Here is a 288,358-nt window from a genome sequence, read left to right as displayed (position 1 = left end):
GGCCTCTGTAGGCACCAGGCATACACATGGTAAATATATATACCTGCAGGCAAAATACTCTTACACAAAACAGAAAAGAAAAATATTTAAGATATACAAATAAAATTGGACATGCCTAATTTTCCTTGTGGTGATGTTGTATCCACTCCTCTATTTATATTTCTAAAAACCTGAAGTCAAAGGTAAAACTTAAGGAATTCAGTTTAGGTGTTTTTCATGGAAGTAACTAATTCACAGATTAGGCCATGTATATTGTATATTTTATCACACTGAGAAACATTAATGTGGGGTTGACGTCCATCTCAGTGAATGGGTCACTAGGTTAATGGATGACTTGGCTGTGATGATGACTGTCAGTTTGTTCTATTGAAAAGTTAGGCCTTTCTCCACTTGTAGATAGGAAAGTAATTCATAAGGATGTTACTTTGACACTAAGTAAATATCAACTCCGCATCTCCCTATGTGCTAAAAGTGTTCACTCACTTTGATAATTCTTGACCAAATCAATGATCTTAATGGAGTTCCAATTGCCTACTCAACATATTTTGAATGGTAGTATTGGTTTTGATAAATGCTTTGCTTTATTTAGAGGTTAATGGACTTGTTGCATTTGATTAGTTTTTCTGTTTAACTAAATCATTCAACCGTGGCTTCTTATTACTCTTAAATTTCACTAACCCAATATCTGTTGATATAAGTGTAGCCATTGGTGACTGTATATAGGATGGCAGTCACTATTTACTAGCCTTCAAAAGGAAACATCTTTGAGATGAGAGCCCTTATAAGAAGTAAAAAGCTAGCTGAATGGAGGACTTGCCAATGCTATAGGATTACTGAAATAAAGAATCTTGGAGAGGAATAAGGGAAACATTTGTATAAATATTTAAGCCAAGGTGAGATTTTATCCTGAGTCTCAGAATGTACCTAGATCATGGGCCACAATCAAAAATGCCTGTATAGACCTCATGTAAAGGCAATATGCAAGATAGATGTTAAAACCCCAAATTAGTAGGAGGGCTCAAGAAAGAAGCAGATTTCTCAAGTTTAAATTGATCTCTAACACTAATAACAATATTAAAATGGATTTATTGTTGAAGATATTTGCAATTATAAGAAAAAGAAAATAAATAAAACATTGAAATTTAAAATGGAAAAGAATCAAGGAATAAATGAAATCTCTATGTTGTTTATGATATTATTCACCAACCCCATTTGTCTTGTTGGGCATGATTTTGAAAAGTTTATCCTGAAAAAAAATTCAGAATGTGTATATCTTAAGCACCAAAACTAAGAAAGGGTCTCATTGTGTATCCTGGCTAGCACAGAACTCATTATATAGAACAGGGTGGCCTTGAATTCATAGATATCCTCCTATTTCTTCATCTCCTGAGATTTAAGGGCCTATGATATGCTTGGCATATACATGTACATCTTTTCCTTCAAGAGAAGGAACAATGTTGGTGATGGCAATGATGAGATGACAGTGGAGGTGGCAATCTGTTCCCAGTAAAGATGAAACAAAGTGTGGCTGGAGAAATTGCTCGGTAGCTCAGAGCAGTTTTTGCTCTTACAGATGACCCAGGTTCAATTCCCAGCACCAACAAAGTGGTTTACAGCTACTTGTCATTTCAATTCAAGGGCCTTTGATGCCTCCAGGGGTACCAGACACACACGGTATGCACAAAAATAAATAAATCCATTTAAAATATCAAGGAAAGTTATTTTGTGTTTATCTGATCATAGATAAGTATGTTGAATTTTTCATGCAGAATGAAACACTGCAGAGTTTATCTGTGACCCTATTTTGCCATTTAATGTCCCTTTTCACAAAGCACTCATGGAATTTGTAGCCACTGCTCTTCCACATGATTACATTCTATCTCTCACATTTAATAAGCCCCTCCTTGCTTTTATACAGTAATGTTTGAAAAAGCAGGGAATGAATAATTGGAGACATATGGAGTCACAAGGAAGACACACACATATTTGAAACTTAGCTTTGAAGAGTGGTGCTGAAATGATAATACACTAACTCTATCATAACACCAGGAGAATTTATATTGTCTTCTGGATCCAGCTCCATTTTCTGGAAAAATAAGTTCTTGAATGTGTCACATTTATTGCCTAGCTGCTAGAGTCACACATCTAGACAAAATGATGAGACCTTTTCTTCTTTATAATTTTCCCAAGAATTCTCTGATATCTCTTTCTAACCAAATACCAATTTAAGGACAGAAGGGCATAACTGGTAGAGTCTAAATATAGATAAGGCAAATTATGTATTTTACAACTTTGTCTGGAAATGACTCTTTAAGTGAGTAGCTCATTAACCCATGGGAGTGAATTTTTAATGGTGGTACTTCAGTAGAAAGATTTTTCATTAATAATTCCATTTACTAAACGTCTTTTATGTGCCAAGCACTTAATAGATGGTTTTAGTAGAAGTTTCAGATTATTATCTCTACATTTCACTACAACCTAACAAAGAAAGTGGTATTAACTTCATTTATAGATAAAGAAATAGGTTCATCAAGTTTAAGTAACTTGTCTGTTGCCACCCATATAAAACTGGAAAGTCTGTTATAACCAAGGTCTGATCCAAAGTCTATAAATTTTGCCTTGTGCCATATTGCCTCTGCCATTTTTAGATAATAGTTTTGAGGAAAATAGGGAATAGACATGCATATGGTATAGCAATATTTGATAGACCAACATTAATTAACCTCTGTTAAAAAATGTGTGGACTTTGTCTTAAAAATAGAATGATCATGATGTAACAATAAGGCTTTCATACCCCAGGATATTGTCTTTTCCTAGGTTGAAATCACAGATGGTGGACTGGATACTTCCCTGTGTCTACTTTCAGAACCATAATTATGGCAGAATTCTTCTTTCTTCTTCTTCTTCTTCTTCTTCTTCTTCTTCTTCTTCTTCTTCTTCTTCTTCTTCTTCTTCTTCTTCTTCCTCCTCCTCCTCCTCCTCCTCCTCCTCCTCCTCCTCCTCCTCGTCCTTCTCCTTCTGATGTTTATTTCACTATTGTTCACTGTGAGTAGTCCGTTGGCTAGAAATCATACTTATTTACTGAGTTGCTGGCAGTATCAAGGACATATAAAAAACAATGCTGTTGTGTCTAGAAAATGATGTTACCTTGGAGTCATCCATTATGGGAATGGTGTGCAGATGAACTTGCAGTTCACAAAATCTGTATAAGCTCAAGCCATACAAAAGTCTAAGGATGGAGAATCTTAAGTGGGCATAAAGTCCCACCCCTGACAAAGAAGCTATTTGACAAATGTTGAAATAGGGAAAATCAGTTAATTCCCATAGAGTGACATCTGATATATCAACAACCACACTCCTGAGCAGGCCTCATGTTCAGGAAGAAAATAAATACGTAAATAAATATATAGAATGAACTCCATTTTTCCTGGTGTAGTTTTGTTTTCTTTGTTGAGAAAGAGAGAGATAGACAGACAGAAAGAGAGATAGAGAGGCAGAGAGACAGAGACAAAGAGAGATGGAGAGAACATGAAGTTAGGTAGGTAGGAATGGAGAGGATAGGGGAGGATCTGGGGAAATGAAAATACTAAGAACAAAATATATAGTACAAATTAAAAAAAATAGAACATACCTTGGAAAAGATGAATTTGGCTGAGCATGGTTGCACATCCTTTAGTCTGAGTATTTGAGAGTCAGAGGTATGTAGATATCTGTTATCTTTGAGGTCAGTCATTGTCCCACAGTCAGGTATTACAGAGAGAGAGAGAGAGAGAGAGAGAGAGAGAGAGAGAGAGAGAGAGAGAGAGAGAGAGAGAGAGAGAGAAGACTTGGGAACATTCAGCCCTAAATGGGATGTATACAACAAATCCCTCCATTCAGACCTCGTGGGAAAAGAGGTAGAAAGTGTAGGAACAAGAAGGGATGTGGGACACTGAGGAAACAAGCCCTCTATATCAACAAGATAAATACACATATGAACTCACAGAGACTGAAGCAGCATGCACAGGACCTACATGGGACTGTACCAGTTGGATTCCTAGAGCTAAAAGGAGAAGTGGACACATGCTCTTATACCTAAGCCAGAAGCTATATACAACTGATAATCACTTGCAAATGAATATTTAGTTTTCTCCAAGGGAGTCTCACTGTAGGAACAAACTATTCTTAATAGTAGGCTGCATGTCCAGCAGCATCTTTTGAGATTTCTTGTCTCATAATGTCATGGCAGAGCCTTTTGTAATTTTTATTTTGTTTCATTTTTAATTTTATATGATATATAACATGATATATGATGTAATATACAATGTATAATATAAAATATTTAATATGTAATAAAATTATGTATCATAATATATATATATATATTGCTACAGGTCATTTGAGTATGTTTATAAATTCCTAAGTGTGTGAACGAGTGGGTATTGGAATGTATATTTATTTTTTATGCATTTTCAAGTATTCTTCTATTAGTTTGTTTGTCCTATTCTGGTGCTGTATCTTTGTTTTATCTTTTTTTATTTATTTAATACTTAATAATAATTCTTTGGTTTCCGGGCAAACATCCCCCTCCCCCTCCCCTTCCTTATGGGTGTTCCCCTCCCAACCCTCCCCCCATTGCCGCCCTCCCCCCAACGGTCAAGTTCACTGGGGGTTCAGTCTTAGCAGGACCCAGGGCTTCCCCTTCCACTGGTGCTTTTACTAGGATATTAATTGCTACCTATGAGGTCAGAGTCCAGGGTCAGTCCATGTATAGTCTTTGGGTAGTGGCTTAGTCCCTGGAAGCTCTGGTTGCTTGGCATTGTTGTTCATATGGGGTCTCAAGCCCCTTCAAGCTCTTCCAGTTCTTTCTCTGATTCCTTCAACGGGGGTCCTATTCTCAGTTCAGTGGTTTGCTGCTCGCATTCGCCTCTGTATTTGCTGTATTCTGGCTGTGTCTCTCAGGAGCGATCTACATCCGGCTCCTGTCAGTCTGCACTTCTTTGCTTCATCCATCTTGTCTAATTGGGTGGCTGTATATGTATGGGCCACATGTGGGGCAGGCTCTGAATGGGTGTTCCTTCAGTCTCTATTTTAATCTTTGCCTCTCTCTTCCCTGCCAAGGGTATTCTTGTTCCCCTTTTAGAGAAGGAGTGAAGCATTCACATTTTGATCATCCGTCTTGAGTTTCATTTGTTCTAGGTATCTAGGGCAATTCAAGCATTTGGGCTAATAGCCACTTATCAGTGAGTGCATACCATGTATGTCTTTCTGTGATTGGGTTAGCTCACTCAGGATGATATTTTCCAGTTCCAACCTTTGCCTACGAATTTCATAGAGCCGTTGTTCTTGATAGCTGAGTAATATTCCATTGTGTAGATGTACCACATTTTCTGTATCCATTCCTCTGTTGAAGGGCATCTGGGTTCTTTCCAGGTTCTGGCTATTAAAAATAAGGCTGCGATGAACATAGTGGAGCACATGACTTTTTTATATGTTGAGGCATCTTATGGGTATATGCCCAAGAGAGGTATAGCTGGATCCTCAGGCAGTTCAATGTCCAATTTTCTGAGGATCCTCCAGACTGATTTCCAGAATGGTTGTACCAGTTTGCAATCCCACCAAAAATGGAGGAGTGTTCCTCTTTCTCTGCATCCTCGCCAGCATCTGCTGTCACCTGAGTTTTTGATCTTAGCCATTCTCACTGGTGTGAGGTGAAATCTCAGGGTTGTTTTGATTGGCATTTCCATTATGACTAAAGATGTTGAACATTTCTTTAGGAGTTTCTCAGCCATTCCGCATTCCTCAGCTCTGAATTCTTTCTTTAGCTCTGAACCCCATTTTTTAATAGGGATATTTGTCTCCCTGTGGTCTAACTTCTTGAGTTCTTTGTATATTTTGGATATAAGGCCTCTATCTGTTGTAGGATTGGTAAAGATCTTTTCCCAATCTGTTGGTTGCCGTTTTGTCCTAACCACAGTGTCCTTTGCCTTACAGAAGCTTTGCAGTTTTGAGATCCCATTTGTCGATTCTTGATCTTAGAGCATAAGCCATTGGTGTTTTGTTCAGGAAATTTTTTCCAGTGCCCATGTGTTCCAGATGCTTCCCTAGTTTTTCTTCTATTAGTTTGAGTGTATCAGGTTTGATGTGGAGGTCCTTGATCCACTTGGACTTAAGCTTTGTACAGGGTGATAAGCATGGATCAATCTGCATTCTTCTACATGTTGACCTCCAGTTGAACCAGCACCATTTGCTGAAAATGCTATCTTTCTTCCATTGGATGGTTTTGGCTCCTTTGTCAAAAATCAAGTGACCATAGGTATGTGGATTAATTTCTGGGTCTTCAATACTATTCCATTGTTCTATCTGTCTGTCTCTGTACCAATACCATGCAGTTTTTATCACTATTGCTCTGTAATACTGCTTGAGTTCAGGGATAGTGATTCCCCCTGAAGTCCTTTTATTGTTGAGGATAGCTTTAGCTATCCTGGGTTTTTTGTTATTCCAGATGAATTTGCAAATTGTTCTGTCTAACTCTTTGAAGAATTGGATTGGTATTTTGATGGGGATTGCATTCAATCTGTAGATCGCTTTTGGTAAAAAGGCCATTTTTACTATATTAATCCTGCCAATCCATGAGCATGGGAGATCTTTCCATCTTCTGAGGTCTTCTTCAATTTCTTTCTTCAGTGTCTTGAAGTTCTTATTGTATAAATCTTTTACTTGCTTGGTTAAAGTCACACCGAGGTACTTTATATTATTTGGGTCTATTATGAAGGGTGTCGTATCCCTAATTTCTTTCTCGGCTTGTTTCTCTTTTGTGTAGAGGAAGGCTACTGATTTATTTGAGTTAATTTTATACCCAGCCACTTTGCTGAAGTTGTTTATCAGCTTTAGTAGTTCTCTGGTGGAACTTTTGGGATCACTTAAATATACTATCATATCATCTGCTAATAGTGATATTTTGACTTCTTCTTTTCTGATCTGTATCCCCTTGACCTCCTTTTGTTGTCTGATTGCTCTGGCTAGAACTTCAAGAACTATATTGAATAAGTAGGGAGAGAGTGGGCAGCCTTGTCTAGTCCCTGATTTTAGTGGGATTGCTTCAAGTTTCTCTCCATTTAGTTTAATGTTAGCAACTGGTTTGCTGTATATGGCTTTTACTATGTTTAGGTATGGGCCTTGAATTCCTATTCTTTCCAGGACTTTTATCATGAAGGGGTGTTGAATTTTCTCAAATGCTTTCTCAGCATCTAATGAAATGATCATGTGGTTTTGTTCTTTCAGTTTGTTTATATAATGGATCACGTTGATGGTTTTCCATATATTAAACGATCCCTGCATGCCTGGGATGAAGCCTACTTGATCATGGTGGATGATTGTTTTGACGTGCTCTTGGACTCGGTTTGCTAGAATTTTATTGAGTATTATTGCGTCAATATTCATAAGGGAAATTGGTCTGAAGTTCTCTTTCTTTGTTGTGTCTTTGTGTGGTTTAGGTATAAGAGTAATTGTGGCTTCATAGAAGGAATTTGGGAGTGATCCATCTGTTTCAATTTTGTGGAATAGTTTGGATAATATTGGTATGAGGTCTTCTATGAAGGTTTGATAGAATTCTGTACTAAACCCGTCTGGACCTGGGCTCTTTTTGGTTGGGAGACCTTTAATGACTGCTTCTATTTCCTTAGGAGTTATGGGGTTGTTTAACTGGTTTATCTGTTCCTGATTTAACTTCGGTACCTGGTATTTGTCTAGGAAATTGTCCATTTCCTGTAGATTTTCAAGTTTTGTTGAATATAGGCTTTTATAGTAAGATCTGATGATTTTTTGAATTTCCTCTGAATCTGTAGTTATGTCTCCCTTTACATTTCTGATTTTCTTAATTTGGACACACTCTCTGTGTCCTTTCGTTAGTCTGGCTAAGGGTTTATCTATCTTGTTGATTTTCTCAAAGAACCAACTTTTGGTTCTGTTGATTCTTTCTATGGACCTTTTTGTTTCTACTTGGTTGATTTCAGCTCTGAGTTTGATTGTTTCCTGCCTTCTACTCCTCCTAGGTGTATTTGCTTCTTTTTGTTCTAGAGCTTTTAGGTGTGCTGTCAAGCTGATGAAATATGCTCTTTCCTGTTTCTTTCTGCAGGCACACAGCACTATGAGTTTTCCTCTTAGCACAGCTTTCATTGTGTCCTATAAGTTTGGGTATGTTGTACCTTCATTTTCATTAAATTCTAAAAAGTTTTTAATTTATTTCTTTATTTCTTCCCTGACTAGGTTATCATTGAGTAGAGCATTGTTCAATTTCCACGTACTTGTGGGTGTTCTTCCCTTACTGTTATTGAAGACCAGTTTTAGGCCGTGGTGGTCTGATAGCACGCATGGGATTATTTCTATCTTTCTGTACCTGTTGAGGTCCGTTTTTTGACCAACAATATGGTCAATTTTGGAGAAAGTACCATGAGGAGCTGAGAAGAAGGTATATCCTTTTGCTTTAGGATAGAATGTTCTATAAATATCTGTTAAGTCCATTTGGCTCATGACTTCTCTTAGTCTGTCTATGTCTCTGTTTAATTTCTGTTTCCAAGATCTGTCCATTGATGAGAGTGGGGTGTTGAAATCTCCCACTATTATTGTGTGAGGTGCAATGTGTGTTTTGAGCTTTAGTAAGGTTTCTTTTACGTATGTAGGTGCCCTTGTATTTGGGGCATAGATATTTAGGATTGAGAATTCATCTTGGTGGATTTTTCCTTTGATAAATATGAAATGTCCTTCCTTATCTTTTTTGATGACTTTTAATTGAAAATTGATTTTATTTGATATTAGAATGGCTACTCCAGCTTGCTTCTTCTGACCATTTGCTTGGAAAATTGTTTTCCAACCTTTCACTCTGAGGAAATGTCTGTCTTTGTCTCTGAGGTGTGTTTCCCGTAGGCAGCAGAATGCAGGGTCCTCGTTGCATATCCAGTTTGTTAATCTATGTCTTTTTATTGGGGAGTTGAGGCCATTGATGTTGAGAGATATTAAGGAATAGTGATTATTGCTTCCTGTTCTATTCATATTTGGATGTGAGGTTATATTTGTGTGCTTTACTTCTCTTTGTTTTGTTGCCAAGACGATTAGTTTCTTGCTTCTTCTAGGGTATAGCTTGCCTCCTTATGTTGGGCTTTACCCTTTATTATCCTTTGTAGTGCTGGATTTGTAGAAAGATATTGTGTAAATTTGGTTTTGTCATGGAATATCTTGGTTTCTCCATCTATGTTAATTGAGAGTTTTGCTGGATACAGTAACCTGGGCTGGCATTTGTGTTCTCTTAGGGTCTGTATGACATCTGTCCAGGATCTTCTGGCCTTCATAGTTTCTGGCGAAAAGTCTGGTGTGATTCTGATAGGTCTCCCTTTATATGTTACTTGACCTTTTCCCCTTACTGCTTTTAATATTCTTTCCTTATTTTGTGCATTTGGTGTTTTGACTATTATGTGACGGGAGGTGTTTCTTTTCTGGTCCAATCTATTTGGAGTTCTGTAGGCTTCTTGTATGCCTATGGGTATCTCTTTTTTTAGGTTAGGGAAGTTTTCTTCGATGATTTTGTTGAAGGTATTTAATGGTCCTTTGAGCTGGGAGTCTTCACTCTCTTCTATACCTATTATCCTTAGGTTTGATCTTCTCATTGAGTCCTGGATTTCCTGTATGTTTTGGACCAGTAGCTTTTTCCGCTTTACATTATCTTTGACAGTTGAGTCAATGATTTCTATGGAATCTTCTGCTCCTGAGATTCTCTCTTCCATCTCTTGTATTCTGTTGGTGAAGCTTGTATCTACAGCTCCTTGTCTCTTCTTTTGGTTTTCTATATCCAGGGTTGTTTCCATGTGTTCTTTCTTGATTGCTTCTATTTCCATTTTTAATTCCTTCAACTGTTTGATTGTGTTTTCCTGGAATTCTTTCAGGCATTTTTGTGTCTCCTCTCTAAGGTTTTCTACTTGTTTATTTATGTTTTCCTGGAATTCTTTCAGGCATTTTTGCGATTCCTCTCTGTAGGCTTCTACTTGTTCTCTAAGGGAATTCTTCACGTCTTTCTTGAAGTCCTCCAGCATCATGATCAAATATGATTTTGAAACTAGATCTTGCTTTTCTGGTGTGTTTGGATATTCCATGTTTATTTTGGTGGGAGAATTGGGCTCCGATGATGCCATGTAGTCTTGGTTTCTGTTGCTTGGGTTCCTGCGCTTGCCTCTTGCCATCAGATTATCTCTAGTGTTACTTTGTTCTGCTATTTCTGACAGTGGCTAGACTGTCCTATAAGCCTGTGTGTCAGGAGTGCTGTAGACCTGTTTTCCTGTTTTCTTTCAGCCAGTTATGGGTACAGAGTGTTCTGCTTTTGGGCGTGTAGTTTTTCCTCTCTACAGGTCTTCAGCTGTTCCTGTGGGCCTGTGTCTTGAGTTCAACAGGCATGTCACTTGCAGTATACAAGGTGGTTTTACCTGTGGTCCCGAGGCTCAAGTTTGCTCACGGGGTGCTGTCCACGAGCTCTCTGCGGCGGCAGCAACCAGGAAGATATGTGCTGCTCTTTCTAGGAGCCTCCGTGCACCAGGATTCCAGATGGCGTTTGGTGTTTTCCTCTGGCATCCGAGATGTGTGTGCAGAGTGCAGTCTCTTCTGGTTTCCCAGGCGTGTCCGCCTCTCTGTAAGTTTAGCTTTCCCTCCCACCAGATTTGGGTGCAGAGAACTGTTTATCCTGTCTCCTTCAGGTTCCGGCAGTGTCTCAGGCACAGGGGTCCTGCCGCTCCTGGGCCCTCCCCTACGGGAACCCAGAGGCCTTATACAGTTTCCCCTTGTGCCAGGTATGTGGGCAGGGGTGGGCAGTGTTGGTGGTCTCCTCCGCTCTGCAGCCTCAGGAGTGCCCACCTGACCAGGCGGTGAGGTCTCTCTCCCAAGGGGTTTGGGAGCAGAGAGCTGCTGCGGGCCGGGATCCGTGGGTGTGGGACTTCCGGTAAACACAGGAAGTGCCCGGTCCTAGAGGAATTTTGCCTCTGTGTGTCCTGAGTTCACCAGGCAGGTTTCTTGCAGCGGAAAAGTTGGTCCTACCTGTGGTTCCGAGGCTCAAGTTTGCTCGTGGGGTACTGCCTAAGTCCTCTTCGCGGCGGCAGCAACCGGGAAGATCTGCGCCGCTCTTTCTGGGAACTTCCGTGCACCAGGGTTCCAGATGGCGTTTGGTGTTTTCCTCTGGCGTCTGGATGTGCGCAGAGTGCAGTCTCTTCTGGTTTCCCAGGCGTGTCTGCCTCTCTGAAGCTTTAGCTCTCCCTACCACGGGATTTGGGTGCAGAGAACTGTTTATCCGGTCTGTTTCCTTCAGGTTCCGGCAGTGTCTCAGGCGCAGGGGTCCTGCAGCTCCTGGGCCCTCCCCAACTTTGTTTTATCTTATTATAGTATATTATTATCCCTCAGAAGTCTCTTTATTTTCTAGTGAGAAACAGGGTGAGTGGATTGAGAACAGGGTTGAGCAAGTGTTTTTAGATATATGCTGAAGAGTGTTTTTGAGGTAAATAGATTCCCATCTTCCCAAGGAATCACCAAACTGATTTCCAGAGTGGTTGTACAATTTTGAACTCCCAGCATCAATGAAGGAGTGTTCTCCTTACTCCACATCTTTCCCAGCATGAGCTGTCATTAGTTTAATTGGTCTTAGCCATTATAACAGGTGTAAAATGAAATCTCAAAGTAGTTTTGATTTGTATTTCCCTGATGTTGAATGTTATTTCCCCGATGTTGAATGTTTTTTCAAGTATTTCTTAGCTATTTGCATTTCCACTTTGGAGAATTCTTTGTTTAGACTTGTAACCCATTTCTTTCTTTTTCTTCTTTCTTTCTTTTTTTTTTTTTTCGGAGCTGAGGACCGAACCCAGGGCCTTGAGCTTGCTAGGCAAGCGCTCTACCACTGAACTAAATCCTCAACCCCCAACCCATTTCAATTAAACTTTTTCTATATCTAGTTTTTTGAGTTCTTTATGTATTTTGTATATTAACTCTTTATCCCTTCATGTAGTTGGCATAATCTTTTCCCATTCTACAGCCTCCACTCTGTCCATATAATGGTGACCTAGGTCTTATAGCTTTTTTTAGTTTCCTGAGATTCTATTTACTTATTGTTGACCTTAGGGACTGTGCTAACTGTGATTCTCTGAATTTCCTAGGTATCTACCCATCATTAGGTCTCCCTTTTTGTTTCTGATTTTGTTAATTTGGATATTCTCTCTCCATCTTTTATTTGTTTGGATAAGCGTTTGTCTATTTTGTTGATTCTCTCAAAGAAGCAAATCTTGCTTTCTTCGATTCTTTGTATTGTTTTCTTTGTTCCTATTTTATTTATTTCAGCCCTCAATTTGATTATTTCTTGCCATCTACTCCTCTTGAGTGTGGTGACTTCTTTTGTTTTGGAGCTTTCAGCTGAACTGTTAATTTGATAGTATGACATTTCTCCAATTTTCTTATGTAGGCACTGAGTGCTATGAAATTTCCTCTTAGTGCGGTTTAATTGTGTCCCATAAATTTGAGTATATTGTGTATTCATTTTAATTTAATTCTAGAAAGTCTTTGACTTCTTTTTAAATTTTTACCTTAACCCATTTTTATCACCCAGTAGAGAGTTGTTTAATTTCCATGGGTTTGTAAGCTTTCCGTTGTTTCTGTTGTTGATGTTCAGCTTTAAGCTATGGTAGTCAAATATGATGCAGGTGTTATTTCAATTTCCCTGCATCTGTTGAGAGTTGCTTTGTATCTCAGTATGTGGTAAATTTAGGAGAAATGTCATTGAGGTGCTGAGAAAGTAGGAGGTGTGTTTACATAAAATTGTCTGTAAATATCTACTAGGTCCATTCACTTTATAATGTCAACTCTAGCATTTCTCCATTTAATTTTTTACCGTATGACATATCTATTTGTAATAGTGAAGTAGTGAAGTTTTTCACTATGTATGAGGGTCAATGAGTGATTTAGGCTGTAATGGTTTATTTATTTATTTATTTATTTATTTATTTATTTATTTATTTTTATAAACGTGTGTTTCCTTTAGTTTGGGCACAGATGTTACGAATCACAATGTCCACCAAATAGATTTTCCCCCTTTGAGTTTGTAGTGTCCTTCCCTATCTCTTTTGATTAGATGTGAGGTCTATTTTGTCAGATGTTAAAACCTCACTTCTTAAGTATATTCGCTTGGAATATATTTTTCCATCCTTTTACCCGGAGGTAAATTCTATCCTTGATGTGAAGATGTATTTCATGGATGCAGCCGAAAGATGGATTTGTCTTGCATCCATTTTTTTGTCCATGTCTTTTTTATTGGGGAATTGAGACCATTGGTCTTTAGAAATACCAATGTGTGGTATTTGTGTATTCCTATTATCTGATTGTGAGTGTGTGTGTGTGTGTGTGTGTGTATGTGTCTGTGTGTCTGTGTGTGTGTGTGTGTAAGATGAGTGAGCACTTATCCATGTGTGCACATGTGTCTCTTTTGAATTGGTGCTCTGGGATTAATTATTTCTTGTGTTTTCATGGGGTGGCTAAGCTCTTGTGGTTGAAGCTTTCCTTAAAGTACCTTCAATATGGCTGTATTTGTAGGTAGATGTTACTTTCATTTGTTTTATAATGTTCTATATTGTTTTCTTCATCGATAGTGAATTATAGTCCTGTGGGATATAATAGCCTGGGCTGCTATCTGTTGTCTCTTATAGTTTCTATAACAGCCATCTGGGCCTTTCTGGAATTCATAGTATCCATTGAGAGGTCACATGTTATTCTAAATGATCTGACATTTTTTTTTATTTTTTATTTTTTTATTAACTTGAGTATTTCTTATATACATTTCAAGTGTTATTCCCTTTCCCGGTTTCCGGGCAAACATCCCCCTCCCCCCTCCCCTTCCTTATGGGTGTCCCCCTCCCAACCCTCCCCCCATTGCTGCCCTCCCCCCATAGTCTAGTTCACTGGGGGTTCAGTCTTAGCAGGACCCAGGGCTTCCCCTTCCACTGGTGCTCTTACTAGGATATTCATTGCTACCTATGGGGTCAGAGTCCAGGGTCAGTCCATGTATAGTATTTAGGTAGTGGCTTAGTCCCTGGAAGCTCTGGTTGCTTGACATTGTTGTACTTTTGGGGTCTCGAGCCCCTTCAAGCTCTTCCAGTTCTTTCTCTGATTCCTTCAACGGGGGACCTATTCTCAGTTCAGTGGTTTGCTGCTGGCATTCGCCTATGTATTTGCTGTATTCTGGCTGTGTCTCTCAGGAGCGATCTACATCCGGCTCCTGTCGGTCTGCACTTCTTTGCTTCATCCATCTTGTCCAATTGGGTGGCTGTATATGTATGGGCCACCTGTGGGGCAGGCTCTGAATGGGTGTTCCTTCAGTCTCTGTTTTAATCTTTGCCTCTCCCTTCCCTGCCAAGGGTATTCTTTTTCCTCATTTAAAGAAGAAGTGAAGCATTCACATTTTGATCATCCATCTTGAGTTTCATTTGTTCTAGGGATCTAGGGTAATTCAAGCATTTGGGCTAATAGCCACTTATCAATGAGTGCATACCATGTATGTCTTTCTGTGATTGGGTTAGCTCACTCAGGATGATACTTTCCAGTTCCAACCATTTGCCTACGAATTTCATAAACTCGTTGTTTTTGATAGCTGAGTAATATTCCATTGTGTAGATGTACCACATTTTCTGTATCCATTCCTCTGTTGAAGGGCATCTGGGTTCTTTCCAGTTTCTGGCTATTATAAATAAGGCTGCGATGAACATAGTGGAGCACGTGTCTCTCTTATATATTGAGGCATCTTTTGGGTATATGCCCAAGAGAGGTATAGCTGGATCCTCAGGCAGTTCAATGTCCAATTTTCTGAGGAACCTCCAGACTGATTTCCAGAATGGTTTTACCAGTCTGCAATCCCACCAACAATGGAGGAGTGTTCCTCTTTCTCCACATCCTCGCCAGCATCTGCTGTCACCTGAGTTTTTGATCTTAGCCATTCTCACTGGTGTGAGGTGAAATCTCAGGGTTGTTTTGATTTGCATTTCCCTTATGACTAAAGATGTTGAACATTTCTTTAGGTGTTTCTCAGCCATTCGGCATTCCTCAGCTGTGAATTCTTTGTTTAGCTCTGAACCCCATTTTTTAATAGGGTTATTTGTTTCCCTGTGGTCTAACTTCTTGAGTTCTTTGTATATTTTGGATATAAGGCCTCTATCTGTTGTAGGATTGGTAAAGATCTTTTCCCAATCTGTTGGTTGCCATTTTGTCCTAACCACAGTGTCCTTTGCCTTACAGAAGCTTTGCAGTTTTATGAGATCCCATTTGTCGAATCTTGATCTTAGAGCATAAGCCATTGGTATTTTGTTCAGGAAATTTTTTCCAGTGCCCATGTGTTCCAGATGCTTCCCTAGTTTTTCTTCTATTAGTTTGAGTGTGTCTGGTTTGATGTGGAGGTCCTTGATCCACTTGGACTTAAGCTTTGTACAGGGTGATAAGCATGGATCAATCTGCATTCTTCTACATGTTGCCCTCCAGTTGAACCAGCACGATTTGCTGAAAATGCTATCTTTTTTCCATTGGATGGTTTTGGCTCCTTTGTCAAAAATCAAGTGACCATAGGTGTGTGGGTTCATTTCTGGGTCTTCAATTCTATTCCATTGGTCTATCTGTCTGTCTCTGTACCAATACCATGCAGTTTTTATCACTATTGCTCTGTAATACTGCTTGAGTTCAGGGATAGTGATTCCCCCTGAAGTCCTTTTATTGTTGAGGATAGCTTTAGCTATCCTGGGTTTTTTGTTATTCCAAATGAATTTGCAAATTGTTCTGTCTAACTCTTTGAAGAATTGGATTGGTATTTTGATGGGGATTGCAGTGAATCTGTAGATTGCTTATTGTAAAATGGCCATTTTTACTAAATTAATCCTGCCAATCCATGAGCATGGGAGATCTTTCCATCTTCTGAGGTCTTTTTCAATTTCTTTCCTCAGTGTCTTGAAGTTCTTATTGTACAGATCTTTACTTGCTTGGTTATGGTCACACCGAGGTACTTTATATTATTTGGGTCTATTATGAAGGGTGTCGTTTCCCTAATTTCTTTCTCGGCTTGTTTCTCTTTTGTATAGAGGAAGGCTACTGATTTATTTGAGTTAATTTTATACCCAGCCACTTTGCTGAAGTTGTTTATCAGCTTTAGTAGTTCTCTGGTGGAACTTTTGGGATCACTTAAATATACTATCATGTCATCTGCAAATAGTGATATTTTGACCTCTTCTTTTCCGATCTGTATCCCCTTGATCTCCTTTTGTTTTCTGATTGCTCTGGCTAGAACTTCAAGAACTATATTGAATAAGTAGGGAGAGAGTGGGCAGCCTTGTCTAGTCCCTGATTTTAGTGGGATTGCTTCAAGTTTCTCTCCATTTAGTTTAATGTTAGCAACTGGTTTGCTGTATATGGCTTTTACTATGTTTAGGTATGGGCCTTGAATTCCTATTCTTTCCAGGACTTTTATCATGAAGGGGTGTTGAATTTTCTCAAATGCTTTCTCAGCATCTAATGAAATGATCATGTGGTTCTGTTCTTTCAGTTTGTTTATATAATGGATCACGTTGATGGTTTTCCGTATATTAAACCATCCCTGCATGCCTGGGATGAAGCCTACTTGATCATGGTGGATGATTGTTTTGATGTGCTCTTGAATTCGGTTTGCCAGAATTTTATTGAGTATTTTTGCGTCGATATTCATAAGGGAAATTGGTCTGAAGTTCTCTTTCTTTGTTGTGTCTTTGTGTGGTTTAGGTATAAGAGTAATTGTGGCTTCGTAGAAGGAATTCGGTAGTGCTCCATCTGTTTCAATTTTGTGGAATAGTTTGGATAATATTGGTATGAGGTCTTCTATGAAGGTTTTATAGAATTCTGCACTAAACCCGTCTGGACCTGGGCTCTTTTTGGTTGGGAGACCTTTAATGACTGCTTCTATTTCCTTAGGAGTTATGGGGTTGTTTAACTGGTTTATCTGTTCCTGATTTAACTTCGATACCTGGTATCTGTCTAGGAAATTGTCCATTTCCTGAAGATTTTCAAGTTTTGTTGAATATAGGTTTTTATAGTAAGATCTGATGATTTTTTGAATTTCCTCTGAATCTGTAGTTATGTCTCCCTTTTCATTTCTGATTTTGTTAATTTGGACGCACTCTCTGTGTCCTCTCGTTAGTCTGGCTAAGGGTTTATCTATCTTGTTGATTTTCTCAAAGAACCAACTTTTGGTTCTGTTGATTCTTTCTATGGTCCTTTTTGTTTCTACTTGGTTGATTTCAGCTCTCAGTTTGATTATTTCCTGCCTTCTACTCCTCCTAGGTGTATTTGCTTCTTTTTGTTCTAGAGCTTTTAGGTGTGCTGTCAAGCTGCTGACATATGCTCTTTCCTGTTTCTTTCTGCAGGCACTCAGCGCTATGAGTTTTCCTCTTAGCACAGCTTTCATTGTGTCCCATAAGTTTGGGTATGCTGTATCTTCATTTTCATTAAATTCTAAAAAGTTTTTTATTTCTTTCTTTATTTCTTCCTTGACCAGGTTATCATTGAGTAGAGCATTGTTCAATTTCCACGTATATGTGGGCATTCTTCCCTTATTGTTATTGAAGACCAGTTTTAGGCTGTGGTGGTCTGATAGCACGCATGGGATTATTTCTATCTTTCTGTACCTGTTGAGGCCCGTTTTTTGACCAATTATATGGTCAATTTTGGAGAAAGTACCATGAGGAGCTGAGAAGAAGGTATATCATTTTGCTTTAGGATAGAATGTTCTATAAATATCCGTTAAGTCCATTTGGCTCATGACTTCTCTTAGTCTGTCGACATCACTGTTTAATTTCTGTTTCCATGATCTGTCCATTGGTGAGAGTGGTGTGTTGAAATCTCCCACTATTATTGTGTGAGGTGCATTGTGTGCTTTGAGCTTTAGTAAGGTTTCTTTTACATATGTAGGTGCCCTTGTATTTGGGGCATAGATATTTAGGATTGAGAGTTCATCTTGGTGGATTTTTCCTTTGATGAATATGAAGTGTCCTTCCTTATCTTTTTTCATGACTTTTAGTTGGAAATTGATTTTATTTGATATTAGAATGGCTACTCCAGCTTGCTTCTTCTGACCATTTGCTTGGAAAGTTGTTTTCCAGCCTTTCACTCTGAGGTAGTGTCTGTCTTTGTCTCTGAGGTGTGTTTCCCGTAGGCAGCAGAATGCAGGGTCCTCGTTGCATATCCAGATTGTTAATCTATGTCTTTTTATTGGGGAGTTGAGGCCATTGATATTGAGAGATATTAAGGAATAGTGATTATTGCTTCCCGTTATATTCATATTTGGATGTGAGGTTATGTTTGTGTGCTTTCATTCTCTTTGTTTTGTTGCCAAGACGATTAGTTTCTTGCTTCTTCTAGGGTATAGCTTGCCTCCTTATGTTGGGCTTTACCATTTATTATCCTTTGTAGTGCTGGATTTGTGGAAAGATATTGTGTAAATTTGGTTTTGTCATGGAATATCTTGGTTTCTCCATCAATGTTAATTGAGAGTTTTGCTGGATACAGTAACCTGGGCTGGCATTTGTGTTCTCTTAGCGTCTGTATAACATCAGTCCAGGATCTTCTGGCCTTCATAGTTTCTGGCGAGAAGTCTGGTGTGATTCTGATAGGTCTCCCTTTATATGTTACTTGACCTTTTTCCCTTACTGCTTTTAATATTCTTTCTTGATTTTGTGCGTTTGGTGTTTTGACAATTATGTGACGGGAGGTGTTTCTTTTCTGGTCCAATCTATTTGGAGTTCTGTAGGCTTCTTGTATGTCTATGGGTATCTCTTTTTTTAGGTTAGGGAAGTTTTCTTCGATGATTTTGTTGAAGATATTTACTGGTCCTTTGAGCTGGGAGTCTTCACTCTCTTCTATACCTATTATCCTTAGGTTTGATCTTCTCATTGAGTCCTGGATTTCCTGTATGTTTTGGACCAGTAGCTTTTTCCGCTTTACATTATCTTTGACAGTTGAGTCAATGATTTCTATGGAATCTTCTGCTCCTGAGATTCTCTCTTCCATCTCTTGTATTCTGTTGGTGAAGCTTGTATCTACAGCTCCTTGTCTCTTCTTTTGGTTTTCTATATCCAGGGTTGTTTCCATGTGTTCTTTCTTGATTGCTTCTATTTCCATTTTTAATTCCTTCAACTGTTTGATTGTGTTTTCCTGGAATTCTTTCAGGGATTTTTGTGTCTCCTCTCTATGGGCTTCTACTTGTTTATTTAAGTTTTCCTGGAATTCTTTCAGGTATTTTTGTGTCTCCTGTCTATGGGCTTCTACTTGTTTATTTATGTTTTCCTGGAATTCTTTCAGGGATTTTTGCGATTCTTTCAGGCATTTTTGCGATTCCTCTCTGTAGGCTTCTACTTGTTCTCTAAGGGAGTTCGTCACGTCTTTCTTGAAGTCCTCCAGCATCATGATCAAAAATGATTTTGTAACTAGATCTTGCTTTTCTGGTGTGTTTGGATATTCCATGTTTGTTTTGATGGGAGAATTGGGCTCCAATGGTGCCATGTATGATCTGACATTTTATGTTACTTGGTCTTTTTCCCTTGCAAATTTTAATATTCTTTCTTTGTTTTCTACATTTAGTGCCTTGATTATTATGAGCAGAGGATACTTTCTATTTTATTCTTGTAGATTTGGTACTCTGTATGCTTCTTGTATTTTTATAGTTATAGCCTTTTTAGGGCCATTTTCTTCTATGATTTTGTTGAAAATATTTTCTATATCATTGATTGGAGTTTGACTCTGTATCTTCTATCTTGTCTGCAATGCCTGAGATTCTTTCTTCCGTCCCTTGCCACCACCACTCTTACTTGTTTTTGGTTCCTGCCTGTTGGAATTCCTAAATTTTTCATTTCCACATTTTCCTCATTTTGGACTTTATTGATCCTATCTCCACTTCAAGATCTTGAATTGTTTCATTCATTTCCTTCCACTGTGTGTATTTTCATAGATTTCTTGAAGGGGTTTAATAACTCCTAATTTTAAAACCTCCATCATACCCATAAAGGTTATTTTAGCATCTTTGTCGTATGCTTCAGCTATGTTGGAATTCAAGGACTGCTGTGGCAGGGTTGCTGGACTGTAGTGAAAACATTCTCTCCTCACTGTTATTGTGCTTTTACACGGCATCTAGGCATCTAGGCTTGAGAAAATTTTAGTTCTATGTGCTTATGTCTGTTCTTGTCTTTATTTGGTGTGTGCTTTGTTTTTCGGTTTCTCTTTTCCTCTCTGACTGTGTGTTGCTGGGTAGGCAATGCTTCTTGGACTCTGCTAGGTGTGGCCACTGCACATTCTAGTTAAAATGTGTTTCTAGATATTGAGAGTTGACTCATGTGTGGGAACAGATTAGGAGAGGGGACTGAGGGAGTCCACAAAGTGGGAGGAAAGCAAAGTATTCCATCAGGATCTATGTATTCCTGGAGGAATGGGGTCAGATAATGAGAAGAGGTCTCAACTCTTGGTCTTCTAAAGAGCTGGCAATGAGACTGGCGGTTGGATTTGGAAGAGAGGAGGTAATGGTGGAGATCTACATTTAGCCTATGTGCTTCTCTTTCTGAATTTAGAGGTCCTCTTGAATATAGGGGAATTTCATTTTATTACCTACTGAAATAATAGTTTAAATTATTTTTATATCTGTTATTACGATCAAATCATTTTAAAGTTTGTTTCTTCATATGGTCAGTTAGTGAACTGGCCTTTATGTTCTTAGGATCAGCCTTAATTTGTTGTGAAAGCTTCTTTTACATTTCGTTGGATTCTATTTGTAAGTGTTTGTTATTCTATGGTTTTGAAGATTGTTTTTGAAAGACTTTCTTTTTTGAAATATTTTAATGTGTATTTTCTGACAAGAAAGTGTTATCTCCCCTCATATCATAATTTGAACACTGATGCTTCTTCTGTCCAAAAATATGTGAATAATGTTGATATTACTTATTTTATAAGTATGTCATAGAATTCGCCAGTAAATCACATGGAATTTAAATTGTATGTGTTTAAAAGTTTTCAATTGTAAATTTAAAAATGCTCATGATAGTATCGATATATTTTATTTATTTTTGTGTCTGTTTTAATAAGTGACATTTGAAGCATGGGTCAACTTCATGTAACTATCAAATTTAGTGGCAAGAAGTGTTTTGTTGTTGTTGTTGCTGTTTCTATTTTAATTATTTTTTTTACGTATTCACTTTACATCCTGTTCACTGTCTCCCTCCCAGTCAATCCCTCCCACAATCACTCCCCCAACCCCTCCCCTTCTCCCCTTCTCTTCTGAGTAGGTAGGGGGCCTGTGGGTATTTGCCAAGAAGTGTTTCTTAATTGTCTTCTGTAATTATGCTTATACTGTATGTCAGCATCCATTCTGTCTTTTTTTTTTTTACATTTTTGGAGAAGTTTTAGGTACATACCAGAAATAAAAATGAGGCACAGGAATTTTCAATAATACCCCTTGTCTCCAAACAGGCACGTTTTCTTCCATTATCAGCATTTCATGCCAGAGCTTTCATTTATCAAAATCTATTAACACACATTTAGACACAATGACTACTCAAATGTGTTTTATATTCTATAAAACTGTATGATGACATTATCCATCAGGATATTAACAGAGTGTTTTTTGCTAACATTGAAATGAAACTCCTGCATTCAAATTAGTCCTAGTGTTTTACCTTCTCCAGAATGCAAATCATAAGACTCACCCAATAAGACTTCTTTTTTTTATTGTATATTTTATGTATTTACATTTCAAATTTATCTCCTTTTCAGGTTTCCTCTCTCCTATCCTCCATCCCCCTGCTTCTATGAGGGTGTTCCCCCTCTCACTCACCCACTCCCACCTCACCACCCTGGCATTCCCCTACACTGGGAAATCGAGCCTTCACAGGACCAAGGGCCTCTACTGTTGATCCCGGACAATGCCATCTTCTGTTACATGTGTGGCTGGAGCCATGGGACCCTCCATGTGTACTCTTTGGTTGATAATTTAGTCCCTGGCAGCTCTGGGAACAAAATACCCACAGGAGATAAAGGGTGGGAGGGACTTGGGAGAAGGAGAGGAGGATGAAAGGGCAGGATCAGGTATGGGAGGAAACAGAGATGATATATAGAGGATCAGGAATTTGAACAGAGGTGTATAGCAATGAGGTATGGGGAGCTTTGGGTAGCCACCATCAAGTCCCAGATGCTAGGAGAGCAAAAGGCTCCCAGGACCCAACAGGAATGAGATTAGCTGAAATGCCCAACAAAGGGGAGGGAGAACCTGTGGAGACCATACCGAGAGGTTAGGCACATCTCTTGGTTGGGGCATGTGACCATCCATTCTTCTCCAAATTTTTAACCCAGAATAGCCACTGTCTAAATGGGGCAGAGATTGAAGGAAAGGCCATCCAGAGAAAGTCCCACCTAGGGATCCATCACATATATAGACATTAAACCCAGACATTATTGTGGATGCCAAGAAGTCTTGCTGACAGGAGCCAGATATATTTGTCTCCTGAGAGGCTCTGCCAAAGCCTGACCAATACATATGCAGATGCTCACAGCCAACCCTTGGACTGAACCTTGTGATCCCAATGGAGGAGGTAGAGAAAGGACTGAAGGAGCTGAAGGGGTTTGCAACCCCATAGGAAGAACAACAATATCAACCAACACCGCCCCCATAAGAGTTTTCAAACTGATGTTTTTTCACTTAGTAAAAGGAGCTTAAATTTTTCTCCATATTCCTTCATGAATTTATAGTTCTTTTTATCACTGATTAACATTCTTTTCTCTGCATATGACACAATTTATCCAATCTGCTATTTAACAATGTCATTATTGCTTTCACATTTGGGAAGTTATGAATTAAGTTGCTATAAACATCTGCACACAAGTTGTTATTTATACACATATACCTTCAACTCATTTTTATGTTAGAAAAGCATGTATAATGATTCCATGATACCTTTAAGATTGCTTACTCTTGCATGAAGACTTCTAATCTCTCTTCTAGTGTTTTACTTTTCTATTTTCATTAATAATGAATAAAAGTTCCTGACAGGCCACATCCTTATCAGCCTGGATGTTTTTAGTGTTTTGTGTTACAATGTAATCAGTGTTTAATGGTAGTTTACATAGATCTTCTAATTTGCCTTTTAATAACTCTCCTTGTCATTCTAGAGGTTAGAGAAATGACTCAGTAATTAAAAACCCTGTTATTCTTTCAGAGAGCCTGGGTTCCATTTCTAGCACCCATAAAATGGCTCACAACCTTGTGTAATTTCAGTCGAAAGGGATTTGACACATTCTTCTTGCCTCTGTTGCCTCTGTTGATACCATGTATGCAAGCAGTGCATATATATATATATATATACATATATACATATATATATATATATATATCCATGCATTTAAAAATCCCCACATGGGGTCCAGCCCATATACATATAGCCACCAAAACTAGACAATATTGATGAAGCCAAGAAGTGCATGCTTACAGGAACCTGATATAGCTGTCTCCTGAGAGGCTTAGCCAGAGCATGACAAATACAGAGGCTAATGCTAGCAGAAAACCATTGAACTGGAAACAGGACCCCCCCACACACACAGTTGGAAGAATTGAGAAAGAAGGCGCTAAAGGGACTTGCAACCCCATAAGAACAACAATACCAACCAACCAGAGCTCCCAGTGACTAAACCACTACCCAAAGATTACACATGGACAGACCCATGGCTCCAACTGCATATGTAGCAGAGGATGGCCTTGTTGGGCACCAATGGTAGGAGAAGCCCTTGGTCCTGCCAAGGCTGAATCCTCCAGTGTAAGGGAATGTCAGGGTGGGAAAGCTGGAAGGGCGCATAGTTGGGGAGGGGGAAAACCCTTATAGCAGAAGGGGATGAGATAGTCATTTTATAGATGGGAAACTGGGAAAGGGAATAACATTTGAAATGTAAATAAAAATATTCAATAAAAATAAGCGAATAAACTTTAAATCTATTTATTTATTCTGAAATCAGTACTGCTTCTATTCCTTTCTTTATATTGCTGTTAAAAAGAGATTTATTTTTCCATCCATGTATTTTGCTACATGCTAATTACCGAAAATTCTGTATTTACCTACTTATTACTCACATTTACCCCCTTCATGTTCACCTGTAATTATTTTCTCTTTTCTTGCATTATCTTTCCGATTCCACAGGAGAGGAAGCATGCAGTTGTATCTTTGTGAGTCTGATCTTCATTTGTATCTATTTACCTGGAAATGACAGTCTTTTTCTCATCTTTAACATCCAATTTTCCTTAGTCCATCCACCATTTGGCATCGAGGCAGATTCCATGCCCTAGCTCTTGAGAACAGAGCATCAGTGAACATGGCTATACAGGGTTTACTGGGGTATGGTAATACAGATTTGTTCATCTATGCATTGTTTTCTACAATGAATGTATGCCAAAGACAAATATACACACCCACACACAGGATGAGCATAGCTTGATTGTATGGAAGTTTTATTTCAGTTTTCAGGAATCTAAGTAACAATGTCCATAATGGTTGTCCCTACTTATATTCGTATGAAAAATATCTAAGAGCTCCTCTTCTTTTGTGTTCTTGCTGAAACTTTCCACTATTCTATTTATGTTTTAGGACATGTTTCTTATATTAAAAATGAGTTCATTTCATTGTGGCACTCAGGCATGTTTATCGTATGTTTTCTCTTAGGCACTTCCTACTGCCCTCACCTCTTCTACTCATCTTCCTGTGTGTCCCCTTTCTTTTCATAAATAACTTCCTTGCCCATTTCTTCAAATTTTGCTTTGCTTGAAAATATATTCTGGAGCTGGAAAAATTGTTTCACAGTTCAAAGCACTGGCTGTTTTTCCAGACAAACCAGGTTAAATGTCTAGTACCTACATGGGAGATAGACATTTTCCAGGGTAACCAACACCTTCTTCTGGTCTCCATTAACACATGTACTCATTATTCATGTGGTAGACAGACATTCATGCAGGCAAAATGGCCATACACATAAAATTTATTCTTAAAAGTCTTTATTCCATATATAAGGAAATAATTGCAATGTTTGCCATCCTGTGCCTGGATTATTTTGTCTCACATGACCAACTTGAATTATTTTATTTATTTTTAAATTTTGTTGCTTTGCTTCAATGTTGGAAATTGGACATAGGGCATTACATATACCAAACAAGTGTACTACTAAGCTATATTCTCACTCCTCTTGTTGATGGCTGAATACTCTATTTTATACATACCAGACCTTAACTATCCATCTATTGTTGGGCACAATAATGATAATACAAGGTGTATACTGAGACTAAGTTCTCAACAAACATGAGGATGCACAACTATCTCTGTTATATGCTGACTTCCCTTCTCTATTTCTTTTGGTGTATGCCCAGAAGTAGTATAGATGGCCCATATGGAATGTCCAGTTTTAATATTTTGAGGAACGTTTACAATGATCTCTGTTCATACCAGTATTATTCAAATGTTTCTTTTTCCTGACAGGCTCAGTAACGTTTGTTTTCTTCTTTAACAAAAGTCTATTTGTATTTTATGTATTTAAGTGTTTTGCCCATATGTGTGTATGTGCACCACACACATACAGTGCCCCTGGTGGACAGAATTTTCTTTGCTTTTGTGTTTTTGATTTTTTTTTAATGTATGGATCTTAAAGCACATCTTTAGCCTTGTCCAGTCTACAAATAGTCTCCTTACTTAAAGATATTCTTCCTTACAGGAGTGTGTGTGTGTGTGTGTGTGTGTGTGTGTGTGTGTGTGTGTGTCTATGTCTACTATCTGTCCTATAATGAAATCTGTCCCTATAATGAAAATGTTTCCTAGTCTCTCATAGCCAAGCCCTTTGTCATGAGAAGAATCAATATTCTTCCCAAAGTAAAGTTTAGATGTATTTTTGTCTTTTATTTATCTATTTGACTAGTGAAAGAGAAGCTTTTAAATTTGTAATATCCCTAGAAAGTAGTTTGGGAAAGGTACTTTTTCCTTGATTTACACCACCAACAAAATTTTCTTTAGAATCATTAAATGTAAGAATCTATGGTGTTGCTTTTTAAATCAACTATGAGGCGGTAGGAAGTTGATTTTTAAAGTCTTTTGCCTTTGATTGGAAGAACTGGGATTTGAATCTAACAATGAGAACTAAATTCTTATTCAGCTAGATTTTGTTGTGTGTATGTTTATTTTGAGGCAAGATTTTACTAACCAGTCTGGTTTTAATATCCCAGGCTGACTTCAGACTTGTACCAATCCTCCTACCTCAGCCTCCTCAGAGGTGGGAGTAAAAATACTAGCCACCATATCCAGCCTTATTTAGTTTTGAATGAAACTTAGAATTGTGCATAAATAATGTATGCTAATGAAAATGTATGCTAATGAAAAAACAAGTGAGTTATACTGGACTGTCCAATCTAGGGACACATAGAAGGTCTAGTTCAACAGAAAATTGAAACTGGGAACAATTAGGCTGGGATATAAATAGGATTGAAATGGATGAACATTTAGAATAAATATATGAAGGAAATAGGCTATGATTCAATTGACTGTGGGTACCTACAAGATATAGTCAACACAAGTTGTGGTGGGATATTTTATATTTTCCAAACCAATAAAGCAGGGGACTCTTGATGATTAAGGTTAGCAAGTAGGGTAAGACTACTAGAAGGTAGCCTCTAATAGGAACTGATCGTTTATTCCAAAGAAAAGTCAAGGCAACCAGAGTAGTTTTCTTAGGGTTTTACTGCTGTGAACAGACAACATGACCAAAGCAACCCCTATAAGGACAACATTTAATTGGGTCTGGTTTACAAGTTCAGAGGTTCAGTCCATTATCACCAAAGTGGGAACGTGGCAGCATCCAGACAGACATGGTGCTGGAGGAGCTGAGAGTTCTACATCTTCATCTGAAGGCTGCTAGCAAAACACTGGTTTCCAGGCAGTTAGGATGAGGGTCTTAAAGCCCGCACCCACAGTGGCACACCTATTCCGAAAAGGCCATACCTACTCCAACAAGGCCATGCCTTCTAATGGTGCCACTCTGTGGACCGAGCATATACAAACTGTAACAATAGTGTTTCTAAATTGTCCTCAAACAACTCAACACAAGCATGAATCTTTTTTGAAAATGTCAGAAGCTCGTCCTCATTTACCATCCCCTGTGTTTTATATAAAGGCATTACTATACTTTTTACTGGACTTTAACTGCTTTTTCTGTGACTTAGTTGGGAGTCCTCACAAACAAGAGTTACAGCTTCAGTTTTAACAAATTCATGCCCATAGCCTTTGAATGCAGCAGGGAAGAACAATAATTAAATCCTTCGACTATGATTTTCTTATACATCAAATGAATATGCTATTTCTGTCTTTAATTAATTATGGTTTGACTGAAGTCTTATGGAGAACATTAATAAATAAAAATGAAAAAAATTTATTGCAAAAATATCTGAATGCTATGTCTTTATATTTAATGCCAGGCCCTAAACCCATTTAAAGGAGCAGCAAGCCCTGATGTAAGAAAATAAAAGTACAAACAGAATAACAAATAACACTGTTTTAATTTCCCATTGCTGCTGTAGCAATTTACTATATATGTAGTAGCTGAAAACAATGTAAGTATCTCTCCTTCCAGTTCTGACTATTACCAAATGACAGATGTCTCAGTTGGTAAAGTCCAGGAGGTAATGATAGTGCTACTCACTCCTTTGGAGAACAGAGTGGAGAATGTGGGACTTGCATTTCGCACCCTCCAGTAGTACGCACATTCCTTGACATAGCCTATTGCAGCAATTATGTTACACCAAGCATTACTTGTATTGTCACGTGCCCCTTTCTCCCTTCCCTACCTCCCTCCTTTCTGTTATAAGCATCCTGTGGTTTCCTAGATATTCTCCTCCCCCAAAAAGGAGAGTAGGACAGTAGGACCCTCCATTAGTAATAAAGTGGAGTTCTGTGAGGCAGAGGTGTGTGTGTGTGTGTGTGTGTGTGTGTGTGTGTGTGTGTGTGTGTGTGATAATGCATGGTCACAGGCTTAACATTCATGGCTGTGTGGTTTGAATCACTTTTTCAGTAAAATAGGAGAAGGAGCTGGATAAAAGTTTCATTGGTTAAGAACACTGGCTGATTTTCTAGAGGCTTGTGTCCCAGCACTCAACAACAGTCTATAACTCCAATTGCAGGAGAACAGATATCCTCTCCTGAACTCCACAGACAACAGGTACATATGAGATGCACAGACATTCATGTTGAATATTTGAGTATTCTAGTGTAGATGTATGATCATTGTTTGGTGGGAAACTCATTCTGAGTGTCACTTTCCATATTGGGGCTGAGACGTAGGGTTATTTATAGAGTTTATGCCTTTAAGGCAAAATTCTAGCTCTGTTTGTGTATATACTTAACCCCATGCTTTAGAAAAAAACAATATAATTTCATCATTTACTATTCATCAAATTTGGGTCACTTATTTCAGAAAGAGTGCTAAATAAAGCCACATGGATTTTATCTTCCCTGTATCCTAGCTCCATACAAGCCATATGACAATCACACCTTCCATGACAGAACAAAGCAAATCAAAGCAACAAGAAAACCTCCTTTGTTTAATAAGCAGTTTCTGAACCAGCTCACAGAAAATTAGGGATTTTTAAACTCCTTTATATTATGTGAAATAGCCTCAAAATGAGTTCAGACTCATAGAGTTAATATTTATTGAATATTTGCATTGACACTATGCTTGATTCTTATAGCCTTTAGTCTCTGATGATCTAATCTGTGTATTCACAGATTACCAAATACCAGGTAGAAGTGACTATTCTAACATTTATTAGTGTTGTGATATTTGCCAAATCACAATCTTTGTGCTTTCGTCCTTCATGGCTAAAATGCAGGCATAGCCTGTGGGGTAGCTTGTGATTTGCAAAATACCATGCAAATGGATGCTGTTGGTAATCTTTTGAACCCTCTTAACATTAATACCATGTTTAGTGGATGCAAATAGTTCTGCCATGCTGTGGCTGATATGGTATATTTGATCACCTTATGACTGACTGCAATTCTATTCATTTTACACTCACCAGTTTTCTTTGTGTGAACAGCTTCAGCTGTAGTGGAAATACACACACAGACAAACTCCATGCTTAGAGAGGGTCTGTGCACAAAGGAGAAAACACAAGTGCATGTAAAAATGATAGAATAGAGTAATCCTTTAGTGATGTTAGGTGGATTGCTTAAAATTCCACATGGATACAACCTGTCCAAACTAAGCAGAACTGACTAAATTTGAAACATGAGGAAGGCTGGAGAAAGGCATAACAAAACTGGAAGGAGAAAAGGCTTGTTTAATTCTTTTTCATAGATGCTTCATAAATAAATAAAAGGCAAGAGAGAGGAAAATATCCCTATGAAGTATGAGAGTATTTGTCCCTTCAGGTCCTTTCTTTACTAAAAAAATTCTTTTAGCTTTTATTTATTTTCATTTTATGTGTATCAGTGTTTTGCCCTCATGTATGTATGTGCACCCCGTGTGTGTATGGTGTCCTGAGTGGCTAGAAGACAACAGTAGATCCCACAGAATTTCACTTATGAATGGCTATGAACCATCTTTTGGGGGTAGGGATCTGAGCCTGAGTCCTTTCCAAGAGCAGCCAATGTTGGGCCATCTCCCCAATCCCTCTTCAGATCTTTTCTGTAGAAGGTAACTGAAAGAGATTTGATATGAGTAATAATAGCTGCCCTGCTTTGACTCCTTTCAGGAATGGTGTAAGGATGTAAATACAGAAATGTAAAATGAGCACATGCACCTAAAACAGTAGCTGAGGAAGAGAAGGGTGGCATGGAACCTGAGATTCTAAAAAGAAGCTGAGACAAGCGGTAGGCAGGGGAAAACGGGCCAGCATTTTAAGACTTCAGAGTTATATTAAGAATAAATAGCTTACTAGCTTTCCTTTCTTTTTCAGTTTGGGTTTAAAGTGGCTATTTTATAATGTCTTAGTAGAAATAACTTATCCAATATATGTGCTGTAATCCAATATATGTGCTATAATTATTAACAAAATCTTTTTTCTCTAAAGGCTTAAGGAATAGTAAACAGAGTGCCTGCCACTGCTTCCAAAGCAGGTGTCCAGAACAGTTTTACTTTGTTTTGATTGCATCAGCCCAGGAAGGCTCCACACTTGCAGAATTCCCTTGTCCTGTAAGAGAAACAGACTACTCTCTAACTTGTCTGGAACTCGAAGTCATTTGAATCATTAAACTATTCTGATGATTTATTTCCATGAGCTATTTCACTAGGATGAAATATTAGCAGTTGAAAAAATTCAATCTGTTCCTGTTTCATTACCAGAAATGTTCTTTCACACTAATGGGGTGAGAGCATGCTTCAAGAACTATGTCTGAATCTTAACCCTAAAAAGGTTTTCCTTGTGATAATTAGAATATTTGAGATATAGAACATTGTAGACCTGCAATGGATACTGTTGCCATAATGGACCCCATTTTGAAGGCCTGTAGCAGTGGATGAATAGGCTAGCTCCTCCATTGCATTAAAGCATTTAGGCTACAGGGTCAATTAGTAAATGACTGCTGTGATGCACTTACTCACCTCAGAGGAGCCTTAGGGAATTACTGCACCTCCAAGAGCCCCAGAGAGTAATTTATATACTGAAAGGATTTGACAGAATAAGTACAGTCTGATGTGTTTTAATGGGCTTTGATGAGCACCAAAGACTAGCTATTACAAGAACCATGTGTGCTTTGTAGAGGTGGGATTGAGGGCTACACAGTTTAGAATTTATATCCCTTCTTTTCAAATAGAACAAAAATCATGTTACTTTGACCTTTTCAAGAACTAATTTGTTTCGCAGGCTAATGCTATTTTCCTCTGCTAAATGGCCCCCATAACAACCAAGGAAGAGGCAAAATGGGTAATCAGTCAAGACACAAAGTGTTGAAAATGGCAAATGCTCAGGCTGATTAAATTAAGAGACCCTCCCCACTCTAAAATCTGCTAAACAGAGTTTTATCAACATGCAGTATTGCCTAAGTCAGATCGTAACTCTATTGTAATATTATTTTCCTTATATACAGCCTTAATGAAAAAGAAAGAGAGAGAATGCCAATGGTAATCTGGCTGTGCTTTACATTAGAAAATAGCATTTAGGTCTATCTGTACTCAAATTTCATCCAGAGTTTATTTCACTTAATAGGCTTAGAAGCATCATGTATTTATAAAGTGATATTTTACCCTTCATTAAACTTTGTATCCTAAGAAAAACTGTCTTTGTGACATTTAACAAGGGAGATGTTATGATGATATTTAAAGTCTAGAGACAGACAAAATTCACAGTAAAAATAATCTGGGTGCCTTGTATAATGAAGAGAATTAAATCAGCAATAAAGGAAGAGAAGTGTCTACAAAAATATTTAGGGTTCTCAAAGTGGCGCAATATTTTTTTGTCCCTAAATTAATGAGGACTCCAGTCCTAGTCATATGAAGGTTAATTAACTCCCTCTAGAACAGTGCTTCTCAAACTGATCCAAGGATGCCTTCATTAGCATTACCTGAATGCTTATTTAACAAGCAGTGAAAGTAGAGAGGAATACTGAGGGTGGGGACATTTAGGCAGAGATTAGTGAGTGGGACAGGGGGGAGATGAGGGGAGGAGAGGTTTGTTGAAAACAACAGGTATATGAAAAGTCTCATGAAAACTTATTTTCTAAGTCAAAATAAGTTAAAAAAAAAACCACGTGTCAAAAGCATATTTTGTCGATTATGTTGATGGATTTCTGTATATCAGAACATCCCTGCATCCCTGGAATGAAGCCTACTTGATCTTAGTGAATGATCATTTCGATGTATTCTAGAATTCAGTTTGTGAGAATTTTATTCAGTAGTTTTACATGAATAGTCATAAGATAAATCGATCTGAAGTTCTCTTTCTTTCTTGGGCCTTAAAAACAAAAAGCAGAGTTCCCTGCACCCAAATCCCATGGGGAAGAGAGCAGACCACCCAGGAGTGCAGACAACCTGAGGCCCCAGGACAGACTGCCACCTCTGCACACATCGGCCCACATCCCTTGTCCAAGGGGAAACTTCACAGTGCCTCTGGACAGAGGAATATAGAAACAGACAGCCCCAGGTACACATGGTTCTGGTCTGTGCCCAGGACTGAACTGATCCCGCCAAACAATTCCCTGCATCAAAATCCTGTGGGGGAGAGAGATGGACCCTCAGAAGTGTGGATACTCCTGAGAAGTCAGAGAATACCCTCTGCCCAAAGTCCAGACCCAAGAGGGAATTGCATAGTGCCAACTGTGCCCGCTGGGTGCAAAGACCTACAGGAGCAATCAGGGGCAAGACCCTTAGATTCCTGCCCACGCCTAGAGCTGGAAGACAGTCTCCAGGAGCAATGCCACAGCTGAAAGGAGAGCACCTGTTCTCAGGAAAGGCTGTGAAAGAAAAAAGGAAAACAGTTCTACAGGAATACTGATACAGAGGCCTACAGCAGGGCCAAGTCACTCCCAGAAACAGCAAGATAAGCAAACACCAGAGACAACCCAATGGCTAGAGGCAAGCGCAGGAACCTAATCAACAGAAACCAAGAGTACTTGGTATCATCAGACCCCAGTTCTCCCACCAAAGAAAAAACTGGATATCCAAACACACCAGAAAAGCAAGATTTAGATTTAAAATCACATTTTTTGATAATGATGGAGGACTTTAAGAAAGACATAAAGAACTCCCTTAGAGAAATGCAGGAAAGCACAAGTAAACAAGTAGAATCCCTTAGAGAGGAAACACAAAATTCACTGAAAGAATTAGAGGAAAACAACCAAGCAGGTGAAGGAATTGAAAATGGAAATAGAAACAATAAAGAAAGCACAAAGGGAGACATCCCTGGATATAGAAAGCCAAAGGAAGAGACAAGGAGCTGTAGACAAAAGCATCACCAACAGAATACAAGAGATAGAAGAGAGAATCCCAGGGGCAGAAGATACCATAGAAAACATCGACACAACTGTCAAAGATACTGTAAAATGCAAAAAGCTCCTAGCCCAAAACATACAGGAAATCCAGGACACAATGAGAAGATCAAGCCTAAGGTATAGAAGAAAGTGAATACTTCCAACTTAAGGGGCCAGTAAATATATTCAAGAAAATTATAGAAGAAAACTTCCCTAACCTAAAGAAAGAGATGCCCGTAAACATACAAGAAGCTTACAGAACTCCAAATAGATTGGACCAGGAGATTAATTCCTCCCATCACATAATAGTCAAAACAGCAAATGCACAAACGAAAGAATATTAAAAGCAGTAAGGGAACAAGATCAAGTGACAAATAAAGGCAGACCTGTAAGAATTACACCAGACTTCTCACCAGAGACTATGAAAGCCAGAAGATCCTGGACAGATGTCATACAGACCCTAAGAGAACATAAATGCTAGCCCATGTTACTGTATCCAGCAAAACTTTCAATGAACATAGATAGAGAAACCAAGATATTCCATGAGACAACCAAATTTACACCATATCTTTCTACAAATCCAGCCCTACAAAGGATATTAGATGGAAAACTCTAACACAAGGAGAGAAACTACACTGTACAGAAAGCAAGAATATAATTTCCTTCCAATAAAACCAAAAGAGAGACAAACAAACATAATTCCACCTCTAACAATGAAAAAAACAGGAAGTGACAATCACTATTCCTTAATATCTCTCAACGTCAACAGACTCAATTCCTCAATAAAAAGACATAGACTTACAGACTGGATAGGTAAAGAGAACCTAGCATTTTGCTGCATGCAGGAAACACACCTCAGAGACAAAGAGAGACACTACCTCAGAGTAAATGGCTGGAAAACAATTTTCCAAGCAAATGACTGGAAGAAACAAGCTGGAGTTGCCATTCTAATATCAAATAAAATTGACTTTCAACCAAGGGTCATTAAAAAAGATAAGGAAGAACACTTCATATTCATCAAAGGAAAAATCCACCAAGATGAACTCTCAATCCTAAATATCTATGCTCCAAATGCAAGGTCACCTACATTCATAAAAGAAACCTTACTAAAGCTCAAAGCACACATTGCACCTCACGCGATAATAGTAGGAGATTTCAACACCCCACTCTCATCACTGGAGAGATCATGGAAAGAGAAATTAAACAGAGACGTAGAAAAACTAACAGAAGTTATGAACCAATTGGATTTAACAGATATTTATAGAACATTCTATCCTAAAACAAAAGGATATACCTTCTTCTCAGTACCTCATGGAACCTTCTCCAAAATTGACCATATAATTGGTCACAAAACAGGCTTCAACATATACAGGAAGATAGAAATAATCTCATGCATCCTATCAGATCACTATGCACTAAGACTGGCCTTCAATAACAACAATAATAACAGAAAGCCCAAATATACATGGAAGTTGAACAATACTCTACTCAGTGACAACTTGGTCAATTAAGAAATAAAGAAAGAAATTAAAGACTTCATAGAATTTAATGAAAATGAAGGTACAACATTCCCAAAAGTATGGGACACAATGAGAGCGGTACTAAGAGGAAAACTCATAGCTCTGAGTGCCTGCAAAAAGAAACAGGAGAGAGCATATATCAGCAGCTTGACAGCACACCTTAAAGCTCTAGAACAAAAAGAAATAAATAAAGTCAAGAGGAATAGAAGGCAGGAAATAATCAAACTCAGAGTTGAAATCAATCAAGTAGAAACAAAAAGTACTATACAAAGAATCAACAAAAGCAGGAGTTTGTTCTTTGAGAAAATCATCAAGATAGATAAACCCTTAGCCAGACTAACCAGAGGTCACAGAGAGTGTATCCAAATTAAGAAAATCAGAAATGAAAAGGGAGACATAACAACAGAATCTGAAGAAATTAAAAAAAAAACCATCAGATCCTACTACAAAAGCCTATGTTCAACAAAACTGGAAAATCTGGATGAAATGGACAATTTCCTAGACAGATAGCAGGTACCAAAGTTAAATCAGGAACAAATAAATCATCTAAACAACCCCACAACTCCTAAAGAAATAGAAGCAGTTATTAAAAGTCTCCCAACCAAAAAGTACCCAGGTCCAGATGGGTTCAGTGCAGAATTCTATTAGACCTTCATAGAAGACCTCATACCAATACTGTCCAAACTATTCCACAAAATCGAAACAGATGGGGCCCTACCAAATTCCTTCTATGAGGCCACAATTACTCTTATACGTAAACCACACAAAGACCCAACAAAGAAAGAGAACTTCAGACCAATTTCCCTTATGTATATTGACGCAAAAATACTCAATAAAATTCTTGCAAACTGAATCCAAGAACACATCAAAATGATCATCCATCATGATCAAGTAGGCTTCACCCCAGGGAGGCAGGGATGGTTTAATATACAGAAATCCATCAATGTAATCCACTATATAAACAAACTCAAAGATAAGAACCACAGGATCATTTCATTAGATGCTGAGAAAGCATTTGGCATAATTCAGCACCCCTTCATGATAAAAGTCCTGCAAAGACCAGGAATTCAAGTCCCATATCTAAACATGATAAAAGCAATATACAGCAAACCAGTAGCTAACATCAAACTAAATGGAGAGAAACTTGAAGCAACCCTACTAAAATCAGGAAATAGAGAAGGCTGCCCACTCTCTCCCTACTTATTCAATATAGTACTCGAAGTCCTAGCCAGAATAATCAGACAGTGAAAGGAGGTCAACGTGATACAAATTGGAAGGGAAGAAATCAAATTATCACTATTTGCAGATGATATGATAGCAACCCCAAAAGTTCCACCAGAGAACTATTTAACCTGATAAACAACTTCAGCAAAGTGTTGGGGTATAAAATTAACTCAAAGAAATCAGCAGCCTTCCACTACTCAAAGGATAAACATTCTGAGGAAGTAATTACCGAAATGACACCTTTCACAACACCAATGCCTTATGCTCTAAGATCAAGAATCAACAAATGGGACCTCATAAAAATGCAAAGCTTTTGTAAAGCAAAAGACACTGTCATTAGGACAAAATGGCAACCAACAGATTGGGAAAAGATCTTTACCAATCCTACATCTGATATAGGACTAATATCCAAAATATACAAAGAATCAAGAAGTTAGACCTCAAAGAGCCAAATCACCCTATTGAAAAATGGGGTACAGAGCTAAACAAAACATTCTCAGCTGAGGATTATCGAATGTCCAAAAAGCACCTAAAGAAATGTTCAACATCTCAGTCATCAGGAAATGCAAATCAAAACAACCCCGAGATTACACCTCACACCAGTGAGAATAGCTAAGATCAAAAACTCCCGCAAGGCAACAGCAGATGCTGTCAAGGATGTGGAGAAAGAGGAACACTCCTCCATTGTTGGTGGGATTGCAAACTGGTACAACCACTCTGGAAATCAGTCTGGAGGTTCCTCAGAAAATTGGACATTCCATTACTTGAGGACCCAGCTATATCTCAATTAGGCATATACCCAAAAGATGTTCCAACATACAACAAAGACACATGCTCCACTATGTTCATAGCAGCCTTATTTATAATAGCCAGAAGCTGGAAAGAACCCAGATGCCCTTCAGCAGAGGAATGGATTCAAAAAAGGTGATACATCTACACAATGGAGTACTACTCAGCTATCAAAAACAATGACTTCATGAAATTCATACGCAAATGGAATGAACTGGAAAATATCATCCTGGGTGAGGTAACCCAATCACAGAAAAACACACATGGTATGCACTCATTGATAAGTGGATATTAGCCCAAATGCTCAAATTACCCAAGATGCAATCTACAGACCACAGGAAGCTGAAGAAGAAGGATGACTAAAATGCAGATGCTCCCACTCCTTCTTAAAAGGGGGAAAATATTCATAGGACGGATTATGGAAGCAAAGTTTAGAGCAGTGACTGAAGGAATGGCCATCCAGTGCCTGCCCCACATGTGGCCCATATATACAGCCACCAAAACTGGATAAGATTGATGAAGCTAAAAAATGTATGCTGAAAGGGACTGGATATAGATCTCTCCTGAGAGACACATCCAGAGCATGTCCAATACAAAGGTCAATGCTAGCAGCAAACCACGGGACTGAGAATATGACCCCCTTGGGGGAATTAGAGGAAGTATTGAAAGAGTTGAAGGAACTTGCAACCCCATAAAAACAACAATGGCAACAAACCAGAGCTTCCAGGGACTGAACCACTACCAAAAGGCTATACATTAACTGACCCAGGGCTCCAACTGCATATGTAGCATAGAATAGCCTTGTTGGGGCACCAGTGGAAGGGGAAGCCCTTGGTCAAGCCAAGGTTGGACCCCCAGTGCAGGAGAATAGGGGGGAGGGCAATAAGGGGGAAATATAGGGGGAATACCTGTATGGGGGAGGGGAAAGGGAGGGAATGGGGGCTTATGGACAGGAAACCTGGAAGGGGAATAACCTTTGAAATGTACATAAAGCAATATATAATAAAAATTAAAAAAACAAAAAAATATTTTGCTTGGCTGAATAATGCTACTCCTGTAAATCATGAGTTATAAAACAAAAATCTCAGTGCCAGACATGAGATTCATCCTTATACATTATTAGGGAGGGAGATTGCAGAACTGCCTCCAAGCATTATAGACTCTTGCTGTCTGAGGTGGTTTGAATAAAATTTGTACGCAATTGACTTGGGTATTTGAATAATTGGTACCCAGCTAGCGACAATACTTGGTGGTATTTAGGATGTATGGCCACTTAGAGTAAGTACATCTCATGGAGTAGGCTCAGAGAGTTTGTAGCTTTGCCCCCACTTCCAGTTCTGTGCAGTAGTTGGGCTTCAATTACTATTATAAACACTATGAACAAAACAACATGGAGAGGAAAGTGTTTATTTGGCTTATAGATTGTAGTATAAGGAGAATCCAAAGTAGGAACTGAAGCAGAATCCATAGAAGAACTCTGTTTACTACTTTGCTTACTGATGGTCTATGCAACCTGTTTTACTTTACAATTTGCAAACCACCTGCCCAGAATTGGCACCACGCACAGTAAATTGGACCCTTCTACTTCAGTACTAATCAAGAAAATGCCCAGCAGATTTGCTTACAAGGCCAAAATCATAGAGTTATTTCTTCTATTGAAGTTTTCTCTTCCCAAATAACCATAGTTTGTGTCAAGCTAACAAAAACTAACTAGGACAGCTCACTTCAGTATTGTGGTGAAAGACGTGACCTCTCAGCTTCCTGTTCCTAATACTTCCTGCCATGCTTCTCAGCCACAATGGACTCATATTCCCCATGGAACTATACATCCAAATAAACCTTATCTTCAATAAGTTGCCTGGATTTTTGGTATTTTATCACAGCAACAGAAAAGTACCGAACCCAACCTCGCTGTTTTTTGCCCATCGGAGCTAGCTGATAAGATCCTAATGCTGAAGACATCATGTAATTTGGTTGTGAGCTACAGAGAACTCAAACTGGAACTAAGATGAAAGTTTCTCCTTGCTCCGTAGCTTTCATAATGTCAAATGGTGCTATACAGGCTTTGGGGAAAGAAAAGGCATCAGCAGATACACCTAGCTATGAACTCTACAAACTCCAATAGCAATCTACAAAGAAAGATGTGTCCAATGATTCAGTAGTGACAACTATCAACCACTCTTTGCAATGTGCATTCAAAAATACTAATGAAGAGCTTTGGAAGCATTTAAGCAAGAACATAAAGAAAGGTAGAATATAGGGAAAGACAAATGTATTTCAAGAATTGTGCCTTAAAAACAAGTAGGTAAAAATTTAAATAACAATTATCATGTATTAGGGGGCAGTCCAATCCTAGAAATGCTACAAATTAGAAACAGGGTTCTACCAGAGTTTCCAGGGACTAAGCCACTACCCAAAGACTATACATGGACTGACCCTGGACTCTGACCTCATAGGTAGCAATGAATATCCTAGTAAGAGCACCAGTGGAAGGGGAAGCCCTGGGTCCTGCTAAGACTGAACCCCCAGTGAACTAGACTATGGGGGGAGGGTGGCAATGGGGGGAGGATGGGGAGGGGAACACCCATATAGAAGGGGAGGGGGAGGGATTAGGGGGATGTTGGCCTGAAAACCGGGAAAGGGAATAACATTTGAAATGTAAATAAGAAATAGTCAATTTAATAAAGGTGGAAAAAAAAGAAACAGGGTTCTACAGGACATGATAGTGCATACCTTTAACTCTATTATTTAGGAGGCAGAGGCAGGTGGATTTCTGAGTTCTAAGGCCAGCCTCATTAACACAGTGAATCCCAGAACAATCAAAGATACACAAGAGTAGCCCTGTCTTGAAAAAAAACAAAGTAAACTAAACAAAACAAAATAAGAAAAGAAAAAAGAAACATGGTGTTTATGGACTTTGTAAACATTCATTTTAATATATGACACTATATCCAATGTTTCATTATTGGTGTTTCTATATTTTCTCATTTATGATTAATATTTAGAATTTTCTTTTTTAAATACCCCCAGGAAAAATGAATTCTTGAAATGATACTTCAAAGTAGATTATCTGGAAATGTTTTATCAGATTCTTTTTTATTTATCCTGCTAATTGCTTGCTTTAGTGCATTGATATGTGCATACTATTTAGAATAATAGACTCTAGAGCTGGATTACACTATCAAACCTGAAACCCTTAGCAACATATAACCTCTCTGTTAGAGAAGGTAGTGATACTAACAGTTTTATTCATTCAGATTAAATGAAGTCATATGTGTAAAGCTCTTAGAAGTTATTTCAAACACATACTAGATGTCATACCAACATTAGTGAAACATCTAACTTCACTTGCTCTTTGCACTAGAAAAGTCTCCATTTACTGTCTAAAGTAATCCCTTGGAACTGCATTGCAGTCTATTCTGGGGTCAACCCAATGCCAAGATTACTTTAGGAATTCTTCCAGATCTTCCGATGTATGATTAGAAAAGTGATGGATTTTTCCATCAGTCAAGAAGATTTATGTTTTCTTCCTAAGGAAAAGAAATTGGAAGGAACAAATTATAATTATTAATGCTCCTTCTTACTGAGTTATTAGGCAAACCCCTACGTCCCATATCTGATTTCACAAAGATACCAGGCTTTACCAAATTCACTACATTGATCATGTATGGTTCTATGTGTGCTCACGTTAAGAATTTACATTATTCTGATTATAATGGCTATAAATGGTGCTTACCGATAAATGATTCCTAAATCCTACATCTAAGGTTACGCATGTGTTACCTGTGATGGAATAATATGCTCATCTTTTTAAGGCAGGGTCAAAATTCTTTCTCCTCTTATTTTCTTAGATGAATCTCTTTTTTCTGAAACCAGCAAAGCAAATCATAAAATAAAATTCTTTGAAGGAAGTTTAACCAAGGAATGGAGGTATCCATACTGTGAAAATGGTAAAGCATGGATAAAACCAGAAGACACACAAATAAGTATAAAGAGAAGGTACAATCACGGATCTGGGTGTCAAAAAGTCTACAATCCTCAAAGAATGTACATACTCCCTTTAAAAATCTTAACATCTTTTGCACAGAAATAAAAAAGAAATTCCGGAATTAAAATAGAATCACAGAAGATCCTGGTTAGTTAAAGCATACAAAGTATTTTTATTACCTTTAATATGTTTATATGACTGCAGAAAACTGACCTTGGGTCCTCTGGAAGATCAGCCAGTATTTTTTAACTGCTATGTCATCTCTTCAGCCCTAGACAAAACAATTTTTGACAAAAAAGAACAAAGCATAGGCATCATATATCCTAATGATAAAATATAATAATATTATTTATTTAGAATTGTAGTATATTTATATTTATACTTATAATATAAAATGTATTAATTGTAGCAGTCAAAAGCAGTATAGTACTCTGAAAAATCTACACATAGGTAAATGAAGGAGAAAGAATAGCCCAGATATTTTTTATTATATATACATATATATATATAAACTAAACACTGAGACCAGATAGTTTCTTCAATAAATAGTGCTGTAAAAATGGAATATCTGCACGTAAAAGAAAATTCCATTGGACTTTTGTTCTATATCACACAGAAAATAAACTAAAGTCTGGATTAAGAGTCTAAAGGTAAGACCTCAATCTATAAACATTCTTATAAGGTGACACAGGGAAAAATCTTGGCATTGTTTATGGCGATGAGTTTAGGATATGATCCCAAAGCATCAGCCACCAAAGCAAAAAAAAAAAATAAGTGGGAAACATTAAACTAAAAGGCTTCCACCTAAAGACACAATTCAAAAGGCCAAGCTATACATTGCATGAAAATCTTTATAGAATATATATCTTTTAAATCGTTGATAAACAAAATGAATAAACAATTTATATAGCTCAATACCAAAAACAGGCCAAAATACCCTCTCTACATATATATGTGCATATATGTATGTACATGCATTCACACACATATATCTAGACATTGAAAATGACATTAAAATAGATATATGTATAGGCACTCCATACAATTAATGATCAGTGAAACGTAAGAACTTCAAGAAAATGTCAGTGACTTGTGTCATGACAGCTACTATAAAAAAAGCAGAAAAAAGCAGTAGATAAGAAGTGTCACCAAGGATGTGAAGCAAAAAGACATCCGTGTACATGACAGTTTGGGGGTATAACTGGGATATAACAGTTATGGAAATGACTATGGAAGGTCCTCAAAAAATTAATCAAAAGTATGATAGATGAATCAGTAGTTAATCCTGTACTGTTCTAGCATGAAAACTGAGTTTGACTCCTAGCCTCTATGCCACATGGATCAGAGACTTGAATCCGTTCAGGGTACCTTCACTAGTATGTGCAAAAGCCCATATATATATATATATATATATATATATATATATATATATATATATATATATATATATTGCATGATCCAGCAGTCCCTGCTCTGAGTAGAGCCAAAAGAATTGAAATCAGAACTTCAAACAGATTATCTATGCGCTATTTTATATTGAAACACTACCCACAACAGCCAAGCTATGAAAATCCCCCTGTTTAACTATTTCTCCATAGCAGGTCACAGAGTAGCTTTAGGCAAGATAGCTGTCTGATGAACCTGGTGTCCTAAAGAGTATGAAAGCTGCTTATTTAGTGTCTAGACACTTCCCAATCCAAAATCTCTTGGAGCATTTACCTGAGAACTGAGTCTTTAGCTCATATGTGTTAAAAAAAAGAAAAACAGGAAAAGTAAAAAATACTAGAAAGTTCCGCTAGGAAAACATATCTGAAGGCCTGACTGAACATCGGTATATATGCAAATGCAAGATGATGAAAGAAATAAAGATGCAATAGAAGGCCGGTCCTGGTAGTGTACTCCATTAATCCCAGCACGCAGGATGTGGAGGCAGTAATTATGGACAGACTCTGTTTCATAAATTTGTGCCCCTGAGAATGAGGTACATACATATTTCACACAGAAATCATCTGATATTTTGGTAAAATATGTTAAGTGTGGGGCTAGAGAGGTAGTTCAGTGGTTAAGAGTCTTCTAGAACCAGTTTTGATTTCCATCACACACATAGCAGCTTACCACAATCCATAACTCCTGTTTCAATGGTGCCAACACCCTCTTTCCACCTCCATGGGTACCAGGCACTCACATGGTGCACAGATTTGCATGCAGTCACTTTTCCTACTAATGGAAATGGAAAAGGCTAGTCTATGGTGTGAATAATCACTTTGAAAGACCCTCTCTGTGGAAGGTACTTCAAAAACATCCAAGTGGAGTTGGGGGGAGGGGGCAGTCGTATGTCTTTTATTCCAGCACCAGGCGATAAAAGCAAGTGAATCTGTGAGTTCTAGGCCACCTTAGCCTACATAGAGTATTCTAGGACAGCCAGGGCTGACACATAACAAAGAGAGCCACTATAAAAACAAGACATTATCTTACTGTAGAAAGAAAACAGAGAACACCCTGTGGAATTATTTGAGTCAGGTTGAAAAAGAGTGCACAAAGAAATGAATGCACTTCCATGATGCCCAAGCAGATTTAAGTGAGTGATAAATAGATGTTTTAAAGAAAATGTACAAAGACAGAGATGAATGATGATATAAAATGAATCATTAATAAAGCCTGGGTAGAAGTAAGAGAAGCCACATGAAGAAGACATCAAATTTTGAGACTTTCAAGTCGTTTTGGGAACTGGGATGTAGGTATACTGATTTTCCAATAAGGGAACGTTGTTGGTAAGCTGCACACAGAAAATATGACATATAACTGCACATATAACTGTTTTAACAGCCACCCTCTAAGTAAAAGCTAGGAATTCTTCATTTCCTCCTGGAGAATTTATTTAAATAAAATATGCTTATAAAATTTCCTTTAAGGATGGTCTCATTATTACCCTGATCTTCTTATTTAAGACAGGGCTTTAGGTCATTCTTATTAAAATATGAAAAATCATCTTTTTCTAACAAAAAGGCTATATTATGTGTTTTTGTTCAGCTAGGAGGTAAAAAAAAAAGTATTCATTTGCTTGTATGTTCCAAAAGATCTCAGTAATATAAAATAATAATAGGAAATATTGCATAAGAAGATATAGCGATGCAGTCATGTAGGATAAATAAAGTTTTATGTTTTAAATAAGGACTTTAGTTAATGGTACCAGAAAATATCCAAGAGAATAAGATTTAGGGCATGAGATTGCTAAAGCTGGCATTAGGAGTGGTTGTGAGCTGCCTTGTGTGTGCTGGGAACCAAATCTGGATCCTCTGAAAGTGCAGTGAGAACTGTCTCTCTAGGCCCCCATTTTGAATCCTTATTCTATAAGTGTATTTTCTTTTTTTACCTTTAATTTTGTTTTTCCTTTCTAGCCAGAGTGTCTCTGTGTAACCCTTCCTATCATGGAACGCACTCTGTAGACCAGGTTGGTCTTAGACTCAGAGATCTAATTGCCTCTGCCTCCTAAGTGCTGGAATTGAAGGCATGTGCTACCATGCCCAGCTAGATTTAAATGTCTTGATGACATTAATATGTAATATACATTGTAACTGGCATCTACAAAAAGTCATGAACATTAATACCACTATCATCTATCCCCACATCCTGTCCCAATGTAAACCTCTCAGACTCAATGAAACATGGAGCTATCATCTACTATGATTTTAATACTATCTTCTGGAACACTTCCTGACCATGTCTGAGACTACTTTACAGTTACTTTAATTAAGCACAAGGAATTTCTTCTAAACATGCTAATCTAAACCAAGCATGTCTCAAGTGGAAGATATTAGTAAAGGTTATCTGTCTTATGGATGGCAGATATCTGTGTGTCTTCATTAGATCATTTAGTTTTTATGATAAGATAAACCACAATATAAGTCAGTAATAGTTTGTCATTATCACGTATTGTACATACACATCAGGCTGTAATTCGTGTGACAGACAGCACAGTAGACCAATTTATAGCAGCTTCAAGACAAACCAGTTAATATCATAAGACATTGCATTACGACATTAAGATGAATATGATATCAAAATAGGAATGATATCACTAGGTGAAAATATACTTGTCATCTTTCTTTTTTTTTCTTTTTTCTTTTTTTCGGAGCTGGGGACCGAACCCAGGGCCTTGCGCTTCCTAGGCAAGCGCTCTACCACTGAGCTAAATCCCCAGCCCCTCTTGTCATCTTTCTATTCACGTAAATTTAGTAACCTACCTCCCTACTGGACTCTTTGTCCAGGCAGAACTTCCATGTTGTGATCTTGGGATCATAAGACTAACAGTGTTATTGTTATGTCTGTAGGCTAGTTATCCTTGAATTTCACCAAATCCAGTTCATGCCTTGTGTCATTCATCCTGGAGTGTCCCTGACTGCAATTCATGTGTTCAGGTTCATGTGATCATCAAAATCTAAATATGCTGATGTATAAACCTTTATCTCTGCAAACCACCACAAAAGAACCATAACCTTTACCTAATAGCTTCTATCTGTGGCCCGAAGAGGTTGGCTTTAGATTAGCATGTTTAAGGAGATGAACCAATTGTCATACCAGACTTAAAATTCCTGCTATTTGCCAAATGAGCTGTGTCTAAAAATGGTCCAATTTGTGTTTCTACAGTGGTTTACTGTACTTTCCAATGATCCCTCCTTGTTTGGCAAGAAGAAATTAGTAGCAGTCATGTTCCTTCTTTTAATCTTTTAAGATACACATTCTTTAACAAGTAAAACTTCTGGGGTTGGGGATTTATCTCAGTAGTAGAGCAGTTGCCTAGTAACTATAAGGCCCTTGGTTCAGTCCTCAGCTTTAAAGATAAAATAAAACAAAATGATGTTTTAAAGGAAATAAATAAGATGGCACAAAGAGATGGATAAAGTGTCTCCTTCACAAGCACAGGAACCTCAGCTTGCATCCCAGGAACCCACAAAAATTGGGCATCATGATGCATGTCTGTAACTCAGCATTGGGGGTTGGGCAGCTGATGGAATAAACAGAGGCCCAGGTTCAGTAAGAAACCTGTATCAATAAATAAAGCTTTCAACTTTTAATCCCAACAGTTGGAATACAGAGGCAGAAATACATCTCAGTTCAAGACCAGTTTGGTTTATATAGAAAGACTTTATCTCAATAAAGGCACCAAGTGAGTATATGAATGAATGCATGAATGAATGAATGAATGTGGAGAATGATAAAGACACCCAATGTTGACCTCAGTCCTCCCCACAGGAATGCATGGGAAAGGGTATTCATACACATACACACATACGTACATACACACCTACACACACACACACACACACACACACATACATACATACACACCTACACACACACACACACATACATACACATATATATATGGTGACACATGCACATACAATAATAGTAATCATAATAATACAACATTTAAAAGAATTACTACCTTGCAAAATACTGAAACTCAGAGTAAAACTAAAAATATGGGTTTCAGCCTCAGAATAATAATGTATATGACTTTTGGACTATAAATATGCAGAGATCTATTCCAGGACTAGTCCTAATCCAGTCTAGGTTCCATAAACCTAGAGTAATGTTTCATTAGTTTTCAACTCCCAGCTGGGTTTCTATGAGAATCCTCTAAGTTGCCTATTCAACATAAATATGTGCCCCTCACCCCAAATACACTCTTCAGCTGGCACTGGACACAATGCTAGTGAGACTGCTTGTGGCTGAGCAATAATAGGGTTCCCAGGGTGAATGATCTGGTGCTGAGGTCTGTGTAGCATTGCTTAAACTAAAGATATGCCAGAATTGATGTGAGAGGTAGGGTTCACTCTCCTTTTTCCTGGATGTGCCTTTTTGGCACTCTGTCTTAGAGAATGGAGTCTGGCATATTGCCTCCCTCTGCTCTTTTTGTTTATTCTTCAAATGCCAAGAGAGCTATGAGGGAGACAGAACTCAAAGTTCCCTCCAAGAATAGGTCCTTGGGTCGAAAGATGGAAAATAGAAAGCTCTGGTCTTCAAAGGCATCTGTTTTCCTGCTCCTTTGCTGAGCTCTGATAAAAATCTCCTAAATTCCCACATTCAGGGGGTAATTTTTGAATGACTCTCATCAGTGCTTTGCCAAAACTTTTCAGAGGAAACAGAAGCCCACCCATGAACCTGGTTACTCACATCCATCTGTTTATTAGTAAGTGAACGAACATATTGTTATATTAGTTCACACCCACTGTCTGTCCCATTCATCTTGATCTATTTTGTTATATTTGTTTTAGATTTAAAATTTAGCTAAAAACAGTATAGTGTAGCCACTCAGCAATGAGACTCAAGAGGCAGAATTAAATTTGACATCCTGCTTTCATCTATCAATGCTTCATGATCTTACAGTCATCTTATGTTAAGTTGCTTATTTATCCAGATGTTAAAATGAAGACTTTTGTTTACACAATTAGTGTGTTGAAGCTAATCTGTGATTTTTAAGTTTTTAGAAATGGGGTTTGGAGAGATGGCTCAACATTTAAGAACACTTGTTCTTGCAAAGAACCAAGGCATGTTCCTGGAAGATACAGGCAGTTCATAATTTTCTGAAACTCTGATTCCAGGGGATCTGACACCCTCTTCTAGACTCATTGTATGCATGTGGTTAATACAAATACATAAGTATATTCAGACAAAATAGTCATACACATTAAATAAATTAAATGAACTAAAAAAATAAACCTAGTAGTATTTTCTTTACAAAATTAGATGAGGCTATTTTAGGTATAGAAATATTTAGAATTGTAATGATGGAAGCCATTTAACTGGGCTAGGATGGGATCTCCATATATTTTTTTTATTTGCTTTTCCATGATTCCTAAAGATACTGACTTTTTTTTTTCATGGATTTATCGAGCATTTTCATTTCCTCACTTGAAAATTGCTGTGCCAACCATGTGTTCATTCATTGAGCTAATTATTAGTTTTGGCACATTTAATATATTATATTATTTCATAATGCATAAATTTTGCTGACAAGCATTTTCTGCCTTTCCTTGGACTATCTCTTCAGTCTGGTGTTTCCTTTGCTGTGCAGAAACATTTAGGTTGTGGTTTAAATGAGAATGTCCCTTATAGGTTCATGTATTTGAACATTCCATCCTGAGCCAGTGACACTGTCTGTGGAAGTTTAATAGTTGTAGGCTTGCTGAAAGTTGTATGATACTGGAGATTGCCTTTGAAAGCCAAAAGCCTTGCCCTGCTTACAGTTTGCTCTTTGCTTCCTGTTTGAGGATAAAGATGTTATGTCTCTGCTTCCTGTACCTGCTGCCATGCCTGTCACCTGCTGTCATGATGTCCCCATCACTATGGACTCTTACATTCTGGAAGAGTGAGTTAAACTAAACTAATTTGTTCTATGAATTTCTTAGGCCATGGTATTTTGTCACAGGAATAGAAGATTAATACAGATTCTAAATTCTAGAGATTATTTGTTCAGCTACTGGGTGCCTTTTTACAAAGATCTTACCTATCCCTGTACCTTGAAATGTTTCCTTTAGCAGTTTCCATTCTATAAATTTTATCTTAAAATCTTTGATCCATTTTTCTTTCATTTTTAAAAGGTATATTTTATTGGATATTTTATAAATTTACATTTCAAATGTTAACCCCTTCCCCTCCCATACCTCTCCCTGTGCTTCTATGAAGATGTTCCCACTCCCACCCACCCACTCACAACTCACCACCCTGGCATTCCCATACACTGGGGAAATGACCCTTCACAGGACCAAAGGTCTCTCCTCCTATTGATGCCAGACAATGCCATCCTCTGCTACATACGCAGCTGGAGCCAAGGGTCCCACCATAGGTACGCTTTGGTTGGTACTTTAGTTGCCAGGAGTGTTGGAGGGTCTGATTGGTTGCTATTGTTCTTTCTATGGGGATGCAAACCCACTCAGCTCCTTCAATCTTTTTGCTAACACCTCCATTGGGAATCCTACACTGAGTCTCATGGTTAACTGCAAGCAACCTCATATGTATCAGTACGGATCTGGCCATATCAGCCTCTTGACAGCAAGTACTTCTTGGCAACAGCAATAGTGACTGGGTTTGGTGTCTGCATATGGGATGGATCCCAAGGGGGAAGAGTCTCTGGATGGCCTTTTCTTCCATCTCTGCTCCATTCCTTGTTGTTGGGAGCGGGTGTGGCGGCAATCCCAAGATGGCGCCTGGGACTGCTACCAAGTCTTATGACTAGCACCTGAGTTCTTCATACTCCCAAAAGTAAGTCACGCCCATTGTGAGAGCTGGGCACGCGCACCATGACACAAGATCAGACCATTTGGCGTGGACCTATGAACTGAGACTACTTAGACTGGACTGATGGGGTGTGGTTACAGGTTTCTTTTTTAGGGAGTGTGCTTGGGGGTAGGAGATTGCTGCTTGAATGTAGAAAGAAAGGTTCCTGAATAAACTGCTTTGAGAAGAACGGGGTGTCGCTCCTTTCTGTGGGACAGAGACAGAGAGGAGACCTTGTCCCCGTATTTCCTCCCATGAGAATCTTGTTCTCCCTTCTATAAGGGACTGAAGCATGGACGTTTTGGTCTTCTTTCTTCTTGTGGTTCCTATTGTCCATGAATTGTATCTTGAGTAATCTGAGGGTTTGGGCCAATATCCAATTATCAGCGAGTGCATACCATGTGTGTTCTTTTGCAACTGGGTTACCTCACTCGGGATATTGTCTAGTTCCATTCAAGTGCTTAAAAATTTCATGAAGTCATTGTTTTTCTGTTTTTTTTTTATTAACTTGACTATTTCTTATTTAAATTTCGAATGTTATTCCCTTTCCCTGTTTCTGCACCAACATCCCTCTAGGCTTCTATATGGATGGTCCCCTACCCATCCTCCCCCCATTACCACCCTCCCCACAAGAATCACGTTCACTGGGGATTCAGTCTTAGCAGGACCAAGGGCTTCCCCTTCCACTGGTGCTCTCACTAGGCTATTCATTGCTACCTATGAGGTTAGAGTCCAGGGTCAGTCCATGTATAGTCTTTGGATAGTGGCTTAGTCCCTGGAAGCTCTGGTTGGTTGGCATTGTTGTTCATAAGGGGTCTCGAGCCCCTTCAAGCTCTTCCAATCCTTTCTCTTATTCCTTCAACGGGGGTCCCGTTCTCAGTTCAGTGGTTTGCTGCTGGCATTCGCCTATGTATTTTCTGTGTTCTGGCTGTGTCTCTCAGGAGAGATCTACATCCGGTTCCTGTCTGCCTGCACTTCTTTGCTTCATCCATCTTGTCTAATTGGGTGGCTGTATATGTATGGGCCACATGAGGGGCAGGCTCTGAATGGGTGTTCCTTCTGTGTCTGTTTTAATCTTTGCCTCCCTATTCCCTACCAAGGATATTCTTCTTCCCCTTTTAAAGAAGGAATGAAGCATTCCCATTTTGATCATCTGTCTTGAGTTTCATGTGTTCTGTGCATCTAGGGTAATTCAAGCTTTTGGGCTAATAGACACTTATCAATGAGTGCATACCATGTGTGTTTTTCTGTGATTGGGTTACCTTACTCAAGATGATATTTTCCAGTTCCCTCCATTTGCCTATGAATTTCATGAAGGCATTGTTTTTTATAGCTGAGTAATATTCCATTGTGTAGATGTACCACATTTTCTGTATTCATTCCTCTGTTGAAAGGCATCTGGGTTCTTCCCAGCTTCTGGCTATTATAAATAAGGCTGCTAGGAACATAGTGGAGCACATGACTTTTTTATATGTTGGGGCATCTTTTGGGTATATGCCCAAGAGAGGTATAGCTGGGTCCTCAGGTAGTGCAATGTCCAATTTTCTGAGGAACCTCCAGACTGATTTCCAGAATGCTTGTACCAGTCTGCAATCCCACCAACAATGGAGGGGTGTTCCTCTTTCTCCACATCCTCGCCAGCATTTGCTGTCACCTGAGTTTTTGATCTTACCATTCTCACTGGTGTGAGGTGAAATCTCAGGGTTGTTTTGATTGGCATTTCCATTATGACTAAAGATGTTGAACATTTCTTTAGGTGTTTCTTAGCCATTTTGCATTCCTCAGCTGTGAATTCTTTGTTTAGCTCTGAACCCCATTTTTTAATAGGGTTATTTGTCTCCCTGCAGTCTAACTTCTTGAGTTCTTTGTATATTTTGGATATAAGCCCTCTATCTGTTGTAGGATTGGTAAAGATCTTTTCCCAATCTGTTGGTTACCATTTTGTCCTAACCAGTGTCCTTCGCCTTACAGATGCTTTGCAGTTTTATGAGATCCCATCTGTCGATTCTTCATCTTAGAGCATAATGCATTGGTGTTTTGTTCAGGAAATTTTCTCCAGTGCCCATGTGTTCCAGATGCTATCCCACTTTTTCTTCTATTAGTTTGAGTGTATCTGGTTTGACGTGGAGGTCCTTGATCCACTTGGACTTAAGCTTTATACAGGGTGATAAGCATGGATCAATCTGCATTCTTCTACATGTTGACCTCCAGTTGAACCAGCACCATTTGCTGAAAATGCTATCTTTTTTCCATTTGATGGTTTTGGCTCCTTTGTCAAAAATCAAGTGCCCATAAGTGTGTGGGTTCATTTCTGGGTCTTCAATTCTATTCCACTGGTCTATCTGTCTCTCTCTGTACCAATACCATGCAGTTTTTATCACTATTGCTCTGTAATACTGCTTGAGTTCAGGGATAGTGATTCCCCCTGAAGTCCTTTTATTGTTGAGGATAGCTTTAGCTATCCTGGGTTTTTTGTTATTCCAGATGAATTTGCAAATTGTTCTGTCTAACTCTTTGAAGAATTGGATTGGTATTTTGATGGGGATTGCATTGAATCTGTAGATTGCTTTTGGTAAAATGGCCATTTTTACTATATTAATCCTGCCAATCCATGAGCATGGGAGATCTTTCCATCTTCTGAGGTCTTCTTCAATTTCTTTCTTCAGTGTCTTGAAGTTCTTATTGTACAGATCTTTTACTTGCTTGGTTAAAGTCACACCGAGGTACTTTATATTATTTGGGTCTATTATGAAGGGTGTCGTTTCCCTAATTTCTTTCTCGGCTTGTTTCTCTTTTGTGTAGAGGAAGGCTACTGATTTATTTGAGTTAATTTTATACTTAGCCACTTTGCTGAAGTTGTTTATCAACTTTAGTAGTTCTCTGGTGGAACTTTTGGGATCACTTAAATATACTATCATATCATCTGCAAATAGTGATATTTTAGAAGTCATTGTTTTTTAATAGCTGATTAATATGCCATTGTATAAATGTATGCTTTTCTCTGTTGAAAGACATCTGGGTTCTTTCCGGATTCTGGGTATTATAAATAAGGTTGCTATGAACGCAGTGGATGATGTGTCCTTTTTATATGTTCAAGCATCTTTTGGGTATATGCCCAGGAGTGGTGTAACTGGGTCCTCAGGTAGAACTATGTTCAATTTTCTGAGAAACATCCAGACTGATTTCCAGAAAGGTTGTACCATTCTGCAATCCCACCAACAATGGAGGAGTGTTCCCTTTCTCCACATCCTCACCAGCATCTGCTGTTGCCTGAGTTCTTGATCTTAGCCATTCTCACTGGTGTGAGGTGGAATCTCAGGGCTGTTTTGATTTGCATTTCCTTGATGACTAAGGATGTTGAACATTTCTTCAGGTGCTTCTAAGCCATTCAATATTCCTCAATTCAGAATTCGTTCTTTAGCTCTACTGTCCATTGTTTTTAGAAGGATTATTTGGTTCTCTGGTGTCTATATTCTTGAGTTCATTGTATATAATAGATATTAGCACTCTATCAGATGTAGGATTGGTAAGGATATTTTCCCAATCTATTGGTTGTGGTTTTTGCCCTATTGACATTGTTCATTGCCTTACATAAGTTTTGAAATCTTGTGAGGTCCCATTTGTTGATTCATGACCTTAGAGCATAAACTACTGTTGTTCTGTTCAGGAAATTTTCCCCTGTGCCCATGTGTTCAAGGCTCTTCCCCACTTTCTCTTATATTAGTTTCACTGTATCTGGCTTTATGCAGAGGTTTTTGATCCTCTTGGTCTTGCACTTTGTACAAGGAGATGAGAATGTGTTGATATGCATTCATTTACGTGCTGATCTCCAGTTGAATCAGCACCATTTGTTGAAAATGCTATGTTTTTTGCACTGGATGGTTTTAGCTCCTTTGTCAAAGATCAACTGACTGTATGTTTGTGGGTTCATTTCTGGGTCTTCAATTCTATTCCATTGATCTAACTGCCTGTCTCTGTACAAATATAGCACAGTTTTTATCAAGATTGTTCTGTAGTACAGTTTGAGGTTAAGAATGGTGATTCCCCCTGAAGTTCTTTTATTGTTGAGAATAGTTTTTGCTATCCTGGTTTTTTGTTATTCCAAATCAATTTGTAAATTGCTCTTTCTAACTGTGAAGAATTGAGTTGGAATTTTGATGGGGATTGCATTAAATCTGCAGATTGCTTTCAGCAAGATGACCACTTTTATTATATTAATCCTGCCAATCCATGAGCATGGGAAGTCATTCTATCGTTTGAGATTTTCTTGATTTCTTTCTTCAGAGACTTGAAGTCCTTGTCATACAGATCTTTCTCTTGTGTGGTTAGAGTTCCCCATTTTTGATGACTTTTAGTTGAAAGTCAATTTTATTGAATATTACAATCTCCATCTTCTTTCTTGAGACCATTTCCGTGGAAATTTTTTCCAGCCTTTTACTCTGAGGTAGTGTCTGTCTTTGGAACTGAGGTGCCTTTCCTGTATGTAGCAAAATACTGGGTCTGTTTAAGTATGTTAGCCTATGTCTTTTCATGGGTGAATTGAGTCCATTGATATTGAGAGATATTAAAGACCAATGTTTGTTGCTTCTTCTTAGTTTTGTTGTTAGAGTTGAAATTATGTTTGTGGAGCTATCTTCTTTTGTGTTTGTTGAAAGATTACTTTCTTTCTTTTCCTAGGGTGTAGTTTCCCTCCTTCTGTTGGAGATTTCCATCTATTATCCTTTGTAGGGATGGATTTGTGGAAAGATATTGTATAAAATTTGGTTTTTTTTCATGGAATATCTTGGTTTCTCCATCTATGTTAATTGAGAGTTTTGCTGGATATAGTAGCCTGGGTGGGCATTTGTGTTCTCTTAGGGTCTGTATGACATCTGTCCAGGATCTTCTAGCTTTCGTCATCTCTGTTGAGAAATCTGGTATAATTCTGATAGGTCTGCCTTTATATGTTACTTGACCATTTTCCCTTACTGTTTTTAATATTCTTTCTTTGATTTGTGCATTTGGTGTTTTGACAGGAGGAATTTCTGCTTTGGTCCAAACTACTTAGAGTTCTGTAGGCTTCTTTTATATTCATGGACATCTCTTTTTTTCAGTTATGGAAGTTTTCTTTTATAATTTTGTTGACAATATTTACTGGGCCTTTAAGTTGGGAATCTTCACTCTCTTCTATACCTATTATACTTACATTCGTCCTTCTCATTTTGTTGTGGATTTCCTGGATGTTTTGGGTTAGGAGCTTTTTGCATTTTACATTTTATTTGTCTGTTGTGTCAGTGTTTTCTACGGTATCTCCTGCCCCTGAGATTCTCTCCTCTATCTCTTGTATTCTGTTTGTGATTCTTGCATCTAGGACTCCTGATCTCTTTCCTAGGTTTTCTATCTCCATGGTTGTTCCTCTTTGTGATTACTTTATTGTTTCTATTTAAATTTTTAGATCCTGCATGGCTTTGTTCAATTTCTTCATCTTTTTTGGTTTGTTTTCATATAACTCTGTAAGGAACTTTGTCTTTAAGTGCTTCTACTTGTTTACCTGTGTTCTCCTCTTTTACTTTTTAGGGAATTACTTATGTACTTCTTAAAATCCTTTAGCATCATCTTGAGATGTGATTTTAAATCCAAATCTGGCTTTCCTGGTGTGTTGGGATATCCAGTATTTGCTTTGGTGGGAGACTGGGCTCTGGTGATGCCAAGTAGTCTTTGTTTTTATTGCTTAGGTTCCTATGCTTTCTTCTTGTCATCTGGTTATCTCTGGTGTTAGCAAGTCTTGCTGTCTCTGACAGTGGCATGATCCTCCTCTTCAGGTGTCAGCACCCCTGAAGACAGGCTTTCTCCCAGCAGGATCTGGGTACAGAGAGCTGTGGGACCCGGTCAGATCTGGATACAGGTAGAAACAGGAAGCGTTCTCTTCCTGACTGCTTCTAGGTTCCTGTATCCAGAGGACTCCAGGTGGGTTCGTCTTGGGCCAGGAATGTGAGCAGAAGTGGTTTTCTCCCCTGAGCTCTCAGGATATTCCACACTTCTGAGAGTCCATCTCTCTTCCCCCCAGGAATTGGGTACTGAGAGATGTGGGACAGGGTCAGCTCCAGGTGTAGGCATAAACCAGAAGGAACTATTTTCTTCTTAAAACATTTGACTATTGAGTTTGCTTAACAAGAGTTGGTGTAGTAGGTATTTCATTTTTATGCTTTTTCTATGCATTTTTCTAGATCACATTTATCTTAATAGTTAAGGTCATGTCTTCATTAATATTTGGGTTCTCAGTACTTGTGTATTGTTTAACAGATGGTAAGTGTGCATTCTGTTGCATTTTTAAATAATCTAGAGAGAGACATTTTATTAGGGATTTCTCAAGGAACTTAGCAGCAAGAGGAAAGTTTGTTAACTTGACAAGGAAACATGATTCAAGATGGAAAGAAATCTGTTATGTTATATTCTTCAAAAATGCTAAGCTATATAATGTAATTTATTGTAATCAGGAAAGGAGTACCCTGTGAACAAAGAATAGGTGAATATATAGAAAAAAAGTAATAATTAATAGAGTCTATTTGTAAACCAGGTAAAGTCCACAATATCTGACATTATTGCGCAGTAGGCAACATTAAAATAATTTAACTTGCTTTATTCTTAGGTATATAGAACACTCCTTAATTATAATATTATGCATTCATGGCTATCACTGCAAATAAAAGTAATTCAGTGCTTCTCAGTGGCCTTATATGTGGGAGAGTATGCAGAATTTCAATCACTCAGTAAAACCTCACCCATTCAAAATCCTTGTTCATTGCCTGGATGAGTTCTCTTCCAATTTGGTTTTGTTTGCTTGTCTTCTAATAAAGAATGAAAACAGTACACTTCCTGATTTCTAATTTTAGTTTGGCATCCCAATGTTTTCTGATGGATGAGGATTTGGAGATCTGCCTGTTCCCATATAGCCTAGTTTTCTTTATGGGTTTCATTACCAAATGGTGGCACATAGCATCATTCTGTTGCTACAGTAGCATTTGGTGAAGTGAAATTTGTTTCTTGAACTGAATTCAAGAGTGCGATACCTCCTGTTTTTCAATTAGAAGGAAAGAATTGCTACCATAGAGCCTTTCTCTTAAAACAAAACAAAACAAAACAAAAACAAAACAAAAAAACAAAACCAAAAAAGCATTTCCGAAGAAATGTATGCATGCATTCATGTGTGTTAAGCTGTAAATATAATTTTTGTTTAATATGCATTTATCCTTACATGTAGAATCACTGGTTGCTTATATATTAGTTATGTTTTGCAATCTGTTGTTTTTGCTCTGAGCAAAAAGTTACAAAGCCGATGAGACTATTTTGACAACTTTGTGTATATATCCAAGAACTGCAATTTAGTATAAATTTTCTTCCTTAAATGACCTAATTTTAAGATAGAAAATAGAATATTTAAAATTTATAAGAAACTGCTCTAGTTAGTCCAATATAAGGAATGTAAAATTAAGATTTTATGTATTCAAAAATAAAATCTCAGTATAGAAATATCATGATTGTAAACTCCATATCTCATTTACAAATTCGTCAAATGGTATTTACTAAAATTAAGTTCTGATAAATATTATAAGGAACGCTACCTCTATGTTAAAATGTAGTTCAATTTAATTAATTAATTAACATCCCAAATGCTGCCCCCTTCTAGTACATCCCTCACAAAGTCCCTCCTCCTACCTCTCTTCTCTTCTGAGGGGATGCACTCTCCGTGTGATACCCCAACCCTGGTACATCAAGTCTCTTCAAGATTAGGTGTATCCTCTCCCACTCAAGCCAAACAAGAGAGCCCTGTTTGGGAACAAATACCATAGTCAGGCTACAGCTTTAGGGAGATTCTCTTCTCCAGTTATTGGGGAAGCCACATGGATACTGAGCTGAACATATGCTACATATGACAGCCTTCTCTAGACAGTGAGATTCTAGGACAGCAAAGGTTACATAGAGACACCCTGTCTCAAAAAAAGAAAGGAAAGAAAAAAAGAAAGAAAGAAAGAAAGAAAGAAAGAAAGAGAAAAACCCTACCAAACAAAACAAAATAAAAAACAAAAAAACCCCACAAAAACAAAAATCTCTTCAGTTTAATTTTTAACATATTATATTTAATTTGAATTTTAAATAAGGAATATTACTATTATTTGTGTGTATACCCATTTGAATGTGACTGCATGTGAATGTTTTAAGGAATGTTTCAGTTGGCATTTAAACTTTTTATTTTAGCTTTCAAAAAGGCATATTTTTCAAAATTCCTCAATTTTTGATGCTGTCAATATACATGTGCCTAAATAATTAATTTTCAGTGTTTAACATGTTTTTTATTTTGTTGACAATAATCTGTTCACAGCTTTTATGTAATTCATTGATATTCTTGTTGCCTAATTTCTGTTGTCTAAGTATCTTCAAATATTTTATTTTTAAAATTCTGATCCTGGGACTAGAGTCACATCTCAGCAGTTAACTACTCTTTCAAAAGACCTGATTTACTTCCCATTAGCATGTCAGATAACCCACAACTACCTATAACTCTAGCTACAAGGGATCTGATGCACTCTTCTGGCCTCTGTAGGCAGACAGATACTTACTTGTACATGTGAAATTCATTCGCAGAGACACATAGACACGCATAAAATAATTTTAAAAGATATTTCAAAAATTCTGTCTTTCCGAAGCCATGTGTCTCTACTCTCTCAAACTTCCATCCCACAAACATGGATCAGGTAACGCAGTTTGTCGAGCTAAGTCAGCAGTTTTTAAAGGACTCAATTCAGCTGGTTAAAAGATGGACCAACCCCGATGGAAAAGAATTCCAGAAGATTGCCATGGACAGTGAAATAGGATTTGCTATCATGGGATTCATTGGATGTTTTATGAAACTGATCCACATCCTTATTAATAACATTATTGTTGGTGGCTGAATTTTTCTCATCATGGGACTAGTGAATCAATGAGGGGGTGACAAGCTCATGAAGTAAAATGGTGCATGGAAAAATATTCTGATCATATAAAGAAATATACACGGGCCAGGCATGGTGGTGAGTTTTTTTTTACTTCCAGATGTTGAGGATCAGAGACAAGCAAACTTCTCTGGGTTCCCAGCCAGCTTGGTCTACATAGTGACTCCTGTGCCAGCTAAGGTAATGTGGTGAGACTGTGTCAATAACAATAATAATAATAATAATAATAATAATAATAATAATAGTTTAAATTTAAAAATAAAAAGAAAGGTACATGGAATTTTATAGCTAACCAAGGGGGAGTGTGTGTGTGTGTTTGTGTTTGTGTGTGTGTGTGTTTATTTGTTGAAAAGCTAATTTATAACTTGTAAAGGTGTTTTGTAAACTTTAGTACATTAAAAATTCAGAACTTATTTAGCATAAAATGCTGAACTGTTATTTATTAAAAATGCCTTTATTATGGGAACAATAAAGTGGAGTTTTGTGTTCTTTCAAAGGAATAAGAAAGCAATCTGCATTCCCCTGACATGTTGTGTTTTAGGATTGAGGCTGGTTTGATAGGATTGATTATATTGACCATTTTTTGGGTCAATTCCTGAGCAGTTGAGTAGTTGATTTGATTTGGTTTTCTGAATGGCCAAAAAGACCAGATGGCTTGATTGGAACGATGACTGAAAGTAGCAATTCAACCATGGAAACAGTTGGATCAATGGCAATGTGTTAACGCCATCCAACTTCTCAAACAGTTAAATGTAGAACCTTCAAACTGTTTCTTTTTTTCCGACTCAACTGGCATTCTGAGACATGATAGCTAGTTCAGAATTAGTATTATAGTAGACAACTTTAATTAGGGATATGTTCAAACTTTCTATAATGCAAAACAACATTTTAAAGGGTAGCCTATTAAAGAAGACAGAAAAGAAAATAACAAATGTTAGTGCTATTGGGAAACTTTGGAGGCATGCCAAGCTGCAGTGATGATGGAACATCATATGAGAATCTATATGAATTTATAGCACAAACATTGTGACTCATAAGCTGTCACGCATGAGCAGTTTTAAAAAGGAGTCCTGGGAGAGTGAGACCGAGTTTACTTGCTCTCTTATGTATTGAAGCGAGATTCTTACCAACTTAAAATTTTAGTTTATGAAACCAATATTAATAGCCATGAGAAGAAGAAAAATCAGTGTTATAAACCAAATTTTATATATATATATATAATTTATATATATATGTATATATAATGTATATGCCTACTTCTACAACATTCAGCTGATGTTATGATTTTGGTGTGGTTCTGCACAAACAAGATGAAAGCAAATAGTGGTGGAACCAGTTATTGTATCTTTTGAGTAAGATACTAGGAATAATAAGACCCAGAGAATCCTTATACTTCAAGGAAACTGTTTTCTGAAGCCCTGATGTCTCTGGATTCCCTTTCTTTTCTCATGGAGGAATACATAATAGTTCCAGGTCTTTCATTCTGCATTTTTCTCACTTGTCCATATCATATATGTTCCCACCTTAAGTTTGTCATATGAAAGATGTTTTCCTAGGTTTCAGGAAAGATTGAATCTGAGAAACTATCAGTATTAATGTCCATGAGCTGGGTTCTTCATTATACATGATAAATATGGACAGAATTCAACTGTGTTTCTAGAATTTTTCTCCAAAAATATTATAAAAAGTAGACTATTATGTAAAGTGTTGCTCAAAGTTCTATAAAGGAACAGAAGTAATAGAATGAAAACATGCACACACACAGACACACACAAACACACACACACACACACAAACACACACACTATCATACATTCACACACTAGAGGAGGATTTATTAGATTGGTTTACAGGTTGTGGTATGAGTGGTCCAACAATGGCTGCCATCCTGTCTGGATTAGCTTGTTGTTTCCCATTGACTTTAATCATAAGATATGGCAACACAGAGATATCCCTAAATGATGTCCTGCGCTCCAGACATAAACTTCCTCACCTCTATTGTGGAGAAACAATCTATCTTTCCCCGGGGTAATCTGATGAATCAACCCTCCTAACACTGTATTTCCTTTCTAAGCTTTTTGGTTTAGGGGCATCAGAAGGGGGGTGTCTGAGCTTCCAGTTCAATGGAATTTTTCTTATATCTCCAGAAAAAAGTACTCTCCTATCTTGAACCAAAACTTCTAGGCCAGGAAAACTCAAGGTCATAAAAGGAAAGAAATTTTTCCCTACTTGATCACTAGGGGAGATGGTGAGTAGAAACACTTCCTTTTCCATCCTTTGTTTCCTAGATCCATGAATCCTGAATAAGGGAGAAACCATATTACATATTGGGTGTTCAAAGTATATATAACTTTCTGCAGAACCATTCCCCAGCTCTCTGAACTGCTGCTAGCTAATTGGTATGATAACTGTATCTTCAAAATGCTATTTCATCATTCTATCAGGCCAGCTCCTGGGTTTTTAGATAATTCCAGATACAGTCAAATTGATAACCAAAATTAGCTATCATAGGCAAATGCTAATGAGTTATGAGGCAGAAACAAATGGAATATGAGTTTAAAGAGGATTTTGTAAGAGGTCATGCTGAACATGCATTTATTTGTTCAGCCAGTAATAAATATGTAAGTGCTCCCCATCAATTGTTAATCAGTGGTTAATGCAATGCTAAACAATATTCTAGGAATAGTATATGCAATGATTAGAACTATAGACATGGTCACTGAGAGCTATTGATTGAATAATCTTCAAAATATATTTGTAAAAAAGCATTTATATGAGAAAATGCAGAATAGATCATAATGCTATGAATGAATAATGGAGAATGGCTACACTGCACCTTTGGATTGACAGCTATAAAATATCTCTAGGCAAGTAATACTTAAGTCGAGACCTGAAGAAGGAGTTTGTGTTTCCCAAATAATAAATTGTAAGGGGAGAGATGGCCCATGAAGAGTGTAGCAGGAAATTCAAGCTGTGCATAGTGGTGCATACCTTTTATTCCAGCACTCAGGAGCAGCGGCAGGTTAATCTCTGTGAATCCACAGGCTAGTTGAAGCTATTCTGATTTATCTAGCAAGTTTCAGTACAGCAAGGACTACATAGTGAGATCCTGTCTCAATGAATAACAACAAATGAACAAGTAAATAAGAAAGAGAAACTGAAAAAGAGACTCAAAGTTGGAAGGCAGAAAAGAAAAATGGGAGTAACTGAGGGCAAGCCAAAAGAGGTACAATGTGACCAAGTCAGTCAGGGTAAATTATTTTTCTAGGGATCTGAATTATGAATTGGAAGACATAAGCAATAGAAATATATTGTATCATGGTTCTGGAGACAAGGAATTAAAAATAAAGATGTCACACATTTTTAAGGGCTATATGCTACTTTGCTTTTTATTGCTATGATAAACACTGTGATTGGGGGAGAAAAACAACTCCCAAAGGAGTTAAGGAGGAATGGCTTAAAAGTCCTGATCACAGTGGACCACAGGGCAAAATCTCAAAATTGGAACATGGAGGCAAGAACTAAAGAGAGACTGTGGAAGCATGATGCTTCCTGGATTGTTCTCCATGGTTTTCTCTATCTGCTTTCTTATACCACTCAAGGCCACCTGCTTGGGGTACCAATGTCCAGTGAGCTGCACTCCCCCATCAATCATTAACCAAAAATGTCCCATAAATTTGCCTATAGGATAATCTTATAGAAGCATTTTCTCAGCTGAGGTTCCTCTTCCCAGATAAATCTAGCTGTGTCAGTTTGATAACTGACCAGAAAATGCTATGAAAATAAACTGTTTGGAGCCTCTCTTGTTGGTTTATGAGAATGCAGTCATCTACTCTCTGGCTGTTGACATTTTCTGCTCACTATACATGTGCTACTGTCTTCATATTTCTTTCTTTTAAATAAGAACATAAATCATATTATACCAGAGACCATACCTATTGTCTTATTCAATTATTTCTGCAAAGTCCTCATCTCCAAATAAGGTCACATTCGCAGTCACCAAAGATTTAGAATTGTATATTTTTAATTTTGAGAAGAATACCAACTAGTCCATAGCACATATTCCTAGCAGGTATGTAAGGTATTTTTGTCTTTCCTAAGTGCCTGGAGAATTATAATTTTAGAAGATATTGTTCTGTGTAAAGTCTATTGCAGATATTTATATTACTTTCCTACTATAACAAAGTTTAAATATAATTTGATGGCATACATTACAAATTCATTATCTTATACTTCTAGAAGTCTGGAATTCAAAATTGGTTTTACTGGGATAAAATCAAGTGGGAAATCCATTTATTTGTCTTTTCTGTTTCTAGACAATATTTTCATCCCATTACTGATGGTTCCTTCCTCCAATTTGAGAGTCACGAGTATAGCATTATAGGCTCCTGTCAGCCCCCTAATCTCAGCAACAATCATAACATCCTACATCTTCTCCCTAAAAAGGACCCTCTGGATTCTTTGGGAAAAAAAATAGATAGGCCAAAAATAATATCCTTTTCTCAAGACCTTTAATTTGATTTCTCTTACAAAAGTCTTTGCAAAGTAGCAAACAGTACCAGTAGAGATACATGCTTTTCAGAATTAGATGTAGTCATCCTGTGTGCGGCAGAGTGTGTGGTGGGTGTTTGGATGCACAGAAAGGGACAGGGTTATTACATAGCCTACCACAGAAATTAAGAAGGGTGGCAAAAGTTTAGTTAGAAAGCTCTGGCAGCAATTGTAACAGGAGATGGATGACTTGTACTGAGCATCAGTAAAGATGAAAAAAATTGTCTGATTGGACAATTATTGATAAGAAAAATAATAGGCCATGCTAATTAATGCCTAGTAAGGGGGAGTAGAATTGATAGAATCACTTGTCTTTCAGTTCAAATCTAACATGCCTTTTGGCTATTCTGAATCTTATCTTTATATATGGACACCAAAACATTAATATTTTAAAATGTATACCATTCTATTTCTAAAAATAGCTATGCCTGCATTCAAAAAGTTTTATTTCCATGTTTATTTTGGTACAGGTAGGAATATTGTTTTCAACTTTTTTGGATCATTGTATAAAACTAGTTGCTTAGATTTTGAATCCTTATGAATAAATCATTTATGATGGCCTACTGAATTTGCTATTTATCTCATTAAATTTGAAAATGAAAGCAAAAAAGGAAGTTAAGGGCTTGGAAAATAAAGTCAATTAGAAAATGGAAATTGGTTGATTATTCAATGTGAATCATGTGTGTGTGATATTTAAAATAAAAAGAACTTTCTTGAGAATAGGACTGAAGCTAGAACCCATTTTGAATAGCATTACAGAAAGGCAGGCTATGTTGTAGTTGGAAATAGAAAGAAAAGTTGAGAAAACTAGCAGAGATGGACTTCTGAAGAACTTACCTTGATGGACTGTTATAGCGTGGAGCTCATGGGCATATTTCACAATGAGTAACAAGGGAAGGTAAATATATATGGACATCCCAGTACTGTGCATCCCTCACATTATAGATTCATTCTCAGGCAAACATTGGCAAATAAAAACCAACCATATTTTAGGTTTCACAACTCTCTAGGAACACATCCCAAAGATCACATTAAATTAAAATCCCCTTCAGATAAATTAAGCATAAGCAAGATGATGGAATATAAGCTTCTACCTTTCACAGACACATGCATTTGAAGTACAGAGAGTGATTTGGTCAAGTCTTTGAGAACCAAGCACTCAAGCCCCTATCAATAGACTAATGAAAGGTCAGGAATCCATGTGCAAAAACTACTTAGGAAGAAAAGAAAGGTAAGGAAAGATGTGTTGAAGAAGGTCAGAAGGAGCGTTTTATATTAGTTTTGTCACTCAGCCATTAAGCCCATTGGCTGCACAAAGGAGAGACACAACTTCTACAGAGAAGAGGTAATAGTGTGGCAGAGTCCTTTCCTAGTGCACCATTCTGGAACTCATAAACTTCTTTAAAGCTCCCATTTCAGACTGCTTTCTTTAGCATGAAGATGTAAGCTTACCTCAACACTGGATTAGACTAATAGCCACAGGCCATAGGCTGGCAATTAAAAACCCAAAGTCCTAGACCTGTTTTGGTTTGTTATTTACAACATGACACACATTAGCTACATATGGGAAAAAGAGAATGTCAGTTGAGGATTGCTTCCATAAAATTGGCCTGTGGGCATGTCTGTGAGGCACTTTCTTGATTCATGATTGAGGTGACTCATCACCTCAGTCATGGGTTGTTTAAGAAAGCATGCTGAGCAAATTCATGGGAAGTAAGCCAAAAAGCAGAATTCCTCCATGATTCCTGTCCCTGCTCTAGATTGACTTCCTGCCCTTACTTCCTTCAATAATTGGAACATGTAAGCTGAGTAAACCTTTTCCTCCCCCAAATTAGTTTTAGTTAGTGAAGTAGTACAGCAATAGAAAGTGAACTAGGACACCTTAATTGCAGTACTAAGACTTTCCAAAGTATTGGGGCAGACACTTAAGTCTGCATTTCAATCATATTCCTCTGCACCAAGGATCAAAGTCCAGCTAAGTAGTCTCTAACACTAGAATGATCGTTTGTGGAGTCTCAAAGTCAGTATCTTCTTGTGAATCTAAGCTATGGGACTACTCCAGCAAGTTTAGGTCTGTGCTAACATACCATACTCAAACAGCAGTTACTGAAGACAACTGAAGACCGTATCAATAAATGACTCCATCAGGTGAAAAAATGAATAAATTTGAACCCAGGCTATTTAAAAGTACATGAACTGAAAAACAAGGTCATTATATTAACAAACAATGTTATTATAATTCATGTTGTATAAGAATATACTATTAATTCAAACAATATAATTTGTATAATATGTATATGTTATTATGAAAGTAATCTATCATGATTATGTGATACCATCAATGGAACCAACATATGCATAATAACAAACTCAATAGAAAAAATAGAGCAAAATAAACAAACTTTATTTATTAGCCAGGTGCAGTGACATATTCCTTTAATCTCAGCATTTTTTTTTCCTTTATTAACTTGAGTATTTCTTATTTACATTTCGATTGTTATTCCCCTTCCCGGTTTCTGGGCCAACATCCCCCTAATCCCTCCCCCTCCCCTTCTATATGGGTGTTCCCCTCCCCATCCTCCCCCCATTACCGCCCTCCCCCCAACAATCACGTTCACTGGGGGTTCAGTCTTAGCAGGACCAAGGGCTTCCACTTCTGCTTCCACTGGTGCTCTTACTAGGCTATTCACTGCTACCTATGAGGTTGGAGTCCAGGGTCAGTCCATGTATAGTCTTTGGGTAGTGGCTTAGTCCCTGGAAGCTCTGGTTGGTTGGCATTGTTGTTCATATGGGGTCTGGAGCCCCTTCAAGCTCTTCCAGTCCTTTCTCTGATTCCTTCAACGGGGGTCCTATTCTCAGTTCAGTGGTTTGCTGCTGGCATTCGCCTATGTATTTGCTGTATTCTGGGTGTGTCACTCAGGAGAGATCTACATCTACTCTCAGCTTTTGAGGTGTATGTGTTAGAGAGGGAGGGAGACAGAGTGTTAAGGGGCAGAGGTCGGTAGATCTTTGTGAGTTTATGACCAGTCTGATCTACACAGTGAATTCCAGACCCACCAGGTCTACATATTTAGAGAGAGACAGAGAGACAGAGAGACAGAGACAGACAGAGAGACAGAGACAAAGAAGAAAAGTAACAACAACCCCCCTAAAAAAACAAGAAAATTATTTATTACATTTATGACAAAATCTTCCCAAATCTGGGAGAGACAGATGATAGTTCAGAATGATAAACCACAAAAAGCTTAAAATAGATTAAATATAGCATTATCTTAATGGAGATATATTATATGAAAATTCTCAAAAATGAGTGCCAAAGGAAATTTCAGAAGCAGCAAAAAAAGAAGGAATTTATCACATAATAGGTAATCTCAATAACATTTGGGTTTCTCAGCAGATTCCTTGTAGGTATGGAGAGTGGGATAGAACACCCAAAGGGTCGAAAGTAAGACATAGAGAAAGAAAAAAAAAAGTCTACCTAGTAGGATACTTTACCTGCTAAAGCTGTCCTTAATGGACCCAGAGAGTCTCAGCAGTTAAGTGTACTGATTACTCTTCCAAAGGACTAAGGTGAAATTTCCAGCACCCACTCTGTAGCTCTAGTTCCAGGGAGATCTAATTGTCTGTTCTAGCTTCCACGGCAGCCAGCCATGCATATGGTACACACACACACACACACACACACACACACACACACACACACACACAGACAAAATATTCATACACATAAAAAAGAAAGAAAGCTGTCCTTTGGAAAGTAAGAGATATTAACTTTCTTAGATAAGCTGGACAATGGAAGTACATACATTTATTCCCAACACATTTATTCCTTGGCAGGCTGAGGCAGGCTGAGGCAGGCTGAGGCAGGCTGAGGCAGGCTGAGGCAGGCTGAGGCAGGCTGAGGCAGGCTGAGGCAGGCTGAGGCAGGTGGATCTTTATGAGTTTCCGGCCAGCCTAGTCTACACAGTGAGTTCCAGAACAGCCAGGACTAATAAGAAAGGAAAAGAACTATCTTAGACAAGTAAAAGGTGAACAAATTTATTTTCTAGTAGACCTCTCTTGTGAAGAATTCTAAAGGAAGTTTGTAAGTTAAAATGAAAAGATGGTAAGGTACAACAAAAATATGAGAGAATGTGAAATATGTTGTAATGGTAACATTACATAACTTGTTAATCAAACATAATGTAAAAGTAAGTAAATTGTAATATCAATAGAATAAAATATAGAGAGCTGGAAAAATAAATATAGAAATGTATAATTTTATACATAAATATAAATGTAGAATTTTTATGAGTTGAGTCATATGGATTTGAAACAGAATCCTAAAAGAGGTTTTATGAAAGCTTTATGAAGAAATGGCATTGAAGAAATACAAATAAAATTATAATCCAAGGGGCATCACGCGAGGGACGCCACCACCTCCTCCCATGCAGCAGCCCTGTCCTCCTGCTCAGCGGCGCAGGTTGAATTCAACAAAGCGATGGGTATGGAGAAGCCTTGTCCGCTGCTGGTCAGGCAGGAGTTTGTGGAACAGTACTACACCCTGCTGAACCAGGCCCAGGACATGCTGCACAGATTTTATGCAAAGAACTCTTCCTATGCCCACGAGGGCTTGTATTCCAATGGGAAGCCAGCAGATGCAGTCTACCAGCAGAAGGAAATCCACAGGAAAGTGATGTCACAAAACTTCACCAACTGCCACACCAAGATCTGAATGATGGCGGTGGTGGTCCAAGTGATGGGGCTACTGTCCAACAACAACCAGGCTCTGCGGAGGTTCATGCAGACCTTTGTTCTTGCTCCTGAGGGCTCCGTTGCCAACAAATTCTATGTTTAAGACATCTTCAGATACCAAGATGAGGTCTTTGGTGGCTTTGTCATAGAGCCTCAAGAGGAATCTGAGGAAGAAGTAGAGGAACCTGAAGAAAGACATCAGTCACCAGAGGTGGTTCCTGATGATTCTGGAACTTTCTATGATCAGACTGTCAGCAATGACTTGGAGGAACATTTAGAGGAGCCTGTTGTGGAACCGGAACCAGAGCCAGAACCGGAGCCAGAGCCGGAACCTGTGTCTGACATTCAAGAGGACAAGCCTGAGCTGCATTGGAAGAAGCTGCTCTTGAGGATGTGCAGAAGAGCGCTTCCCCGGCCCGGCAGACGTGGCCCCAGCACAGGATGACTTAAGGACATTTTCTTGGGTATCTGTGACTAGTAATAACCTTCCTCCCAGTGGAGCTGTTCCAGTGACAGGGACACCACCTCATGTGGTCAAAGTCCCCACATCCCCATCACAGCATCACAGCCCCATCCAGAATCTAAGCCTGACTCTCAGATCCCACCACAAAGGCCTCAGAGAGATCAGAGAGTTCGAGAGAAATGGATCAATATCCCTCCTCAGAGAAGACCCTGGCCAATTCGTGAGGCTGGTGAACCAGGAGATGTGGAACCTCGAAGGATGGTGAGGCACCCTGACAGTCACCAGCTCTTCACTGGAACCTGCCACATGAGGTTGACAAGTCGGAACTGAAGGATTTTTTTCCCCAAATTATGGGAATGTGGTGGAGTTCCGCACCAACAGTGGTGGGAAGTTACCCAATTTCTGTTTTGTTGTGTTTGATGATTCTGAACCAGTTCAGAAGGTCCTTAATAATAGGCCCATCATGTTCCGAGGTGCGGTCCGCCTGAATGTGGAAGAGAAGAAGACTGGAGCTGCCAGGGAAGGCGACTGCAGGGATAACTGCCTTCAGGGACCTGGAGGCCCCCATGGTGGGTCGAGTGGTGGGATGAGAGGACCTCCCTGTGGAGGCATGGTGCAGAAACCAGGCTTTGGAGTGGGCAGGGGGATCACAACTCCAAGGCAGTGAATTGCTTGGCTCAGATCTCCACACAGCACACACCCCCGGCTCCTGCAGAATGGTGAATTCCTTCAACTAGCCTTTGGTGTCTTGGAGTAGTCTATCATGAACTGCTTGAATTTGTACAATTTTAATTTCGCTTGTGTTCATGATGTGTGCTCCCCAACCCCCTTTCCTCCCTTGACCTTTTAGTCCTTCATTCCCAGTTTTCCCGAATGATACTTTAGGAGGAATAGATTTGTAAAGAGGAAGAGGAAAGACTGACCTTCCTGCTCACATTGCATACACAGACTGGAGTTTCATGGCCATTCCCCAGAAGAGCGTCTCCGTTTCACTGACAACCCATGTTTCATTTGTTGGGAGACACAGGATTTGATAAACATTTTGGAAGTGGGAAAAATCAAGTCACAACTCCTTTCTGGTGTGGAAAAATTGCCTTTTGGCAACTGCCATTGGGTCCCTGCAGGTGTGGCTAACTGAATAAAAGGTGTTCTTTTGACATGTGATTACCAAAAAAAATCTAATCCAAGGATACTTATAAGAGGAAGAAAACCAAAACATAACTTCAATTCCTATACTCAATACAATTGAGAATGCTTCTGGTCACGGTAACATGTGAAACTTTCTCTACCAGGTACCTAGTGATTGTGTGCTATGTATCTCCATTCTGTGTACACAACCCTTCGCGTTAAAGGCTCAGATTTACTGGCTACCTTCAATTTCAGATGCCCCTCAAAAGGTGTAGGTCGTGAGCTATGGTCATACTAGCTAACTATAAATTTGTTTCCTCATAATGCCCTAACAAGATTTAAAAAACAATGGTAATACCAAGCTTCATTGTAGTTATATTTTCACACATTTATAGAGAATCATATGACAATGTATACAGATGAATGACTAAATGTAAAAGGCCCTTTGGGCAAGGTATATAAAACAGGTTTTATAGATCCCTTACATTCTCTGTGTTTAGCAATGTGGAGTCTTTCTTAAACCACTTTTAAAGGTATTGATGGTAGCTTTCAAAGGTCAAGTATAGGACTAAAAGTTCCAGGACATTGTTTATTCCTCTAACCATACTCTCTTGGCGCTCCCACTTATTAGTTCTCATTACTGAATAAACAGGAATCTTCACATGAAGCTTGTAAAGGCTATAGAATCTATAGTACCACTACACAGATTATCAAACACATCTAGGATGTAAGACAATAAAGAAAAGAAGAGCCCAGTAACTATAAAATATTTAAAAAGTGCAATAGTGAGTTTTTATGGTTTTCATTAATAAATTCTTAAAATAAGTACTTTATATATTAGCTGTCTTAGTTACAGTTCTATTGCTGTGATTAAACACCGTAACCAAGGCAATGCATAATAGAAGCATTTAGTGGTAAGTAGACAAGCAGGCAGGAAGACAGGCATGGCAGGTGAACAGTAGCTGAGAACTTACATCCTGATCTACAAGTAGGAGTCAGAGAGAGAAAGTGAGAGAAAGAGAGAGACCTAGCCTAGATAGGGGTATTTGAAACCTCAAGGCCCAGTGACACACTTTCTCTAACAAGGCTACACCTTCTAATCCTTCCTAAAAAACTTAGAACCAAACATTCAAAAATGCAAACCTTTGGGAAACAGTAACATTCAAATTATCTCATTATTACATTAAGTTCTCCAACCAAAAGACATGGAATGGTTTTTAAAAACAGAAACAGAACTTGTGCCATGGTGGTACGTGCCTTCACACCCATGAGGCAAAGGGATGTGGATATCTTTGAGTTTGAGGCCAAGCTGGTCTACATAGCAAGTTCCAGGCCAGCCAGGGCTACAAACAAAAACCAAAGTAAACTCAACCCAAAGCAAACAAACAAAAAACTAGATCCAATGACATGCTACCTATAAGAGACTCATTTGCATTTTAAGAAATCATAGATGGTAGATAGATCAAGATATTTCATGAAAGTTACAATTAAAGCCACGATGGACTGGACAAAAAGGTAGCCTATGCGAACATACACTAAGCAGAAAGAGTGACTGTGGTGATTTGAATACAAATGGTCCCATTAGAGCCACAGGGAGTGGAAATATTAGGAGGTGTGGCCTTTTGGAGTAAGTGTGGCTTAGTTGGAGTAGGCAGGCTTTGAGGTCTCAGAAACTCAAGCCTTATCTCTTCTTGCTGCCTGCCAATCTGATGTAGAACTCTCAGCTTCGTTACTATGTCTGCCTGCATGCTGCCATGCTTCCTGCCATGATGATAATGTACTAAACCTCTAAACTGTAAGCAAGCCCCAATTAAAGGTTTTTCTTTATCAAAGTTGCCATGGTCATGGTAATCAAATCCTAACTAAGACAGTAGCTATGCTTTATCTGACAAAATATACTCTAACACAAAAATATATAGGACACTGATAAGGTGTCAGCATATGATAAGAAAATGGGCAAAGTTTCAAGAGGATATGGCTGCTGCAAATATGTATGCATCATTAATTACAACAACTAGATATATATGAAAATGTTCATTGAAATGAAGGAAAAATAGCATTAGAACAGACTGTATACTACTTTCCATCAATGGATGCATCATTGAAATAAAAGACAGGAAAAGAATAGAGCTGAAGAATATTACAGAAAAAATACCTTGAACAGATATGTATCAGACATTCCATGGAATTGTAGTGGTACATTCTTTTCTAGTTATATATGGAACAGGCATCATGGTGTATCATATTTTGGATCAGATGAAAATATTATCATATTCTAATAAGACTTAATTAACATCAAATATGGAATACAGGATAATTGTCGAAAAAACTGAAAATTTACAAGATTGTGAACATGAAACAAAACATTCCTAAACAGCAAATGAATTAAAGAAGCAATAAAAAATATAAAAGAAGCTTGAGATAAAGGGTAAATGGAGGCTGAGCATGGTGGTTGCATGCACGTGATGGGCAGAAGCAGGTGGACCTCTGTGAGATCAAGGCCAGCCTGTTCTACATAGTGAGTTCCAAGCCAGGCAGAACTACACAGTGACATAATGCCTCCTTGTCTCAAAGTGGTGGCTTGGGAAGCAGGAAAGAGAAAAAGAATGGGAAAGAGAGAGGGGAATTGAGAGGGAGAGAGAGACAGAGATAGAGAGGAAGGGAGGGAGGTAGACAGAGACAGAGAGAGACATTCACAGAGAGAGACAGAGAGAGCAAATAAATACATTTGTATATTGCCTAAGAATTCTATCGAGAAGATTATCAGATGCAGCCTTGCAACCTGAGATCTTATCTGTGAACCAGAATAACCCTGTGTGAAAGTTTGAATAGGAATGGCTCTCATAGACTCATGTGTTTGACTGGTTGGCCTATATGGAGTGGCATTATTAGGAGGTGTGGCCTTGTTGGAGTAGGTGTGCTTTTATTAGAGAAGTATGTTACTGTGGGTACAGGCTTTGAGGTTTTATATACTCATGTTATGTCTAGTATGATACATAGTCTTCTTCTGCTGGCAGATTAAGATAGAGAACTCTCTGATAGGATTCATGAGATTATGTCAATCTTCCTGTATCTGCTGAGGCCTGTTTTGTGACCGATTATATGGTCAATTTAGAAGAATGTACCACGAGGTGCTGAGAAGAAGGTCTATTCTTTTGTTTTAGGATGAAATGTTCTATAAATTTCTGTTAAACCAATTTGGTTCATAACTTCTGTTAGTTTCTCTATGTCTCTGTTTAATTTCTGCTTCCATGATCTGTCCATTGATGAGAGTGGGGTGTTGAAATCTCCTATTATTATTGTGTGAGGTGCAATGTGTGCTTTGAGCTTTAGTAAGATTTCTTTTATGAATGTAGGTGCCCTTACATTTGGAGCATAGATATTTAGGACTGAGAGTTCATCTTGGTGGATTTTTCTTTGATTAATATGAAGTATCCTTCTTTATCTTTTTTGATAACTTTTGGTTGAAAGTTGATTTCATTCGATATTAGAATGGCTACTCCAGCTTGTTTCTTGGGACCATTTGCTTGGAAAATTGTTTTCCAGCCTTTTACTCTGAGGAAATATCTGTCTTTGTCACTGAGGTGTAGTTCCTGTATGCACCAAAATGCTGGGTCCTCTTTCTATACCCAGTCTGTTAGTCTATGTCTTCTTATTGGGGAATTGAGTCTGTTGATGTTAAGAGATATTAAGGAATAGTGATTGTTTTTTCCTGTTATTTTTTGTTGTTAGAGGTGGAATTATGTTTGTGTGTCTCTCTTCTTTTGGTGTTGTAGCAAGTAGATTACTTTCTTGTTTTTTCTAGGGTGTAGTTTCCCTCCTTGTATTGGAGATTTCCATCTATTATCCTTTGTAGGTCTGGATTTGTAGAAAGATATTGTGTAAATTTGGTTGTCTTATGGAATATCTTGGTTTCTCCAACTATGTTAATTGAGAGTTTTGCTGGATATAGTAGCCTGGGCTATCATTTGTGTTCTCTTAGGGTCTCGATGCTATCTGCCAAGCATCATTGAGGTGAATTCTTCTGGGAAGTGTTTCTGAGAGCACAAAGAGGCTGTGTTCCAGAGATAGCCAAGGTTGTATCTTGTGCTGTGGCTGAACATGGTAATGTGTAAGAGTCACCCAGGTAGTACTGGTTTTGAACACATGAAGGGGTCATGAAGAGCAGCCGAGGCTGGGCACTGTGATAGGCCATGGAAGTCCATTGGCGAAGGCACAGCCTTAGTTGCAGTTGATGGCCCAGGACTAAAGGGGTCATGCAAAGGAGTTGAGACTTGGCACCAGGAAGACAGAATCTGTGAGAGGCTATTGGTGAAGCCTAGTTGCAGTGGAAGACAGCAGAATTTTGGAGATGCCAGTACCATGAGATGACCACCAAGAACAGCAGTAGCAATGGAGTACAGGCATCTGGATCCTAGAAGACAAGCTGTGTGCTACAAAGGGCAGAGCTGGAGAAGTAACCCAAGCCCTTGGAGGAGCCAAGAAGATCATGAGTGGATACCAGACATTGGACAGTTAGTTAGATTTTGCTTTTGATTTTGACTGTGCCCTGATATTTTTCCCTCTTGAAGTAAGAAAGTATTTTAGTGGAGTCCACAGTTAAGAGACTTTGAATTTTAAAAAATCTTTGAATTTTAAAAGATATTGCATATTTTAAATGGATTGAAATTTTAATATGTAAAGTCTGTGTGACTCTTATAGTTATTTAGATCTTGGGGATGAATAAGAAAGTTAGGGTTGAAGCTTAATAGTGTGATGTGTTTGTGTGTCAAGTTGACAATGGGTCAATTGTACTGAATAGTTTTGTGTGTTAACTTGACACAAGCTGGAGTTGTCACAGAAAAAGGAGCCTCAGTTGTGGAAATGCCTTCATGACACCCAGCTGTAAGGCATTTTCTCAATTAGTGATCAAGGGGAAAGGACTCAGCTCATTGTGGGTGATTCTATCCCTGGGCTGGTAGTCTTGAGTTCTATAAGATAGCAAGTTGAGCAAGTCAGGGGAAGCAAGCCAGTAAGCAACATCCCCCCATGGCCTCTGCATCAGCTCCTGCTTCCTGACTTGCTTGAGTTCCAGTCCTGACTTCCTTTGGTGATGAACAGCAATGCGGAAGTAAGCGTAACAAACCCTTTTCTCTTCAACTTGCTTCTTGGTCATGATGTTTGTGCAGGAAGAGAAAACCTGACTAAGACAACCCTTATAGAAGAAGGGGAGGGAGATAGGATAGGGGACTTATGGCCAGGAATCCAGAAAGGGAATACCATTTGAAATGTAAATAAAAAATTATCCAATTAAAAATAAATAAATAAAAATAAATAAATAAAATTCAGACAGCATTTAAAGAAGAAAAAAAGATACAGAACTCTCAGCTCCTTCTCCAGTACTATGTCTGCCTGAATGCTGACATGCTCCCTGTCATGATGATAATGGGTAAACCCCTGAAACTGTAAGCTAGCCACAATTAAATGTTTTCCTCTATAAGAGTTGGCATGGTCACGATGTCTCTTCACAGTATTAAAACTCAAACTAAGACACCCTGTTTATTCAATAACTTACCAATTCAGTGATCGTATGTTATTAGCAACAGAAAACATTTGAAAAGGCCAAGTTTAACTTCCTGACATTTAAATTCAGTCAAATGTTTGAAAACATTTAACAGGACTTCATGATAATCTTAACAACTTAAGTGCAGAAAGCACCTGTTTGAATATAATAAAGGTCATATGTGTATATGAAAAAGTCAGAGTTCTCTTCATATTCAATAGAATAAAGCTGCAAGCTTCCCCATATAATCTCTGGAAGAAAACATGACACATTCTTATCACTACTGTTTGGTATAGGGCTGGAAGTCCTAGCCAGAATGGAAAGGCAAGACAGAACAAAATACATCCATTAAAAAAAAAAAAAAAGGAGTAAACTTGCATCGGTTTGCATATAGCACAGCACTTAAATAGAAGAAACTCCAAATTTTCCATGAAAAACATTGTTAGTACTTAAAATCAAAATTTCAGGATATAAATATCAGCAAAAGGATAGGTCTGGTGGCACACCTTTAGTCTCAGAGGCAGAGACAGGAAGTTCTCTGTGATTTTGAAGTTAGCCTGATCTACATAGTGAGTTTCAGGAGAGCTAGGGCTACATGGTGAGTCCGAGTCTCAAGACAAAAACAAAACAAACCAACAAAAACACCATGAAAAGTAAGTGGTATTTCTAAATAACAGCGAGAGATCTGAAAGAATAAAGAAAGAGCCATTTACAGTAGCAAAACTAACTGAACCACTTAGAGCTTAGCTCTGTAAACTCTAATACATTAAAACAAACCAAAGAAGTGGAAAGACCTGCTTACAAATAGAAGAAATTAATATTGTTTAAAATGTTATTTCTACTTAAAGAAATCCACAGACTCAAAGGAAACTTTATCAGAACCCCACTGATATATTTCACGGAAATAGAAAAAAAAATCATTAATACTGTATGGAATTACAAATGAGTTCAAATTGCCAAAATTATACCCGAGTAAAAAGAACAAGGCTGGATGCATCATGTTATATAACTTCTAAATATATCTCCAAGATGTAGTAGTCAAACTGAGGCCTGGGATGTTTATTACTTATAATTAAATACGAATAACAATTCACCCTCCTATCAGGGTACAGATTAAGCAATGATCTCTTTATATTCTAGCAAAGCTTGTAGTCACTAATATACTAAGATTGTATCAGGAAGTAGCAGAGGGCAGCCTACACATTTTCTTTGATTTTATCTTCTGTGATTGCAAGACTCCTCTCCCATGTCACTGCTGACACCAGTCTCTTGGCTTTCAGCTCTCAACCTTCTGAAATATGGCCCATCCATAGTTAGTTTAAGTAACACAATATATTCTTCCTTCCTTCTCCTAAACTTCCTGTGACTTAGGCAAATGAGATGGAAGGGAAGTGGAATGTGTAATATCTGAAATGAATAGTGAGAAAAGTAATTATAATTAGTATAACGGCAGCTAACGGTGACAGAGCATTTACTATGTCCCAGGCTTTGTGCTCAGTATTTGACCTGAATAATTACTTAGTCATCATAACAGTGTGATTAGACAGGTACTGTTATTATTATCACCAAACTAAATCAAATACATTAAGAATCATAGAGGTTAAAAAGCTTGCCAGAGGTTACAGTTCTAGCAGATGGAGAAGTGAGTGTTTCGGCCCAGGTCTGTTTGACTGTAGCCTAAGTCTCAAGCAGGAAACTACTTTATATGATATACAATTACTTTGTTCAAATGAGACTATAAATGTGGCATTGCTTTAAAAACCTAGAAGAGCTATCAAAATGGAAGGGTTTATTATAACCCAAATGATTAGATGAGCCTATCACTATTTATCCAGATGCTTGGCAGCATGTAGACAAAGCCTAAGGCCATAATGGACCTTTGCCAAGTGGCAGAGGATTAACTGTAATATAAACTAATTGGCGATGTGTCTTTATTTCCAAAGCAGCAGGCAAAGCTTCTCAGTGCAGCTTCCTGTGGGCATGCCCTTCACTTTTAAATAACTGCACCTGTCCTGCACCCCAGGGAGATTACATAACTTGAGGACATTTGTGATTATTCTCTAGAATTCCGTTTGACAAACATTCATTGAACTTGTATTATGTGGTATGCATATGTATGGGCCATTTGTGCATTCCGATTGTTCGGAAAATCTTTGGGCTTTCAAAAATTGGCAAATACAGTGTTGTAAAATACACTCTATGGGCCTAAAGAAAACATGTCCTTAGGCGCTCATCCAGTTTTCTCTCTCCCACAATAGTTCAACAGTTTTGAAATATTCATCATACCTTCATAATACCCTGTATCCATCTCTCCATGTTCCGAGCGACCAAATAATCCCTGTGTGCTGGTTAGTTTTTGCCAACTTGATACAGACTAGAGTTATCTGTGAAAAAGGAATGTTGATTAAAAATTGTCCCAATCAGACTGGTCTGCAGTCATATCTGTGTGCCAGTTTCTTGGTTGTGGTTGATGTGGGTAGTAGGCCCATGTCTGGGTGCTGAACCCCAGGGCAAGGAGGAGGAGGAGCAAGCCACTAAGCAGTGTTCCTCCATGGACTTGGCTTCAGTTTTGGCCTCCATGGACTTGGCTTCAGTTTTGACCTCCAAGTTCATACCTTGAGTTCCTTCCTTGACTTTCCTTCATGATAGAGTCAAAGCTTTAAGGTGAAGTGCATCCCTTTCTCCCCAAATTGCTTTTTTGTTGTGACATTTTATCACAGCAATAGGACAGAGAGCAAACTAGGACAACTAGAATTAGTGGTTTACATAAAAGAGCTCCAGCCTAAATCTGTCATTATTTTCAAAAATAAAATTATCAATGAAAGAACCCAGCTTAATGGTGCATGCCTTTAATCCATTCATTACAGAGGCACAGGCAGGTGGATTGCTGTGAGTTTTGAAACCAACCTATACAATATAGTGAGTTCTGGGACTCATTATAAGCTGAACTGAAAGGTTCTAGGAATTTAATTAGTATTACAAGTTTAAATCCTATCACCCCTAAACTAAATCTCTAGAGAGGATTGTCCCTGGCTATCAGTAATAAACTAAACCAGCGGGTGGTAGCACATGCCTTTGATCCCAGCACTAAGGAGGCAGAACACAATAGACCTCTGTGAGTTCAAGGCCAGCCTATTCTACAGAGCTAGTTTGAGGACAGCCAGGGCTGCACAGAGAAACCATGTTTCAAAAAATAATAACCCCAAAACCCTCCTCCTCCTCCTCTTCCTCCTCCTCCTCCTCCTCCTCCTCTTCCTCCTCCTCCTCCTCCTCCTCCTCCTCCTCTTCCTCCTCCTCCTCCTCCTCCTCCTCTTCTTCCTCCTCCTTCTCCTCCTCATTATCATCAACAACTTCTGTCTTAGGGTCTTATTGCTCTGAACAGGCACCATGACCAATGTAAGCTTTATAGAGGACAACATTTAATTGGGGCTGGCTTACAGGTTCAGAGGTTCAGTCCATTATCATCAAGGTGGGAGCATGGCAGTATTGCAGCCTCTAGGCAGGCATAATGCAAGAGGAGCTGAATTCTACATCTTTACCTGAAGGAAGCCAGGAACAGACTGAGCATCCCCAGGCAGCTAGGAGGAGCGTCTCCAAGCCCATCCCCACAGTGACAAACTTCCTCCAACAAGGCTACAAGTTCTAATAATGCCACTCCCTGGGCCAAGCATATGCAAGCCATCACAACTAAATCATTTTCCATTGAAGTGTCCCTAACATTTCAAACTCTTGCATATATGAAAGGTTGATAGGGCATGTAGTGCTTAGTGCAGAGTTTTCAGTTTTAATCATAGAAACTCATGGTTACATCTTTATATCTTGGATGAATAGTGTTGGGGGGCTGGGGGTGGGTGGGTGTGGTGTGCATTGTGCTCATTAAATTTCATGTGGATGTTGGGAATGTATCATACATCATTAAATGAACATTTCTATTTTCCCAAAAGTGAAGTTTTTCAAGAGAGTAATTTCCAGGTTTACAACCAAGAGAGTTCTAGAAAACCAGGGCAAATTTCTCCCTCCCTCCCTCCTTCCCTCCCTTCTTCCCTTCCTCTTCTCTCTCTTTATGAAAAAGAAAAACCTATTTTGTGTGTATTAATATTTTTCCTTGCATGGTATATCTGTGTATCATGTGCATGCAATACCTGTAAAAGCCAGAAGAGGCTATCAAATCTCCTGGGACTAGAGTGTGAGTCCATTGTGAACCCCTATGTGGGTGCTAAGAATTGAAACTTAGTTGGACAGGGGTGTGGCACAGGCCTTTAATGGCAGCAGAGGCAGGTGGATCTCTGAGTTCAAAGGTAGTGTAGTTTACAAAGTGAGTTCCAGGATACCCAGGGCTACACAGAAAGATACACTAAGAACCAGAAAAACTACAACAAAAATAAATAAATAAATAAATAAATAAATAAATAAATAAATAAATAAACTCAAACAAGAACCATTCCCCCCAAAACAACAACAACAACAACAACAAAAAACAAAAAAACAAAAAACCTATTCTCTCATCCTTTGGAAGAATAACAAATGCTCTTAACTTCTGGGACAGCTTCCGATCTAATTTTGTTTGTTTTTAGAAGTAAACTCAACTTGCCTTTTAAATACCAGTCTAATTTTTAATGTTTCCCTTCAGATCCAAAGCAGAGTAAAGACGATATTATAAAGAAATGTTTAAAACAAAATTTCAAAGAGTTGAAATCCAAAGGGGAAAAGTAGGCTAAGAAAGCAATGTTTAGCTACCAAAGGGGGAAAAAAGTTCTGAATAACTGCACCATTTTTATATATTTTATACAGTTTATACAATGTCCTAGAAGCCAGGTTGTATTTAACAAACTATTTACTCACAAAGAGACACTAAAATCTCCTGGCTGACCAAGCCATATTGAAGCATCTGGTCTGAAGGTCACAGGGTGGTGGAGGAAGACAATACATTTTAACATAATAAAGTTGGATGATTAGTAACACCGGGCCAGTAGACCTGTACAGAGTAGCACAGAGGGAGTAGTTCAGATAATTGTAGTGAGTAGCCTCAGCATGTTTGCAGCTGTTTTTATTTTTTGGGATATTGGTTTGTGTGTGTGATTATATGATAGTGTGTGTGTGTGGGGGGGGTCAGTTTTATTGACCTTTGAACTTTCAGATTCTTCTCAAATGTTTATACTGTTACCATCTGATTCCTGTCCACTTCCCTGGAGAGACATGAAAAGACATCAACTCACTTTAAATAGTGAACTGATGGCAGATCAAAGTAAGGAAACCATCAAGGTGAATCAAGACATTTTATTGAGTTATTTACAGGAATAAGGATGAGAGGTTAATTACAGGAGCAGAATCAACTCAAAGATAGCTACATCACCAAAAGCCTACCCCAGCACGACTAACTCATTGCCGCTGGAGTCCTAGAGCTCACTGCACACCCTGCAGGCAGCCAAACAGGTCAGAGCACCCTTTTCAGGTAGTCCAGTTGGTCAAGATTTTTATCAGGCAGATCATTTGGTCTCTGCCTGTTTGAGACAGAGGAGCTTGTTTGTGGTTCTCAGCAGTTCTAATTGCTTGGGTAGGTGGAGTCCAGTCTATCTGCTCAGTTTCCGGAACACCTGAAGACTTTGCCTTATATATTTCCCGAGAATAATGAGCCAGATGAATTGTGTCAGTCTCCTTTCATACATCTGTAGAACCAAAGGAAAATTCCACAAGCTAAAAGTAGCCTGTAAGTTACACCCCTCCCATAAAGAGAACTACCCTACCGGGAAATTCCACTGGTCATGCCTCACCCATCCCCATTGTGGTTTTGTGACCTAGTTACATCCTGTCCTCAGAGTCCCATGACTAACAGGTGGTAGTCTCTTGGCCCGCAGGACCGCCAGGGGTTTTCCACCGCCCAGAGCGGTCACCAGAAATAGCGTGACCATGTCGTGAAACAATAAAGTCCGAGGGCAAAAGGTCTCAACCAATCTTTGTGTGCCTCGATGTCCCCCTCCCCATTCCTGTGGCTTTTGTGTTCTTTTGGGCTTAAAAGTAGCATGTACCTGTAGGGCGGGGCTCTTCTCCTTCTGTTCCCGTTTGAAGGCTGAGGAACCCCTGCGCACCGGATTTCAGAATTAATAAACCTCTTGCTGATTGCATTGAATCTTGGCGCTTTGGTGGTCTTTGGGGACGAGCAGATCTTTGGTGGTGGTCCGTCGGTGTTTTAATTCCTTAAAAACATCATGATGGAGGGGGGTGATTTGGCAGGGAATCATTACAAAACACAGGGACCATCAAACTTCATAGTAGTACCACAAGAATTTAAGAAAATTTAGTATTATAAAACATCAAGGCCTAGAGAGGCCTTACATTGACTGCTCTTCCAGAGGTCCTGAGTTCAATTCCCAGCAACCACATGGTGGCTCACAACCATCTGTAATGAGATCTGATGCCCTCTTCTGGTGTGTCTGAAGACAGCTACACTGTACTCAAAATAAATAAATAAATCGTTGTTTTTTTTTTTTTTAAAGAAGCATTGAGGAGAGTGCCTGGCACATGAATTTCTCAGTAAATTATAGCTATTATTTCTTTTAGAGATGGGCTTCTATGTAATTTAGACTTGGGCCACACAAAGTAGTAGCCACAGTGGCTTTGAAATTGAGACCCTCCTGCCTCAGTCTTAGTGGATTGCAGGCATGGAGTACCACATACAGTGAAACAGGTAAGTGTTATAAAAACACTACTTGCAATGTATTATGGGCAGTAGATGAAGTAGATGAATGTATGTATGAGTCTTATGGACACAAACACGGACATGTCAAACCCTCAATGTCTCCAAACCTATGGAATTGACAAAGCCTTCTACAGTGAGGCTCAGTCTTAGTATGTATGTCAACTCTATACATGGAATGTACACAGCTTCTACTTCTGGAGACTGTTCCTCCCATACACTGCAGCTGGAGACACTTCCCTGACAGAGACCTGCATCTAAAGTGAGCTAACCCATCTCAGCTGCTAGTTCATATCCACCAGAGCTCACAGCCCTCCTGATCCCAGGTTTTCTGTACATTTATCTGTTGTTACTCTGTGTCATCCAGTTATGGCAATCCCAAGGCCATGCAGGTTGTTGCAAGGTATTTCTTTAAATCTCAGCTTTAACACACACACACATACACACACACACACACACACACACACACACACACACACACACACACATTATTTCTTTTTTCTTTTTTTCTTTTTCTTTTTTCTTTTTTTTTTCAGAGCTGGGGACTGAACCCAGGGCCTTGCGCTTGCTAGGCAAGTGCTCTACCAGAGCTAAATCCCCAACCCCACATTATTTCTTTTTAAACAAAGAAGTTATTAGGTTCTGGGAACTGGAGTTACAGAACTAAACCCAGGTCTTCGGTCAGAAGAGATTCTCTACACTGCTGAGCTATCTTTTCAGTCCTTAATGTTTCTTAATAGAAAAGGATTTTGCATTCGTTACAAATTTTAAATTATAGATGTAATTTTTAAAATTAATGATATGCTTCATAGAAAGCACAGTGCTAAATTATTAAAGGCTGATACAACTATTTCAATTTTCCTTTTCACTATTTTTGACAAGACTTCACCAATAACAGTTTTTGTTCAAAATTTAAATTGTGACTACATAAAGATGAACAAAATTTATAGTTGTTTAGTATAGCATCCTCCCTCATATTGAGATTTATTAGCATAAATCTATGTGAGTCATTCAGGAGGCAGCATTAAATCATATTTATAGAATAAACTCAACTAATTGAATTTAAATTAGATGCTATAAAATAGAAACCATTGCCTATGACTACTTCCATGTTTAATTATTTAAAATTCACTCATTTAAAGAAAATATATTATAGGGCCTTAGAACATAATAGAAAGTAATAAAAGAGTAAGGCAGTAAAGAGTATGGACTGTTGAAATCAAGGAGATTTGTTTGAGTATTGGTTCCTATAATATGGAATCATTTGACAAATTACTGGTTCCTATAATATGGAATCATTTGACAAATTACTCACTGTAACATAGCTAAGCCTCAGTGCTTTCATTTATATAATAGGAAAAAAAATAACTGCATTATAGTATTGTCAAGGAATGATAAACCAATTGAAATGACTCAGAAATAGCATTATAACACATAGCTACATTACTAATCTCTCAAATATAAACAAAACTATTGCATCAGTGATCCTTTCTGTTACCCTTCCTACTGTTGCTTTACTGCTGGGTTAGAAGGTTTCTCTTCTATTTCTTTTCTTTTTTTATTTAATTTATTTAATACTTAATAATTATTCTTTGGTTTCCGGGCAAACATCCCCCTCCCACTTCCCCTTCCTTATGGGTGTTCCCCTCCCAACCCTCCCCCCATTTCCGCCGTCCCCCCAACAGTCTAGTTCACTGGGGGTTCAGTCTTAGCAGGACCCAGGCCTTCCCCTTCCACTGGTGCTCTTACTAGGATATTCATTGCTACCTATGAGGTCAGAGTCCAGGGTCAGTCCATGTATAGTCTTTAGGTAGTGGCTTAGTCCCTGGAAGCTCTGGTTGCTTAGCATTGTTGTACATATGGGGTCTCGAGCCCCTTCAAGCTTTCCAGTTCTTTCTCTGATTCCTGAAACGGGGGTCCTATTCTCAGTTCAGTGGTTTGCTGCTGGCATTCGCCTCTGTATTTGCTGTATTCTGGCTGTGTCTCTCAGGAGCCATCTACATCCAGCTCCTGTCGGCCTGCACTTCTTTGCTTCATCCATCTTGTCTAATTGGATGACTGTATATGGATGGGCCACATGTGGGGCAGGCTCTGAATGGGAGTTCCTTCAGTCTCTGTTTTAATCTTTGCCTCTCTCTTCCCTGCCAAGGGTATTCTTGTTCCCATTTTAGAGAAGGAGTGAAGCATTCACATTTTGATCATCCATCTTGAGTTTCATTTGTTCTAGGCATCTAGGGTAATTCAAGCATTTGGGCTAATAGCCACTTATCAGTGAGTGCATACCATGTATGTCTTTCTGTGATTGGGTTAGCTCACTCAGGATGATACTTTCCAGTTCCAACCATTTGCCTATGAATTTCATAGAGCCGTTGTTTTTGATAGCTGAGTAATATTCCATTGTGTAGATGTACCACATTTTCTGTATCCATTCTTCTGTTGAAGGGCATCTGGGTTCTTTCCAGCTTCTGGCGATTATAAATAAGGCTGCAATGAACATAGTGGAGCACGTGTCTTTTTTATATGTTGGGGCATCTTTTTGGTATATGCCCAAGAGAGGTATAGCTGGATCCTCAGGCAGTTCAATGTCCAATTTTCTGAGGAACCTCCAGACTGATTTCCAGAATGGTTGTACCAGTCTGCAATCCCACCAACAATGGAGGAGTGTTCCTCTTTCTCCACATCCTCTCCAGCATCTGCTGTCACCTGAGTTTTTGATCTTAGCCATTCTCACTGGTGTGAGGTGAAATCTCAGGGTTGTTTTGATTTGCATTTCCCTTATGACTAAAGATGTTGAACATTTCTTTAGGTGTTTCTCTGCCATTCAGCATTCCTCAGCTGTGAATTCTCTGTTTAGCTCTGAACCCCATTTTTTAATAGGGTTATTTGTCTTCCTGCGGTCTAACTTCTTGAGTTCTTTGTATATTTTGGATATAAGGCCTCTATCTGTTGTAGGATTGGTAAAGATCTTTTCCCAATCTGTTGGTTGCCGTTTTGTCCTAACCACAGTGTCCTTTGCCTTACAGAAGCTTTGCAGTTTTATGAGATCCCATTTGTCAATTCTTGATCTTAGAGCATAAGCCATTGGTGTTTTGTTCAGGAATTTTTTTCCAGTGCCCATGTGTTCCAGATGCTTCCCTAGTTTTTCTTCTATTAGTTTGAGTGTGTCTGGTTTGATGTGGAGGTCCTTGATCCACTTGGACTTAAGCTTTGTACAGGGTGATAAGCATGGATCGATCTGCATTCTTCTACATGTTGACCTCCAGTTGAACCAGCACCATTTGCTGAAAATGCTATCTTTTTTCCATTGGATGGTTTTGGCTCCTTTGTCAAAAATCAAGTGCCCATAGGTGTGTGGGTTCATTTCTGGGTCTTCAAATCTATTCCATTGGTCTATCTGTCTGTCTCTGTACCAATACCATGCAGTTTTTATCACTATTGCTCTGTAATACTGCTTGAGTTCAGGGATAGTGATTCCCCCTGAAGTCCTTTTATTGTTGAGGATAGCTTTAGCTATCCTGGGTTTTTTGTTATTCCAGATGAATTTGCAAATTGTTGTGTCTAACTCTTTGAAGAATTGGATTGGTATTTTGATGGGGATTGCATTGAATCTGTAGATTGCTTTTGGTAAAATGGCCATTTTTACTATATTAATCCTGCCAATCCATGAGCATGGGAGATCTTTCCATCTTCTGAGGTCTTCTTCAGTTTCCTTCTTCAGTGTCTTGAAGTTCTTATTGTACAGATCTTTTACTTGCTTGGTTAAAGTCACACCGAGGTACTTTATATTATTTGGGTCTATTATGAAGGGTGTCGTTTCCCTAATTTCTTTCTCGGCTTGTTTCTCTTTTGTGTAGAGGAAGGCTACTGATTTCTTTGAGTTAATTTTATACCCAGCCACTTTGCTGAAGTTGTTTATCAGCTTTAGTAGTTCTGTGGTAGAACTTTTGGGATCACTTAAATAAACTATCATATCATCTGCAAATAGTGATATTTTGACTTCTTCTTTTCCGATCTGTATCCCCTTGAACTCCTTTTGTTGTCTGATTGCTCTGGCTAGAACTTCAAGAACTATATTGAATAAGTAGGGAGAGAGTGAGCAGCCTTGTCTAGTCTCTGATTTTAGTGGGATTGCTTCAAGTTTCTCTCCATTTAGTTTAATGTTAGCAACTGGTTTGCAGTATATGGCTTTTACTATGTTTAGGTATGGGCCTTGAATTCCTATTCTTTCCAGGACTTTTATCAAGAAGGGTTGTTGAATTTTGTCAAATGCTTTCTCAGCATCTAATGAAATGATCATGTGGTTTTGTTCTTTCAGTTTGTTTATATAATGGATCACGTTGATAAAAATAAATAAAATAAATAAATAAATAAATAAATAAATAAATAAATCAGTTGCCTTCCTCTATACAAAAGAGAAACAAGCCGAGAAAGAAATTAGGGAAACGACACCCTTCATAATAGACCCAAATAATATAAAGTACCTCGGTGTGACTTTAACCAAGCAAGTAAAAGATCTGTACAATAAGAACTTCAAGACACTGAAGAAGGAAACTGAAGAAGACCTCAGAAGATGGAAAGATCTCCCATGCTCATGGATTGGCAGGATTAATATAGTAAAAATGGCCATTTTACCAAAAGCAATCTACAGATTCAGTGCAATCCCCATCAAAATACCAATCCAATTCTTCAAAGAGTTAGACACAACAATTTGCAAATTCATCTGGAATAACAAAAATCCCAGGATAGCTAAAGCTATCCTCAACAATAAAAGGACTTCAGGGGGAATCACTATCCCTGAACTCAAGCAGTATTACAGAGCAATAGTGATAAAAACTGCATGGTATTGGTACAGAGACAGACAGATAGACCAATGGAATAGATTTGAAGACCCAGAAATGAACCCACACACCTATGGGCACTTGATTTTTGACAAAGGAGCCAAAACCATCCAATGGAAAAAAGATAGCATTTTCAGCAAATGGTGCTGGTTCAACTGGAGGTCAACATGTAGAAGAATGCAGATCGATCCATGCTTATCACCCTGTACAAAGCTTAAGTCCAAGTGGATCAAGGACCTCCACATCAAACCAGACACACTCAAACTAATAGAAGAAAAACTAGGGAAGCATCTGGAACACATGGGCACTGGAAAAAAATTCCTGAACAAAACACCAATGGCTTATGCTCTAAGATCAAGAATTGACAAATGGGATCTCATAAAACTGCAAAGCTTCTGTAAGGCAAAGGACACTGTGGTTAGGACAAAACGGCAACCAACAGATTGGGAAAAGATCTTTACCAATCCTACAACAGATAGAGGCCTTATATCCAAAATATACAAAGAACTCAAGAAGTTAGACCGCAGGGAGACAAATAACCCTATTAAAAAATGGGGTTCAGAGCTAAACAGAGAATTCACAGCTGAGGAATGCTGAATGGCAGAGAAACACCTAAAGAAATGTTCAACATCTTTAGTCATAAGGGAAATGCAAATCAAAACAACCCTGAGATTTCACCTCACACCAGTGAGAATGGCTAAGATCAAAAACTCAGGTGACAGCAGATGCTGGAGAGGATGAGGAGAAAGAGGAACACTCCTCCATTGTTGGTGGGATTGCAGACTGGTACAACCATTCTGGAAATCAGTCTGGAGGTTCCTCAGAAAATTGGACATTGAACTGCCTGAGGATCCAGCTATACCTTTCTTGGGCATATACCCAGAAGATGCCCCAACATATAAAAAAGACACGTGCTCCACTATGTTCATCGCAGCCTTATTTATAATCGCCAGAAGCTGGAAAGAACCCAGATGCCCTTCAACAGAGGAATGGATACAGAAAATGTGGTACATCTACACAATGGAATATTACTCAGCTATCAAAAACAACGACTTTATGAAATTCGTAGGCAAATGGTTGGAACTGGAAAACATCATCCTGAGTGAGCTAACCCAATCACAGAAAGACATACATGGTATGCACTCACTGATAAGTGGCTATTAGCCCAAATGCTTGAATTACCCTAGATGCCTAGAACAAATGAAACTCAAGATGGATGATCAAAATGTGAATGCTTCACTCCTTCTTTAAAAGGGGAACAAGAATACCCTTGGCAGGGAAGAGAGAGGCAAAGATTAAAACAGAGACTGAAGGAACACCCATTCAGAGCCTGCCCCACATATGGCCCATACATATACAGCCACCCAATTAGACAAGATGGATGAAGCAAAGAAGTGCAGACCGACAGGAGCCGGATGTAGATCGCTCCTGAGAGACACAGCCAGAATACAGCAAATACAGAGGCGAATGCCAGCAGCAAACCACTGAACTGAGAATAGGACCCCCGTTTCAGGAATCAGAGAAAGAACTGGAAGAGCTTGAAGGGGCTCGAGACCCCATATGTACAACAATGCCAAGCAAGGAGAGCTTCCAGGGACTAAGCCACTACCTAAAGACTATACATGGACTGACCCTGGACTCTGACCTCATAGGTAGCAATGAATATCCTAGTAAGAGCACCAGTGGAAGGGGAAGGCCTGGGTCCTGCTAAGACTGAACCCCCAGTGAACTAGACTGGTGGGGGGAGGGCGGCAATGGGGGGAGGGTTGGGAGGGGAACACCCATAAGGAAGGGGAAGGGGGAGGGGGATGTTTGCCCGGATACCGGGAAAGGGAATAACACTCGAAATGTATATAAGAAATACTCAAGTTAATAAAAAAAAAATGTAAAAAAAGAACAATAAATTCCTGAACTTGGGAAAGAAGAGACTCACACCTTCTCTTGGTCTATCTATCAATGAAAATGACTTAAAACTTTTAATTAGCTTTATCAGTGTGATTATTAATAACTCTCTCCATGCATCATGACTGTGACTGTTGAAATAATAGACACCAAAATCTATTTCCCTGGGAAGCTTCTTTGGGGAAAGCAAATAGCTAAGGCCCTGAGGGTATCCAGAGGAGAAAGTTTTACAGTTCATTTGATGACTTTGTAAGAGAAAAATAGAGCTAAAACTGGGATGGACAGGAGGATCCACCTAGGTAGACTGTTTAGTTATATCTCTTGCTGTCTATTTAAACCCTACCCTCAAGTTAGAACTTTGAAAATGGACTTGAGGGAGTCCTGGATTTTCTTTGTCCCTTCTCCCTATGTAGATACCTTGAACAGATTTCTCTTTTCTCTTTTTCACTGTCAGTTTGGGCCACTTTAATTGACTTATTGATGATGGGTAGCTGAACCTAGTTTGCTGATGCAAAGGCTATGAGTCCAATTCCAGTAACAATGTAGAGACTATGAAGAGAGACGAAATGCATCCACTTGGGTGTCAGCAGCATAAGTTAATTCTGGATGGAGAAAAATAAAAATGAGATAGGTGTTTCTTACAACTACTGAAATCACTGTAGCTGCTATCAGTTCTTGGTGAAATTGAATTTGGACTTCATTCTGAATTCTGGAGAACCTCTGACCCTTGGTAAGTCTCTCCCAGTGCAAAGGTGAGTACACCTCTGCTTTGCTTTCCTAGTTCCTTTTGGGTTCTTTTGATCAACTTGGGATTCTTTTGAACCATTTGGGTTGCTGCCATTTGATGAGTGGCTTTGTCTTTGGAGCTCTTCTGCAGAAATCTTAGTTGACAATGATGATGATGATGATGGTGATGATGGTGGTGGTGGTGGTGGTGAAAGATCCCCAAAGAGAGACACTTTCTAAAGTCGCGGGAAATCACAGACCGCAGACACAGAGAGACCATTTTGGATGTAATAAGCAAAGGCGAGGTTTATTACGGAGATCTATTACGGGGATATCTGGGTCGACACGTATCCTGCGCAGGAGACAGAGGTGTCGACCCCGAAGCTCAAAAGTCAGGGGTTTATATAGGGAAGGCTAGGGAGTTTGGTGCGGTTACACACAATTGGCTAATTTCTGGCGCGGCTATAAGTGATTGGCTCATTTAAACATGGCAGTGAGATTACAGCACAGCAGGAGAGTACGTATTGACTGGAGCATACAGGATTTTAGAAGCTAGGGGCGTATCAGGGTTTGAAGGACATCTGGTTAAGGTGTGACTCTGAGTAAGCTGGGGGAGGTGCCTTTCTGCCAGATGGTTTGGGTCAGTCCTGATAACTCGGGCTGGTTCCTGCATTCCTTTTCTTTATCTTTATGGTCTGTTAGTCCTAGCGGCAAGGCGGGGCTGCCATGACTGGCTTTTCACAGTGTTTACTCCTGAGTCTGTGAATTTTGAAACTTACTCTTTTAACTTCATATTTTTAAACCTTAAATCTGTATAATTTTCCTTTCATTGGTGGTGGTGGTGGTGGTGGTGGTGGTGGTGGTGGTGGTGGTGGTGGTGGTTACAATGATAATGATGACGATAATGCTTTTTTGAGACAAGATTTCAACTGTGTAGTCCTGGCAGTCCTGGAACTCTGTAAACAAGACTGTCTCAAACTCAGAAAGACCCTTCTGTCTCTGCCTCCTGCTGGGATTAAAGGCTATTATTATATGGCTATATTTATAACAAACTGTCTGCAGCAAGCACCAGAGAAGAAAGAGAAAGCTCCTAGAGGCACTGGGCACCTAACTGGATCTCAAAGAAACTGCAGACTTGTGTTTCCTGCAGTGAGAAAGTTCAGGAAGAGGGAGCATGGTTAATTCTCCTTTGCCTTGAACTTAATCTTTTCCCTAGGTGTGTTCTAATCCTCCCTAAAGTGCTTATTAGCTCTAAGAGGTGACAGGGTTTGATTTCTTCAGGCCATAATGTTTGACTAGACTTTAATGGGTAGGCTCGCAATCTAATCTTTTGTAAAAAACATGCCTTGTCATTTTGGAGGTTCTTTGAACAAATCCGGGCATCTGCTGTGTGGCAAGAAAGGTTTGGGGGCTCCCTTGAGCCAAAATCATTCTGTTGAACCATGTGAGATAAACAAGGGTTTTGGGGTGGTCTCTGATTGATGAAATGAAGTCTTTACTCTATTGGTACCCTCCAGGAAGAATTTCAGACTAGTCTTCAGGATACTTCCTAAGATTGCAAGCAACAGGGCAAAAGCCTATTCAGAGTGAGAAAGCTCCAACCATTTTCTTTCTTGCATTTTAAACTTAAAATACATGCTAAGAATTATGATTGACATGGTGCTTTTTTTTTTTGAACTGTATTTCTCTTTGCGAATGATTATGTTTTGTTGTTTGTTTTGCTTTTTGACACATGGTCTCTTGACATAGCCCGGACTGCCCTGACCTTATAGAGCAGGATGACCTTGAACTCACAAATCCACCTACCTCTGACTCAGAGATGGGAGTAAAAGCATGCATTACGAAGCCTGGCTTCATTTTATTTTAGAGCAATTGTTTTGGCAGTATTTTAAAACTAGGTAAAAATGCAAAGATTTAGATGCAATTTGAACTTGAAACAAAACAGGAACTGGTTTCACCCTTCATAGTGTTTTTTTTAAATACTAATTAAAATGTAAATTTTACGCTTACTTAAGGTGTTATGTCTGGTGCTTTCAAATGTTAATATTGGAACCTGGGGCTGGGGAAAAGATTGATCATAGAATTTAGGAGAAATAACAAAGAGAGTAAAAAAAAAAAAAAGCATTTAATCAAGTGTTCAGAAGAAAATTTTGATCTGCTTTTGCCAGGCAGTCTTAAAATGTAAAATCAAAAGCTTAATGTTAGGACTGAACAGTATATCAAATATGATACTATTGCCTTGGTCCAGTTAAAATGTACATATGTTTTGTCAATGTATAGAGATGGACTATTGCTTTGTAGTAGCTTCTAAGAGATCTTTTGTCATAAAAGATGTTGCTGGGTACCATGATTCCCTTTTATAAGTTCTTAATTTTGGGGATGTGGAAATTTGGAAACAGGATTCAGAAGAAATCTTGAGGACTGTTCTTCTTCTTGTTGTTTTTCTTGTTCTTGTTTGAGAGAAAGGCAAGGCAGATGACTCAGGAAAGGAGGTGCACAAAGCTGCATGAAAGGTCTGGAGTTTTCCACAGTGAATAAAATGGGTAGGCAGGGTGCAGTGCCACACATCTCTAATCCCAGCACACAAGGCAGAGGCAGTTGGATCTTTGTGAACTCTAGGCCAGCCTGTCTACAAGGACAGTCATGGCTACTTAGAGAAAACCTGTCTCATATTTAAAAAAGAAAAAGGTCTAAGCAGGTACGATTGTGATTTTGATCCATAACTGAAGAAGAAATAAAAAAGGGAGCAGAAAAAGTAAGGTTTTAAGAATGTTTTGGAGTGTTGGAGGTCAGAAAAGCAGACAAGATTAACTGTAAAAGATCTATAGGGTGTGAAGTACGGTGTGTAGTATTATAATTTTTGGAGTAGATGAGAGGGGCTTGTGTCTACCCACAATCAGAGACAAAATTCTGCTTCTATTTTGAGAAGGAACTTTCTCTTACTGTGCCTTGGGCAACTCTGATACCCCCACCCTTCTTCTATTCCTATGGTACTTTGGACCTTGTGAAAGGGCTATTGTAGGTCTTCCTCTTTTTTGTTTGTTGTTTGTGGAAGTGTGAGGTAGGTGACAAAAAGAAAGTAGTCCATCCTCATTGACTTCCAAATCCTACTAATAGCTGTCTCCTTCCCAGCCTAACAGTTTGGTCTATTTACCTTGTAAAATAATTAAGATGAAAACCAGTATTCACAGAACAACATTTGTGTTCACTGAATTATTAAACTCAGTATTCATGTTCATGAATAGAATGTTCTTATGATATATGCCATGTGCTATATGAACATGATGAAAATTCCATGAGAAACTTTTGTTCATTGTTTTTAAAGATGTTTTAATGAAATACAAGGGTTATGGATGTGCATGTGTATTTATAGTTGCCATATAGCATCTAATGGAATTTCATCATAAAAATTCATTTGAGGGCTTCCTTTTGATAAAATGGAAACCCATTCTGTTGTACAAGGAGGTAGTTATATCCTTATCTTTTTTTTTTTCTCTTTTTCAAATGTTTTCCTTGGTGAACTGCCCCTTGTTTGCTGGAAAACATGGTCTTTAATCTTGGGCTATTTCCAGGGCTGCTTCCCCTCAGCTGCCCAATATTAGATAAACTATAAGTCAACTCTCAGGGCAGAGGAATCATATTTTAAAATGGCAATAACAGTCTGGATAACGGTGTTTAGCTTCACTATTCTGAGTCCTTTCTGTTTAAGTTGAACTCATTAGTTTTCCTTTTCAAATGGAGAAATAGGCAGACTTAGAGATAAGCGACAGCTCCTATTAGCTTTTTACCCCAGTTGCTGCTCCTTACCCATTTGGGAAGGAGGTAGTGGTTGTATGTACTAGTACTAGGCATCTTAGTAATGGAGGATTGTTACAGAAGGAGAAAAAAAAACTTTGGTGTTTCTTTGTTTGTTTGTTTGTTTTGTTAAACAAGGCCTCACCCAGTAACTCTGGCTGGCTTTGTTTGAATCTGCTATGTACACTAGGCTGGCCTCCAATTCAGAGATCCACCTGTCTCTGCTTTGTGATATTGGAGTTAAAGACATGTGCCACCACGTGCTAAATCTTTTGGTCTTTCAAGGTGTTTTGTTTTGCTTTTGAGAGAACGTTTCTTTGTGTAGCCCTGGATTTCCTGGAACTGGCTCTGTAGACCAGGCTAGGCTGGCCTCTCACCTGGATCAGCCTGCCTCTACTGCCCAAGATTGCTGGGATTAAAGGTATGTGCCACCACCGCCCAGCTTATTAATCATTTCTTAACAGTAGAAAATCATGCCGCTGCCACTGCTGCTGTGAAAGGTAAATAAACAGTTTCTTGGCTTTTAAAGTGTAGAGTGGGTGGATGTGGGTGCTTGTTTTAAAAATTGATGTGTGTGCTCTTTATAGCGTTTGCCTGTTGCAGACCAAGGAAATAAAAAGCAGTTTGCATTTTTTTATTCTCTGACATGTTGGAACTTGAATGTTGGATTGTTCTGTTTATTTGGAAACTTTGACTTGTCTTTAGATCAAGGCTGAGCAGAATTATGGAACTCACTTAAAAAAGCAAGTTTATGTTTTGTTAAAAATTATGCTTATACCTCAGACGTTTGGCTTCTTGGGCATTTTTTTTTTTTTTTTTACAAAGTCAAAGTCCGAGTTTCTGTTGAAGTCGTTTAAATGAACATCTCATAAAAGCAACTTAAAGTTATGTTAGTATATTTAATGTCTAATGCATCATGACTTGAGATATGCAAAGCCATGTATCTTAACTTTAGATATTATGCAAAAGTTTACTGAATTAAAGTTTGATGCATGCAATGTGACCAGTAAGTTTTGGTTAGTACAATGTTTCCGTAGCAGCTGGGTGGGGCTAATACAGACTGTAATAGCAACTATAACCAGTGGTCAGTCTTAACAGTGAGCTCAGTGGGCCAGAGCACTGTCCGGTTTCCCTTTGGCCCTGGATCAGGGTGAAGACCTTGATTAACCTCCAAAGCGTGGTGAAATATAATGCAGCCCCACGGAAGCATCTGGCGGATAAAGAGGCATAACTCATGGAGACTGTAGGTTAGGGAGGGTTAAGAAGGAAGTGTTTTCCATTTACACAGCTGTATCTACTGCTGATCAACTAAATGAACAACCGATATAAATGATGGAACTCTTCATGTTATATTGAACTTGAACCTCACTACTTTTTTTTTTTTTTTTGAGTTCTGTTGGCTACTTACTCTAGAAACCAACTTGGCACCTGCTTAAAATGTGTAATTGTGAGTCTTCAGAGATTCTGATCAAAAAGTGCATTCATGTGTGGTATAATGCTTTCTCGTATTTTCTTACTGAATTAAAAAGACACCGGAGAGAAATAACCCGTATGTATCTCCTTGCTATTTGAAATCCTGGTATACAGATATTGGCAGTCACTGTATTTTATTATTGTATAAAAGACTTGTACATGTGCACAATCTGTTTGTAATAATTAATACTTGCCCTGAATTTGTAAGGGATTTAATATTTTGATTATTTTTTTATTTTATTAAACATCTTATTAAGCCAAACATTCAAATTTTCCTCTTAGAAATAGAAGCTGAATTCATACATCTTCTTCAGGGTTCTTCTGTGTACTGAGGGTGGATGTTCCTGGCTCTTTTCTATGCGTAGATGTCTATTGTCAGCCTTGGAAGAATTGAGAAGTATTGGGTGTTTGTGTAAAACTGTACACAATTACTTAATTTTCAAATTAGTTTACTCATTTTGGCTACAGTTTTGTAAAGGTATATAATTAAATGTTGTCTTTATCAACACAAAAACCCCAGTTCTCAGCACAAAAGGAAGAAGACATAGTTTATTCTAGAGTTATACTTGAGTCACCTTGGCCGGGGCTCTGTTTCCACATGGAAGCAGTTTCATGAATGTTCACAGTAACAAAACAAAACGTCATAAATCAAAGCCATATTAAATACACTACTAGAAACATCAGAGAAGCAGTTAAAGTAAGATAGGGGAATTTGTCCTGTGGGCCTCAGATGCTAACTAATGATGTTCTTAGCTTTGGGTTGCCAGAAGTTAGTTAGTGGCCTGCTAAATTAATGTATTCCAAAGATTTTTATCTGATAATCACAGGTGGACAAGGTAATGGGTACTTAGGGAGCTTCAGCTAGCCCATGGTAAAGCAATTAGGCTTTGTCCAACTTCTCCACTTCATTGTAGTTCCAATTAGTCTTTGCAGACACACTGTCACATCTGTTACTCAATAGTTGTGTTTTTTTTTAAACTCTTAAAACTGTTAACATCCAAAAGAACTGCAGCTTCTGACAAAGGAACCTGAACAATTTTTTTTGAGATGGCTAAGACATTTATTACCCATGGGATAAGTAGAATGAACTTGAGATATACCTAATGAAAACCATATTCATTCCTTCTATAACTTGTAGTTGCTTAAAATTGGCCCTAAGTGAGTTGTTCGCATTAACTCTTTGACTTATGTAACTTACCCTCCCAATATTGAACCAACCAGGACAATTCTCATCCCAGGTCACGAGGGGAAAAGAGAATAAGCCATCCTATGGCTAATAAATCAAATATTTATAAGGTATTGACAATGAAAGGAGATTGTCAGAATTGAAATGTGGCCATGCTGGTCATGGTAATGCATGCTTTTAATTCCACTACTCTGGGAATCTGAAGCAGGCCATAAGTTTCAAGTTCATCTAGGCTTCACAGGAGACCCATCTCAAACATGCAAACTAGGTTTGCTTATTCTAGTCCTTCCAAAAGTAAGTAGAAACAAGAGATTAAACAGAAATGGTTCTTGTACACGGGAACCAGAAATGAATGACTTCTCACCCTTGCTCCTACTTGTATTCTCTTTATGACACTTGCTTCAGACACAGGCATACTTCACTGCAAATAGACACATTAAAACAGTGGGGAAATGTAGCCAGCATGTACAGAAGAAACAAATATATCCTAAGAAATATATTTGCACCCCTTTTAATTATCAAATTGTTGAAAGTGAGACAGGGAAAATTTGGGTTTCCTTTGGGGTTAGAAGTTTTAATAAGGAAGGAAAATGGGAAAAGGCCCATGCTATACTTTTTTTATTATTTATTTTTGAAGTTATAATTAATTGAATAATTTCCATCTTTCTTTTTCTCCTTCCATGCCCTTTCATAGACTCCTCTTTGCTCTCACTCAAAGTCATAGCCTCTTGAGTTAATTGTTGTTTTAACACACACACACACACACACACACACACACACACACACACACAGGCTCACACATACACACATATATTCTTAAATGCATAAAAACAGTATAGTATGTTCAATTTGTATAATGTATTTATATGCAAATTGTTTAAACTGAAATGGAGCTAAAAGCATGATGAATAAGCAGTCACATGGTGAAAAGAGAAAGAAAACAAAAGCAAAAACCTAAATATAAACAAACAAAAGCCAAATTCTTGACAGGAGATTCAAATTGTTAAGGAAAGCCTGCTTAGAAAAGAGAAGAAAAAGGAAAGTTATATTTATTCAGAAGTGTAGGCAGGCCTAAGGCCCTCCATGACTGTGGTCCCTCTAATTTTCAGCTCTAGGGGTGTGAATTATGGAAAGGTAAAGTATACAGTATCTTATTAAAGAATTATTTTGCCCATCCGTTTCCCAAAGCTTAAGGTGAGTTCATTTTCCTAGGGGCTCAGCCAAAGTGACAGAAAACAGACCAATTAGAATGCTAGGTTTCCACTCATGAACAGAGAGTCTATTTTCATGACTGGGAGCTTTTCCTACTGTAACATAAGAATGGATGCCAAAAATTTAGTATTTCCCCTGGAAGCTCCTTCTGGGACAGGAGATGACTCGAGCCTCAAAGGGTTTCAGAGGAAGAAATTGCATTCTGGAGAAAGATTTATAACTCTGATGACCTTGCAGGAGAGACTTGGATCTCAGGGGTTTCCAGAGAAGAAATTGTGTTCTAGAGAAAGTTATAAAACTCTGATGATCTTGAAAGAGAGACTCAGATCTGAAACTGTGGTAGCCAGGGACAGCAACTCACCAGACTGTTTATATACACTTGTCACTTACTGAAACCATACTGTAATGTCAGTACTTTCTAGCTGGATTTGGAGGGGTCATTGGATTTTTTTATCTTCCTTCCTTACATGGCTCCATGGAACAGAGCTCTTTGTATTGTTTTTCATTTTTAATGTTGATCTTGATTAGACATATTGAGGATGGGTAGTCAAACATGGGAAGTACTCTGTCATTTAAATCACTTAATTTCTGAGATTGCAGAGGGGCTTTGAACAAGCATTGTGAAAACATTAAATACATGTTTTATAAGTTGGGGGAAGATGATACCATTTGAATTCCTTATTATTAACAAAACTTTTGCTGTGTTTGACAGAAAAAAACTAATACTTAATGTCTCTTATATATGATTCTCCATCTCCATCAAAATCTCCATTTTCTTGCCTCAGTTTATTTCAGAGGGATATGAGGAGGAAGATATTCTTTAGAATGCATTTACTTGGATATACCTGGGATTTGAGGTTTGCAGTCTGTCAAATTCTAAAAGTGCCTCTAGTGATGTGAACATCCCTGAAATGTGAAATCAGAAATGATAACAGTGAACAACTTGATTCTCATTCTCTATACAAGCTCACTGGTTTAGATACTCAATTTATCTAATAAAGGTGTTTACTACATTCCTTATTCTTTGTGTGAGCTTCAAGAATAAAAGACAGAAACTCACAATTCTTGGGGCATTCATAGTCTCTTTTTCTCTTTCTTTTCTTCCTTTCTTCCTTCCTTTCTTTCTTCCTTCCTTCCTTCCTTCCTTCCTTTCTTTCTTTCTTTCTTCCTTTCTCTCTTTCCATCTGTCTTTCTGCCTTTTTTTGAGACAGGGTCTCTATATATAGTCCTGGCTGGCCTGGATCTCACTATGTAGACCAGGCTGGCCTTACACTCTTAGAAATCCATCTACCTTTGCATCCTGGGTACTTGAGATTAAAGGAACAGAATCCAGAGTCTTAAAGGTAAGAAACATGTAAATAAGAATGATTAATATAACACCCTGTGGTATTTGAAATGATAGAATCCACTATGATGTAGAAAAAGGCAACAACTTACTCAGTTTTAGGTGTTAAAAAAAAGGTAAGACAGTTTTGTTATTGTTGTTGTTGTTGTTTTTAATAAAAGGAGATGACACTAAGTTGACCTTCAGGAATGAGTTTTATTAGGAGAGAAGACCTCAAGACCATGATCAGTGGGAGACATTAAAAAGAGGCAAGGAAGCCAGAATTTGGTGACACGTTTTTAATTCTGGCAGAGGCAGACAGATCTCTGAGTTTGAGGCCAGCCTTGTCTACAAAGTGAGTTCCAAGACAGCCAGTTTCTACACAGAGAAACCCTGTTGTGGAGAGAAAGGAGGGGGAGCAACCAGTGGAGGGCAAGAAAGATGGCTTAGTGCAAGGGTTCTCAACATGAGTGTCTCAATCTCTTGGGGAGTCAAAAACCCCTCTCACAGGGGTTGCCTAAGACCACCAGAAAGCACAGATATTTACGTTATGATTTTTTTTTACAATAGCAAAATTAGTTATGGAGTAGCAACAAAAATAATTTCATGGTTGGGATTCACTACAAGGTGAGGAACTGTATTAAAGGATTGCAGCGTTAGGCAGGTTGAGAACAACTGGTTTAGTGGTTCAGTCTTGCAGAGGGCCTGTGTTCAGTTCTCAGCACAAACACAGTGGCTCATAACTAACCTATGCTTTTCTAAACTCCTTGGACACCAGGAACACATCTGGTGCACACAGATACATGAATTAAAAATACACATGCTTGAAATTAAGTACTTTAAAGCAATTTTAAAAGAGTGTTACAACATGAATAAAGCCTTAAAAGGAATGAGATTTTCCCTTTAGACCCTGGAGAAAAACTTAAAAGGGATAGATTAACTAGGAGTGGGAGGCAGAGGCAGACAAATGCATGCTGCATGTAGACTGCTTAACTTGTTCCAGGCCAGCCAGTGTTATATAGTGAGACCTTGTCTCCCCCCAAAAAATCGTGGGAAGAGAGCTTAAAGTAAAAGGAAGAGAGATAGCACAGAAGATAGTCTTCAGAGAAATCCTCCAGACAAAACAAAATATCTGACTTTGGTATTCTTTCAATGGATAATAAAAAGATACCGTATGATTTCATCTGGGATACCTTATGTGACAAAAAACATGAAGGATCTAGGGGACCATGGAGATTTCTGAATTGTTATGTTTAATCAGTTGCCATGGCTACTAGGCCAAGGTTATCTCTACTGTAAAATTGCCATTGTCTACTACAATAACAAGCAGAATTAAGCATGAGGTAACTACGGAAGAAAGACAATTGTGTTTGAAAACTATAAGTAGTTCAGCTATATAAAAAAGAAATTAACCACGCATTTGGAAGATAGAGCCAAATTATGGCTTTTTGATGTCATCAAATTTAGTCTTTGTTTTTAAGATAATAGAGCATTACTGAGATGTATGTAAGGTCGAGGAGGAGAAGTTGAGATATGGGAGAAGATGTGCATGGTAGAGTATGATAGAGTGTGGTAATGAAGACTGAAAGGAAGTTAAAAAATACTGACAAAGCCGAGCATGATGACATGATGTCTTTATTCTTATGGTTTAATCCGTTTATATCATATGTATATTCTTTCAGGTGTGAGGGAGCACATTTCTAGTCCCAGCACTTAGGAGGCAGAGGCCGGCTGATCTCTTTGAGGCCAGCCTGGTCTATTCCACAACTTCCAGGACAACCAGGGATGCATAGAGAGACCCTATCTCAAAAAAATACAAAACTACTGATGGAAGGGTGCTTCTTGAAAGAAACAATTTTCAGGACTGTGTGCTGCTGCCAACATCTATTAAAACAGGCAATATGTACTTTACAAGATATGAGATAATCTCTTTACTTATCTTATTTTCCCCTTTCTTAACTTTTCAAACCTAACTCTTTCAAAATGTACTCTCTCTAAGGCAAGGTATAATTGACCATGTGGAAATGAACCAAGATTGCTCTCTGTGACAGGTCTTTGCTGTATGTTGATGCCTCTTAAGGGGTGTGTGGACTTTATAAAGCTTTTTGTATTCATTATCCCACAACAGCCTGGCAAGACATCACCTTCTTATAAAGCTCAGAAGATTGCCACTTTGTAGCTGGTTCTTTTCCTCAGCCTTAAGCATATCTCAGTGCTTCTCCATGCTCTTCAGAACAAAGGCTTAATTTAATGACATGGAAAAGCCATGGGTGGAAATGGAGTTCTGTAAAGAAATACTTGGGCACTGTTCTCTTTTTATTATGCTGTTGAAACAATGGGTTCAAGAAACTGAGATTTCTACAGAAATGTTATGCTGGGAGAAGAAAGGGCTGAAACTCTGGTGGTAGCCAGAAGGAAGCTTGTCTCCTTGAGTCCTTGTAAAATCGACTGGAGATGACACAGGGGAGGTAGGCATGGATCACACCATGACTGGCCAGACTGCTGAGACTACTGCATACATCTTGCCTTCTATTTAAACCTTACTCTAATTGTTAGGGTTGGGGCTTTCATAGGACCTCTTTGTTCTTCCCATTGTGACAACACTGAAGACATTTCTTTTCCCGATTCATTATTACATGTTCTTTTAACTGGCTTATGTATTGAGTAGGGTGTGTATCTGAGTTTGCCTTGTAAAGGTAGCTAGGGCTCAGGTTCTGACCACAATGTCTCCAGAAACAACTTATTCTATGCTACTTCATGTAAAGTCAATGTGACAAAGCATCAATTAAAATTAAGTGTGATGGTTTGTATGTGCTTGGCCCAGGGAGTGGCACTATTAGGAGGTGTGGCCTTGTTGGAGTACTGGGGGTCTTGTTAGAGTAGGTGTGTCACTGTGGGCATGGCCTTTAAGACCCTCATCCTAGCTGCCTGGAAGCTAGTATCCTCCTAGCAGGGCTTTCAAATGAAGATGTAGAACTCTCAGCTCCTCCTGCACCATGCCTACCTGGATGCTGCCATGCTTCTGCCTTGATGATAATGAAATGATCCTCTAAACCTGTAAGCCAGCCCCAATTAAATGTTGTTCTTATAAGAGTTCCTTTGATCATGGTGTATTTTCACAGCAATGAAACCCTAAGACAATAAGTCATCTCATTTTATTAGTTTCATTTATTTCTTTACTTTTGCAAGATTCACATATTAACTCAAAACTTTATACAGGTGAATGAAGAAACAAATTGATATTCTAAGGCTTTTGAACACAATTATATAGGGAACCATTGCAGGATGATTACTGAATCACCATAAACTTACATTAGCACCCTATGTTAGAGACAAACATTGTAAGTCTGTGTCTTTCTACAATGGCAGAATTCATTTATTAGCAATGCATTCACAGGGCTTGGTGGTTTCAATGGCAGCAATTTGTCAGGCATACACACTGTTTCTTGGTAGCATTAGCCACATAGAACAAAGGTTCTTTTATTTATTTTTTTTTTTTGCTTTTTTTTTTTCTTTTCGGTTCTTTTTTTTTCGGAGCTGGGGACCGAACCCAGGGCCTTGCGCTTCCTAGGCAAGCGCTCTACCACTGAGCTAAATCCCCAACCCCCTTTTATCTTATTTTTAATTACTGATACTAACACTCATATCATATATCATGCAGTATACATATATGTAGGTTCGTAGTTTACATATATATATATATATATATATATATATATATATATATATGTGCATATTTGTACTTTATACAGACCAGGCACATAGGGTTAAAGAGTAGAGTTTCAAGAAGTTTTAGGAGTAATCTGATGGGAATGTAAGTAGAGTCTGGATTGATGAGATAAGGAAATTGAACCTACGGAGTCAGGCCATTGTCAATCAAAGTTAAGTCCTGCTGCAGAGACCAAAGAATAAGATAGAGTCTCAGTAAAGGACTAGGTAGGAGGGTATTCAGCAAGTCTAGCACCAGATAAGAAAGCAGGTGTGTAGACAGACAGTAGTTTTCTAGGCAAGCAGAAGCCAAATTGTACTCCCTATGTCCATGTGAGTTCTCTGCCTGTGGATCTCTTGACAAACACCAGGTAGTCAGATGACAGGTCTATAAGTTGCTATCACTGTAATGCTGGATGTCCTCTTCATGAAGTTCTTGGACCCAGTTTTCCTGGCTTTTTTGTTTTTTGTTTGTTTGTTGAGACCTTGTTTTGTAGACCAGGCTGGCCTAAAAACTGAAAGAGATCCACTGACCTCTTCCTCTGGAGTGCTAGGATTGAAGGTATGTGCCACTATGCACAGCTCTGATAATTTTTTAAGACAGGATTTCACTATGTCAACTAGTGACTGGGAAAGTCCCTACTCTTTATTTAAACCAGGCTAGCCTCAAACTCATAGAGGCATCTGTCTTTTGAGTGCAGAGAATAAAATTATGCATCACCATGCCTGGCTCCCTGGTATGGTTTTAATATCCCCACATGCTCCTAATGTATCAATTCACCTTTATAAACTTATAGAGTGACACCGTTTCTGATCATTTATCAGTCTGTCTTGCATGCATGGTCCCAGACTGACGGTGCTTTTCATGTGCCCACTCAGGTACACAGGTATGCTCCAGTCTTAAAATGAAGTCAAAAGCTGCTTGTAAAATGAAACCACCCAGAGCCAGGTATCATCTGGAAATGCATTGTTTTACATAGTAAGGAGAAACTTAGATCAGAGCACAGCTTCACCTCTATACTAACCCATGTAATCTCCTTTAAATACCATGAGAACTGGAGTGGGCTTTCACTCCTGGCTTCATTTTGGGACCTTGTATAAGCAAAGTAACTTTATTTGTTATTTTTGGTTGACTTCGTAGATCATCTTTATGGCTTGGTTCATCTTTTAGTTTTTTATTCTTAATTATCTTTGCTTTTGCTCATTTTTCTTTTTACATACCTTTGAGCCATATCGGATGGAGTCAAGGGTGAAAATATGGCATTAAGCAAGTACTTTTCCGCAAAGGCTTAGCATTTGAAAAATGGAAGGTCAAAGCTCAAGTCTACTTTTAGCCTATTGATTTTTTTTTTCTAATTTGTGCTTTTTTCCCTCATTGGGCTAATAAAGGCTTTGCTGTATGTATTAGGCTCATGGCTCTAATAAAATGAATACATGACAATAAGCTTATTAAAGGGCCCAAGATCTGGGTTACATGCTGAAAATATTTTGTCATTGATTTAGTAGTCTGCTCCTGAAAGTGCCTCAAATAAAAATTCATTGAAGACAAAATTAGGGTATAGTAAATTATTTAACCCTTCCTAAATATATTATGGCTTCCTTGTTCTTAGAATTTTGCAGTTGGAATCCTTGTAATTTAATCTATTTGTGCACTCACATTCTGGGATTGACTGCTTCATATCCCTTTTTACTTTCAGAGCCCAAAGTTGATTTTATTGAATATTGTGGATCTATTGATCACCTCCAGTTGATATAGCCATTATTCCTCCATTTTCTTCCAACATTTTTCAGTGTCTTCAGCAACCTGCTACATGAGCTTCTAAAGCATTTGTTCTTTTTTGCCATTTGCATATAATGGTTGGGGGAGTACTCTCTTTGTTCCCTGGAATGTTCTCGACAGTGTTTGTATTATGCCTGGCTAGTTCCCAGGCCTCTTCTTCAAGAGGTGTCAGCTGGGGAGGTTACTATTGCATTTCCTCGTGGACAGTGACTGGTAAAATAGTAGACACACACACACACACACACACACACACACACACGCGCGCGCGCGCCTCAACCTAATTTTGCTGCTGTTAGCAAATACATCTACTTTACCCATTTAATTAATAATGCTTATTCTTAGAGGGCTTGAGAGAGATAATCCGATTTCCTTTTATCTGCATTAGCATCATACCTATTTCCATTTATAAGATGTATTGTGTGTATGTATGTTTAAAATGAGTCTGAGTCCCACAAATAAGTTTAGTATGAACTAATTGATTGTCCTTACTCTTCATATAAATTGTTTCCAGAGCAGTACAACTCATGCTGTAGGGAGCCATACATCATAGATAGCCCATCTTCCTCCTTACATGCTTCTAGATGTATAAAGAAGTGCTTCTGTCACATTTTAAAAAAGATTAATTCATTTTATGGATATTAGTGTTTTGTCTGCTTCTGGGACAAGAGTTATAGACCTGTCATGTAGATACTGAGAACTGAACTTGAATCATCTGGAGGGGACGCCTATACTCTAAACTGCTGAGCCATCTCTCTAGCCTCACAGTTTTGTCATTTTTCAGTAACTGCTTATTGAGCACATTCTTGTTGCTTGTAGTTTGAAAAACACACTGTGGCTTAGCCAGGGAGATGCAACCTCGCTCTTCCTGGTTCCCATTTGTTCCTCTAGGCATAGCTCTGGATCGGCTGCCACTGACCTGGCTTCTCTTTCCTACCCACCTTTGCTCCTGGAGGGGTCTCTTAACCAGCCCACTCCTGAGATCCTTGAATTCACAGATGAAACACTCACACACTGTTCTGTTACCTTTAGAAATTGCCTATAGGCACAATTGCTGGGGGCAGATACCTCCCACCTAAAAATGTGTGCCCTTATTAATTTATCTCTGTCTCTCCCTCCACCCTAACCTTAGTGGCTTGCATCAGCTAGCTTCCAACAAATCCTTGGCCCCCACCCTAGCTGCCCTGAGAACTTACATGACTGCTGCTCTCTACTTATTCCAAAACGTGGCAGAAAAAGCCCTCTCTTTCCCTGTGTCTCTTTCCTTCTTGGGACCCAGAAGTCCCACGTGTACCTTCTGTCCAGCAATTGGCCCATGGCCTTCTTTATTGACAAGTCAAGAACCAACTGGGGAACTAGACCTTAACGACAGAACCTTCCAATACACATTTTTTGTGCTAACAATAGACTGACTACATGCAGGAAAATTTGACAGTGAGCAAGGTATATGTAATACTTAAGCCATCATGACATTGAGAAGAAAGAGTGGCAGAAAATACAAAAGGAAAGTTACCTGAGACCTAATAGGTAAGAGCTCTCAGAAAGGTGACCTCATTAATAACTCTACAAAGCAGTTAATCATCCAAATAAATTATGATGAAGAGTGTCCTACGCAGAGGAAAGCAAATGTTTGTCAAATATAAAAAAGAAGGAAAAAGAAAGTGAAGAGTATGGCGAGTGATGAGGGATGTGGTATTAGGGTTTTAAAGTCAGGACATGAAAATAAATTGTACTTTTGCTCTAAGTATTATATAGTTTGCCCTATAAATTCCTGGCATCAAATCCCTAGGGACTAGGAACAGGGATTTGCATGTACTTTACTACTGAGCTGCATCCTCAGGGCCCCTTAGATGGAATTTTAGCAAGGAGCAGTGACTTGAATTGGTTTATATTTATGAAAGGTCATCAGTCTATATGTCTCTGTCCTTTATGAGTTTGAGTTTTTTCCTTCTTCATATTAACTGAATCTAAGGAGGACGTGTCATTTGTTTTTGAAAATGTTCTCTTTCTTGGAAGTCTTCTCTGGCCAGTCTGACTCTACAATTTTGGCCTGTGTCCCTGGCAGAGGTCACTGATTTTTATCAGGTCTTGTATTACGCTACTATACTAATGTCATTGCAGCTGCAGCATGTCATTGTTTATGGTGATGTCAGTTAACTAAATAGGCCAAGGACATATGTGTATAATGTGCTTTGGAGACAGGACTTGCACAATCTGTATTTCAGTCTGCCACGTCCTTCCCAGTGTATGACTCCTTTGTGATATCTATGCACTTTAAAATCATTACCTTTTCTTTGGTAGTAATGTTCTACCTGAAATTATCTTTCTAATGCAATTGTCATAAGGTGCCAATGAAATAATAAAATCAGATATAAAGATAAGTTTCATTTGGTCTAGCATTTCATTAAAAATCTGGAAGCTAGATGTTCAACAGTTAATCACTTCCCTAGCATGAGTAAGACATTGGCTCAGTAGGTAAAGGCACTTGCTGCTTGCCAAGCCTAATGATCTGAGTTTGACTCTCAAGAACAACATGATGGAAGGAGAAAACCAATTCCTGCAAATTGTCTTCTCACCACTACACATGCATAATGGCATACATGCACAAGAAAGGAAGGGAGAAACAGAGACAGACAGACAGATACACACACACACACACACACACACACAGAGAGAGAGAGAGAGAGAGAGAGAGAGAGAGAGAGAGGAAGTGATTGAAGAAAAACCTTGAGACTCCAAGTCTATCTTCCCCTATAACAACTAACATATGGCCTGCATTCTTTTTTTATTGACCTCAAGATGTTCATCTGGCCTCTTAATTATATTATCCTACTAGGACCTAAACTTCTGTGCCTGTGGCAGTGGCTCCAATGTATATATTAAATGCTCCAAGCAGTCTCAGTATGTTCTTACAATCAATAAGATCTTATTAAGTGAATATTAAATGCATGATATGATCTTGTCAATAAGAATAGCTCTCATTAGGCTCATATATTTCAATGCTTTGTCACCAGGGAGTGGCACTGACCAAAATATAAAAGGTATGGCCTTGTTGAAGAAAATATATCATTGATGGGCTTTGAGGTTTCAAAGATCATGGGAATGGGAAGCCCAACCCCTCTCTCTCTCTCTCTCTCTCTCTCTCTCTCTCTCTCTCTTTCTCTCTCTCTCTCTCTGCCTACCTACATGTCAGGATGTAAAACTCTCAATTACTTTTCCAGTACCATGCCTGCATGCCACCATAGTTCCTGCTATGCTTCCTGACATAATAATAATGAACTAAGCCTCTGAAACTAAGCCAGCCCTAGTCAAATCCTTTCTTTTATAAGAATTGTCATGGTCACAGTGCCTCTTCATAGCAAAAGGATACATGACTAAGCCAGTGTGGTGTTACATGCCTTTAATTTAGTGCCAGTACTCTATAGGCAGAAGCAGAGAGATGGATCTCTGTAAGTCCAATGCTACTCTGGTCTACATAGCAAGTCTTAGGCCAGCCAGATCTGCACGGTGAGACATTATCTCAAGCAAACCAACTGAATGATAATAACATGACTGTATTTGCTAGATCCCTGAAAATAATCATTTTTGTCTATTAGCATTGTAAGCAGGATTAATGCAGTACCCTTCTTATATTAGGTACTCAATAACCATTTTGATAAATTGAATATAGTGAAGCAGATCTTAAATATTTATATATTCCAATTGAATGACCACTGAATAGTCTACCATGCAATGTTCACACACATGTGGATTACCTTCCAAGTGATATTTAACTTGCAGTAAAAGGATTATGACATGTAGTCAGGATATTGAGATTCTACTGAAATGAGGCAGTAGTATGAATCTGAGGCCAACTTCGGCTATATGGTGACAATATGTTTCAGAAATAAATGTGATGTAGAGAATGAGAGATGGGATTGAGGCAAGGATGGGATATGAAAAATGAGAAAAAATGATTTTTAGTCACCATTAGCTAAGTGTCAAGTTTTTGTACTTGATTTGTATGATGCCAAATTTGTTTTATAAGCCAATGAATTTTGGCAATTTGTTTATGCTAACCACAGAAAACTAACACAATTTTACTCTAAATGATCATGATTAGCTTACATCAATTGACCTGTCATATAGATGTCACATGTATTTCCTGATAAAACATCATCATAATCTTAAGTATCCTTATACCAAACCCTAAACCCCAGATTCTGACTATAAGGAAAACACCAGACAAACTACGTATCTAACCAGTGCTCTGACAAAAACAATCAACGAAAGGCTGAGAAATTGCCACAGAGCAGAGAATGCTGTAGAGATCTGATTATTAAAAACATTGTGAATCTTAGAGAGAGACAAAAGAAGTCCTTGAATCTGTAAAATTTGAAAGGAGTCTAGAGTTTAACTTTCAGTAGTGCTAGAATGTCAATGTTTTAGTCTGGGTAAATTGCAGGTAGCTTTTATAATCTCTATTAGGGTAAGTTGAAGATAATTTCATATTGTTTATTTAACCATTTTTTGAGATGGTAGAGTATTACACATGCTCTCCTCAAAGTTTCTGGCCTCTAAGTCATGACTTTCATACTTTAGCTTCCCCAGAATTTACCCCACCACCAGTCCCTCTCCTTCTCTCTCACTTTTCTTCCCCTCTGTGTATATTGGTTAATTTTAATTCTAAATATGAAAAAAAAACAGTTTTTTTACCTTACAGTTTAATTTTTTTACCTTACATTTTCTATGCCTTTGCTTGCTACTTATAAGTCACTCCACGAACAGAACAGAATCTACTTGTTTGTGATAAACATTCTCAATTTCCCCTTTCAACACTTAGACCACCTAAACCGATGCTGCTAGAAAGAGGAGAGACGATGTTTTTATTCAGTGTTCAAAGTTGTTGCTCAACTGGCCCATGGCTTGTCCTAATTTCTCATCTACGCGCTAATGTGATGCATCCTTAGTTTTATTTAAATCCTTGTGTCTAGGAACTTCGATGTTTTTGGCGGTCAATCAGTCTTTCATAGCCAAGATTGCAAGTTCCCTAGGGCCTGATGCCATCTTCTTTGTGTGCTCTTTTCTTTCTCCCCGGAACTTGGATTGTTTTCAGTGTCCTAGGAGTCCACTGCAAATGCTAATCATTTCAATGTAGATTCAGCTTATGGACTGAAAAAAAGGTACAGACTTAGAAATAGGTCAGGGAAGCAGTATAGGCAGAAATGCAGGTATTCACTAGCTTAGTCTTGATATGGTAATGCAATGTACTCTCATATGTCCAGCTTTATCCTGTGGTTTTCCTTCCTATGCCCGAAGTAATGAGATTATTTGCCATATGGAAATTGATGCTTCTAAAACTTCTTGAATTGGTTAACCTGTAGCTGGATATTTTAATCTTTAAATGGGAAGGCTTCTGAAGCCTGCTCCCAGAAGGGCACCAGAGCAAAAATAGTTAAATTGGTGCCCGTGTGCCTACAGAAGGCTTAAGAAATGAACTGATAAGATATTAAAAAAAATCTGTACTTCCAGTTTTCTAGAAATAAAGTAAAAGGTCAAAAGTGATTAACTTCATGAATATTCTCTCTCTCTCTCTCTCTCTCTCTCTCTCTCTCTCTCTCTCTCTCTCCTTCTTTCAACTGCTTTCTCTTCAGCCAATGTAGAGGGCAGTGAAGAGCAATTGGCAGTAACAGCAGAGAAAATATACAAAGCATACTTTTGTCTTGGTTTTTGAATATCTAGTTGATGCTTCAAGGAGATGTCACTAAGATGAATTTGCAGATAAACTTAAAAGACCACCAGATGTTTGGAACTGTTAAGTGAATACAATAAGTTAGGTATTTACACTAGAACTAGTCTCTTTCTCTTCTAATTTCTGTTTATCAGTCTTTCTCTGTCTAACTGTCATCTAACATCTTCCTTTTTATTTGACTAGGGTATTTTTCCATCATGTGGAATATTCCATATTGAAAAATTTGCTTCCTAGTACAATGTTCTTCCTAGTACAATGTTCTCACCTTAGTTGATCCAGAACACTCAAGGTTATTTTCAGAGTTTGACCATGAGAATACAAAAAAGGAGGACATTCATCCTTTCATAATGCTTTCATAATGCAATTGCCACTCAATAATCCATTTGCAAATCTAATCAAATGTTTTATGGAGTCTCTCTATTCCTCTCTATTCCTGAGAGCTGTGTTAGCCAGGAGCTTTACAAAACAACATGCATGAACAAAGAAGAAAAGAAGGGTGTTGTTGTTGTTGTTGCTGCTGCTGCTGCTGCTGCTGCTGTTCTTGTTGTTGTTTTGGCCTCAGGATTTTGATGAGATGGTATTGAGTAAAAAAAGGACAGGTGACACCAACAGGGTCAACTAACCTGGACTCTTGGGAGCTCGCAGAAACTAACCACCAACCAAAAGGTGAGCATAGACTGGTCCTATTACCTCCACCCTTTGCACATATGTAGTAGATGTGCAGCTTGCTCTTCATGTGGGTCCCCCAACAGTTGCAGTGGGGACTATCCCAAAAGCTGTTGCCTGTCTATGGAGTACACTTTTCCGACTGGACTGCCTTGTCTGACCTCAGTCCTGCAGTGACTGATTTGTGGGGTCCATGTGTGTGGGTGTACATGGGAAGGGAGTGATACCCAGGGGGGGATACCTCTTCGCAGGGGAGAAGGGAAGGGGGAAATGTAGGCGCCTGCTGTAAGCGGGGAGCGGGGGCGGGGCTGGGAGGAGAGGAGGCTCTGATATTGGGATGTAACATTAATTAATTAATTAAAAAAATTAAAGGACATGTGGATTGTGGTAAAATAGTGAAGGCAGACTGGAAGGCAGATACTTATTCTACTGCTTTTTTGATTCTGGAAAGCAATACCTGCTCTGTCTGTCCTTGTATGAACCTTGGATGCAGTCATACAAGTATATTGGTGCAAATCAGCCCTTGGGATTTACCTTTACTGAATTTCCTTATGTCTGTTAGGCTTAGATATTATAATGAGTCATAGCCAGTGACTCTGCCTATGGCTCCTCTTAGCAAATCTTATTGAGAATAGAAAGCCTTAAAGATTTCCAGACATGCACTGGTATCTAGATGGTTTGCAGAAACCTCCCTTCCTATTTTGTAGAGAGGAGAACATGAAATATATCAAAAGTGTATGGTAGCAATATTATTATATACATGTGACAAAAAAACGAAGCTGTCAAGGCCAAGTCTAATGGTATCTTTAATCTCAGAACTCAGGAAACAAAGACAGGTACCCTGTGAATTTGAGGTCAGTAAGTAGTGAGTTTCAGGTCTGCCAGAAATATATAGTGAGACCCTGTCTCCAAACAGAACCAAATAAAGAAAAACAAAAACCTAGAATGAAAAGGTATAATAGGGTGTAAGCATATTAACAATGAGATGGAATTCTAAATAGCAGTACTTTCTAGAATAACAAAGAGATTGCCTAGTTTTGGTGAACTATTGTAATTATCTAACACAAAGCATTTCAAAAGTATAAGAACACAGCATGAACTGAAAAAAAATGTAAAACAACATAAAACCAAATCAAACCTTATTTTCCAAGATATTATTTTAATAACCTAATTTCGTATATTTTACAGCTTACAAAGACTGTCCCCCTTTCATTTACAAATCATGTAATTTATCTTCATTATGAAAATGAACAAAATTATTAGCTAAAACATTGCAAGTGAATTTATTGTTGGCTGTATTGAAAGGTTTGATCCAATATTTAAATGTCACACAAATCATGTTCTACTTTTAGAACGGATTTAAGTGAAACTAATTATATTTTTTTACTCTTGAATACAACTTTTTATGTATTGATTCTTCCTAGGAAAATGAGGCTTAGAATTTTTTCTTGCCCATTTTTCTCATTTGGATAGTAAAGGTAATGCAGCCTTTTGAAGTAGTGATAGATTCAGTTATAACTCTGAACAAGGCACTCTTTGTGGCACTTGGTTTCCTCATGGTACATTGAGAGGGTTGGCACAGGCACTGTGACTGAGTGTTGACAATTCTGTTCTCTTAACATTCTGTAACTGTTTTTAATTAATTCCTTTTAGATTTATTCATTTTGTTTTATGTGCATGAATGTTTACCTACATGTGTGGATGTGTACTACACGTATGTATGATGCCTAGGTCAAAAGAGCATGTCAGATGCACTAGAACTAGGACTGTGATGATGTTTTGAGAGTTGTGGGAACTATGAACTTAACCTGGGTTCTCTGTAAGAGCAACAAGTGCTTTTAATCACTGAGTAAACTCAGCCTCACAGTCTATACAATTTTAACATATTTTAAAATCCTAACTATACCCAGAACTTTTATCACCTGCAAACACATTACACACATATATAACACAATACCCATATATACATTATATATATGTATACATACATATACATATGTTACTCTACCTGTGTGCTTTACATTTTTAAAGTTTTATTTGTATTTTAATTATATGGGTGTTTTGTCTGCTTGTATATGTGTGGCTGGCTATATATGTATACATGTATGTATATATGTATAATCTTCTAACTTCTCAGACATCATTCTGTAGGATGCATGCTCTGTGGGGTACACTGTCAGTCAAATAACAAAGAGTGGAACAGCTATATTGCTTACAATCTACAGCTACACTGCTACATATTCCAAGTTTATACCAGAGTTTTCTCTGACCTCCCCATCTATATCTTTCCCTAGCCAACAAATCCAGATTGAGAACCAAATTCATTTTCCTGACCTAGTCTTATCACCCCCACCTGTGGAGAAGCTGACTTTTAGACTTCTGAGAGGACAGTCATTCTAGTGATCACCCACAGATTCTTTCTGCTCCAAATATAATCCTTCCACCAACCCAGAACTCCTATTTATTTCTCCAGGTTCTAGTCCCTTGACTCCTTGACCTCCCCATACACTGTATTCCCTGACCTCCTCATAAAGGGTTTTCTTGAACAACCACATACTTCCTTCTCCCCAACCTACCCAAACTAGCACAGGTCCTACATCCAGTGATCCAGCCTAGTCTGGCCTCTCCTGCCTAGTCTGGCCTCCCCTGCCCGTGGTGCTACAACAGATCTTTTTAAGAATCTGTCAGGAGACCCTCCTTATCTACTCTCCAACCCTCAGGCCCCTCCCAAACCACATCCAACATTTTTACCCTGCTATTTCTATTCCCACACTCCAGTTTTGGACCAGGAAACTCATCTTCTATAGGATCCCAGTCTTTTCTGTTCACCTGACTTTATTCCACTAAAGTACTTTAGGGTAAAAATGTTCGAGCACACTTCCTGCTTTGAAAACTCACCAAACCCCGCCAGTCCCTAAACCTGAAAACCCACCAATCCTTGTGCTCGAAATCCCACCAACCCTACACCTTTAAACTCAGAACTTGAAATCCTACCAATCCTCAACCTGAAAATCTCCACCCTGAATACCTCCTCCCTCAAGAAACCTTCCCACTCAGAGCTGCAGCTCTTCCATTGCAGAAACCTTTCCCCTTAGAGCTGTTAATACTTACACTATTTTCCACCACTAGGCCCAATCTGCCCATACATCTTCCCTTCTGCTTCAACTTGCTCTGTCAGCATCAGAGTCCACATGCCCAGATCTCTTCACAAAAATAGCAACAATATGAAAGTTCAAACCAATATCTTTCCCCCAAACCTACCAGCTCTGTAGAAATGTTTGCCAATGAGAATTTCTTACATAAATCCCAGGACATAGAATTTAAAAGAACAATCATTAACATCATCAAAGAATTCAAGGAGTATAATGAAGACATAAATATACTTACTTCTGGTTCTTTCACTGGATAGCTAAGAGAACATTTAGCTTTCCCATCTATCCATATAAAATTCTACCCATGACCCTCCAGATAGCTTACTTATTACCAGTTTGGTTTTTTTTTTTTATCCGCTTTTGATTTAAGTATTTTATTTCTTGGTGTAGGATATAAAATGTTTCCTATGTAGCACACTGGCTATGATTTCTATGGAATTAAAACCCAACACACCCAGCACATGAACACACAAATGCATGGTACACATGCATGGTCTTTTGTTTGGGTAATTGTTTCCACAGCCTCTCATGCTAGGTAATTACTCTATCAGGGTTTTCTTTTTATTTTTAATCTTTATTTTTATATTATGTATATGGATTCTTTTCTGCTTGTATATCTGTGTGCCATTTTTGTGCACTAATCACAGAGGTCAGAAGACAGTGTCAAATTCCCTGGAACTGGAGGTATAAAGAGTTGTGATCTGCCATGTGGCTGCTGAAAGTCAAACTAAACAAAAGAGGCCTGTGGAAGAGCTCTTACCACTGAATCATCACTCCAGCTCCCCAGTGGAGTTTTATTCAACTATATGGAATGAAATCATGGCATTTGCTGGGGAATGGATAGTGGATATCATCATATTAAAAGAAAATAAGCAAGTTTCAGATAAATATCATGAGTCTTCCACTATTTGTGGGTCATAGATTTTATAGAAACAAAACATGATTGTATGTATGTGTGTGCGTGTGTGTTGTATGTGTGTGCATGTGCATTGTATGTGTGTGTGTGTATGTGTATGTGTGTGTAATGTGAAAGAACAAGGGAATATACCAGAAAAAGAAGAGGAAGTGTACCAAAAGGAATAGTGGTGAATATCCTCAAAATGCATGATATATTTTTGTTGATGAACCTCTAAATACTGGGAATATATCTCAAGACAATACACCAGAATGTGGCCAAATCAGAAACCACAATAATACTGGTTTATGCCACTTGTTTATATCGGCTTACAGGAATTACTAGAATCCAATTGGATGATGCACGGGTAACAAAAACTCAAAGCTTTTTGGATTAACACTGAATTAACAGCTAAACCATAGCTTTCCCGGATTTGTAGCTATTGCAAACAAGAGTGATGCTTATTTTTCTGAATGCTCATTCTATCAGAACCTTTTCCATAATATTTGCTTTCAGACTTTTAGTAGACTCTAGTATTATCCTTCTATAGATGAACAAAATATTTTAAAGTATTTTTGAATAAAAAGTTAAGAATTGGTGGGACCCAGACCTATTGTCCTGGCTTGTGAGATTTTGAAGCTTGGCTTCTTCATCACAAATGTTAAAAGCTATAGAAAGTCATAAGACTGGGGAATTTACAGTGAACTTTTTTCTGTCTTTCAAAGTATAACATTCAGTTTGAAAACTAAGAGGATTTTTAAAGAGGTTACTGAATAAACTGTGAAGCTGGTGCTAATCCAAGATAACTTTATACTTAATGGAACTTTCTCTTTTTTTTTGAACTTTAAGAACTAAGTATCTGTCAGCTTCATCTGGAATGGTTACAGTATTGTGGCAGTGGGTATAAAATATCAGAAGGTACATAAGATTGTTATAACTAATGAAGAACTAATAAGAAAAGAGCAAGGTAGCTCAGCCTGTCAAACTCAAGTTGGATTTCTGGGACACAGATGAGATAAAAACAAAACTGATTTCTGCAGTTTATCCCTAGATTTTGATATACCAGCTCTGACAGGTACATGCATATACGTACTAAATATACAAATGAACATTTAACAATTAAAAATATATACTAAAGGATTTTCTCACAAGCAAAAAAAATTAAGTGTTTTATTTACATCTTTTTAATCTTTTTATTTGTCCTAGGGATCAAATTCAGTGCTTTAATGCATGCTAGGCAAGTAATTTAACATATCATCACAAATCTTTGGTGAACATAAATTCTTTTAGAACATAAAATAATAAAAAATACTGATGTAACTACTTTATGCCACTATTGCACAAGTCAGTTTATATCTTGTTGGCAGGTCACTATTGTAATTTGAAGGGTTCTTTTTGGGTGAGAATTATTATGCTTGTTTGTTGGTTTGTTTGCTTTCCTTAGCCTGAATGGTACCACCTAGCATAGGGATAAAGCTTGGACTTGAACACCAGCTTGATTTTTCCTTTTTCAATAATATAGGTGTGTTGTGTTTTCACAATTAAGTGTTATTGGCAGGTTGTGGAGTGTAACCTATAGCATTGACAATAGCCTATAATGTTAGGGGATGTCCATTTAACCTCAAGTCAAATATTCAAATAATGTAATCCATTCTCAGTCCTAGGAATTTTATTTGATAGCATGTGTTGTCTATTTCTTGTGTCCTTGTGGCCTTCTGTAAGGTTTTCCTTCAAATTTCTTAGTTAAGAATTGTATTGGTGGACAGAAATTACTTACAATTATTTCATTTTATTATTTTTATTTATGTTTCATTTACTTAAATTTTTTTATCATGTAATGTTTTTCTTTCTAGTTTGCTAGTAATTGCTAGTTTTGCTGAGTATAATAATCTGGGTTGACGTATGTAGATTTCTATACCTTGTAGAATACCTTTCCAAGCTTTTCCGGTTTTCAAACTCTCCATTGAAAAGTTAGGTGTTGTTATAATGGGTCAGAATTTATATGTGAATTGATCCTTTCCCTTGCAGGTTTTGATATCCTATCTCTGTTCTATACTTAGTGTTTTGGTTATTTTATGTGACATGTAGTTTCTTTTCTAGTCCAATCTATTTAGTGATCTAAATGCCTCCTGTATCTTGATAGACATTTCTTTCTTTAGATTTGGGAAAGTTGTTTTAATGATTTGTGTTCTTTAAAAGAAAAAGTTCTGTGCTCTGACCTGGGTCTTCTCTTCTTCCTCTGAACTTATAGTATCCATAATTTTAGTTTTTTTCTGGGGTCTCAGATTTTCTGGATATTTTACACCAGGATACTTAACGATTTTTTTTTACTAATCATTCCATTCATTTATATATCAAATGATATTCTACTTCCCTGTTATCACCTTCACCAACCCCATCCCATGATATCCTACTTGGAAGTTACCATTCCACCAGCCCCCCATTCCCCTTTGCATGTATGAGAGTGCTTCCCCACTCACCAACACTCTGCTGCCCCACCACTCCAGCATCCCCCTATGCTGGGACATCAAGCCTCTCCAGACCAGGGCCTTCTCTCCATTGTTGTCAGGCAAAGGCATCCTATGCTACCTATGTATCTGGAGCCATGGATCTCTCCAGGTATACTCCTTGGTTGGTGGTCTAGACTCTGGGAGAACTGGGTGGTCAGGCCGGCCTATGTTGTTCTTCCAATGGGGTTGCAATCCCCCTCAGCTCTTCCAGTCCTTCCACCAGATCCCCAAACAGGTTCTCTTAGCTCAGTCTGATGGTTGGCTTCAAGCATCCACATCTGCATTGCTCAATTGCTGGTCAGATTTCCTCAGGAACTGCCACACTAGATTCCTATCAGTAAGAACCTCTTTACCATGGCAACAGCTTTGGGTTTGGTGTCTGACAGACATGATGGATCCTCGGGTGAGACAGTCCCAGGTTGGTCCTTCCTTCAGTCTCTGTTCCATTTTTTTGTCCCTGTTCTTCCTTTGGACAGGAATGTTTCTGGGTTAAAAACCATGAGATGGGTGGATATTCCCATAGGAGGTCTCCACATGATCTCTCTTCCCCTTCTCTGTGATTTTGGCTAAAGTCATCCCAGCTGGGTCCTGGGTTCCTCCCATTTCCCTGGTATCTGGGACCCTCCAGTGATTATCCCCAGTTCCTCATTCCCCCTGCTACATATTTTTGTTCAGTTTCCTGATATTCTGTACCTCTCTCACACCTTGTCCAGATCCTGATGCTGACTTTATTTCCTCCCCTTCCTTTCTCCTTCCCCCGTTCCCCTTTCCCTCCACCTCCCATAATCATCCTGTTCTCCCCCCAATGCAGGACTGAAGCATCCACACCCTGATCTTTCTTCCTTCTGCGCTCTGTACTAGTGAGTACATACCATGTGTGTTCTTTTGTGTCTGGGTTACCTCACACAGGATGATATTTTCTAGTTCCATCAATTTGCCTGCAAATTTCGTGTAGTCATTGTTTTTAGTAGCTGAATAGTATTCCTTTGTGTACATGTATCATATTTTCTGTATCTATTATTCTGTTGAAGGGCATCTGGGTTCTGTCCAGCTTCTGGCTGTTATAAATAAGGCTGCTATCAACATAGGGGAGCATGTGTCTTTGTTATATGTTGTAGCATCTTTTGGGTATATGCCCAGGAGTGGTATAGCTGGGTCTTTAAGTAGTACTATGCCTAGTTTTCTCAGAAACTGCCAGACTGATTTCCAGAGTGGTTTTACCAGCTTACAATCCCAGCTTTCAATGGAAGAGTGTTGCTCTTTCTCCACTTCCACGCCAGCATGTGTCATCACCTGGATTTTTTTTTTTTATCTTAGCCATTCTGACTGGTGTGAGGTGGAATCTCAGGGTCGTTTTGATTTACATTTTACTGATGACTAAGGATGTTGAACATTTCTTTAGGTGTTTCTCAGCCATTCGGCATTCCTTGGTTGAGAATTTTCTATTTAGCTCTGCACTCCACTTTTTAATAGGGTTACTTGGCTCTTGGAAATTTATCTTCTTGAGTTCTTTGTATATTTTGGATATTAGCCCTCTATTGGATGTAGGGTTGGTAAACATCTTTTTCCAATATGTGGGTTGCTGTTTTCGTCCTATTGAGAATGTCCTTTGCTTTACAGAAGCTTTCAATTTTATGAGGTCCTATTTGTCAATTGTTAACATTTTCTTCAAGCTTGTCTTCAAGACCTGAATTTTCTCTGACATTCCATTCACAAGTTGGTGAGACATTCCTCTGCACTTTTTGTTTGACTTCTTGAATTTTTCATTTTGAGTTTTATTTCAGGCTGATTCTTCTTTAGTGATTCTATTTCTTTGCTAAATAATCTATTTTTCTATCTGAAATCTCTTGTTTTCACATTTATTTATTTATTTATTTATTTATTTATTTATTTATTTATTTATTTGAAATAGAAAAGGGTCTCTTTATGATGTAGCCATGACTATCCTCCAATTTGCTTCATAGAACAGAATGACCTTGAACTCACAGAGGTTCACATGGCTCCCTCTCCCACTCCCAATGCTGGGATTAAAGGCATATGCTCCCATATCCAGCTGTATTCATGCTTTTCATTGGAGCGTTTACTAAGCACTTATAACAGCTATTTTTAAGCCAAACTTTATTCACTGTGACTCTCAAACAACACAGACTCTCAGGGACCCCACAGCCCTCACACCTAGGAGGGATCCATCAAGCTAGACTACTAATGGTCCCTTCCCCACTCCATTCTGGTCTCCCCCACACATTTTTTTAAAAATTGTATATATTTATGGGATATTATGTGATTTTTTTTTTGGCAGAGCTGAGGATCGAACCCAGGGCCTTGCACTTGCTAGTCAAGCGCTCTACCACTGAACTAAATCCCCAACCCTATTATGTGATTTTTGATGCATGCATACATTTTGGAATCATCCGAATTAAGTGTATTTGCCTCCTTAAACTTTTATCATTTCTGTATGATAAAATCAATTTAAACCTTATAGCTTTGTGAAGCATAAACCACTTTATTGTTATCTATGATCATCTTACTATGCAAAACACATCATAATTTCTCATTTCAACTGTAATTTAATATTCATTGATTAGCTTTTGCCCAGCCCTCCACTCATCCACTGCTGGTAACCATAAATCCACTCTCAACTTCCATGAAATCAACTTCTTTAAATTCCATATATACTCAAAGTCAATACTTATTGTATTCCTGACTTATTTTTCACTTCACATTAACATAGTGATTACCATTTTCCATCCATGTTGCTATCACGGCAATGTTTCATTTTTTTATGATTGAATAGTATTTCTTGAAATTATGCATTTTGATTCATTGTACAATGAATATAAATTAAATAGTACTGTAATGAACATATGCTCTCAGATATTTCTTCAACATGATATATATATATATACATATATGTGTGTGTGTGTGTGTGTGTGTGTGTGTGTGTGTATGTGTGTGTGTGTGTGTATTCATATTCCAGGTAGTGGGGTTAATTCATTGTTAGTTTTGGAGATCTTTCATACTGTCTTCCATAATGAGTATACTAATTTTAATTCTTATCAACAGTATTCTAAGATTCCCTTTTCACGAAACCTTGACTATTATTTGTTTGCTTTTGTTCTTTTGTTAATTGGAATGATGTAATAACTTTCTGTGCTTTTAATTTACACTTACATGATAATTAGTGATAGGAACCTCTGGTTGGTTGGTTGGTTAGTTGGTTGGTTTCTCTATATAGCTCTGGCTGTTCTGGACTTGCTCTGTAGAATAGGCTGGCCTCAAACTCAGAAATTTGCTTACCTCTGTTTCAAATGCTGGGATTAAAGGAATGCACTACCACTGCTCTACTGATAGGAACCATTTTCATGATGTACCTATTGGCTAATTATATTGAAAAATGGCTCTACAGATTATTTGTCTGGTTTTTAATTTAGTTACTTTTCTAGATTTTTTTAAAAAAAAATCTTCTAGTTAGCACATAAAGAAGTAGAGATTGTGGCATTTTCAAAGTATGCTCCAGCATATTCTCCTCTCCTTCATATCTTTATATTCTTGCTTCCCATCCTTATTGTAATATCTTGATGCAGTCTCTCTTTTCATATCATATGTATTCTATTGTTTATCCCAGTGTTGCTCGGCATAAATTTATTGTGCACTTTCTTGCTCTCCTTTCTATTCATTTTGGTATTTATATAGTGTACACACACACAAACACACACACAAACACACACACAAACACACACACAAACACACACACACACACACACACTACTGGCTAGGATCTGTATATGAGAGAGGAAACTGAGTCTTGCCTACCTCACATATTTATGGAATAAAAGCGTATTTCATAATATTCTGTTTAGACATGTTTTGTACATGTACATTTCATTAGTGATTTGCCTGTTGATGGACATCTAGGCTGTCATACCTTGATGAACTGGACAGAAATAAGCATAGATGGGAAAATACATCTGTATTAATACCCTGGATTGGTATATATGCACCATAGGGTAGGTCTGTTTTTAAATGTTTTGAGAAATTTCCATAATGATTTTGATATTGGTTATACTCCCAGCAGAAGTGAATAAGAATTTTTTTTCCATATACCCTTATCAACATTCACCGTCTGTCTGATCTTTTTCTTTTTCTTTCTTTGTTCTTTTTCTCTTTATTTCCCCCAAGACAGGGCTTCTCTGTGTAGCTCTTGCTGTCCTGGAACTTGCTCTTTAGGCCAGGCTGGCCTCAAACAGAGATCCACTTGCTGTTGCCTCCTGAGTGATAGGATTAAAGGTGTGTGCATTACCACCATCTGGTTTTATCAACTATTTTAAGTATAAAATCATATTGTCTGAATTTAGCATCATTTAACTTATCTTTCTATTGTTATTTCTTTTATGCTGATATCTTATCCTATTGATCTATGAAGACAAAGCACTATAGTGAACCAGGGAGCTAAATGTTTTTATATTCTTCATTCAAACATTTGTACACATTAACTTATTTATGAATTATTGTCAGTACCTTCTTTTGTCCATTAATCCCCAAATGTCTTGATATTTGTAGGCTTATTTTTTTTAAAAACCCCTACTTTTTATAAAAGATTTATTTATTTGTTATTTATATAAGTACACTGTAGTTGTCTTCAGACACACCAAAAGAGGGCATCAGATTCCATTACAGATGGTTGTGAGCCACCATGTGGTTGCTGAGAATTGAACTCAGGACCTCTAGAAGAACAGTGAGTGCTCTTAACCATGGAACCATCTCTCCAGACCTCAAAACCTACTTTTAATACAGGTTCTTAAATGCTTTTACCTCCCTTATAGACCACCACCCACTAGAAGCAATAGAAAGAAAAGGATAATAGAACATAGGACATGGACCTGCTTAGGAATAGTTCTTTGGAGGGAATCCAATCTTCACTGTCAGGATATCGTCAGCTCAGTTTATGTGAATCAGCAACAGTGGCTCAATCCACTTGCAAACACCATTCCTGATCAGCAATGGCAGGTAGATCCAGAAGAAACCATCAGTGGAAGAGGCAAGAAGCCATCATTACATCACCAGAAGTTCTTTGGTGGGGTTCTCAATATGAAGTGTGACAAATGATAACCAGCAAAAAATGGTAAGGTAAAACAATACCATACAGTGTTGTCAGTAAAGACCAGAGTCATTAAAGCCCAATGGTGACCAGCAAAGAATGGTAAGGCATACCAATACCACACAGCATAGCCTAAGGTCTGTTAGGTTATTTTCATACACTTTCTGAACATCCTGTGTTCTCTGAAGCATCCACTCTAGAAAAACATCACATGTTCCTTTTCCAGCCTGCTTCCAGAGAAACTCCAAGTGTTTCTTTTCAGCCAACCATCCTCCCACTTTTTTTTTCAGCAAAACATCTGCTCATATGACAGGTTCCAGAAAAGCATTACATGACACAACTGAGTCTGTAAAGAAACCACAAATGTCCACTTCAGATGTTTCCTGGCAGATGATGTCTTTGTGTTGAAGGACTGGCAACTTATTCTAGCTTTCAAAATTTAGTTTTATTTTTGTCATTCTAAAACTTTTACTGATCCTCTACAGGCCCATCATCATAGATAACTATGTTTGGATTGAATAACACTCTAATACATGTTTTCAGTTGGTATGCTGCCGTTTCTTCACCAGTAGATTATCCTATGTCTGAAGTTAGGATGTAGTTTAGCATGGTCTAAAGGAAACATCTAAAATTGTTAATCCATCTCTGCAAGCTTCTGCCTAAGACTAGGGAAGATCAAGAAAACTTGTCTCCTATTACTCCCACAGGATTCCACCTGCACTAGGTTACTCCGTGGAGGGATTGGGTCCTAGGCTTTTGTGCAAAAATGTATACCATTTCTCTCTCCTTTGTCCAGTTAACAATGACTAGAAGGCTGTAATGTAGTGTCTTATGACTACTGATCCCACAATTCTAGCTGTATGTGGAGCCCCATTACTCAAAGAGACGAGCAGAGTCCTGTGGTAACACAAAAATCAACATTGGTATAGCCAGCTTATTATTCTATTCTACTTTTAGCCCAACACTATTACAGCCAGTAAAAAATGATGATGCAAAAGTTCATCCATTGGGTTCATGTGTCTTGTCCTAGCATTAGGGTGGGTCTAAGACTATGTCTTGGGCACTGATTGGGTGAACAAAGATTGGATTCTTTCCTTACACATGATCTCTCTGCAGTAGGCTTTAAAATAGTGTGAAAACACTATAGCCAGAAACAACTAGGGAAGGACATAGTTTCTTTATGCTTACGTGTCTTAACCACAGTAACATCATGATGGGATGTTTGGGCAAAACTGATACAGAGGCCATGAAAGAGTGCTGTCTACTCTCTTTCTCCTCATGGTTTTCTTAGCCTGCTTTCTTACAGTACCCAGGAATAGTACTACACACACATTTCTAGGCCCTCCTATATAAACTATCAAGCATGAAAATGCAGCACAGGCAGCTTGGCTACAGGCAAATCCAGTGGGGCATATTTTCAATTGAAATTTTGTCTTCCAAAATTACTCTAGCTTCTGTCAAGTATTCACAAAACTAGCAAGCACATGACCCCACTGTGAAATATTTGGCTCTATGTTTTAAAGCAATGAATTGTACCCCATTCCTACTTCCATTTCCAAGCAAACAGTGACTTCATAATGTACAAGCTGAGGTTTAAGGGTGAGATGGGGTATGCAGTCACATGGTCACCAATATAACAATGTTGGGCCATACATAGATACTACAGGTTGCCAAGACTAGCACAGTAGAGGTATAAGACAAAGATACTTGTTGCTCTAGCCTTCTTGATGTTTATAGTATACTTATGACTTGAGTCATTTGTAACCAGTCAAATATAATACTAGCTGGAACATCAATCCATCTTCAAACACCTTCAGGTCTCACAATGTGAAATGCAGGCTGTGTTTTGAGGTACTAGCATAGAAAGGATAAACTGTGATTTGCCAATGCCAGATTTCTTTTTCAGGCAAAATCCTTGATATATTCCCTCAGTGTATACATTCTTTAATTCCTTATCTTCAGATCCATATCTTCAATTCCATATCTCCAATTCCATTAAAGGCAAATTTCTCATCTGCTACGCTAATGCAGCACTAGAGATTATATCTGTTTATATTGATTTGAAGGAAGAGACAATATAGTTCTAAAAGGTAATGGATTTCACTGGAGCATGAATACTCCAAATCTAAGTCTAAGGTCTAGAGTAATCCTGTCTTCTTTCTCCCATAGATGATATTTTGTCTTACTTGTGCTGCTTAGAATTAGTGTGGTTTAGCATGGGCCTAAATTCCTAACTACTTTAATCTCTCTCTCTCTCTCTCTCTCTCTCTCTCTCTCTCTCTCTCTCTCTCTCTCTTACTTAGGTCAAAGTTGTTCCTGACTAATTTTAATCCTTTCTTTCATATTTATTTTAAGATTAGGCATCGTGATTTCCTACCTGGCATCTTTAGCTCCTATGAAGGTACTTGTGTGGATTTATAGCTATCCAAACTGATGATGACTGAGAAGAGTCAATGAGGAATTAGAATGTCCTGCTTCTCTGTCATTTACCTCTTTTTGTTCCACAAAGAAAAACTGAAAACATGAAATATATCATGTTACTTATTTTTTTTTCAATTGAAAGGGGCTATGGAAACTTTCTACGGTCATATCTAAGTTATTTCCAATATCCTTTCTGTCATATTCCCGACACTTCTAAAATACAGTTTGAATATTTTTTAGTGATGGATCCCATTGTTAACTAGTGTTTTCAGTTTAGGTATTACACTTTATTGTTAGAAATGTCTTTTTTTAAACAATGGAATGGCATTGTTTAGCATTTCAATACATTAATTTAGATGTGACATTCAAAAGAAATGAGCTGTTATTACAATTTTCACCATTTGAGCCATGCATTCCCAATTTTGGAGATGATTAAGATTGGACAGACATCATTTCTAATTGGCTAGGTGGCCTCTGATTGGTGTATGTTCCTTTTAATATTATATTAAAAATAACTACTAGATAAATATATTGATAGTGGTGTAATGTAAGGTGTGCAGGATCATCAAAGGACAATTTTTTATTACATTAATACTTATCAAATTTGGCTACATGTCAGAATCATGAAATATTATTAAAATATATTTTACTGTATCCTATCTTAGATATAATGGGTCAGAATCTTGGCAGGAAAGTGGTTGAGAATTTGTGGCCAGATGAATAAAAGGAAATTGGGAATGAGTTCATGTGGAAGGTTCATCTCAGGCCTCAGGAGTAAAATACTTCCAAAGTATCCCTGTTGGCCCATATCTACATGATACTCTTTATGCTGTTCTCAAAATGTTTTCTCTACAGGGAACCATAAATAATTTAGAAAGAAGTTCATATGCACTAATGGTCATGGCTTTTTCTTTGAGGAAAAAGCTGGCTTTTTAACTTGGAGAACTGTGAATCTATGGAGTCCAAGTCAGCCTAGATCCCATAGAGAGATAAACCAACTTTATTTTAAATTAAGAAGCATTTACTGAGTGATAATTTTAGCTGTTATAATTTTCAGAGCATCATATGATCTGGTTTCCTAACAAAATTCACCCGTGTCTCTCACTTGTTTCTTGGAATTCTATTTTAAAACCTGAAGGATTAGAAGCCCATAATTCTTGTTAAATTGTTTGGCAAATATCATGTACAGGTTGATGGATAGTATGTAAGTCATTGCACATTTTCTTTGAGAAAATGTCTCTTTTGTTATGCACTCTGTGTTACATAAAGTTGTTCAGGGAACTTGTGAGATGTAAGAGATCAATTCTGCATTCTAGAGTCAATTTGGTGGAAAGGCCAATGTTCCTTCCTCAAGTTAAGATTAAAACAAATTAACATCTCAAATAACTGAGTGATCAAGTAAGAATGAGGTTTGGAAAATGCTATGTGGAGGACAGGGGAAGAATTATGAGGCAGCAGCTGATCATCCCACCGTGTTCTCTTCTCAAGGCCAGGCAAATGGGCTCATGAACTGACCGTAGGGGACTAAAAATTTGCTTAATATAAGCAATAATATAGAAACAGCACTGTGTTTCATGAACTCTAGCAGAGGATGACAAATAAAGTGAAATGAGAAAGAATATAAAACACAAAATATAATGGGGATTTGAAGGAGTTAATTTTGCTGAGAAGGCCAAAGGTTTCATAAGAACTAGACCTGATGAGCAAGATAAAAATAAACATCCAAACGGTACAGAGTTAAATGAAGAGCATGTTGGATTATTGTGTAAAAGGTTAGATAGGAAACAGCACAGAGCCCATTTTAAGAGATTTATTCTTTTTCAATGGAGTTGAATATCATGAATGAAGGAAATAGAAGTAGGACATAGTTACTACAATTACATTTTGTAGTGGGTTTTGGGTTTATAGAGAGTGTGTTTATTCCTGAGATCATTAGAACATAAATAAATATATTTGAGGATGAAAATGACCAAGACTCACTAGCAGGAAGTAGTTTATAGAATGAAATGTGTTGGAAGGAGAGATTGTAAAAGCAGAAAAATTAGAACTATTTCAAAAATGTCTGGAGAAGAGACAGGAACATAAAATATTCTGTTCTGACCTTAGTGGTTTGAATGGAAAATTCTTTACCATGGCTTATAAACTGTCCTCTGCTGGTCTGGTATAACTTTTGCTCACTCATTAATTTCCCTGGTATGACACTCATATCTGTAAATTAAGTAAGGACATAGAACTGATAGCCTGCCACACAAAGTACCATGTATTATAACTAAAGGATTTCAAAGACATCTTCTCTTCCCACATTTTCATACTTGCATGTTCTGAGGCTGACAATCACTAAGGTAGCTCAACGTCTGACAAGAAACTAAAAAATAGAAGTTAAAAGCTTGTTAAAGAAAGTTTTATGCCTTCCTTATCTCCTTGGAGTGTGGAATGAGCCTCATCACAATTGTATTTCTGCTCCATCAAACTGAAAAAAAAAGTATCATAATTTGCTGGAAAATAAAGCTTATTAACAGTTTTTGTTAAAAGACCACAGAGACTTCTAGCCTTAGAAATTGATATGTGTACCACTTATAGGTGCAGAAAATTGTTTATTTATGGGTCTTATAAATTACATTTTTTTCTCAAAAATTTTTTGAGAAAATAGTTTCACCTAGTCAAACCATTCCCATTCTTTATGTTGTTTTTGAAGTCATGAAACTAACATAAAATATTTTTTTTCGGAGCCGGGGACATAAAATTTTTTTTTAAACCTGAACTTTTGGTAGCTTGTGGTATAGACTGATTGTATTTTAAATATAGTCAAAAGCTTATTTGTTTCCAAAGCATAATACCTTTCCGTCCTTTGGGTTGATCCTTGTATGCCACAGCCATTTATTTTTCTTTTACAAATAACTATTTTACCGTTTTATGAAACATACCCAAGAACATATTCCTTAATAAGAAAATTTTTCATTTTGCTACCTTTCTATCTTTTTCCAAATATGCAAACTTTGTCTATATATTTTATAATAATAACAAATACAAATTTTGAAAAAAAAATGAAGTTGATTGTTAAGATTTCGTATTTCTAAGGGCAGTTGATACAGTGAAACCAACTCATCTCCAGGTTTAACTTTCTAGCTTGCGGCTATTGTAGAGCAGACTATTTGGAAAATATTAAGGGTTTCCCTACTCACCTGAAGGGACAGTTCAGAGAGAAACTCCTAGTCATTGGCCACAAATGAGAGTACCCCTCTTGTGAGAAGGCTAAACAGTATAGGTGCACTAGAAGATGGTTTGTTCTGTTAGCCAATGGAGTCCAAAATAAACACATCAAAAAGTCTTTTATCCAAATACTATTCTACAATTAAAGCAATCTTCTAATCTTTTGAAAAAAAGACTCGAATATAAGATCAAGACAAGAAATATTCATTTACTGTGTTAAAGCAACTTCTTTCTGTAGAGAAAAAGACAGTTCTTAAATCAAAGCAAAAGTACAATGATAAGTATGCCCAATGCTTCATCTGACAGAGATTTAACATATGTCTTAACATTCATCATAGAAGTTTCCATTTGCAGTAGATGGTGATAATACAGAGACCCACAACTGGTCAAGGTACAAAGATTAAGAGATGTCCTAATCAACTAGAAATGAATCAGGGACTATCGCAGAAGAGAGGACAAAACGAGTCTGAGAACCAGAGGTGGTGGTGGACTATGAAGAAAGAGTGACTTTCAGGTACAACAGGGCAGCTGCCCAAATCACAATTGTTGTAAAATCATGCCCAAGACCTGAACAAAGTCAAGCTAGACCAAATCCCAACAGAAAGGGAAGGGAGAGCACAAGCTCTCACCCCTAGCCAAAGACCTATTAGAAAGTGATAGCTGCTACAAGAGTATAAGTCAGTACAAGACAGCTATACTTTAGTGGAAGGCCACATATCCAATAATATGTGGGCAATACAAAATGTACAAATGTAACTGATATAAAGCATAAACATAAAAGTAATAAGATGGAAAACAAGCTATACACATTAGGCTCACCCAAGTTCCAAGGTTTTATAAAGAAATGACACCAAAAGGTGTAAGCTTCTATAAGGATGCAAGTCTTACTCGTCCACAGGTGCCATAGGACATAGGGTGCTACTGACATGTTTGGGAAGAATGTATCTTTTAGCTAGAAAATAGACCAAATTCCATGAAAGTGATGATCATCACATATACACATCAATTAAGCTAAGAACTGGGACAGCATTTCAGGACTAGTTGAACTAATATTTAACATCTATGGCAGAGAGACCAATTCAGTTTTGGATGAAGAAGTGACTATTCAGGAATATTTACACATCCCCCTTTGATTCATGAGGAAAAAGGACAAATGACATTTAATCAAGGCCAAATGGCATTTAGTAAATGCCAAGCTTCATCTTTGAGATGGCTAATGGTATGTTGCCAAGTGGAACTTTGATAATAAAATATCAGAACTCTAAAAGTATCTAAAATTCAGAAATCAATACCATACATAATGTATTTTTCTGAAAATTCTTGTATTATTCTTTAATTATAAATTTCTTTAAATCTCTAACCTCGCTTTTTTTTCTTTCATTGGTTACCTACTTATTTGCCTTTTTATAAAACTGTCTTCTCTATTTATGGATTGTTCATCTTAATAGTTCCTTTTCTTTTTTCTCAGTTTCCTAATTTATTCTTTGTTCTAGCTTATGTTAATATTTAGTAATATGCCCATAACATCTAGAGTAGAGTGAAAAAAATCTCATATATCTTGGTCTATGAACTTGAGAAAGAGTTAGTTAATATGAGCTGAGTACACATTTTTCCTCAAGGAAATAAAAACTGAACATTTTGTTTTATGCTTCTAGGAATTCCAAAGATTTATTGACTTTGAAGTTTAAACACTGTAGTTTTAAAATATTAGTAGTGTGAGATTAAATGAGCATATTTTCTTTAAGTATGTAATTTCAAAGCATTATATCATGTGGTTCTTTATTCTTTGATCTATGGTTTTATTTCATTTCATTTTGTCTTTTATAAAAGAATATATCATAATTAAAGTCAAATCTAAGACTGATTTATAACACATATATCCAATTATTAGCTATAAAGGGCATTTCTTATCCACTGATATGAATTAACTTTGTATTGGCAACATGATAGAAATTTTTATAAGTTTATTATATCAAGATACTCACTGTTTGTTTCTAAAGTACTATTGTCCAGCTATAATATCTAGCAGTATAGGGAAGAAAGAGTAAGACAATTCACATGGCAGAAATACAGGGCTTGGTTGAGTATTTTGTAGAAATTGTTCCTTCCATGGGCGTGTATCGCCACTGTATTCAAAGCAATAACATCAAAAGAATGTCACTACAAGCATCTCTAGTCCCTGTAATATCTGTTGCAATATACAGAGTAATGTAGGAGAGAGGAAGAATTTATTACAGAATAAAGTAGACATCCTCAAGTGATGGCAGTCGGCAATAGGTCATCTTTCTGATCTACATGTTTAGATAAGTTTTATTATGTTATTTTCTAAAATCTCTATCCAAATGATTGGGAGAGCCATTTAGATAAACTTTAAAGGGGAGACAACAATATCTATTCATTCTTTACCTCCTCTATCCTCTTGGGAGATAATAACTTTTTGGTCCTGGTACTTTCCAAAATCTTGTCTTACTCCAGCCAGAGATCTATTCTTTTGTCCAAAATGTCATCTAATTGGTACAGCAAGCATAGGTCAGCAGTTAAGATCACTACTTCCTCATGCAGAAGAGTAGGGTTTGGTTCTCAGCACCTGCATGGCAGCTCACAATCATCTGTTAACTCTAGTTATAGGGGAACCAACGCCCTCCTCAGAAACTAGACATGTACATGATATACAGACATCCAAGCAACACAATCATACTCTATAAATTAAAAACATAAATAAAAAGTAATACAATTGAGAAAAAAGAATTAAGGAAAGATGAAAATAATGCTTTACCTGCAGGAAATGACCTATCTTAATGGGAGTCAAGAAAACCCTATTACCTCCAATTTTGTTATTTTTGCCTAATCCACACTTATAATTTTCATATGGTATTTCAAATGTATTATGAGTCTTTTGCAACCATTTTCTTTTCCTTCACCTATCACTGTTTTTCATTTATAAAATGCATGTGCTAGCAGGTACATAGAAAACGGACTATGAGGGAAGGTCCACCATGAATGACTTTCTTTTTTTTTTTTTTTTTTTTTATTAACTTGAGTATTTCTTATATACATTTCAAGTGTTATTCCCTTTCCCGGTTTCCGGGCAAACATCCCCCTCCCCCCTCCCCTTCCTTATGGGTGTTCCCTTCCCAACCCTCCCCCCATTGCCGCCCTCCCCCCACAGACTAGTTCACTGGGGGTTCAGTCTTAGCAGGACCCAGGGCTTCCCCTTCCACTGGTGCTCTTACTAGGATATTCATTGCTACCTATGGGGTCAGAGTCCAGGGTCAGTCCATGTATAGTCTTTAGGTAGTGGCTTAGTCCCTGGAAGCTCTGGTTGCTTGGCATTGTTGTACTTTTGGGGTCTCGAGCCCCTTTCAAGTAGCTAATTTGTAACTGTTAGAGAAACAACAATCCTTTGGTGGCATCCGTGGATGGAGGAGAGAACTGAGTTGGATTTCAGGTAGATTGTAGATCAATGTTCAGTTGTTCACTACTGAAGAGTCTCTAGACTCCTGGAGCTAGTGAACTAAACTGAGGTGTGTGCTATGGAGTCTCAGGGAACAAAGCAATGCATTAACTTTTCTTTTTTTTTTTTTCTTTTCTTTTTTTCAGAGCTGAGAACTGAACCCAGGGCCTTGCACTTACTAGGCAAGCGCTCTACCACTGAGCTAAATCCCCAACCCACAATGCATTAACTTTTATATTATTCCCCCAATGGGTAGGTACAGTAGAATAATGTTTGATATATCTAAGGAATACGTGACTCCAAAGCACTGAGAACCTTGGGAGAAACTTATGTTGATACTTCTCTACGATATTGCTTCAGTGTGTTAGGGACAACATCTTCAGGGAAGGGATTATGTTTTGTAATCTCAATGGTGACCTCTTAGCTTTAGGAATGGGTACAACTTGATTTCTTTAGGCTGTGGAATCTGTCCTTTAGAGTGGACAACCTTTTAAAGGGACAGCCTGATAATATAACACTAACTAGATACCTAAGAACAGCATCAATGTTGCTTTGGTTGACTTGGTTAACAATGAAGATGAAGACAGATCTATCAATTATACTAGGTGGTTAGTGAGAAGGGATGCTGTAATTCTTTTGTCAAGTGTTTCAATTATCTGAGTCTGGAAAGATTATCTCTTTCTACTTATTTTTCATTCGTTCTATTCACTGTTAAAATATACATGCACAGACATACCATATCCTTTCATTAGGAGATAAACATAAATGTATGTTTTGGTTTTCATTTACCTATTAGCAAGATAAATAGCTTCTTCCATTTGAAAGACTGAGCTTGACATTTAATAAATGCCATTTAACCTTTTTTCACTGCTGAGACTTATTTCATAAATCAAGGATGTTGGGTTAATAATTTAAAATATTTACTGCTCCTAACAAATATAAACATAAATATTTTTATTCATGCCTCTATAAAACACATCATATATTTCCCTTGGGATATAGATCTGTATCTATATATAAATATAGATGTATAATATCCACATAAACTCATAGAAATAAAAATGAGTAATGATATACAGTTAGATATAGAGCTAAGCTAGAAGTGTTCTTGAGGTTAGGGGAAAGGGAAAAAAGGAGGCAGAGAGGAAAATATGAAAGGAAGAATAAAATTCATTTTAGGTCATTTGCAAATGAAAGAACAATTGATAAGCTTTTCTTGGTCAAAGCTTTAATCTATTTTATAGATTTTCATTTAATGCTATAACTGTGAATTGAAGGCATTTCATTTGCATTTTCATAGCCCTTTCTAGGATAAGAAGTAATATGCATAGTAAATTAGTCCAGGTTACCAGTTATGCGGAAATGATTGTTTACAAGAATACATCTAGGTCAGTTTCTCATTTAGCTCATGACACATTCTGTATACTAACCCCACTAATGCATCTAAATGTTACCTACCATGTTCTTTCATATTTTAAGCTTATGAAAGATATGAGAGTCGTTAAATTCTTGCTTTCTTTTTTATGGTGACTAATATAGTGAGTGGAACACAACAGGTACCCAGTAAGTGTTTCGTTAAAAATAACGATGAAACCCTAGGGAATGGAGAGCTATAAGACAACATTTTAATTTTGAATAAACCAGTAGTTCTTGAGGTATATCACCCGTATTTCGTATACATTTCAATATAACACAAAAAGGTGAAAACATACCCTCATTAATTATAAAGTTTTATGTTGCTAACCACTTAGTTCCTATGGTTACATCTCTGTGAAATTATAAAATAGGCACTTCAAGGGTTTGGGAACAAGAACAAATTGACTGTTAGAGAATTCATGAATGCTAATAACTCATTTACTTATAATGCTTATAATTAATTGGTTTAAAATCATCTACTGCAGTCTTAAAATGAATAGGATATTTAAAGGTCACCATTGCTCTCAGCTCCCATTTAAATCTCTAATCGAACAAAAATACATTGCAGATATCTATTAAAACTTTTAAATTATTCTCTAGCTAAACTTGGCCCGAAATAGTAACTGATCTATCTATTTGCTTCCTGTTAAATGTTGTGATATATAATCTGTGATTAAGTTATAATAAAACCCTAATTTCTAGGACTATGCTTATCATTTATGAAATACAACAAAGTAGAATGAATCATGTGCACACCAAGATAATTTCTTGTTATATGTTTAATAATTAATTTTCACTTTTCTCCTTTAACTGGAAATGCCAACTGATATCATGTGCTAAATCATGTTTAACACTAAAGATGTGAAATTCAATTACAGAGATCATTTATTAATGGCAAATATGGCTTCAAACAATAAATCTCAACAAAAAATACAGTGTATCTATACATAATGAAAACAGAAATAAATGGCTTTTCTTGAAATATTTTATTGCAAGATGACACGATATTTCATCAAGCTATATATGATTTAAATTTAAAAATTTTAGAAAGTAAAATATATGACTTATTAATTTCTAGAAATGTCCATGTAATGTTTTTAGATTCTTGTTAGCTGCAGGAAAATGTAGACAATAAGCCCCTTGTAATTTTTCATTAGAAGTGTGTTAACACTTTCATTAGAAGTGTGTTAACTTTTTCATTAGAAGTGTGTTAACAGGTACATTCCAGGTATCAACAGCAGGCATTTGTGATTTCATAATTGTAACTATTTAAATAATGTTATTTTTTGGTTTATAACAAATTTTCAACATATATCAATACCAATGCTGCTATATAAATTGGGTTCCATGATTGAGTAACTGGAAAGTTGTGTATATCTCTGCTTAGCTGTGGATACTGTATTAGAAGATCCTCTATAAATATCTCATACTCACACACACACACACGCACGTGCGCACACACACACAGAGTCAAACATACACACATACACACACACTCACAAGAATTTAGAGAGGCAACTTTAAGGTTACTTCAGGGTTTGAAGAGATAGCTCAGGGGTTGGGGATTTAGCTCAGTGGTAGAGCGCTTGCTTAGGAAGCGCAAGGCCCTGGGTTCGGTCCCCAGCTCCAAAAAAAAAGAACAAAAAAAAAATAAAATAAAATAAAAGATAGCTCAGCAGATAATAGTGCTTGCTGCCCAAGCCTGATGGTCTTAGTTCCATCCATGAATCTCATTTAAAATAGCTAGATGTAAAGATCTTTTCCCAATCTGTTGGTTGCCGTTTTGTCCTAACCACAGTGTCCTTTGCCTTACAGAAGCTTTGCAGTTTTATGAGATCCCATTTGTCGATTCTTGATCTTAGAGCGTAAGCCATTGGTGTTTTGTTTAGGAAATTTTTTCCAGTGCCCATGTGTTCCAGATGCTTCCCTAGTTTTTCTTCTATTAGTTTGAGTGTGTCTTGTTTGATGTGGAGGTCCTTGATCCACTTGGACTTAAGCTTTGTACAGGGTCGATCTGCATTCTTCTACATGTTGACCTCCAGTTGAACCAGCACCATTTGCTGAAAGTGCTATCTTTTTTCCATTGGATGGTTTTGGCTCCTTTGTCAAAAATCAAGTGACCATAGGTGTGTGGGTTCATTTCTGGGTCTTCAATTCTATTCCATTGGTCTATCTGTCTGTCTCTGTACCAATACCATGCAGTTTTTATCACTATTGCTCTGTAATACTGCTTGAGTTCAGGGATAGTGATTCCCCCTGAAGTCCTTTTATTGTTGAGGATAGCTTTAGCTATCCTGGGTTTTTTGTTATTCCAGATGAATTTGCAAATTGTTCTGTCTAACTCTTTGAAGAATTGGATTGGTATTTTGATGGGGATTGCTTTGAATCTGTAGATTGCTTTTGGTAAAAAGGCCATTTTTACTATATTAATCCTGCCAATCCATGAGCATGGGAGATCTTTCCATCTTCTGAGGTCTTCTTCAATTTCCTTCTTCAGTGTCTTGAAGTTCTTATTGTACAGATCTTTTACTTGCTTTGTTAAAGTCACACCGAGGTACTTTATATTATTTGGTTCTATTATGAACGGTGTCATTTCCCTAATTTCTTTCTCGGCTTGTTTCTCTTTTGTATAGAGGAAGGCAACTGATTTATAACAGATAGAGGCCTTATATCAAAAATAGACAAAGAAGTCAAGAAGTTAGACCACAGGGAAACAAATAACCCTATTAAAAAATGGGGTTCACCTCTCTGCACCCAAATCCCGTGGGAGGGAGAGCTAAACCTTCAGAGAGGCAGACAAGCCTGGGAAACCAGAAGAGACTGCTCCCTGCACACACATCGCGGACGCCAGAGGAAAAAGCCAAAGACCATCTGGAACCCTGGTGCACTGAAGCTCCCGGAAGGGGCAGCACAGGTCTTCCTGGTTGCTGCCGCTGCAGAGAGCCCCTGGACAGCACCCCACGAGCGAACCTGAGCCTCGGGACCACAGGTAAGACCAAATTTTCTGCTGCAAGAAAGCTGCCTGGTGAGCTTGGGACACACGGAAGCAGAATTTCTCTAGGACCGGGCACGTTCTGTGTTTACCGGAAGTCCCACACCCGCGGATCCCGGCCCGCAGCAGCTCTCTGCTCCCAGACCCAGTGAGAGAGAGACCCAACCGCCTGGTCAGGTGGGCACTCCTGAGGCTGCAGAGCGGAAGAGACCACCAACACTGCTCACCCCTGCCCACATCCCTGGCCCAAGAGGAAACTGTATAAGGCCTCTGGGCTCCCGTGGAGGAGGGCCCAGGAGCAGCAGGACACCTGCCTGAGACACCACCGGAACCGGAAAGAAACAGACCGGATAAACAGTTCTCTGCACCCAAATCCCGTGGGAGGGAGAGCTAAACCTTCAAAGAGGCAGACAAGCCTGGGAAACCAGAAGAGACTGCTCCCTGCACACACATCTCGGACGCCAGAGGAAAAAGCCAAAGACCATCTGGAACCCTGGTGCACTGAAGCTCCCGGAAGGGGCGGCACAGGTCTTCCTGGTTGCTGCCACTGCAGAGAGCCCCTGGGCAACACCCCACGAGCGAACCTGAGCCTCGGGACCACAGGTAAGACCAAATTTTCTGCTGCAAGAAAGCTGCCTGGTGAACTCAAGACACAGGCCCACAGGAACAGCTGAAGACCTGTAGAGAGGAAAAACTACACGCCCGAAAGCAGAACACTCTGTCCCCATAACTGACTGAAAGAGAGGAAAACAGGTCTACAGCACTCCTGACACACAGGCTTATAGGACAGTCTAGCCACTGTCAGAAATAGCAGAACAAAGTAACACTAGAGATAATCTGATGGCGAGAGGCAAGCGCAGGAACCCAAGCAACAGAAACCAAGACTACATGCCATCATCAGAGCCCAATTCTCCCACCAAAACAAACATGGAATATTCAAACACACCAGAAAAGCAAGATCTAGTTTCAAAATCATATTTGATCATGATGCTGGAGGACTTCAAGAAAGACATGAACACACTTAGGGAAACACAGGAAAACATTAATAAACAAGTAGAAGCCAACAGAGAGGAATCGCAAAAATCCCTGAAAGAATTCCAGGAAAACACAATCAAACAGTTGAAGGAATTAAAAATGGAAATAGAAGCAATCAAGAAAGAACACATGGAAACAACCCTGGATATAGAAAACCAAAAGAAGAGACAAGGAGCTGTAGATACAAGCTTCACCAACAGAATACAAGAGATGGAAGAGAGAATCTCAGGAGCAGAAGATTCCATAGAAATCATTGACTCAACTGTCAAAGATAATGTAAAGCGGAAAAAGCTACTGGTCCAAAACATACAGGAAATCCAGAACTAAATGAGAAGATCAAACCTAAGGATAATAGGTATAGAAGAGAGTGAAGACTCCCAGCTCAAAGGACCAGTAAATATCTTCAACAAAATCATAGAAGAAAACTTCCCTAACCTAAAAAAAGAGATACCCATAGACATACAAGAAGCCCACAGAACTCCAAATAGATTGGACCAGAAAAGAAACACCTCCTGTCACATAATTGTCAAAACACCAAACGCACAAAATAAAGAAAGAATAATAAAAGCAGTAAGGGAAAAAGGTCAAGTAACATATAAAGGGAGACCTATCAGAATCACACCAGACTTCTCGCCAGAAACTATGAAGGCCAGAAGATCCTGGACTGATGTCATACAGACCCTAAGAGAACACAAATGCCAGCCCAGGTTACTGTATCCAGCAAAACTCTCAATTAACATTGATGGAGAAACCAAGATATTCCATGTCAAAACCAAATTTACACAATATCTTTCTACAAATCCAGCACTACAAAGGATAATAAATGGTAAAGCCCAACATAAGGAGGCAAGCTATACCCTAGAAGAAGCAAGAAACTAATCATCTTGGCAACAAAACAAAGAGAATGAAAGCACACAAACATAACCTCACATCCAAATATGAATATAAAGGGAAACAATAATCACTATTCCTTAATATCTCTCAATATCAATGGCCTCAACTCCCCAATAAAAAGACATAGATTAACAACCTGGATACGCAACGAGGACCCTGCATTCTGCTGCCTAGAGGAAACACACCTCAGAGACAAAGACAGACACTACCTCAGAGTGAAAGGCTGGAAAACAACTTTCCAAGCAAATGGTCAGAAGAAGCAAGCTGGAGTAGCCATTCTAATATTAAATAAAATCAATTTCCAACTAAAAGTCATCAAAAAAGATAAGGAAGGACACTTCATATTCATCAAAGGAAAAATAAACCAAGATGAACTCTCAATCCTAAATATCTATGCCCCAAATACAAGGGCACCTACATACGTAAAAGAAACCTTACTAAAGCTCAAAACACACATTGCACCTCACACAATAATAGTGGGAGATTTCAACACCCCACTCTCATCAATGGACAGATCATGGAAACAGAAATTAAACAGTGATGTAGACAGACTAAGAGAAGTCATGAGCCAAATGGACTTAACAGATATTTATAGAACATTCTATCCTAAAGCAAAAGGATATACCTTCTTCTCAGCTCCTCATGGTACTTTCTCCAAAGTTGACCATATAATTGGTCAAAAAACGGGCCTCAACAGGTACAGAAAGATAGAAATAATCCCATGCGTGCTATCGGACCACCACGGCCTAAAACTGGTCTTCAATAACAATAAAGGAAGACTGCCCACATATACGTGGAAATTGAACAAAGCTCTACTCAATGATAACCTGGTCAAGGAAGAAATAAAAAAGAAATTAAAAACTTTTTAGAATTTAATGAAAATGAAGATACAACATACCCAAACTTATGGGACACAATGAAAGCTGTGCTAAGAGGAAAACTCATAGCGCTGACTGCCTGCAGAAAGAAACAGGAAAGAGCATATGTCAGCAGCTTGACAGCACACCTAAAAGCTCTAGAACAAAAAGAAGCAAATACACCCAGGAGGAGTAGAAGGCAGGAAATAATCAAACTCACAGCTGAAATCAACCAAGTAGAAACAAAAAGGACCATAGAAAGAATCAACAGAACCAAAAGTTGGTTCTTTGAGAAAATCAACAAGATAGATAAACCCTTAGCCAGACTAACGAGAGGACACAGAGAGTGCGTCCAAATTAACAAAATCAGAAATGAAAAGGGAGACATAACTACAGATTCGGAGGAAATTCAAAAAATCATCAGATCTCACTATAAAAACCTATATTCAACAAAATTTGAAAATCTTCAGGAAATGGACAATTTCCTAGACAGATACCAGGTATCGAAGTTAAATCAGGAACAGATAAACCAGTTAAACAACCCCATAACTCCTAAGGAAATAGAAGCAGTCATTAAAGGTCTCCCAATCAAAAAGAGCCCAGGTCCAGACGGGTTTAGTGCAGAATTCTATCAAAACTTCATAGAAGACCTCATACCAATATTATCCAAACTATTCCACAAAATTGAAACAGGTGGAGCCCTACCGAATTCCTTCTACGAAGCCACAATTACTCTTATACCTAAACCACACAAAGACACAACAAAGAAAGAGAACTTCAGACCAATTTCCCTTATGAATATCGACGCAAAAATACTCAATAAAATTCTGGCAAACCGAATTCAAGAGCACATCAAAACAATCATCCACCATGATCAAGTAGGCTTCATCCCAGGCATGCAGGGATGGTTTAATATATGGAAAACCATCAACGTGATCAATTATATAAACAAACTGAAAGAACAGAACCACATGATCATTTCATTAGATGCTGAGAAAGCATTTGACAAAATTCAACACCCCTTCATGATAAAAGTCCTGGAAAGAATAGGAATTCAAGGCCCATACCTAAACATAGTAAAAGCCATATACAGCAAACCAGTTGCTAACATTAAACTAAATGGAGAGAAACTTGAAGCAATCCCACTAAAATCAGGGACTAGACAAGGCTGCCCACTCTCTCCCTACTTATTCAATATAGTTCTTGAAGTTCTAGCCAGAGCAATCAGACAACAAAAGGAGATCAAAGGGATACAGATCAGAAAAGAAGATGTCAAAATATCACTATTTGCAGATGACATGATAGTATATTTAAGTGATCCCAAAAGTTCCACCAGAGAACTACTAAAGCTGATAAACAACTTCAGCAAAGTGGCTGGGTATAAAATTAACTCAAATAAATCAGTTGCCTTCCTCTATACAAAAGAGAAACAAGCCGAGAAAGAAATTAGGGAAACGAAACCCTTCATAATAGACCCAAATAATATAAAGTACCTCGGTGTGACTTTAACCAAGCAAGTAAAAGATCTGTACAATAAGAACTTCAAGACACTGAGGAAAGAAATTGAAGAAGACCTCAGAAGATGGAAAGATCTCCCATGCTCATGGATTGGCAGGATTAATATAGTAAAAATGGCCATTTTACCAAAAGCAATCTACAGATTCAATGCAATCCCCATCAAAATACCAATCCAATTCTTCAAAGAGTTAGACAGAACAATTCGCAAATTCATCTGGAATAACAAAAAACCCAGGATAGCTAAAGCTATCCTCAACAATAAAAGGACTTCAGGGGGAATCACTATCCCTGAACTCAAGCAGTATTACAGAGCAATAGTGATAAAAACTGCATGGTATTGATACAGGGACAGACAGATAGACCAATGGAATAGAATTGAAGACCCAGAAATGAACCCACACACCTATGGTCACTTGATTTTTGACAAAGGAGCCAAAACCATCCAATGGAAAAAAGATAGCATTTTCAGCAAATGGTGCTGGTTCAACTGGAGGGCAACATGTAGAAGAATGCAGATCGATCCATGCTTATCACACTGTACAAAGCTTAAGTCCAAGTGGATCAAGGACCTCCACATCAAACCAGACACACTCACACTAATAGAAGAAAAACTAGGGAAGCATCTGGAACACATGGGCACTGGAAAAAATTTCCTGAACAAAACACCAATGGCTTATGCTCTAAGATCAAGAATCGACAAATGGGATCTCATAAAACTGCAAAGCTTCTGTAAGGCAAAGGACACTGTGGTTAGGACAAAACGGCAACCAACAGATTGGGAAAAGATCTTTACCAATCCTACAAGAGATAGAGGCCTTATATCCAAAATATACAAAGAACTCAAGAAGTTAGACCGCAGGGAAACAAATAACCCTATTAAAAAATGGGGTTCAGAGCTGAACAAAGAATTCACAGCTGAGGAATGCCAAATGGCTGAGAAACACCTAAAGAAATGTTCAACATCTTTAGTCATAAGGGAAATGAAAATCAAAACAACCCTGAGATTTCACCTCACACCAGTGCGATTGGCTAAGATCAAAAACTCAGGTGACAGCAGATGCTGGCGAGGATGTGGAGAAAGAGGAACACTCCTCCATTGTTGGTGGGATTGCAGACTGGTAAACCCATTCTGGAAATCAGTCTGGAGGATCCTCAGAAAATTGGACATTGAACTGCCTGAGGATCCAGCTATACCTCTCTTGGGCATATACCCAAAAGATGCCTCAACATATAAAAGAGACACGTGCTCCACTATGTTCATTGCAGCCTTATTTATAATAGCCAGAAAATGGAAAGAACCCAGATGCCCTTCAACAGAGGAATGGATACAGAAAATGTGGTACAACTACACAATGGAATATTACTCAGCTATCAAAAACAACGACTTTATGAAATTCGTAGGCAAATGTTTGGAACTGGAAAATATCATCCTGAGTGAGCTAACCCAATCACAGAAAGACATACATGGCATGCACTCATTGATAAGTGGCTATTAGCCCAAATGCTTGAATTACCCTAGATGCCTAGAACAAACGAAACACAAGACGGATGATCAAAATGTGAATGCTTCACTCCTTCTTTAAATGAGGAAAAAGAATACCCTTGGCAGGGAAGGGAGAGGCAAAGATTAAAACAGAGACTTAAGGAACACCCATTTAGAGCCTGCCCCACATGTGGCCCATACATATACAGCCACCCAATTAGACAAGATGGATGAAGCAAAGAAGTGCAGACCGACAGGAGCCGGATGTAGATCTCTCCTGAGAGACACAGCCAGAATACAGCAAATACAGAGGCAAATGCCAGCAGCAAACCACTGAACTGAGAATAGGTCCCCTATTGAAGGAATCAGAGAAAGAACTGGAAGAGCGTGTAGGGGCTCGAGACCCTAAAAGTACAACAATGCCAAGCAACCAGAGCTTCCAGGGACTAAGCCACTACCTAAAGACTATACATGGACTGACCCTGGACTCTGACCCCATAGGTAGCAATGAATATCCTAGTAAGAGCACCAGTGGAAGGGGAAGCCCTGGGTCCTGCTAAGACTGAACCCCCAGTGAACTAGTCTATGGGGGGAGGGCGGCAATGGGGGGAGGGTTGGGAGGGGAACACCCATAAGGAAGGGGAGGGGGGAGGGGGATGTTTGCCCGGAAACCGGGAAAGGGAATAACACTCGAAATTTATATAAGAAATACTCAAGTTAATAAAAAAAAAAGGTATTAAATGCAGGATTGAATGTATAATTTTGAGTAATTGTCTTCAAAAGTATGTTATTTGTAAATGTTAAGTTTACTTAAATTCTTAGATGCTCCTGTGTCAATAGATGTGAGCTTAAGGTAGTTTATATTAGAGAATGTTTAATTTCATGATTGGTGTTTTTGAAATGTTAGTTTTCTCATTTTATCAATAAATATTCAATGAAAATGGAAAAAAAATGGGGTTCAGAGCTAAACAAAGAATTCACAGCTGAGGAATGCCGAATGGCTGAGAAACACCTAAAGAAATGTTCAACATCTTTAGTCATAAGGGAAATGCAAATCAAAACAACCCTGAGATTTCACCTCACACCAGTGAGAATGGCTAAGATCAAAAACTCAGGGTACAACAGATGCTGGCGAGGATGAGGAGAAAGAGGAACACTCCTCCATTGTTGGTGGGATTGCAAACTGGTACAACCATTCTGGAAATCAGTCTGGAGGATCCTCAGAAAATTGGACATTGAACTGCCTGAGGATCCAGCTATACCTCTCTTGGGCATATACCCACAAGATGCCCCAACATATAAAAAAGACACGTGCTCCACTATGTTCATCACAGCCTTATTTATAATAGCCAGAAGCTGGAAAGAACCCAGATGCCCTTCAACAGAGGAATGGATACAGAAAATGTGGTACATCTACACAATGGAATATTACTCAGCTATCAAAAACAACGACTTTATGAAATTCGTAGGCAAATGGTTGGAACTGGAAAACATCATCCTGAGTGAGCTAACCCAATCACAGAAAGACATACATGGTATGCACTCATTGATAAGTGGCTATTAGCCCAAATGCTTGAATTACCCTAGATGCCTAGAACAAATGAAACTCAAGACGGATGATCAAAATGTGAATGCTTCACTCCTTCTTTAAAAGGGGAACAAGAATACCCTTGGCAGGGAAGAGAGAGGCAAAGATTAAAACAGAGACTGAAGGAACACCCATTCAGAGCCTGCCCCACATGTGGCCCATACATATACAGCCACCCAATTAGACAAGATGGATGAAGCAAAGAAGTGCAGACCAACAGGAGCCGGATGTAGATCGCTCCTGAGAGACACAGCCAGAATACAGCAAATACAGAGGCGAATGCCAGCAGCAAACCACTGAACTGAGAATAGGACCGCCGTCGAAGGAATCAGAGAAAGAACTGGAAGAGCTTGAAGGGGCTCGAGACCCCATATGTACAACAATGCTAAGCAACCAGAGCTTCCCGGGACTAAGCCACTACCTAAAGACTATACATGGACTGACCCTGGACTCTGACCTCATAGGTAGCAATGAATATCCTAGTAAGAGCACCAGTGGAAGGGGAAGCCCTGGGTCCTGCTAAGACAGAACCCCCAGTGAACTAGACTGTTGGGTGGAGGGTGGCAATGGGGGGGGGTTGGGAGGGGAACACCCATAAGGAAGGGGAGGGGGGACGGGGATGTTTGCCAGGATACTGGGAAAGGGAATAACACTCGAAATGTATATAAGAAATACTCAAGTTAATAAAAAAATAATAGCTAGATGTAGTGATTCATACCTGTAAGCCCAGCATTCTTTTTTTAAAATTATTAATCATTTTATTTGTTTACATTCCTCTTTTTAAAATTTCATTCTTCTTGGATATTTTATGCATTTCCATTTCAAATATTATCTCCTTTCCCCCATCTCCCATACCCCCTCCCCGTCCCCATGCTTCTATGAGGATGCTCTCACTTCCATCCACCCACTCCAAACTCAATGCCCTGGCATTCCCCTATACTGGGGAAATAAGCCTTCACAGAACCAAGGGCTTTTTCTCCTATTGATGCTGGACAATGCCATCCTTTGCTACATATGTGGCTGGAGTAATGGATCTCTCCGTGTGTACTCATTTGTTGGTGGTTTAGTCCCTGGGAGCTCTGGTGGGATCCATTTGGTTGATATTGTTGTTCTTCCTATAGTGTTGCAAACCCCTTCAGTTCCTCCAGTCTTTTCTCTAACTCCTCCATTGGGGTCCCCTTGTTCAGTCCAATGTTTAACTGCAAGCATCTTCAACTGTGTCAGTAGGGCTCTGGCAGAGCCTCCCAGGACATACCCATATTTGGCTACTGTCAGCAAGCACTTCTAAGCATCAGCAGTAGTGACTGGTTTTGGTTGCTGCATATGGGATGGATCCCCGGGTGGGGCAGTCTCTGGATGGCCTTTTCTTCAGTCCCTTCTCTATTCTTTGTCCCTGTATTTCCTCCCATGAGTATTTTGTTCTCCCTTTTAGAAGGAATGAAGCATGCATATTTTGGTGTTCTTTCTTCTTGAGCTTCATATGATCTGTGATTTTTTTTCTTAGGTATTCCAAGCTTTTGGTTTAATATCCACTTATCAGTAAGTACATACCATGTGTATTCTTTTGTGACTGGGTTACCTCACTAAATGCTATTTTCTAGTTCCATCCATTTGCCTGACAACTTCATATAGTAATTGTTTTTAATTTCAAATGATATCCCACTTCCAGTTACCTCTCCACAATCACCTCATCCATCCCCCTACTCCCCTCTCCCCTTTGCCACTATGAGGGTGCTCCTCCACTCACCCACTCTGGCCTCACTTCTCTAGCAACCCCTTATACTGGGGAAACAAGACTCCCTCCCCTCCAATTGATGTCAGATAAGAACATCCTCTAATACATACATATATATATATATATATATATCCTGGCTCCCTTCATGCATTATACTCTTTTGTTAGTGGTTTAGTCTCTGGGAGGTCAGGTTGGTCCATGAGTATGATATTGTTCTTCTTATGGAGTTGCTTTCCTCCTGAAATCCTGCCTCATGAAGATAGTAGAGTCCTTTAAGGAAAGTATAAACAACTCACTGAAAGAAATATAGGAAAACACAGGTGAACAGATAGAAGCCCTTAAGGAGGAAACAAATAAATCCCTTGAAATATAAGAAAACACATTCAAACAGGTAAAGGAATTACATAAAGTAGTCTAAGACCTAAAAGTAGAAGTAGAAACAATAAAGAAAACACAAATGGAGGCAAACCTAGAAATGGAACACCTAGGAAAGAGGTCAGGAATTACAGATGTAAGTATCACCAACAGAATACAAGAAATAGAAGAGAGAATCTCAGTTGTAGAAGATAGTGTAGAAGAGATTGACACAAAGCTCAAAGAAAATTCAAGACATAAAAAGCTCCTAAACCAAAAAGATCCAGGAAATTCAGGACAAAATGAAAAGACCAAATCTAAGAATAATTGGAATAGACGAGAGCGAAGATTCCCAGCTCAAAGGACCTGAAAATGTTTTCAACAAAACCATAGAAGAAAACTTCCTCAACCTATTGAAAGAGACCATCCTAAAGAAAGAGATCACCTTAAAGGTACAAGAAGACTACAGATCCCAAGCAAATGGGACCAGAAAAGAAAATCCTCTCATTACATAATAATCAAAGCACTAAACACACAGAACACATAAAGCTATCTATTAAAACGTATTCATTGAAGGAAAAATTCACCAAGAGAATATCTCAATTCTGAACATCTCTGTCCCAAATGCAAGGGCACCCACATTCATAAAAGAAACTTTACTAAATCTCAAAACGCACACTGAACCCCACACAATAATAGTGGGAGACTACAACACCCCACTTTCACTAATGGACAAGTCATTGAAACAGAAACTAAAAAGAAACACAGTGAAAGTAATAGAGGTTATGAACCAAATGGACATTAACAGATATCTACAGAATGGTTCACCATAAAAGAAAAGAATATACCTTCTTTCAGTACCTCAGGTTACCTTCTCCAAAATTGACCATATAATCGATCACAAAAAAAAAAAAACAAAAACAAAAATCTCTAAACCCATAAAGAGCCTTGAACTCATTGGCACAGGGGGAAATATCCTAATCAGAACTCCAATAGTGCATGCTCAAAGATCAAGAATTGATAAATGAGACCTCATGAAATTGCATAGCTTCTGCAAGCCAAAGACATAATCAATAAGATAAATCAGCAACCTACAGATTGGGAAAAAAATGCTTAACTAATCCCACGTCCGGTAGAGGACTAATATTGAGAATATATGAAGAACTCAAGAAACTAGCCACCACAAAAAAAAAAAAAAAAAAAAACCAACCCATTCAAAAAATGGGGTATAGAACTAAACCATGAATTTACAACAGAGAACTATTGAATGATTGAGAAGTACCTAGAGAAATGTTCAAAGTACTAGTTATGGGATGATGTCATTATGCAGATGAAGGCAGGTACAAGATAGAATGAAGCCTGTCATTGGACAAGAAGGAACGATGGGCGGGAGAAAAGTTTTAGAGAGAGGAGGAGACTGGAGCGAGGGGAGGAGAAGCAGAGGAGAGAACATGGAGGCTGATGTTAAGATTCCTCTCTGCATGTTTACAGGTTTTTGTGAATATTCTTAAGGGATGAATGTGTACAGGGCTTTGTATATTTAGGTGTGCAATTATATTTTATCAATTGTATCAGAGGTTATTGTGCTGTGTGTTCTTTCATGTGGTGATTTAAGTTTAAGAGAGTATGTGGCAGCTGGAGACACTAAGCTGCCACAGAATTGAGATGTATATTTCTGGCATGGTGGCAACCAGCCTTGGGAGCTAGATGGTTAGAGAGATTGATGCCAGGCTCAGAGAGAAGACACCAGCAGTGTGATATGGGATAGAGCAAAGCGGGTGAGAGGCTTTGCTAACTGAGATGAAGATATCCACCAGATATCTTGGGGTACAAAGGTGCCAGACATAGTACCGGAAAAATGACCCCATAATATTTTTTTTATAATTTTACAGCAAATATACAAAGATCTCAAGAATTTAGACTCCAGAGAGCCAAATAACTCTATTAAAAATGGGTTGCAGAGCTAAACAAAGATTTCTCAGCTGAGGAATATCGAATGGCTGAGAAGTACCCAAAGAAATGCTCAACATCCTTAGTCATCAGAGAAATGCAAATCAAAATGACCCTGAGGTTTCATCTTACAGCAGTCAGAATGGCTAAGATGAACTCCCCCTCCCCGTGACAACTCTTGTTGGTGAGGATATTGAAGGAGAGGAACACTCTTCCATTGCTGGTAGGATTACAAGTTGGTACAACCACTCTGGAAATCAATTTAAAGATTCCTCAGAAAACTGGAAATAGACCTACCTAAAGACCCAGAAATACCACTCTGGGAATATACCCAAATGATGCACAACCATGCGACAAGGGCACATGTTCAACTATGTTCATAGCGGCCTTATTTGTGATAGCCAGTAGCTGGAAACAACTCAGATATCCCACAACAGAAGAATGGATACAGAAAAATGTGGTTCATTTACACGATGGAATACTACTCAGCTATCAAGAACAAGGACATCCTGAGTTTTGCAGGCAAATGGATGGAACTAGAAAATATCATCCTGAATGTGGTAACTCAGACCCAAAAGGACATGCAAGGTATGTTCTCACTAATAAGTGGATAATTGCCACCAAAAAAGAGTATAGAATTCCCAGGATACAGTCCACAGAACTCAAAAAGTTCAATAGGCTGAACAGCCCAAGTGAGGATGGTACAGTCCCCCTTGGGAGGGAGAAGCAAGCAACCACAAGGGGAGAGGGAGGGACAGGAGAGGGAAAGAGAGTAGGGGAGAGGGAATATGACCAGGAGAAAGAATGGAAACAGGTGACCTTGGGAGTAAGGAGGTTGGGAGAACCCTCTAGAATGTATCAGAAACCTCAGGACTCAAAGGGGGGTACCCTAGATGAAATGCCTTACAGTCAGGAGAAGGAACTTGTTGAGCCCACTTCCAGCAGACAGGGAGGGCATCAAGTGAGGGATGGGGTTGCTATCCCACAGTCAAAACTCTGACCCATAATTCTTCCTGTCTGAACAAAGTGCAGGGATAGGAATGGAAACAGCAACAAGCCCAAAGTAGGATCCAGCTCAATGGGTGGCCCCCAAGACCTGACACCATCACTGAAGCTGTGGGGTGTTCACAAAAAAGGGGCCTATCATGACTGCCCTCCAAAAGACCCAACAATCAGCTGAAGGACTCAGATGCAGATATGTGCAACCAACCAATGAACAGAAGCTGCTGAACCCTGTGGTTGAATTAGGGAAAAGCTGGAGGAAACTGAGCGGTCTCAAATAAACTGGATTCCTGAGATCCCTCAGATGCTGGACTACCAATCAGGCAGCATACACCAGTTCAGATAAGGCCCTCAATACATATACAGCAGGACTACCAGGTTTGGGTTCAGTCAGAGAAGATGCACCTAACCCTCAAGAGACTTGAGGCTCCAGGAAGTTTAGAGGTATGGTGTGGTGGGGTGGAGACATACTCATAGAGACAGGAAGGGGGAGGGGGCAGGGGTAGATTATACCTTAAGTTGGAAGGCAAGAATAAACTCCCAAAAGTTTTCCCCACACTACACACACAGAGAATATGGCACAAGTGTACTCATACACACAAATCAATAAACCAAATTAGTACTACCTTATATACTAGGCATAGTAAGAGATTAATAACAAATAATATATATCATATCTAATCATACAGGTTGTGTAAGTGTGATCATTCTGAAACTATCTCATTGTACTATATCTACATGTGTTATGCTATAGATGACGTTGTACTTACACAATGGAATAGAAGTAAAGTGAATGATATAGGCATTATGCAGTATTAAACAGTTGCAATGAGGGTTACTTTAACATAAATTTTACTGTTAATAGTCTGGTAACCAAGACAACCTTTAAGGGACTAATAATGTGCAGGTACTTCACACAGTAGATATCTACTGGATGATTCATAGCTCAGGTGTTATGGAAAAGATGGCATAAAATTTCATTATGCTCCTTAGAACAATGTAATTTAAAATATGAAATTTATGAATTATTTCTTTCTTGAATTTTCCACATAATACTTTTAGATTATCGTTTATCACAGGCACCTGAAACTGGAAATTAAATCTGAAAATAAAGGAGAGTTTTATAGTGTTTTAAAAGCTTTATCTTTCTAGCTTTTTTGTAATTCTGTACAAATGCAGGAAAAATATATCTACATATTCAATTATTACCTTAATATGAAAAGAAACTCCTTACCAAAACATCAAAAACCTATTTAAATTCAATATATATATATATATATATAGACAATTTGTAAATAGACTATGTAATAATGAGTGTGTATTTTCTAAAATTGAATGCTATGTTTCCCAAAGCATATGTTCCTTATAGAAGGCAATTATGACCTTTCTGTCTTAGTACACTGGAGTCAGCGTTGTCTCAAATTTGGGTGGGCTGTGACTATTGTAAAATTTATGTGATTTAATTTGTAAGAAGTGATACATAAGATGTAGATTATTTGGGGAAATCTGCTTAGAATTCTGAACTGGAACACAAGCATACAACTATCAACTGCCTTAAGGCCTGTAAAAGGAAGGATGAGAAAGCTTAAACAAAAATACTATTGTGAAGCAACCAGATGGAAAGTCCCCAAGAATATATATAGTGAATGCATAGCTGTGTTAATGCTCCTGGAATTCTGGCTCCAACCACTATCCAAACACAATCACATAGGAGACTCTGAATAAAACGCAATCAGGTGATCCCTTCTTGACATTCACAATCCATAGACTCTATGGTAAATAGGAAAATGAGAGTTGTTGTTCTAAACCATTAGTTTTTGATGTGATTTGCCTTACTGCAAAAAGAGCTGGTATATTGGGTTCCTTTCCATAATCTTTAATAATGCTATTATCATTATTTTCTGTGTCATACCAACCACAGCTTTTTGATATTTTGATTTTAAATTAAATAAAAAATAAGGAGCAGTAGAGATACAGAGTATCTCAGAACTTTAGGAGTTGTAATAGACAAGTTGCACATTTGTTCCAGGAACATAATTATTAAGCCATTTGGAGCATATGGCTTTACTTTAATTTTTGAGTTGTTTAAAATTAGTATCAGACATTTTGGCACATATTAATTTACCATTTACTGCTTAGTAATGTAAAGTGTTGTGGCTTCTCAGGGAAAGTCCTATTTCTATAATTAAAAAGCACCCATAATATTTGGGAACAATCAGATTTTCTTATAATTCATTTTCCAGCGGCTGGAGACACAGGTACATATTTAAAAGAACTTGTTATTCTTCCAGAGGATCCAGGTTCATTTTCCAGAACTCAGGTTTAGCTCTCAGCATGAACATTACTGCTTATAATTCCAGTTCCAGAGGGTTGGAAGGCCTCTTCTGGCTTCTTCATAAATTCACACACGTGAACTATACCATTCATACATATATTCAGGCACACACATGAGAACATAAAATATAATAAATAAATGTTTCTATGGTATATTGGATGAGAATAGATGGCCCTCATAGGCTCATTATATTGAATGCTTGGTTCCTAGGTTACAGTGTGTTTGGGAAAGATTAGGAGATGTGGCCTTGTTGGAGGAGGTGTGTCACTGGTGATAGGCTTCGGTGTTTTAAAAGCCCCACACTATGCCCAGTCTCATTTTCTCTCTGCCTGTGAATCATGAGGTAGACTCTTAGCTATTGATCTTGAATTATGCCTGACTTCCTGCTGCCATACTTACTGTCATGTTGATTATAGACTATCCCTCTAAAACTTTAAGTATGTCCCCAGTTAGAAGCTTTCTCTATACATTGCCTTTGTCATAGTATTTCATCATGGTTATAGAACAGTAACTAATTTGTACTACAGAGTAGCATACTATAAACAGCAGCAGGGCCATGCTGCTGTTTTAAGTGATATAGAAGACTGGAATTTTGGACTAGAAAAGTGGTTGAGGTAAAGGTCCACCCTAATAAGAGCATAGAAAACAGCAGTTCTTCTCAGGTTTCAGGGTAGGAGAATTTTAGCAAGTGGCCTATATACCATTCTTGTGATATTTTGGCAAAAAAATGTGGCTGCTTTCTGTCCTTGTCCAAAAACTACCTGAGGCTAAAGTGTATTATCTTTAGCAGAGTTGATTTCAAGGCAGCCTAGCATTCACTATATCATGTGATAATTACTGATCAATTTGGGAGAGATCTAAAAAGAAAAAAGAGGCAGCAGAGTAGAAAAGAAATATTAAATGTATGTGGAATAAGGGGAATGGTACCATCAGTATAAGATCCCATTCAGCTAATCCCGGAAACCATAAAAGGTGTAAGCTATGGGATTTCCTCTGCCTAAACACCTTCCAAAAGTCAAAATTTATGCAAATGTAAGTCACTTAATGGGCCAAGTTTTAGTCCAAACAGGAAACAGAAGGTGACAGCTTCAGGCTAGTGGCTCCAGCTTTTAATGTCAAAAAAGATTTGGGAAAGTGCTTATGGATTCTTCCTCCATGGTTAAGGAAAGCTGCTGAGCCCAAGCTAGTAGCAGAGATGTCTCTGTGTGGACGCTAAGAGAGGCCATTTTTTTGAAACTGAAGGTAAAGTCTGACTGTATTGAAGACACTAAGTCTTTGGAGATGCCGGAGTCATGATATACTTGCCAAGGAAGAGCTAACTAGACAGGGTAAAGAACCAGCCCAGGACAGAAAAGTATGTTGCAATCAACAAGGCTGATATGAAGACTTGTCTAATACCCACATCATGCATAGAGATACAGAATTTGGAGTTTGCCCTGCTGGGTTTTGGTCTTGCTTTGATCCAGTATTTCCTCACTATGCTCCCTTTTGATGCCAAAATATATTCTGTACCATTGTATGTTGGAAGCATGTAATTTCCTTTTTTATTTTATAGGGACTTATCAGTAAAAATTTGCTTTGAGTCTCATTACAGATTTTCGACTGTAGACTTTTAAACAATCTTGAGACCGAAAGATTCTGGGGACTTTTGAAGATGTACTAATTCATTTTCCATTATGACACTTGTCACCTTAGCATAGAAACACATCACTTTAAAGCTATAACCTTCTACCCCTTTTACCAACAAAGCCTCTTTTTTATCTCATAAAAATACAGTCCAGGTTTAAAAGTCACCAATGTTCGTTAAATTCCAATGCTTAAAAAAAAAAACAGATTTTCAGCTGTGAGCTCCTTATAAAATGAGAAACAAGTCATCAGCTCCCTTCATATAATGACAGAGTAAACATTCTTATTCCAAAAGGGTTATTAAGGCCTAAAAATGATTAATCAACCCAAAGCAAACCCCCCCATCCAGTACGGTGAACACCCAATCCTACAGCCCCATACACAACATCTGTTGCTTCTAAGAAAAATGTCTTAGCTCCAAAATGCTTAAGTTGTCCCAGTCTTCCAGCTCCGGAAAACCCAAATTCCCTAATGAACTAATTTCATTCCATGTGCATAGCTCTTCTTGGTGGATGTGCTGCAGTCTATGCATCTCCAACATTCTATAGTCTCCATAGCAAATTAAGTTTCACTTTCATAGCTACGTGCAATTGCCTTCCAGGGACTTGTAGGGATTCCAATCCTACCACAAAGTGACAGCCTCATCTGCTCTCCATGACCCCTTCAATCTTGGATTTTTATTTTCAAAACCAGTGCCAATAGAAAGCACTGCCAAGTTCTGTTGCATGATGGAGATCTCTAGCTGAGTCCCCTTGGACCACAGATGAATTGGCTTCTGTGTGCTGAGCCTAAGGAAAGTTTTCTATTGCCTCTGTTGAGTGCCAAGTTTATCATTAAGAGCACTTATCACTGTGATCTTCAGAACTTTTTTTCTTTCTTTCTTTCTTTCTTTCTTTCTTTCTTTCTTTCTTTATTTATTTATTTATTTATTTTTATTTAACTTACTCACTTTTACATCCTGCTCACTGCCCCTTCCCAGTCAGCCCCTCCAATAACCCTTCCCCTCATTCCCCTTCCCCTTCTTCTCTGAGTGGGTTGGATACCCTGTGTATTCCCCTATCCTCACGAATCAAGTCTCTGTGAGGCTAGGCACATTCTTTCCCACTGAGGCAAGACAAGGCAGCCCAGCTAGAAGAATATACTCCATGTACAGGAAACAACTTTTGGGATATCCCCGCTCCAGTTCTTTGGGACCCACATGAAGATTGAGCTGCATACCTGCTACATATGTGTGGAAAGGCCTACATCTAATTAGTGTATATTCATCCTTTGGTGGTTCAGGATCAGACTCTGAGACCCCACAAGGGTCCAGGTTAGTTGATTGCTGTTCTTCCTGTGGAGTTCCTATCACCTTAGGGGCCCACAACACTTCCCCTTATTCTTTCATAAGAGTCCCCAAGCTCCATCCACTGTTTGGCTGTGGGTGTCTACATCTGAGTCAGTTTCTTGGTGGAGCCTCTCAAAGGACAGCCATGCTAGTCCTGTCTGCAAGCATAATAATATATCATTAATAGTTTCAGGAATTGGTGTTTGCCCATGGGATGTGTCTCAAATTGGGCCTGTTACTGATTGGCCATTCCCTCACAGAATTTTAATTTTAAGTTAGTGATGTAACTTTCTTTACAAGTCTATATTAAGTTCAGTTTCACTCAAGTTCTCAGGACATGAGCAAAATCAAGCCTCATACTATCCCAAAATATCAGACCACTATCCCCTAGCCCATTTCCCAATACAGGAATTCTTTATTCCCTACTGGTATGTTATGAACCAGGTCACCCGTACCTACTTTACTCTTAGCATTCTTATCTTTCAAGCTACCACAAAAATGGCCCATTAGGCTCTGCCCATACTACATGATGATCTTGCCAGCCGAAAGTTCCCAACTCTTCCACATTTCACTTCATAAAATAGTTCCAAAGGCTGAATGGCACATAATCATATTAATCTTAGCAAAGACCCACTTCTTGCTTCTGTCTTAGCCTCCTTCCTTTTTACTCTGATAAAAATACATGGAAAAAAGCAATGTAAGACAACCTTTCTATCAGGTTTGTCTTATAAGTCTATCATGGAAATCAAGAATCCATGAACTGGTCACACTGTATCCACAGTCAAGGGCAAAGAATGATAAATTAATATCTCTGTGTTAGTGCTCAGCTTTCTGTCACCACTCACATATAAACCAGGTTCCACTGCAAGGTATGGAGCACCCACAGTTTCCAGGTCTTCCCACTTTAATGAACAATTTAGATAATCCTCAAGATATATGTCAATATCCAAACATAAACTTTACAATTCCTCAATGATACTTCCTTTCTAAGCGATTTTAGATTTTGTCAAATTAACAAAATATCAGAAAGCAAATAAAAATAACATTTGATAATTACATTTTGAAAAACATAAGCCTTGCTATTTCAGATAAACTTGTCAAATAGTGAATGAAATTTAAATGATGTCCTGGCAAACATCTTTTAGAGATGAGAATTCTGGAATCCAATACCAAGAATATTAAATATTAATAGATTTTATATAAAATCCAGAAAACACTAAGAATTGTTGTATATGCCTTTAGTCCCAGCACTCCAGACCTAGAGACAGCCTAGTCTACAAAATGAGTTTCAGGATACACAGGGCTACACAGAGAAATCCTGTCTCAACGCCCTCCCTCTGGAAAAAAAAAACTATAAAACTTCATTTGCAATAAATGTCCTAAGATAATTCTGATGCAAGTGATTCTTGGATCAATTATCTCTTTATATAAGTATATTGATGGAAGTGATTTTCAACATAGTACATTGAAATCCTCTGGGTAGTTGATTCAGATCTTCCATTTAATATCTTGTTTATCACGTATTGAACTCACTCCCAGTGCTAGCTTAGATAAAAATCCTGGCATGATAATATCAATTTCCTGATTTCAGTTTTCTTTGGCATTGAATAAATATTTATTGTGAAATGACATTTTCAGAGAAATGAATGGAAAAGGAAATTATTATGGTAAACAAAATAAGCTATGCTCAGAAAAGGAAACAACAGTTTTCTCCCATGTGGATCATAGATTCTTAAAAATTTTAATCAGTGTTTTGAGGGTTTTGCCTGTACATGTATAAGTATACCCTACATGTATGCTTGGTGCTGGAGGAGTTCAGAAGAGGATGTCTTGTCTCCTGGTATCGGAGTCACAGATAGATATGCACTACCATGTGGGTACTGGAAACCAAACCAAGATCTGTTAGAAAAGCAACTAATACTTTTAACTGCTAAGCCAAATTTCCCCATTGGTGTATGTGTGTGGGTGGGTGTGTGTGCACGCGCGCGCACGTGCAGGTCATGAAACTAGGAGAGGGAGTATAAGAGTGGTAGATAAAATCTTAAAGGCAAAGGAAAATAAAAGATGGTGTTAGAGTACATGTGACAGAAAAGCAGAAATAAGACATTTGAAGTTGAGGGAAGAGATGTGGAGTGGGAGAAGGACGATTGAGAAAGACCCCATATGGACCAGTATAAAGCATCCTATTCTTTTGTGTACTAATTTAATATAACAAACTATACACATTTAGTTATTCTTAAATATGTTTATTTTGTGTGCTTGTGTATGTGTTTGTGTGTGTGTATGAGGGGTGGGCAAGTATGTATTATAGTATATATAAATGGAGGTGAGAAGACAAGCTACAGGAGTCTCTCCTAGAGACTTAGACTCAGCTTTTAGGCTTGCATGCCAAGAATTGTCACATACTGAACGATCTCTCTGCATGAGAACATAAATTCAGTTACTTTTCATGCAAAGCACGTGCATATAACCTCTTTATCATTTTTTTCTTAGAATTCTCCACCTAGGAGGTACTTAAAAAATGTCCACCCTCAGTCTTTGTGTACAAAGATACTGATTAAGTAAGTATCTTTGCTATAGAGCTCCATTTTCAGAGATAAAATGTCCCTTTGGTTGTTATGATCCATGTGGGCTTCAGTTTATATTGAGAAGTGTATACTCTACCACCTGCTATATCTCCAAATTCTTCCGTTATTCATTTCTCACTTATTTTTAAAAATCTGTTCCTGAAGACTTGAGAACCCCTCCCCCAATAATAATGTAGTATTGTCTTACTGTTTTAACAACAAGTTATCTATTCTGAACCCCAAGCATGTCTTCTTTTCCTGGGTGAACAAATGAAGTATCAATTCAGGGTGTGTTCATCATCTTGCACCACAGCCATTTAGGAGATCCTTCCCTTTAAAATACAGAATTGAAGGCCTTTGTCAAAAGCAGGACCCTAGAATCTGCTGAAGAGACCCAGAGATCTGCTTTTCCTAATTTACTCTGTGTAACCGTGATCATGTAATTTGCTCATGTGTTCCTACAGTCCCCGTTAACATTTATAAACTACTTCTAGGAATAAGACTTTTATCATTCTGTTCCATGTATGTTGTACTGGATACATGGAGTCCTTCATGTGTCTATCAAGGGGAAGAGTCATCCTTCATCTTTAAGATAGAGACAAAAGCTGCATGTAATGCAAAGTCTCTATAGGTTGGCAAGCAACATGCAATCTTTAAAAAAAAGGAAGTCAGAGTTTTTCACTTAGGCAAGAAGGGCATATGGATTTCTCCTCTTAGCTCAAGGTTGCCCTTAGCTAGTCTAGGAGCTAAAAGGAGAAAATGGTGAAATGGGGATGTCTGAATGAAGCAACACCATTAGAAAAGATCATAAACAGAACCAGTTACTAGCTCTAGACCATTTAGAAGAAGATGAAGTCAACGACAGCTAGGGATGCATAAAACATACCAGATACTGCTTCTACATTTGTCCTTAAGTCCTTTTTCAAACGTTTTTGGTAAGAATTTACCCAGCACCTTCTTTTTTTTTTTTTTTTTTTTTTTTTTTTTTTTTTTTATTAACTTGAGTATTTCTTATATACATTTCGAGTGTTATTCCCTTTCCCGGTTTCCGGACATACATGCCCCTCCCCCCTCCCCTTCGTTATGGGTGTTCCCCTCCCCATCCTCCCCCCATTGCAGCCCTCCCCCCAACAATCACGTTCACTGGGGGTTCAGTCTTAGCAGGACCCAGGGCTTCCCCTTCCACTGGTGCTCTTACTAGGATATTCATTGCTACCTATGAGGTCAGAGTCTAGGGTCAGTCCATGTATAGTCTTTAGGTAGTGGCTTAGTCCCTGGAAGCTCTGGTTGCTTGGCATTGTTGTACATATGGGGTCTCGAGCCCCTTCAAGCTCTTCCAGTTCTTTCTCTGATTCCTGCAACGGGGGTCCTGTTCTCAGTTCAGTGGTTTGCTGCTGGCATTCGCCTCTGTGTTTGCTGTATTCTGGCTGTGTCTCTCAGGAGCGATCTACATCCGGCTCCTGTCGGTCTGCACTTCTTTGCTTCATCCATCTTGTCTAATTGGATGGCTGTATATGTATGGGCCACATGAACCCAGCACCTTCTTAAATGCTACTTCCTCGAGTGTCTGCACTGACACAGTACTGAGAGCCAGGCGTAGGCCAGCGAAGTTTAAGAAAAAACAGATACTCGGGTCATTCGTGTTACGTGAATACCATATCTGTTACTTGATTCACAGACTATATCCCCCAAGTTCATCGGGTGGAAAATTCCAAGAGGCACAGTGGAAAAACCAGCTTATACCCTCAGGAACAAAGAAAGAGGAACAAAAGACAGGAACTCCCAGGTGTACCACCCAGGCCTGTCATGTCACTTCAGGGCCAGGGCGTTCCTTTGTTAGGAACTAAAGGCTTCCACATGCATCAGCAAGGCTTCAGCAGGGGTCAAACACTGACGGGGGCGCAGAAGAGTCTGACACACCAGTAGCCTGTTAGATTTTTAGTACACTTTTATGCTTCAAAATTATTCTCTTAAAAATTATTTAACTGTATAAATGGTCAAATTAAATGACTTATCAAATTTTAATACATATGAATTTTTCATAAAATTGTATTTTAAAAGTTTACTCCTTTTTTTCTGTTAAAATCTTCTTCTTTATACTTTCTTCATTTTGTCCTAAGAGTTTTTCTTCACACAATTCAGTCTGTCTATTTATCTATGTTTTAGCTCCCTTTGGGGAACGTTTTGGAGAAGGCTCATGAGAAGATCAGTGATATTGGAAGAGTAGGCCCAGACTGAGGCTTTGCATGGATAAGCTGCTGTGATTCCCTTGACTATGGAGTGCTGTGTTTAAGCCATGGCTTCTCTAAGAGGAGATTGTATTTTTGTGTTTGCAGTTCTCTGAATTTGTCTTATGACTCTTCCAAAATAGCCGCAGAGCAGTTCATTCCCACCAGTCCATTCCCACAGTAAGCTCAGTAGTACTTTGACCTTATTTCTTACTTGTGGCCTTGAGGTCTTGACTCCATTCAGTGAAGAATAAAAGTAAGATCAATGCCCAGGCAATTTGATCTCTTCTCTCTTCTTCTGTCTCCCTCCTCCCCTCTCTCCCTCTCTTTCTCACATCTTCAATTATTACATGCATCCTCAAATGAAAACGTGTAAAAATCCGGCAATTTAGGATTGACATTTAATATTCACTAGCAAGTGAATTTAGAAAAGATTTTTGTCTTCATTTGTGTCATTAGTACCTGAATTAGTAAGATAAAATACAGCTTAAGGGTGGTGCAAAAAGTTATCTATTCATCATGTAGGAGTGGGGGAGGGTGAAAGAGAGACAGATGGGAATTGTATCAGACAGAAAGAGGAATGTATTATGCAAGTTAGTCTGGAAAAGTCATCCAAGCTATATAGCTTCTTGGCCTCTGTGTGCTACTAAGAGAAGGAAAATTGGAAACAATAACAATTATAGATGGAAACTAGCATTTGTGAATCAAAATCAAGGAGATTTATGAGCTGTAGAATGATTTGCTTTGAAACTTTCCTACCAGAAATTAAAAAAAATTATTGAGAAGAACTATATGCAGACACTGACATAGTATAAATTTTAAAATATAAGAAAGGGGCAGTTAGGCTTTAATTTCAATTTAAAGAAATAGAGGGACAGAAATAGTATTTTAACCTTGGCTTGAAACAATTTTTTCTGGATATTTTTCCTTTCCTTTGCATGCATGTATGAGGAGGGAGAACTCTGCATGGCAAAGATCTGAATCTCCAAAGGTGCTAGTGCAGCCTTCACACAACAGAGGAATAAAGAGTGGCAGGGTATATGTATGGTCTGGAGAGACTGAATTTAGAAAAATAAAGGAGAACTTAAGTAGACTAAAACATGATAGTGAGCTCTTCAGATAGGCTAAAACTGTTACTGTATCTTATAAGAATTCATTTCAGCTCTGCTATTGTGCAAACGAGATTTTAAGGAAGAAAGAAGGGCTATGAGGTAGTTTTGGAATGACTCAAAGACCACCAGAGGAGTGCACTAACAAACATACATGCATGCAAATACCCTGGAAGGCTTATAACAATTTCAAGAGTAATTTAGGCCAACTATAGAATCCTATAAACATCTCAGACACCAATGTGGAGTTGGTTACTTGCTGGGTCCTGGAAGCACATGGTTCCTGCATCCCCCTCCACAGGGCCAGCAGGTGTGGGCCTTCATAATTGTCTATGGCTGTTGTCAACATAAGGCTTGTTTGTATAATACTGTACATATTTTTACAATCCTGCTTCAAAGAATGTCCTCCCTGTTAATATTAATGACTCCATGATAATCAGCATGAGTTTGGGGTGCAAGTCTCAGCAAAATGGTCAGCTCTGGGACCCTTAAGGCTGTGAAAAAGAACCCTAAAACATCATTTCAAACATATATAATTTGTCAACTATGCAAAATATAAGGTTGTAATTTGAATTCTGTGAGAGTTTTCATGTTTCTAAAGGAACAAAATCAGCTGTGCTGTGAGCTAACTTGTCAGAAAGTTATTAAGGAAAGAGATAAAGAGATTTAGGGAGTGGTGATCACAAGAGATTCCACCCGGCTAATTTTTTTTTTGTTTGTTTATACTTACAAAGGCAGAAAGATTCCTGAATTCCAGATCAGCCTGGGACAAAGGAAGGTTAGGCCCAGGTGAGGTAAAAATGTTTCTTTCAGGACAGGGTTCCACCCAGCTAGTTTATGGTCTGTGTTTAACTGGCAGGCAGATCTCTGAATTCTTTTGCAATGTTAAAAGAAAATCTGCATGCTTTCTCCTAAGAATCAAAGGGTTGGGGGTGAGGGGGTGTGGGAGATACATTCTGATTCATAGGATAATCTAAAAGGAACCTGGAGTAAATGACTGGATTGATATGTAAAATAAAAGACTGGGTTTGTGACCTGCAGGAGATGAGCTATCCAGAAAACAGTTTTAGAATAGCAAGGTAGAACCACTTAGAGAACTGTCTTGAGCTGGGGAGGGAGGGAGGGAGGGAGGGAGGGAGGGAGGGAGGGAGGGAGGGAGAGAGAGAGACAGAGACAGAGAGACAGAGAGACAGAGAGACAGAGAGACAGAAAGGGGAGAGACAGAGATGGAGAGAGACAGAGAGGGAGAGACAGAGAGACTGAGAGACAGCAAAAGACAGAGAGACAGAAATAGAGACACAGAAAGAGACAGACAGAGAGAGGGAGAGACAGAGAGACTGAGAGAGGGAGAGACAGAGATGGAGAGAGACAGAGAGGGAGAGGCAGAGAGACTGAGAGACAGCGAGAGAGAGAGAGAGAGAGACAGAGACAGAGACAGAGACAGAGGGGGGTAGAATGAGAGAGCTGTCTGGAGATTTCCAAAAAAAAAAAAAAAAGAACAGAGAAAAATTAATCTGGAAAGCTCTCTCAAACAGAACCTAGGTTGCTACTTTGGACCCACTATTTGACTTCCCAGATACTCCTTCTCTCAGAACTCCTCTACAAGCCCATCCAGCCTGATCTTTGACAGTTACTAATCAGTTTCCTTTTCTCCCCAGTCTTCAGGGGTGTTATCCAGAATTCACAAATATTATGCTTTGTTGTCAGTAGTTCATCCATGCATATGGTAGCAGTACTCAAAATAGGCAACTCAAACTGTGTATCTATCAACAGATATGAATAAACAAAAAAATGTGCTGTATGTACACAATGGACTACCATTCAGCCATAAAGAAAAATCATGCCTCTTGTTGGAAAATCAGAGTTAGAGCTAAGTTAAGAGTTAGAGTTAAGTGACAAAAGCTAGATTCTAATACACATGAGAAATGCAGATTTAAAGATATACCCCTTGAGAACAGAAGAGTTAATAAGGAGAGGTGAGAGGAGGGAACAAGAACAGGTAATGCCAATAGGAAGGTCTTGAAAGCAAAGGAGAGACTATATGGATTCTAATTTAATGATCAAGGGGATTAGAGGAGAATGGGAGAGGTTGGTACATGTAAGCACATCTGAACAAAGTATACCAATGCAGTTTATATGTAAGTAACAAAACAAAACCCATTTCTTTGTATACTAATTAAAATTAATAAAATAAAACTATGAATTTTGATACCTTGGTGAAGGAATATTCTAGAAAAGTGGTTCTTAACCTTTCTAATGCTGCAACCCTTTAATATAGTTCCTCATGCTGTGATGATGCCCAACCATAAAATTATTTTCATTGCTTCTTCATAACTATAATTTTGCCACTTATGAATTGTAACGCAAATGGTTTTGAAGATTCAAAGGGGTTGTGACCCACAGGTTGAGATTCAGTATTCTAGAGCCTTATTTAGGACACTGAAAAGGAAAAGTTATTCTGAATTTCTGAGCAAAAGGAATTCTTCTTTTCCTTATCCTTGTTCTTTCTGTCATCAGATAATTAGTAAGTCCTTCAGTATAGAGCGAATAGGAAACGAATCATTTTCCCTTTCAATTTCTTTTCTTTCTTTTCAATTCCTTTGAAAAAGAGAGAAAGGGGGAGACAGGCTTCTATATATAGCTCTTTCTGTCACAGAACTTGTTATGTAAACCAAGCTTGCCTAAAAGTCACAGAAATTCTCATTCTTCTGCCACTTAAGTACTAGCATTAAGGGAGCCACCATGGCCTGGCTAGCATCTTTTCTGTTGTAGTAGTTTTGAGGAAGATGGTGAGAAGAATGAGGGCATTCCTGTAGCTTCCACAAGTACATAACTTCAATAGATACTTTGCTTCTTGTAGAAGTTAGGACAGAAAACTAGAAAGTTATCCTTCACCTATGTGACTACATGAATTCCCTACACTGAAGGATTTCTCTGGAATTTAGAGCACTGTTACTTAACCATTGATAGCATCATTGCTTAGAATTTACCCCAGATATGAAGTGCATTGTTTTGCAAATGCTTAAAATGCATCGACATTAAAACCCTAGAAAAATTTAAAGCAACATGAAGTAACTGTTATTCATTACAATACTCTGAAGTCTAACTGAATAAAAGACATTTTTATGACAGAATGCACTGTATTAAAGTCATAATGCCATTTATCTTGTTATCTTGGGCTGATAGGAAGCTTAAGAGATTAATAGATTTAGCTGTTTTTATATTTCACAAGCACTTTTAATTCTTTGACTATGTATTGCATATATATTAATTTTTCTGATGGTTATTTAATTGTAATAACTATGTAAAATGTAAGTGCTATTTTTCCCATCACAGGTGAAGAAACAGGGAAGGCTCTTGAATCATTCACCAGAATATGAAAGTCCCTTTACTTGCTATTGAGGGAGTAGGATTAACATTCTTATGTCACAATCAAAGAAATATAAGGTGGCCTTTAAGTTTTTAAAAATAATTACATATGATTATACTACTGGCATATATGTTTGTGTACCACTTGTGTAACTGGTACCTAGGGATGCCAAAGGAGGGCATATGACCAATTATTACTGATAGTCAGGACATCAGGATATCAGGATAATCGTGAACTGTAGGTACTGGAAATCAAACTTGGTTCCTCTGTAAGAGCGGTCATTGCTCTTAACAAGGAAACCATGGCTCTGGCTCATAAACTTTAATTTAATTAAATATTACCATGCAATCAATAAGACAGCCCATTAATATTCATCCCCTTCACAAACATTAATGAGTACAGTCCTATTAAGTGCAAGTCAGGTAGTGCTGAGCCAACCATAGTGACCAAGATGGCAGAGAACACGCCTGGTTTAGCTGTGTAGACAGTACTTTGCTCTGTGTTTTAACGTAACCAGAATATCTCCTTATAACCTGAAACTGAATCTGCCAAAAAGGCAATAACCACAAATATACATACTTGGGTTCATTTGTAATAATACTTACCAAATAAAGGATATTTAAGTAAATTTTTAGATTCATAAATTACAATATTATATAGATAATATGCAATTACTTGCTGATATGGTAGTCAGTTTTTAATTTTTATGTAAAATATTTTTACTGTTTGAGAATCTTATACAGTTGATTTTCATCTCTCTTTTTCTATCTCCTTCCAGTTCTATGTTCCCTATCCAGTCAAACTTGTGTCCTATTTAAAAAAAATACCTAATGAAATTTGTGCTACATACATCTTGAGGAATTCCCTGGGGCCACACCCTTAATGAAATTTAACTCTCTCAATACTAGCAGTTACCTATTGCCAATAGGTCCTCAACTAGGTGTATCTACCTTTCCTCTTCCACGCTGGGATTTTGTTGGATTTGAGCTTGTACGTGTTCTGTGTATGGTCTCCCAATCATTATGAGTTTATGTGTATAACTAACTACAACAAGACAGTGTTTCTAGGCTATACTCATATAACCTTAGCAATGCGTCTGGTAGATATTTCTGCGTGGGCCCATACAAGATGGTATAAAGGTCAATAAATAACCTCAATCTGTACCAATGAAGAGACAACCTAAAGGTGCTTTCTTAAATTAAGGCTAGTCTGTTATTAGTAATAACAGACTTTTCTCCAGGGCTTTAGGACATACATAGTTCTCCACATTGCTGTTGAAAGTCCCTAGGAGTCCCAGAAAACACTTAGAATGAGACATGACACTCACCTTAGACTCATCTAAACTTAGATGCATGACAATTGTAAAGTATACATCTTGCTCAAAATCAGGGTCATAATAACTGCTCACAATATAGCTGAGCTGCAAACTCCCAGGTTCATTATGCATCAGATTCTTTAAGGTTTATTTTTAAATTATTTATTTTGTGTATATGACTGTTTTGGCTCTGTGTGTGTGAGTGTGTATGTGTGTGTATGTGCTTATATACCATGTGTTTGACTCATATCCAAGGAGGTAGGAAGAGGATAACAAATCCCATTGGAACTAGAACTGGGAGCTGCCATGTGGATACTGGGAATCTAATCCAGGTATTCTAAAAGAGTAGTAAGTTCTCTCAACCACCTAGTAATCTCTCTAGCCATATGCAACTGGTTTTGAATTAATTTTTGGTCATTGTTTTTTCAGAATCTTTTCCTAAACAATCTTAGAATGACGAATACTCAAAATCCTAGCAAGGGAAAGAATGAGACAGGAGGATTTCTGAAAGCAGGAAAACGTGGACTATAGCGTGAGGTCATGTCTCTAAACACACACACACACACACACACACACACACACACACACACACACACCACACACACACACAGAGAGAGAGAGAGAGAGAGAGAGAGAGAGAGAGAGAACACTCTTCACTGTCCAAGAAAAACACCGCCCCAAAGAACCCTTTTACTGTTGTCTATCAAGTGCAGCTCTAACCCATAGTTTTACAAGTGCTACCATATGGTCTAGTAAGAAGGTCCTCATAAAAATAGTGCACCATGTTCTTAGATTCCACAGCCTTCAAAAATAATTTTTTTGCCTTTATACATTTTTAGTTTCCAGCCAATACCCTATCATAGTGAGAGAAAATGCAAAATTTTTTTGTACTTTAACATGATCCCTCCAACAATACACCTTATATAGCAAGGAAGAATGAAATAATATAAGCACTTAAACTTCTGCTTCTTCTTCTTTTTGTTACTATCATCTTGATTGTTCTCTGTAACATAAGACTATCCCTCACTTATTGTAGAAATGCACAATCAACACATAAAATAAGTTGCCTCAGAGTTTTCCTTTTATGAGCCCATTTTGACATGGATATTTGCATATGTGAATTTAATTACTATACATTTAAGTTACAAACAGGTAATACAAATGTATGCATACCCAGAGATTCAGAGACATCTTGCTTTAGATAATTCTAAAAATAAACATTTTAAGGTTATTAATATATTCTGTTCTGCAGGCAAATGCAAAAGAACTTCTAATATAACTGGGCTACAAAGGGTCACAGAGGAGAAATTAATCATGTAAGAATGAAAATCTTGATTAGGAAAAAAAGAAAAATAACAGGAACTACAAGTGGTGGCCTAATCATGATTTTTTTCCTCTTCCCTATTCCATGCTTGCAACAAAGGCTAGATATAATAGGAGGAGAAAGCCTAAGAACTAACTATAAATCACTGGCAAAAATCAATATGGGAATCAAAGTTACATTGAGTACTAGTTAATGGTTGAATTTAGTATTGCAAGCATGGTCATTCACTTGTATTAATATCTCAGAAAATGGAGCTTGTGATGGCTTTCTTTTCTGGAATTAGCATGAGACTTAAATTTATGGAAGGCCAAGGGAAACTTGAATGTATAGCAAAGTATATGACTGATGTAGTCACATGAATGTGGTGATGTACTTTTATAAATGAGTATTTTATCCCTAGCCCAGGCTGAACTCAGGTGGAAAGGGCCTTCCCTATCATTTGCTGTAGTGATGAACTCAGTGAATTTCCTGCTGTTAACAACATTGGCCTGGCTCTTTGACTCTTGGATGTAGATTGTACGTCTAGAGCAATTAAGAATAGTTTTAACCCAACATGCCGGTGGGGAAAATAGAGGGCACTTGATGGTTTGAAGACTCAGTCTGAGCTTTCCTCCAGGATCCATGAAGAAGAGATATGTGTTTATTACTGTCTTTCAAAACAAACATTGTTAGCTTTGTGGGTTGATAATTCTTCCAAGTATGATGCATAGCAGCAAAGTGAAAGCATTCAGAAAGCTCTATGTGGATAACGTTTACTGAAAATATTGCTATTAATGTAACACTCGACTCAGAATAATGGAACAAAGGCCAGTTCCCAGCTTACAGTACTTAGAAGAAGGAATGGGTTTTTGAAAGTGATTGCATGTGCAAACACAATTTGTACTAAGTTTGCCTCACAATTGAACTTCTGACAAATTTCAACTATGTCTGAAATACCAGAGAAATTTCTCTTTTGTCCCTCAAAGGGGAAGTGCCTAAATTGATTCCAGTTATCTGTCTGGAAAACTGTCTCTATGGATATATAAAACAACTTTATAAAGCAATAAAGATCAGGCCCTGGGCCACATCTCCCATCTATAATTACACCGCACACACAATTCATTAGCAATAAAAATGCATAGTTTCATTTTGGAAATGTTCTGGCTGAATTGCAGGTGTTTATCATTATTTCTAAATAAAAAATCTTTGAATAAATTGTGGCAACTGTTAGACAGGTGCTATTTAAATAAGTAAATAAGTAATAAAACACTGGAGGAATTTTGATTACACATTTTTCAGGTAGCTAGAATAATAATTCTGAAAGCTGGTCTTTCTTGGCCTTGATAAGTTGAGTGACAGCCCTGTAGAGAGCCAGTGGACCTGCTTAAAGTGTCATTGCTCCACGAGCTATATGGAAGACAGAAAAAGCATAAAGGTTAGATGTGCACTCATAAGTTGCATATTTCCCTCTTGGAAGTAATGAGTACTTTGGAAGAAATTCACAGTTGAGCACTCTATCGGAATAGAGAATAATACATTATGAAATGATATGTAATTCAAAAAGGAGAGGTTCCTTATTTATTCTAGAATGCTTTGATTTCATACCTGGATTCTGGATTTCTGTTAAAGGTATTTTGGTCTGTATGTCATTGTGTACTGTTTTTATGGGGCAATAAGGATTAGGACTGCCTACTTTGTCTTCCTGCTCTTTCATGGTGTTTAATTGGTTTTTTTCCTTCTCTTTTTTGTTTTTAATACAGAGTTGTGCTGTTAGCGTAGGCTTGCATATAATTCAAAATCTTCCTGCTCCAGACTATAAATGCTGGGATTAGAGGAGAGTGCACCTCCTTCCCCCATCACTACATGAGTTCTTTATGTGGGTTGAGCTAAATAAGTATATGCAGAGGAGTTAGTACCATGCCTACCTGGTACAGAGTAAGAACTGTAGAACATTAAAAGTGATTGAGTACATGGAGAGAAAACACCAGGAATCTCCAGTTGTGTGTTCCTTTGGGAGGAAATGTTCTGAGTTTGCTCCTAGATGAAACTAAGTTTCTTATGTGGAAGTAGATGAAGAAACATTAAGGGGAAGACAAGTACTTGTGAGAATTAAATAAATGGCAAGGAGCATGAAGTTTATCAGGGTCTACACTACTAAGTATTACCATTAGGTCCCACTTCCTTAATATCTTGCTTTGTATTAGCTGAGTATATACTACACACTCCTGCATTTAGTTTATTAATATTTAATATATTTTTGTTAAAAATGCTTATTTATCTGCATAAGTGTATGTGTGTGCATACATGTGCATGTGTATGGTCTCCTTTATGAGGTGTTCAATGCCCTAGAACAGTTCTGATCCCTGTCATGTGGAAGCTGGGAAACAAGCACTGGCCTTATGCAAAAGCAACAAGCATTCCTAACCTTAAAGATGAATATTACAGTTAAAAATCAACTTCACGTTCTAATTTTCCAGATCATTCTCATTTTTTCCTATAAATTCTTGCAATACCAACAAATATCTATATTACTTATAAGAAACCATTCCTTTACTTTGGCATGATATGCAGATGCTATTTCTAGTCTGAGGCTATAATTATACAGTTATATTAATAGTTTATCCAAGTTGTTGAATGATTATTGTAGATTTGGCCATTGAAGCATCTTTAATTATCTTGGTTTTATTTAATAGCCGGTATAATACAAAGAGTAATCATTGTTAAAACTTTTTTGAAGAGTAAGAAACTGAAGTTAATGAGGTTCAATTTATTTTGCATGATCATATAGGCAGGAGAATATGACATGTTTTTCGAGAATATTCAGGATAATAAAATATTTACAAACAGTATTGAAATGGGGAAAACTTACAAGTAGCATTGAGTGGCTGTATTAGATGAAGTTTGAAAAGCAAACTCCTAATCGTTTTCAGAGTTCCAAGGGTGGTTGTTACAGAGATCCACATTTTTGTTGATTAGCTTAATGATTGGATTCAGAAGAAATGGGCCAACGTTTGAAGTAACAGTAGAATGAAGGTGACATGACCTGTGCTCAAAGCATTGGAATAAATAATTCAGAGATGATGCACAGTTCTCAGTCAGCCACGGGCCCTGGCAATTTGACCCAATGTTTATTCCATTATAAGGATCAGATGAGCTAACCTTTTAAAACACAAAGCAGTGCCTCAATACAGAAACCTGTTTCTGGTTCCCAATCTATTTCTCTGTCCATTCATTATTTTAGAAAGATAGTTTCATTGTACCACTTCCATTTTGTAAAAAGAGTAACTTAGTAATATGATGTCCATTTGATATGATGTTATCACAATATTCTTGGATTTTGTAAGGTATTCTCAGATACTGAGTATCGACTTTCACCTAGCTATTAATATCATTCTTGAGGGCAGTTATTAAAGCTAAAAGTGCAATGTGTGATGTATGTATTCTTTTGTGATATACCTAGAACTTAGGGAATATATATTAACCTTAGGGGTTAAAAAACAAAAACAAAAACAAAACAAAACAAAACCAAAAAAACCAAAACCAAAACCAAACCAAACCAAAACCCCAAAAATTGCCTAAAAGGAATGAAGAGATTTGTTGTGTTTTGCAGGATACCTATGAAGTAACCAGATTACCAATGGAAAGATGATGAGCCAAGCACTAATAAAACAAAGGTGAATGCAGAGTTCCATCTTTGGGATAGTGATGCTACATGTCTAACAGGCTCCAAGAAGTCTAATCCTGAAAACTGAAGAACAGTTCCTGCTTAGTTAGGGATTTCTTGTTGTGAAGAGACACCATGACCATAGCAACGCTTATAAAGGAACATGTTTCATTGGGGCTAGTTTACAGATCAGAGTTTTAGTCCATTATTGTCACAGCAGGAAGCACAGTGGCATGCTGGCAGACGTGGTGCTACAGAGGTAGTTGAGAGTTCTATATCTGGATCCACCTGGATCTACTGGCAGCAGGAAAAAAAAAAGACTGACCCAGGCTTGAGCTTCTGAAACCTCAAACCCATACCCAGTGACACACTTCCTCCAACAAGGCCCTGCCACTTCCTATGAGACTGTGGGGGCCATTCAAACCACAATAGTTCCATTACCATAAAGTATAGTTGTTTATTAAACCTTTATGAATTGCTCTCGGGATTATTATTGTTATACCTAGGTGCTTAATCAATCAGTTGAATAATGAGGTCAATAAACTGTCTACATTTTCCTCTAAAACCAGAGACTACTTGCAGGTCCCTCTCTGTGTATATTCATTCTGTAGACAAACATATGGACATTGAGGAAATGATAAGTAATACTAATAGCTATGTATTAATGAAGTTAGCATTATATCTTTGGATCAACTTTTCAAATGAATTTGCACGGAGCCATATTGGATTTGGGCCTAGCCGCTTTTTGACTGCATGGTTCAAAGTGACTCTGGGCTGTTTGGCCACAGAGACTCACCCCTAAGATGACTGCATTAAGTCTTAAGATTGTTGGATAAAGCCTCTCCCATGAATTTACGGCACAGGAGTATAACATTCAAGGGATGCCTCAGCTCGAGCAGATACCAGTTATCTCCTCAGACACCCAGTGTCTCCACCACCTGACCTCATCGCCTGACTTCTTTGCCTCCAGCTATCACTGCCTATACCCTCATCTCCCCCTCCTTCATATTTCACAAAGGTCACTCCCCCTACCTGAAAGCCTTAAAAGCTGCAATGTTCATCCCAATAAACGAGACCTTGACAACAGAACTTTTGCTTGGTCTCCTTCTTCTCTTCACCCCCATTTTGGCCCACAGGTAGAAAGCCTCTTCGGGACCCTGAATAACTGGGTCCCCGCTGGCGGGGACATGAATTCACATGATACAGATCTGAATTTAATCAAAGGGTGTGAATGACAAATAAAATTTCAAGGTTATGGATATATGTGCATTTACTCATTAATAACCAAGCCCCTTTTGTCTATGTCTGCTGATTTTAATCTACATACAATTTTGTGTTCCTTGTCTTTGTAACTATTACAGAAAATCATGCTAGTTTCTCTATGTATTTCCCCTTGGATGACTTAGCAGTACATGTATGAGTGCCTTATTGACTTGTGCTCAGTTTCTGTATTTAGACAATGACACCTTATAAGTCTTTTTAGTTGAACATATTATATTGACTTCATCTAGACTCCATTTAATGATTCATGGTACTTGAATTTGACCTGAAAAGGTTTTGTTTCAGTCATTGATTACTCCCACTAGATACTAGAGTAAAATTATTTATCTTAATACTTTCATTGATTCCTTAAACAATCTTAAGAATCCTATGATCTGCTGACCGTAATAGTCCTATTTCACTTTATAAAGCAATTATAAAGTAAATTATAAGCAATTCATCTATGATGTCACAGCTTAAGAGCCTTTGTTTTATCTCTATCTGTCTACCTATCTATCTATCTTTCTTTCTTTCTTTCTTTCTTTCTTTCTTTCTTTCTTTCTATCTATCTATCATCTTTGTTTTTCTTAAGACAGAATTTCTCTGTGTAGCCTTGGCTATCCTGGAACTCACTCTCTAGAACTGCTTCTGCCACCTGAGTGATGAGATTAAAGGCCTGTGCCAGCACCACCTGGCAAGAGTTTTTATTTTAAACTGTCACAGTCTTGATGATACATTGTACACAAAGATTGCAGGAAATCAGTATACTCTGGATTTGCTTGGGTATAGATAATTTCTACATAAAGAAAATTTGTTTAATTTATCCTTTAGCTTAATGTGATATTCAAATAGCATTGAAAGTGACAGAAGGCCCAAAAGGAACACACTTGAAGAACTCTGGACACAGGAAATGAGAAGTAGTCTGGGACAGGACCCTTCTCTGCCAGCCCTCATAGCTGAAGGCCAGTTGTCAGAAGCTCTAACACAACTGAAGGAAAGGAATCTGCCTGGAGACCTCTGGACACAAAAACTGAAGAGCAGTCTGGGACAGAACCATTCTGATTTATGCTTGTGCCTGGGACTGACCCTGACACTGCTCTCTGTACCCATATCCTGCAGGAAGACAGCCAGTCTCCAAGAGTGCTGACATATAGGCTAACAGGAGGGTCAAGCCACTTTCAGAGATAGCAAGACCAGCTAACACAAGAGACAACTTGATGGTGAGAGGCAAGAACAGGATACTAAGCAACAGAAACCAAGACAACTTAGAATCATCATAGCCCAGTTCTCTCACCAAAGCAAATAATGGATATCCAAACACACTGGAATAGCAAGATTTGGACGTGAAATCACATCTCATGATGTTAATAAAGGATTTTAAGAAGGACATAAATAACTCTCTTAAAGAAATTTAGGAAACACAGGTAAACACATAGAAACCCTTAAAGAGGAAACCAAAAAAAAAAAAAAAAAAACCCATAAACAATTACAGGGAAACACAAACAAACAGGTGAAGGAAATGAACGAAACCATTCAGGATCTAAAATTGGAAATATAAACAATAAAGAAATCACAAAGTGAGACAACCGTGGACATAGAAAACCTAGGAAAGAGATCAGGAGTCATAGAAGCAAGCACCACCAACAGAATAAAAGAGATACAAGAGAGAATCTCAAGGGCAGAGGATATCATAGAAAACATTGACATAACCATCAAAGATAAGGTAAAATGCAAAAAGCTCCTAACACAAAAACATCCAGGAAATGAAGGACACAATGAGAAGATTAAACCTAAGGATAATAGGTATAGAAGAGAGTGAAGATTCACAATTTAAAGGGCCAGTAAACATCTTCAACAAAATTGTAGAAGAAAACTTTGCTAACCTAAAGAAAAAAATGCCCCCAAAATGTACAAGAACCCTAAAGAACTGCAAATAGATTGGACCAGAAAAGAAATTCCTCCTTTCATATAATTGTGAAAACACCAAATGCACAAAATAAAGAAATAATATTCAAAGCAGTAAGGGAAAAAGATCCAGTGAAATATACAGGCAGCCCTATCAGGAATACACGAGACCTCTCAACCAGAGGGTACAAAATGTCGGCGCCAGCACCCACACAGTACCGAGAATCGGGCGAAAGCCTACAGGATGAAAGAAACACACACACACACACACACACACACACACACACACACACACACAGGTTATCGTGTCAAGCCAGGAGAGGAGGTGGAGAGGAAGAGAGAGAGAGAGAGAGAGAGAGAGAGAGAGAGAGAGAGAGAGAGAGAGAGGAAGAGCGGAAGGAAGAGTGAAAGTGAAGAAGAAGAGTGAGAGTCTCCTGTAGCTTTATTCACCACTTACATACCCAAGTCTCCAGGTAGAAAATAACTGGGAAGCACAGTGGGAAACCCTGGCTCATGACTACCTGGCCTGACTTCAGTAACAAAAGACTGACTAGGAGACCTGAATTAATTAGGGAGAAATCTGAGAGGACCAGCCTAAATCTCAAGGATAAAGGGTGAGGAAGCAAAAGGCAGAAGTAAATTGACCACGACCCAGGTGTGGTCCAGGTGTGTCAGTTCCACATGCATCAGCCGGGCTTAGCAGAGGTCATGCAGTGGAGACACCGGGTGTTTACTACTTGGTCTTTTCTTCCTGTGCCATAAAAACATGGGAGAGACCTCTGTCCAACAATCCCATGACTTTAAATGTGGCCATACAGTTACAAAGCGGCCAGGCCCAAATCCAATATGGCTCACTACAACAAAAGCCAGAAGATCCTGGACAGATGTCATACAGACCCTAAGAGAACACAAATGCCTGCCCAGGCTACTATATCCAGCAAAACTCTCAATTAACATAGATACAGAAAACAAGATATTCCATGACAAAACCATATTTACACAATATCTTTCTACAAGTCCAGACCTACAAAGGATAATAGATGGAAAAGCCCAACACAAGGAGAAAAAGCAGGAAACACCCTAGAAAAAGCAGGAAGGTAATCTCCTTACTATGAAACCAAAAGAAGAGAGTCACAAAAATGTAATTAAAACACTAACAACAAAAATAACAGGAAACAACAGTCATTATCCTTTAATATCTCTTAACGTCAATGGACTCAATTTTGCAATGAAATGATATAGACTAAAACACTTGATACATAAAGATGAACCAGTGTTTTGCTGCAGACAGGAAACACACCTCAGTGACAAAAGCAGACACTACCTCAGAGTAAAAGGCTACAAACCAACTTTCCAAGCAAATGGTCCCAAGAAACAAGCCAGAGTAGCCATTCTAATATTGAATAAAATAAACTTTCAACCAAAAGTTATCAGAAAAGATAAGCAAGGACACTTCATAGTCATCAAAGGAAAAATTCAGGAAGATGAACTCTCAATCCTGAATATCTATGCTTCAAATGTAAAGGCACCTACATTCATAAAAGAAACCTTACTAAAGCTCAAAGCAGAAATTGCCACTCACATAATAATAGTGGTAGACTTTAACTCCCCACTCTCAGCAATGGACAGATCACAGAAACAGAAACTAAACATAGACACAGAGAAACTATCAGAAGTTATGAACCCAATGGTTTTGACAGATATCTAAAGAACATTTCATCCCAAGACGAAAGAATATACCTACTTCTCAGCACCTCATGGTATCTTCTCCAAATTTGAAGATATAATCTGTCACAAACCAGGCCTCAACAGATATAAGAAGATTGAAATAATTTCATGCTATCAGATCACCACAGGTGAAGGCTGGTCTTCAATAACAACAAAAACAACACAAAGCCCACATATACTTGGAAGTTGAACACCACTAAACTCAATGATAATTTGGTCAAGGAAGAAATAAAAAAGAAATTAAAGACTTTTTACAATTTAATGAACGTGAACGTAAAACATACCCAAATTTATTGGACACCATGAAAGCAGTGCTAAGAGGAAACCTCATAACACTGAGTGCCTCCAAAAAGAAACTGGAGAGAGTATACACTAGCAGCTTGACAGCACACCTAAAAATTCTAGAACAAAAAGAAGCAAATACATCCAAGAGGAGTAGACTTCAGGATATAATCAAACTCAGTGCTGAAATCAACCAAGTAGAAATATAAAGAACTATACAAAGAATCAACAATAACTGGAGCAGGTTCTTGGAGAAAATCAACAAGATAGATAAACCCTTAGCCAGACTAATCAGAGGGCACAGAGAGAGTATCCAAATTAACAAAATCAGAAATGAAAAGGGGGACATAACAACAGAATCTGAGGAAACTCAGTAAATGATCAGATCCTACTACAAAAGCCTATATTCAAGAAAACTGGAAAATCTGGATGAAATGAACACGTTCCTAGAGAGGCACCAGGCACCAAAGTTAAATCAGGAACAGACAAACCATCTAAAGAGTCCCATAATGCCTAAAGAAATAGAAACAGTTATTAAAAGTTTCCCAAACAAGAAAAGCCCAGGCAGATGGGTTTAGTGCAGAATTCTATCAGACCTTCATAGAAGATCTCATACCAATACTGTCCAAATTATTCCACAAAATAGAAACAAAAGGAGCACTACCGAATTCCTTCTATGAATCCAAATCCTGCTTATACCTAAAGCACACAAAGACCCAACAAAGAAAGAACTTCAAACTGATTTCCCTTATGAATATTGATGCAAAAATATGGAATAAAATTCTGGCAAACTTACTCCAAGCACACCTCAAAATGATCATCCATCATGATCAAGTAGGCTTCAACCCAGAGATGCAGGGATGGTTCAATGTATGGAAATCCAATAGCATAATCCACTATAGAAACAAACTAAAAGAAAAGAATCACATGATCATCTCAAAAGATACTGAGGAAAAATTTGACAAAATTCAATACCCCTTCATGATAAAAGTTTTGGAAAAATCAGGAATTCAAGGTCCAGAGTTAAACAGAGTAAAAGCAATATACAGTAAACTAGTAGCTAACATCATACCATATGGAGAGAAACTTGAAGCAATCCCACAAAAATCAGGGACTAGTCCAAGCTGCCCTCACCCTCCCTACTTATTGAATATAGTACTTGAAGTCCCAGCCAGAGCAATCAGACAACAACAGGAGGCCAAAGGGATAAAAATTAGAAAGGAAGAAGTCAAAATATCACTATTTGCAAATGATATGATAATATAGTTAAGTGATTAGAAAAGTTCCAACAGAGAACAACTAAGCCTAATAAACAACTTCAGCAAATTGGTTGGATATAAAATTAACAGAAACAAATCAGTAGCTTTCCTCTAGTTAAAAATAAAAAAGCTGAGAAAAAATTAGGGAAATGACACTCTTCATAATAGTTTCAAATAATATAAAATACCTCAGTGTGACTTTAACCAAGCAAGTGAAAGATCTGTATGATAAGATCTTCAAGTCTCTGGAGAAAGAAATTGAAGAAGGTCTCATAAGATGGAAAGATCTCCCATGCTCATGGATTGGCATGATTAATATTGTAAAAATGTCCATCTTGCCCAAAGCAATCTGCAGATTCAATGCAATCCCCATCAAAATTCTAACTCAATTCTTCACAGTGTTAGAAAGAGAAATTTGCAAATTCAATTGGAATAACAAAAAGCCCAGAATAGGAAAAACTATCCTCAAGTGTGGAAGAACATCTGGGGGAATCACCATTCCTCATTTCAAGCAGTATTACAGAGCAATAGTGATAAAAATTGTATTGTACTAGTGGAGAGACAGGCAGGTAGATCAATGGAATAGAATTGAAGACCCAGAAATGAACCCACATACCTATGGTTGCTCAATCTTTGACAAAGGAACTAAAACCAACTGGTGGAAAAAAGACATCATTTTCAATTAATGGTACCGGTTCAACCGGTGGTTGCCATTTAGAAGAATGCAAATCTATCTGTTCGTATAGCCCTGTATAAATCTCAAGTCCAAGTGGATCAAGGACCTCCACATAAAACCACATGCACTCAAACAAATAGAAGAAGTGGAGAAGAGCTTCGTACATATGGGCACGGGGGAAACTTTCCAGAACAGAACACCAGTGGCTTACAGTTGAAGACCCAGAACAGACAAATGGGATCTCATAAAACTGCAAAGCTTCTGTAAGGCAAAGGACACTGTTAATAGTACAAAATGGCAACCAACAGATTAGAAAAAGATCTTTACCAATCCTACATCCACTATAGGGCTAATATCCAGTATTTACAAAGAACTCAAGAAGTTAGACTCCAGAGAATCAAATAACCCTATTAAAAATGAGGTATAGCCCATGTAGTCCAGACACCACCCGGACCTGAAGGGACCTATGAACAGTTCTCTGCACCCAAATGCCATGGTAGGGAGAGCTAAACCTTAGGGGCAGACATGCCTGGGAAGCCAGAAGAGACTACACTCTCCCCAAATTTCTGACTCCAGAGGAAAACACCTAACGCCATCTGGGACCCCCCGGAGCATGGGGTGCTCCGGGAAAAGGCTGTGCAGACCCTACTCATTGCCCCCCCTCACAGAGAGCTCAAAAACAGCCCCCAATGAGCAACTTGAGGCATGGGACAAAGGTAAGACCAACTTTTCTAATACAAGCAACCTGCCTGGTAGACTCAGGACACAGTCACAGGAACAGATGAACAGTAGGCAGGAAAGACTACTGGCCTTAAAGCAGAACACTCTGTTTCCACAACTGGCTGAAAGAAAACAGGAAAACAGGTCTACAGCACTCCTGACACACAGGCCTATAGGAAGGTCTAGCCAATGTCAAATAGCAGAACAAGGTAACACCAGAGACAACCTGATGGCGAGAGGCAAGCGCAGGAACCCAAACAACAGAAACCAAGACTACATGGCACCATCAGAGCCCAATTCTCCCACCAAAGCAAACACAGAATATCCAAACACACCAGAAAAGCAAGATCTAGATTTAAAATCACATTTGATCATAATGCTGGAGGACTTCAAGAAAGACATGAAGACCTCACTTAGAGAAACACAGGATAACATAAATAAACAAGTAGAAGCCTATAGAGAGGAATCACAAAAATCCCTGGAAGAATTCCAGGAAAACACAATGAAACAGGTGAAGGAATTAAAAATGGAAATAGAAGCAATAAAGAAAGCACAAAGGGAAGCAACCCTGGACATAGAAAACCAAAGGAAGACACAAGGAGCCTCAGATACAAGCATCACTGACAGAATACAAGAGATAGAAGAGAGAATCTCAGGAGCAGAAGATTCCATAGAAATCATCGATACAATGGTCAAAGATAATGTAAAACAGAAAAAGCTACTGGTCCAAAACATACAGGAAATCCAGGTCTCAATGAGAAGATCAAACCTAAAGATAATAGGTATAGAAGAGAGTGAAGACTCCCAGCTCAAAGGACCAGTAAATACCTTCAACAAAATCATAGAAGAAAACTTTCCTAACCTAAAGAAAGAGATGCCCATACACATACAAGAAGCCTACAGGACTCCAAATAGATTGGACCAGAAAAGAAAATCCTCCAGTCATGTTATAGTCAAAACACCAAATGCACAAAATAAAGAAAGAATATTAAAAGCAGTAAGGGAAAAAGGTCAAGCAACATATAAAGGCAGACCTATCAGAATCACACCGGATTTCTCACCACAGACTATGAAAGCCAGTAGATCCTGGACAGATGTTATACAGACCCTAAGAGAACCCAATGACAGCCCAGGTTACTATATCCTGCAAAACTCTCAATTAACATAGATGGAGAAACCAAGATATTCCATGACAAAACCAAATATACACAATATCTTTCTACAAATCCAGCACTATGAAGGATAATAAATGGTAAAGCCCAACATAAGGAGGCAAGCTACACCCTAGAAGAAGCAAGAAACTAATCCTCTTCACCACAAAACAAAGAGAAGAAAAGCACACAAACATAACCTCACATCCACATGTGAATATAACAGGAAGCAATAATCACTATTCCTTAATATCTCTCAATATCAATGGTTTCAACTCTCCAATAAAAACATAGATTAAAAAACTGGATATGCAATGAGAACCCTGCATTCTGCTACCTACAGGAAACACATCTCAGAGACAAAGACAGACACTACCTCAGAGTGAAAGCCTGGAAAACAACTTTCCAAGCAAATGGTCTGAAGAAGTAATCTTGAGTAGCCATTCTAATATCGAATAAAATCGATTTTCAACTAAAGTCATCAAAAAAGATAAGGAAGGACACTTCACATTCATCAAAGAAAAAATCCACCAAGATGAACTCTCAATCCTAAATATCTATGCTCCAAATACAAGGGCACCTACATACATAAAAGAAACCTTACTAAAGTTCAAAGCACACATTGCACCTCACACAATAATAGTAGGAGATTTCAACACCCCACTCTCATCAATGGACAGATCATGGAAACAGAAATTAAACAGAGACATAGACAGACTAAGAGAAGTCATGAACCAAATGGATTTAACAGATATTTATAGAACATTCTATCCTAAAACAAAAGGATATACCTTCTTCTTACCACTTCACGGTACTTTCTCCAAAATTCACCATATTGTAGGTCATAAAACAGGCCTCAACAGATACAGAAAGATAGAAATAATCCCATGCGTCCTATCAGACCACCACGGGCTACAGCTGGTCTTAAATAAAAAGATGGGAAGAATGCACACATATACATGGAAGTTGAACAATGCTCTACTCAATAATAACCTGGTCAAGGAAGAAATAAAGAAAGAAATTAAAGACTTCTTAGGATTTAATGAATATGAAGGTACAACATACCCAAACTTATGGGAAATAATGAAAGCTGTGCTAAGAGGAAAACTCATAGGGCTGAGTGCATGCAGAAAGAAACAGGAGAGAGCATATGTCAGCAGCTTGACAGCACACCTAAAAGCTCTAGAACAAAAAGAAGCAAATACACCCAGGAGGACTAGAAGGCAGCAAATAATCAAACTCAGAGCTGAAATCAACCAAGTAGAAACAAAAAGGACCATAGAAAAAATCAACAGAACCAAAAGTTGGTTCTTTGAGAAAATCAACAAGATAGATAAACCCTTAGGCAGACTAATGAGAGGACACAGAGAGTGTGTCCAAATTAACAAAATTAGAAATGAAAAGGGAGACATAACTACAGATTCAGAGGAAATTCAAAAAATCATCAGATCCTACTACAAAAACCTATATTCAACAAAACTTGAAAATCTGCAGGAAATGGACAATTTCCTAGACAGATACCTGGTACCGAAGTTAATTAAGGAACAGATAAACCATTTAAACAACCCCAAAACTCCTAAAGAAATAGAAGTAGTCATTAAAGGTCTCCCAACCAAAAAGAGCCCAGGTCCAGATGGGTTTAGTGCAGAATTCTATCACAACTTCATAGAAGACCTCATAGCAATGCTATCCAAACTATTCCACAAAATTGAAACAGATGGAGTGTTACCGAATTCCTTCTATGAAGCCACAATTACTCTTATACCTAAACCACACAAAGACCCAAAAAAGAAAGAGAACTTCAGACCAATTTCCCTTATGAATAACGACGGAAAAATACTCAATAAAATTCTGGGAAACCGAATCCAAGAGCACATCAAAACAATCGTCCACCATGATCAAGTCGGCTTCATCCCAGGCATGCAGGGATTGTTTAATATATGGAAAACCATCAAGTAATCCATTATATAAACAAACTGAAAGAACAAAACCAAATGATCATTTCATTAGATGCTGAGAAAGCATTTGACAAAATTCAACACCTCTTCATGATTAAACTCCTGGAAAGAATAGGATTTCAAGCCCATAACTAAACATAGTAAAAGCCATATACAGCAAACCAGTAGCTAACATTAAACTAAATGGAGAGAAACTTAATGCAATCCCAGCAAAATCAGGGACTAGACAAGGATGCCCACTCTCTCCCTACTTATTCAATATAGTTCTTGAAGTTCTAGCCAGAGCAATCAGACAACAAAAGGAGATCAAGGGGATACAGATTGGAAAAGAAGAAGTGAAAATATCACTATTTGCAGATGATATGATAGTATATTTAAGTGATCCCAAAAGTTCCACCAGAGAACTACTAAAGCTGATAAACAACTTCAGCAAAGTGGCTGGGTATAAAATTAACTCAAATAAATCAGTAGCCTTCCTCTACACAAAAAAGAAACAAGCCAAGAAAGAAATTAGGGAAACGACACCCTTCATCATAGTCCCAAATAATATAAAATACCTCGGTGTGACTTTAACCGAGGAAGTAAAAGATCTGTATGATAAGAACTTCAAGCCTCTGAAGAAAGAAATTGAAGAACACCTCAGAAGATGGAAAGATCTCCCATGCTCATGGATTGGCAGTATTAATATAGTAAAAATGGCCATTTTAGCAAAATTGATCTACTGATTCAATGCAATCCCAATCAAAATACCAATCCAATTCTTCAGAGAGTTAGAACAATTTGCACATTCATCTGGAATAATAAAAAACCTAGGATAGCTAAAACTATCCTCAACAATAAAAGGACTTTTGGGGGAATCACTATCCCTGAACTCAAGCAGTATTATAGAGCAATAGTGATAAAAACTGCATGGTATTGGTACAGAGACAGACAGATAGACAAGTGGAGTAGAATTGAAGACCCAGAAATGAACCCACACACCTATGGGCACTTGATTTTTGACAAAGGAGCCAAAACCATCCAATGGAAAAAAATAGCATTTTCAGCAAATGGTCCTGGTTCAACTCAAGGTCAGTATGTACAAGAATGCATATCAATCCATGCTTATCACCCTGTACAAAGCTTAAGTCCATGTGGATCAAGGACCTCCACATCAGACCAGGTACACTCAAACTAATAGAAGAAAAAGTGGGTAGCATCTCGAACACATAGGCACTGGAGAAATTTTCCTGAACAAAACATCAATGGCTTATGCTCTAAGATCAATAATCGACAAATGGGATCTCATAAAACTGCAAAGCTTCTGTAAGGCAAAGGACACTGTTGTTAGGACAAAATGGCAACCAACAGATTCAGGAAAGATCTTTACCAACCCTACAAAAGATAGAGGGCTTATATCCAAAATATACAAAGAACTCAAGAAGTTAGACCGCAGGGAGACAAATAACCCTATTAAAAATGGGGTTCAGAGCTAAACAAAGAATTCACAGCTGAGGAATGCTGAATGGCTGAGAAACACCTAAAGAAATGTTCAACATCTTTAGTCAAAAGAGAAATGCAAATCAAAACAACCCTGAGATTTCACCTCACACCAGTGAGAATGGCTAAGATCAAAAACTCAGGTGACAGCAAATGCTGGCGAGGATGTGGAGATAGAGGAACACTCCTCCATTGTTGGTGGGATTGCAGCCTGCAACAACCATTCTGGAAATCAGTCTGGAGGTTCCTCAGAAAATTGGACATTTAACTACCTGAGGACCCAGCTATACCTCTCTTGGGCATATACCCAAAAGATGCCCCAACATATAAAAAAGACACGTGCTCCACTATGTTCATAGCAGCCTTATTTATAATAGCCATAAGCTGGAAAGAACCCAGATGCCCTTCAATAGAGGAATGGATACAGAGAATGTGGTACATCTACACAATGGAATATTACTCAGCTATCAAAAACAATGACTTTATGAAATTCGTACGCAAATGATGTAACTGAAAAAATATCCTGTGTGAGGTAACCCAATCACAGAAAAACACACATGGTATGCATTAATTGATAAGTGGCTATTAGCCCAAATGCTCGAATTACCCTTGATGCACAGAACACATGAACCTCAGGAAGGGGGAGGATGGGGAGGGGAAGCCCATATAGAAGGGAAGGGAGTGGGTTAGGGGTATGTTGTCCTGGAGACTGGGAAGGGGAATAACAATCAAATTGTAAATAAGAAATACTCAAGTTAATAAAGATTAAAAAATGAGGTATAGTTCTAAACAAATGATTCTCAACTGAGGAATATCGAATGACTGAGAAGTACCTAAAGAAATGTTCAATATCCTTAATCATCAAGGAAATGCAAATCAAAAACAACCATAAGATTCTGTATCACACCGGTCAGAATGGCCAAGTTCAAAAATTCAGGTAACAGTTGCAGATGAGTATGTCAAGAAAGAGGAACACTCCTCCATTTTTGGTGGGATTGCAAGCTGGCACAATCACTCTCGAAATCAATCTGAAAGTTCCTCAGAAAATTGTGCATAGTACTACCTGAGGACCCAGTCATACCACTCCTGAGCATATACCCAAAATCTGTTCCAAGATATAACAAGGACATATGCTCCACTATGTCCATAGCAGCCTTATTTATAACAGCCAGAAGCTGGAAAGAACCCAGTTGTCCTTCAAGAGAGGAATGTATATAGAAAATGTCATATATCTAAACAATGGAGTAGTACTTAGCTATTAAAAATTACTTCATGGAATTCATAGGCTAATGGATAGAACTAGAATATATCATCCCAAGTGAGGACTCCCATTCAAAAAATAAGACACATGGTATGCCCTCACTCATAAGTGGCTATTAGCCCAAAAGCTCAGTTTACCCAAGATAAAATCCACAGGCCCAATGAAAGTTAAGAAGAAGGATGACCAAAGTGAAGGTGCTTCAGTCCTTAATAAAATGTGAGACAAAAATATTAGTAGAAGGAGATATGGAGACAAAGTTTGGAACAGAGACTGAAGGAATGGCCATTCAGAGCTTGCCCCACCTGGGGATCCAGCCCATATACATACAGCCACCCAACCCGGACAATATTTTTGATGCTAAGAAGTGTATGCTGACAGGAGTCTGATATAGCTGTCTACTGAGGGGCTCTGCCAGAGTATGACATATACAAAGTCAAATGCTAGCAGCCAACTTTTTGACTGAGAATCTAGTTCCCATTGGAAGGGTTAGTGAAAGGATTGTAGGAGCTGAAGGGGTTTCCAACACCAGAACAACAATACCAACCAACCGGAGCTCCCAGAGGCTAAAGCACCACCTAAAATGTACACATGGACAGACCCATGGCTCCAGCTGCATATGTAACAGAGAATCCCTTTATTGTGCACCAGTGGGAGGAGAAGCCCTTGGCCCTGCCAAGGCTGAACCCCGCCCCCTTAAGTGTACAGGAATGTCAGGGCGGGGAGTTGGGAAGGCATGGGTGGATGGGGAGGGGTAATACTCTCATAGAAGAAGGGGTAGCGGATTGTCAGGGTGTCTATACAATGGAAACTGGGAAATGGAATAACATTTCAAATGTAAATTAAAAATATATCCAATAATTTTTTTAAATCCTGCAAATTGCAGTCTACCATTAGAGAAACTGTCTGAAATATTCCCTTTCTTGCTTACACCTTTTTCAAATATAACAACTTCTTTTGGGGTTCTTGGAAATAATTTGGGTTTTTTTTTCTTTTTTTTCTTTTCTTTTCTTTTTTTTTTTTTCTTTTTTTCAGAGCTGGGGACTGAACACAGGGCCTTACGGTTTCTAGGCAAGTGCTCTACCACTGAGCTAAATCCCCAACCCCTAATTTAGGTTTTTTTTTCCCCCATAATTTATACAGAGTTGACCATGGGAGGATGTTGGGGGAGCTGCTGTTTCTTACAAAGTCTCATAATTATTTGCCAGAAGAAAATAGAATGTAATAACATTGTAATTTTTATACTACTTGAAAGATTTTGCAAGAATAATTAAGCAATGTGAGAAAAAATAAATTTGGAAATTGCTTCATCTACTAAATGTGAGTATATATGTAAAGTGGTTCAAGCTTTGCTCCAACCACCAAATGTATATGTATATATATATATACATATGTAAAATTGTTAGAGCTTCTTGAAGGTTGCTTCTTCCAACAAGTCTGTAAATGTGTGTGTGCCTGCTTTACATGCCACCAATCCCACATCCCCTCCTTGGATCACTGAGCACCCTTTCAGAGCTGGTCTTGGACAAACAGCCAGACAGACAGACAGAGAGACAGACAGATGTATACTGGGAATGGATTGAGCATGTATGAGACTTCAAAGCCCACTTCCTCCAGTGACACCTTCCTCCAACAAGGAAACACCTACTCCAATAAGGCTATACCTCCTAAAACTGCCTATGGCCCTATGGGAACCAATTACATTCAAACTACCACACCTACCTAGTTGCATGTTTACATACATTCATAGATGCGAGGTAAAGAGAGGGATCGGGAGAGAGAGGGATAGAGAGATGATAGAGAAATAGTTGCATACATAAGTAAATAAATATATTCATTTATTAACTCATACATACATAGATAATGTGTAGACAGACAAATAGATGTGATGATAATCTAAACACTAAAGACATGGTGCCCTTTATTACACACACACACACACACACACACACAAACACACACACAGGCACACACACGCACACTGAACATAGTTTACTATCCTCAATTGAGACATAATGATTGAACATTCAAACTGAAAAGTCATCTACAAACACACCAACGAAACACAGAATATTCATATGATGTGCATAGATTTAATTAATAACTAGGCTTTCCTGAGTTTCTGGCTATTTTTAGGGATTTCACCCTAAAAACTCGTTCACATACTTGTTCATTGCTTCAGTTATTACTGTGTACTAACTGATACTTATAATCTGCTAGACCTCAATGCTATAGAAGCTGTTTATGGTGCTGGAGATATTCAGTCATACATGCTCAGCTCTAAAATACATCTTTTTAAGACACATCAGTAAAAAATGACCTTCCAAATGACTTCAAATGAAACTGTCATCTAGTGGAAAACAACAGAGAACAGGAAATAGTTTTGCATATAAAATATATATTCATGTGAATATTGGTTAAAATGATTACATTTGCAAAATAAAATTCCATCGGGGTATGTCTTTGAAACAAAGGGAAAAGATATGCATGTGTTGTGATTTCCAAATAGAGTAGAAAATGTTAAACATTTCTGCAGTGAATTGTTGGTTTTTAATGCCAGTAAATGACCACCACAATAACAAAATAACAAGATGTCGTCTTCTAAACTTACAAGAAAACAACATCTCCAAGAAGAGAACAACAGCAATCAAAGTAACCATGTCATCTGTGGCATCTTCAGGAGGATGTGCAGCAATCTGAACACGGTTCCAAGAACGTGGTGGGTGTCTAGTGCTTTGTCAGCCTGGCAGGTTTGTATTCAACCATTCATGTTTGGTCACGATGGTTGGGACCATTCCATTAATGATGAATGCCCTGAAGAGGATGACTGCTATTCCAGCATCTCTTTGCTCTGGAGACCTCAGTCCTGAGGGGAGGAATGTTATATTGATGAGCAGGAGAATGCCCAAAGCCTCTTTGTCCACATTGTGTAAATGGGATGTCTCTTTGAGGAAAGTGGGAGACCTGTGTGGCCAGAAGGTAAAACCAGAGACCTGTTGAATAAAGAAGCTAGTTTAGAGATCCCACATAATGAGAAAGGCATGTGTGAAGTGTCCTTGGCCAGAAGTAGAGTTTTAAGATTCCATTAGAGTATGTGGTCACTGTTGATGGCTTCATATTCAGACCGAGAATATTCCCATCACTAGTCAGAGATGTATGACTAGTGGTCAGAGGTGAGAGAGGAATGGGGAAAGAAATGAGACCCCAACAGTCATGAAAATTATACAAGATCCCCAGGGTCTGAGGGGAAATATGTGAGGTCCTCTTGGAGAGAAATTGGAAATCTAAAAGTCCTTTGTAGAGGTAACCAGCATATTTGCTTGGGTAATGTTTAAATTTGCGTACTCTTTTCTTGACATGAGAACAAAGTCCCAGCCTACCTCATGCAGTGGAGTACATTCTAGGTACTGCTTTTTCAGCTACCACCTCATCAGAGACTAGAGCATCTTCCCACTGTAGTGAATGTGCTTCCCGGTCAGGCAGCAGTCTGAGCATTCATCATAAAACCTGGCTGACAATCCCATGCCGGTTCACCTCCTCAGCTGCTAGGTCTAGTTATGAATGGTGGAGAACTCATCATTTTGGTTTATTCCTTGAGGCAGTGAGTTTCTGTTCTTCGATGTACTTGTTAAGCTTGGGCTCTGCTACTTTAAACCTGGATGGTCTGGAGGGCCTATCAGGTGGATTGAAATATTATATGTCCTAAAATTTGTGTGTGTGTGTGTATGTGTGTGTGTGTATGTGTGTGTGTGTGTGTGTGTGTGTGTGTGTGTGTGTGTGTAAGAGGGAGAGAGAGAGAGAGAGAGAGAGAGAGAGAGAGAGAGTGAGTGTGGGTCTGTGCGTGTGTGTTTGTGTCTGTAAGAGTCCCGTATCAGAGGAGGACAATATGAGGTCATCTTTGGTCAGAAAGGCATATTTGAAGACTGCTTGGGGAGGGGGATGAGATGTGAGGCCCACTGAAAAATCAGACGTAGTAGATTGGAATTCCTTGGGTCACAATAGAAGGAACTGGAGCCCACTTAAATAGACTTAGTAAGTCCACTCTCACAGGAGAATATTTAGAAGGTCTGAGAGCCCTTTGGATATTGGAGGTCTGTGGCTTTCAATTAGATCAGACAGGATTGGGATCCTTTGGATATTTGGGGTATAATTAGGGAAAGTGAATTGTCTAAAAGTCAATTCAGTAAAAGAGGATACTCAGATTTCTTTGGGTAGGTGGAGGCATATCCAATTTCCCTGTGTGCAGAAGAGGAATTGTTGCTGCCCCTCTGGGGACAGGAGATAGATCTATGATGCTCTAAAGTAGAAGGTTGAAGTAGGATCTCCCCTGGATTGTATGGAATATGCCTAGCCTCTCTTCCTCTTATGTCTGGAGCACTATTGAGCAGAAGATGAAGGTTGATTGATACCTTAAAAATTATAGAATATTCCAGCCACTCACAACTTCTGCAACTCCAAACTGGAAATCACAGTCAAGAATACACATCTTCTGAATGTCTGTGGTAGGCATGGCAGCAGCCTTAGAAGTCTTCTAAGGGGCTGTAATGCAGAAGTCTCAGGTTCAGTGTCTTCCTCAAATATATGCCACATTCCTCTGCATGTAGGACAGGATACCTCTGTCTAAGGAAACACAATGAGGACAGTAGTCTGATTCATGCTTGCCTTGATACTTTTTTTGTTGGGGACCTAAGTCCAGAGTACTGTGAGATATCTTATGTTAGAAGAGTGTTTCCTAGGCCACTGAAATTAGAAGTTGTATATAGGAGATGCTCTGTGAAGACGGGGAATCTGGGATTTCCTCAACAATAACAATCAGGTCTGGAGCACTCCTTATTGTGAATGTCTAAATCTTCCTGTGTAAGATGGTGGGGGGTCCTTGGGCAGCCTTGCACAAAGGTAGAAGGACTGCTCTGTCCTTAATCAAAAAGGTAATGTGCCAGATTTTATGGGAATAAGGGTGTTGAAGCACTCTGGTCATCACTGGGATTTCTGAGATACTGTGCAAAGGTGAAATTCTATACCTATTTGTCAGAGGGGTAAAATCTCTAGCTATTTTCAATATAATAAAAAAGACCATTTTGCATTGGAGAAAATGTAAAATTGTAGAGCAGAGGAATTCCAGTATTGCTTGATCAATTTCCTATTCCTTTTTAGTATTTAGAATGCCCATATGTTTTGTGGGCTGTGTTAAAGTCCAGGCAGCAATTGTTCCATTATTCCAACAGGTTGGATAGTTATCTTTGGTCTGTGAAGCGTTTAGTCAGCTAAGATAAGGCCAAGGTCCCTTTCTTCAGTGGAGAAATGTCTCAAAATACATGAATCAGGAAGAAGTTTGGAAGTAATCCTAGACAGTTGAGATATAGCAGGAACAGAAATTCAATAGAAAAACATCTATTGATACCTTACAATAGAGTGCAGGCATGAGTCCCCATTGAGCAAAAGGAGGTATTTCAGGCCAATGTGGGCATTAGAATAAAGTGTTGTTGCCCACTAGACAGTGGGGAAAGATGAAATATTTGTGAGCATATGTGAAGTGTCTAATGTTCCCATAGGCAGAGGGAGAGGCACTGAAGGCATGCTATGAAATGATGACCTCTTGAACAGAGCATGTGAATCTGAGGACCATTGGAACAAAAGGAGTCATTCTGATGTCCATTTCAGATGAGACATTGGATTTGAGACACAGGTAAGTGGAGTTTTTGTGCCTTCTTGTATCAGAAATAGAATGGTATAGAATCCTCTTGGTCAGAGAGGATAAATACTGAGGATCTTTTTGACTAGAAGTGGAGTTTGGGGAATGGGGCAGCTTGAGATGATCTCAGGCCCTGTCAGTCTTATAAAATAGATATTGGACTCTATTATACAGAGGGTGCATTTGATATATAATGGATATAAATTGGTGATCTAAGGCAATGATGTTTAGGAGTAGAAGATTAAAGCAGAGAGAGTCTGCTTAAAGTCCTAAAATTCTTTAAGGATAAGGGAGTGTCCTAGCCTACCTTGAGCAGGGGAGGTAGGACTGCTTCACAGACTCTCATCTTCAGTTACACCATGGTAGGCCTGTCAGGAATCCAAGCATTAGCATTATTCACCAGTCATGATTGTCAGTCTCTAAGTCTTCTTGAAGCTGATCATCAGCTGCATGGTTGTGTGCATGAAAAATTGTAGGAGGGACAGTTGACCTAGCTTTCAAGTCGTGTTAGTGATTAGCAGGATTAAGTGAAGTCCCTTTGATCACACCTGTATTTTCTTAGTGGCCATGGTTAAATGGAAATGATGTGAAGCTCACTATTAGTGTTATGTTTGAGGCCCCTATGAAGGTGGAGGATGCTCTAAGGACTCTTTAATTTTGGTTCCCTTGGAAAATATAAAAATTCTGAGATCTCAATAGTAAACTCCAGTTATTCTTATAACTGATCTTGGACAGAAGTGGAAGGTTTAGGGTATTATTTGTCAGAGAAGAAAGGCCTGAAGGCCACCAATCCCAAGTAAAGTGCTGATGACCCTTCATCTAAAGGGGATGGTATGAGATGCCTGGGAAATAGGCGCAGTTTGAGTAGCCTGTATTCATAACTGCAACTTTTGGGGTCATCCTGAACTGCTTTGTTTAGCAAGAAAGTGCCTGGCCATGTTTGACCAATTAGCAAGATCCAGTCACCAAACTGTGCAGATGAGAAAAATCTAGCTTGCCTTGGGTAGTGGGAGAACAGTATAGCACTGCATCATTTGCTTCCAAATATTCTTCCTAGCTTCTGGTATCCACATATTTTATAGGCTGTTGGGAAGAGTACAAGAGATAGTCAGCACACTCTTCCATCAGGGTAAGTGGTTGTCTGAACTCTGATGCTTCTCAAGGTTGTATTTGTCTGTACATGTCCATAAATGAGAGATGGGAAGCTTGCATTTCTGACAGCTAGAAATAAACAACCTCTTCTGCACTGGAAAGTGTCTTAGGCTTTGCAGAAGATAACATAGCTCCTAGAACCCCCAGAGAAGGTACAAGATGCTCCTGCCCACCCAGTACAGGTGGACAATGTCCTACTTCTGAGGGTAAAGGCCAAAAGGATTCTTGAGATTTCTGACCAAGGAAGAAAGGGTCAGTGTCCCTAGGGGAAGATGGAGCCTGGCAAAAATTGGTGGCTCTAAAGACTTTGGAACAGATGGCAGAGTTTATATAGTCCCTTGTTTAGGTGTGGATAGTTTTACAGACCCTTGGGCAGAATAAGCATGTATGAAATCCTCAAGGGAAGATGAAGAAGAGCATAGATTTCCTTGTACAGATGAAATTCCCAGAGGCCTCTGATCTGAGTACAAAGACTCTGAAAGCACTTGAGTATTTTGTGTAGACCTCAAAGGTCCTGGAGTTGGTGACAAATTTAACAGTGTAATTGGCAGCCATGGAATGTCCTATTGTGAATGGCACACATAAATAATGTCCCCCCATGCCCTGTATGGATGGGAAAGGCCCTAGACTCCCTTATGGGATTTAGTCAATTGCACAGCCCCTTCTTCAGACAGGCAAGGCCCCACAGTTCCTTACTCAGATTGAGAAGATGATGGGGGTCACATGGAGTGATGCAGAAAGATCCAGATGCACACCAGCACTTGGGAAAATGACTGAAGTCCTTTAGATAGATGGAGAATAGGCATATGATTCAAAAGTTGCTGGGGAAGGTACTGAATGCAATGGAGTTGCCTCAGCATATCCTGATGTATGCATCATTGCCTGGGCTGAGATGGAAAGTTTTAGAGGATGTTGGGCTAATTGCAATGGTTCTAGATACCCTTGACCAGATGGGAAATTCTCTGCACCTTCTTGGGTAGAAGAAGATTGGCTACTAAGTTCTGGTGGTGATGGTAGCAAAGTTTGTGGAGTCACTGAAGTCTATTGAGAAGATGTTACACCCTCCTTCCCTCATGGCACATGGCCTAAAGTACTCTGTGATTATTTGTATTACCCCAATATCCCTATGTAATATGCTGACATCTCTAGATTTGTTTGGTTGGAGATAGAAGAACTTTGCACAGGTAAAATTTCTTCTTTGCTACTGGAAAGTTCCTTAGGCTTTGGAGAAGATACCATAGCTCCTAGAACCCCTGGAGAAGGTACACAATGCTCCTGATCACTTAGTACAGGTGGGCAATGTCCTGTGTCTGAGGTGAAGGTAAAAAGGATTCTTGAGGTTTCTAGCCAAGGAAGAAAGGAGCAATGTGCCTAGGGGAAGATGGGGATCTTTGTACATCATGTTGGAAAGGAGAAGCCTGGGTAGAAGTTGGAGGTTGTAAAGACTTGAGCAGATGACACAGTTTGTACTGTCCCTTGTTTAGGTGTGGACAGTTTTGCAGACCCTTGAGCAGAACAGGAATGTACAAATGCCTCGTTGGGACTTAAAGAAGAGCCTAGATCTGGGAGCACTTGAGAATTTTGGGTAGACACCCAAGGTCCTGGAGTTGATGGAAAAGTTCCCACAATCTGATTTGCACAGTCTGATGGGAAAGTTTCTGCACCTTTTTGTATGGACCTTGAATGTCTACCAGGTTCAGTAGGGGATGGTAGCAAAGTTCCTAGAGTTGCTGGAACAGACTGAGAAGATGCTACATCCTCCCTCACTCATGGCAAATGGCCTAAAGTACTCTGTGATTCTTTGTATTGTCCCAATATCTCTGTGAAATGGGCTGAAGTTTCTAGATTGGTTCTGTTTAGGAAAAAAGAACTTTGCACAGATAAAATCCCCCCTTCTGCCCTGGAAAGTTCTTTGGGCTTTGGAGAAGACAATATAGCTCCTAGAACTCCCAGAGGAGGTATAAGATGATCTTGAGCACCTAGTAGATGTCCTACATCTGATGGTGAAGGTCAAAAGGATTCTTGAGATTTCTAGTTAGGGAAGAAAGCAGCAGTATCTCTAGGGGAAGATGGGGATCTATTTATGTCATGTCAGAAAGAAGGAGCCTGGCAAGAAGTTGGAGGTTTTAAAGACTTTCGAGCAGATTATCCAGTTTGTACAGTCCCTTGTTAAGGTGTGGACAGTTTTATAGACCCTTGAGTAGAAGAGGAATGTACGCAGGCCTTCTTGGAAGATGAATAAGAGCCTAGATTTCCTTTAGCATATGAAATTGCCCAAGCCTCTGATCTGAGGACAAAGACTCTGGGAGCACTTGAATACTTTGTGTAGACTCCAAATGCCCAAATGCCCTGGAGTTGGTGAAAATGTTCCCTTAGTCTGATTTGCAGACTTGGAATGTCCTCCTGTGAATTGTGCAGATAAAGAATGCCCCACCCCAATGCTCTGCACGCATGGGGAAGACCCTAGAGTCGCTATTTTGGATTTAGTCAATTGCACAATCTCATCTTCTGCCAGGAAAGGCCCCATAGTTACCTGCTCACATTGAGATGATGGAGTCACATTTAGTAATGAAGAAAAGTTAAGATGCACACCTGCATATTTTGAAATGCCTGAAGTCCCTCGGATAGATAAAGAATAGCCATATATTTCTGAAGGTTCTAGAGAAGGTGCTGAATGCAATAGAGCCCCCTCAGCAGATCCTGATGTAAACATCATTGTCTGGGTTGAGAAGGAAAGTTTTATAAGTTCTTGGGCTGATTGCAAAGGTTCTAGATACCCTTGACCAGGTGAAAAGTATCTGCACCTCCTTGGGTAGAAGAGGAATGTCTACCAGGTTCTGGAGATTATGGTAGCAAGGTTTCTAGAGTCATTGAAGTAGATTGAGAAGATGCTGCATAATCCCTCCCTCGTGGCAAATGACTTAAGGGATTGTGAGATTCTTTATATGGTTCCAATATCCCTGTGGAATATGTTGAAGTTTCTAGATTTACTTGATTGGAGAAAGAACTTTTCAAAGGTAAAGTTGGCTCTTCTGCCCTGGACAGTTCCTTGGGCTTTTGAGAAGATCACAAAGTTCCTAGAACCACCGGAGTAGGTATAAAATGCTCCTGAGCACCTAGTACAGGGGGGCAATGTCCTACATCTGATGGTGAAGTGCAAAATGATTCTTGAGATTTCTGACAAGGGTAAGAAGGAGCAGTATCCCTTGGGGAAGATGGGGATCTTTGCGCAGAATTTTGGGAAGATGGAGCCTGACAAGAACTTGAAGGTTGCAAATGTTTTTGAGCAGATAACACTTTGTACAGTAGCCTGTTTATATGTGGAAAGTGTTGTTGACACTTGGGCAGAATAGGAATGTCCGAAATTCTCTTGGGTAGATCAAGAAGTTCCTAGAGTTCCTTGTGCAGATAAAGAAATTTCCAGAGGCCTTTGATCATATGTAAAGACTTTGGGGGCACCTGAGTATTTTGAATAGACCTCAAAGGTCCTAGAGTTGGGGCAAAGTTCCCACAGTGTTGCAGATATGGACTGTCCAACTGTCACTTTTGCAGGTAAGGAATGCCCCCCAGTGCCCTGCAGAAGTGGGGAAGGTCCTACAGTCATTTGTTTAGATTTAGTCCCTTTTAGAGTCCCTTTTGCTGATAGGCAAGGTACCACAGTCCCTTGATCAGATGGAGATGAAGATGCAGTCTCATTTTTGGTGCAGAATGACCCTGATTTTCACCTGGATGTGATGATGTTCAAGATCCTATAGACCCTGAAGCATAGTTAGAAGAATCCACATCTTCCACCACATTGGGCAAGTGCCCCAAGGTACTCTGGGTGTGTGTATATTGTCCCAACTCCCCTATGGAATGTAATGAATGTTCTTGATTCCCTTGGATGGCTGACAAAGAACTTTCCACAGGCAAAGGTCCCTTTGCAGCAGTTAAGTTTTCCTTGTGCCCTTGAGAAGTTAGCAAAGGTCCTACAGCTGCTGTAGTAGATAGTGGATGTACCTGAACCCCTGCTGCAGATGGGCAGTCTTCTGCATAAACTGGCGAAGACGAAAAAGTTCCCTGATTTACCTAGCTAGATAGGAAAGGTCCAGTTGTCTGTGGGGAACTTGATGAATATTGTACAATATGTTGAGCACATGCCGAAAAATCTAGAGCCCTCTTGGAAGGAGTTAAATTTTGCAAAAACTTTGGAACAGATGACAGATTTGCTATACTTTCTTCTTTGGATGTGGACAGTTTCAGAGACCTTTAGGCAGATAGTGAAGTACCCAGCACCCCTTGTGCAGATGACAAAGATCCTAAAATTCCTTCTGCAGGTCAGGAAATTCCATGAGGCACTTGGGCAGATGGAAAAATTCCTAGTTCCTGCTTGTCACTTTCTTTATAACTTAGAGTCCCTGAACTAGAAAGCAGAAGTTCTTTAATTCCCTGTGCAGTTACGGGCTGTTACAAAGTGACTTCTGCACACATGGATGCTTGTTCAGTCATATGAGTAGATCGTGAGGGTAATACAGAAATTTGTCCTGATGGACTCAGCTCAAGAGTCGCATGTAAATATCGGGATGTTATCACAGCTTTTTGCAAGGATGTAGGAGGGACTGGACTTGTTTGTGTTGGTGACAAATGGTCAAGAGACCTTGGGGCATGTGTGAATGTTCCTGTAGTCTTTGAAGACATTCCCAAAGAACCCAAGACAGAAGACAAATGTTTATGTGTACACTGGGCATACTCAAATGTTCCCAGAATCTTTTGGGAAGATGATGACTGCTGGAGAGACTGTTGAGTATATGTTGAAGGGCCCAGAGTTACCTGAGCAGATAGGCTAAGTTTTGTAGATTGCAAATGTACTAGATTACTTGAAACTACTAAAGAAGATTCCTAATATCCTTGAGTAGATAGTAAGTGTCCTGTAGCCTCTGAGGGAGATGGCAAAGAGCCTGTAGTCCCTTGGAGAGTTGGCAAGTTATCTTGAGATTCTACCACATGTGACGAGTGTCCTAGCTTCTTTTGGAAAGATGTAGAATGATCTAGAAACCCTGCGGTAAATGGCAAAGAACCTAGTCCTCTAGACAGACATAGAATGTTCTAGAGACCCTTTCTTACATCACATAGTTGCTAGTGTCCCTGATGCAGTTTGGAGAGGTTTCTGAGCATGTGGTGCAGTTGATGAAGTTTTCACATTCTTTGGGGAAGATAATATTGTTTTTTAGATGAAGAAGATTTCAGGGCCTCTGTAGCAGATGGTGTATGTTGCATATGGTACATTCTCTATCTATATAAGCTTTCTGAAAAGAATTGATTTTTTTCACAGAACATTGTTCAGATTATAAGTTTCTGAGTCCTAGTTTCAGATTTGGGAAATCCCATAGCCCCTCTAGGAGACAGAGAATATTTCTCAGCCCTTGATTAAATAGCAATATTCGTATCTTCCTATGAGCACGTGGAGTAGATCTTAAAGCCCCTGTCTTACATGGTGATGGTCCTACAGTCCCATGTCCTGATATAGACCGTCACAGATTGTCTTTTACTGATTGGTATTTGCCCCTTCTCCTTGGTCAGATATCAAAGGCTCTAGGGGCCCTTGTTCCAGTGATGGCATTTCAAGAGTCCTTTGTAAAGTGAAATACCCTACCACAGATTGCAAAGAATGCAGATTCTGTTTAGAAGGTGTGTAAATGTGCAGTGGCCCTTGGGTAGTTACCAAAGGTTCTAAGGCCCGTGTAGTAGATGGATAAGGTTTCTGTGCATCTTGTGCAGAGAGTGAGTCTTCTACACCTTCTTTGGTGGATAGCAAAGATCCTTGAGATCCTTGGCAAGAAGAGAAAGATGCCAAAGCCTCCGTAGCAAGAGATGAATGTGGAACAGAAGGAGATGTTTCTTTGGCTTCTGTGTCAGATGGAGAAATGTTTATGTCTTTTCCCAAATTTGACAAATGTTCAAGCTTCCTGTATTCTGATTTTGATAGTTTCACAACCCCCTAGCATAGATAGCAAATGTTGTGGAGTCCATTGGGTAGATGGTGAGGTATTCAACACTCTCTGTTCTGAAACAGATAGTTCAAAAGATTCTTCAGCAGTTTGCAAATGATCTACAGTTTGTAGGGTATTTGGGCCAGGTTGCAAAGCACTTGCTGTACTTGTTAAATTTCCTGCAATGTCTGGAGATGACAAAGGTCTTTGAATGCCACTGTCAGATTTGTAAGGTCCTTGAGGCCCTGGGACAGATTTTGAATGATGGTGAGGACCTTGGATAAATAGGGAATGTCTTGAAAGCTCCTGTAAACCAAAAAGAGGTTTGCTGGCCTTTCAGGAGATGATACATTTTCTATTCTCCCTTTTGTGGACCTTGGATTTCCCACAGCCTGTGGGGTAAAAAGCAAACATTCTACTGCTCCTTGAATCAATTCTCCCTTGTCCAAATAAAGAAGTTTCTAAAGACTTTTGGGGAAAGGACATAGTTCCCTGAGTTCTCATTACAGAGGAAGATTTCACAACCCCTTCAGTCTATTGTGAATGCTCTTGTGTCTCATTTAGTAATGAGGAAAGTCCTGTGTGCCCTGAAGCTAAAGACAAAGCTTCTGGTGTCCCTGAAATTTTTGGAGAAGATTCCAGAACAGTTTGTGAAAGGGTCAAAATTCTGAACCTTTCCTTGGAGGATTGGCAAGGTTTCCAATCCTCTAGTGAAAGTGCTAAGCATTCTGGGGCCTCTTGGGAAGATATTGAAAGGACCATGGACCCTGGTGTAAACAAGGAAAGTTCTTCAGGCTCTTTGGCAGATAGCATATGTTCAAGAGTCTTTGGAGCAGACAGAGAGGACTGCAGACCCCCTGTACAAGAACAACTTTCTACAGCCTTAGAGTTAGATGGCAAAATTTCATGAGCCTATTGGGCAGATGCCAAAAATTTCTGAGCCCTCTGACGAGTCACAGGTTTAAGAGCATCTACACTAGGTAACAAATATTCTAAAGCATCTTGGGTACATTGAACATGTTTTACAGGCCCTGGGGAAAAAGCAGGGTTCCTCAAAGCCTTTTCAGCTGGATTCAGAGGTTGTATAGTCCCTTGCTCTCAGGTAGACAGTTCTGGAGCTCGATGGGCTAACAGAGATAGTTGGTCAGCTACATGAGAAGATGGCAAATATGTGACACTTCCTTGAGCAGGTAAGGAAATTCCCACAGTATCCTTCTCAGATAGCATATGTCTTGGAAAACCTGAGACATTTGTCAAATGTCATGGAGAACACTGAGCATATACGTATGTTCCCATATCCACTTCTATGGATAGCAATGGTCTTTTGGTTCCCTGGGAAGGCAGGGAAGGTGCCATATCACCTGTACCAGACAGAGAATGACTTAGAGTTCCCTTTGTAGATGTGGAAAGTTATAGAGTCTGTTGTGCAGATAAGAACTGTCCCACAGTCCTTTGGGCAGAGGACAAACATGCTACACTTCCTTCTGAGGATGAGGGACTTCCCTGTTGCTATTCCATAGGTGTCATTACATTTTGGGGGATGGCTGAGCCATATTGAGATAGATCTAGAATTTCGTGAACATGCGGCAAATATGATGGAATCTCCTGAGATAATGGAAGAGGCCAAGACTATCTGGAGCTACTGGTAAGTGTCCAGAAGACACAAATGCTGAAGGGGAAATTACAAGAGCTTCTGGTCCAGGTGGCAAAGGTCTTATCATCTCTTCTGCAGATTGGCAGGTTCCTGCTTTTCTTGGGAGAGACACCAAAGTTGCTAGAGCCCCTTAGGTAGTTTGTGAAGGAACAGCAGCACTCTGGGTAGTTGTGGAAAGATCCAGAGAACTTTGAAAAGTCATTAAAGTACTGTAGCCCCAGGTGAGTTTGAAGAAGTTTCCATAGGCTCCTGAGCATGGGGAATATGTCCTAAAACACCTTGTACTAATGAGGAAGGTTCCTGATCTCCTGGGATATAGGGCAACTGTTCCGAATACCTTGTTGAAGATGGAAAAGATTTCTGAACACCTTGGTCAGATGGCAAAGGTTCTATTGTTCTCTGGGCACGCAGAGCTCTTGGAAAAGTTGCTGAACATCCTAAGTACCTGTGGACAGCCAGTAAAATTTCTAGATACCCCTTCTTAGAATTTGATGGTCCTGGGGAAGATGGTAAATGTTCTCCAGCAAGAATGCTGGAGGCAAGAAGAATTTTTAGATGCTTTAGAAGACATGGAAGCTTTCAGGTATGCTTGGAATAATGGCACAAGTTCTAGACAATTTTTTGAGATGTGAAATTTCCCTCAGACCCTTGGATATATAGAGAAGGACTTGTAGCTCTGAAGTCCAATTTGCAAAATGACTAATCACTTTGAGCATGGGGAAAATGTTCTGGAGCCCTTGAGAGAGATGAAGAAATTTTCTGAAGCTCTGGGGCAGGTAGTGAACATACTAAAACCTTTTGGGTAGATAGAGAAGGCCTTTCATTCTCTTGGGAAGGTATGGAATGTCCGACATGCCCTTGGGTAGATTAGCAACTTTCCACAGTCCCTTGGTCATTTGTGGAACATTCCATGGCCTTTTGTACAGACAAAGTATGTGTGGGACTCACCTGAGTAGTAGTTGTAACTTTTGATGTTTCTTTGGTAGCAGGTGATGGTACAAGCCCCCTTTTTGCAGAAGTTGAATGGTTGAAATTGTCTTCCTCAGATGAGAAAGTTCTGAAGTCTCCATCAGAAGCATCGACTCTTGTTTTTTCTAGAAACTGAATGCCTATAATCCACTTTGGTAGAGGGAGAATGTTGAATTTTTCCCTCAACAGAGGTCATGGGAAAGAAACCCTCTTGGGTAGATGCGGATAATTGTAAAGCACTCTGTTCAGATATAATAAATCCTAAGGCATCTTTCTTAGACGGGGAAGGTTTTAATGTACCTTGTATATGTGTAGAAGTCTTGACTGTGACTTCAGAATGTGGGGAAGGTATTAGAGCTACCTCTGAAGATATGGCCTCTCCTAGAGCATCAAGGACATATATGAGAGGTCTGAGGGCCTCATGTGTAGGTAGCGAAGTTTCTGAACTTCGTTGTTTACTTTTTGAAGTTCCAAGAAAACTTTCTTCAGCTGGAGAAGGGATACTTACTTTTGTATAGAAGTGTCAGGTTTTCCAGCTATCTTGATGGGCAAAACAGTTTCCATGGTCCCTTCAGAAGATAAGGTAGAATCTAGTGCTTTTGGGATATTTGTCAGATGATCTGGTGACATTTGAGGGTATAAAGATGGACTAACAACCCTTTGTACATATGTGGAAGAGTGTATAGCATCTTGTGTAGTTGGGGAAGATTGCTGATCTTCTTGAGAAGGCAGGGAATTTCCTGTAGCTTCCTGTAAAGTTTGTGGAGGTCCTATGGATTCTTGTGCACAGGTGGCATCTAAGAAACCCCTTCTTTAGATGTTGAGGATGCTACAGACATTTATGTGTGCATATCATGTCCCAATGCCCCTCATTCACATATGATTGGATCCAGAACCTCATGTATGGATGAAATATGTCCTAGAACATCTTTTGTAGTTGTGTCACATTCATGAGTCATTTCTAAAGATGGGACTGTGGCTAGAACTCCTTTTGTAGGTGTATTGTGTCCCACAGTACCTTTATGACATAGGGTAGTACTCAGAGAATCCTGTACAATTTAGGGAAATTCTAGCATCTCTGATGTATATTTGGAAATTCTTAGAGCCTCCTTTACCAATACTGAATGTCCTAGAGTACCCTGGAGAGGTAGAGAAGGTTTGATCATCTCAGTGCACTGTACAAATATGGGGCTTGCATGGCGCAATGGCAGTGTGTTGGCACAACCTTGGCTCTTTTGGGCCTGGTGACAAATCAGGAGGGCCCTTTTGGCTGGTAGGGGATATTTGAACTAGTCTGTCAGACGGTGACATTGTGAAGACTCTTTGTTTAGAGGGATCCTCTTTAAGTCTCGATCTAGAATGGGGATTTTCAGGGTCACTTTTCATTGCAGAAGAATATTTTAATCTCCTTTTCAGAGGGACAATAGAGTTGAGAAGACATCTTTGATCATCTTCTGTAGATGTGGGCAATCCCAGTGCCCACTTGACCGATTGGGAAGGTCTCAGAACCCCTGGGGAAGATGGCGAGTGTTCTAGATCACTTTGTGCATGTGTGGAAGGCACAGACTCCCTTGGGTAAACTCAGGAGTTTCTACCATATCTTGCATATATGTGGAGCTCTCAAGAGCCCTTTCTGAAAATGGCAAAGGTCCTTGAGCTGCTGGTGTAGCTGTGGAAAGTTCTGTCTCTGCTTGGGCAGGTATGAGTGGCGTGAGGCTCACTTGTGGAATTGCAATTGCATTTTTCCCCTTTGGGCTGTAAGATATGATCTCAGCCCATATATTAATGGTGGGGGACTTTGAAAGCCCTCTTGGTTTAATAGGGAAGTTCTGAAATCCCCTTGGTCAGCAGGATCAGGTTTAAACTCATGTTACTAGAAGCAGATTGCATATGGTGCTTTGGGGGAGTCTGGGGACATTTTTGTCTGTCTCTGAGTGGACTTAGCTCTCAGACCTGCTTTGTCAGCTGTCAAAGGTGTTAAAGTCTCCTGTGGAGAGGGGGCAGAACTTAATCCATTTGTGGAAAATGAGAAATCACTGAGTTTACATTTGGGAGAAGTACTTTTGGAGCCCTCTTTGTCTGATGGGCCTGTTGTAGGTCCCCTTGACCAGAGGGGTCTTGTCCAACACACTTTGGAGGAGAATTGGAAAGATTGGAAACCTGGAGGATAGAGGATAAACTTTTGAAACTCCTTCTGGAAGAGGAGATTGTATGATTTTCCTTTCAGCATCAGTGGGAAGACTTTGGGACACCTGGGCAAATGTGGAATGTCATAGACCCTTGGAAATATTTAGTTAGTTCTTCAATCTCTTGGGGGCATGGAGACAGTCCATGAACTTCTTGGGGAGAAGTGGAAGATCCCAGATCTCTGTGGCTAGATAAGGAAGGGTGTAAGGAACCTTGAATGTGTGGGGAAATTACCTGTCCACATTGGTCAGCAATTGAGTCAGCAAAACGTGGCCCAGGCAAGGTGTGATCTACTTTGAACGTTTCACTGGTATCTCCAGTACTGTGTTTTGTAGATGTTGCAGGCACTCTGGCACTCAACTGGTCAAACCCAGTAGATATAGCCCAGCTTTTCTTCACCTTCCCAGATATGGGCACAAAAGATGAAGCCACTCTTTTTCTGGTGGCAGGCTGTAAAGCAGATGTTCTGGTATCCCTGGTCAGTGGGTTACTCGATGATCTCATATCCTTGGTCAGTGGGTAACTCATGCCCTCAGGAATCCTCAGAGGAAGTGGAATTCTCCATTTCTTGATCTCTGTCAGTTGCCTTTTGGGGTCTAGGGTTGTCTTATTGGCTGAAGCCTTTATAAGATCTTTGAGTTTCTGTAGCTTTTCTGCAACATGAGCATCAGGTTTTTTTGAATCTCTGGTCTTCATAGGGTTTTGGGCACCTGAAATTGTGCTGAGTCAGTCTAAGGAGGCCCGAATGGTGCAAAGTCCCTGCAGTCTCTTCTTATCTGGTACTTCCCCCATTCGGGTAGGGTGTTATAATCCATTTGGGGGACACTGAAAGGAGTTCCAGGCCATTAAGGCTGTGAAATTGGTGGTCTATGGTCAGAGGGTAAAGTCCGGGCTGAGGCTCACTGTCCTCTCTCCACACGTCTGGCCATTTAGTCATTAAGGAAATTGAACAAGAAATGGCGAATGGGCTACTACCCCTTGAAGGGGCAGTGAATGTACTTGCCAATGGTGAGTCATGACAAGCATCAGTTAAGCAGTATCCTTTGAGTGTGGCTCTCTCTCTCTCCCGAGAACTGTGGACACATCCAGAAAGCAAAGCAGGCATTATTCGAGTGACTGTTGCTTTCACGAATCAAGCAAATTTTGAGAGGGGTTGTCCTTGAGTCTGCACGGGCCAGTTGTGAGCTATCTGAGATGGCAGTTCTGCTTGCAGTAGTTGGGGTGGTCATCTAAACTTTCTGATTGAGGAGAAACCCTGATGATCCTTGTCCTTTGAGTCTAGACTGCTACCTGCTCTTGTTCTCACTGCCAGGGGCCATGACAAGGGATTGTTGAAGGACCAAATTGATTGCAAAGGGCAAGGGGTGCTTAGGAGACTGTGCTGTCAAGCGCCTCTTACACCAGGGTAGAAGCCTCTAACTGGAGGCCATCAGTGGTGCAGTGATGTCTTTTGGAGCCTCATAACTGAATGGGAAAGGCTGATCCAGAACCTTGCTCCTGGGAGACTGTGTGGGCTAGAAAATTACTGGTGGATTGTGCTAGGAAAAGAACATGTGATAGGATTTGAATAGAATGCGTGGAATTGATATTAAAAATTTTCCGTATTTTAAAGATAACCTATCCTAAATCAATTTTCTTAAGAATCGTCTTTTATTTCCTTTATTTCTTTCTCAGCAAGTTCATTGTTGGCATATATAAAAGTTGTTGTTAAATGTTGACTTTGCATCATTCTTCTTTGCGGAAAGTGTTTATATGTGAGTTTTCTGCTAAAGACATTTAAGCACAAGATTACATTTTCTGCAAATAGGGATAATTTGTCTTCTTCCTTTCCTGTTTGTATCCCTGTTTGAATGTAAACTGGCACAGCACTGTGTAAATCAGTACATAGGTTTACACAAAAGATAGAGATATTATATGGCTTAGCTGTCACACTCCTGGACAAATACTCAAAAGACCCTAAGTTCTACTACTGACATATTTGCAATGCATGTTTATTGCTGCACTATTTACATTAGCTAAAAATGGAACCATTTCTTTCCCTTATGAGCTGAATACATATAATATAGTAAGTGTATATACACAGTGCAATTTTAGTCAACTGCAAAGAAAGCTGAAATCACGGCATGGGGTTTTGGGGGAGAATGGAGGGAGAGATTGTTAAGTTAGATGAAGTAGCACAGATTTGGAAAGAGAGAAATTAAATTTGGTTTTCCTTCCAATGTGGATTTGAGATTTAAATTTTATATATTTGCATGCATGTGTGTGGTTCTGTGGGGTTAGCTCAGTAAACTAGAAAATGAAGCACAAGAGGAGAAAAGAAATCTTCAGGAAAAATGAAAAGCATAATAAAATACATATCATATAAAAACACAAAGGGGTGTGTAGCAATTACTATATCATCGATGAAATAAAACACCATTACCAAGGCAACTGGTCGAGGGACAGATTTATTTGGCTTATAACTCTAGAGGGATAACAGTTCAGCATGGTGAGGAAGTGACTATGGCAGCAAGCAGCAGGGACGGTGCTCTGAGCTCACATCTCAAACAAGAAGCAGGAAGACGAGAGAGAAAACTTGCAATGCTGTGAGTCTTATAGCTTTCAAAACAAGCCCCTAGTGACATACTTTCTTTAGCAAGGCCATACCTCTAAGACTGCCCCAAACAGCCACCAACAGGGGACCAAGTATCCAAATGCCAGAGAACAGGGGAGACAGATCATTCAAACACCACTGACAACTATTGAAGGAAGAAAGAAACTAGCCAGTGGAAGTCATGGGATCTGGGATGTCAATACAGCAGGTTGAACAATATTGAAAAAGGGAGGCTAGAGAGATGTCTTTTTTATTTTTTTATTTTATTTTATTTTTTTTATTAACTTGAGTATTTCTTATTTACATTTCGAATGTTATTTCCTTTCCCGGTTTCCGGGCAAACATCCCCCTAATCCCTTCTGCTCCCCTTCTTTATGGGTGTTCCCCTCCCCATCCTCCCCCCATTGCCGCCCTCCCCCCAACAATCTAGTTCACTGGGGGTTCAGTCTTAGCAGGACCCAGGGCTTCCCCTTCCACTGGTGATCTTACTAGGATATTCATTGCTACCTATGAGGTCAAAGTCCAGGGTCAGTCCATGTATATAGTCTTTAGGTAGCGGCTTAGTCCCTGGAAGCTCTGGTTGCTTGGCATTGTTGTTCATAAGGGGTCTCGAGCCCCTTCAAGTAGAGAGATGTCTTAACAGCTAAAGGAACTGGCTGTTCTTCCAGAGGACCTGTGTTCAATTTCCAGATCCACATGCTGTATGCATACATGTTTGCAACCTACTTTTAATAAGGGTTTAACCTCTCGTCTAGCTCACCACCCAGCAGAGGTAGTGGAAGAGAAAAATTAGTAGGTTAGAGGGGAAGTGGACCTAGTCAGCAATAGTTCTTTGGGGGTGAGCCCGATGTTCTTGGGCAGCAGTTCAGTTCCATACCTAATAAGACTCAGCAGCTGCAGACCAGTCTCTAGGCAGGCAGACACCAGGCATGAACCTGCAGCTATAGCCCAGTCCTTTCAGCAATCAGACACCAAGCAGCTGTAATGCAACCCAGAGGAAACTGCCAGGCTCACCAACTGACCCGAGGCAAGGCCACAGAGGGGCAAGCTGCCTCAGGAACCACAGGAGCAGTTCTTAGGCTAATTTCTCTCAATGTCAGAGTTATCACAAGTTGAGCTCAACAATGTTATATGAGGCAAACCAATGCACATGGGTTGGTAGCAATTAGTGAAACAATGCAAACCAAACCAAGACTCATCTCTCACTGTCTGTGGGATCATATTTATAGTCCTTTATCAAGCATCCATTCACCTGTTTGCTATATACAAACATTTCACCTGTGTTGGCTTCAGGACAACATTCTTTCACCTGTGTGCCCCAGTAAAGGATCATTTGACATAACTAACTTTCCAAAGAACTAGAAGACTCCACTTCAACACTATAGCTTAAAACTATGTTTTAAGGAACTGACACCCTCTTCTGAATTTTGCATGTACCAGGCATGTATGTGGTGTACAGACAAATGTGCAGACAAAATACCGGTAGACATGTAAATAAATAAATAAGGAAGGAAAGGGGGTGCATGAAATTGCATAATGAATCTCTTTGTATATTAACTTTTAAGCCTAGTGAAGTACATATGTTGATCAACATCTGCACATTTGTACCACATTTGTATAAATTCTGTACATTTTGTACAGAAATTTTTGTACATATTGATTTCTGTTTTCATTCTACTATATTTTATAAAATAAACTGTGTTTATTGTTTTGCATTTGTTAAGACTTAGCTTGCTCAATAAAATGTGGTATATTTTAGAGGAGATTCCATGGGTGTCAAGAAGAATATGTATTCCATATCTATTAATAAAACATTCCATAGGGATCTGTTAAGTCCCTTCTATATATGGTATAGTCTAGCCCTGACGTTTATCTGTTAGTTTTTATATGGATGATGTGGTGTTTTAGTGGATTGTCAAAAGGACCTGTAGTCTTGTAGAAAAGGATCCTGTGGACATGCCAGTGAGGGATTATCTAGATTAGGTTACCTCAGGGTGTGTCTGTCAGGAATTGTTTTTCTATTTTCATTGTCTTAACTGAGGTAGGCAAACTCACCCATATAAGGGAGGTACAGTTTATAGCCTGGGTTCCTGGACTGCATTACAAAGAGAATGTGGGCCTGAATAGCAACATTCATCTCCCTCTGCTTCCTGATTGTAGGTGCAGAATCACTAGCTGCCTACAGCTCCTGCTGCCATGGCTCTCTGCTGTGGTGGACCATACTCTGCAATGGTGAGTCAATGTAAGCTCTTATTTTTTTATGTTGCTTTTGCCAGGGTACTTTAGTACTGAAATCAGTCAAGCAACTAACACGGGTATCCTAGATTATGATGAGACATTATCATTCTTGACATTGAAATTACTGATTAGTATTGTACCAGGACCTATACATCTTTTTCTACAGTGTTCATTATAAGAAATTGGGAGCCAAGATACTTGGTATCTTTATGTTCATAATAGTTATATTATGTAAATAGTTATATTTAGTAAAACTTCCTTTTACTAAAATCTAGCTACTATCTTTCTTTTATTGCTAATTTGGATTGAAAGTCTACTTTATCACATATCACGGTAGCTACATTGTCTTATTTTCCATAGATACTCACTTCTTAGATTGTTTACATCGTTTTGCTCTTGTTTATAAGTGGCTGTGACAGTCAGTTGTGTTTCCTTCAGATGCCAGGACAGTTACTATTTTTCTTCCTGTCAGCTAGTCTTCATTTCTTTATTTGCGAGTAGAAGCCATTTATGTTTAAAATTATCAAGAGATGTTTAAAAGTTCTTGTGATTTTGTTGATTCTTTCTTCGTTTTTTTAGATAATTGTTCCATGTTCATTTTATCTTTTACTGCTATTTGGGGTTTGCAATTCTACTGTGTTGTACTTGATTGATTTCTTCGTGGGTCTCTGTTCACATAATCCTCCAATAAAACTTATTCTCCCTGTGCTTTCATGTCTAAAACTGTCATCCTTTATGCATTTGGCTTGAAATGCACTTTTTACTTGGCAAATAATAAACGTTATCTGTGTTGGATATAGTGATCATGGTTAACACTCACTCATCTTTAGAACTTTAAGGGGTTCCAGGGAGAGATTTGGTGTTATTGTAATGTTTCTACCTTGGTATGTCACTATTTTGTCTTGTTGTCCTAAAGCTCTTAATATTCTTTCCTTGATAGTATTTTTGAAATCTTGGTTATGATGCCAAATGAAAAATTTTTTCTCTAGTCATATATATTGGAATTCCAAATGTTTCTTGACATTGCATTTAGTTATCTAGGCCTGGCAAGATCCTGGGACCCTTTCAATACTGGTAAGGTGATTGAATACAAACTGCTTGTCTTACATCTTTGCTTTCAAATATTTCTTTTCATCACCCCCCCCCCCAATTAGATTGTACAAATACCCCTTCCATTTTATAGACATATCTGCTATCACCCTTTCTTGGAGAAAGTGTTAGCATTCTTTGAAAGAAGAGGAAGGTCTAAGGCCACACTCAGAGAAACAAGAGATCAGGTAATACAGGGAGAAATACTCATCTAGGAAACAATAAATGTTCCAAGGTAACTTGTGCAGTGGAGGAATGTATGGGAAATACCACTCTTTTGTTATTATTATTAATTATTGTATTTGTTTACATTTCAAATGGTATCTCCCTTCCTGGTTTCTCCTCAATGAACCCCACTACCACATCCCCCTCCTCTTCGTCTCTGAAAGAGTGCTCCTCAAACACACCTGCTCACTCTTGCCTCACCCCTCAAGCACCACCCTTCTCTAGGCAGCAAGCCTCCACAGGACCAAGTGCTTCTCCTTCAACTGATATAAAGTGAGGCAGTCCTCTGCTACATATGCAGGGGACTGGATCATGTGAACTCTATGGTTGGTGGTTTAGTCCACAGGAGCTCTGAGTGGTCTGGTTAATTGATATCATTGTGCTTCCTTTGGGATTACAATCCCCTTCAGCCTCCTTCAGCCCTTCCCCTAAGTCTTCCGCTGGGCTCTCTAGGCTCAGTCCAATGGTTGACTGTGAGTATCTGCATCTGTCTCAGTCAGGTGCTGGCAGAGCCTCTAAGAGGACAGCCATACCGGATTCCTGCTGCAAGCATATGTCAGCATCAGCAATAGTGTAGGGTTTGGTGTTTGTGGATCTCTGGACGGCCTTTTCCTCAGCCTCTGCTCCATTTTTGACCCTGCATTTTCATTAGACAGGGATAACTCAGAATTAATATTTGAGATGGGTGAGTGGTCCCATCCTTGCACTGAGGGCCATGTCTATCTACTGCAGGTGGTCCCTTTAGGTTCAATTTCACTGTTGTTGGGTACTTTGGCTAATGTCATCCCGGTTGGGTCCAGAAAACCTGTCGCTTCCCTGATAGCTGGGACATTCTAGTGGTTACCCTCATCTCCCACTGCTACTTATTTCTATTCATTCTCCTGGTCTTCTGTGCTTCTCTCCTGTCTCTTTATACATCATATCCTGCCCTTCTTTTTTCCATTCCACTCCCCTCTCCCACATAGCCTCCTCCTCCATCTGCCTCTCATGGTTATTTTCTTCCCCCTTCTAAGTGGGATTGAAGCAGTCATAATTTGTCCTTCCTTCTCATTGAACTTCAGAGGGTCTGTGAGTTTAATGTGGGTATTCTGAGCTTCTGTGATAATATCCCTTATCAGTAAGTGCATACCATGTGTAGGTTTTTTGTGTTAGGATTACCTCACTTAGGATGATATTTTCTAGTTCCATCCATTTTCCTATGAATTTCATGAAGTCATTGTTTTTTGATAGCTGAGTAATATTCCATTGTGTAGGTGTACCACATTTTCTGTATCCATTCCTCTGTTGAAGGGCATCTGGGTTCTTTCCAGTTTCTGGCTATTATAAATAAGGCTGCTATGAACACAGTGGAGCATGTATCCTTGTTATATGTTGGCACATCTTTTGGGTATTTGCCCAGGAGAGGTATAACTGGGTCCTCAGGTAGTACTATGTCCAATATTTGGAGGAACCTTTAAATTGATTTTCAGAGTGCTTGTACCAGTTTGCAATCCCACCAGCAATGGAGGAGTATTCCTCTTTCTCCACATCCTCACCAACATCTGCTGTCACCTGAGGTTTTGATCTTAGCTATTCTGATTGGTGTAAGGTGGAATCTCAGGTTTTTTTTTTGTTGTTGTTGTTGTTTTGTTTTTTTTTTGATCTGCATTTCCCTGATGACTAAGGAAGTTGAACAATTCTTTAGGTGCTTCTCAGCCATTCAAGACTCCTCAGCTGACATTTTTTTGTTTACCTCTATACACCATTTTTAATTTGGTTTTCTAGAAGCTAACTACTTGAGTTCTTTGTATATTTTTTTATAATTGTCCTCTACCAGATATAAGGTTAGTAAAGATCTTTTCCTAATCTGTAGGTTTCTGTTTTGTCTTTTGTCTTACAGAAGCTTTTCAGTTTCATGAGGCCCCATTTGTCAATTCTTGATCTTAGAGCCTGAGCCATTATAATTCTGGTTAAGAGATTTCCCCTTTGCCAATGAGTTCAAACCTCTTTCCCACTTTCTTTTCTATTAGAGTCAGTGGATCTGGTTTTATGTTGAGGTCCTTGATCCACTTGGATTTGAGCTTTGTGTAAGGTGACAGATATGGATCTATTTCCATTTTTCTACATTGATACAGCCAGTTAGATGAGCAAAATTTATTGAAGATGCTTTCTTTTTTCCATTATATATTTTTGACTTTGTCAAAGATCAAGTGTGTGTAAGTGTGTGGTTTTATTTCTGGGTCTTCAGTTCTATTCCATTAATGTTCCTGCCTATCCCTATACCAATACCATGTGGTTTTTATCCCTATTGCTCTGTAGTACAGCTTGAGATCAGGAATGGTGATTCCCCCAGATGTTCTTTCATTGGACAGGATTGTTTTAGCCATCCTGGGCTTTTTGTTTTTCCATATGAAATTGTGACTTGTTCTTTCCATGTCTCTGAAAAGTTGTGTTGGAATTTTGATTGATGGAATTGTATGGAACCTCTGTAGATTGCTTTTGTTAGGATGACAGTTTTAGTATGTTTATCCTCCCGATCTTTGGACATGGGAGATCTCTCCATTTTCTGAGGTCTTCTTCAACTTCTTTCTTGAGATACTTGATGTTCTTCTCATACATTTCATTCACTTGTTTAGTTAGAGTTACACCAAGATATTTAATATTATTTGTGACTATTGTGAATGGTGATGTTTCACTGTTTTGTTCCTCAGCCCATTGATCATTTGTATAAAGGAAGACTACTCATTTAATTGAGTCAATTTTATATCCAGCCACTTTGCTGAAGTTGTTTATCAGATGTAGAATTTTTGGGGTTGCTAATTTATACTATCATATCATCTGTGAATAGTGATACCTTGACTCCTTCCTTTCTGATTTGTATCGCTTTGACCTCTTTGTTGTCTGATTTCTCTAACTACAACCTTGCGTACTATATTAAATAAGCAGGGAGAAAGTGGAGAGCCTTGTCTTCTTTTTGATTCATTGTGATTGCTTCAAGTTTCTCTCCATTTAATTTGATGATGGATGTTGGTTTGCTATATATTGCTTTTACCATGTTTCGACATGGGAATTCTTGATCTTTCTAAGACTTTGAACATGAAGGGTTGTAGTTTTGTAGAAGTTTTTTTTTCAGCATTTAATGAAATTATCATGTGATTTTTTTCTTTGAGTTTGTTTATATAATGGATTGCATCAATGATTTTCCATATATTGTACATCCCTACATCCCTGGGATGAAGCCTACTTGATCCTTGTGAATTATAATTTTGATATATTCTTGAATTCACTTTGGAGAATTTTATTGAATATTTTTGCATTAATATTTATAAGTGGAAATATTTATAATTAATCTTTCCTTGATTGTATTTTTGAAATCTTGAGCGTGCTATACAATAGAAATTTTCTTCTTTAGTTGTATATATTTGGAATTCTAGATGTCTCTTAACATTGTATTCAGTTGTCTGAGCCAGGCTAGGATTCCTGGGACCCAACTAATAACAGTCTAGCATAGTCATATCCTCCATCACTCTGAGGAAGGATTGATATCACTGTGACTGTTCTTCCTAATAGGTTAGATGGTGGTGCCTAATCCTTTATCCTCCTCAAATTTAGGATCACCTGCACAATTGGGGGCCCAGTGAATGGGATATTTCCCCTTTTTCCTAATTACCTTGGGAAGGCTGGGGTGAAGAGTTGGGGTTCATATTTTTTATTATAGAATGAATACTGTAAATTCAGCTATATCATTCTTGGGCATATATCCAAAGTATGCTTTATCCTACCACAAGGACACTTGCTCAAATATGTTAACTGCTGCTGTCTTCATAATAATCAGTAACTTGAAACAACCTAGATGTCCCTAAACTGAAGGAAGGATAAAGAAAATGTGGTATATTTACAGAATGGATTATTACTTTACTGTTTCAAAAAATTGGCATCATGAAATTTGAAAGCAAATGGATGGAAATAGAAATAAAAATCATCCCATATGAAGTATCCAGGTTTCAGGAAGATAAATAGGGTATGTATTGATTTACATGTTGATTTTCACTGTGCTGCATTTTTTTTTGTCAATTCGCCAGAAGCTAAAGTTATCTGAAAGCAGGGAACCTCAATTAAGAAAATGCCCCCAAAAGATTGAGGTGTGCAGCCAGTACTGCAGGGCATTTTCTTAATTAGTGATTGATGTGAAAAGTCCTGTCTGTTGTTGTTCCTGCTATCAATGTGCTTGTGGCTCTGAGTTCTTTATGAGAAAACAGACTGAGCAATTCATGAGTAACCACCCATTAAGCAGCACCCATCTATGGACTCTGCATCAGTTTCTGCCTCCAGGTTCCTGACCCATTTCAGTTCCTGTTCTGTCTATCTTCAATGATAAACAGCAATGAAGAATTATAAGCTAAATAAGTCCTATCCTCACCATCTTGCTTTATAGTCACATGCTTTGTCACAGCAATAGAAACTCTAAGACATTTGACATTACATAAATGATGGCCAATCTACAATCTGTAGATCCTCAGAACTTAGGTATATGGACTGGGGTGGATACATGGAAGGAAGCCCATGGTATGGAGAAATAGAATAGATTTGTGGTGGACGGGGAGGGGGCAAGAACAAGAAGATCAGGTGGTGCGGAGGAGGGAGATACGATTGAGAGATGGAACACTGGGAGAGATAGTTGGCATAGAGGGGCATTTGATGGATGATATGAAAACCTAGTGTAGTGACCATTTCCTAAAATATATGAAGGTGATCTTAAAGAATTCTCCTAATAACTAGGGAGAACAGGTGACAACAGGACATCTTTTTTACCAAACAATGCTTCTTCCACAGATACTGAGTGCCATTTTATTGAATTAGTGGCCAAAGGAATGCCATAGAAATCCCCAAACAACCCAGTCCATTGCTAAGGCAATGGATTTCTCTGGAGAAACAGATTCTGATACTCCATTGATGAGGAAAATACCATCAAAAATCATTGAACATGTAGAAGTTAAGCTGGTGCCTACACAGAGCCTTCACACTTACAGTCTAATTGTCAGATGCAGGAAGATACTTTGGAAGCTATCAAAAGAGAAACCCTAACTAAGCAACAGAATCTTTGGCATGAATCTGTTCTGCCTGGAAGATATGCTAAGTTAATGGTGGCAGAGAACTTGTACGAGTGACCAACCAGAAACTGATTTCACCTAAGTCCTATTCCTTGAGATAGAACCCATACCCAAGACTGTTTCAGTGGCCAAGAACCTGAAACTAGATACAATCAAATAATACTGGTTTAAAATAGACTATAGTGATAAAATGACTCCTAAGGATAGTCTCTTATGCTGACAGAGCAGTATCTTATTCAGCCATCATCCCTTACCTCAGAGCTCAGGGAACCCTGCAGAACAGCAGGCAGAAAGAGTATAAGAGGCAGACAGGGACAGAGGATCAGGAGAATAAGACTCTCTGAATCTACAGAACAAGGCTCATATAAACTCAGAGAGACTGAAGCATCTAGAACAGGACTTACTCAAGTCTGCAGGAAGTCCTCTGTATATATTCTATAGCTTCTGGCTTTAGATTGTTTTAATTTTATTTTCTTATTAATCAATCCATTTGTTTACATTCATTCCACATCTCAAATGATATCCCACTTCCAGATTACTTCTCCACCAATCCTCCACCCCATGATATCCTACTTCCAGGTTACCCCTCCACAAAGCCCCCCATCTGATTTCTGCCATTCAGCTCCCCTTAACCTGTATGAGGATGCTCCCACACCCACCCACACTCTCCTCCCGACTGCTCCCGAATCCTTCTACACTGGAACATCAAGCCACCCTAGGACCAAGGGCCTCCCCTCCTATTGCTGTCAGGCAAAGCCATCCTCTGCTACATATGTATCTGGAGCCATGTGTTCCTCCAGGTACACTCCTTGGTTGGTATTCTAGACTCTGGGAGAACTGGATGGGGTCAGGCCAGCCTATATTGTTCTTCCAATGAGGTTGCAATCCCCCTCAGCTCCTTCAGTCCTTCTGTGAGCTTCCCTACTAGGTTCCCTGAGTTCAGTCTGATGGTTGGCTTCAAGCATCCACATCTGCATTGGTCAGGCAAAGTCTACCTGGCTTTAGAATTTTATGAAATCCTTAAGTGTGTGAATGAATGGGTTTCTGACTCTGTGCTGGCTCTCGGGGCTTTTTGCGTTCTGTTGGCCTTCCTGGTCCAGCATCAATGTGATGATTCTTGTATTTTTTGTACTTTATTTTGTCATATTTAGTTTTTGCCTGTTAGAAGCCTGTTCTGTCCTAATGACAAACAGAAAAGGAGTGGATATGGAGAAGAGGAGAGGTGGGAAAAGAACTGCCAGGAGTAAACGTTAAGGGGAATGGAAATAGAGTACATTATATGAGATTAATTTACTTTCAATTTTACAAGAAATAAAATTAACTTAAATGTGGCAGAGGGTCCTGGGGTCCTTTTACCTCTGAACTACTAGATATTGATGAATTCTTGGTGAGGTGAGCCAGATGAAGTTTGAAGTGAACACATTCAATGGGTAACAGGGGCAATAGTGAAGATATCATCTACACTTGGGAAGAAGAGTTTACATAATCCCTTAGGTCAGCTTTACAACACAGCATTGGGACTGGTCAGATAGGCAAGTGCTAACTCAGCTATGCTACCTAATCTCTGTTTGATCCTCAAGATATGCATTGTAGAAGTAAAGACAAGACATTATGACATGTACTTCTGACCTCCATATGTTATATGGAGTGTATTTGTTATATACATTGCATAACTTAAGTAATTTTAGATAGATGTTGGGTGCTATGCAAGAGTAACAACAAAACCATTAGGCCTTACAGAATGCTGCTCACCAGTTAGCACAAGAATGGTGGGTATGCCTGAGAGAGGCAGAGCCCTGAAGACTATGTCTCCTGAGGACTCTATGTGGTTGTGGAGTTTTGTTCTGCTTGGTACCCCAAAAATTCCCCCAGAAAACTCCTGAACCTGATAAACAACTTCAGAAAAGTGTCTTGATATAACATTAACTCAAACAAATCAGTAGCCTTTGCCTCCTGAAAGGATAAACAGGCTGAGAAAGAAATTGGGGAAACAACACCCTTCACAATAGTCACAAATTATATAAAACACCTCGGTGTGACTAACCAAGCAAGTGAATGATCTTTATGACAAGAACTTCAAGTCTCTGAAGAAAGAATTTGAAGATATCAGAGGATGGAAAGATCTCTCTTGCTCCTGGATTGACAGGAATAATAATGCAAAAATGGCCATTTTGCCAAAAGCAATCTACAGATTCAATGCAATCCCCATCAAAATTCCAACTCAATTCTTTATAGAGTTAGAAAGAGCAATTTGCAAATTCATTTGGAATAACAAAAACCCAGGATATCGAAAACTATCCTCAACAATAAAAGAACTTTTACTGGAATCACTATCACTGACCTCAAGCTATATTAAAGAGCAGTAGTGATAAAAACTGTACGGTATTGATTCAGAGACAGGCAGGTAGGTCAATGGAATAAAATTGAAGACCCAGAAATGAACCCACACACCTATGGTCACTTGATCTTTGACAAAGGAACTAAAACTATCCAGTGTATAAGGGCAGCAATTTCAACAAATGGTGCTGATTTAACTAGAGGTCAGCATGTAGAAGAATGCAAATCAATCCATTCTTATCACCATGTACAAAGGTCAAGTCCAAGTAGATCAAGGAACTCCAAATAAAACTAGATACACTCAAACTAATAGAAGAGAAAAATAGGGAAGAGCCTTGAACACGTGGGTACTGGGGAAAATATGCTGAACAAAACAACAATGTCTTATTCTCTAAGATCAAGATCAACAGATTGGGAAAAGATCTTTACCAATCCTTCATCTGATAGAGGGCTAATATCCAAAATATACAAGGAACTCAAGAAGTTAGATACCAGAGAGCCAAATCACCCTATTAAAAATTGGGGTACAAACCATTCTAAGCTGATTATCGAACGGCCAAAAAGCACCTAAAGCAATGTTCAACATCCTTAATCATCAGGGAAATGTAAATAAAAACAACCCTGAGATTCCACCTCCCACCAGTCAGAATGGCTAAGATAAAAAACTCAGGTGACAGCCCATGATGGCTAGGATGTGGAGAAAAAGGAACACTCCTCCATTGTTGGTGGGCTTGCAAACTGGTACAACCACTCTAGAAATCAGTCTGGAAGTTCCTCAGAAAATTGGGCATAGTACTATCTCTGGATCCAGCTATACTACTCTTGGGCATACACCCAAATTACACTCCAATGTATAACCAGGACACATGGTCCACTATGTTCATAGCAGCCTTATTTATAATATGCAGATGCTGGAAAGAACTCAGATGCCCTTCAGCAGAAGAATGGATACAGAAAATGTAATACATCTACACAATGAGTACTACTCAACTATCAAAAACAATGACTTCATGAAATTCATAGGCAAATGGGTGGAACTAGAAAATATCATCCTGAGTGTGGTAACCCAATCATAATAAAAACACACATGATGTGCACTCAGTGATAAGTGGATATTAACCCAAATCTTATTACTCAAGATACAATCCATTGACGACATGAAGCTCAAGATGAAGGATGAATAATGTGTGGATGCTTCCATCCTTTTTAGAAGGGGAAACAAAAAATATTCATAGGAGGAGATATGGAGACATGGAGACAAAGATTGGAGCAGAAACTGAAGGAATGGCCTTTCAGAGCCTACCCCACCTGAGGATTGGGCCCATATACATTTAGCCATCAATCCCAGACAATATTACTGAAGCCAAGAAGTGCATGCTGCCAGGATCCTGATATAGCTGTCTCCTGAGAGGCTCTTCCAGAGCATGATATAGAGAGGTGAATTCTAGCAGCCAACCATTGAACTGAGAACAGAATACCCACTGGAGGAGTTAGAGATAGGACTAAAGGAGCTGAAGGGGCATGCAACCCCATAAGAACAACACCACCAACCAACCAGAGCTTCCAGGGACTAAACCACCATCCTAAGAGTACACATGGAAAGACCTATGCTCCAACTGCATATGTAGAATAGGATGGCCATATTGGGCATCAATGGAAGGAGACGCCTTTGGTCCTGCCAAGGCTGGATACTCTATTGTAGTGGAATGTCAGGGATGGGAGACAGGAAGGGATGTGTGGTTGGGTGAGGAAAAGAGGATAGCATTTGAAATGTAAATAAAAATATCCAATAAAAAAGAAAGTAACAGAAGGAAAAATTAATACCAAATGGCAAGTGGAAAAGAAGCAAGCATTTCGGTTGATATTGCTAGAATTAACTTAAATTTAGGCATATTGGTTTGGAATTGTGGATATTGTCGTTTGACAGCAATATTGTTTATCTTGTAGAAAAACTCAACTGATGTTTGAATGTCCTGACAAGTCTTCTTTATTGAGTTATGATTATTTGTTCTCTCTCTCTCTCTCTCTCTCTCTCTATCTCTCTCTCTCTCTCTCTCTGCCCCCACCCATGCTCATGTGTGTGTGTGTGTGTGTGTGTGTGTGTGTGTGTGTGTGTGTGTGTGTGTGTTTAAGGTATATGTGTATGCAAGTAGAATCTAGAGATAAATATTGGTGTTTTCCTCTGTGGCTTTCCATTGTATTTCAGTATAGCTAGATAGCCTGGCCATAAAACCCTAGGGTTCTCCCATGTCTGCTTCCCTAGCACTTGGATAACAAGCACACACAACACTAGGCTCAATTGTTTGTTTACATATTCTTTTTTTATATTAAGACTGTTTTACTCTATAGCTTTTGGATGTCTTGGAACTCACTGTGCAGACCAACCAGGCTTGCCTCAAACTCACAAGAGATCCACCTTCATCTGCGGGAAAGGCATGAGACATGGCTAGGTTTTTGGTTGTTCCTTTTTCTTTCTTTCTTTTTTTTTTTTTAAGATTCTGGGAACCTGAGCACAGATCCTCCTTCTTGAATGGTAAACACTTCAACAATGGACCTATGTCCCCAACCTTTACCAGATTTTTACTGGGTGACAAGGAAATTAATATTTTTAATATATTATTTTAAACAATGTGTTTTCTTTTCAAAAGGTATGTTTTTCAAAATTGGAAACAAGAGACTAAATGACTTTTTATATTGACCAGTTATCTTTCTCTGCTGACTTGCTTCTGTCTATTGGCTTCTGCAATTGGTTGATAGTGGCATTGTTCTGTTTTATGGTAATGAAATCTATCAGTTATTCAATAACAAGTAGAAACTCATTGTTGGAGGAGATAAACAAGTTAGTCATCAGAGAAATAAAAATCTAAACAACCCTGAGATTTCACCTCATACCAGTAACAATAGCTAAGATCAAAAACTCAGGTGACAGCAGATGCTGGCGAGGATGTGGAGAAAGAGGAACACTCCTCCATTGTTTGTGGGGTTGCAGACTGGTAAAACCATTCTGGAAATCAGTCTGGAGGTTCCTCAGAAAATTGGACATTGAACTGCCTGAGGATCCAGCTATACCTCTCTTGGGCATATACCCAAAAGATGCCTCAACATATAACCAGGACACATGCTCCACAACGTTATTTATAATAGTCAAAAGCTGGAATGAACCCAGATGCCCTTCAACAGAGGAATGGATACAGAAAATGTGGTACATTTACACAATGGAATATTACTCAGCTATCAAAAACAATGACTACTTGGAATTCTTAGGCAAATGGATGGAACTAAGAAAATAGCATCCTGATTGAGGTAACCCAGTAATAAAAGAACACACATGGTATGCACTCACTGATATGTGGATATTAGCCCAAAAGCTTGGAATACCTAAGAAAAAATTTACAGTTCGTATGAAATTCAAGAAGAAGGAAGACTAAAATGTGGATGCTTCATTCCTTCTTAACAGGGAGAGCAAAATACTTAGGGAAGGAAACACAGGGTCAAAGAATAGAGCAGGGACTGAAGGAAAGGCCATTCAGAGACTGCCCCACCTTGGGATACATCCCATACACAGATTCCAAACCCAGTTATTATTGCTGATGCCTAGAAGTACTTGCTGACAGGAGCCTAATATGGATGTCTCCTGAGAGGAGCCTTCCAAATACAGATGAGGATGCTTGCACCTAACCATTGGACTGAACAAGGGGATCCCAATGGAGGAGTTAGAGAAAAGACTGAAGGAGCTAAAGGGGTTTGCAAACCCATAGGAAGAACAAAAGTATCAACCAACCGGTCCCCACCAGAGCACCCAGGTACTAAACCACCAAGCAATGAGTACAAATGGAGGGACCCGTGACTCCAGCCACATGTGTAGCAGAGGATGGCATTGTCCAGCATCAATGGGAGACAAAGCCCTTTGTCCTGTGAAGGCTTGTTTCCCCAGTGTAGGGAAATGCCAGGGTGTTGGGGTGGGAGTGGCTGCATGCGAGTGGGAATATCATCATACAAGCAGGGAGAAGAAGAATGGGTAATGGCAGAGGGGGAGAAGGGGATAACATTTAAAATGTAAATCCATAAAATATCCAAGAAAAAAATTTAAAAAAAGAAGTTGATTCACTTATTGCTAAAATAATGTTCTCCCTGTGAGAGCCAGCATTCACTACTTAAATTAATAAAGCATTTTAAGAATGATACCCATCTATTTTCATACAATTGGTTTTCTAACTGAACAACTTGCACAGACATTTAATGAAGATTTCAGAGTATTTCTGAATTTCCATTCTAGGATCTCTAGTTACATCAAATGCTTGGATTCCATGTGTCCATCATTTTATATTTATCCCTCTTTTTAACGTTCCTTTCAAAGTGTGAAATACTCTGCCTCTAGTTTAGAAAGGATTAACATCTATACTATACACTATAATAAGCACTGAACTTAAAAATTTGTCAACCTGAATTCCCAGATAGTCATCACTGTGTTACCCGTTTAAACCCCTCAGAAATTTGTTCCATAGTTGCATTGCTCCATTGATAGGGGCATTGTTGCTATTATTAATTTTGTTTCAGATTTGCTTTACTTAAAGGTTTAAGAGTGTCTGATAACTTGATTAAATAATAATCTTTCAAAAATATTCAGTTTTGAGTCTAAGATCAGATAACTTTGAATTGAAGTTTTGATGAGGTTGTGAAGATGTCCAATCGCTTAAGAATACTTTAAAACCAAATTTCTCAGTTTAAATCTCTCCAAAGTAAGCTAACTGAATGGTCTGTTTGATAATCTACCACAGCTCTCTAATTCACCATGGTTTGTTTGGACAAAGGCAAATTCATCCCTATGCTCTGTAAGTATAGTCACTAAAATGTAGTTCACTAAATGTATAAGTAGTTCACACATAGTGAACTAGTAAGATAGCATTATTAATTTGACTTTGATTTAAATAGGCCAGGCTTCATATTTATATTTAGTATTATTTAAGAAAATTGTTGTTTTGTTTAATAATTCCAATTTCATAGATGCATATAGCATTTTCCGAACATGTACATCCTCAACTATCCCTTTTAGCTACTCTTGGAACCATGCCAACGTGTCACTTTCCAAACATAATGCTCTTTAATAACCCACTGAATCCAAGTAGTGAGCCCTATGGACATAGGTGTGGGGACAACCACTGAAGCACAGGCAACCTACCAGGGGTCACATCCCCAAAGAAAACTTGTTCTTCCTCTGAAGCAGCCCTTTACTGTCAATAGTTTATTGATCAGCTCTGTCCCCCATCCCCACACACCCACATCCTCCATGATGGAATGTTCACTGGCTTTATTTTGGTCTAGATTTTGTGCAGACAACCACAGTTTCTTTGAGTTTCTGAGAGCAATAGCCACATCATGTGAAGAAAACAATATTTTACAGTAGTTCCCCTTGGCCTCTGGCTTTTACAGACTTTCTGCAATCTGAGCATTATATTTTTGTCCTATTTTGAAGAATTAAATACTAAATTAATATGGTTTTGTTATACAACCTCAGCAAAGTTTTTTTTTAAATGTATTTGCTTTTTTGACATAAAGAGCAAAAGCAAAAATCACAGGATATATCATGAGATTAACTTATGTAGATTTAGATTTTTTTCCAGCTTCATGGTACATGCTTTTCCTATAAACAATTTCTCTATAATGCCAGTTTTTATTAAATATGCATTACAACACCAGGTACGGTCTAACACTCCTGAGGTTCCAATTGATTTTACTGAAATGCTTGATATAGTCGAAATATTTTTATCTTTCTCCTAGGTTAATGAGATTTTTCTTTTAGTGCATGAATAAACATATTTAATTGATCATTATATTTGATAGAACTAGATTCAGGAGCACTTGATGATTATAAAATGTACAAAAAAAGTACAAAAACATAGTTACAGTGGTTGCTAAAAGTGTAATTATAGATGAAGGCAGAGGACAATTGGCATTATGGACTATGCATTTTCCATGGGAAAATACATTCTGAGTAACAGCAATGACAAAATATCACCATGGAGAATCTTTATCATACTGCCTGACAATAAAGTACAGAAACTTCAGTTTCCCTCCCCAGGTGGCTACATTTATGCTCCTGTTGGTGTGACTGACCTTGTCCTTTACTGATGCAAATCCAAACTTTAAGGAAGTGTTAATGAATTTTATCACGGCTGTGAAAATGTTCCTGTGGGGGAACTGAACAGTACCACTTGATAAGTAAGGTTTGGAAAGCGAAAAAAATTACTGAAATATAGAGGCAAGCCACAAATCCAATGTTTATAGAAAAGGTCAGAAATTATCTTTGCAGGACATGAGAAAGTATTTATTTCTGAGTCATAAGGGACATAAAAATTATGTATTTCAAAGGCATTCGTCACAGATAAGTGGAGTAAATGATCTTATTTATTCTGTTAAACTCAGAATATCTACCTTTTATTGATGTAGGTTCCAAGAAATTTATTGTGTATAGTAGATGAAGAAATATATTTGACCATTGTTTACCTACGTAAACAGCAGATAGTTTATCTTACGGCCTAATATTAACTTTCCCTATGCTGACATTTATGATAAGTATTTGAGGAGACATCTGAGGCTCAGAGTTATTATTTATACCTCAAGCAAGATATTTGAAGACGGTCTTCTTAAAAATTAAATTTATTGTATGCATTTGGGATTTGCAATGAGACATAATGGGGTACAAATAGTAAAAATGTTTCTAGACTAAAGCAAACTAATATATACACTGTTTCACATTGTCTAATTATATTTTGTGTCTGGCAAGATTTGCTAAGTTCTAATTATTCTCTAATATATTTCAATAGTTTTGTCAACTAAAGTCTTCGTGTTTTCATGCTATTTTGTATCCTTTGGACTTTCCTATCTTATTAATAATATAGAACTGGTTTTATTACCCCATTTTTCACTCACAATGCATTTTAACATAGTCACCCTCCAGTTACCTTATTGTGCCTATATCTTACCCTAAGCACTTGCTGACTCCCTTACTTCTCTAATTTCTCTTTTTATTTTCTCTTCAAAATATATTTTTAACATTTGTTTACTTTATATGTGTATTGGTGTTTTGCTATGAGTATGTGTACCAGATGAGTACAGAGCCTGTAACAATTCAGTAGAGAATTTTGTTTTCTGTGGAACTGGAGTTCTTACAGTTGGTTCTAAGCCATTCTGTGAGTGCTCTTAATCACTGAACTAGAGTGCTCTCCCTCCATTTTCATGTCTCTCCCTCTTCCCCAACCCCATGACTTAATAGAGTTGCATAGAAAAGCATGGGTAACTTACCAAGACTTAATCATTGAAGAAAATCTGTCTTGATCCCTAGCAACCTTTACCCCTAAATCCTGATCAAGGGGCAGGGCCTCACGATCCCCTCCCACTTACACTCAATAATTGCCTACACATCTTCAGGAAGGAGAATGGTACCTCATGAGCCCCTTTCCCCACTAGCCAATGTGGACATGCCTAATCTTGTACAGGTGTTCTTTAGGGAATCAGCTCTGCCATGCTGTAATGATAGCATTCCACAGCACTACACACTTCATCTGCTTCTTACATCCATTTTTTTTCCTTCCTCTGCAATGGTCTTGAGTCTTGAAAGAATTGATAATGATGCTCCCTTTAGGACTGTGCATTCAATAGTCATTCTCAGCAATTTGACCAGATATAAACTTCTGTCATAATGCACACGCATTTCAAATAGAAGCTTCTCTAACCAAAGCAGAGACAGCATTGATGTATACTTTTAGAAGTTAGTTTGACAGAAACATTACTTTAACTTTATGATAGCAGTAGTATCTTGCCCATAAGGACCTTTACCAGCAATCTTAGTGTGCTTTCTTTTGCTGTGATAACATGTCATGATCAAAGACAATGTAAGGAGAAAAAGGTTTTGTAGGATGTCATACAGGTGAGGGTGGGTACAGGATAGAATGAGGTCTGTCATTGGACAAGAAGGAAGGATGGGTGGGAGAAAAGTTTGAGGGAATTGGAGACTGGAATAGAGAGACTGCAGGAGAAGCCGCTGAGAGAGAACATGGAGGCAGATGTTAAGATTCCTCTCTGCACATTTACAGGTTGTTATGAATATTCTTAAGGGATGGATGTGTACAGGGCTTTGTATGTCTATCTTATCAATTGGATCAGAGGTTATTGTGTTGTGTGTTCTTTCTTGTGAAGAATTGAGTCTAGGAATTGTGGCGGCAGAGAAACTGGGTTGCCACAGAGTTGGGATGTGTGCTTTTGGCAAGATATCTACCAGATATCTTGGGGGCACTGTGGTGCCAGATCTAGAGGGGGTAAAATGCAGCCCCCTTTTAATAATGTTACAATAACAAGGTATATTTGGTTCACATGTCTCAATCACTGTCCATTATGAAAAAAAGTCAGGGCAGAAACTCGGGTCAGGAATCTGGAGGCAGGAACTAAAGCAGAAGCCATTGAGAAGTTTTGTTGACAGGCTTGCTCTTTGGTTTTCTGTGCATGCTTTCTTATACTATCTAGTACTACTTGCACAGGGATAATGCCATCCACATTGGGCTGTGCTACTTACTTCACTGATTAATCAGAAAATGCCCCATAGTCTTGCCACGAGCCAATCTGATGGAGTCATTGTCTCAGTTGAGGTTCCCTCATCCCAGAGTACCCTAGCTAAGTGTGATGCTCACAAAACAAATACAAATAAATCCCCCCCGAAACTCAAATATAAAACCAAACATACAAACAAACAAAAACAAAAAACAAAACAAGAAAGCAAAACAAAACAAAACAAAAAACCCCAACCAGCTATCAAACCAGCCATAAATTTTTAACTTAGGTTTATAGTACCAAATGTGAATTCCCCTCCCGTGTAACTGTCCTCAAATTGTGTAAATTATTGGTTACATCAAATAGTGAGTTGGTATTAGTTTTAATATGTTGTGTGTCAGTCAGGATCCAGCAGTGAGTGGAAATGGTGATGTGCAGTCTTCTCTTAGTTGAATACATAGACATCTTCTGGCCCTTTGAGGGCTGGCCATCAGATCCACATTGATTTCTTTATTGTTGTTAAAGCGTGTGGGTCAGGGCCTCCAGCTGTAGAATTTTACCATTTACTTCTCAAGGACAACTAACAGCAGTGAAAATATTTTTTTTATAGTTTGTGGGTTGGCTCAATAGCTGTCCTTTTAATAATGTATAAGGAGTTAGCCAACCCTGTTATTTTTTCCTTTCTTTAATGTATAGTTTCTCAAAGCTACTAAATTCATTCCAGCTACTTTAGCACAAAGTTGTTAGAAATTTTATTTTTTTATTTAGGTTACAAAGTAGTACATTTCCTTTACTTTACATAGCTTACTTTTAGTTGACTGTCCCTAAAACATCGTCTTCTTCTCCTGTTCTGCTTCATACCCATTTAAACATTTTGACCTCATTATACCTCCTTCTCCTTTACTAAAGCATTTAATTCTCTGACCCCTCCCTTGAAGCTTATTTCCCCTTCTCTCCTTGGTGTATTTCTAGTTCCCTAGTTGTATATACACTCACAGTGATATAAATACATATATTGAAAACTCAGACTCTAGGACCTGCATATGAGAGAGAATATATGGGATCTAGCTTTCTGCTTATGGTTTACCGCCCTTATACAATATTTTAAGTTCCAACCATTTCCCTAAAAAAATCATGAGTTTCATCTTTCTGTATGCATGATTAAATTCTATTGTGTATATGTAGCACTGTTTTTATTCAGTCATTAGTTCATTTCTTTTCCTACCAATTGTAAGTTGAATAGCAATAAAGATGGATGAGCAACGACCTTAAATAGAACTTACATATCAAACCCCCTACAAGGCTCAGGGGTCTCTGAGGAAGAAGAGATTGACAGTTGCACATATGAACAGATTCTGACGAAATGCACAAGACTGTGTTAACATTAGTCATTCAGACCATTGTCAGTTCATTGTCCCCTAACTCTTCTAGACCATGAGAAGTAAACTATAGACTGTAGACTCAAACTGTGGGATTCACTGTAGTGGAAAGGCTATAAACAGCTGGAAAGCATGTTCAGTCTTTGTTTTAATTAGTGTTCAATATTAGGGGGATGATAGAATGTTTTTGTCCAGCCATTTAACACAGACACTGGAGAGGTAAAAGTACATTACCTAAATTACTTCTTTACCTTGAGGTGTTTTATTTTATTTTCTGAGGCTATTACTTTGAAGGATTTACTTATAGTATTCCTGAATATGACAGTTGTCACAGATAATGGAGAAATCATATCTGTAGATTACACATGGTCTTAAAATTCTGATTTTTTTATATTGTATGTAATTTTACCTGTTGCTCATTCACTAATAGAAATAAATCAAATAAATTCCAGTGCAAGAAATGTAATTTAGGAAAACATAAGAACAATATATAGCAAGGTGGCATTTTGAGTAGTTTTCAGAGACAGTGTCAGAATAGTCCAAAGTATGTATGAGCTTACATGGAAATATGGAATGGAAAGTTTAATAAACTATCATGGTCAATATTCTGAAAAAAAAAAGAAACAAAATCAGATCAATGATTTTTAAATTCTGGCGTAGCAAAACTGTGTGGCATCTGTGCTGTCATAAATGAAGTCTTGACAAGGCTGAGATTTGTTTAGAAGATAATGAAAATATTGATGTAAAGAGACCAAGAAGACATTAAGAAAAAACCCCACAGACAAAGAAGTACTTTAAATAGACATAGCAGAAGAAATTGTGTTTTCTTTGATTATTAGAAATACCACAGAGGTTGTAGAGATAATTAGATGGTGATGTTTTCAAATACTCTGCCCGCTGTGCTTCTATGGCTATTGAGCTTTGTCTGTGCATCGAGACTTCCAGGAAGCACTCAATTCCTTTCATTAACATATTTGGTCCAGCAAACCACTTAACCTTGAGGTGCTCATTTGCTTCAGTTGTCACCATGAACGTGTATTTCAATTTCCTTCTTATTTGGGTTGATTATCTTTCCCAGACAATCAATAAAAATAAAACGAGTGCAGTTGCATGTAAATGGATTGGGCTAAAAGCACCATTCTGGTGCTCAGATGATAATTACTCCTCAGTGCTCAGGGTGTTGCATATGGACACTCAACCATTTGTAACCACAGGAGCCAGGCAAGTCTTCTCGTCATTTTTGCAATACTAATCCTATCCTCAAAATACTTGCAAAAGTTTGTAATAGGCATAAAAAATCTCAGTCTGTCATATTTTTCATGTTTCCATTAGTTATCTCTTACAAATAAAAGGTTACAACCTGTGGTCCTTAAGAGAGTTTACTTAGAATTTACAAATCAAATATAAATTAATGAATTCTAAAACCTAGTAGCACACAACAGTCAGGGGGAAGGGTTTTGCTGCTGCTGCTGCTGCTGCTGTTGTTGTTGTTGTTTTGCCTAACTTTCCCATTATGATTTTTTCCCCCAAGATCCTAAACTGGAAACCATTCGAAGTCAATCTCTGCCACATATAGTTATCAGATATCAAACTACTATTCTAAATTTAGAGATTAAGAGCTGAGAAATCAACAACAGCCAGATCATGTTTGGCTTCTTGAAATAAGCCTTTAGCATGAAACTCAGACTGGCCTCAGACTCATGTGCTTCCTGCCTCAGCTTCCCAAACAAGTGCTGGGATTATAGACATGCCCAGCAAAGGAAGATGGATTTTTATGAAAAAGTATCCTAAACTATGCTGTGAAGTACAGTAGTTTCCTGCACTTATCTTGAGACTAATTAAGTTTTATGAAAACATTCAGAGGCTGGAATATTCCCTCTGGAAATTCTATTTGTGACTTTTTAAAAAATTTATTCTGAGTATTTCAGTATCATATTTCGACCACTAAAAAACACAGCCTTGTTATGCAAGCCACAATTTGAGTATTTGCTTAGAGAAACCCAAAGTTGTAGCAACTGATTTTGGGTGGGCAATAAAGGACTGGCAATGTGTAGTATTAATTTGAGCCAGCCACATCCCAAACATTAACATATTCTTCCACAAAATATTTGTGTGCTTTTGCAGGTTTCCTTTTCACTGCCTTTGGAAAATTGTGAGTTTTATCTCCTATAACTTCTGCTGGAAGCTTGCCTTTGATTCTAAGCATGATAGGATCAGTCAGTGCTCAGAGAGGGGTCTCCCTGAGGAAGAGGTTGTGTGAGGTTGTTCCTTTTTAGAAACATAAGTGCTGATTGATATTTCCTTAACATTGCTAGGGTTAAGCCCTCCGTCTGTCTCACTTCCACCAAGCCCCCACCCCCGGGGGTGCTATTTTAATGGTGTATTAAGCAGCCCAATCAATCAGTTTGTCAATACTCTTACTAAAAGACATACAGCTAAGACTCGAAAGCAAAATGTCCATTTTCTCTTTTGTTTCTTTTGTTTTCCTCCTGTGAAAACATGAGGGAGACATAGCTCTTCATTAGGAAAATGGTTTTGACAGCATGGTCTTTGCCAATGGATGTAAATCAGCGGGTCTATTATAAATCTCATCTATTCCCTGATTTATCTGGTTTTATTGCTTAACATGAAGGGATCTCACTGGAAAGATTATTTTGCAGTGATATGAGATTGGCTTCTTTTTATTATGCCAGCTGGAGTTGCGAGTCACCAGTTCCAAAGAGCAAACATCTTTTCCCTTGGTAAATCTTGTGGTGACCTTGGCATGACTCTTCTCTTTGGAAGTAATGATACGCTGGCCCATTCATCTTTCCAATGATGTTGTTGTTGTGCTAAGGAAATGAAGCATTATGCAAATTCATACCCATTCCACTGATGTCACACTTCTCAGAACATGCCCAGAAAAAATAATGCTGCATTCATGCTCGCCCCTGCTTTGTGAATGGAGCCTCTTAGGAGTTGGGTTGCCATTACCCACTTTGTTCTGTAGCCTGTATAACCCTAATAGACAGGTTTCTGTTCAGGCTAATTATGATGGCTATGACTAATCCAGCCTTTTACATCAACATCTCACACCATCATGGATCATTAGAGCATTGGTGGTACGAGAAGTCATGGTAGGCATAGAGATTACCTTGTGTTCTTCCCCTGAGATATTTAGGATATTTATCTTTCTTCTCCCTTTTTATTCTGAAAAGCAAACTTTCACTCAGGGAAAATTGAGCAAATAATCCTTAAATAAATAATGTCTGAACCTTTCCTATTTCAAATGATGAAATGCTTATAAAGTGTTAATGCCTACATGGAAACTCAATTTCTGGGAGTTTTATATAGTTCTGTTGTACCAGAATGAGAAAAATTAATCCATTCTAGAATATTACTTCTCAACCTCTCATAATTAGTTAAATACTCCAAAGCAATGCTAAGCTATAAGAGCAGCAGATACTTGACAAGTGAGAGGTCATTATTTGCATTTCAAAAGTATTCTTCACTTGACTAAATAATTACACCAAGTTTCTGAACTCCACAGTGTACCTACGCATTTATTTACAGATGAGTAAAACTATTTGACAAGCTGGTGGGCAGAAAAATTGAAAAGTGCAAGTGTAGAAACCATATTTATTGAAGACTAAAGTATGTAACATGGAAAGGAGTTATAGCTGATTCCTAATTCAAAAATTATATTCACTGAAACTCAGGTTCATATGTAGCTTAGATTTTTAAAATTTATGTGTATATGTCTACTGCTGTGAGCCTATGCCATGTGTGACGAGATGCCCCTGGAGGAAAAAAAAGAGAATTGGATTCTCTGAAGCTGGGGTTCCAGGTGTTTATGAGTTGCTTGACACGGATGATGGGAATTGAACTCAGCTGCTCTGGAAGTTCCTGACCACTGAGCTATTTCTCCACCACCTTATTTGTTTATTTTCTGTAGCTGTGGTTAAACATCATGACCAACTCAATCTATAGAAGAAATACTTTATTTGGGATTTTGGTTCCAGAGTGGTCATGGGAGAACATGGTAGCAGCAGCATGCACCGAAGCAGGAGGAGAGAGCTGAAGGTTCACATTGTGAACTGTAGCCATGAAGCAGAGAGTGCAAACTGTAAGGAAGGCAGGGACATAAACTCTCGAAGTCTGCCGCCAGTGACATAGTTCTTCCACTTAAGGTCATACCTTCCAACCCTCCCACAAAGCAGTGCCATTAACCTGGGAACAAATGTTCAAATACAGAGATGGTGGAGGACATTCCCATTCCAAGCACCATAAGCTTCCTAGATATAGCTTCTGAGAAACTGTTACAGGTATTCCATGTTCAATTTCCGATTGCTAGTATTCACTCTACCATGTCCACATCTATAATTTAGAACACTGATAAGAGGAACAATTCTCCTTGTAGCTGCTATGAAATGATTGAATATTCACAGAGTGGTTATTAGTATGAACCTGTGTGATAGTGACAGTTTAAGAAGTAGCAGACATTATTACAACTATCATCACCTTTAAGTACGCTATCCCTTCCTATCCCCAGATTCTTTATCCACAAATTCAGTACCTAATATGTATAGTATAGACCTTTTACTTCATTATTATTTCCTAAAACACATTCTAATATCTATTTCCATAGCACCATCAATGTATTAGGTACTTATAAGTTAAAGTAATTGGAGAATATGCATAGGGTATATATAGATACTTTACCATCTAGATAAAGGGCTGAGACATCTGCAGATGAAGGGACTTTTGAACCAATTCCCTTTAGATGCTGAAGGACATGCATTGCCTCATCTTTACAATACCAATAAAGTTGGATATCCTCAAATTTGAACCCGCATCAGAATAATCTGGATGGTTGGCTAAAACACAGCTTATGGAGTCAAACAATGAGTTTATGATGCTTGATGTGTGAGGCAAACCCAAGACTGGATTTTAGTCGATTCTCAGAAACAGTTGGGAACAATTGTTTGAGGAATCATTGCTCTAAGATACTTAAGAAAATCTTTCCTGTAGCTCCTATGATTGGAGGAAATATGTAAGTGATTCATTGGGAGTTAAGAAATAAAATTTAAGATTATAAAGCAAGTTATTTTTTATCGTAATGGTACAAGAAGATCTTATAGTAAAGCTTTGGCTTTTGCAGCCAACCACAATACATGTGGTATACACCAGACGGACACATAGGATGGGGGAAATACATTAAAAAAAGGAAAATTTTTAAATGGGTCCATGCATCCATTCTAAGTAAAAGTTCAAAGTAACAGAAGCCCTGAAAGTTATATGAAAAAATATATATGGTGGTCAAACAACCTTTTTGTGTTAATTTGGGGATCACCATTCCTGGTGGCTGACTTTTACTTCTCTCTTATTAGGGCTGAAAAACTTTGGAATAGGAGAATCTTGCAGAGTCCTTCAGATACACCACCCACAAAGGCTGTAACATGGGTGACATTTGAAATACTTTGGTCTAGTGGCTGAAACTCCCAAAACTCTCTGTGGTCAAACTATTATGAAATGTTAGATCTACTCTGAAGTAATAGATCAACCTTGGTTGCTGTTTCACTATGTGATAAGAATCTAGAACAAATTGAAAAGAAATTGCCACCCAAAGACTGGAGATAAAAGCAGGGTTACATAAAGCTGTGATTGATAGTGTTTAAGATGCAGATGAAAGAGAACCTGATGTGACTTAGAGTTAATGAAACTTCATCTGGTGTTCAGGGAACACATCCATCTCTATATTCCAAAAGTTTCCCCACACTCTGGATAGTAAAATAATGATCCAATAATAAAAATGTCCATTTATGTATTAAAAGCAGAACTCTGTTGTTCTAAACGCAAGCAAAATAATTAAAAAGGAAACATCTTTCACCCTATCTCTCTCTGTCTCTCTGTGTCTCTCTCTGTGACTCTCTCTCTCTCTCTCTCTCTCTCTCTCTCTCTCTGTGTGTGTGTGTGTGTGTGTGTGTTTTGTCAGATTGTACTTAAAACACCCTAACCCTTACTAATGTGCCAGATACTCTGCTATATATTGTAACAAGTACTTATTAATCAGAATACAGTGACTTATGTAGATAACACACCCTCAGCCTTGTTGGCAGAATTTACTTTCCTCCATCTGTCAGTCTATTAAGATATTGGTGGTTGATGGCCACCGTAGCCCATACCTTTAATACCAGCAGAGGAGGACACAGGTGGATGATTTGAGCCACGTCTATGTAGCACAGACTCAAGCACAGTTATTTTAGTTAGTAAAACAATTGGGGCAGCACACAGTTTTTCCAGAATTCATTGTGTGATTGATATACATCAGTTTTGTTCATGTAATATCAAATAGAACCCAGTCAAATGACCCAACCCCATGTCAGGCAATTCTGAGAAACAGTCTCTCTCTCTCTCTCTCTCTCTCTCTCTCTCTCTCTCTCTCTATCTCTATCTCTATCTCTATCTCTATCTCTCTATCTCTCTCTCTCCCCTTCTCCCTCCCTCCCTCCCTCCCTCCCCCCCCACATCTCTCAATCTCTCTCTCCCTTTTCTCTTATCCTCTTCCATCCCCTTCCACTTTCATAAGAAGGCATGATACTGGGAAGTATCTAGGATTCTAGTCCAGAAAATTATATGTTTTACAAAAAAGAAGAAAACTGAATATTAGGGAACTTCAGGGAACAGGTATTTAATTCTTGATTTATATGACAGTATGTTTAGTTAGATAATAACACTACTAGAAACAACAGAAAAAAGTTTTTGCAATGTTCTAGATCTTCCTGAACACGAGGGAAGAGATTGGATTCAGCCTGTGATTGAGAGTAGGGAGTGACTATTGATTTGAACTTCATATCAGTTTCTTATAGTAACCCTCATGAATTGTGCAATGAAAAATCTAAGTTGGTGAAGGTCTGGGGAGATTAGATTCATGGGAGCCTGTTCTCAATACTTATTACTGCCTGAATGCACTCAGCCAATCTCTGTACGGAGAGTAATAAAAATTATGATATGTATGTCTGGCTGGTTTGTTGAACTTCTATGTGCCAGCCATTGCTGGACAAAATTTTCTCTTCTCTTTGGTGATTGTACCTTCACGGGCTGGTTCTATGATACTTTAACAAATTCCAAATCATATCTGCTGGATATAAATCTGTAAGAATACTGTTGCCCAAAGTACTACAAACAGATGTATAACGTACTGTCTGCTTCTGTGTACCATGCCATTTGGAGCACTTAAGTGGCTCAGTGCATATTTGGTGGTTAGATGAAAATTCTGGGTGTTGGCTTTCCTTTGCATCTCATTGGAGACAGAAACTTTTGTTTTGCCAGTGTATATGTCTGGCTAGATGGACTGAGAGCTTATTGCTATTGTCTTGTATCTTCCTTCCCTCCTAATGTAGGACCAATGAGGTTAGAGATCCATGGTATAACACCTGGCTTTAACAGGCTTCTAGGGATTCAAACTCAGGTCCCCACAGTTGTGCAGCAAGCTCTTTATCTACTGGATCACCACCCCAGCCCTTCTCCCATAAGGTTTTTCAGAGCCAAGTATTTTTGTTTTGTTTTGTTTTGTTTTGTTTTGTTTTGTTTTTCTGGCTGGACAGATATCAGTTTGTGATTTGTCAAGCTATGACAGCCACCTGATCGAATTTATACCTCAGTCAAAAGATAAAGGAAGCTGCACTGACCTCTTTCTGTGCCCAGAACTATTTTCAGCCCCAAAGCAATCTTTTTAGTTTCTACTCTCTGTTATATAACTGCCAAGATGGCTGCTAATTGGGCGCTGTCACCTTAAAGTAGACTAGTTTCATGTATACCTCTTGGAAACATTTCCTGTTTCACAAATGTATTAGTCAATAGGGGCTGCAGAAATGGTTTATTAGTGAAGCACACTGGCTGCTTTTCAGAAAACCCCAGTTTAATCACAGAAACCATGTATGTGGTGGATCATAAGAATCAGTAACTCCTGTTCCAGGTGATTGAAAATGCTTTTCTGCCATCTGTGGGCACACGGCACACATGTGGTACACAGAATGCATGCAGGTAAGATGTTCATTCACAGTAATAAATAAACAAACAAATAATATAAATAAGTAAATAGATAAATATAGATATCAATAGAGGCTAGAAACGTGTGCCAGGAGTTCAGAGTAAGTTGCTTATAAGCACCATGTCAAGTCATACACAATCATTGTGAGCGTTCCAGCAATAATGACTGAATTGGTACAGGCTTTACTGACAGAGGCTTGTAATCCTAGCATCAGAAAGGACCTCCAGATCAAACCAGATACACTCGAACTAATAGAAGAAAAAGTGGGGAAGAGTCTCGAACACATGGGCACTGGGGAAAATTTCCTGAACAAAACACCAATGGCTTATGCTCTAAGATCAAGAATCGACAAATGAGACATCATAAAACTGCAACGCTTCTGTAAGGTAAAAGCCACTGTCATTAGGACAAAACGGCAACCAACAGATTGGGAAAAGATCTTTACCAATCCTACAACAGATAGAGGGCTTATATACAAAGGGCTAAAATATACAAAGAACTCAAGAAGTTAGATTCCAGAGAGCCAAATAACCCTATTAAAAATGGGGTACAGAGCTAAACAAAACATTCTCAGCTGAGGATTATCGAATGGCCAAAAAGCACCTAAAGAAATGTTCAACATCCTTAGTCATCAGGGAAATACAAATCAAAACAACCCTGAGAGTCCACCTCACACCAGTCAGAATGACTAAGAAAAAAAAATCTCAGGTGACAGCAAATGATGGCGAGGATATGGAGAAACAAGAATACTCCTCCATTGTTGGTGGGATTGCAAACTGGTACTCCCATTCTGGAAATCAGTCTGCAGATTCCTCAGAAAATTGGACATTGAACTACCTGAGGACCCAGTTAGACCTCTCTTGGGCTTATACCCAAAAGATGCTCCAACATACAACAAGGACACATGCTCCACTATGTTCATAACAGACTTATTTATAGTAGCCAGAAGCTGGAAAGAACCCAGATTCCCTTCAGCAGAGGAATGGATACAGAAAATGTGGTACATCTACATAATGGAGTACTACTCAGCTATCAAAAACAATGACTTCATGAAATTCATCAGGCAAATGGAATGAACTAGAAAATATTATCCTGAGTGAGGTAACCCAATCACAGAAAAACACACTTTGGTATGCACTCATTGATAAATGGATATTAGTCAAAAACCTCGAATAACCCAAGATACAATCTACAGACCACAGGAAGCTCAAGAAGGAGGATGACTAAAATGCCGATGCTTCCACTCCTTTTTAAAAGGGGAAAAATATCTATAGGAGGGGATATGGAAGCAAAGTTTAGAACAGCAACTGAAGGAATGGCCATCCAGTGCCTGCCCCACATGTGGCCCATATATAGATACACCCACCAAAACTACATAAGATTGATGAAGCTAGAAAATGCATGTGGAAAGGGACTGGATATAGATCTCTCCTGAGAGACACATCCAGAGCATACCCAATACAGAGGTCAGTGCTAGCAGCAAACCACTGAACTGAGAGCAGGACCCCCTTGGGGGATTTAGAGGAAGTATTGAAGGAGTTGAAGGAGCTTGCAACCCCATAAAAACAATGCCAACAACCAGAGCTTCCAGGGACTAAACTACTACCGAAAGACTATACATGGACTGATCCAGGGTTCCAACTGCATATGTAGCAAAGAATAGCCTTGTTGGGGCACCAGTGGAAGGGGAAGCCCTTGGTCTTGCCAAGGTTGGACCCCCAGTGCAGGGGAATATAGGGGGCAGTAAGGGGGATGGATGGGGGGAATACCTGTATGGGGGAGGGGGAGGGGAGGGGATGGGGGTTTATGGACAGGAAACCGGGAAGGGGAATAACATTTGAAGTGTATGTAAAGAAATATATCTAATAAAAAATTTAGAAAAAAGAAAGCTAAAACTAAAAGACTGTGAGTTCCAGATCAATGTGGAGCCCATACTGACAGACTGCACAAGCAGTTGTGTTTACAGAGTGAGAATCGGTTTTTAAAATAGTTTACTAGTCTCTCACTCTTCTTCCTCACTCTCACTCTTCCTTCCCATCTTCCACTCTCTCTCTCTCTCTCTCTCTCTCTCTCTCTCTCTCTCTCTCTCTCTTCCTCTCTTCCTCTCTTCCTCTCCTGGCTTGACACGATAACCTGTGTGTGTATGTGTGTTTCTTTCATCCCGTAGGCTTTCGCCCGATTCTCGGTACCAGGTCGGTGCTGGCGCCGACAAATGGAGGTCCCACCGAGATCGGAGAAGAAAGGGGGTACCACCTATGGGACGTCCCTGGAGCCCAGCCGGCATAGGAGAAGGGACGGATTGGACGTAAGATGGGTCAGGAAAGGCCTGGATGATTTGGGCTAGACTGAGTAAAACTTGTCATAAAAAAGGGACAAGGTAACGGTAAAGTGTTTTTGCATATGTGTTCTGTTAGAGTTATATTTTAGTCTTTGGACCCTAACTAGAGATAGTTTACACCCTAGACATGAGGGAGAACGGGTTTGGGAAAAAGTCCTCCCGGACTCCCTGCAGATGCTTTGGAGAAAGAGAAAAACCTTTTCAGAGCTCTCCTAGGAACAGAGGGAAAGCAGGAGACGTCCTGCCTCTCTGCTGGCTCCTATTGGAGAAATGCTTATTTCTGGTTCTGGGTTCCATAGGTAGGATATGTGGGTCCCCTCGGTGGGACACCATCTAGTTTTTTCCTTCTATGTCTATTGTCTGTCCTTGGTGCACCAAGCTGTCCATGTCTGTCAGTTTATGTCTGTGGTTTTTGTTTCTCATTGTTTAAATGTTTTATGTTTCGTGTTCAAAAGAAAAAAATGGTAAAAACTTATCTGTCAATCGTTCACATCTTGATTTGGTTTTAACTCGTTTCAAAAAGGAACAAATGAATAAAAAGCAGTTTCAATCGGCCTTTAGAGCTCTGCACCTGTAGCTAGGAGCATAGGTCAGCTGGAGAAGCTGCCCGGGGATGAGCAGCTACATGAGCTGATCTTAAAGGCACCAACAGCTCCTCAGCTTCTATGTTAAGGGAGCGGATGGTTGTTTCTTTTAGAAAAATCCCTGACTTATTATTTGACTTAGCAGGTGACAAGATGCTTCTCTTAATATTACAGCTAGAAAAAGTAAAAATGGTGCTTGGTCTAAATATTAAAGAAAGGTGTAGCTACTTCAATTTTGTTTCTGATTGGTTTTAAATGTATAAATATGCTCTACATGCCTTGGTTATGGACTATTGGCTTTTACGTTATTGGATATGGTTAAAAAGGTATAATATTGGTAACAGAAAGTTGACATAAAGCTGGTAATTTAAATAGAGTCATTCTAGACAACATGTGGCATGAGCCAACCTAGGGAAACAGGTCTAAATTGAGATAATATTTTTATGGAATTCGTATTCTAGAAACCAGGCTTCTAAAAGAATTTAGGGCAATGTCTCTTTGTTGAGGTATTGGAGACCGCACCATCGTGCGTTCATATGTAGGAATTGGCAGTCAAACTTTGTAGCATGAAGGATAGACTCTTTGGAGACTGGATTTTGGAGACTAGTTTGTTAGAGGTTAAGTTTTGCTTTCCATAGTTGTGGTTTGCCCTGAAGTTATCTGTATTTTAATGCTAATTCCACTGCCCCAAGGACAGCTGCCTAGTCACTACTCAGAACTCAGGTGACCTTGTGGTTGTGCTCTGGTGTTACAAGGAGAACGTAAGGATTGTGATTAAGGATTGCCAGTGTTGCATTGACTAACTCAAACTTATTTATAATTGAGAAAAAAATCAAACAGGTAGAGATTGTTACAAGATTTAAGAAGGATTGATGAGGTTTTAGAACTTGGGAGAGCATTACAGCTTGTTTGCTTACTTCAACTGCCATTTCAAGATAGATTTAGAGGATTGTTTTTATGCAGTTTGTTTACATCCTGGCAATTGTGAGTTTTTATTTTGTGAGCTTGCTTATAATTTTAGAGAGCCCATGAAGTGATATCATTAAAAATTTTTACAAAAGAGTGGCTAATAGCCTTATGTAATTTTGTTGCTTCTTCATTGTAAGAAGTTAGAACTTAAATCTTTCAATGTATATGGAAATTTTTACTACAAACCTTTGCTCTCAAAATGAGCTTTAATATTTGGGGAGTAGCTGTTACACTACTCCAGAAAAGAATATTTGAAGCTAATTTTAAGCTTCTAAGGATATGTTAATTGGCTAAGTACCTCACCTTACCAGAGGACTTAGGTCTTTGTTACGCACATTGGAGATAAAACTTCAGCTGTGTTAATACAGAATTGTAGGCTAGAGTCATGGAAGTATTTTAAAAAGAAACCTGGTGAAACATACCTTAGTCCAAACAGCAATTTAATTGGTTATTACAAAATACTGATATTTGGCCTATTACATATACAAATTTCAGGCAAAATTCATAATTTTACTCGCATGCTTTTGTATTTACTGTAAATTTGTGCAGGCAACCCATAGAAAATGCGCTTAGTGTATTTATAGGTGGTTCATCTAATGAAAAGGCTACATGTATGATTGGATCACTTGTTTATTCTCTTGAGTTTCCCCTGCTTCAGCACAGACGATTAAATTACGTGCTGTAGCCACTGTTTTTAAATGTTAAAAATCAAGCTTTCAATTCATATGCTGATAGCCAATTTGTGGCTTGTGGTTTTACAATTGATTAAAAAGTTTTCCTTTTTTTTTTTAAGATACTACTAGCCCTCAAATTTTACAATTACTTAATGCTTTATTAGAGGCAGGTTTTCTACATAAAATCAGTGAGTGATGATTTCAGTGTGAATTGTCTGACAACTCACTGTCCTTTTAGTGCTCTGGCTCAGAGAACTAAACAAAACCATAGACCCAGCTCCTTGAAAATGGTAATGGAGTTGATAACACACCCTCATGAAAAGAGGAAGATTTCATTTGCTTACTTTCAACGCCCAGCCTCACCCTGCCAACTCAGGGATTTCTAAACAAGGCTAAATCTGGACCTTGTTTACAGGATTTGACATTTCTAATTAATGCTTATGTTTAGGTAAATAAAGCTGGTGAGGGGCTGGAGAGATGGCTTAGTGGTTAAGAGCACTAAGTACTGTTCCTTTATAGGCCATTTAAGAACTCAAACTGGATTGCCTGGACCCCTTAGCAAGGGAGGACAATAATACCAGGCAGATTATAGGCCTTACATAAGAACAATTAGTCAAAAAATCTCATTCTTTATATATCCAAAACAATAATGCTGGAGACAATAATTTGGTATACAAGTCAATTTATAAATACAAGTGCTCAGTGTCCTCAATTTAATCCTCGAGGACTTACCTTAATAAATAATATCTTTTCTATATCTTTATAAATAAAAAGGGAGAGTTATCCCTGTATGCTAAATAATGCTCCTTTTATTTCAATTTTAAAATTTGGATGCCAAGGTTTATGGCACCCTACAACTAGGCATACTTCTGCCGAGGTGAAATAGAAAGACCCACATATTGGCATGATCCTGTCCAGGTATTTTTTATGGGGAAGAGGGAATGTTTGTGTTTTTTCTACAGGATGCTGCAGGAGTGTGCCAGCTGCCTGAGTGTCTGGTGAGACATGCTGATCCTGGGAGCATGAAGATTCAGCTCTCGTGGTTCGAGTCCCTGGAGTCATTCCTCTGCCCTGAGAGGAAGATGGAGGATTCCCCCTCATCTTTTGTCATCACAGAAATTCTGGCATTGCTGCAGTCATTGTGTCCTGTCCCATCGCGGCCTGCGCTCCGACCCTCTGTGCACTGCTGCTTGCTGGAAGCTGCTGTGGACTGGGGAACTCTGCCCTGGTTTTGCAGATCTCAGACATGGTTCCATTGCCTGCTGGTTGCTCCAGAGAAGAATGACTGATCCTGAACTGTCCTGGGAAAGACCTTGGCATTTTCGCTGCTATTGTGGCAGCCATTACTGCTGCAGCCATTGTGTCTGCAGTGTCTGGAGTTACCCTCCCCCAATCTATTGTTAGGCAAGCACAGTGGGTGAACTTTCTGGAATAGTTGCTAACAATTAGGAATTCTAAATTTCATATAGGAGCGGCTTGACTACGGCCCTTGGTGGTAGCAGCTGAGGAGAACCAGATGAGGTGCCCACTACTTATCGGGAGAGGCTCAACTTCCACAATCTCTTAAATTAATGCCTTCTGGCCCCTGCTCCTTCGCCCCTGGGCTCAAGTAAGAGGAATGAGAAGATGACCTAATGTAGCTATTCTCAGCGACGGGCAACTTCCTCTGACCCTTGACCAATCTAGACATGGAGCCTTGAGGGCGACAAGGTGGTCCTATGACAGAGAGGCTGGGGTCTGAGAGGTCGATCCTAAGACAGAGTTAGCTACACCCCATTTAAGTGTACGGACCGGTCAAATGCTCCTCTGCCCAGTTTCTCCCCCAATAAACACACACGTATAGCCCAGAACGGTGTGTTACAGCATAAGTTCATTTCTAGCCATTGGGGTGCAGTCCTAACTGCAAGAGTGGCTCGCCATGGCCGAGCTGGGCACTCTGTGAGGCATGTCTGATCTCTCTCAGACCACTACTTCCACCTAATGGTTTTTTATAAAAGAATAACGGGGGAGATGTAGTGCCATATTGGATTTGGGCCTGGCCGCTTTGTAACTGCATGGCCACAGTAAAAGTCATGGGATTGTTGGACAGAGGCCTCTCCCATGTATTTACGGCACAGGAAGAAAAGACCAAGTAGTAAACACCGGATATCTCCACTGCATGACCTCTGCTGAGCCCGGCTGATGCATGTGGAACTGACACACCTGGACCACACCTGGGTGGTGGTCAATTTACTTCTGCCTTTTACTTCCTCAGCCTTTATCCTTGAGATTTAGGCTGGTCTTCTGGGATTTCTCCCTAATTAATTCAGGTCTCCTAGTTGGTCTTTTGTTACCAAAGTCAGGAGCCAGGTAGTCAGGAGCCAGGGTTTCCCACTGTGCTTCCCAGTTATTTTCTACCTGGAGACTTGGGTATATAAGTGGTGAATAAAGCTACAGGAGACTCTCAAAAAAAATAGTTTACTAGTATCTAGGTGTCTTACCTTTTGTTAGTAACCTCATCACCTGGGATGCTGAGGCAGGAGAATTGTAGCAAGTCCAAGGTTAGGCTGGTAGCACAATTCAAAACCTTATCTCAAGACAGCAATCGTGAAGACAACAAAAACAAAAATCTTCTGGGAAATACTGGGAATAGTAGGCAAAAGTTTAAGCAATACAGTATTCAAATGCCCTCAAAATCTCTACCCAAAAATAAAGAAAAAGTGTCCTGACAGTGCAGAAACCTGGTAGACGTTTGTTTTGCCAGGTAAGCAAGTTAATATGATCTTTTTGACCTGTAATTTCCTTATATTCAGAAATTCATAATTTTAATCTCACGATGAGAACACATCAGACAAGACAGAAATGAGCTTTTGTCTGGCCATAACTTGAGAAAATACCTTCCTTGGACTTTCTAAAAGTATCAAAGTCATAAAAGGCAAAAGACCAAGTAGCCATCCCAGAACACAAAAGGTCACAAAGACATAATGAAGTGTGAGACCTTGTCTTGGATACAGATAATACAGATAAAGGAATTAATGGAAATTGTAACTTAAAGAAAGTCTACAGTTAGTAACATCATATCCCCATTAATTTCTTTATTTTCATAAATATTCCATGATTATGGAAGATGGCAGCCCTTGGGGAAGCAAGCTGAAGAAGTACATAAATTCTCTATATGACATTTAATAAATTTTCTCTTAAATGTTGAAGAGGATCATATTAGACATGTCCTAAGAAAAACAGAATGACAGCTTCCAGTGCCCTAAGACCAGGGAATAATATTTATAGAGTCAGTCAAAAAGAAGAAACACCACATGAAGTCCAAGTTTAGCAATGATTTTCAGCATCTCCTTTGATAATCTTTTTTAAAAAAACTGATGAAATATTTGTGTTTTTTTTCTCAAGAAGCAGCAAAAAATATTGCATAAGGGGACTGTGAAATCTACATAAATCACTTTCTTGTTCTACAGAGTACATCAATTATTTTATTGGTGCTTCTTGTTTGCTCTATTGAAAAATATTTTCAAACCTGTAGTCCTTGTATCAGAGATTATTGATAATCTATTCATAAAATATATACATATACCCAGACACATCTGTATATACACTCACATTCACATACTACCATTTATCCTAGCACAGTATCTGTCACATCACAGATAATAAATATTTTAAGGGCACTCAAATGAGGCTATGCATATCTTTTGAAATTTCCAGTTTACATCACAGAAAACTATATAGCAGTCTCTGGCATCAGGGAAACGTGGATTTAAGGATTCTTGATCTCCCCTTCTACACTGTATTAGTTTTCCTTTGTTCCTTCCATTTTCCTTTCTTATTTCTCCTTCTTTCCCTCCATCCTTAAAGCTGTCCCTCAAATTCTTATTTAGTAGACATTATTGAATCAGGTTCTGTGCTAAATTCTGATGATAAGGTCTCAAGGGAAAAATCCTTTGGTCTTAGTCTTCCAATGAAGTCTAATAATAAATTATCACAAATAACAAAAGCACACAAAAGGCAAACTTATAGCTGTACCAAATTCTATGATGCTTAACAGAGATCAGAGTAAATTTTATGAGGCAGTGATGTTTGAACTAAAGAATTACACTTAACCAGGTAGAAAGAGGATCCAAAAGAATTAGCATTTTTGACACTCATGGTATAGGGACCAGATCAGTACAACTAGAGCATAAGATATTTGCTAGATAGAGATCAAAGTTAAAAGTGCTTTGTTGGATAGAGACCAAAAGTTAAAAAATTTTTCTTGGTCATTATATGGCCTTTCTATTTCTTCTTTCCTAAATTTACTAAGGATTGTTAATCCAAAAAAAAAAAACCATTCTGGAAGGCTGGGGAGCACTTGATGCTCTTTCTGTAACTCCAGGTACATTGCATGAATTCTGATACGCTCTTCTCGCTTCATCAAGAGTCTATGCAAACATATAGACAGGTAGGCACACACATATACATAAATTTAAAAAATATAAGAGTATTTTGGTAGTGAAATCATATGATTAATTTTGCACTGTTGCAAGGTTACCCTTGTTGCATAACAGGACAATTAGAGATAAGCAGATGATAGCTCCTAGAGCTGAACTCTCTCTGTTCCCATCCCAGTCTGTAACCAACTAGTTTTGGATAATTGACTAAGCTATTATTTCATGTTGTTGTGCATTCATTTCCCCATTGAAAGCAGTGATAACCATTTCTGTTTTTTATAATTATTATGGAAATGAATCCATTCGTATTTGTGAAGCAGGGTTGCCTAGCATTCATAAAACCCTGACTTTAATATACTTGGTGTGATAAAAAAAATCTGTAAAGGATTCAGGTGCACTCAAGTCTGAAGACACATTTGTTTAAATGTTATGTAATAAAGACAATCATGAAGGAAAGACAATTCATTTCAAGGACATGACGGGGTGATATGAGCAGATTTTATGTAGAACAGTAAAGAGACTGATGCTGGGTACCTTCCTCAGTTGCTGCACACGTTTTGTTGTTGTTTTTGAGGCAAGAGTCTTTCTCTGAACCTTCAGCTTATTAATTAGGATAAGCTAACTAAAAAGCTCCAGGGGTCCTCTTGATGCCCTCAGTGCTAAAGTCACAGACTATCCTGTGCTCGCCTTTAATAGGAGGACTGTATATCCAAACACAGGCATTCATTTTTGTGCATTAAGTCTTACACTAACTAAGGTATCTCCCAAAGATGAAAAAAATTTTACATGAATCCATTTATGTTTCTAAATTTGGAGATTGTACTGGCTAGTTCTATGTCAACTTGACACAAGTTATAGCCATCTGAGAGGAGAAAACCTCAATTTAAAACATGCCTCCATAATATTGGGCTGTCAGTATGTCTGTGGAGCATTTTCTTATTTAGTAGCAGGGCCTAGCCCATTATGGGTGGTGCCTTCCTTGGACTGGTAGTCCTGAGTTCTATAAGAAAGCAGGTGGGCATGAAAAGCAAGCCAGTAAGCAGCACCCATCTATGATCTCTGCATCAGCTACTGCCTCCAGATTCCTGCCCTGTGTGTGTTCTTGTCCTAACTTCCTTCAATACTCAACTGTAATATCGAAGTCTAAGCCAAATAAACCCTTTCCTTCTCAATTTGTTTTTGGTCATGGTGTTTCACTATAGTAATAGAAGTAGTAACTAGGACTGTGATCTATTTGAGTTTTCTATTTCTCCCTACATCAATTTTGGTATATAAATTGCTTATTATGTATGCAAAAATTTTGGCATAAAAATTTAAAGACTTATCTTTAGGATATCATATATTGGGAAATGAAATCATCTTCATGTGTAGTCATAATCCCCTTTAAACCTAGAATCTTTGTGTTTCTCTCATATTTAGTATTGGCAGAACTTTGTCCATTTTGAATTTTGTTATAAACATATTAAACATAATTGAGTACTAATAATTAGTCTTCTTAATATACCCAATGTTTGCCTGTGTTGCTGTAAAATTATAATAGATAACACCTGTCCTGGTTCCTGCGGGTTCCCACTCCCAAGGATCCACACACTCTATTGTTTCTCTCTTACCTCTTTCACACAGTGTCCCCTTGACGGTTGTTACCACTTCTGAGACTCACATATCATTCAGCGGTCCATGCTACCATAGCTCCACACCATGCTAATCCTAAGCATTCTACAGACTAGCACAGGTTCCTGTCACAAACTCTGTTTACACTCCCAACACCCAATGAAATCTTTACTCAACAAACTAGAACCCAACAACCAGATTTATGTATTAAATGCTCAATTACAATACATTCACACAATTAACTTACAACCAATTGATAATTGCCCACCTAGACATACAAAGCCCTGTACACATCTATCCCTTAAGAATATTCATAACAACCTGTAAATGTGCAGAGAGGAATCTTAACATCAGCCTCCATGTTCTCTCCGCTCCTTCTTCTCCTTCGCTCCAGTCTCCTCCTCTCTCTAAATCTTTTCTCCTGCCCATCCTTCCTTCTCGTCCAATGACAGTCCTCATTCTATCTTGTACCTGCCTTCACCTGAATGACATCATCTTACATGCCTGAGCTGTTTTTAATTGTATTTTATATTACACTCTCCCTTTGCTTTCAAAATGTCTTTTTCCTTCAACTTTTACTAAATTAATCTCATTGTATGATTTACCTTATTAAAATGTATTAAAATGGATAAATCTTTAAAGTTTCTGCATATGTAAAATAAGTATACATTTATTTCCCTACCACTTCACCTGAAGTAAATTCTTTTGAGTATTGTAATATTTCAACGTCTACACATGAAGATTCTTTATAGTTATTTTGTAATTTCCATTTCCTTTCCATCATAAGCACTATTCAAAATAAGTTTTGATATTTAAAAGTGAACTGGATTTAAAACAATTTTTATTTTTAGTATTTTTATTCTAAAGAGCCTACTTGATAGGGCATTTTTGAATTACCTTTTTGACTAATTATTAGTACTCAATTATGTTTAATGTGTATATACAAAATTCTAAAAGGACACTGTCTAAAAAGAGTTAATATTGTCTAATTTAAAGGATCCAGAATTACCTAGGTGAGAAGCCTCTAGTTACAACTGTGAGAATTATCTTTATTAAGTTAACTGAGGTAAGAAGGTGTCAACGACGGTGCTGGGCGTACCTGGAAGAGAATGGGGTACAAAAGATGTGAAGAAGGACGCCAGGACAAGAGTCTGATCAAGGGGACAATTTTATTTTTCCCCAAGGCTGAATTTTTACCATAACATGGGTAACAGAGGGAGGGGGGTTAGTAAGAAACATTTATGCAGGCCAAGGACACAATATTCGTGTGGTCAGGGAATCGGCTGATGTTGACAGGATGTCAGAAAGGTCACAGGTTTGTCATATCTATTAGTCAGCAGGATGTTGGTTTTTCAGAAAGGTTAGAGGTCATCACATTGGGTATCTTGACATATCATATTATTATTCATTTTGACCACCACATTTGTACTAGTCTTCTACAGCTGGCTGGGGATTTTCTATGAACCCAGTCATACTTAATGCTAACCATAATAATAACATCAATAATAGAGGGCTTCAAGGACATCTCTCCCAACAAGAAAGTGTTAAGGATGGCACATTTCCATGAACTGTTAAGAAGAAAAAAGGAGAAAGGAGAGTTAAAAAGAGGAAGAAAACTGTCTTTCAGCTTCTAGACTGTGGTAACAATGTGAACAGCTGCCGCAAACCATTGCCAGAATTGCCATCTTGACAGATTGTACCCTATGACTATGTGTAACTAATATTTTTTCAATTCTTCTATTTAATGATGGTTCTTTTTTATTTTTGAAGAAGTAACATTTTTAATTTTTTAATCTAAGATTATTACTATTATTATTATTATTATTATTATTATTATTTCTTTTTTTGCCCTCCAGACTTTCCCTCTCAGTCCACCCTCCAAATGTTCCACATCCCGTACTTCCTGCCTACTCTACCCCACCCACCCACCATACCTCTAAACTTCCTGGGGCCTCCAGTCACTTGAGGGTTAGGTGCATCTTCTCTGACTGAATCCAGACCCGGGAGTCCTCTGCTGTATATGTGTTGGAGGCTTCATCTCAGTTGGTGTAGGCTGCCTGGTTGGTGATCCAGTGTCTGAGAGATCTCAGGGGTCCAGGTTAATTGAGACGGCTGGTACAGGATTGCCCTCCTCCTCAGATTCTTTCAGCTTTTTTTTTTCCTTATTCAACCACAGGGGTCAGCAGCTTCTGTTCATAGGTTGGGTGTAAATATCTGCATCTGACTCTTTCAGCTACTTGTTGGGTCTTTTGGAGGGCAGTCATGATAGGTCCTTTTTATGAATGCTCCATAGCTTCAGTAATTATGTCAGGTCTCTGGCCTCCTCTTGAGCTGGATCCCACTTTGGGCTTGTCGCTGGACCTTCTTTTCCTCAGGATCTTCTCCATTTCCATCCCTGCAGTTTTTTCAGACAGGAACAATTATGGGCTAGAGTTTTGACTGTGAGATAGCAACCCCACTCCTCACTTGATGACCTGTCTTTTTCCTGCAGGTGAAAGTTCCCTCTCACTGTAGAGCATTTCATCCAGGGTTCCTCCCTTTGAGTCTTGAGAGTCTCCCACCTCCCAGATCTCTGGTACATTCTGGAGGGTCCTCCCATCCTACTATCTCCCAAGGTTGCCTGTTTTCATTCTTTCTGCTGGCTCTCAGGGCTTTTGTCCTTTTCCCCCACCCAATACAAGATCATGTTCCCCTCTCCCACCACCCTCATCCCCTTTCCCTCCTAGATCCCTTCCTCCCTCTCCCTCCTTGTGGTTGCTTTCTTCTCTCTCCCAAGTGGGACTTGGGCACCCTCATTTGGGCCCTTCAGCTTGTTGACCTATTTGAGTTCTATGGAGCATATCTTGGGTATTCTGTACTTTTTTTTTGGGGGGGGGCTAATATCCACTTATTAGTGAGTATATACCACGCATGTCCTTTTGGGTCTGAATTGCCTCACTCAGTATCTAATTCCATCCATTTACCTGCAAAACTCAGGATGTTCTCATTCTTCATAGGTGAGTAATACTCTATTGTGCAAATGAACCACATTTTCTGTATCCATTCTAATGTTGTGAGATATCTGGGTAGTTTCCAGCTTCTGGCTATCACAAATAAATGCTTTAACTTCCTGTTTAACCCATAACCCACCAAAGCTAGTAAAAGAGAAAGGATACAGGGGAAGTGGATCTGTATAAAAAGGATTTGTTGAGCAATTCCTGTCTGTGTGGTCTGAATATTGTCACTTCAGTTCACAGTTCAACAGAAGCAGCTCAATCTACCTGCAAACACTTCATGGATACATCATCATTCCAGTTCAGTAGAGTTGGGTTAGCAAACATAAATCTGCAGTGGTGGCACTACCTAGTAAAGACAGTCACACCTCAGCCTCAGCACAAGTCAGAAGGAGGGACCCTCAGGAACTCCAGGAAGTTCATGACTGTGCCTCTCTCAGTAAAGCTAAGATCAGCAAAGACAGGAGACCAACAAGTGTCTATAAGCAAGTCTAGCTCAGCCTCATGCGTGTCATTAGCAAAGAAGCCTTCATTGTGTGTCCTTTCACGTGCTTGCTTTAGCAGAACATCCTCTCTCCTGTGTCTGCTTCAGCAAAATGTTCCTTCATGAGTCTGCCTTAATCTTCCATCTGTGTTCACTTCAGCTAAACGTTCCTTTCTGTGTTTGCCCCAGCAAAACACCATCCAACTGATTATCTATGCAACCTTTAAGTTTCTACTTCAGTATGAATTGATATCAACTTTACTCTTTATTCCTTAAGCTGTCTACAAAACAGAAAAAGTAAATAATACACCATGGACCCCTTTAAAGTAGATATGCCCATCCTTTTACCATAAGTTATATATCTATGAAGATTGAAGATGTGTGTGCATGGCCTCTCTCTATCTTTTAGATGAAAATAGAAAATTGATCCCATTCTGCCTTATTGATCTTTTGTCTAATGAATGCTAGATATCTTGATTGGTTTACCAATCTTGTTTGTTCTCCTTTACATACTTTAAAATAATATCTTAAGCTTTTTGCTTAATATTAATTTTTCAAAACAGATTTTAGTTATGATTTTTAAAGTGCAATATGTTGTGGGGTACACAGATAATAAAATGGTTAAATTTTTAGTAAAATTATTCTATATTATAGATATTTTGTAGTCAGACAAAGTCGAATGCTTGAATATGTTATTAATTAAAATTCTCACATCCAGTAGATTTCTTATATTTATTCATCATTAATGCTTTATGTGTTCTCCCACTATTAACCATTTTCATCCTTTTGAAATATTTATATACCTATAGCTTCATATGCAGATATATGCTTTTCTGTTGTCAGTTGCAAATAGGTACCTAATTTTTAAAATTTATGTGTATGCGCATATATCTGCATGTATGTCTGTGCACCACATGTGTGTGGTACCAAGAGGAGAACAATGAATTCCCTGTAACAAGTTATAGACGCTTGTGAGACACCAGGAGAGTTCTGTGAACTGAACCTGAGTCCTCCAAAAGACTGCATCATCTGTCTGGTCACAAATGCCAATTTCAATAGTGTCTGTTTACACCTTTTTCATGTACTTTTATTTGCCCCATTTTTCCTGTTTGGACTTTTTTCTTGCTTTGTTTTGAATTTAGGTCAATATTTTTGGCTGTTCATTATTGTCAAATTTGTAATTTTTACTTCTAAATTTGAAATTTGAAATTTTTTTCCACCTCAGGTAATGAATTAGTTAATAAGTTTTTATTTATGAAAATCATAAGGAGCAAACACATTTAACATATTTATTGTGCTTTTTCTTCTTAAGTTTTATTATTTGATTTCCTGTTATCCTTTCCCCAATAAATTGAACATTCAGGCAAAATTTCTTTCAAGATAGATACAGATATTCAATAGTGTTTTCTTCTCTGCTTTGCTTTACATCTTTGCCTATGTCTCTGTATTTAGTTACCTTTCTTAAATAATACAACTCTCATGAATTTTATTCATTAAGGACTATTATTGACATTTCCCTTCAGTTATTAAATAATAATTTCTATACAGACAGGTATATTATCTCATAGCTGTGTAGTTACAGTCCCACGGGCATCTGCCATCTGCTAGTATAAATAATGATTCTTAATTTATTCTCTTGGAAATTACTTTTTCTTTTCCTTGTATAGTTAATCTCTTTGCTATTATACAGTGGCACTTGATTGTTTGTATGTACATGTTTTTTCCTTAGGTCATCAACATCTCTTTAAATTTATGCCCCTTTTCCTTATCACTATACACACTGACTACTCTGTAGTTTTCTGCATGTTAACTCTAAGTAGATTGTACCTTTTTTTGTTACCCCTTGTATTTCTTGACTGCTGTATCATATTTGGTGGTTGTCTTCTGCTTCCTGTGCCCACTTCTCCAGCTGTCTCCAGTGTGCTGCTTAATAAATTGAATTGTATTTACTCTTTTCCATAAAAGATCTTTACTAATTCTTTGAACATTTCTGTATTTCAGTGACATCTACCCTCTTCGCCAAACTTCTTCTACCTTTTACTTCCTATGCCCTCACTATATTTACCTCCTAGAGGCTCACCTCTCTAACTATTCAACTTTGAGTCTCCCACCCCCATCCCTACTGAGTCCAGTTTGTGTTGCTCACATACTACTGGTGGGAGTGGAGTTTGTTCTAGATTGTAGTTGACTTACCAGTGTTGACATCTATAAAAAAAATAATTCTCCATCTCCTAGCTATTACCACATTTTAATAACCACTCAGCTAAGCCCAAGATTTTGAGTTCATTTCCCTCCTTTCATTTGGGATTTTTGTTTTGCTGGAGCTTGTGCAGAACTTATTCATACTGTCACAATTGCTGGGAGTTCATATGTGTATCTATCCAATTGTAACTGAAAAACAATGTTTCCTTGAAATTAACTACCACCTGTGGTTCTTACCTTCTTTTTATCCTCTCTTTCTGAAGATCCCTCAGTCTTAGAAATAGGGTTGTGTTATTTATTTCCCACTTATGGCTGAGCTCTCCAATATCTAGTATTCTCTTCATGTTGACATTTACTTGTCAGCAACCTCCAATATTGTGATCTATAAATTGCATTGTTATTGATCCTAAAGTTACTTTATTTCTACTTAAGGAAATTGTGATTTATATAGCCTTTTAAAAATATTTTAACACTGTATTTATTACCGTGTGTGTGTGTGTGTGTGTGTGTGTGTGTGTGTGTTTCAGTGTGTGGCTATGTGCTACAAATATTCGCAGATGCAAGAAGAGTCAGAGGAGGGCACTGGTTCACCTGGAACTCAAATTATAAGTAGCTGTAAGCCACCTAATTGTTGCTTGTGACCCTGACCAAGACCTTTGTGGGTGAGTAAGAAGTCACTAACTTGCAGAGTCAATGTCACCAACTCAGGCAATGAGGTAAGTGACAAAAGCACAGTTGTTTATTGCAGGAGCTGGCAAACCTTTGTATGCTTTCCAGCATTTCATTGGCTCTCAAGTAGCCAGATGTGACATTGTCTCTTTCTCATTGGCTTGCTCCCTCACCCTATCTAGTATCAACAGTTCCTAGCCATGCTGGCATACACCAGGTTGGCTCGGGTGGAAATATCAGCAGAGCATCCTTCAGCATTGTGACTGGGCCTGCTTGGCTAAGTTCCTCCTGTACCTAACAAGGGAGCTAGAAACCAAATTTTAGTCCTTTGCAAGAGTCATGAACACTCAACCACTGGAATATCTCTGTCACTTACTTCAGTCCTAACCATTTACACTTGATGATTATATTTCTTATTCTCATTATTCTTTATAACCCCTGTTCAAATGGCTTTTTTTCTTCTGTGTTTTTTTAAATTTTACTTATATTTTTATTTTGCTCTGTCTTTAAAATATGAGGTATTTATTTTATATTGTATATGTCACTGCATGGAACTGTTTGGGATGGATTAAGACAGGTGGTCTTGTTGGAGAAAGTGTTTTACTAAAGGTGAGTTTTGAAGTTTCAAAAGCCCATGCCTGCAGGTCTTGTCTCTCTCACTTCCTACTGGCCATGTATCAGTATATAAGCTTTTGGATATTGTCTCAGCACCATGTTCTTCATCATAATGATCATGGAGTAACCCTCTGAAAGATTAACCAAACCACCATCTAAATGGTATCTTCTTACAGTAATAGAATAGTAACCAAGACAGTATTCTAGATTTGTTATTCAGTTTCACTTTCTGGTTCCTTTTTGCTGGTGCCATAATTTGATGGTTTCCTTTTCTTTCATAGTGCATATTATTTTATGTTATGGAAGTCTCCAAATGTTTCCAAATCATAAACATAGCCATTGTCATTTATGTCAGCTAACTTTCATCTTTGTGTTTTCTTTTTTTTTTTTTTTTTTTTGGTTCTTTTTTTCGGAGCTGGGGACCGAACCCAGGGCCTTGCGCTTCCTAGGTAAGCGCTCTACCACTGAGCTAAATCCCCAGCCCCATCTTTGTGTTTTCTATTTGTGGATTTTACATACTTTTTGTGTGTTTAGTCACATCTATAAAACAATGTGTTAGTAATTTTCTGCCTTTGCCCAGAAGTGAACTGAACCAGTTCCACAACTCCCTGCACCCAAATCCTGTGGGGGAGAGAGCTGGATGCACAGAAATATGTACAATCCCATGAAATCAGAGGAGACACCTACTTTCTGCCCACATTCCTGACCCAAGAGGAAGTCACACAGGGACCTAGGAGTAGTCAGGGGCAGGAACCTTCAGGTTTCTGCCTGCCACAAGAGCTGAAGGTCATTCACCAGCAGTGCCTAGACACCTGAGAGAAGAAACAAGACCAATCTGCCTGGAGGCTTCAGGTCACACAAACCCAGGAACACTTCTCTGTTCCCAGATTCACCTGAAACACAGGTCTACAGGAGTGCTGACACACAGTCCTACAGGGGTGTCAAGCCACTGTCAGCGACAGCAAAACAAGCTAACACCAGAGACAACCTGATGGTAAGAGGCAAGCACAGGGAGAACTAAGCAACAGAAACCGAGACTACTTAAAAATATCTGAACCCAGTTCTCTCACCAAAGCAAATATTGGATACCAAACAAACTGGAAAAACAAGGTTTGGATTTATAATCACATTTTAAGATGATGATGGAGAACTTTAGGAAGGACTTAAATAACTCCCTGAAAGAAATACAGGACAATACAAGTAAACAAGTAGAAGCCCTTAAAGAGGAAACACAGAAATCCCATAAAGAAATACAGGAAAATGCAAACAGAGGTGAAGGAATTGAACAAAACCATCCAGGATTTAAAAATGGAAATAGAAACAATAAAGAAATCACAAAGGGAGACAACCCTGAAGATAGAAAGCCTAGGAAAGAAATCAGAAAACATAGATGCAAGCATCACTAAAAGAATACAAAAGATAGAAGAAAGAGTCTCAGGGACAGAAGATATCAACAACACAACCGCCAAAGAAGATGTGAAATGCAAAAAGCTCCTAATACAAAACATCCAGGAAATCCAGGACACAATGAGAAGATGAAACCTAAGGATAATAGGTATAGAAAAGAGTGAAGACTCCCAACTTAAAGGGCCAGTAAATACCTTCAACAATTATAGAAGAAAACTTCCCTAACCTAAAGAAAGAGATGCCCTTAAACATACAAGATACCTACAGAATTCCAAATAGATTGAACCAGAAGAGAAATTCCTCCCATCACATAATAGTCAAAATACTGAATGCACAAAACAAAGAATATTAAAAGCAGTAAGGGGAAAAGTCAGGTAACATATAATGGCAGACCTACTAGAATTAAACCAGACTTCTCACCAGAGACTATGAAAGCCAGAAGATCCTAGGCAGAAGTCATACAGACCCTAAGAGAACACAACTGCCAGCTCAGGCTACTATGTTCAGCAAAACTCTAAATTAATATAGATGCAGAAAACAAGATATTCCATGAGGAAACCAAATGTACACATTATCTTTCTACAAATCCAGACCTACAAATGATAATAGATGGAGAACTCCAACACAATGAGGGGAACTACACCCTAGAAAAAGCAAGAAAGTAATTTTCTTGCAATGAAACCAAAAGAAGAGAGACATACAAATTTAATTCCAACTCTAGCAACAAAAATAACAGGAAGCTGAGTGAGCTAACCCAATCACAGAAAGACATACATGGTATGCACTCATTGATAAGTGGCTATTAGCCCAAATGCTTGAATTACCCTAGATCCCTAGAACAAACGAAACTCAAGACGGATGATCAAAATGTGAATGCTTCACTCCTTCTTTAAATGAGGAAAAAGAATACCCTTGGCGGGGAAGGGAGAGGCAAAGATTAAAACAGAGACTGAAGGAACACCCATTCAGAGCCTGCCCCACATGTGGCCCATACATATACAGCCACCCAATTAGACAAGATGGATGAAGCAAAGAAGTGCAGACCGACAGGAGCCGGATATAGATCGCTCCTGAGAGACACAGCCAGAATACAGCAAATACAGAGGCGAATGCCAGCAGCAAACCACTGAACTGAGAATAGGTCCCCTATTGAAGGAATCAGAGAAAGAACTGGAAGAGCTTGAAGGGGCTCGAGACCCCAAAAGTACAACAATGCCAAGCAACCAGAGCTTCCAGGGACTAAGCCACTACCTAAAGACTATACATGGACTGACCCTGGACTCTGACCCCATAGGTAGCAATGAATATCCTAGTAAGAGCACCAGTGGAAGGGGAAGCCCTGGGTCCTGCTAAGACTGAACCCCCAGTGAACTAGTCTATGGGGGGAGGGCGGCAATGGGGGGAGGGTTGGGAGGGGAACACCCATAAGGAAGGGGAGGGGGGAGGGGGATGTTTGCCCGGGAACCGGGAAAGGGAATAACACTCGAAATGTATATAAGAAATACTCAAGTTAATAAAAAAAAAAGAAATAAAAAAAATAACAGGAAGCAACAAACAGTATTCCTTAACATCTCTTAACAATGATGGACTCAATTCTCCAATAAAAATATATAGTTTATCAGACTGGATATGTATCTTTCCTCTACTCAAAAAACAAACAGGCTGAGAAAGAAATTAGGGAAATGACGCCCTTCACAATAGTCAGAAATAACATAAAATACCTCAGTGTGACTCTAACCAAGCAAGTGAAAGATCTGTGACAAGAACTTCAAGTCTCTGAAGAAAGAAATTGAAGAAGATCTCAGAAGATGGAAAGACCTCCCATGCTCATGGATTGTCAGGATAAATATAATAAAAATGGCCATTTTGCCAAAAGCAATCTACAGATTCAATGCAATCCCCATATAAATTCCATCTCAATTCTTCACAGAGTTAGAAAGAACAATCTGCAAATTCATTTGTAATACCAAAAAATCCAGGATATTGAAAACTATCCTCAACTATAAAAGATTTTCTGGGGGAATCACCATCCATGACCTCAAGAAGTATTACACAGCAATAGTGATAAAAACTGCATGGTATTGATACAGAGCCAGGCAGGTAGATCAGTGGAATAGAATTGAAGACCCAGAAATGAACTCACAGATCGATGGTCTCTTAATCTTTGACAATGGAGCTAAAACTATGCAATGGAAAAAGATAGCATTTTCAACAAATGGTGCTGGTTCAACTGGAGGTCAGCATGTAGAAGAATGCAAGTCAATCCATTCTTATTGCTCTGTATAAATAGTAAGTTCACGTGGATCAAGGACCTCCACATCAAACCAGATATACTCAAACCAATAGAAGAAAAAGTGGGGAAGACTCTTGATCACATGGGTACTGGGGAAAATTTCCTGAACAAAACACCAATGGCTTATGCTCAAAAATCAAGAATGGACAAATGGAACCTCATAAAGCTGCAAAGCTTCTGTAAGGCAAAGGACACTGTCATTAGGACAAAATGGCAACCAACAGATTGGGAAAAGATCTTTACCAATCCTACATCTGATAGAGGGCTAATATCCAAAATATACAGAGAACTCAAGAAGGTAGACTCCAGACAGCCAAATAACCTTATTAAAAATGAGGTACAGAACTAAACAAAGACTTTTCCTTTGAGGAATATCCAATGACTGAAAAGCACCTGCATAAATGCTCAACATCCTTAGTCCTTAGGGAAATGCAAATCAAAAGAACTCTGAGATTCCACCTCACACCAGTCAGAATGGCTAAGATCAAAAACTCAGGTGACAACAGATGTTGGTGAGGATGTGGAGAAAGAGGAACACTCCTCCATTTTTGTTGGGATTGCAAGTTGGTATGACCACTCTGTAAATCAGTCTGGAGGTTCCCCAGAAAATTGGATAGAGTACTACCTGAGGGCCCAGCTCAAACACTCTCAGCATATACCCAAAAGATGCTCCAACATACAACAAACACTCATGTTCCATTATGTTCATAGCAGCCTTATTTATAATAGCCAGAAGCTGGAAAAACCCAGATACCCTTCAACAGAGGAATGGATACTGAAAATGTGGTATACCTACAGGATGGACTACTACTCAGCTGTCAAAAAGAATGACTTTCTGAAATTCTCAGGCAAATGAATGGAACTAGAAAATATCATCTTGAGTGAGGTAACACAATCACAAAAAAACACATATGGTATGTACTCCCATTAGCCCAAAAGGTCGAATTACCCAAGATACAATTTACAGACATGAATCTCAAGAAGAAGAATGACAAAAGTGCAGATGCCTCACTCTTTTTAAAAAGGGGAATGAAAATATACATAGGAGGGGTTATGGAAGCAAAGTTTGGAGTAGTGACTAAAGTAACAGCCATTCAGAGCCTGCTCTACATGGGTATACAGCCTATATATATATGTATATGTCCACCAAAACTAGATAAGACTGATTAAGCTAAGAAGTGCATGCTGACAGAAGCTGGATGTAGCTGTCTCTTGTGAGACACAACCAGAGCATGTCAAATACAAAGGTGAATGCTAACAGCAAACCATTGAACTGAGATTGGGATCCCTGTTGGAGGAATTAGAGAAAGGATTGAAAGGGCTGAAGGGGCTTTCAACCCAATAAGGACAACAGTGTCAACCAACCAGAGCTTCCAGGGACAAACTGAACTGACCCATGGTTCCAGCTGCACATGTAGTAGAAGATGGCCTTGCTGGGCACCATTGGAAGGAAAAGCCTTTGGTCTTGCCAAGGCTGGGCCCCCCCCATATTAGGGGAATGTCGGGGGCGGTTTGGAAGGAGGACTGGATGTGGAGGGGAACATCCTTATAGAATAAGGGGAGGGGTATGTGATAGGAGGCTTATGTCCTGGAAACTGGGAAAAGGAATAACATTTAAAATGTAAATAAAAAATATCTAATAAAAAATTTAATGACAGAGAACTAGAAAAAATATATTTTAACCTCATCTTCAAGTAATTTTCTGTGTTCAAATATACATAATTGCCTTTTTCCCTGGAGGAGATACTAATGTAAACACAAACTATCACTTATTTTTAGAAATTTGTAAAATGAATGGATCTTTAGTTTTAAATATCTTAATTGTTCTGTTTATGTACAATGAACTGAACTTTCAGTTGAAGACATTACATGATAAAACAATTTTATACCATTCAAAAAATGTGTTATATTTTCTCAAACATTTCTTGGCTTTTATTAAATTTTATTAATTATTATATTTTATTATTTTATGATATATCATTTAGTATAGTTTAAATGAATATATATATGCATTGTTTTTCTGAAACTTTGTCTTCTACCATGATCCATCAATAAAGGTTTCAACTGAGCTAATATCTGTGTACTATGTACCTCTTATTTTGTATGTATGTCTTGTTAGGGATGGGACACAGAGAACTGGACATGCTAGACAATTGCTCTACCACAATCTAGTCGGTCCTGCATTTATGACTCTGTAACATGTTTCCATTTATTATTTGTCAAATTTTTTGAGAGAAACATATCTAAGTTCAGTTTAATACTTTGGAAAAGAATTCTATCAGTGCCACCCTCCTCCACAAACAAACAGTGAAAATAGAAATAATATACTGAGAGTCACATATGTTCCCTAAGTCACACATTCAAAAGGACAGCATGGAGCAGATGAGATGCCTCACTTGATAAGAGCCAGATGATCTGAGTTCAATTCCTGAAATCCTGGGATTTATAGTAGAATGAAAGAACTTATCTCTACATAGGAAGTATGGTACACATGTATTCCTTCCACTTGCAACATAGGATAGAGAGATGCCTTGGTGGTTGTTTAAGAGCATTTACTCTTGTAGAGAACCTCAGTTTGATTTCGTCACCTACCTGACAACTCTCAACCTATGTCTTCTTCTGACTTCCATTGACACTAGGTATAGATCTAGTACACAGATAATACAAAATATTCATAGTCACAAAATAAAATAGATCTAAATGAGGATGATCCTTGATAGTTGAAACCATTGAATGAGCATTGCCTTATAAAGTTACATTGTTTTTTATTCAATAACTATGGATCTTAAAATTTATGCACTTAAATTTCTATTAGTATATTAACAAAACACAAGGAAAGATCCCCAATTAAAGGGCCAGGAGTAACAAAGCATAGCATTGCAAACAAGATTCACATGGAATCTTGAATTTGTGCATTCTTAAAAGTTTTAATATAGAATTTTATGATCTTAAATGAAAACTTTATATTTTTTATCCAAAGCATTATAATTAAACAAATTGGAATACTTTCAACTAGAATGAAAAAATGTCTGGGTTAGTAGATTTTTTTTTTCTTGCTCAGCAGCCCTCAAATTCAACTAACTTAGAAAATCTATAACTACTAAATTCTTTTCCAGCTTGTAACCCAGGGACAACCCTGTGTTTAGCATTTATTTAGTCCTTTATCTTCAGAATAAATTTTGGTATTTGTTGTAAATGATAGAGCCACATTGGTGTGGCTTTCAATATAATACACAGTGAGTATGTTATTAGTTATATGATGAACTAAATTTTCTCAGGGACATAGAGTAATGATATACAAATCAAAATGTGATTTGGAGCTTCAAGCCACCAGACGGTAGCAGCTTGAAACATGTCTTTTGACAGTCTCATTTTATTTTGTCTAATCTGAAGCCCTTGCAATAAACTACCCCCGCAACTGTGGTTGAGATAAGGTTTCTCTGTGTAGTCCTGGCTGTTTTGAACTCACTCTGTATATCAGGCTGGCCTCGAACTCAGAGACCGACCTGCCTCTGCCTCCCAAGTACAGGTATTAAAGACCTATGGCGCCACAGCCTATCTAACAAATGTCCCTTTTAAGGAAATGTTGCTGACAGTTTGAAGTCATTACTGTACTTGAATTGATATGAATTTCATCTAGTATATCTAAGTATACTTTAGGATATTTGTTTTGTTTAGTTTTAGAGACAAGGCTCTATGTAGCTTTGGCTGTCCTGGGACTCCCTTTGTAGAGTAGGCTAGCCTTGAATTCACAGAGATCCACCTTCCTCTACCTTCCAAGTGATGGATTAAAGGCAAGTGTTATCACTATCAGCACTTTAGTGTATCTTTAAAGACTTATTTTTATTTAGCTGTAAATGTATGCATATATTTTATGTACATATAGACCAAGATGCTGTGCAGATCAGAAGAGGTTGTTGCTTGCCTCGCAGTTGGCTTACAGGATGTTTTCAACAGCTTTATTTGGGTGCTGGGAACTAAATGTAGGTCCTCTGCAGAACTAGCAAAGGCTCTTATTCACTGACCAATTGTTTCTGGCTCCATGCAATTTTAAAAGGACAGATAAAATAAATGCAAACTAACTTATATTCACAGTTTACTATTCTTCTGGGGCTTCACGTGGACTAATTAATTTCATACTTACAATGCCTCCATAATATTAATACCATCCACATTTTAAGAAAAATGACTGATGCACACATATTAAGTCGCAAACCCCAGTTGTCTGGTAAGGAAACAAGCAAATAAACATAGGCTCTAAAGCTATCTTAGTACAAGATACCTTTAAATCCATTTGGACAAAGGTAGTGCATAATTATTTAAGAATCCCTCATAGTGTCATACACACCAGAAAGCCAGTGTTAGGAGCTAAAAACAACCACAGAACATAAGTGTGTATCTAGGCAATGGTTGTATGCTTGTCAACCTACTAAAAGCTTATCAATGCAAATATAAGAATGTCTGTAATTGTGGGAACATTTGCTAGAGTGTTTCTGATACTTTCAAAGATAAGGGAGTAGTATGTGCTTGATTCTTGACATTACTTAATCGTCATAACTATCGTATACTCTTAATATGGCATTGATCTATTTTGCAGACAAGGATATTATATGCCTATCTCTTAAGCTGGCTTCTATTAGATGGAAAAAACCTATATATTTATATATCATATTGCTGTTTATATTCAGTTACTTAAGAACTATCTCCTTAAAATTTCTGTAATTAAGATTCTTGTTTTTTGAGATAAGGTCCAGGCAGATCTCTTACTATGTACCTGATGCTTGCCTTGAACGTCTGATCTCTCTGCTCAGTTTGCTAAGTGCTGTAATTAAGAAACATACACTTCTATGCATGACTAACACTCACTGGTTTTGATCAGCTTTCTTTACTATTGTATGCATATAGAAGCTAGAAGACAATCTTTGATGTCTTTCCCTTGTCCTGGAACTCACCAATTAGGCTAGGCTTGTTCTTTAGCAAGCCCCTTGGATTCCTGACCCAGGAATGGTCTGCATTTTATATGGAGGTTGTTCCTCCTGCTTGCTTATCGAGGACTTTACCTACTGAGCCACCTCCCAGACTCAGTTTTACCCTCATGAGTTACCCATAACAGGCTTCAGGTTTAATAAATGCTATTGTCTGAAAATAAGTCTCATATTCGCAGGATCTGAGGCCCATACATTTTCAGCATCTGCTCATTGTGCCAGCAGAGACAATATACCTTAGATCATCCTTCCTTTCTTTCATGTCTCACTTACTGTACACAAGTAAGTCTCACTTTACACCCACATTTCTTCTCAGACTATGCTACACATGAATGCACATCTTCATATGTCTGCATATGAAAGTGGAAGCCAGATTTTTAAGTCAAATGTCGCCCTTGATCTTTTTTCATCTTATTTTGTTTTTGAGACAGGGTGTCCTCGTGCAGGCAACTATCTGTCTCCAACCTTGAAGTAATGGGGTTATATATGCATGGAGCTGTATCAGGTTTTTAGGTGGGTGCTATGACTCTGATCTCCAGGCCTCATGCTTGCATGACTATGCTGTCTTTTAACCTGTGTAATTATGTACAAAGAAGCTTTCCCACTGTTGTATGATAACTGTCTTAAGCCATTGATTTATCCTCAATCTGCTAAACATGTACTTTTCCATTTTCTTTTCAGATTGGCCCAATTGAGGGTTGAGTTTCTTCTTCAGACTCTAAATTTTACAAAAGTCTGCCATCTGATTTCTGAGAAATAAACACCCACTAGAATTTTTAAAGCAGTGGGTACTTCACCAAGGTCATTACTCTTCATTCTATTCTGATTGGAATCAGCCTCTTCATCAAATGATTTGGTATTTTTAAATATCTATGATCCATCTGCTCATGGCCATTGAAATATACTTTGGATAGTCGATTACACTTTGCTTTGTAATCTAGCTAAATGTATAATTTGAATAAATATGACCCCCATTGTGAGTGCCACTATTAGGAGGTCTGGCCTTATTGGAGTAGATGTGATGTTGTTGAAGGAAGTGTGTCTCAGTTTACTTTATGTTGTCTGCAGATCCAGATGTAGAACTCTTAGCTCCTTGCACAGCAAGCACCATGTCTGCCTGCAGGACTCTATGCTCTCTACTATGATGAAGATGTATAAGTCTCTGAAACTGTAAACCAGCCCCAATTAAATGGTTTCCTATATCAGTTGCCATTATCATGGTGTCTCTTCACATCAATAAAACCCTAAGACACTAATATAATCATAATATAATAAAATATATTATGAATGTTATAAATAAAATTGAAACTATTAATAATTTGCCACAACCATTATACCTATTAAGATAATTAGATAATTAGATGGTCTATCCATGCAACACTAAGTTGGAAATAAACATTGGAAGACATTTTTCTATCTCCTTTTGTTTTCTTTTAGCAGTTCGGTAATTGGAATATGAGAACAAATGACATCCTGGTTTGTAAGGGAAAGGATTCCAATGAGTAATAAATACACATGTGATAGAAAAAATCTATGGCCCTCCCCTATTCTTTTTTCTCCACTGAGGGTGAAATATGTTACACCCTTGGATTTGTACATTGAGCTGCTTCCATAGTCTGCAGGGACAGCAAATACAAATGCAGCAACATGATAGGGAAGGGCTGGTTTTCTTCCTTGTAACTCATCAACATGTAGTAGTAATCGGATTAAACTGGACTGTCCGCTGTGAGTTCAAGCAGTCTGCTGTTGTTTGCTGATGAATTTGATGAATATGGGTGTAGCTTTTCATGCTAGAATTTGAATCACAGCTTTGCTTATACATTTGTTCGCTGTGGCATGTTTTGAATCAATTTGTAAAGCTTTATTTTGTGACTTGTAAACGAGAAAAAATAGATACCTTGTATCATGTGACTATTTACTAGAATAAATTTGATAATAATGTGCCGTAGGTGCTTACATCAAGAATGTTCTGAACAAATTTGTTTGTTTGTTTGTTCATTTATTTTTGGAGAAAGAGTTTCTTTTTGTATCGCTGAGCATCCTGGAACATTTTAAACTTTTAAAAACAAGCCAAACTATGGCCAGTACTGAAACCATTCTTTTTTTTTTCTCCATCTTTAATAACTTGAGTATTTCTTATTTACATTTCGATTGTTATTCCCTTTCCCGGTTTCCAGGCCAACATCCCCCTAACAACTCTCCCTCCCCTTTTCTATGGGTGTTCCCCTCCCCATCCTCCCCCCATTACCGCTCTCCCCTCAACAATCACTTTCACTGGGGCTTCAGTCTTGGCAGGACCAAGGGCTTCCCCTTCCACTGGTGCTCTTACTAGGCTATTCATTGCTACCTATGAGGTTGGAGCCGAGGGTCAGTCCATGTATAGTCTTTGGGTAGTGGCTTACTTAGTCCCTGGAAGCTCTGGTTGGTTGGCATTGTTGTTCATATGGGGTCTCGAGCCCCTTCAAGCTCTTCCAGTCCTTTCTCTGATTCCTTCAATGGGGGTCCCGTTCTCAGTTCAGTGGTTTGCTGCTGGCATTCGCCTATGTATTTGCTGTATTCTGGCTGTGTCTCTCAGGAGAGATCTACATCTGGCTCCTGTCTGCCTGCACTTCTTTGCTTCATCCATCTTGTGTAATTGGGTGGCTGTATATGCATGGGCCACATGTGGGGCAGGCTCTGAATGGGTGTTCCTTCTGCCTTTGTTTTAAACTTTGGCTCCCTATTCCCTCTCAAGGGTATTCTTGTTCCCCTTTTAAAGGAGTGAAGCATTCCCATTTTGGTCATCCCTCTTGAGTTTCATGTGTTCTGTGCATCTAGGGCAATTCAAGCATTTGGGCTAATAGCCACTTATCAGTGAGAGCATACCATGTGTGTTTTTCTGTGATTGGGTTACCTCATTCAGGATGATATGTTTTAGTTCAATCCATTTGCCTATGAATTTCATGAAGTCATTGTTTTTGATAGCTGAGTAGTATTCCATTGTGTAGATGTACCACATTTTCTGTATCCATTCCTCTGTTGAAGGGCATCTGGGTTCTTTCCAGCTTCTGGCTATTATAACCAAGGCTGCTATGAACATAGTGGAGCACGTGTCTTTTTTATATGTTGGGGCATCTTTTGGGTATAAGCCCAAAAAGAGGTACAACTGGGTCCTCAGGTAGTTCAATGTCCAATTTTCTGAGGAATCTGCAGACTGATTTCCAGAATGGGAGTACCAGTTTGCAATCCCACCAGCAATGGAGGAGTATTCTTGTTTCTCCACATCCTCACCATCATTTGCTGTCACCTGAGTTTTTGATCTTAGCCATTCTCACTGGTGTGAGGTGGAATCTCAGGGTTGTTTTGATTTGCATTTCCTTTATGACTAAAGATGTTGAACATTTCTTTAGGTGTTTCTCAGCCATTCAGCATTCCTCACCTGTGAATTCTTTGTTTTGCTCTTAACCCCATTTTTTTTTATTAACTTGAGTATTTCTTATTTACATTTAGAGTGTTATTCCCTTTCCCGGTTTCCGGGCCAACATCCCCCTAACACCTCCCCCTCCCCTTCTTTATGGGTGTTCCCCTCCCCATCCTCCTCCCATTGCCGCCCTCCCCTCAACAATCACGTTCACTGGGGGTTCAGTCTTAGCAGGACCCAGGGCTTCCCCTTCCACTGGTGATCTTACTAGGATATTCAATGCTACCTATGAGGTCAGAGTCCAGGGTCAGTCCATGTATAGTCTTTAGGTAGTAGCTTAGTCCCTGGAAACTCTGGTTGCTTGGCATTGTTGTTCATATGGTGTCTCGAGCCCCTTCAAGCTCTTCCAGTTCTTTCTCTGATTCCTTCAATGGGGGTTCTATTCTCAGTTCAGTGGTTTGCTGCTGGCATTAGCCTCTATATTTGCTGTATTCTGGCTGTGTCTCTCAGGAGAGATCTACATCTGGCTCCTGTCTGCCTGCACTTCTTTGTTTCATCCATCTTGTCTAATTGGGTGGCTGTATATGTATGGGCCACATGTTGGGCAGGCTCTGAATGGGTGTTCCTTCTGTCTCTGTTTTAATCTTTGCCTCTCTCTTCCCTGCCAAGGGTATTCTTGCTCTCCTTTTAAAGAAGGAGTGAAGCATTCACATTTTGATCATCCGTCTTGAGTTTCATTTGTTCTAGGCATCTAGGGTAATTCAAGCATTTGGGCTAATAGCCACTTATCAATGAGTGCATACCATGTGTGTTTTTCTGTGATTGGTTACCTCACTCAGGATGATATTTTCCAGTTCCAACCATTTGCCTATGAATTTCATAAAGTCGTTGTTTTTGATAGCTGAGTAATATTCCATTGTGTAGATGTACCACATTTTCTGTATCCATTCCTCTGTTGAAGGGCATCTGGGTTCTTTCCAGCTTCTGGCTGTTATAAATAAGGCTGCTATGAACCTAGTGGAGCACGTGTCTTTTTTAGATGTTGGGGCATCTTGTGGGTATATGCCCAAGAGAGGTATAGCTGGGTCCTCAGGCAGTTCAATGTCCAATTATCTGAGGAACCTCCAGACTGATTTCCAGAATGGTTGTACCAGTCTGCAATCCCACCAACAATGGAGGAGTGTTCCTCTCTCTCCACATCCTCGCCAGCATTTGCTGTCACCTGAGTTTTTGATCTTAACCATTCTCACTGGTGTGAGGTGAAATCTCAGGGTTGTTTTGATTTGCATTTCCCTTATGACTAAAGATGTTGAACATTTCTTTAGGTGTTTCTCAGCCATTCAGCATTCCTCAGCTATGAATTCTTTGTTTAGCTCTGAACCCCATTTTTTAAAAGAGGTTATTTATCTTCATGCAATCTAACTTTGTGAGTTCTTTGTATATTTTGGATATAAGTTCCCTCTCAGGTGTAGGATTGGTAAAGATCTTTTCCCAATCTGTTGGTTGCCATTTTGTCCTAACCACAGTGTCCTTTGCCTTACAGAAGCTTTGCAGTTTTATAAGATCCCATTTGTCGATTCTTGATCTTAGAGCATAAGCCATTGGTGTTTTGTTCAGGAAATTTTCTCCAGTGCCCCTGTGTCTGAGTTGCTTCCCCCCTTTTTCTTTTATGAGTTTGAGTGTATCTGGTTTGACGTGGACGTCCTTGATCCACTTGGACTTAAGCTTTGTACAGGGTGATAAGCATGGATCGATCTGCATTCTTCTACATGTTGACCTCCAGTTGAACCAGCACCATTTGCTGAAAATGCTATCTTTTTTCCATTGGATGGTGAAACCATTCTTTAATGGGGTCTTGCATTGTTGACTAGTCTTACCTTAAACCACAGAGATGAATCCACCTCTGCTCCCTGAATGCTAGGATTAATGGCATGTGTGACTACACCAGGAAGTAAAACATTTTAAACAATGCTTTATTAATTCTTTGACAATTTTGTGAAATTAATTTCGAACTTATTTACCTGCCTCTCCAACTTCTCCCTTCACCATCCTCTCTACCCTCCCATCCTTTCCCATGTAGCTTTGAGATTTCTTTTTTCCTTCCTCATATAATCCCATTTTGTGTTGCTCAGATAGGCTTTGATGTGGAACCTGTCCTGCCATGTAGTCAACCTACCAGAAGTCACATAGTTAACGAAAACCAAGCAGTCTTCTCCCCGTAGTTATCAAATAGCAATAGCTCTTTAGCTACTGGTGGGATTTTGTGCCTACTTTTCCTCTCTTACATCGGAATTCTCTGTGTCTGCACCTTGTACAGTTCTTGTGCATGTTGTCAGAGTAAATGTCAGTTCATATGTGTTCCCTCCCTGTTGTGTCCATTTCTTTGTTATCCACCACAATGTCTCTTGCATCCTTTCTGCCTCCTTTGTGAATGTGATCTGTAAGGTTTGATGGCTAGAAGTGGTGTGTATGTACCTTTTAGGGCAGAAAATTCCATAGCCTAAGAAATGTTAATTTAATGCTAAAATTTACTGTGCTATTAAATAAAATTTAATTATAATTTTCTTTTAAGGTATAATAAGAGAGAAAGGAAAAATTAAGCCATCTGTCTTTCTTTTTGATATTTTCCCCCATAAAGAGACATGAGAATAATTCAATCTCACACTTCCATTGCATGTTGAATGTGTACATCCTTGGCAGTGAAGGCATCTCTCAAGATTTTCTAGGACTCAGAGTATGTGGCTATACATATACATATATATATATATATTCAAATATGATAGCCAGAATATTAAAATTTTATTTATGCTTGTTATATTTACCTAACTTCCCTCATCCCATCCTTGGATGCTTCTACTGTTTATAATTCTTTCAACATTGTCCCATACATAGTCTATTACCCACCTCACCTCCCTGCATTGAAATCTGCTTCTCTGTCTCATGGATTCCATTCTGGTTTCCTTCCTTCTACTTTAACTCATGTGAAAAGAACAAGTATATAAAAATTAGTAGCTATGGTTCATAGATCAGAGAGAATGGCAAGTATTTGTCTCTGTAGGACCAGATTACCTGACTTTATATATTACCCAGTTTTATCTATTTTCTTGTAAATTACAGTTATGAAGAATTTTATTATGTACATGTACATTACAGTTATTTATTCAATAGTTGAAGGACATTTAGTCCATTCCCTAGACATTGTGAATAAGGCAAACAGGACATGGTTGAGAAAATATCTCTGGAGTACTTTGAGTGTATGTTCAAGAGTTATGTACAGTACGGCTATATTATATGGATGTCATATTTTTTTCTCAGGATCATAAAGTGGCTTCCCATCATCCTTAAGATAGAATTTGGCCCTTTAATAAACACTGTGATGTGCTCTATCCTTTGTTTGTCTGCTTGGAAGATTCCCTCTCTGGCCTGACTAGTTTGAGGTCATTCTATTTCTCTGAGTTTGCCATATGGTTTAGATTTATTTATCATTTATGTATATGAGCTTTTGGCTTGCATGTATGTCTATTTACCACATGCATGCATGGTGAAGATCAGAAGAAGGCTTTGGCTCCACTGGTACTGGACTTACAAAGAGTTATGAGACACCACATGAGCACCTAGAATCCAAACTGGGTCCTCTACAGGATCACCAAGTATAACTAGTGCTTTTCACTTACTAATCAACTCTCTAACCCAGCCATGGTTTCTCAATGTATACATTGTGACTGCTTCTTTTAAGTATTCTCCTCTGACTCTTGTCCAGACTAAACTGTTTAAAATTAAGTTGAACTAACTTCTAGAATACTACAGCCCTAGGTATGCTGTGAAAATATAATGAACAGCACATTTTCTGTAGTATCCTCTCAAACGTAATATGGAAAGATCTTATTTTACAGATTTTCATGTTAAAGCCCTGTCTCCCATCTAACTGACTTTGAAGGTAGGGCTTTTGTGACCTACTTGAGGTTGAATAGGTCATCCAATGAGACTGTGATCCACAGGACTTGCGTTCTTATGAGAATAGGAAGAAAAGCCCACCCCTCTATTTTACTCATAGAGATGGAGGGATATCATATAAAAACACAGCAAGAAAGTCACCATCTATGAGCTGAGGAGGGGGGACGCTTCACAAGTTGACTCTGCTGGCATTTTAGAACCATGGAAAATATTTTTTTTTTTGCTTTTTAAGCCAATCGCTCTGTGGTGTTTGAAGTAGACTGCTATAACCCTACAATATTCTAATTTATTTCATGTCTGCTTTCCTTGATTGCAAAGTCTGCCTGGTTTAAACGTTAGTTTAGGACTTAGCAGAACACTCGGCCCACATTAGGCTTGCACTGAGTGTTTATTCAGTAAACGAAAAGTAGTAATCCTTATTTTTTATTAAAAAAATGTGTGGCCATTAGAGAAGTCGTGTTTTTTATTCACTGTGTGTTCATAAGTATACCTAACAAAGACCAACTCAGTGCTTCAATTGAACATTTTTCTGATGCATGTTAAAAGCAGAGTGCAAACCTTTTATAACCAGAAGAAAGCCTCAGAGATCTGGGTCCAGCACCTATTACTTTGCTGACATGGGCTGAACAAAGGAAACAAAGACTAAGATTTCATTATTGCTTGACATGATAATCATATAGGTTCACAGAGAGTAAATCCTGTGAATATACATTCTTAGATTTCCAGCTTTTTAGTACATGGGTGAATGAGATTGTCCCATAGGCATCCTTAACAAGCCAGGATTTATATTTGAATTTTAATTTTCTAGCTGGACAATGAACTTCTTATGACTTGATGCCTTCTCCTCTATTACTCCTCATTTGCACAAATCAGTTAATATTTTCTCTGAGAATCATATGTGGGTGCTTAGTAATGATGCTGTTCTTTCCTTATCTTTCTCACGCTAGCTTTTCGTCACATCCAGAATATAAATACACGACCTCATTAAGACTAATGTTGTCTTCAACTTCTTCACAGCTCTGTCTTTGAAATAAGGAGAAACAATCTGCAGCAGAGAGTAGAATGAAACCCATGAATCTGAGTGACCTGTAGCATTTCTCATGCTTCAGTTTTAATGAGCATTTTATGAAACTTTCCAGAACTTTCTTTATAAATTTGTGAGACTAAGAAACACTTGTACTTTTACATGACTTGTCAGTTTCAGTGTATTCATGTAATTTCATATGTATCATTTACCAGAAATGCTGAAGCATTTTTACCAGCAATTTTCCTAATTGGTTTGGTTTCCTTTTCATCTTTTTCATGTAATGCATACTTGTAAGATAAAAAATTATCCAAAGTTCAAGTCTCCATATAAAGTAACTAAATCATTTTAATTAACTGTTTTTATTTATTCTTTGAGAATTTTGTGCAATATATTTTGATCATTCTTTTTCCTCTCATGCAGAAAACATGATATGGAAATCTCTTTCTTTTCATCTTTATTAACTTGAGTATTTCTTATTTACATTTCTTTTTTTTTAATTTTATAACATTGTTTTAATCAAGTAATGTAGCTGTTTGAAACAGGAAACTTTTTAAGACACCTCAATAGAGCCATGAAGGATTACTCTTACCAGGTTAACCTCCATGAATAAAAACCCAGATTGTGTGAAATTTGAATCCCACTCATTTGGCACCAGAATGAACAGAAGCCCAAGACCTTCCTAAATGTCTAAGACCTGACCATTTCCCTTTAAAGCAACAGCTCTAAGACAAAATCTTGCCAAGCTGAGGCCGAAATGTGTTGATCTACTTGAGAATCTCAAAAAGTAATGACATATGGATGGGCTGCCCATACAACAAAGAGTCTGAAACCCAGGAGACAAGTACTTTCCAAGTCCCACTTTGGTGTGACACAGCACATTCCCTTGTTATCATTCCAGGTATATGGCTCCTGTTCCACGCTCAGACTCCTATCAAGGTTTTAATTTTACCAAATGTTTGTATGATTTTAACGCATACTTTTTACATTAATCAAAGTCTTATAATCTGTGAGATGGATGACACAAAGAATAAGATCCAAATAGTGTATGAGCTAGCACACCACACACAACCACATGGGTTCTTAACTCCAGAATGTACTTTTGTAGAAAGAAACCTGTGCTATGTTTTTTTAATATTGAAGACAAGTATTCAAATATAGTCAGGAACCCAGATAGAGCTTATACCAGCAAGTGAGTAAGAAACTTACTTTTGAGTCTGAAGTCCAAGGCTCTGAATGGGCTGGTCAGGCCTTAGCTAGCTGCACCCACCCAGTGGCCATCACCAGACTTCTCAGGTATCCAGCTATATTCAATGTGAAGTAAAAAATATCCCAAGTCTTAACCAATATACAGGCTCTGACTCAGAAGTATAAGTTTAACTTTCTCTTTAAATAAGACAATTGGGGAAGGGGATCAAGCTTGAAAAACAGTAACACTTATTTTGGCAAGATAGCAAGCGAAATCTAAAGTACAAGCTATTATATCCAAATTAAAAGGCATTAAATAATAAACCATAATATTAGGGAGGGGGAACACATCAAACACAAGATAGAGTATGTCTAAACATCTTGAAATTATAATTTAAGGGTAAAAGTTGAAAACTTATGCTGTTTTAGATTAAGTGCACCTTTTTTCCTGTTTCTCCCGAATAGAATCAGAGTTTATGATTTAATCACACCTCAAAGCTTTTCTCTCAGTACAAAGCAACCACTAAATACACACAAAATACTTATTTGTTATTTCCCTGGCTTATCCAACGTGCAATGCACACGACTCAATAGACTACAATTTGGGGTGAGTGTACACAAACTGAAAAACCACAACTCCAAGTTTCAAATTTGCTCTTAAACCATAGGACACACAGGTCATTTTTACTTCTCATGAGGATGTCACACTGTCATTAAATCATCAAATTTCCTTAGAATGACAAGAATTGTCAGTTGCCAATACAACTTTCAAAATACTTCATTTTTTAATGGCTGAATAAGGTCATTATAATTGTTTGCATTCTTCAAGTCTTCAGTACCTAACAATCTACCAAAGTTAAGAAGTCTAAGTTATTAAATGGTGTAACATCCTAAAAGTATCCAATTACTTCAGTATAAGCCATTCTAGCCCAAAGTCTGAAGAATGACCAAAATCAAATCTTTATTTTTTATAACTGTATGAATGTGATCCAAATGTGTCCACCACTAGTTTTCCCAAAAGAAACATGGTATAAATAAGCAAACTACAACTGCTCACTGATATGTATGGACTCCCTAGATGTCTCATTGGGCTTAATTGTAGACCACTCACAGTAATAGCTTTTTAGTATCAAGTGTACCATGGTGTTAAGCCACTTTAGCTCTTGCACATACATGTTGCCCTTGGGCTGATAAAGGAGAAAAATTTGAAGTATTATACTGTTAAGCTAAGTTGCATCCATCCTTTTAAATGGCATCAATATCAATGTCGTCATCCTTGTTGTCAGACTTCACAGTTTCAACTTTTGGTACACTGGCAGTCTTCGAATATACCACCTCCATATTTTCATCTTCGTCTTCTTCCTCACCACCAGAAGATTCCTCCTCCGCTTCCTTCAACCATTTAATAAATGGTTCTGCTTTGACACGAATCTCTTTGGCAAGTTTTTTTGAGACATATTTCTTAGAGGCCTTTTCTGACCAGCTGATAATGACCTCTTCTTCTAAAAGGTCTACATCATACATCTCCTTCAAGATATGTGGAATCTTGGCGATCAACTGAGCTTGATGCATTGCTACCACACATTCCAAACCATGAAAAAGGTACCGCTGGGCCTTTTTGTTGTTTCGACAAAATCTTAAAAAATAGCACCTGTATTTCTTGATTTGCTCTCTTATCATTTCATCAAAGAGAACTTCTGTCAAAACGAGAAGGCCCATGGCTTTTATATCCAGTCATTTTGCCTCAGCCACAATGTCTTTATCAGATGAATCAATAATGCCCTCTTCTTTCTTTTTCTTAACAAAATCAAACAGGATGTTAACACGCTCTTCTACAGTTCTTTCCAAATCATCGCTAAGTATCAGACCTTTTGCATGGTCACTGATTTCATCCATTCTGCGCCTTTGAGCTTCCTCAGTTGTATCCTTCCCCCAATCGTCATCTTCCTCTTCTTCCACAGCATGTGGAGGACTAATTTCATTTGGTGGTGGAGGTGGTGGTGTCTCACTGGTGGATACAGAGCCATTTTCCTTGTCCTTGCCCTTTCTATTTTTCTTTTCTTTCTCTTTCTTTCCTGTACCAATGTCACTATTCTCAGGTGGGTTTTTGAGAATGAATGTACAGAGTTTATGATGTGTGTCAAGCATGCCTCGGTACCCACAGGCTTTACAAGAATTACCTACTGTTTGCTTCTTTGGATTGACATGCAGATCTGTTTCAGGATTCTCACACTCAGGACAGAGAACAATTTTTTTAATGAATCCATCCAACATGTCTTGCAGCTTATTCGCCTCATGAGATCCATTGACAATGTAACGGTCATTCTTAACATCAAACTGGGTCTGTGCTCCCAGCTCACAACCAAAATATTTGGTGGGATACTTTGGAGGCCGATTAAGCGCCTTTGCAACGTCAACCATGTTGACTATAACTGTCTTGATTCCATTTCCTTTGCCCTCAACCTTAGCAAGCAAACGGGGCATCTTGTAGCGATAGAACTGGTCTGACACGCTGCGGTTGATGTTGACAGACATTTTGGCTTATTAGTGACTTTATCAATAAGATGAACAGATCTTTGATTGCAACTTTTTGGTATCTTCTGTCTGGAGAAGAAGGGATGACATAAACAACTGCAAGAGTTCTTGGTCTCTGACATGAAAAATTTTTCGCCACTGAGGCTGTAAGCTTCTTGCTTGTATGCTATGTTTCCCCAATACAGGTACCAATGGCTGCGCCGACAGCTCCTGCTCCCTCAGCGGCTGTGAGTTTGTCAGCTCAAAGACCACCTGCGAGTCATAGGCTGCCCCTGCTGAGCGACCACATTGTAACTTCCGGAAAGGGGATCCAGGCCCTTCTCTCCCTCAGTTCAAGCCTGTGGGTCACCAACTTCTCCAATGGCGCCTCCCCTGTCTGCCATCCTAGGAAAACCAGAAACGTCGAGCCGGATCTGCCAACCGCAAAGTTGCGGATTTGGCGACTCCGGTGGCTTCAGGGCAGCACGTCCAGGCCAGGAGCCATTGCCTCCGTCGGAGCACTAGGAACGTGGCCGAAGCTGCGCCCAGGCTTCCTTCACTTGCTCCCTCAGCACACAGCCGGCCAACCTTCGCCCTCGTCCCCATGGCAACGGGACAGTCAGAGCCTAAGCCTGGCCTCCCTGTTCCAGCAGCCGGTGGCCAGGCAGAGGTGCGGCCTCCCTGAGTCACAAAGGCGCCTGGGGCCTAACACAGCCAAGGAGAACCCTTATTTACATTTCAATTGTTATTCCCCTTCCCGGTTTCCGGGCCAACAGCCGCCTAACTCCTCCCCCTCCCCTTCACTATGGGTGTTTTCCTCCCCATCCTCCCCCCATTATTGCCCTCCCCCCAACAATTACATTCACTGGGGGTTCAAGGCTTCCCCTTCCACTGGTGCTCTTACTAGGCTATTCATTGCTACCTATGTAGTTGGAGCCCAGGGTCAGTCCATGTATAGTCTTTAGGTAGTGGCTTAGTCCCTGGAAGCTCTGGTTGCTTGGTATTGTTGTTCATATGGGGTCTCCAGCCCCTTCAAGCACTTTCAGTCCTTTCTAATGGAAATCTCTCTAAATTTTTTTGACACAGAATTTCTCTGTGTATAGCCCTGCCTTGGAATTTAATCTGTGGATGGACCAGGCTGGTCTCAAACTCACTGAGATCCACCTGCATCTACTTCCCCAGTGCTGGGATTAAAGGCATACATTACCTCATCCAGTGAAGATCAATTTATTTTAGCTTTATCTATAAAATCACTATTTATATTTATCCCCTTCCTTTAGTATTTATTTGTTGTTAATTTTTTAATTTATTTTAATTGTTTTATATCATTTTTTTGGGAAGCTGGTTTTATTTCCCTTTTAATAACAGTTTTCTTTAGTTCTTGAGAATTCCATTATGGATACAAAGTATTTTGATCATTCATCCTCTACTCTTTAACTTGTCTTTCCATTCCCTCACAATTTTATGTCCCCTTTCGTAATAAAAAAGAAGCATATAACAAGTCCAGTTTGTTCATACAGTTTTGGATTTTGGTTGACCTAGAAGAGGCTATACCTTTAGACAAAACTGGCACTTCCTTTCCTAGAAGCCATTTCCATAGATCTTCAGCAAGCAGTAAGTATTCATTATTTCCTGCCCACATCAATGTCAGAATGCTTCTTGCCCGATCTTGAATAGATCTTGTGTAGGCAATAACAGCCGCTGTGATTTCACATGCAGCCTGTGGTATTTGATGGAGATGTGCCAGTTACCATGATCTGATTGTTGAATGCTACATATACCTATTAAAATATTACACTGTGTCTCTACCCACTATTATAAAATTTACTCTGTCAATTGAAAATAACACAAGATTGACCCATAAAATATATTACAATAGAAGTCCTATCCTATATGATTGGATATTACTGGACACTTTTTAGAAAATATTTCATTAGAATAAATGGAGTAATATTTAATTATTTATATGGGCCATGCTATTTTCTGTGTAAGAGATCCCTGAGTATTTTATTATACTTCAGGACTTTTTTTATACTTTTAAAAAAATCATAAGTCGAATTTAATACCTGAAAAATACTGTCTCCCAGAAATGAAATAAGTTATTGTTTAAAAATATAAAAGAAGGGTAAATGTAAGTAGCTAGACAGAATTAGAGAAATGTGGCTATACATACAAGTTTAGAGAAATGTAAGAAGTGACATGCCACTATTTGTTTGTGTGCAAAACAGAAGAACATACAACTCCTGATGTTATCATTTTTTGTCACATACAGGAAAGTGGACAGATGTGGCAATAATCAGATTATGTGACATCAGCCAAATTTTGAAAGAAAAATATAGTGTTTTTCTTCCCCATATGTGGAAGCTTCATTTTTTTCAAAAGACAAACAAGGTGGCCAACACTGGGTACTGGAGGGATGGCTCAGTAGTTAAGAACTTTTGCTGCTCTTGAAGAGGACCTAGGTTCAGTTCCCAGCACTCACATGGTAGCTCATAACTGTCCCAATATCAGGACCAAATAAGATCCAGATGAACAAAGATAATTTCCTTACATTTATACATATGCCATCAGATAGAAATTACAATGCATATATTTTCACTGGATCTGCCAATAACTGAGGGATCTTCGTACATGTACTATTGAAAAATGGGCTAATAGAAAACTTCAGCTTAGTTTACTCACTAGCAGAGATTTGAAGTACTGATCTAAAAGTATTTATTTTTAAAGTAGTATGTGGCACTCTTCTGAACATGAGAACACATTGGTGGTATTGATCATTTATATTATATTTATAGCTATTTATAGAGATCCGAGTAGCCAGAATATTGACCTAGCCTCTCCTAGTGCATGTAGGTCATGAATGATGGACAAAACACTATACAATGAGAATTGTCAGCTTTGGTACTCTCCTAGAATCTTTGCCCATCTTTTCTTCTGACTTTCCTCCATGACAATAAATGCCTTAGAACCATGGACCCAACGTCAGGAGCTAAAGAGAAGTCCTCCACTTATAGAGCTGAGGACTAATCTCTGGAAGGCCTCTCCATGTTCCCAGCTGCAGCTGCCATTAAGCCCAAGCCTACAGCTAACCCCCAACAATCCAAGGACTCCTGCCACAGGATCTGCCAGAGTTACCCTCTTTTCCCTCAGCGCTGGGCAATGCGGGCCCTCACTCCATTCTCAGCTCTGCTTCATCCAGTAGCAGGCACAGGGGTGTCCAAGAGCCTGGGAACCAGACAGCCACGAATCTCATTGCAGACCTTGGGACCCCTGAGCCAACTCCAGCTGTCTGTTCCTACACCTCAGACTGCACTTCCCCACCACTGGAGCAGTGTCCATGCAGCTTCCCACAGCCCGACCCCACACCATTAACCCAACAACTGCTTCTTACTCTCTTTGTCCCTGACGGTGGTGTCAAGACTTTATTTTTCCTTTGAGCCTTTGTTCAAAGTTGGCCTTTTCATCTTCTTCCTCTCCACATGTATGATATACCAGCCAAGAAAAAAACAAATGTGGCACAGAGCCACAGCCACAGCTTGACAGAACAGGCCCTCCCCAACCTCTCCTGCACCTAGGCCAGCCTAGGAAAAACAATGGAAAAACACGCATGAAACCAAAAGTTTTCAGGCTTTGTTTAAATGCTTGTTCTTTTTAACAGGAACACCTAAGACAACGTTCATGCTTCTCCGCCCAACATTTTTCACGCCTCTTTATTTAAATGTTTATTTTTCTCCCTAGCATTCATGATTTATGTCCAAAAGTTTCCCATTTGTTTAAATTTTCTTGAAGATTCAAAAGTTATCTAATCTACTCCGACAGGTCAAACCAACTATACTGAAAATCCTTAATTAGCAACCAGTTTTCTTTCACAGACAAACTGTTACTGCCTATCCCAGATACATAATTAACATGATATTTTCTCCCTCAGTCATCCAAAGCAGACTTAAAGGATGCTTACCAAGACAAAATTCCTCTAACACCCTTGCTTTTCTAGGATCATAACAACAGACCATGATGTTCTCTTAAGCAAAGCTTCACAGGCTCAATACATACCACTCACCCTATGCAAACATCCCCCTGCTGGGGTTCTGCACCTCTGTTGTGATCACCCTATGATTTTCCTACAGTGCTGCTTCCACAGATCTAGTTGAGATCGAATGCCATCTCCTTGGACCTGCCTGGGACAACAAAGATGCCTTCCACCAGACACCTCATCTGACTTAAGACTCCTGAGACACATGCTGAGATACACAGATGACAGCTGAGAATCACAGAGGACAGACTTGGGCCCTTCCAGCTACAGATGAACTTCCCTGCCAAAGCCAAATGACTACTGAACTCGGGGAAGTTGCATGATAGTAAGGAAAACATGATGTCTAGCTAGATTAATCTAATGCTGTTTAATACCAATGTCAATACCCTCAAACTGTACAACCCATGAAACAATTACTAGGTTCAATGACTTTGGTACTCCCAACACCTATTCCCCTTGGTACTCTAACCCCTTGATAACTTGGATTCTTCACCTCCTTGGCCCCGTACTAGCCATTGAGCCTTGCTTCTCTTGGCACCCTGTCTCATTCAGTTTCTAAAGCAGCTGATGAGTAGCATTGCTAAGATCACTACCAATCAGGTCTTGGTTCAATATCAAACTGTTGTCTACATAGGAGACAGTTATTCTGATGATACCTCTCCCTTATCAAACGAAAAGGTGGAATTGTGGGGCAGTAGGCTGTGAAAGGTACTCTGATTCCTGTTCAAGATAGGTTGAATCCCCTGGGACCCTGAGGGATGGCAGGAACATTCCCAGTATCCCAGGAGATTAGGTCCCTCTCACAATAGCTACAGTCCCCCACATCACTCTGTAGAAAGGTTTGAGACAGATCAGTCATGTAGGGCAATGCCCCAAGCCCCTCTTCCACAGGTGAGGACATGTCTACAGTTCACATAAGCTCAAGGCAGTTCAGTCACATAGAAGCAGGGCCATGCCCGCAAATATGTAGATGAGGTATTCCTAAGCTCTCAGGCCAAACCTACAGAAGCACCTGCTGTCAGACACTGACCATCTGGAAACCGTACTTAAGAATCCTATTTAGAAGAATTAAAGGTGTGCAGGAATTACTCCATCATCTGAGAGGTTTGGTCATAAGAGCTGTAACACCGCCTCTTGGGGGAGAGATCTGCTCTCCTGAGATTGCAGCCAGAAGCTCCCCTGAACCCCTTGACAGCTAGTATGTCTCTTGCTGACCCAGCCCAGACCCAAATGAAGCTGCAGTGGCAGAAATGGAGGCGGAGCAGAACCAGCAGCAGAGGACGCAGTTCCTCCTCCCCCAGTCCGAGTTCTCTCCCCTTCTCCTGGGCACCTAGCTGGGCCAGAGATCTCCATGGAAAGCTTGTAGCATGCAGCTAATGCACGGGTATGTGGGTTTAATTCTACATCTTCAATTTTATTCTTTTGATCTACCTGTCTGTCTCTATACCAACACAATGTTGTTTTTATCACTCTTGCTCTGTAGTACAGCTTGAGGTCAGGGATGATGATTCCCCTTTTGTTCTTTTTGTTTCAGATGTACTGTTAAGTTGCTAGTGTATGTTTTCTCCAGTGTCTTTATGGAGGTACCCAAGGCTATGAGTTTTCCTCTTAGCACTGCTTTCATTGTGTCACGTAAGTTTGGGTATGTTGTGCCTTCATTTTCATTAACTTCTAAAAAGTCTTTAATTTCTTTCTTTATTTCTTCCCTGATCAAGTTATCATTGAATAGTGATTTGCTCAATTTCCATGAGAATGTGGGCTTTTGTTGTTTTTATTGTTATCGAAGACCAGTTTTAACGCATGGTGATCTGATAGAAGGCATGGTATTAATTCTATTTTCTTCTATCTGTTGAGGCCTGTTTTGTGACCGATTATATGGTCAATTTTGGAAAAGATACCATGAGGTTCTGAGAAGAAGGTATATTCATTTGGTTTAGAGTGAAATGTTCTATACATCTTTTAAATCCATTTGATTCATAACTTATGTTAGTTTCATTGTATCTCTTTTTATTTTCTGTTTCCATGATCTGTCCATTGATAAGAGTGGGATATTGAAGTCTCCCACTATTATTATGTGAGGCATAATGTACACTGTAAGCTTTTGTAATGTTTCTTTTACAACTGTGAGTGCCTTGCATTTGGGGCACAGATGTTCAGAATTGAGAGTTTAGCTTTTTAGATGTTTTATCCTTTGATGAGTATGAAGTGTCCTTCCTCATCTTTTTTTGATAAGTTTTGGTTGGAAGTCTACTTTATTCAATATTAGAATGGCTAGCTACTCCACCTTGTTTCTTGGAACCATTTGCTTGGAATATTTTTTCTATCCCTTTACTTTGAGGTACTGTCTGTCTTTGACACTGGGGTATTTTTCCTGTATACAGCAAAATTCTGGGTCCTGATTATATATCCAGTCTGTTACTCTGCTTTTTGCGGGGTGGTGGGGTGGGTTGGGTTCATTGATGTTGAAAGACAGTAAGGTCTAATAATTGTTGCTTCCAGTTACTTTTGTTGTTAGAGGTGAGATTAGGTTTGTATGGTCCTCTTCTTTTGGGTGTGCTGTGAGAAGATTAATTTCTTGCTCTTTCTTCAGTGTAGTTCCCCTCATGTTTTGGATTTTTCCTTCTATTATTCTTAGTAGAAGGAATAGTAGTGGAAAGACACTGTTTAAATTTGTGTTTATCATGGAATATATTAGTTTGTCCATCTATAGTAATTGAGAGATTTGCTGAGTATAGTAGCCTGGGCTGTCATTTGTGTTCTCTTACGGTCTGTAGCACATCTGCCCAGGATCTTCTGGCTTTTACTCTGTTCAGAGGTCTGGTGTAATTCTGATAGGTCTGTCTTTATATGTTGTTTGGCCTTTTTCCCTTACTCCTTTTAATATTCTTTCTTTGTTCTGTGCATTTGGTGTTTTGATTATTATGTGATGGGAAGAATTTCTTTTCTGGTCCAATCTATTTGGAATTCTGTAGGCTTCTTATATGTTTATGGGCATCTCTTTCTTTATGTTAGTGAAGTTTTCTTCTACAATTTTGTTGAAGATACTTACTGGTCCTTTGAGATGGCAATCTTTGCTCTCTTTTATATCTATTATTCTTAGATTTGGTCTTTTTATTGTGTTCTGGATTTCCTGGATGTTTTGGGTTAGAAGGCTTTTGCATTTTTCATTTTCTGTTGACTGTTGTGTCAATGTTTTCTATGGTATCTTGCTTCTGAGATTCTCTCCTCTATCTCTTGTATTCTGTAAGTGAAGCTTGCATTTATGGCTCCTGATCCCTTTCCTAGGTTTTCTATCTCCAAGGTTGTTTCCCTCTGGGATTTCTTATTGGTTCTATTTCCATTTTTAGGTCCTAGATAGTTTTCTTCTATTCTATTCTAGTCTGGTTGTGTTTTCCTGTATATCAGGGATTATGTGTTTTCTCTTTAAGAGCCTCTACCTGTTTACCTGTGTTCTCCTGTATTTCTTTCCGGGAAGTATTTATGTTTTTTTTTCTTTTTTTTTCTTTTTTTCTTTTCTTTTTTTTTTTTTTTCGGAGCTGGGGACCGAACCCAGGGCCTTGTGCTTCCTAGGCAAGCGCTCTACCGCTGAGCTAAATCCCCAACCCCTTAAATCTTCGCCCCCCCCCCCCCCCCCCCCCGACCGAACCCAGGGCCTTGCGCTTCCTAGGCAAGCGCTCTACCACTGAGCTAAATCCCCAACCCCCTGTTTTTTTTTTTTCTTAAAGTCTTCTATCATCATCATGAGATGTTATTTTAGATTTGAGTAGTACTTTTCAGTGTGTTGGTTTCCAGGGTTTGCTGTGGTTGGAGAACTGGGTTCTGATTGCGAAGTAGCATTGGTTTCTATTGCTTAGGTTCCTGTGCTTGCCTCTCGAAATCTGTTTATCTCTAGTGTTAACTAGCCTGTCTGTCTTGGACTGGAGATTGTTTCTCCAGTGAGATTGCTAGCCTGTGAGCATGGGTGCATCAACACTCCTTGGGGACATATTTTCTTTGGGTGGGATTGGGGTGCGGAGGGCTGTGGCACAGGGTCAGCTTCTGGGCACAGATCAGCTTTATTTTTAATATCAAGAAGTAGTCAGTATTTAAATATAGATGTTTTATGCATTGGTAAATAAAAGTATCTGTAGGTCTTTGAGATAAGACTATTTCATAGAAATTAACAAAATATAACAAGGACTTAAAAAGAATCCTGGTTCTCTTAATAGAGTAATTATAGAACTATAGCTCTATTATTTGTAAAGCCTTTGGTTGGTATTTTACATTTTAATATGTATGTCTACCCACTCCATCACCAATTTAAGGCAACCTATGTGAAGCAGGACTTGACCCATTTTGTTCATTAATATTTGTGTTTTGAATTGAAAATCTTTCTAGGCCTGCAGTGAATATTCATTTATTATTAGTTCAATGTATTTGAAAGATGAAGAGAATAGTTACTCTAGAAATGAAGGTTAGGTATCTTAGCACAACCTCATGTATCATAAAAATTTAAAACATAGCAAATCTTAATTATTAAGCAAACATTTGTTCACTATCTACTACCTAGTAAGGGATATTGGGGCATGAAGTTTATGCATGAGTGGATGATGCAAAACCTTGCTCCTCTCTTCAAACACATTGTCTATATAAAATTACTATAAACAGCTCAACAAACCCAATCAAGTATGAAGACTTCTATGTAAGATTACATTAGGCATATGTTAGGGTGACATGGAAGAGGAATGCCACTTTTTATGAGGAATAATTGAAAATTGAACTTGAACTTATCTGTTTCTCGTAGACAATAGAAGGAAAGCCAAGATCTTGTACTCTCTTAGGAGCCTTTGGATTCTCCCAGAAATATTAAGTCAAAAGGAAGTAGGCTACACCTGGCAGTTGAAGTTTTGTTTAGAACAGTGTATTCTATCCATGAAGGATACATCCCTTCCGGCTGGTTTTTCTTAACAACCTTATTGAAGTGATTTTAACTGTGGCTCTTCCAATGTTGTTTATTGAGAATTTTATACAATTATGCAATGAAATATGATCATAACTACTTTCTATTATTCTAATTAAATTCCCTGTCTATCTCCTACAAAATGTTCAGTTTATGCTGTCTATATGTGGCCATCATTTAGTACAGAGGAAACTTACAAGTGCTTGAATCCTCTAAAAATAACCATCCTTTATATACTATTAAGTACCAATTTCTCCTTAGTAAAAAGAGAAGTCTAGAAAACCTCTACCAACTCTATGTCAAAAATTTGGCTGGCTTGGTTTTGGACAGGTAACCACAATGACTGCAATACCATCAGTGTTAAAGCCATGTCATGCCTATCTTCTAGCTCTGTGTTAGTCACTGTTCTATTCCTGGAAAGAGATACCATGCCCAAAGTAAAGGTAATGGTTATAAGAAGAAGGATTAATTGGGGCTTGCTTACAGTTTCAGAAGCTCATCATCATGGTGGAGAACATGACAGCATGAAGATAGATATTGGAGTAGTATCTGAATCCTTTTACTGATCTGCATGTGGAGAGAAAACCTGTGCCTAGCATGGACTTTGTGAATGTTCAAACCCAGCAACACACTTCTTCCATCAAGGCAACTCCTCCTAATTTTTTAAAACCTTTCTGGTGACTAAGCCTTCAAATACATGAACATATGGGGGGGGCATTCATAGTCAAGCCACTACAAGCTCATACATTCTTTTCAGTTTCCTTCCTCATGTTCTCTAATTTTGCAGGGAATTAATATAGGTTTGTCATTTAGGGCTGCATACTCAAAGTCATTAATTTTATCACTTTAACAAATTACTCATTGCTACAATTACTCCTTCCTACTTCAAAAAGGAGTTGCTTTGACCAAATAACAGTAGTAACTATTCCTGGGCCTATGACTTCCCCAGCCATGCTTTGGCTTTTAACCAGAATTAAGCATCAATCATGAGATTTCCTCCTGTGGAGGAAGTCTTGAATCCAATTATAATAAATTTAGTTACCTTGTAACCATCATGCTGAGAAGGTTAGACTAAGCTGATTCCATGACAGGCTTCAAATTGGCAGTTAAGGAGACGAGGCCTAAAACTCTGTTTCTAAGAACTGGGCAAATCCAGACAAGTCCAGGCCTCAGAAGCTGCCCTGCCATCTGGCCTGAGGCAAGGACAATGAGTCAAAAGCTGTTTTCAGACTTCCTCGGCTTACTTCCTCAGCAAGTTTCCATCCTGCACACCCCAGTAATGGAATGTCCATTAGAGATGGACCCAACAGATTAATATAGAAGTCACCTATTCCAGAATTCCGTAAAGTGCTTTAAAATCTGACCTGCAAGCTCATTTGGGTGTCCCTGTATCTTGGTAGTGGGGAGACACCAGTATGCTAGACTTCTGCGGAATAAAACACTCTTTGTGTTTACATATTATTTGAGTTCAAGGTATCAGTTTTTGGCAAACCATAGACACTTAAATTTAGGGACTCATTTTGGGAATCTCTAGATACTGCCGACCCAAATAGTTGAGTGGGTTGTTTTCCTACCCAATCAGTAATTCCTGGCGCCTGGTTGGCTTTTGTCTTGCCCATATCTATGTTTATTTTTCTGGTTTAATCTGGAGGCTGAGAGGGACAAAGAGGATGAGTATTATGTCACAAGGCTAGGAGCAACGAAGGATGCTCCTATCCCCCTACCAGAAGCAAAAGAACTTGATAGTTTTCATCTAATTTCTTAACAGGCTTTGGGTCTGTGAAAGGAAGACCATCTAAGACAGCTATTCGTTTTTGTTTTCTTTTGTCCTAAATGTCCTTCTGTGTCTATTTGTGTGTGCCTGTGCATGTGTACCCTGTTTGTAATTTTTCTCCTCTTGTAAAAACTTTTCTTTGATTCCTAGGTTGGAACAGGTACAAAGCACCCAACTGGTATTAGTCCTGAACCATTTTTTAAGAGACTTTTGTTGAGTCACAGAAGGCTTGTGTCTGGTTGTTTGTCCCTGCAAACTAACCATCTTTTGCAAGCATGAATGGCCTACCTGTGGCCTGAAGAAGGGACTTTTAATATCCTCATTATTTATAGGGTGAAGGTTTAGTCTATGAGACCTGGGGCCACCAGGACCAAATGCATGGGCTTTTCTGCTCACCACCCTTCTTCCTCTAAAGGCAGGTCAGCATTGGACCCCTGCCTTGCTCCTTCTTTCTGCTCCCAAGAAGGATCTCTGCTCCCCTATTTACTTTCCTGCTGGGGCTCTGCTGCCATTGCCTCTGCCAGCCAGCAAAGGTGGAGGGAGGAGCAGTCCCTGACTGACTCTCCCTGACTCTCCTGTCTTCCCTTGGAATCTACCTCACACTCTGGCTTGTACTGCTCAAAGGGCCAACTCTACTGTGGCCTTACGTCTCCCAGCTATGGGACTCCAGCCAAGATGCTCAGAGGAGACAGTTCATGACATATGGGTCACTTACCAATAATAATCTTTATAATTGGAAGTTGCAGAACTCATTTTTAGAAAGATCCTCAGCTCTCAAAGGTTTTCTAGATTCAACATGCCGACTTACCTCAACTGCTCTAGGTCCTCTTCTCCACAGACGAAAGAGGGAGGATTGTGGGAGCCACCTGGGAATTGGTTCCAGGAGCACATGGGCTGCCCACTCATGTCCAGGCTGATATCAATACAGCCTTACCTTTGACTCGACCTGACTGAGACTTAACACTGTTGAAGGCTCTGGGTCCACCCCCAGATTCTGCTGCCCCCCCTGGCCACCAGAGAGCCCACAAATTTATCTAAGGTGAGGCAGCTGATACAGGAAAGGAAGGAGCGCCCCCAAGGCATACCTAGAATGACTTTTTGAAGCCTATAGGACCTACACTGCTTTTGACCCAGGAGCCAGAGAGTATCAGTCAGCTATGAACATGGCTTTTGTTAACCAAGCTGCCCCTAACATCCTCTGGAAACTTCAGCCACTGAACAGTTCTGTGGTCTGCCTCTGGCACCCAAAAGCCAGCTTCTGCCTTTCAGTGACAAAACTTGGAGAGAGGCTTCAAGGGACAGCTGACTTAGACATGCCTTCCTCAAGGATTTAGAAATTCACCCACACTATCTTTGAGGGGGCACTGCACTCACTTGGGTGAGTACTGACAAGCCCACCCCCAAAGAATTGTGCTTCAGTATTTATTGTGTGTGTGGGCGTTGACTTGGAGACTTGCCAGGAGGCCACATGAAACCTGGTATAGAAGCTGAGTCAATTTGGCTACCATGTGTCTGCTACAAAGTTTTAGCTTTGTAAAATTGAGGTCACCTCTCTGGGGCACATATTCGGGGGGTACAGACTGGAGGCCTCGGGACACACAAACCCAGGAGCAGTCTGGGACAGGACACTTCTGGTTTCTGCCTGCACCCAGAGCAGACCAGGTTGCACAGTTCTCTGTACCCAGATATGGCTGAAGGAAAACAGGTCTACAGGAGTACTGACACACAGGCTTACAAGAGAGTCAAGCCACAGTCAGAGATAGCAAGAAAAGATAATGCCAGAGACAACCTGATGGTGATAGGCAAGCACAGGAACTTAAGCAACAGAAACCAAGACTACTTGTCATCATTGGAGCTCAGTTCACCTACCAAAGCAAATACTGGATATCTCAACACACTGGAAAAGCAAGATTTGGATTTAAAATCACATCTCATGATGATGATACAGGACTTTAAGAAGTACATAGTAACTCCCTTAAAGAAATACAGGAAAACACAGGTAAACAAGTAGAAGCCCTTAAAGAGAAAACATAAAAATCCCTTAAAGAATTATAGGAAAACACAATCAAACAGAATTTAAAAATCGAAATAGAAACAATAAAGAAATCACAAAGTGATATAACCCTGGAGATAGAAAACCTATGAAAATGTTCAGGAGTCATAGACTCAAGCATCGCCAACAGAATATACGAGACAGAAGAGAGAATTCAGGGGAAGAAAATATCATAGAAAACTTTGACAGAACTGTTAAAGAAAATATAAAATGCAAAAAGTTCCTAACACAAAACATCCAGGAAATTCAGGACACAATGAGAAGATCAAACCTAAGAATAATAGGTATAGAAGAGAACAAAGAATCCCAAATTAACAGATCACTAAATATCTTCAGCAAAATTATAGAAGAAACCTTCCCTGACCTAAAGAAAGAGATGCCCATGAACATACAAGAAGTCTACAGAATTCCAAATAGATTGGATCAGAAAAGAAATTCCTCCCATCATATAATAGTCAAAACAACAAATGTACAAAACAAAGAAAGACTATTAAAAGCAGTAAGGGGAAAAGGTCAAGTAACATGTAAAGGCAGACCTATCAGAATTAAACCAGACTTCTCACCAGAGACTATGAAAGCCAGAAGATGCTGATCAGATGTCATATAGACAGCAAGAATACACAAATGCCAGCCCAGGCTCCTATATCCAGCAAAACTCACAATTAACATAGATGGACAAACCAAGATATTCAATGACAAAACCAAATTTACACAATATACTTCTACAAATCGGCCTTACAAAGGATAGTAGATGAAAAACTCCAACACCGGGAGGGAAACTACACTCTAGAAAAAGCCAGAAAGTCATCTTCTGCAAAGAAGTTCAAAGAAGAGAATGACACAAGCATAATCCACATCTAACAACAAAAATAACAGGAAACAATAATCACTATTCCTTAATATCTGTTAATATCAGTGGACCCAATTTCCCAATAAAAAGACATAGACTAACAGACTAGATATGGAAAGAGGACCCAGAAATTTGTTGCATGCAGGCAACACACCTCAGTGACAAAGGCAGAAACTACTTCAGAGTAAAAGTCTGGAAAACAATTTTCTAAGCAAATGATCCCAAGAAACAAGCTGGAGTAGACATTCTAATATGGAATAAAATTGACTTTCAACCAAAAGTTATCAAGAAACATAAGGAAGGATACTTCATATTCATCAAAGAAAAAATCCACCAAGATGAGCTCTCAATCCTGACTATCTATGCTCCAAATTCAAGGGCAACTACATTCATAAAAGAAACCTATAAAGCTCAAAGCACACATTGCACCTCACACAATAATAGTGGGAATTTTAAATATCCCACTGTCATCAATAGACAGATCATGGAATCAGAAACTAAACAGAAACACAGTGAAACTAAGAGAAGTCATGAACCAAATGGGTTTAACTGATATTTATAGAACATTCTATCCTAAAACAAAAGGATATACCTTCTTCTCAGCACGTCATGGTACCTTCTGCAAAACTGACAATATAATTGGTCACACACAGGCTTCAACAGATACAAGATGTTTGAAATATTGCCATGTATCCTATCAGATCATCACAGGCTAAAGCTGGTCTTCAATAATAATCAAAATGACAGAAAGCCCACATACACATGGAAGTTGATCAACGCTCTACTCAATGATAATAATTTCGTCAAGGAAGAAGTAAAGAAAGATATTAGAGATTGTTTAGAATTTAATGAAAAATAAGGCAGAACATACCCAAACTTATGGGACACAATGAAAGCTGCACTAAGAGGAAAACTTAGAGCTCTGAGTGGCTCCAAAAAGAAATTAGAGAGAACATACATTAGCATCTTGAGAGCACAGGTTAAAGCTTTAGAACAAAAAGATGCAAATACAGCCAAGAGGAGGAGATGGCAGGAAATAATCACAAAAGAACCTGAAATCAACCAAGAAGAAACAAAAAGAACTGTAGAAAGAATCAACAAAACCAGGAGCTGGTTCTTTGAGAAAATCAACAAGATAGATACACTCTTAGCCAGACTAACCAGAGGGCACAGAGAGAGTATCCCAATTAACAAACTCAGAAATGAAAAGGGAGACATAACAACAGAATCTGAGGAAATTCAAAAAGTCATCAGATCCTACTACAACAGCATACTACAACAGAACTGGAAAATCTCAATGAAATAAATAATTTTCTAGACAGATAAAAGGTACCAAAGTTAAATCAGGATTAGATAAACCATTTAACCATCCTATAACTTCTAAAGGAACACAAGCAGTTATTAAAAGTCTCTCAACCAAAAGAAACCCAGGACCAGATGGGTTTAGTGCACAATTCTATCAGATCTTCATAGGAGACCTAATATCAATACTGTCCGAACTATTCCACAAAATATAAACAGAAGGAGCACTACCCAATTCCTTCTATGAAGCCACAATTTCACTTATAACTAAACCACACAAAGACTCAAGAAAAATAGAGAACTTCACAACAATTTCCCTTATGAATATCAATGCAAAAATACTCAATAAAATTCTTACAAATTGAATCCAAGAGCACATCAAAATAATCATCCATCATGATCAAGTAAGCTTCATCCCAGGAATGCAGGGATGGGACAATATATGGAAATCCATCTACATCATCCACTATGTAAACAAATTCAAAGGAAAAAAAAACTGTGATCATCTCATGAGATACTGAAAAAGCACTTGACAAAATTCAACACCCATTCATGTTAAAAGTCTTGGAAAGATCAGGAATTCAAGACCCATACATAAGCACATTAAAAACAGCATACAGCAAACAAGTAGCCACCATCAAATTAAGTGGAGAGAAACTTGAACTAATCCTAGTAAAATCAGAGAATAGATAAGGCTGCCCATTCTCTCCCTACTTATTCAATATAGTACTTAAAGTCCTAGCCAGAGCAATCAGACAACAAAAGGAGATCATTTGGATACAAATTGGGAAGGAAGAAGTCAAAATATCACTATTTGCAGACAATATGATAGTATATTTAAGTGACCCCAAAAGTTCCACCAGAGAACTATTAAGCCTGATAAACAACTTCAGCAAAGCGGCTAGACATAAAATTAACTCAAATCAGTAGCCTTCCTCTACTCAAAGGAAAACAGGCTAAGAAAGAAATTAAGTAAATGACACCCTTCACAATAGAAACAAATAACATTAAATACCTCAGTGTGACTGTAACCAAGCAAGTGAAAGTTTTGTAGGACAAGAAGTTCAAGTCTCTGAAGAAAGAAATAGAAGATCTCAGAAAATGGAAAGACCTCCCATGTTCATGGATTGTGAGGATTAATATAGTAAAAATGGCCATTTTGCCAAAAGCAATGTACAGATTCAATGCAATCCCCATCAAAATTCTAACTCAATTCTTCATAGAGTTAGAAAGAGCAATTTTCAAATTCATTTGGAATAACAAAAAACCTAGGATAGTGTAAACTCTCCTCAAAAATCAAATATCTTCTGGGGGAATCACCATCCCTGACCTCAAGGAGTATTACAGTGCAATAGTGATAAATACTGTATGGTATTTACAGAGACAGGCAGGTAGATCAATGGAATATAAGTGAAGACCCAGAAATAAACCCACTAGTTACTTGATCTTTGACAAAGGAGCTAAAAGCATCCAGTGAAAAAAAAGATAGCATTTTCAACAAATGATGCTGGCTCAACTGAAGGTCAACATGTAGAAGAATGCAAATTGACCCATTCTTATCTCCATGTACAAAGCTTAAGTCCAAGTGGATCAAGGACCTCCTTATCAAACCAGATACACTCAAACTCATAGAAGAAAAAGTGGGGAAGAGCCTCGAACACATGGGCATTGGGGAAATTTTTCTGAACAGAACACCCATAATTTATGCTTTAAGATTAAGAAGGGACAAATGGGACCTCATAAAATTGCAAAACTTCTGTAAGGCAAAGGACACTGTCATTCAGTCAAAATGGCAACTAACACATTGGACAAAGATCTTTACCAATTCTACATCAATAGAGGGATAATATTCAAAACATCCAATGATCTCAAGAAGTTAGACTGCAGAGAGTCAAATAACCTTATTAAAAAAAATGAGGTATAGGGCTAAGCAAAGAATTCTAATCTGAGGAATATCCAATGGCTGAAAAGTACCTAAAAGAAATGCTCAGTATCCTTAGTCACCAGGGAAATGCAAATTAAAACAACCCTGAAATTCCACCTCACTCCAATCAGAATGGCTAAGATCAAAGTCTCAGGTGACAAAAGATGCTGGCAAGGATGTAAAGAAAGAGGAACACTCTGCCATTGTTGGTGGGAGTGCAAGCTGGTACAACCACTCTGGAAATCAGTCTGGAGGATTCTCAGAAAATTGGACACTGTACCACCTGAGGACCCAGCTTTATCTCTCCTTGGCATATACCCAAAAGATGTTCCAACATATAAAAAAGACACGTGCTCCACTGTGTTCATAGCAGCCTTAGTTATGATAGCCAGAAGCTGGAAAGAACCCAGATGCCCTTCAACAGAGGAATGGATACAGAAAATGTGGTACATCTACACAATGGAATACTACTTAGCTATCAAAAACAATGACTTTTTAAAATTCATAGGCAAATGGATGGAACTAGAAAATATCATCTTGAGTGAGGTAACCCAATCACAAAACAACACACATGGCATACACTCCCCTTATCTCAAAAGCTTGAATTACCCAAGATACAATCCACAGACCACATGAAGCTCAAGAAGAAGGACCATCAAAGTGTGAATACTTCTGTCCTTCTTGAAAGGGGTAACAAAAATAGTCATAGGAGGGGTTATGGAGACAAAGTTTGGAATAGAGAATGAAAGAATGGCCATTTAGAGCCTGCCCCACATGGTGATCCAGCCTATATATATATATATATATATATATATATATATATATATATATATATATAAAATTATATATATATACATACACACACACACACACACACACACACACAACCATCAAACTTAGACCATATTGATGAGCCAAGAAGTGCTTGCTGACAGGAGTCTGATATAGCTGTCTCCTGAGAGCCTCTGCCAGAGCATGACAAATACAGAGGCAAATGCTAGCAGCCAACCATTGAACTGAGAATTGGGTCCCCACTGGAGGAGCTAGAGAAAGGATTGAAGGAGCTAAATGGTCTTGTAACCCCATAAGAACAACAATACCAGCCAACCAGTGACTAAACCACTACCTAAAGACTGCACATGGACTGACCTATGGCTCCAGCTGCATATGTAGCAGTGGATGCCTTTGTTGGGCACCAATGGGAGACGAAGCCCTTGGCCCTGCCAATGTTGGACCACCCAGCGTAGGGGAATGTTAGGGCAGGGTTCATGAAGGGGGGATCGATTAGGGAGGGGCAAAACCCTCATAGAAGATGGGGGAGAGGGGATGGGATATAGGGCTCATGGACTGGAAACCGGGAAAGGTAATAACATTTGAAATCTAAATTTTAAAAAATCCAATAAAAAGTCAAAAAATGTATATCATTAAAATGAAAGATGCAAGGAACACTTGGGAATAGAGAGTATAAGAGCTGGAAGATGAGAAAGTGATGTAAAATGCTATTCTGAACATGGCACTGGCCTTGCAGACACAGCCGCACAGCAGTTTCCTTTGCTTCCCTAAGACTGGTCCTGCCTCAACTTCTCACTGCTTGACTATTGCTTGAATTCTGATGAGCAATGCCTGTAGTCTTCAGCTTTCTACAAAATGATAAGTACACTACGTTCCAATTCTGTGGTCACAGCTGTTAAGATCAGTAAGTAGAAAAAAGGACACAAATGTGAGCAAAGCGTGTGAAGGACAAGAGATGTGAAGGTTCAGCTTGTTGCTATGCAGTGTAATGTAAAATACTGACTCCCAAGGCCTGATTGCCCCCAGGTACAAGGAGATTCTCAAGTACAGCATACATCAAATGGTGTTATGTAACCGTGTTCCTTAATTTAAACGTATTTATTGAAAAAAGATGCCGAAAGCCTGTAGTTGGGCAGAAGAGAGGTTGGTAGAGCTTTCATTCCCAGACTTGGGGTTTGAAGTAGGACTGTGAAGACTGACAAAGGGAGAGGAGAAGACAGAGGAGAAGGTACCTTGAGATAGGTTGATCAGGAGAACACAGCCATAAAGGCTGGCCCATTGGAGTAAGAGTGGCCCAGACAGAACATGACAATTTATATCTCAGGGTTATTGACAACTAATTAGGAAAAATAACTTAGAAGGTTGATATCTGTCCAGCTGTAATGCTTTAACAATTTTTTATTATAAATATAAAGGTCTTGCATTCTTTATTTGTCAACTGAATGATCAAAGGTAGGGTAGAAACCCCCAATTAGTATTTATTACAGCATACAGGGGCTGGGGTAGGGCTGGGGGTATTACAGTTATGGGTAAGAGATAAGAGAGTACAGGATGAAAATGATCAGAATATATTATACGTGCATAAAAGTGTAAAATAAAGTCATCGAAGTTTATTGAACAAAGACAATAAAAAGTTCTTTTAACTGCTGAGACAGGTGGCACTCCCTGGCCTCCCTACACATACACCTAATTTTAGAATCAAATTATGTTGCTACATATTACTATGCGGTGGCAGAGCAGAGAGATGCAAAAGTCAGATAGGAAATACCCAATGAGAAGCTAGGTGCATATAGGTAATGATAGTGAGGATTGGTTTTATGTAGTCTCGTCACAAACTGATAACTGTGTGAATAACTCATTTTTTTGTCTTACCAGTTTCCTTTATTTTTTTT

At 38.7% G+C, this 288,358-nt stretch overlaps 1 protein-coding gene, 1 long non-coding RNA gene and 2 pseudogenes across 6 annotated transcripts; 3 read left to right on the top strand and 1 right to left on the bottom strand.

Annotated features, from left to right (window-relative positions):
- Positions 57,498 to 57,824, top strand: Sec61g-ps4 (Sec61 translocon subunit gamma, pseudogene 4; annotated as a pseudogene).
- On the top strand, positions 66,825 to 69,423 carry G3bp1-ps5 (G3BP stress granule assembly factor 1, pseudogene 5; annotated as a pseudogene).
- A 39,567-nt stretch (positions 69,424 to 108,990) lies between these two features.
- On the top strand, positions 108,991 to 233,248 carry LOC134484126 (uncharacterized). Of its 5 annotated transcripts, none has more exons than XR_010061505.1 (6): positions 108,991 to 109,243; positions 183,942 to 184,077; positions 186,880 to 187,013; positions 203,704 to 203,775; positions 208,976 to 209,095; positions 232,645 to 233,248. It is a non-coding gene; the product is annotated as an uncharacterized LOC134484126 (long non-coding RNA). The 5 variants fall into 5 exon arrangements; XR_010061504.1 differs by lacking the exon at positions 208,976 to 209,095 and adding an exon at positions 195,661 to 195,785; XR_010061501.1 differs by lacking the exon at positions 208,976 to 209,095 and having other exon boundaries at positions 232,645 to 233,246.
- Positions 233,249 to 267,223: 33,975 nt separating this feature from the next.
- Eif5-ps6 (eukaryotic translation initiation factor 5, pseudogene 6) lies at positions 267,224 to 269,422 on the bottom strand. Its single transcript, XM_063280454.1, has one exon. It carries the CDS (start codon positions 268,818 to 268,820, stop codon positions 268,020 to 268,022), a length of 801 nt encoding a protein of 266 aa, XP_063136524.1. The 5' UTR covers positions 268,821 to 269,422; the 3' UTR covers positions 267,224 to 268,019.
- Between the last annotated feature and the right edge of the window lie 18,936 nt (positions 269,423 to 288,358).

Source organism: Rattus norvegicus, chromosome X, assembly GCF_036323735.1.
Source record: "Rattus norvegicus strain BN/NHsdMcwi chromosome X, GRCr8, whole genome shotgun sequence".
NCBI lineage: Eukaryota > Metazoa > Chordata > Mammalia > Rodentia > Muridae > Rattus > Rattus norvegicus.
This window is presented reverse-complemented; position numbering and strand designations above follow the sequence as displayed.

Coding starts and splice junctions, on each gene's coding strand:
- Eif5-ps6 (XM_063280454.1), bottom strand. CDS start 268,820: ATGTCTGTCAACATCAACCGCAGCGTGTCAGACCAGTTCTATCGCTAC.